A 212,635-nucleotide genomic window follows, 5' to 3' on the forward strand; every position below is an offset into this window, starting at 1 on the left:
TTAAAATGTTAAGCAGCCTAATTTGACCTTTCTGTAGGCCCGGTCAGTTCTGAAATGTTCCCTTATAATAGTCTTCTCTCTGACCTTTCTCTGTTTTATTCCATCCATCAACAAAGGTACTATCCTCACAGATCATATGACCTTATTATTCCAGAAACTGCCCTTGTTGTTTTGAAGGCTATGGAGGAGAGGGGGGCTACTGTGAGCTATACTCATGAATATTCATGGTAACCAAAAATATGCTCAGGTACCAGAAAGCATGTGTGATATCTAGTTCATAAATCTATTTTATGAAGTAAAATTCAGGGCTGAGTAGGATGTGACTGTATTAAAATAACAGGAGATATTAAATCCATGCACAAGTAAAAGGGAAAATTATTGGTATAGGTAATGCCAAGGTCAGAGGCACCTATAGGTTGACATTGAGTTCAGCATGGAAAAAGAGGGTAGCATCTCCAATTTTAGCAGATCCTTTGGTCTCTTTATTTTAAGAAATAATTAAATAGCATTTTAAAAAATCTGGGTTTGTTGTAAAAAAAAATACAAGCATGAAGGAAAAAAAACAATGATTCTACTATCTCTCAGAAATGATTTTTTGTTATTGATTTTATATCTCATTATTCCAGGCTGCTTCTTTGCGTGTTTGAATGAGTTAATCTGGCACAGACTGGTTTTTAAGTTTTTTTCACTTAATGTCTTATTAACATCTTTCCATGTGATTAAGTTTTATCCAACTACAATAACACTTTAATAACTGTATAATATTGCATTAAGGAACACTGTGTTGCCTGTGATTGGACATTAAGGTTGCCTCTACAACCCAGTTATAGCAAATTCTTTTTGAATAACTAAGCCTATCCATCTAGACTCCTCACAAGACATTTTGCAGCTCTTAAAGCCTCTGACTCTTGTGAATTTAGTAACTCAGACTTTTCTGTTGACTTCTATTTAATTTTAAGAATATATTACACACACACACACCTTTAGCCTCAAAACCCCTCAAAATAATTGCATCTACATCAATTAACATTTTACTTCTATAAGTCCATAATGTACACTTCATGTAATTTGTTTCTGGAACATCATCCTGAGAATAAATATATGAAATAATATACACACTTAAGAAACACGGCACAGTTACTTCCACCCAATCCAAAAACGTTTCATTTATTGATTGGTTCATTCAACAAGTACTTACTGAGCACCTGCTGTATAATTTGCACTATGCCGTATGCCATGGCAGAAATATTTAAGCATCCACACTGGGTATGTCTTTATTTCAAAGCCAGAGCCATCAGAAAATGTTTATGTTTTTCCTGTATCTTCCTCAAATATCAGAAGCAATGCTTAATTTATATTATATAAAGATGTCACTCTACTTTTGAGTGGCATAAGGACCTTTTCAGCTTGTTGACCAATTAATTAATAACAAGAAATTTTAACAAATCTCTCTTGACAAAAGTATACTCTGTACCAATCTATACTTCTGTGGGCCCTTAGATAACAGCCAGTAGGTATCAGTTATGCCTAGAAGCTAATCTTGATAAATGAGATGGGCAAACGATCAGTTACATTAACAATCTTTAAGAGTCTCGTCACCTCCCCTTGAAGTTTTAGGACCAGTCCATCAAGAGCATCCAATACGACTCTTGCATATCTTCATGCTAAACTGTCTTCCTTTCTTCCATCATTTCACTTTTTAGTATGTCTACCTTTACCTTCTCAGCTCTAAATCTAAGATTCCACCCATCCTATCTCCCAGCCTTCAGACAGCCTTCCAAATTCCCATCAGACTAAACAATGGCCCTCTCCCAGTGAATACTTCAAAGAACACTCAAAGCTGGCCACCTTCTCAAAATCATTCCTGACTGATTAGAATGAAAAGCAGCTTTCCAAAGAGTTCCATCTCAACAGCATGCCATTCCCCATGGAAAGTGTATTTGGCTATAGATAGTGTTGTTACATATGTATGAGAATATGTTTTACTTATTCACCTGCCTTTTTTCAGCCTGATTGTGAGCCCCTAAAGACTGAGAACATGTTTTTCCTCCATTCTATAATAATCCCACCCCCACAGAGTCACACTGCTAAATGTTGGTGCCGCCTTTCTTCAAGGCAGCTATCAGTAATTAACAACACTTTAACTGGCTAGGTCTAAATACAGATTTTTAGAGGTGGGAGGCAACATTAGAGGTTATCTAGTCCGTCACCTTCTTTTTTTCTTAAGGCACACATTTATTTAATATTTAGTACATGCCAGACACTGTGCTGAGCTCTTTATGTGAATTATCTCACATGATCCTCACAAAAGCTTGTGGGATAGGAACTCCAAATATCCCTATTTTTTGTGTCCATATCAAAATCTTCCTTATGCCTTTTCACAATAAAGTATGCATAAATGAATGGATAGTAATAGTTCAATTTAGAATCAGGACTAGAGTAGAACAGGAGAGGCACCTGGGAAACAAAATTTAAGGAAGCACGCTCAGGGTTTTATAAGCACCTCCTTACATTTCTCACTCTAGGTGCCTGTCTTGTCTCACCCTAATATCAGCCCTAGCCAAAACCTTACTGCATGTTGATTTCTTCTCTAACTATATTTATACGTTTAATACTCACAATAGCTCTATGAGATAGGTAGTAGTATCCTTATTTACAAATGAGGAAGCATAATTAATATGCCTAAGGCCTCACAGTTAGTCAGTGGCGGGGATGGGATTCAAATTCAAGTAGCTTGGTTAGAGATAGATAGATAATTGTATAAATAAATAAATTAAAGAAGGAATGAATGACTATCCAGGCAACACTGAAAGTTCTAAGCAGACCTGATCCCTCAATCCTGATTTTCTGATCTTAGTCTAGTACAGTTCTCCCATACCTCTGAACGTCATCAACCCATCTTTGGTGGGTTATCAAATTAAATGTGAGCAATTACTGACTTTTCTCCAATTGTGCAAACAATAATTTTCATAAAACAGGTAATAAAAATAGTTGAATCAAATACATGTCTATAATTTCTAACATTAATGAAATTTTTCCTGCAAATTATTTAATCTCCACAGTTGGGTCAAAGTCAAATTTTCAAACTATTAAAAAAATTATGAACTATATGTACAATTGTATGCTAACAAGCCCATTTTCTACCAAAAGTCATAGGTCCAGGTACCTGCTCAGATCCTTTCCTGGCCTACTTTCTAGGCTGTGGTAATATTTTAGCAGATTCATATCTCAGAGCAATAGAGAATGTCTTCATCTAATGTTTCTAATGGGATCTAATGCTCCACAGAATATAAGGTTGTTGCCACATCTTCCATGGAATCTTTTTGCTCCACCTTAAAGCTTTCTGCTCTCAGTAAGAATATCCCTTCTCTGACTTTCTATTACCTTTGCACATTGCAGAAATCCTATCCACATTCCTGGATAATGAAGTTTATAATACTTGCTTCTCTGTAAAAATCAGGCAGTTTGATAAGTTCTCCTATACTAGTTATCATCAGTACTGGCTTAGATTTTTTAATTTCCTAATCTTTGACTCCTAGAAATGAATCTGATTGGCCCAGATCATTTTTCCATCCAGGCCAAAGTTACCTATGACTAGATGCCTATGGACTTACTCCCCTTAAATTAAGGGTCCACCTCTTATCTAATCAAATGAGGCCAGAGACAGGGTACCATAAATGAGAATTTGGCAATTTAGGGCAGCTTCATACCAAATGGTACAGATTAGGAAAGTGAAATATGTAAAGCAGAGTGAGGGTTTTTTTTTTAATACTTTGATGTGTTATTTCAGGAACATTTTGGTGGTAGAGGGAGTCTGTGTGAATGAATTAATAATAAGTTGATTTTTAAAAACTCCTCAGTGACTGTTACTCTTTAAACAAAAAACTAGATCAATGGATAGACTTAGAGATACCAGAAAAATATTGTCATCAGAAAAATGTGAAGAAGGCTTCTGTAGCACAACTGTCATAAATGGGTTAGAACACGTGATATGCTGTATATTATAGCACCTAGATATGAACACATGAAACTGATGTCAGTCCTAAGAGTACATCCAAGAAGTTCTTAGACAAATGTGTCAAAATTTCATAGTTGGATTGATCATTTAAAATATCAGCCATTTTATGTGAATGTATTTATATATGTTTCATGTCTTCTTCCTAGAATAACAGTGTCTGAAGACAATGCTTTGCTTTCCAAGGTTAGCCTTGTATAGCATCTAACCCCACACATCAATCCAGACAGTAAATAAATGATATACTATAAAATGTTAAGAAATACAAATATCTTTACTTTCCATGTTTACTTTTTATACTTTTATTTTTTAACACATTTCACTATTTCAGGCAATAAATAGTGAGCCAGTACAGTGAAATGGAACAAGTATAAATTTTGGAGCTAGACAGAACTGATTTTGAATACTCCTGTGTGGTCTTTAGAAATCACTTACCTGCTTTAATCTAAGTGATCTCATTTTTGTAAATTTTTATGAGGATTAGCCATATTGTAGGTAAAAATTATTCAATGACAGCATTTGTCACACACTCAGTGTGTAGTAACTTTTATGATTTTATCAGGAATATGTTTGGAACAGAATCATCATAGTGTAGAAACTATGACAACTTGATATAACATCACAAATTTAATTAAAATGTGGCCAACTTAGACAAATCAAGTATTGAAGAGTCATGTATCAGCCAGGATAGGCTAAATTATGCTGAGGTAACAAATGAAAAACCCAGCTTGTGGAAGCTCAACTTCAGCTACTCAGGGATTGGGGCTGACAGAGGCACTACCTTCTAATATCTGCTCCTTCTGGAACATGCAAACTCCTCCTCACCAGCAGGGTCAGAGAGCCCTAGGGGGTCTCACATTGTTAAGAACATATTGGCAAAGGAAACGACATCCATCGCTTTCACCTACAACCAGTTGCAAAAACTAGTCAGCAAGGCCCTATCTAACTGCAAGATGGTAGAGAAATGTAATCCTCCCATTTACTTGGGTCAGACATTGTGAGCACTAAAAGGCTCTATCATAAGACATGTCTCTTTGTCTAGAAGTCTATTAGAAAGTTCAGTTCTGCAGACAGCTGAATGGCTATTTCCCCAAGCTGGTTTTATTCTCATTGTTAAAGAAACCATAGAAATAAGTTTATAATTAATTCTTTTTAAATTTTTAAAGAAATACATTTTATCCTCATTCTGACTTAGCCCAGGCTGATCTGGTACTTGGCCAGTTTGGGTAAGGAAAAGAATTACGAATAATCATTGCTGGAGTTGCCTTGAGTATGCCAAAATGAAAGAAATTGTCATTCAGAAAGAAACCTTGCACAACAAAGTGTTAAGTGAAATACTACCAGGCAAAATAAGGTAATGCTCTTTTGCTGTCTAGCACCACATAAGATGCTAACTGAAAGAGTAAATAAAAACACTCAACTTGCATTTAGCTTTCATAATTTACCTTCTGCAAGGTTGATTTAGAGTATGCAGAATATGCCACATTATTTAGGCTGTAAAAAGGAGCTGCTTTACACTACCTGCCATGTACAATTATAATAATCTGTCAGACAAATATAATTACAGAGTGTGATGTCTGTTTGAGTGTGAAGGCTTTGATTGTGTGGTATTGTCTGCTCTACACAGTAGCACAGCATAAACAATTGTACTCTGTGGTAACTCTCAGCCAGGACTAATGCTCTGCATCAGGAACGCCCCATCTAACAGCACAGATGGTTGGGTTTGGGTTTAAGATTGTTGGCTTTGTTTGTTTGTTTTTTCCCCTAGGGCTTTTTCAAGGGCAAACTTGACCACAGTAAGCCTTATGCAATACAATGTGGTAGGTCTCTGAGATATTGTTAATAAATCATAAAAGTGAATAAGAATGGAAGACTAAGGCAGGGTATGGTCAATTAACAAGTACTAGCCATTTTAATGATGAAAAGTAGGTTGAGAAAGGAAAGCATGGATCACTTTGATGATTCAAAAATAATTAGGTGACATTCCATGGATTTAAAAGTTTAAGTTGTTATTTTACAGAGTAAGTTGTGATTGTAATTTTTTATTAGGCTGTCAACACCAGCTGGTAAACTAGAAAAGGTAACCCATCATTAGAGTCTTACATGCTGGTACTTATTAGTAAAAGAAATTTGAGGTATGTTTGATTTTAAATTAGTTAATGATCTCCTTGCCATACCATCTATACTAAGTTAGATCAGGCTCTCTTAAATTTATTTTTCAACTGATGATCTTCTGATCAGGATGACCTTATTACCCAGAGACTTTGCTGTGGAATTTCTCCACAGAGGACCTCTTTTTCTCTTTAAAATGAGACCTGCCTAGATGAGATTAAGAAGTATTCATTTACCAGATTCTGCTCTGTTGTAATTCATGTGGTAGAGAAGTTTAATATTGTAATCCAAAACAGTGCACCTAAATAAGTGGTCAGCCCAAAGGGACAATCTGAATTTGGCTTCTTGTTTTCTTTGAAATTATAAATATATAATGTTCTGATGATATCTGAACCAGCTCAGAAAGATCAGCTTTGCACTAGGAGCATGAGTTTCTCTTATCTCTAGAAGAGTACTAATATTCTATCCCTTCTGGCAATATGGAAAAAGAATCCCAGATATTAGTTCTTATACAGCTCATAATCTTCATGCTATAGATGTGAAAGAATTTTCTTGATAAATCCATCATTGAAAAGGAATATTATTTTCATAATGTTTCAGTGTTTGAGCCTTCCAATTATAGGTTCCATGGAATATAACAAATCTATCATAAAATAATCACAGAATCATGAAATCTTTGCAATTGAAAAGACCTCTCTCTCTGCCCAAGTAGAAAAGATTACTTCATCTCTTAGACTTCACTGTACCCCGTATAGCATTTTCTCATGGTTGTTCCAAGGATAATATGCCTATACCTCTGTTGGTCTACAAATTCTTTGAGACCAGAGATCAAACTCTATTCCTCTTTGCCTTCATAATGCTTTAAATAGTACCTAGGATAGCATAAATAGCTGAACTGATAGATGGATAGATGAAAGAAAAAAATCCAATATTGTAATGGTGGATATTTGTTGGACCCTTTCCGGCATCCATTTCTTCCCTTCCTTTCTTTTCCAACAATTTTAATTTCTTTTTGAAGATTCAAGTGGAATATATAATTTGGGTTAAACCAATCATCACTTTCCATCCAGCTAAAGCAAGTTTTTGGCTCTGTCTTAAGCACATGACCCAACTAAATATTTCCATTCAGAATGAATTTCAGGATTATTTCTGGGAAGGAATAGACAACGATGGCTTTTGCTGGGTGTAAATGTGGAAACGTGCAGTCCTGGCAGCCATCTCAGGACCAACAGGAGACCAAGTTTTAGGATGAAGCCAACATTAAGAAAGATACAACAGAGACAAAGAAAATCTCTGGGTTTTTCACCTACAGAAAAAGAAACAAAGAAGAAGAAAAGAAAATTCCCTTTCATGTAATCTTGGGTCAAATTTTCTGTTTCCTACAATACAGAACATCCTGATACAATTGGAAATATTACCATTGAACAAATGTGAGTTGAACAAACACAGGGTACTTCAGAAATATTGGCAAGCCCTAATGCAAACTCTTCCATAAACCACAAATTGAAAGTGATGACCACCCCTAATTTCCATTTCCCACTAAAAGGCACCAGGGCTTCCTAAAGAAATGATTGATTCCAGGCCTTGTGTAAGAAGTGTACAAGTTGAGTCTGGGACATCCAGTTATGCCCAGGGCAGGAAAGTTCTTAAAAGCTACAGCGTCAAAGAACTAAGGAGCCAATTTGGAAAGTCTCCCTCTGACCAAAAATGGGACAACTTGAGCATCAAAAATAATAATGGTGTTGATGATGATAAGTGCTATGGATTGAAAGGAATCAAATATGTTAAAATCCATGCATTTGTAATGGTACTAGAGGAAACAAACCTCATAGAACTTAGAGACCATTGGGAGACCACCCAAATAAAGAGAAACAATCAAACATTTGTTTGTTGCCTTTCTTGTGTGAACTGTGCTTCAGGGAGAAATAATTGTTGTTGAGGAAAAGTTCCTCTCTATAGACATATTCCAGCCAATCAATGAAGAAAATCCCATGTTGCAAACCCTTAATGAAGTAATGGATCTAGGCAAAAACATGTGTGGCTGCTAACATTTCCCAAAATAGAAATAGCCATACATTATGTGTCTCTTCATGAAAGTGTACTATACCATGTGTGGTGGTATTGTTGCCAAATAATCAAACCTGAGTCAGATCAAACCTCTTAACCTAACCACTATTTCATAGGAAATTAAAAAAAGATACAATCAACAAAATCCAAAATGTTGGAAGCTGTATAGAGAAAATGACTCATTTTTGTAAACAAATCACAGGGAAAAAAACATAACTTAAGGATTAAAAAGTTCTTAAGAGACATAAATGTAATGTGCAGACTTTGTTGACATTCTGATTTGAACAAACTAATCATAAAAAATAGACAATCAGAAATTTGGAGGCTGACTGGATGTTTGATGATAGTAAGAGATTAATTTTATAGGTGTGATATGGTACCATCATTATGATTTTTTAAAGATTCTTTATCTTTTATAGATTCATGCAGAAGTAGATACAGATGCAAAGATGCAGTGTGTTTAATACAGTAGTAATGGGGGAGAGGGAAAGTAAAGATGCAGCAAGACAGACTATGAGTTCATTGTTGAAGCTAAGTGATTGGTATACGAGGATTTGTTACACCGTTCTTCTACTCTTGGGTAATATTTAGGATTTTCCACAATGAAAAATTTTAAAGTACATAATTTCATCATTATTCAAGATCATACACACTTGCCAGCCTTCGTTGTTCTCGCATAAACAGGCTATTAGCCTTCAATCACATTCTAATTTCTCCACATTCTAATTCACCCACATACCTAACCACAGTCACCAATATCTGCATACCTTCTTCCCAGACAATGGGCATTATCCCACACATGCACACTCATCCTCATGGAGGTGTCACAGCAAATCCATCATTCTCCCAGCCAACACACAAAGACTTCATTTTTATAGACATGGTTTTCTTCCATTCATTATATCATACCTCTGTTCTACTTCCCCAGCACCGTTCATTCCAGTTCCCATAATCCCTCTTTAGAAACAAACTATATCCCGTAACTCATGCAGATATGCATATAGCCAGCGCTAGGTTGAAGCGTTCCAACATCCACCTTTCTTTGGGCCTCTATACATAATCTGGCTCAGTCTAAACCTCTTAAGTGAAATGCTCTCCTGGAAATAAAACCTGCTTTCTATGTTCTTCTATTTTATTTAAAACTCAATACAAAGCAGTGGTCCCCAAAGTAAAGTTATGCTGGAGTTAGGTTCACACAATTTCCCTGAAATGTAATACGAGATTTAAACACAGATGATGTGACTGGTTAATAAATGTCACCATTGAGTGGCTTTGTTCACCTAATAATATCATTCAGATCATTATAAACAAATTGAAGGGGTTCTTATGTGAAACAAACACGGCAGGACTTATTTCTGCGTAACACAAGACGGAGGCAGGGCAGCCAATCCTAACGTCCTGAGAGAAGGGGCAAGGCCTGCGTGCAGCTTTGTGGTATCCCGGGAGGATTTTCTTTCCAAATATAAAATTCATGCCATGCTCACAGGCAGAACCTTAGAACAGTCATAATGATCTAATGGCAGCATTACTATGGAAGGCTGCTACTAATACTTTGAACTACTGCCGTTCTATACAGATCCAAGGATATGATTTCAAAGCTCATGTGGAATGAAGACTGCCCCAACTGAAAGCAATCCACCTGAGTAAAAAAGAGGGGAAAGAAAAGAACAGAGCAGAATGCAACTGAAGCCCCCAATTTAGGATTTCTAGGATGAAGAGGTCGGGAGTTGGCTCTTTGATTGTGGGGTTTCTTTTATTACTGTTGTAGTTTGGGGAGGCAGTGGCAAAGAAAGAGAAAATGTCTCTAAATTAGAAGGCATTGCCTGCCTCTGACTTTTTGAATTACCTCTAACTTAAAGATTATAATGTGTTTATTTCCCTTTTCTGAGGAGAGAGAGATAGTAATTGCCTCCATCACCCTCACACTGTCCTCCTTCTGCTATATGGGGGACAAGAGCTCATTGGTGACAACTCCCTTGTATTCAGTCTTGCTTCAACACGGATGGCAAAAAGAAAAGGAAAGAAATACTATTTTAACTGCAGAAGAGTTGGGAACCCCCTGTAAGTCCAACCTAATAAACATCCAAGGCTTGTTGGGCCTGTCACTTGACATTTAGACAGAAAGACTATTGTTGTATTTCTAGAAATCAAAGGAAACATCAGATCCTTTGCAAACAAGAAAACTGTAACATTTCAAATAACAGTTAAGTGCCTGTATTTATAGGTAACGTTCACTGTTTCAAATCTAACCCTACAATTCTTTTGGAAAGAGGTTCTGACAGAGCTAACAGGACTGGAAAAAAAAACACATCATATATATATGTACAGTTTTTAAGTGATGCTGAAATTTCCTTTCATTCTTTGAATGATTTGCAGTTGGAATTCATAATTTTAGCACTATTTCTCACATATAATGCCAAATTTGGTAACACCAATTTAAGGAGCATTGTAACATGTGTTTAAGATACATTGAGCTCTTTGGAGAAAAAGTGCTATAGAAATCTAATAAATAGTAAGTAGATGATTGACAAAGGATAGTATTAGGAGCTCGTTTTTGAAACTTTATAAAAATACATGTATTTGAGTTCATTCTCAGCTAGTTTAGTCTCCTTGGCAGGTGATATGTAGGGATCCCATATGCCACGGATTTTAAGATTCTGGAGTGTATGAAGAAAAAGGTCATGGCCTACAGAAGCTCATTCTGAGATTGGAATAGTTCTTAACAAGAATCCAAGCAGGAATCCCAGTTTTGGCCTTGAAAATGCATTCACTTATGCTTTTTGGAATGTGAAAGAAATTTAAAATATATAAAAAGTAGTTATAAAGGGCGGCTGGATTCAACCACATGGCCAAATTTGAATCAGCAAACTGACATTCTCTGAGATAACACACATTATGTCCTTTAAAATTAAAAAAGGAAAGCAAGAGCCAAGTATCATTACTCATTTGTTATTTTGTGAGCTGGTTCAACTCAAGAGTGCATAATTTTCTGGTTATAATGCAAACTAAGGAAGGATGAGAGCCAGATATAAACAATCTCCTCCTTCTGGAGTAAAATATATAGCTATCCAGGGATTCAGTGTGATTATGAAAAGAGATCAGATGCTTTGATTCTTGGCTGCTACAGGACCTGGCTTAGCAACCTATAGGATGATCATCAGAGAGGTAAAGATGAAAGGATGAAAGTAAAGTGCTTTGTAAGTAAGCAAAAGTGAGGACAAGTTTATCATAAGCAAAGTAAGCCAATGAGGGTGTGGGAAGAGGTTTCTCCAGAAAACCAGTGTTCTGTCATTCAAACTAAAGCATGACATTTGAACCTTCACATAGAAGCATGAGTTTCTAATGCATTAGGCTTTGAGGTTATATATTAAACAAGTTCTTACCCTTTTTTTCCCTTCGGTAATTTTGTTGACTATTATGTATTACCAGTGTGTACACACAGCATTTATAGCAATTGATTAACACATGTATTTTGCAGAGATGTTTTATGTAAGCCAGCTAAATAATACCCTTCATACATGACTCTAAATTTAAAGACAAATCTAGAAATGTTGTTCATGTTAGTGTCATTTGTTATATTGAAGTTGTCCTGATCATTTAATTTGCCTGTTTTCTAGGGTTATAAACATTTTATATACAATCACACCATGGATGGCTTGATCCTGCAGCATCTTTTTATTCTAAAGAGGAATATAATATATATATTCCTCCCTAATGATAAGAGAGAGAGGCACCCATCTTGAGACCATAAGGAAACAAGTTTGAAAACCAAGCCAACATACAAAGGATGAGCGAGCAGAGAGAAGGAAAGACCCTGAATCATCACTGACATTGCTATGCTATAAACCAACCCAAGAATTGTCTCGTACCCCTGAACCTTCTCTTATATGAGATCAACAGACCCTTTTATTGTGGGGGCTACTTTCTAGTTAGGTATTCTGTTTTTTTGCAGTAGAAAGCGTCAGAACCAATTAGGATTGGGGTTTCAAAACCCTAATCTCTGAAAGACTCAGAGCATAAAGTTTATGCCAAAAGATTTGGAAGCAAAGTTTGAAGTCAGTTTGATCTAAAAACTGATCCCTTGGGGCAGAGAAAGAGAGAAATAAAGTAAATAAATAAATAAATAATAAAAGTAAAATAGAGAAAACTAAGACATTGATATTTCCTGAGAAAAGGTCTGCTCAACCCCTGTCCTAATCTCAGAGAGGAAAGGGAACAAGAGAAATTCCAGTTAAATGTTTCCTGAGGGTAGGTAGAAGTAGTCAAGAGAAAGCCAAGTCCGAGTAGCTTGTGGTCTTGATCAGGAGGGTGTAGCCATTTGAATGCACAGTAAATAGAGCCCAGGCGGGAATGAGGAATCTTAGAGGTACAGTCTGGGCAACTTGAGACCAGACATATCCCATGCCCCACCACCACCAGCATTAGCACTTCATAACCTGCCTGGACTCTACACACAATCTTCGGGGGGTGGGGTGGAGGTGGAAGTTGGGTAAGAGACCCAATTTGATTAAATTTAGTTTCTGATGAAATAAGAGCTAAAAATTGAAATTTTAGAAAAATAAATGTCCAGACCTGAGATTATGTTTGACAATTATACTCACTACTTAGTTAATTAATTGCTGATAATAGTGATTGAATACCAGTTTCTTTAGAAGTTCACAGTCTACTAGAGAAGAAAGGCAAGCAAACAATTAGCTATGATATGGGAAACATTTGATAGATAAACCTGCAAGGTGACATGATTTCACAGAGTGGGAGTAGGGGTGGGGAGTGCAACTTTAGCTGAATTTCGAAGGACAAAAAACAGTTAACCCCAAATGATGTGGGGACATGGTGAATTCTGTTTTGGCCTGTTGCATCTGAGGAATGTTTTTATTTGTTTAAAATCAGGGAAACTTAGACACGTCTATATGTTACAGGGGACGAGGCAGTAGAGAAGTGGAGGGTGAGGAGAACGGCTGCCAATGATGGCCTGAGGGCCCCGAAGAGGCAGAAAGCAAAGGGACATGATCATGGGCCCTGAGCTTGGCCTTGGCCAGAAATAAGGGAATTGAGGAGGCAAAGATGGGAGTACTACAAATACAAATGCACACAGTGAAAGTTGGGTGAAGTTAGGAAAGTTCATGCTGATTGCCTCTATTTTATGAGAGAAGTAGAAGTTAATGGTCATTTTTGAGAGTGAGAGAGGCAGACCAGGGTTTTAAGGAGGTTACATGGCCTGATTTGTATTTTAAAACACTTTCTCTGGTAGAGATTCAAGGATTGGATTAAAGAGAGGAGATTGGAAAAGCTGAGAGACCTATTAAGAGATTACTGGAGTCATTCAGGGGAAAAATCATGAATCACTGAATTAGGACTGTGACAGCAGAAGGGAGTGAAAGGGTCGGTCTCCATTGATGTTTATAAGCCAAATCATTCTAAGAAGTGACTGTTTAGATACCAGCAATGAGTGAGAAAGAGAGAAGGAGGATGATAATACAGGACTGAACATTTGGTTTATTAGAAACCTCAGCAAGAAGGAGAGGCTTATGGAAGAAGATAATGAGTTAACTTTGAACAAACTGAAATATAAAGATATTGATAAGGCTGTCGATTTAGACAGAAATTAGTATAGATATAGAAGGCAGTTGGACCTGTGGATCTGGAGTTCTTGAGAGAAGGTCTGACCAGGTAGAAATCTGCTCCCATAAGAATGATGGTTGAAACAATGGCTATAGATGAGCAACTCATGACCATAATCCATTACTGCAATTCACCAATTTGATAACCTTCACTATCTTCAGTGATTTCTAAATATCTATCCTACATTTACACTTTGAGTTAACATTATTTCTTCTCATTTAGTGTTCACAGTAGACAAGGAAGCCCTGAAAAGCCCACATAGACTATGGGAACTAAGATCCACTATAGTCATGTTCTGTTATCATGAATTCATTAGCTATAGGTGTACAGTGAAGGCTTAAAGATTATTAAGTGAATGATTCTTTATAGCAGAACGTGTTCTAAGCTAAGAGTGAGAATCTCCTTTTGTCAGCTCTGACATTAGTTATAAACATTTTAGACAAATTTATGCCATTTCTTGCTACCAATTTCAATGCTCTTATTATGAATACAGTATAATGTTTTAGTTTATTCTTAAAATTATCTTACATACACAGATACATATAACACATGAAATTACAAAAAATGCCTTTAACCCATTTTTCGTAAACTACAATACACAGAATGAATGTATCTTCACTTTTTCCCTGCAGAAAGACAAAAGGTCTGTTTTTCTTGTATCTCTTGAATGACCTTAGTACTGACCCAAATATAACCTACTAATTACCCTCTGTGTACCTTCCAGGCCCTCATTAATTGTATTTAGCATTTGTGTAAGACTGATTCTACTCTGGAAATCTTCCTTATAGCTTGTAATTCCCAGTGGAAAAAAAAATTGCTGTGACCTATACAGTTGGAGAAAAGAAAACACAGCTACACTTTTCCAAAAGCAGAACAAAGCAATGAAATAACATACCTTTCACTAAGGACTTGGTGTTATCTGAAACCCTATAATCCACGTCCCATTCTGCTTCTTCAGTAGGTTGGATGATTTCAGTGGGCGGGTCAAAGAACTAATAAATTTTGAAACAGCATCTGTAAAAATAGATAATGTTCATCTAAAGGACAACCTAGTCATAAAGCCTTACAGGAGTGAGTAAATAAACACATGGGTTTTGTACAAAGGAGTTTCCCTAGATGGATAGGCAGTGCAGTATTGGCAGTACATTCTATGAATACCATCTAAAGAATTTGTCAAGCACCAACATTAAGATGAACTATATGATTAAACTGACATAGCTGCTGAACTCCTAAAATTTATAATGTAATCTAACTCTGTACCCATAATGGGATACTTAAGAACCTGAAACTTATTGGGTCCAAAACTAACCTTTTCTCCCAAATTTCTTTTTCTTCTGTGCTTCCTATGCTGGTGAAGAAATCCAAGACATCCAAGATTCCTCTCTCTCCCTCACCCACCTGTAACCAGTCCATCTAAGGCTTGTTGGTTCCATCTCCTGATTACACCTGAACCATTCATTTTCTTTCCCTTCATCTCTATAGCCATCACCCTGTTTGCTAAGACAATTGCAAGATCATTTGCTCTGAATCCCCTGCTCCAAACTATCCCCCACTCTGCCATTGGAGTGATCTCACTTCAGATCTCAATATATCACTCGTCTGCTCAAAATCCACAAATGCCTCCCAATCACCTGTCATGTTAAAAATCTCTACTTCTTCTTTCTTGATACTCCTATTTTTATTTTAAGCCTCAACTCAAATATAACGTTTCTATAAAGGATTCTCAGATTCAATCAACTATTCATTTGCTCAATAAATATTTATTAAGCACAAACTTTATGCTATACATGGTGCTAACACTGGAAATAGATAATGATATACTCTGGCCTCACAAAGTTTACAGTAGCAGGAAAGACAATGAAATAACAATGAAGCGTGATGAATATTGTGAGGAACTAACCTGGGTACAGACAGTAATAAGAGAGAGCTCCAGGGACCCCAATATTTAGGATGTGGGTAAAGGTTTATATGTATTAATATTTTTCAGCCTATTCTGACTAACTCTATTTAGAAATAAACTCTCCTTCTGTGCTGGTTGGGTCCTCTAGGACCAAGACAAAAGTTTGAAATGCAAGAGATATGCCTGTGAAAGATAAAGGGAGAGAGGCATAGGCCAAGTTTGAATGTACTATGCAAAAGGTGGAGGACATGCCAATTGTCCAGATCAAAGAATTTGGAGAGGAGAAGCCAGTGAAGATTATGCAAGGACTAAAGCCACCCCTTGACAGCCACTGACTTAAGCACAGAGTGGTTGTTCAATTAATGCTAGTTCATTTGAAACTTAGTTGACCAACAGCAGAGTTAAGCTTATGCAAGGTCACTCTGTGTCATAAGCAGTTTTGAGCACCCTGAATTTAAGGAAGGCAATCTAAGACACAGTCCATGGACAGAGCCAGGAACAGAGCCCAGAGATCTGCCCTCTAATCGATGATCCTAACCCAGTGGCGTTCACTTTCCTCCCCCTCCCCCTGCTCCAAAGCTTGATATGTGTTGAATACACTCAGTAGTTCTCAACATGTTTTTTCCTTACAGTTCTTTATTAACAACATTCGTTTAGGTTTTGGACTCTTGTCAAGTGTAATGTGAATGGAGACCAGATGCCTTTTCTGAACTCAACAGAACAAGAGGAGAGTCACAGAGCCCATCTTGCCACAATCAAAACTAGTGCTTACAACAACACCCACTGTTGGTGACAGGCTGTGTGGAACAGGGCCAGTGCTGATCTAGCAGTATATGCCAGCTCAGTGAGTCAGAAAAATGTTTCAGATGTGCCAGGTTGTTCAGAAATCCCCATCAGTTCCTGGGCAGAATAATTGTTGTGTTCCCCAAGAGTAAGGACTGGAGATGAGAAGAAGCAACATCACTCGGACGGTGTGTGTTATTCACATCCCTTGCTGGCGGCAGAGCACCACTGCTTTTTAAAGGGCACCACAGACTTGCATGCGGGGCTACAGAGGCTAGGGTGGCTGGCAGCAGTTCAGAAACACAAGGATAAGGGAGAAGCAATTGTGGGAAGAAATTCAAAGCGGACAAAAGGATTAACAGCAAAAAGATGAGGGTGTAGGGGGATGGATGATTATCGTTTGCTGTGGGTTTAGCAACACTGACATGTTTTTATGAATATTTACAAGAACATTTGGAAGCTGTGTCTTTTGCCCACACAGCCTCCACCCCCAGCCCTCTTCATAGGAACGGCACCATATTTAATGAGGCCAGGGGTGGGAGGGGGGAACAAGGCCTTCTTTGCTTCCAGGTTGCTATCACCTTGCCTAGTTGCCAAGACTCCTGGAGGCAAATGTAAATGAAGGAAAGTTCTAAGAAGAGAATCCAGGCCTGGGTTTCTCTGCTTGTAATACGAAGCCTGGTGATTAAAGGGAATGACAAGTGAAAGGAATGGTAGTCAAAAAACATGAAAGGGATGAAGTGAGACTCAGGAGAAAGATCCATTTTGATGCCAATGTTCTTGCCCCCTTCAGTAGGGTAAAGGAATTTTTCAGCCTCTCTCTCTTAAGTTAAATGAATCATAAATATTCACATCAATTCTTAATTCTTATGAGTGGACTGACAGGTCAGCCTCCTGTCCTGCCTGACTCCTGCTGTCTGACCTTAGTCCACTTCATTCTACCACCACTTCTGCCAGAGAAACCACCTTTCTGCCTTGATTTCCTAAGTATATGTTTCTTCAGCTTTTCTTAGAAACTGTGTATTGAGGCAGAAGAGAGCAGCAGTCAAGAAAACAGGATCTGAAACTACACTGCCTGCTTTCTAATCCAAGCCCTGTCACACTGGGAAAGTTATCTAACCTCTTTAAATCTCAATTTCTTCATCTGTAAAATGGAGCTCACAATAAACAAGGATCAATGGAGACAAACCAGGAGAGCATTTGGTATGCAGTAAGGGATCAATAAATGTTAGTATTATTATTAGAGACTATCCTCAACTTTCATACAATAATCATCTTATATGATAATGCTTTCATACATTACACATGGATATGCCTAAAATGCTGGCTCACAGTGATGTCCAGTTAATCAAGATGCTTGACTACTAGCTACTGAGAGAGGACGGAGGTTTCACATGTAGGGATCTAAGGCAGTATGATGGAAAGCAAACTTTCTGGCAGATCTGTGTTGCCTCTTCAGTTAGATGCCATGATCAGCCAAGTAGAAAATCATGGTTACATTTTTTTTCTAATAGTTTTTTTGGTTATTCTTTTTCCTGGAATTAATATTACATGATATTTTTTGTTTGCTTGATTTTCTGTGTACGTTTCTCTAAGTCTCTCCAAATCCTTTAAAAGAGTTGTAAAATCCTTTGATCAATGTTTTCTACATAATTGAGTGATCAGATTCATTTTTTTCTATTGAAGACACACTTTCTGGAACCTTCCATCCTCCTGCTCTGATCTGTACTAGAGGCTGTCCTCATTCATACAAAATTTGCTCTTAACTATCATCTGAGAGGTTCTCTTCAGCACTCTGTCACACACTGGATCTCCTTTTTCCTGTATCCCAGATATTCCTCTGGGTCACTCCTTTCCTGTACACCAGTAGCTTCGTGGGAAAGGGTACATGGAAAGTAAGTCTTTTGAGAATTTGCATGCCATAAAATTCTTTACTCCTTCTTTACATTCAATTGATAATTTGGCTGGGTGAATAATTCTAGGTTGGAATAGTATTTCTTGAGAATTTTGAATTCATTTCTCCATTGTCTTCTACCTTCTGGTGTTGCCACCCAAAAGTCAGAGACCATGTTCATTCCTGACCCTTTTATATGAATCTATTTTTTTCTCCTTAGAAGCACTTAAAATCTTTTCTGTATTTCTTGTGTTCTGCAATTTTAGAATACTGTCCTTTCATGTGAGTCTTTTTGTTGTTCTTATTTTGCTGGATATTCAGAGGCAATTTCCCATTTTTAGGTTTCAATTTAAAAGAACTTATTTTTCTTGCTGTTTTATTTATTTTTCAAGACATGAACATATTGTCATAGGCCTTACTTTGTCTTCTTTTCCTTACTTTTTTTTATTGAAGTATAATTGATATAAATATTATTTAAGTTACAAGTGTACAGTATAGTGATTCACAATTTTTAAAGGTCATATTTCATTTGTAATTATTATAAAATATTGTCTGTATTCCTGTGTTGCACAATATATCTTTGTAACTTATTTTATACATAATGGTTTGTACCTCTTAATCCCCTACCCCTAAATTGCCCCTCCCCCTTCCTTCTCCCACTGGTCACCACTAGTTTGTTCTCTATATCTGTGAGTCTATTTCTTTTTTGTATATTCACAAGTTTGTTGTATTTTTTAGATTCCATATATAAATGATATCATACAGTATTGGTCTTTCTGTATCTGACTTATTTCACTTAATATAATGCCCCCCAAGTCCATCCATGTTGCTGCAAATGGAAAAAATTCATTCTTTTTTATGACTAAGTAGTGTTCCATTGTGTGTGTGTGTGTGTGTGTGTGTATCACACATTCTTTATGCATTTATCTGTTGAGGGGCACTTAGGTTGCTTCCATTATCTTGGTCATTGTAAATAATGCTGCTATGAACATCGGGGTGCATGTATCTTTTTGAATTAGTGTTTTTGTTTTTTTCGGATATATACCCAGGAGTGGAATTGCTGAGTCATATCGTAATTCTGTTTTTAGTTTTGTGAGAAACCTCCATACCGTTTTCTACAGTGGCTGCACTAATTTGCATTCCCACCAACAGTATATGAGGGTTCTCTTTTCTCCAAACCCTCACCAGCATTTGTTATTTGTGATTTTTTTGATGAAAGCTATTCTGACAGGTGTGAGGTCATATTTCATTGTGGCATCATGATCCCTGCCTTCAGACTATACTACAAAGCTAGTTATCAAAACAGTGTGGTACTGGCACAAAAATACAATGGAACAGAATAGAAGCCCAGAAATAAAACCATACACTTATGGTCAATCTACAACAAAGTAGGCAAGTATATATAGTGGAGAAAAGACAGACTCTTCAGTAAGTGGTGCTGGGAAAATGAGAGCTACTTGTAAAAGAATGAAATTAGAATGTTCTCTAACATCATATACAAAAATAAACTCAAAATGGATTAAAGACCTAAATATAAGACCAGAAACCATAAGAATCCTGGAGGAAAATACAAGCTGAACACTCTCATATAAATCACAGCAATATTTTTTTGGATCTGCCTCCTAAAGCAAAGGAGAGAAAAGCAAATATAACAAAATGGGATGTAATTGAACTTAAAAGCTTTTACACAGCAAAGGAAACCATCACCAAAATGAAAAGACAACCTACTGAACAGGAGAAATGCTATGACCAATAAACAGCCCAATTTAAAAATGGGCAGAAGACCTGATTTTTTCCAAAGATGGCCAACAGGCACATGAAAAGATACTCTGTTCTATTCCATATAATTATATGTCAGTCTTTCTACCAATACCACACTGTCTTGATTACTGTAGCTTTATAATAAATCTTGAAATCAGGTGGTGTGAATACTTCAACTTTGTTTTTTTGGGGGGGGAAGTGCTATTCTAGGCCCTTTGCATTTCCATACAGATTTTGGAATCAGCTTGTCAATTTGTACCAAAAGCCTCTTAGAATTTTAATTCTGTGGAGTATATGGATAAATACGGGGATAAATGACATCTTAATAATATTAAGTCTTCTGATAAATGAAGACAATACACCTAACAATTTAGGCTCTCAACAGTGTTTTGTAGTTTCCTTTGTACGTGTCTTGTACAAATTTTGTCATAGTTATCCCTAAGCATTTCATATCTTTGATGCTGTGATACATGATATTATTTTTATTTTTATTTCAATTTCTGATTGTTTACTGATAGTATATAGAGATACAAATGGTTTTTATGTATTGACTTTATATCCTGTAACTTTTCTGAACTTACTTATTTGTTCTAGTGGCTTTTTTAAAAGTTTGGTCAATTCCATAGGATTTTTAATATGGATGATCATGTCATCTGTGAATACAGTTTTACTTCTCCCTTTCCAATTTGCGTGTTTTCCCCCTTTGCCTGCCTAGAGTTTCTGGTTCAGTGTTAAAGAGAACTGATAAGGGGGCTGGGAATTTTAACTTAGGTAGGCAGAACTTGTAAGTTGGGAATTTTCCCAAATATAAAAAGATAACTTAAAAGTGGATGGAGAAGGTCAGTGGTAGAGAGTATGCTTAGCACACGCGTGGTCCTGGGTTCAATCCCCAGTACCGCCACTTAATTAATTAATTAATTAATTAATTAATTAATTAATTAATTAATTACTAATTACTTCCCCCCAAAAAAATTAAAATAAAATAAACTATTTTTTAAAAAGTGGATGGAGAATCACAAATACGACAACCACTTAGAGAGAAAAGAGATAGACAGGGACAGTGAGAGGAGAATGAAAGAAACAAATAAAAAATATCTTTGTTGTACACCTGAAACTAATATAATATTACAAGTCAACCAAACCTCAATCAAAATTTTCAAAAACACTCTCCAGATTGGGTCTTTCTACAGTAGATTAAGAAAATGGACCCAACTAAGACGTAAAAAATATAATCCTAAAGATAGGAAAGTGAACTAACCACACATGAAATTTACTTTTCCTTAGGAAAATTGAATTAATTTTCTTCACAAACTTCTATGATACTCAATGACTACTGATTCACTTTATTGCTAATTAGGCTATAATGAACAATTTTGATTTTTTGGCCCGTTAGGCAATTTAATATGTTTAAAGTTCTCTGGGTTGAAGAGTGTCCTCCTAAAATTCATGTTCACCCAGAATCTCAGAACATGATCTTATTCAGTCTTTGCAGATATAATTAGTTAAGACAAAGTCATACTGGATAAGGGTGAGTCCTAGATCAAATAACTAGTATCCTTATAATAAGGTCATGTGGAGAGACAGAGGAAGAAAAACATATGATAACAGAGGCAGAGATTGGAGTGATATAGGAATAAGCCAAGAAATGCCAAAGATTGCCAGTAAACACCAGAAGCTAGAAAGAGGCAAGGTAGGGACTCCCTTTAGAAGGAACACTGTCCGGCTAACACCTGGATTTTGGACTTCTATCCTCCATAACTGTGAGAGAATATATTTCTATTATTTTAAGCTATCTAGCTTGTGGTACTCTGTTACAGAGCCCTAGGAAACTAAGACAGATTTTGGTACTAAGAAGTGGGTACTGCTGTAGCAAAAACCTAAAACTGTGAAAGTGATTTTGGAATTGGGTAGTGGGCAGAGGCTGAAAGAATTTTGAGATGCATGATAGGAAAAGCCTAGATTGCCTCGAATAGATGATTGGTAGAAATATGAACCTTAAAGGTTTGATCATATTGTAGAAAGAAATGAAGAACATGTTATTGGAACTGGAGTAGAGACAATCCTCATTATAAAGTGACAGAAAATTTGGCTGATTTGTGTTCTAGTGTTGAGTGGAAAGTAGTACTTGTACATGATAAACTTGGATATTTAGCTAAGGAGATTTCCAAGCAAAGTATGGAAGGTGCAGCCTGGTTTCTCCTTACTGCTTATTGGAAAATGCGAGAGGTGAAAGATATATTGAAAAAGGAACTCTTAAGCAAAATGGAATCAGTACTTCATGATTTGGAAAATTCTTAACCTATGCATATAGCAAAAGATGAAAAAGGGTTCTCTGGAGAGAATACCAGTGGTATAGCTACAAAGACTTTTGCTAAAGAGATTAGACATGTCACCCATGGATCCAAACAACCATCTCAGCAGAAGTTGGGAATAAAGATGGGGTTATCCAAGGAGGATCTTTGGAAGACCTTGTGTGATGTCTTAGATCCCCATGAACTGCACAGAAGACCAACAAGACCTTCGAAAATGTTATACCAGCAAAAACTGCCAGACTGGATTGAACAAACATAGCTGGGAGAAAATGAAGGAAGAATAAATCCAAGATAAAGCCATGGATGTAGAGGGCATCCTGAGGCTCCAGAGGTAGAACATCAAGCCACAGATGACTTCTCTCAGTCCTTGAACCTAATGGAATTTGCTATGCTATTGTTAAGCACTGGACCCTAGTGGCAGTTTCCCATGATATGTTCTTTAATGAATTTATTTTGTGCATGTTTGTGATATATGCACATTCTCAAATATAGGCCCCAGCGTTGGTCCCCTTTTGCAAGAATGGAAGTCTAGTGTTCATAAATTTTTAGTAAAGGCAAAGTGGCAGTGATTTATATTTATATGATATTATAATATATAATATATTTATATTATATTATACACACACACACACACACACAGTCGTTCCTCATCTGGTTTATCCTTAGCTCAAGCCATTGTCATAAGTCAGCAGTTTAATTCTTGCTGTAATCTCCATTTCAACTTATTTATAAAAATCCAGTGCTAAATTTTTATCTTTTTAATATGTTGACAACTAAGCAATTTTACATGGCTTTTATGGAAGCCAGATGAGTCATTTGATTTATTTCTGATTTTGTTTGCTTGTCAGTTATCAGCTGACACAAAAGTTAGAGCTATTAATTTCGTATTTTTTAAAAAAGGATTGTGTCAATTGATTAACTGATAATTATACAATGGCAGCACATTTACTTATGGTAATGATTAAAGTTATATGACTAACAAAGTCAGAACTAATACATGTGATAAGATGAAGAAATGAAAAGAGAGGAAATCAGCCTCTGTTTTATCTCATTTACTCCAAAATAATATTTTTAAAACTGTATCTGATTAAATAGAACTACAACCCAGAAAGGTAAGTTCAAAGGGAGTTCAGGGTCCAGGCTTCTGACACTCAAACAGGCCAAAGCATTTGAGAAAATTAGTGCTTCTCCAAGGGGTAAGCCACGACAGGTTGATCGTGACTGAATTTTTCAGTACACCAGAGGCACTTACAATGTTTCAATGAATTTTAACATTGTGAATTGAAATCTGTGTTGTTAATAGTTTGACTTTATAATATCCACAGAGAAGCCTTGATAGTGAGCAATGATCAAAATCAATGTCAATGTGCAAAATAACTTAAGTCAAAATACACATGACCCAAGCCTTTAGCAGGTAATGAGTTGTTTTAATCATTTCAAATTATACTTTAAAAAGTTATTCGAAATTCTGAGTGAATAAAATACCTCTTTTCTTTCAAAATCTTTTTTTTAATTAGCTTGTCAAGGCCAAAATGATATATCATTGCACACCTCCAGTATGATTGCTTTTGAAACACAACATGTCCATAAAGAAAATCAAATTTATTTGTTTAAATTAATTCTAGGCCTTTATGGAGAAATTTTTTTAATAAAGGACATTTTAAAATATAGTCACTTGTTTCACACCAGACACTTTCTATAAAATCAACACATTTCAAATAAAAATATTGAAGTATTATATTCCTAAACTCAGCTTAAATGAATTTGGATTTTTTTGTTAAAGTTGTGCTCCCAAATTATAGGTGGATAATCATTTGGCCAGTGTGAAGGCCGGTCCTAGAAAAAAATCCTTTATATAGTCACAATGGTTCTAAAAATGGGAAAGCTGAGTTTCCACCGATATTGAATCTTTCTCTACCTCTACAATAGCCATGGACATTCTAAGAACTGTATTTCCCCAGGTATGGAGACAAAGGAGGTGGCCTGCCCTTGTCCTAATTGATCTTGACCAAATCAAAGCTGTTGCTCCTGCTGCTGCTGTAACAATACAGTGCTTTATGCAGTCACAGGTATTTATAAAGCAGGCAGTCCTATGAGATTTTTTTGTTGTAAGAAGCTTACTTACTAAATACACAAATAATGTAGGAAAAAGAAGCACAAAATAGAAAATCAGGAAAGAAGAGTTAAGGGGAGGGGGGAATTAATTTGTAAAGAACACCATAACAAATACCTTAGAAAAATATAAACATATGCTTCTAATATGTATTTTAATTTTTAAATTGTTTTAACTATGATGGCTTGAGAAAGAAAACGTAATATGTAAACTGTATGCCTTTTTGTTGCCAAACTCCTCGTGGGCAGAGGGTGTTCACGCCAGGGCCAGGGGTTTTATAGGCTAACAGATAAAAAGAAAATAATAAGCATGCACAGTCCTACAACCAGAGATAATATTGTGCTACTCAATTTCTGTTGGCGTCTCTAGATCCACTTTTCACAGTTCTCTGCCCGGTTCTGCAGGCCAGGAGGCTGATCTCTAGGGCCTGCATTACCAGGCTTCACGTGTGATGTGCCCAGTGGGAGATCAGATCACCAAATAGGAAAAGAACTAGGTTAGGCTCTTCCACAGCTTCAGCTTTCTCCAAGCTCTGTCCCATTCCTTGCTCTTGCCTTCCTGGGGACTAGAGCTGGTAACACCACCCTCTGCTGCTGAGTCCTTGAGTGAGTGGCTCCTATAACCCTGCCCATACCTCTGTAGAGCATTTATACCTTCCTTAAACTTTTTTGGACTAAACTCTGTTGGGTGCACCTTCTGTGTCCTACTAGGACCCTGACTAGTAGATCACTGTCAATATTTTGTTTTATTTCCATTTAGTTTTTAAGCGTATGCTTTCGTTTTGCTTAATATAAGAATTTCTCCATATTACTGAAAACTTTTTGCAAACATCATGTACAACCTAATTTATTTAACTTCTTGTTGGACTATCCAGATTTTGATAACATAAACAATGCTGCAAAGAACATCTTTAGATATAAATTATTGTGTGGATTTCTGATTCTTTCTATGGGATGAATTCCTAGACTTTAGTAACTAGATCAAGAGTAAGCACACATTTAAAATTCTTGATGTGTGCTTTCCAAATTGTACAAATTTTCAGTTACCAGCATAAGTGCTCACTATGCTACACCCTTGACATCACTGAGTATTATCATTTTCCATCTTTACTAATTTCATAAGTAAAAAGGCATCTATGTTTTCTATTTGCATTATACTATTTATAAGGATAAACTTTAAAACTGGTTATAAATTTTCCTTTATTTTTGTGACCAGTCTGGCTTGCATTTTAATTTTTTTAACTGCTTAAAAATGCTTTATTTTGGAAATTTATAAATATGTTATTTTTTAAATAGAGAAAATGTTACAATGAACCTCCATGAATGCATTATCCAGCTCTAACAATCATCAAAACCTACACTGCCTTTAGAAAAGTTTTTAGCAAAAAGGTAAACAGTGCAGAATAGGATTCTATAAAAAGTCAGTGTTGTCCCCATTTCTGATGCCCAGGCCCCAGCACTGCTTGCTTTCTACCAGACAGTCTGCTTTAGTACTATTCCCAGTTAATCCCTTTATGCCCAGCAAGATCACACATTCTGAAAGAGACAGGTCAGAAGGATAAAAAGCAGCCCCAATGGCTTCCTGGCCTTGCCTTGCCCTCCAAGTGAGATCTGACATCTTTCCAGGTGACTGTGGAAAATGCCAGGCAGTAGAAGTGGCTGGACCCAAGAGGAAAGAGAAAGCTCTGACTGAGGGTTTTTTCCCAGTACCTGGGAAAGGAGAGAAAGGCAGATGTCCCAGGAGTGGAAGGGTCAGGCCCATTAGTTCCTGGCTGGAATACCAGGAGACCTTTCTTATGCTAATTATTTTTTGCTCAAATTCTTCCTTCCTCAGAGGGGAGAAAAATGGCTACCAGGAGGAACAGAACCCTCCACTTGTATTTGCCAGCTTTATTTACAGGATGTCTTAAGGATAGTTAAAGAGGACCTTGGATCCTGTGACCTGGGGAAGCCAGGATTCTGGAGAGGTCCTTACTGGAAACAAGCAAGAATGCTCTCCCCAAGGGCCTCAAGTTCAGGCTCAGGTACAAGTTTTCCATCCTCACCTCCCTATTATAACTTGTGTGATCCTGAGCAGTTGCTTGGAAACCCACACCTCAATGAGTGGTAGAGAGAGCTCAAGAAGATAGATAGGTAAAATGACTAGCACAGACAAGGTCTAGCAGGTAGGAAGCACTCCATAAGGTCGGAGCTGCTGCTATATTATTTATTGAACATGGTATTTATTCTTTGTACCCCAGACCTAGGTGGATTCAGATGAAATGTTAGAGTTGATGGCAGGTACTTCAAGATGGTTTCTTACGTATTCTGAAAAAGGAGTGAAAATAAGTCTAACAAAAGTCTCCCCTTCCCCTACCAGATCCCCCTAGCCAGGCTGTGCTGAATGCGCAGAGTGGACACTAGAGTGGCTCCTGCCTCCCCCGGACTCCAATCTTAAACTCTGACCCTCCTGCCTCACAGAGAGGGAGGCAGAGTGGAGTGTGGGGTCCAAGGCCTTTCTCAGATGGAAATGAGGGTAGACGGAGTTCGACAACTTGTTGGGGAAGCTGGGAGTCTACTCAGAGTAAGAACCCACTGAAAGGCTGTTTTACTTCAAGATGCAACACTGCTGGGGTTGACTACACATTCTGAAGGTGACCATCCTGAGTTCTACAGGAGCTCAGCCACTTAGTGGCTGCATGGTTCTGGGGCAGATCTCTACTTTTCAGGCCTGTGGTTCCTCTCAAGTGTGGCCCTGGACCAGACCTGATGGGGCTATCAGCTGTAAGAGAAGTACACAGTGAGTCCTTCTGGGCTGTGGTGCCAAAGACTTGGACACCAAGATCCTGGATCCTTTGTCCCAACCTTTGCTAGTAGGAGGCAAGAACCACTGCTTGGAGGTAGCAATGCTATGGCGATTCAGGAACGATCCAGCAGGTAGACTACCAGGTGCTGGATCGTGGGGCAGAATTGGCAGTGGCTACTCTGTAGGGTCAAGATGTTGACAGAAAAACCATGGCTCTTCAGGAGTGGGGAGTGGACGGCAGCTTCAGCACCAGGTTGGAGGTCCGAGGGAATGCATCCTTCCCACCACGTCTCATCTGTCATCGCATACACAGCATCACAATCCGAGGTTCTCGGGTCTCAGGGTGCCCTACAGCTCTCTTGGTGGGGTAGGGGGCGCTGCGAGTGCCTGGCCCCTCTCAGGGCTCTCCTGAGATGGCAGTGTCCTGAGTACCTACAGGTGCTTGGGCCTCACTCAGGGTGTTCCATGCTCATCTAGCCACCACCACACTCAGGCTTTCACCAGTATCCTTTATTTACCTGCTGCAATTTGTATGAGCTCTTCATATTTACAACTTTGATTATATCTGCCTTATGTCATTTTTATTGCCAATATTTCCCTAGCCAGTATTTTTTCTTTTAATTTTGCCAATGATTTTACAGAAGCTTTCTTTTTAATGTGGTCAAATCTATCAGTTATTTTGTGTTATGATTTATTTCTTTTTTAAAGCTCACAAGGTCCATCTTCACTGGAAATTGAAAATATATTCACTTACATACTATTTATAACTTTTTATTTTGAAATAATTTCAAACTCGGAAAAGTTGCATGAATAACTTGAATTCTGATATACCCTTTGCCAAGATTCATCAATATTTAACATTTTGCCACATTTGCTTTTTTGCTGTTATCTCTCTCTTGCATGCTCCCTCACTCACTCTTTCTATATCTCTGTCTCATATGTGTGCATGTATGTAATTTATTTTTTCTACAGTATTTGAGGGTAGATTTTATAAATCATGACCCTTTACTCCTTAATATTGCAATGTGCATTTCCTAAGACCAAGAATAGTTGATCTATAGTCCCACAGTACAATGATGGAGTCAGGGAATGTAATATTGTTACAAGACTTTGTCTAATCTGTGGTCTATACTCCAATCTTTTTAAATGTCCCAATAAGATCCCCTATAGCATTTTCCCCCTGAAGTACAGGATCCAGTCAAGTATCATGCATTGCATTTAGTTGTCCTGTCTCTTTAGTTTCATTTAATCTGAAGCAGTTTCTCAGTCTTTCATTTCTCAGTCTGACATTTTAATTTTTCAAAAACACAAGTTAGTGTTTCTGTTGTATAGAATACCCCTCAATTTGAGTTTCTCTAATGTTTTCCCATGAGTAGATTCAGGTTATGCATCCTCAGGGATGTGTATTTCTCATGGTGTCATATCTAGAGGCAAATAATATCCATTGACCCTCATTGGTAATTTTAATTTTGATTACATAGTCATGGTACTGTACAATTTTCCTACTGTGTAATGTTTGATTTTTCTTTTGCAATGAGTAACAATCTGTGAAGACATACCGAGACCAAGCAAATATCGTCGTCATCAAACTTTCCCCCTGGATTTAGCATCCACTGATGACTCTTGCTCTAGTCAGTCCTTACCATGTGGTTGCAAAATGCTGATTTTCGAACTCTACTGCTCCCTCTACACTCATTGGTGAATGGAAGAATCCTGTTTTCTCCTGTTCATTTACTCATTTATCTATTTATATTAGTGTATCTTTATATATTTCTTTTTTATTTAATGTTTATTCTAATAGCTTGGTTTTAAACCTTTTACCTGCTTTGTTAATTTTTTAAACAGTTGATTTTATCATTTATTATGAAAAAGCTTTATTCTTAAAGATTTGCATAGGTATTACTATAATTTCAAAATACTTTTATAATCATTATCTATTTTATCTCCTTTTGAGTTATCTACTGCTATTTAATAAAGAACCCCAAACACAACAGTTAATCATTTTTTATAATCCTCTGGGTTGATGGGCAGTTCTATCTCTTTGGCTCTATCATGTGGCTTCATTTAGCTGAAAGGACGATCCTGGATGGCCTCACTCATCACATCTGGGTCGTCAGCTGGGTCTCTTGTCTCCACCAGTTCTAGCCCCTTCTTCACATGGTAGCTTCAGGGTTCCACGAGGGCAAGAATGGAAACGGCAAGTCTAGTTAAGGTCTTGCTTGGAAGTCACGTGTCACTTTTACCGTATGTTATTTGTCAGAGCAAGTCACCAAACCAGCCCAGATTCAAGAGGCAAGGAAATAAACTGTTTCTCTTTATTGGAGGACCTGCAAAGTGTTTGTAGCCATGTTTAATTCACCACAATCCCAGTTGCAACTCTGAGAGATAAAGAGAGTCAGTTATTATCATCTCTCTTTTTCAGATGAGGAAACTATGGTTCAAAGAAGTACACTGGTATAGTATAAAGCAGTGCTACTTTTAAAATGGGCCATAGACCTGCACCATTAATAGCACCTGGGTGGTTGTTAGAATTGTAGACTCTCACATCCCACCCCAGACCGACTAAATTAATATATACTATCTATGTAATAGAGTTATTACAGTGAAAGATATCATTAATATTATTCTATAGTAATACACATTTTATACCTTGGGGTAGGTCCCAGGAATATGTTTGAATAAAGTCTCCAGGTGATGGTATTGCACCCTGGAGTTGGAGAAGCAGTGACATTAGAACAAGTGGATTTGAAGTGAGTCGAACCACATTTCATAGCCAAGTTTTGTCACATGCTAACTGGGTGACCCTGAGTAGATCACTCATCCTTTTGGAACTTTAGTATTTGTTACCAGAAAAAAAATGCTAATAATATGTACTTTGCCTACTCCAGCAGCCTGTTCTGAATAGCAAAAGAATATGTTGCATGGAAAACCCAGGCAATAAGATAATTATGAATATAGTAATGTTGTCCAAGATCACAAAATTTATTAGTGATAGAATCAAGACTAAAACAGCTGGATTCCTGGTCTTAAACCTCTTTAGGGACAAACACTAATTGAGCCAGCAGCAGATTTTCAGCCTTTTCCAGATCTTCAGAGCTACAGCAAAATGCAATACTGATTACAAAGCACAGGCAAACAGTGGAGTGTGATGTGCTCTCAGTGAAGCAAAGAGCCCCTTCTCTCTCCTCTATCCTTCCTCAGCAGCATGGACCCCTCCATTCTCTAAACAAGCTCACACAAGGCCATAGCAGCAGGGCATGGCCGTCTTCATTCTTTTTCATAGGAAAGAATTATTGAGTGGGAAGTGTTCAGGATGAGTGAGTGTTACTGAGGAGTGGGAGGTGGAGTGACAATCCTGGCCTAGATTGTGTTTTTCAAGTTTGATACATGTCAGGGGAATGGCATCTACAGCCTGCTGAAGCTTTTGGAGAGTCAGAATTTGAGAGCTGGTGGGTGAAAAATTGCAATCTCTCCCTGATTATTCACCTCCTCCAACCTATATTTTTAATTCACCCACTCTTAATTCTAATCTTCCCTCCAAGCAATCTTCTAAAATTCAAGAAGCCAATTGCTGTTTTATTGGCTTTCTCAGTCTTTCTCAAACTGTCTAATGTAGAAAGGAGAGAGTAAAGTCTAAATAATCCCTTTTTCTACTTAACCATAAACCCAATTTTCCAACCAAGTTGACAGAAAAAAGAGGAGCCATATCTAGATATTAAAAGGGATAGTTCAACCTGTAAAAAGAGGTAGCACAGACTTCCTTGGTTCAAAGCTCAGCTCCATCCTTTACTAACCTTGAACACTTCCTCTGTTTCTCATTTCCTCTTCTGTGAAATGCAAATAATGGTTATAACACATAGGTATTATGAGGGCTACATGTGATAATACCTGTAAATCCCTAGAACAGTGCCTGGCACATACGACTACATAGAACATTATAGATTTTGCCACACCAGACTAGATTACTACAACAACTGCCTACCTGGTCTCCTACACTTAACCTTTCCTTGCATTTAATCCATCCTGCTATCATTAACCTTTCTCAATACTGTGAAGTCCCCCTTCTCCCACCTTAAAGAATGTTTTACTATTGCACAAACTCTAAACTTCCTATTTTAGCATTTAAGACACTTCTCATCAATTCCTTCCAACTCTATCTGAGCACATTACTTAATACCTCTAGAACAGAATTTCTTATCCATTGCACTACAGACATTTTGGGCTGGGTAATTCTTTGTTTTTTGTGGGAGGCTATCCTCTACACTGTAGGGTATTTAGCAGCAACTGTGTCCTTCACCCACAAGATGCCAGTAGCAGCTCTTCATTTGTGACAACCAAAAATGTCCTCTGGAGGATAAAAATCTCCTATAGTTGTGAACCACTGCTCTACAAAGACTCCTTTTCTCTTGCTATGCTTTCCTTACTATTTCTCAAACATGCCTGGATCAATCTAACTTTGTTTCTTTTACTCAAAGTTATTAAATTTTTTATAATGGTAAAATATGTATAACATAAAATTTACCATTGTAAGTGTACATTTCAGTAGCATTAAGTATATTTGCATTGCTGTGAAACCATCACCACCAACCACCTCCGTAACTGTTTCATCTTCCTAAATTTAACTCTACTTGTTAAATAATAACTCACATTCTTTCCTCCCCCAACCCCTGGCAACAACAGTTCTACTTTCTGACTCTGAATTTGACTACACTAAGTACCTCATAGAAGTGGAATCACAGAATCTTTGTCCTTTTATATCTGGCTTATTTCACTTGGCATAGCATCTTCAGAGTTCATACATGTTCTATTATATGTTAGAATTTCCTTCTTTTTTAAGGCTGAATAATATTCCATTATATGTATATACCACATGTTATTTATCCATCAATGGACATTTGGGTTGTTTCTACCTTTTAGTTCTCATGAATAATGTTCTTATGAACATGGGTGTACATTTATCTGTTCAAGTCCCTGCTTTCAATCTTTCAGGTATATACTCAAGAGTGAATATTCCAGACCATACAATTCTGTATAATTTTTTGAGGAAGCACCATGCTGTTTTCCACAGAAGCTGCACTATTTTACATTTCCCCCAGTAATGCACAAGGATTCCAATTTCTTCACATCTTCACCATTGCCTACTCTTTTCTGGGTTTTATTTTTTGTTTGTTTGTTTTTTGTTTTGTTTTGTTTTGTTTTGTTTTTGATAACAGGCATCCTAATAGTATAAATAGTGATTTTGACTTGCATTTCCATAATGATTAGTGGTGTTAAGCATCTTTTCATGTCCTTTTTGGTCATTTGTATATCTTCTTTGAAGAAATAGCTATTCAAGCCTTTTCCCCATTTTTAATGGATTTTTTGTTGTTTGTTGAATCTTAGGAGTTCTTTATATATTTTGGATATTAGTCCCTTATTGGATATATGATTTGCAGATATTTTGTACCATTCTGTGGGTTGCCTTTTCACTCTGTGAAGAGTGTCCTTTGATGCACCAAGTTCAAAGTATATTAACTTTTAATTAAAAAATTACATGCCATAAAGTCTTGGAAAGAGGCATCCCAAAACAAATGTAAACCTACAATATGTAATTTAGAACTATACATATAAAATGTGTATTAGTTTTCTATAGTTGCTGTAACAAAGTACCACAAACTCAGTGGCTTAACATAATACAAATTTATTATTTTATAGATCTGTAAATCAGAGTTCTGAAATGGGTCTCACAGGGCTAAAATTCAGGTGTCAGCAAGGCTGCATTCCTTTGGGAGGGTCTAGAGGAGAACATATTTGTTTGCCTTTTCCAGCTCCTAGAGGCCAGCCACATTCCTCGGCTCACGGCTCTCTTCTACCATTTTCAAAGCTAGCAACACTTCATCACCCTCTGACCATTCTTTCATAGACACATCTCCCTCTCTCTCTCTCATCTCAGTTAGCAACGGTTCTATTAAGGATTCATTTGATTAAGTTGGACTCACTCAGATAATCCAGGATAATCTGCCCATCCCAAGGTCCTTAACCTTAATCATATCTTCAAAGTTCCTTTTGCCATGTAAAGTAACAGTAACCAATTCCAAAGATTAGAGATCTTTGGAGGGCCATTATTCTGCCTATCAAAAATAGTTTTAAAAATGTGAATCATAAGTAAACCTGGCGTTGGTATTGTTATAGGACTTTCTAAACACATTTCCTCCCTCTCATCTTAGCCAAGCAGGATGATAACTCTTCATGCTCTGGACTTTGGGATGCTAACTGAATTTCTATAGACTCTTATGACCATCTGCTTTACTGACCAAGATATTTCATGAATTCACACTCTTTTTTCTGGTTTAGAATAATTGATATAAGAAACAGATGGGTGAAATCTTTTGACGTTTTGTCATAACTTTAGCAAAGAAATTAGAAAATCTAGCAAACTTGAAATGGTACCTCCATATTAAGTATTTGCATTAGTATGTACACTGTATTTATATTAAGTATACATATTAGTAAGTGTGCTAGTTATTCCTGTACTTATGTAAGTATGTAATAGGTGTTCAGCCAGAAATGGGCAATGGGATTCTCTCTTAAGTATCAGTGCCCTGGAGATGCCTGTCACTAGATAATGGAGGCAGGGCTATCACATATAATCACATAGTTGATTTTCAGCACAAAAGTATGCCAAATCAGTCATCTTGTGCTCTAGCCTCAATCCATGTTCCCTGGACTACATCCATCTAGAAGGAGGGGGACTTTTTTTCTCATTTTACAAAGGTGTCTGTCATATGATCTAGTTGTGGCCTGGCCTGGAAAGCATTCAGAAGGAGAGAGGATGCACCTTTGGCTTACTGGGTCACAGTTAGTTTTGCATACCTAGGACACTGACAAATGTCACACACACAGACTTCAAAGTATTCTGGTTCACTGCTGGAAAAGTATTGAACAGCCAATATAAAACACCTACCCCTAAATGAACAGCTGAAATGTTCTGTACCAATAGAATGTGACCAGGACAGAGTCAAGCTCTGACAGAGTTCATATATAAATATCAATCTGTCATAGCCTCTACCTTACCTTCTATCCTCCCATTCTATATCCATTTTCAGCCAGGTCTGCTATGAACTGTTCATTTTAACTCAGTGGATCCTTTATCAGTCAGTATACATAGAACATCATATACAGCTGCTTTCTGACAGAGATATAAAAATATCAGCCTTTACCTAAAATACCTCCCCAAAGTGATCAGGTGCTCTACCAAGTAAACGCTACTTAAATAGAATCAATTATTTTTAAGCATGTCATCATACTTAATATCAAAATATATTTGACTTGATAATCTTGACATCAAGCAGTTTGGAACTATGCTGTAGCCATCAAGCTGGAGACATAGCTTTATAGAGGAATTTCTGACATTACAATTCGTAAGAAAATAATATGAGTATGTTTACAGATGTTATGGCCACTGTGTAGACAAGTAGATAGGTAGAGAGACAGAGAGACAAGCAGGAGGGCAGAAAAGCAGAGAGAGAAAGATGCATTCGAAATCACCCAGCATAACCCCGTATACAAAGATAAAATTCATCATCATCATCAAAAGAGTTCTCTGAGAAGCTTTTTGTTGAGAGCCCACAATTTGCTCGTTCCCATGCAAAAATGCACTATTCAAACACTGACAAACACTATCTAAGAATTACTAGTAGAGATAATGCTATACCATTGGCTTGTCATTCATTTTAAGGACTTTTTGTTGTGGAATAGGGAAGATCTGATAGAAATGATTATGATCCTGTAGAAATAGATATTTCAGTAAAATCACACACATTTCTACAGATCCATACACTGAATGTCTGTTTCTTTTAGAAAATCAAATACAAATGAATGTTGTTGGAAAGAAATTTATTGGAATTCATTCTCAAAATCTTCCTTTTTGTTTTGTATACATCTTAGAAGAAAGGAAATGCAATCCTTTACAGAAGCAATGAAGTGAGAGCTTATCCCACAACTCCAGGATTTTGAATAAAAGTACATTCTAGCTCAATACTCAGTGGACAAATAAATATGCAGTTCACAGCCTGTCCACAGCTTATCAGGAAGGAATTTCCAAGCTCCTATACACCTTCTTCCCTTTCATGTGGCCATATCTCTAGGCACACTGAATTTCTCACTGTTCCCTGAATTTTTTTCCCACTGTCTGGAATCTCCTTGCCCCCTTATCTACCTGACAGACGCCTATTCATCAATTAAGGTCCAGTTGAAATGCCATCCCTTATAGTTTCCCTGACCTTTCTCATCCCATTCCCCCTAATGCAAATTACTAACTTTGCATTTGTGTTTCCAAAGCACTTATATATTATACATGTGTCTCTATCACAGCACACATCACAATGCATTATTTGTGCACATGTACTTATATGCCTCTCTCCTCTAAACAGAGCTTCCTGAAGACTGGGTTTGTTCCTCATCTTTTTGGTATTCAGGATATTCAGAGGCCAGCAGGTTACATGGCATAGTCTGTTGAACAGAATTGAATAGAGGAAACACATAAGAGATGAACTTTCTTTTCCCGAGATGATATCTGTCCCAGAGAATATAGAAATATCTTTACAAGACCAATAATGAGCTTAATGGTACTTAATATCAATTATGTTCAATCTTCAATTTCAGAAATAGCTTCAGATTTAGGGATTTTTACCAATGGCAGTTAAACAAAGATATTAAAGGAAATTTTATTGCAGCAATTGCTCAAGTTGAAACAGGTTTGAGAACAAATTCAATTTAAATACATGTCATTTACTTCTATTTACCTATAAGATGTTTAAAATGGAACCCTTTGGGGCAGAATTATGAAAGTCTCCATCTTCAATTGTGAATTATGAGGAAGTCTTTTTTTACAGCTTTTCAAACACTGTACTGTAGTTGGTTATTCAGAAGTTCAAATTATCTCAGATTGTTCACTGCCATAGATTGCTAACTATAATGTTCATTTAAGTGAACCCGTGCTCTGTGGAAAGCCTTAGTTCCAGTGGATTGACTGTAGACTTCCCCAAGATGGCACAAATTTGGACAGTTTCCCTAGGTCCTGCTTTATACAACTCGTGCTCCCATTGTCATGGGCAGCAACTCAGGGTACCACTGATGAGGAAAGCTATACCTCCTCCAGCTGGGTTGGTTTGTTTGGTTGCTTTTTTTTGTTTTGTTTTGTTTTAAGGGCCTAAAGCCAGCAAAGATCTTTGAAATGATAATACCCAGTTAGTAAAGTTGTGGAGAAACTAGCATTCTTATAACATTTTGATGAGCTTTGGTAGCATAAAATAATAAAACTAGTTTGGAGAGCAAATCCAAGAATATATATTAAGAGTCTTTTAAATTTCCTGACTCCTATTTCATCCCTCAAGCTCTCCCACAAAGATCTGAATGATGATGTTTCTAGCTGATGCCTGAGTCCTTGCTGTGTGACACTTGGACTTTTTGTGCCGTTTGCTTTCCCAAGAGTAAATTCATTCTCCATTTACCGAAAGGATGTTGGAGCAGGGCCTGCTATTTATGGGGCTAGCACAGCTGCTTTTCCTCTGGAGTCAGTTTTTCTCCCACTTGAATGGTTATGTGAATATATAGTCATTATTTGAATATCTTGATCATATTTTCTTACACGTTTAGAATAATGTATTCTGTGTTGTATCATTTGTAGCACTAAATATAAAACCAGGTTTGATTTCAGAGTAAATTCAGTTGAGTCGTTCAGCTGATGGTATTTGGGAAAAAAAGAAGGGAACTGGACTTAGAAATTGGCCCTGATTTTTCAAGCTGCATAACCCTTTGTTCAAAGGAAATCTTACACATGTGAAAGTAAATGCTTTTTTAAAGGAGCAGAGCATCTAGGATAGGAGGAGTCAAGGGTCCCCAAACATCATGTAAGTCCCACCTTATCCCTTTCCCTGCTCCTGGGCCTCCCCTGAACCAGTATGAAAAACATTGTCTTATTGTCTGTCTTTAAGTTCTTGATCAAGAATTGAAACATCTTGTTTCAAGTTCTCTATGTTTAAGTACAAAAAACTTGCAATTCAAATAGCACTTCTTATTTAGAAAGCAAGAGGGGTGTGTAAATGGACATATAGTATGCGAGTATGTGCCACTTTTATTTTCAGCTATTTGAGTTCTTAAACAGAATGCTATTTCTCTTTATGCATAGTTTCAGTTTGTCCAGCAATTGGATCTTCTGAGATACTCATTCCCCTTGCCAGGTCATGAGAGAAAAAGAACAGAGCAGGACAAAGATATATGTGGTCAGAAGACCAGCATGGAAACCCTGGCTTCACCTTTATCACCATGTGACCTTTACTGAGTGTCCACCTCCTTGTGTGTTAATGAAAAGCAATATCCACATCACAGGGTTGGTGTTTGCACTTGATTGAATTAAATCATATAGAAAGTCCTCAGTAGAAGTGCATTTCTGCTGTCCACAGAGATCATAGAGTTGGAGAGTTTTACAGCAGGTGTAAGAGATACAAGACCATACCTAACAACCGTTGTTTCTACCATCACCTCCTAGTTATCTTTTAAGAGACAAAAGACCTAGCATTTTTCTTCCCCTCATTTCCTGGGGAGGTTCGCTTTCTTGAGAACCCAGGGCTGATTCATGACACCAAAACTTGTGAACCAAATGCACCTCTCGAAATTGCAGAAGTCAAATTATGAAATAGCATTGGTCATCCAAGGGTCCCATCATCATTAGGACATTTGCCCACCCTCAAATCTCCCCTTCCCTCCACTATGTATGCACAGGGGGGCTTACCTATCCATTATCTCATCTCTTCAGGGTACCTTGATGTTGCCTAAGTTAATGAAGAATCCATCTATTTAAAAAGTGGTTCACTTATACACTTACCTGCTGTCCTCTTGTTATCCCTATCTTCAGGTCAACCTTTCTCATCATCAAATTATTTATCCTGCTCAAAAGCCTTTCATTTCCTCTTACTTTAATTCTAATTCTAATGCTCTTGACTCCTGGCATTACTCCCACTGCTCCTGGTGGGTTCCTGCCATTCAAGTCACCACCCTGCAACGTGGCAGCCTCCCAGGACGACCTCTCTGCTTCCATCCACCCCTTTAAATTATACGCTTTCTCAAGAACTACTCGTCAGGCTCTGAAACCTTCCTGCTAGTCCAGTCCTTCTAGCTGTCTCCTCAGACTTTCTACAGATCCTGGAAACAATAACACACAATTTCATTCTTAATTAACTACGACTTTGTCTTTATTGTTTTGTATTACTGTCTTATATCCAACTTCTCTCTCCAGCTGCATTACAAATTCTTTGAGACAGGAGTAATATATATCTGTGTCTCTCATCCCTCCTAGCACATGGTGGGAAATGTTGGTGGCCTATGTGGCTCTCCAGGCCTAGTACTTTATTATAAAAGTCATAATAACTCTACCAATGGAGGAAATTGCAGACTGACAGGGAATGCTTGGGGAATAGATGACATGGCCTTCAACTCCCTCCATGCAGGCTATATCCTTTTCTTTCCTAATAGACATCAGCCCTGGACACAAACTGACATTTCTATGACCCTGTGAATCACCATGCATTAACTCAGTGCTCCATCTCCCTGAAAGTTTCCTGGAAGAGGTGAGATTTGCTTGATTGGTAGACAGTAATAACTCAGCTACCTAGAATACATGGGTAACAAATGAGACACCAGTTATATACTCCTAAATTTAAAGTATCATAATCTTTTATATTTTAACCATTTAATGGAAATTTTTGCTACATTTTAGAATGCACAATATACTTCTCTGTTTTCTCAAATACGCCAACATAGACTTGATTTAACAATGATAGAAATCATCGCTCAAATTTTTCTTCACAACTTTAACCAGCAGAAGAGAGTGAACATTTCTGTCCAAGTGAATAGGCATGAAATGCTCCCGTTTTTATCTTAAATCATTATCTAAATTTTGTATTCTATTATATGCCTTTGTTTAAAAATGAAGTTAATTATTTAAATCAGTGTTTCCCTAACACTGGCTCATAGATTTGACAAAGTGTTCACTTTGCTAAATGACCTCTTTTTGGAAGGTTCTGTTCCTCCTATTTGGTTAATGTTAAAATAGCCTTCCTTTAAGAAATGATGTTGATAAATTAATTGACAAAAAAAAATGCAGAGCCCCTCCTCTTTTATTTTGTTTTACTTGCCATAAAATTCAAAAGCCTGGACCTACTATTTTAGTTTACCATAAAGTCTAAAAAGGAAGTTTAACAGTCCAAAAAGATGACCCATATTTCCTCTGCCTATTCTAGCATGCTACATAATGCCTCAAGAGTATGCATCTTTATAAATCTCTGTTTTGGGGCCATGCTGGAAAGTAGTTATGCTCTCAGGGCCTGCAGAAGTAGGTTGGTTTCTGACCCCACACTGAAAATTCCAGACTACTATACTTGCCATGTTTTCCCACTTGCTATAAAGCCATACACTATCTATGTCTTTCGTTTCAGGTGCCTGATGTAAAAGCCTTTATCTGACATTTATATTGCTTCTTATACTTTCTCATAACTAGGACACCATATTAGCAAAGATTTTATATTTAATATAAAAATTAGAATAAGTATATCTGAATAAGTGTCTGAAGACTTCTACAAATAAATATGTTAGTGTTAGTATGTGGCCATTTTATCTATTTTGGCCACTAGGAGATCTCTCTTTCTCTCTTCTGTGTTCTTGGCTGCATTATGGATAAATGAGGTTTCTGGCAGCCAAATTCTGACTAGATGGATTGCCACTAAACTTAAGAGATAGCCCTAATCATCATAGAAATGCAAAGCAAAACCACAATGAAATATCACCTCACACCTGTCAGAATGGCTGTCATCAAAAAGAACACAAGCAACAAATGTTGGCAAGGATGTGGAGAAAAGGGAACTCTCCTACACTGTTGGTGAGAATGTAAATTGGTGCAGCCACTGTGGAAAACAGTATGGCAGTTTCGTAAAAAACTAACAATAGAACTATTGTATGGCCTAGTATTCCACTCTTGGGTATATATCCGAAAAAAACAAAAACACTAATTCAAAAAGATGCATGCACCCCAGTGTTCTTAGTAGCATTATTTGCAGTTGCCAAGATATGGAAACAACTTAAGTGTCCATCAACAGATGACTGGATAATGGGGAAAAGGGAACCCTCCTACACTGCTGGTGGGAATGCAGTTTGGTGCAGCCACTGTGGAAAGCAGTATGGAGATTCCTCAAAAGACTAGGAATAGACTTACCATATGACCCAGGAATCCCACTCCTGGGCATATATCCAGAAGGAATCCTACTTCAGGATGACACCTGCACCCCAATGTTCACAGCAGCACTATTTACAATAGACAAGATATGGAGACAGCCTAAATGTCCATTAACAGATGACTGGATAAAGAAGATGTGGTATATTTATACAATGGAATACTACTCAGCCATGAAAACTGACAACATAACGCCATTTGCAGCAACATGGATGTTCCTGGAGAATGTCATTTTAAGTGAAGTAAGCCAGAAAGAGAAAGAAAAATACCATATGAGATCGCTTATATGTGGAATCTAAAAACAAACAAACAAAACATAAATACAAAAGAGAAACAGACTCATAGATATAGAATACAAACTTGTGGTTGCCACGGGGGGGGAGGGTGGGAAGGGATAGACTGGGATTTCAAAATGTAGAATAGATAAACAAGATTATACTGTATAGCACAGGGAAATATATATAAGATCTTATGGTAGCTCACAGAGAAAAAATATGACAATGAATTATATATGTGTTTATATACAACTTAAAAATTGTGCTCTACACTGAAATTTGACACAACATTGTAAAATGATTATAAATCAATAAAAAATCTTTAAAAAAAAGAAAACAGATGACTGGATAAAAAATACGTGGTATATATATACAATGGAATACTACTCAGTCATTAAAAAGTGAAATTTTTCCATTCAGAACAACATGGATGGGCTTGGAGGGTATTATGCTAAGTGAAATAAATTAGACAGAGAAAGACAAATACTGTATAATGTCACTTATATGTGGAGTCTAAAAACTACAACAAAGTAATGAATATAACAAAAAAGAAACAAACTCACAGATATAGAGAACAAACTAGTGGTTACCAGTGGGGAGGGTGGGGAAGGAGTAATATTGGGGTGAGAGAGTGGAAGGTACAAACTGTTAGGTGTAATGCAGAATCTAAGAATATATTGTACAACACAAGAAATATAGCCAGTATTTTGTAATAACTGTAAATGGAGTGTAACCTTTAAAAATTATATAAAAAATAAAAACAAATACATTTTAAAAACTTGAGCAATAGACAGTAGACAGTAAAATCCCATATATTTTAAGAAGTAGTATTTGATAGGAAAAGCTGTGTTGTTATCTATTGCTACATTAAAAAGTCAGCCCCAAAATGCAATGGCATACAGCAAGAGACATTTATTCTCACACTCACAGGATTCAGCTCATCCAAGCCAGGCTCAGCAGGCAACTTTGCTTCAGGTTATGAGTCAGACTGGATGTGACCCCCTGCTGCAGGTTGGGCTCAGTTCTGTTCATGTGTGTTCATTCTGGGATCCAGGATGAAAGGGCAAACAGCTATGTGAGAAAGCTCTTCTCATGGTGATGCACAAGAGGGCAGGCCCATCTACATTAGCACTTTTCAAGCCTCTGCTTATGGCACATCTGTTAACATCGTACAGTCTACTGCAGGCTGGGTGACTTCTGACCACAGCTACTAATCACAATGAACTTTCTAGAAAAAAAGGAAAAAACAAGCTTTAAGGCAATTTCTGAAAGTGAAGGAAGGTACTTTGTTGTACATACTGTGAGAACTTTCAAATATAATTCATTGTATAAAGGGCATGATGAAAGAAATGGAAAGAAGTGCTTCCTAATGTGGCAGTTGCATTAAGATGCATGTAAAACTGAGTTTGCTATAGGCTGGTTTTATAAGTGATAATTGATTGCAAATTATATTGACAGTTATTGAACATAATTATTCACCACAGGAACCGTCTTAATCAATTAATCAGGGCACAATTCAACTTCACTTCTTGCACATAGCATCAACGAATCTTTTTTTTTGCTTCGCTTTTTTTCCCTTTACCTACTTTGTTTGCTGTTGTTGAAACATTTATCAAATTAATTAGATGTTAATTCTTAGCAATAAATGAAACCCTTAAGGTGCTTAAATTGTAAACTCCACAACAAAACCTGTTTTTCCCAAAGATTTTCCTCAGACTCTTGAGTAAACACAGATTTTCTCCAGAGATTGCATTCAGTGAAGGTTGGAAGGCCCTCCTCACTGCTACCAGCCGGGAGAGACATATCCAAGGACAAACTTGAGGTCTAGCTTTGTTCTATTCAGATTTTAATCAAATGTTTAAATAAAGACATCAAATTTTTAGCTGAACTAACAATGAAAAGGGTAGGTAGGTACCATATCAGACACACACTCAAACTTCTGAAAGGCTGAGTCATGTAGAGAAGCTTATAGGATAAAACTTAGTAGGGAGAAAAGTAACGCCATGTTCTCAGTGGTGGCATATAACTGAAGCCCCCTGACAGGATGAGGGATGTATAGAATGAGAGCAGCTCACACGAAAAGAATCCAGCTGTTTTGGTTAAAATCAAATAATAGAAATCAACACTGAAATGTAACTCCAAGAACACTGGTGAATACTTGTGTACTAAGCTGCATACGTATCTGTAAGAGTCCAAAATAAGAAAAAGTAATTTTCCCCTTGCCCTCTGTCCTGGTCAGACTCCAGGGAGAGTATCATGTTTATCACCAGTGTTATAGTCTTCAAGGGAAATTAAAATACAGGAGTGTATATACAAAGGACTGTGATTAGGGTAGAGAAGCATTTCAACACCAGATCATATGAAGAATGATGGGAGAAAGAAAATATAGCCTGAGGTAGGGAGAAGTTAGGAGAGACACAAGAATTTCCTCTAAATATTTGTAGGATTGGCCCGAGGGGAAAAGACAAAGATGGATTCTGAGCAGATCTACAAAAACCTGAAAGAGTGATAATTGACAAAAACTTCAGAAAGGCAGCTGTCAGCTCCCTACCAATCTTAGATACCCGCTGCCCAAACTCTTGTCTCATGGAGGTGGTTCTCTGTTACATCCAGTCTGGGACCTAAAGTGCATTTCAGCCCCACAGTTCTAGGATTCTGTACGGAAAGAACAGATGTGTCAAATTTGTTATTACTCTGAATTTTTTATATCCTTTCTTCTATTGAAAAATCAAGTACATCTTTGCAAAATAAAAATAGAATTTTATTATAGCAGTACAAACATTTTATGCCATTCTTTATAGTTTCAAAACTATGAATATCCAATCAAACTTCATAATTGCTTTCATAAATGCCTGATTAAACTATAAATATTATTAAATATATCCATGTACAATAAGGAATGGAAACATCTGGATGAAAAATGAAAAATTTAGACAAGCAGCTGGATATTTTACCTACACAATGCTAGACACCAAGATATTCAGAAACATCAAATGGCTGATAAATTTTGACATGTCATCTGGATATTTGACTCTATCTTTGACTTGATTTCAAATTGCTTCTTAGTTTCTCAGTTTCTCTATTTTTTAATGGGAATATTTTATATACTCCTCCTACTGAATAGCATTATCCAGTCACAGATAAAACACTGTTTCGCCTTCCCTGCCAGCTGTCTCTATTCTGACCTCACCCCCTTCACTTCAGTATCTACAGGAATATCAGAAATTTGGAGAAAATTATGAGAGGTGGGCTTTTGGAATACATTCCTTCCATCTGTCCTCCCCTTTTCAGCCTTTAAGGATGATCAGAAAGTCCACCAGTCTGGCTTCAGAATCATCCACTGTGAAATGTTCCTCAAACTGCCCCTCACCATCCCCCTCCCCCCCCATCATGTTCTGCCTTAGTATCTTCTCTGACCTCAGTGTCCAAGGCACCAACTCCCTTGGTTTGCGTGATGGCCTCTGCCTTCAAAGTGCTTCCAGTCAACAGTGATGAAAATACTAATTCCATCTTAATGAGCACTTATCACGTTCAGGCATTGCTTTAAGTGGTTTCCATGAATCAATTCATTTAATATTCACAACAGCCCTATGAAGCAGGTACTATAATTATCCTCATTTTAGAGATGAGGAAATTGAGGCAAGTAAATTTAACGATTTGCCCAAATTGTCACAGACACAGTACCCTGGACCCCGTACAAGTTCAGGTTTTCTCACTTTGGAGCCTCTCTCTTAACCTCTATGCAATACTGCCTGTCTAGCCTGTCTACTCTGATTTCCAAACATTTTGCCAAAGTTTAAGTGTTCTCAAACTCAAAGAATGTGGCTATAATGGATTCCTTCCATGTTTCAAGCAGGATCCGAAACCCTGCCTCTTTTTAGAAGCCTGTGTGTACTTGGTATCAGGAAGATGATATTTTTGTCCTAATGAAGGAATTCCAACAATTGCCTCCCTAGAATAAAGACACTTGACCTTTGCTTGTTCACACTGTTCTCACTACAATGTAAATACATGAATCTTATACTATTTAAATACTTGTACATGTTTTATAAAGGTTAATCCACATGAATGAAATATTTCATTCTTTCATTCATTCATTTAACAAATGTTTACTCAATTGTTCTAGGCACTGATGACACAATAATGAATAACACAGACAAAAATGTCTGCCTTCCTGGAACTTACATTCTTGCTGAGGAGACATGGTAAGCAAGATAAATATATAACTTATATGGTATATTAAACGATGACAAGTACAGAAAGAGAAGAGTCAAGAAAGAGTGAGAGTTTTGGTCTGGACGAATAGAAGAGGGCTGATTAAAAACTCCTTGAAGAGAGAACAAGACACACATATTCACTTAATACATAATTAATATAAATTTTAAAATAGTAAAATGAGTTGAAATTCCTCTGGAAAGTGTTAAGTATGTGTAAAGCAAAAACAGGATAATACGAAGGTGTGTTATTAAAATACAGCATATTTCTCCATTTAAATATGACACTGATAGTCCCTCGTACCCAATAAATAAAAAGAAAGGCTTAATTCTTTCCACAGTGATGTTCAGATAGCAGATACTGAACACAGCATTAAATATTTGCCAGAATATCTGATAGTCAGATTTTGATATTTATTAAGGACTTTCCATATTGAGTTTAATTAAGGATTTGATTATGAATTCTACCTTGAAGGCATGATTACTACTTATCTCTTCACTCTTGGGCCAAAGAGAATTACAGATGCTGAATATCTCTCCACTGCATCTATGAAATAGTCATTAGTTTGAAAAGGCATCTCTTTTCTTGGTGTTGAAAATTGCCTAGAGAAATTTAACTCATTCAGCTTTTGTAGTACTCTTGTAAGAAATAGTGGTCGTATTTTTAATATTATAACCAAGAAGATAGATGAATCATCACAACTAGTTTCCTGATAAATATGCAATTGCCTTTTATTACCGTTTTATTATCACATATTAGGCTTTTATTCCTGTTAATACTGTGAAATATGACAGAGAAGTAATGCTGATTTCTTAGAGGGTGTTTATAAAACTCACTACTCACTTTCATTACTTAGTGTCTTTTTTCCTAATTTTCCCATTTCCAATATGTGAATGGTAAAGTATCACCATGGAGTAGGAGACTCACTTTTTAAAGAACTCTCTCATTAGCTCAATATTATGGATATCATAAAGAGCTGAAGGGTTGTTATAACCCAGGTTAACTCTTAGAAACTTTTGAAACACAGTTAAAAATGTATGAGGAGTCATATGGCTCTTCAACAAAGAAGGAGCTCCTAGGATGTAGGTGGTGTCTCTTCCCTAAGGAACTGAAAGGCTAGAATACCGTACACTGGCAATGCATGGCAGCCCCACAATCCTTCAGAAAGTAATGGTGCACTGCCTTCTTCTAATTGAACACTCCTATCTTATCTCCTCTCCACTTCATTCCACCTGGGATTTACTGTTGCCCATTCTTAGCCTCAGAAATACTTAGAACTCCTTGTTCCTTTTGAAGATGTAAGAATGATTAGAAAAGCAATAATCATATTGTACAATCAAGCACTAGGAGGGGAAAACAAGCAAGGATGACCACCCATCCTTGCTCTCCCTTTGCAAATGATCTGGGAAAATTAACCCAGATGCTAATGAATTTTAAGAGCATCTTGTGAAATGATTGACCAAGAAGGCAATGATCAAAACTTGGTTTAATCCAATTTCAGCAGATACAAAGTTTCAAGCCCTGTACTAGATGTGTAAGAATTTTAACTTTATTTATTTTTTGCGTAACACCCCACTTTCTGTTCAGATACCCTCCCCCAGTGGTATGACAGAATGGGCTAGTACTGGCTCAAAAGCTGATTGTGTTCATCCCTTCCCGGGTCCATACTCAGTGACATCAGATTGCTGGTTTGAAATTGGCTGTGGGGGGAGTATTTACACCATGGAAATCAGCAAATGTTACAAATCTGGGTTTTGTTTTATTTTGTTTTGTTGCCGGAGAGCCAGCTGTTAAACATTTACCAGCGTACTGCTGCTCTACCCTATGATAGAAATGTGATCCTAGTCAATAATGGATAAATTTTCCCTCCCTCCTCTTCTCCCTGGAGAAACATTTACATTCTAAGGTCCTTCTACATCACCCATGCCTCTGGAGAAGAGACCTAGTTTCTTCCAGCATCTGTCCACTGTGGCATCCTCTGACATGTTCATACAACCCCATCTAGTCCTCAGCTGGCATCTCCTTCCGTGACAGAAACCACCAAGATATCTCCAGCTGCCCCCACTCCTAAATTGTGTGGTCCAATCTGCATTCCATTATAGCATCCCTACGTCACAATCTTGAGGTCACTTAGGTTCACCTGCTGTCCATCAACTAACTTCTACACAGCCGTCTTAGGGAACGGGATAATGTGGCAATTCCAGCATGTTACTCTTGGTCTGGGAAGTGCAAATTTTGATGGACTATCTACAGACACTTTCAGGTCAGACATAACTTGTTATCTTAGCCACTCTGTTGCTACTATATCACATCAAGGGTGTGGAGAAACTCTGGACCTTATCATTTCTTGAGGCACTGCCTAGAAGATAAGGCATGCATCTCCATTGCTCAGACTGCCAAGTCTTCAGAGGACTTGAATCCTTTGCCTTGGGACTCTGCCTGAGAAGGCGGCATGAGGCAGGGTCCCTTTTCAGTGACCTGTAGCTCTCTGGCTTTCTCTCTAACCCTCACTCTCTCTTCCCCAGCCCAAAGAAGGTTTTTATTTTCCCCTTGTGTAGGGGAGTAGGGGCAGGTGGAGGGAGCAGAGAACCTAGCTTGGTAAATATTTTTCCATATCTGTCATTTATACCAAGATCTTGGCCTTGAGTTCACCTGGTTTGTGCATGGCCTCCTCAGTTATGTATATCACCCTTGCTTGATTTGGTGAAGAAGGAATAGAGAGAAATTGAATAGCTATTCCCACTTCTTTCTTCCTTAAATACCCAAAATAAACATATCAATTTTTCAGGAAGGAAAAAAAGACAGTGTTATTACATCCATCACCAGTGTCAAGATAAAACAGGAAAGTTTGTCTTTCTACTTAAAATAAAGAAATACGAAGAGGGAGTATTTTCTCTGATGTTTTTCTCCCATTATTCTTGACCATTTCAGGTTTTATTCGCTACTCCATTCTTTATATTTGTCCATAGGTTAAGTGTCATTTTTAGCGACATATCCCTCCATTGTAGACAATGTCAGTCATGACTGTAACCCTAGGTAACCTGCTCCTGCAGAACTATAGCCTAGTTTTAATCTTCACTCCTCAGTATACCTGCTGGGAGCTAACACATATTCATATAGTTTTTCTAGTCTCCACATTAATGGTTGATTTCTATAATATTCCTTTTAAAAAGACAGCCTTATCATAATATTGGAAATAGCTGTGTTTTCAGACTTTTCTAATTGTCTTGCATGTAATAATATATATAATTAAAAGAATAATAATAAATTCCAGTGCATTTATTTTGAGTATTAAAATTAGTAGAGTCAGTTTTCCTACCAATATTCTTCTTTGAGAATCACATTAAGAACTTACAAACTGAAAACATTTATTTTTATGAAGAATGATAGGAGGTTTGCTAAACATTATTTAATATCAGGAATAAATATAAAATTGTGAGAGAGAACTGATTTAGTGCCAATCATGTGTCATTGTTTTAAAGGTAAACTAGAGCACTTTTCCCAAAACAAATTTGAATAAAGTAAAAGCCTACCTCTCTCTCTCTTAGACAAACACTTATAAATATGCAGAACAAGGGCTCCACTTTCATCTGGGTAAAAGGGCTGAAAAAATTATTAAGGGTAAGAGTATGTATATTCTATGCTAAGTGCCAAATGTTTGGTAGCAACAACAGAAAGTGCAAGACTACAGGAGTTTAAAGGAAGAAGGACCACTCTAGGCTAAGACTATCAATGAAGGTTTCAAAAGGAAGGCAGAATTTGAGGTGGGCTTTTTAGGATAGATAGGATTTAGACAGTTGAGGAGGAAACAGGAAGCATATTTCAGTGAAGAGAGTAGCATTAGCGTGGTAAGCATACTGAGCTGTTTTTTAAAAATTGGAAGTGAATGCATCTGGTTAGAATGGGTAGAATGAGAGATTAAGAAAGATAAGACTGTAAGATAGATTGGGACCAGATCCTGGAGGACTTCAGATGGCCCAGAAATGTGAACTTCAAAGGACAATATCCAGGAAGTGAAAAGACAACCCACAAAGTGGGGGAAAATATTTGTAAATCATTTATCTGATGAGTGTCTGGTATCAAGAATATACAAAGAGCTCATACAACTCAACAATAAAAAGACAAATAGCTCAATTTAAAAATGGGAAAACTATTTGAATAGACAATTCTCCATACAAGATATACAAATAGCCGATAAGCACATGAAAAGATGTTCAGTACCATTGGGAATTAGAGGAATGCAAATCAGAACCACAATGAGATACCACTTCACACACACTAGGTTGTTTATGATCAAAAAGGTAAATAATAACAGATGTTAGGATAGGAGAAATCAAAACCTATATGCATTTGCTGACAGTGATGTAAAATGGTACACCTGCTGTGGAAAACAGTTTGGTGTGGGCATGGGGTTGGTCAGGATGAAGTCAGAACTTTAGGCATCTGGGGGTCATTATCTCCCTCGCCAACCTCTTCCATCCCTCTGGCCCTGAGCATCTCAGTTCCATGCCTCCCATTTCGGTCCCTCAGCCAGACTCATTCAACCCCCTGTTCTGCTGAAAATCCTTCTCTGGACACAGGAGCCACCACTTTTAACTTCAGTCCTCAGCATTCCAAGTCCTTTGGTCACAGATAGGGGAGAGGATGTTCCTGCTCCTACTTGAGATACGGAGAATGACCTGCCCTGACATTCTAGGGTGCTCTGAATATATTTTCTTGTAGAAATAATACTTAAAATAATAATTACCTCCTGCATTTCAAATACATTTCACATGCAAACCATAAAACTCAATAACCATTTATTACAGTGTTTTCATGGGAAAATGGCCTCTGAATTTTAAACACGAATTTACAAGTGAAGTAATTATAGAATTAGCATTAATATATTGGGACTTGCATTTACCCTTTAATAGAAAGTCATTTTTTTTTTTATTAAACCTAAACTCTGGTCCTTGTTTTGTTGCTGTCAGCTCAAGAGATGAAATCAAAGCAATCCAATAAAGATCCCTCTGGTTAAATTAACTTTTAGAAATGAAATTTGGGAAGCTGTGCCTTAGGCTTTTTCGAGTAAAGTGAACAAACATTTTGGGTGAAACCCAAATGGATGCTTGATTTTCCAACTAATTTAGATGTGTGAAGCTTTGTAGGTGAAGTCAATCAAGGTTTTAATATTAAAATGATGAGAACTTTTTAGTCACCCTTCAATCTGCTTCAGATTTCGCCCCATCACCTTGGGAAGATGTTATACTGCTGACAACTAGGTGTGATTTTGTCACATCAAAATACCTATACACCTGTGCTTAAAAGACAGAAAGGTGATTGCGAATAAGGCTTACAGTCTGAAGGTACAGCAGGATGGTACAGAGCAGAAGGTTTGATAATGAGAAATTACAGCTTCCTGCAATTCTTGAGGACTGGAGGGAGGGAATTATTTGCTTTATGCTGGCAGCAATTTCCCTAAACCCTGTGAGATGGCATAGCTCAAGCTGTTGCAAGTGTAGATAGAGGAGCTACCAGCCACAGTTCTTGGTTGCAGCAAGATTTCCTGGGCCATGAAACATATTGAAAAATCCTTTCTAAATAGGTTGATGACTTAATTTGAATGTTTTAGAGAAAATCCTATATAGTCTTCAATTTCTAGCATTTGTTCACAGCTCCTTGGAAGCTTAATAATCACTTCTACCATATATGCGTGTGTATATATATTTATGTGTAGTTTAATTAGATAATCTAGTCACAGAGATAATCATAAATATACTGTATTAAAAGTGTTAGACACTAGTTATAGAATATCCCTTAGCTTGGCTTTTACAATATAGTACCATAAGCAGCAAGCTCTTCCTCTGAGAAAAAATATTAAATCTTTGAAGCAGTTTCTGTCATTTTTCCAAAATAAGGTATGGTGACATCGACTATTGCCACCAGTCCTCAAAACAAAACAACCAAGAGCACAAAGAGGACCATCATGTTTAAAAACACCTGATAGCTGGTTTGTTAGCCATACACTTTGTTTTGGGGGTTGACTTTTGCCTCTTACTTACACTTTTTCTTTCATGAATGAGCAATTAATTACTTTGCTGCTGTCTGCTGTTTTCAGCACTTCAATTTCTTACAATAGCCTTTTGTTTTCTTGCAAACGAAAAGAGCTTTGAAGGATTTCAGTCTTCAGAAACATGGAACACTTTCTTTCTCTTTATTTCTGAACACAAAAAAGTGTCTATTCTTATGTATATTTAATAACAGGCTTGAGAAAGAGCCTATTGTGCACCTTAACATGATCTGATTGATTCCTGCAGCTAAGTCAAAGGAACACACACAAATGCTAGTTCTGGGAAACATTTTCTATTTAAAAATTTTAAAGTGTAAACTTTATAATAAACTAGGGGGAAGATGTAAATATGTTGTATTTCATTTGAAATATAGTTAAGTGCAGTTTAAACACAGCCAACTCTTTACAGATGATAATGGGACTTGGATAATGAAGTGCTTCATCTTAAGTCACAGAAAGTTCAGTGCTGTTACAGTTTGCAATTAGAGGGAAAACTCTGTATGTCCTTATTTGAAGATGTTTATCTCTTGGAAACAAGGAAATGCATGTATTTATGTATATATAAATATATGTATTTATATATACACATGTGTATATATAATCTTCATAGGCAAATGAAAATAAAAGGCTGAGGCATTACCTAGCAGAACTAGTAGGTAGTGATGATACCTGAGGCATAAATCCCTAACCTCCCTCTTTAATTTCTTAAAAACAGATGTGGATGGGGCAATTAATTTGGGTAAATAAAATTTCTAGTATCTAGAATGGTTACAGAATTGAAATGTCCTTGTTAATTTAATAGTCTGATTAATTACACATTAACCAGTATATACTTTCTGTTTTAAGCCATGAAATTAAAAATATAAGTAATTCATTTAAATGTATAGAATAATTTACATCCTTAGTAAAGCTGAACTGAATTTGGAATATGTCTTTGTCTTGCTTTTAAAAAAACTGTAGTCCTAACACAAGTTTACTGATCGTTAATCACTTCTTTCTCGTAATATTGGTGAGAACGCCCATGAGTATGTGCATGCATGTGCAAACACACATACACACACACACACCAGTTAAATCAGGACTCTTAAGTAATTAAACTCCAGTAGGATGAGAATATTCTATAAGTATCTCAGCTTTACATTTAATTTCATATTTTACAAGTGCAATATTTTGTGTTTTTAAATATTAATATCTTTTTCCTGGTCTACTGGAGAACTTAATATGTCATATTCCCAGCATTTATGTCAAAATCATATACAAAATAAGACAATAGGCCGGATGTATGTTACCTGACAGTCCATTACCCAGTCAACTCTTGTCTCTGGAGGTCAGAAATAGTTTGAACTCTGATAGTCAGGATGACCACTGAGGATGTCCTGGGCTTTGTGGATACCCTCCATCATCCTTCATCCAGTCTAATAGGAATTCAGAGTCAGAATCATCCTATTAAGTGAGGCCTTTGGAGAATATTGGCAATCTAATTAGGTTTTACAAGAACCCAATTCTTTATTTATGATTACCTGTCTGTACTATAATGCAATTCAGGGCCTTCATTGGAGACAATTGGAATTCAAGTGATCAAGAGGTTCTACATTGTGGGAGACTGGGAGGATTTTGTCAATTCTGGCCAAATAATCAGATTTCCAATTTTGTGGTTCTGTCTTAATATGGCTGCATTGAAACAGACTCACATAAAATATAATGGACCATTTGGAATTATCTTATGTTTCTGCTTAAATTCCTGCCTGGGACAATTTATCTCTAGTATACTTTTTAATATCTGAATATATTATCCCATTATGTGGCTATAGTATAATTTGTATAACCAGTTCCCTGATGCTGGACATTAGGATATTTCTCATTTTTACATGAATAAGCAGTTCTTCCATGACTATTCACACAGCTGTACTCTTGAGAGGTAACACTCAATCATTAAGAGCATAATCTTTGGTCCCCAGCAGACTAATGGTGTGATCTTGCATAAATCTCTTAACATCTCAAAGCCTTATTTAGTTTCTTCATCTGTAAAAGGAAGATAATTTTGCCTCATTGCTAGGGATCTTGTTAGGATCCAATGAGAAAGTATGTAAATTCATAGTGAATAAATGTTAGTTTGCACTTTGTGAACTAGTTAGTTATACTTATTTCCTTGAGACAAGTTCATAGACATGGAATTATTTTGTCCTTTTACATTTTTAAGGTTCTTAATACATGTTGCCTAACTGCCCTAAAGTACACAATTCCCAGTGGCAATATCACATTATATTGTAATTGGTTGTGCATTAGTTTGTATCCAGAATGCACCTGTAAAGTCCTCAAGAAGAGTTCTAGGTCTTATTTTATACCTGTTCTCTGGGTGCCTACCGCAGAGACAGATACAACACATGGCTCGATCAATGTTTGGTGAATATCTATATCTGTCCTTCAGACATGAATGAGCACATCTATTTTTTTGAAAAGTACCACTTTTCAGAGGCCTCATGAATTCTGGAGGCCACTGTTGGTAAACAGAATCAAATGGGCTGCACAGCCAATGGCAGTAGTTCTTACCTGAAGAGCACATTTCAAAATGCAGATTCCTGTATTCCACTTGCAGAGTGGATTCAGGATGTTTCAATAGGGGCCCAGGAATCTGAACTTTTACTTATCACCTTCCAACTGCCATTATTCCTGATACAGATAGTTACGTGTTCTGTTTTAATAGACACCGGTCTCTGGAGCCTTTGCCTCATAATAGCAGGAACTCTAGATTCTTTCCAGCCCTGTGACTCTGTAATGCATTAAAAAAATAAATAAATAAATCAAACTTGGAGCCCTTATAATGTATCCATCATTTTTGATGATCAGTAGAAGATGCATTTTTGCTCAGCTAGCCAGACTTTCTATTGGTTTGGAGGATGAACAGAGGAAACAAGGATGAAAAGTTCATCCTGATACTTGCCCCAAAAAAGCCAAGTTTCATCCTGTTGCCTATTCACAGCAAGATAGAAACTGAGTTGGTCAGTGCGATTTTGACAGAATTTAAAAACCATGTTTTCACTCAGTCTCATTCTATTTGACCCAGAATGCCTGCAGACAGGCTGGGAGTGGTCTCCATACAGAGGGTGCCAAAATCAAAGCCTATGAAGGCAGAGCTAAGCAGCTTCCCTGTCCCTTGCTGTTCCTTAATGGGCAGCCCAAAACCAAAAGACACAGTGAAGGTGAAAGAAGGTGGCCCTCAGATCACTCTTCAGGATCAGCAGGGAAACCGCAAGGGTCACCTGTAAATTTAGCAACTGAGACCTAGATGCCAAGGGTCCTGAGAAAGGAGCACCAAAGTGAAACTACAAATGATACTAGTAAAGATCCAGTCTTTTTTTTGTAGAAGGATAGTTGATTTACAATATTATATTAGTTTCAGGTGTATAACATAGTAATTTAATATTTTTATGGATTATACTCCATTTAAAACTTATACAAAATAATGGCTGTATTTCTCTGTGCTATATAATATATCCTTGTTGCTTATTTATTTTGTACATAATAGTTTGTATTTCTTAGTTCCCTACCCCTATCTTGTCCCTCCACCCTTCCCTGTCCCCACTGGTAGCCATTAGTTTGTTCTTTATATCTGTGAGTCTATTTCTGTTTTGTTAAATTCACTTGTTTGTTTTATTTTGTTTGATTCCACATGTAAGTGATAATACAGAGTATTTGTCTTTCTCTGTCTGACATTTCACTAAGCACAATACCTTCTAGTTCTAGCCACACCATTGCAAATGGCAGAATTCCATTTTTATGACTGAGTAATATTCCTGTGTGTGTGTGTGTGTGTGTGTGTGTGTGTGTGTAAAATCTTTATCCATTCATCTGTTGATGGACACTTAAGTTGTTTCCATGTCTTGGTTATTGTAAATAATACTGTTATGAACATTGAGGGCATATATCTTTTTGAATTAGTGTTTTCATTTTCTGCAGATATATGGGAGTAGGATTGTTAGATCATCAGATAGTTCTATTTTTAGTTCTTTGAGGAACCTCCATACTGTTTTCCATAGCAGCTACACCAATTTACATTCCCTTTAACAGCGTACTAGGGTTCTCTTTTCTCCACATCCTCTCCAGCATTGGTTGTTTGTAGACTTTTGACTTTTGTTGTATGATAGACATTTTGACAGGTGTAGGGTGATACCTCATTGTGATTTTGATTTACGTTTCTCTGCTGATTAGCAATGTTGAGCATCTTTTCGTGTGCCTGTTGTCCACCTATATATCTTCTTTGGAAAAATGTCTATTCAGGCCTTTTTTAATTGAGTTTGGGGATTTTTTGATACTGAGTTTTATGAGCTGTTTCTATATGTTGGATATTAACCCCTTATCAGTTAAAAAACAAAACAAAACAAAAACAAAATCCACTCTTAAGCTTGATTGCCAATTCACATAGTTTTGGCTTGTGTAGTTCTTGGCACATCTACATCCAGCTCTTTTCAGAATGGTTCCCAGCTACCTAGCTACCTGAGCTTCAGGTGAGAAAACAAATGCTTTTCTTATATAAAATAAGGATAGGGTTGTTAGGAGGATTACATTAAATGACTTAGAAGAATGCTTGTTACATAGTACAGGGCAATCAATTGTTTTCCTTCTCTTTTCCTCTCTACCTGCCATCACCCCATCCTTACTCCTAATCTCTATCTTTCTGTATCCAAATAGGCTGCTAGTTCATCTATCTCTACGTCTTACATTTTAAATAACCGAAAAGAATTTGTTAAAAATGTGATTACATGCCAGCATATTTATTATGGTGTTTTTAAAAAAATATATAAATCATGATTCATAACCTCAATAAATTTACAGCCTGATGGGAAAGAGAAAACTAACACACTTTTAACAACTAGAGAATACTAAAAATTTTATTAAATTTTATTTATTAAGTAATTTGTTATATTGTTTCATTTTTTTAAATGTATCTGCTGGATCATCTGTAAGTACTATAGCAATTCAGAGAAAAAAGGAATGTATGGGTCTGGATTTCCAGGGACAGCCTCAAGCAGTGGTCAGGGTTTTATTTTGACTCTGAAATAGAAGCTTTTATACAATACTTACTGTGTGTCAGTTATTACACAAAATAGAGAAAAGCTGATCATTTATCCTTACCACCACTGCCTTCCTCTTTATGAAAGTACCATTTAGCTTGCAAAGAGACTAGGACATAGAATTGTAAGGTATAAGAGACAAGGATGGGAAAGAGGAAACTCTGAGACAAGAGACATGTGGGGATTTGTTCAATGCATTATTCAAGCAACAGTACTCTACAAATAAGCCCTTTTGAACCCAGACATACCAGGCTTTCTCCATGCTTTCCTACCCAAGTCAATTATAGTCTATATGCCATACACTACCTACACAATTCAAGTTCTCATCATTTATTGATAAAACAAAATTGTCCATGGCATTAGAGTCTTAAGAAGCATTCTATGCAAAATCATGGCAAGTTACAAGAGGAATAAGGTAATATTTTATTCTTCAGGTTACATTCATGGAACTCATCTGGCTTTTGTTGACCATGAGAATGTTCCGTGGAGGAAGTGATGCAGCATTGGGTAGTGGAAAGTGTACTGGCTTTGACGACATGTCACCAGAGTTGGAATTCCTCCACTTCCCCAATCCCTGCCACTTGCCGTGTGACCTTGGATAAATTTTTAGTCTCTCTGAGTTTGTTACCTTGTGTGTAAATTGAAGGTATAAAAATAATACTTGTAGTACAGGATATTTGTGGGGATCACAGGAAAAATCTAGTTGAGTAACTTTGGAAATTATAAATCATTATAGGAATATTATTTTTGTTGTTGCTGCTTTTATTACCATTCAAAGAACCAAGTATTCTTACATCAGAGAAATAAGTTTCAGTTTACTTAGAAGGAAATGATTCCCATAAAACGTATGCTTGGTCCTCCTTCACGCCTACTGAACTTCAGCTCTACAGAACAGGCTCACACGTTTAACTGTCTTTTCCACATAAAGCTTGTGATTCACACAGTCAGATCCCTTTGCCTTATGAGGATGTTCAAAACACCTTTATCTATCCTAGAAAATAGAATTTCAGAAGCTGTTGCTTTTTTCTCCGAGCCTAAGTGCATTTTTCATTTATCAAAGAAAGATTATGTGGCCAGAAGTATTAGTCTACTGCTGCCTCTTTAAAAGACTCTCTTCTCGTCATCGTTCCTGGCTTATATTGAAACCAGATGGTAAAACCAAGACTGGAACATCCTTTGGTGTCCAGAAGGAGGCCAGTCTGGCCAAAGCATTGTCATTCTTGTCAGCAACCAGAGTCAAAAACATTTTTATAGTTAATCATCAGGAGTGCCTACTGGCTCTAACAGCCATTTATGCAGTATTTGTCAGCAAGAAGGTTCCATCCACACCACAGATGACGCCATGTCGGCAAGAAATGTGTTTCAATATCCTTCGGTAATGAGCTGAGCACATTTTCATGGCTGACTCCCAAAACGAGCAATGATAAAAAATTTAGTGCTGGTCTTCTTTTTCACCAAATTGTGTGGCTACCAATACCTTTCATTGCTTAAAACTAACTTCCTGGGAGTGAGTTTGCCCTGGAGCATTCATTAAACATGGGAAGTTAAAGATATACAGGAAATTACCACAAATATTTTTAAAGGAATTAACCCCCTCTAAAATGAACTTCTATTTCAAAAGATGTGAAGTGGCAGTCTTAGACTCCGAGAAGCCAGAGTAATTTCATGGATGCAAGCCCACCAGTAAATTCCTGTCTCAACCTACATGTCAGCAATCAGCTGTAGCAAGGAGACAGTGAATATGAAGATAACATTATTAGAACAAATGCACTATGCCTTGCAGCTAAAATAGAGGAGTTCAGGTGGCCACAGAAAAGAAAGGCACTGAATAATAATATTTTAAAACGTGTCAAGGGAGTGAGCTTATCAGACCTTGTATATAGCTGATGGAAGCTATTCATTTTTCAAGTACTGTAGAGAAGCAAATCCGGATATTTGGAGAGGAACGTCCAAGAACAGCTTCTCCACGGTACAGCTGAGGCTTGTCACCATACCAGAGGGACTCAGATGAATATTTCATATGAAGGTACAAGTGGAAAATTTTGAAGGAAATGCCTAGGGCAGCAGGACTAAATTGCAATTACGTACTACAATATTGCAAGAGGATCTAACACAGATCTGACTTCTTTGTGTGATCAAACAGTAATCAGCGAAACAGTGTGAAGGGAGCGAACCACAGAAGTTTCAGGTCATAACTGATGAACACTTGCAGAAACTAGAATCCCATAATACTGAGGTGATTCTCCCTGCCACAGTATTTATATCCATAGTGTTCACAATTCATAGATTTTGCACAAAACAAAGTAAGATAAAATTTGCTATGCTAACCCTAATATTCTCATTAATAGAAGTTAAGATCCATGATGAAATGAAGATTTATTTACTTTGGGTTGATAATATTTGAAATGTGATAATCAATGTCACGTATGCTTTTTTTTTCTTTAAAAATGTTTCAGAAATTATCTGAGATATGTGGATGATGATAGGAGGTGGCTGGTTTAGTTTGGTTTTGTGTCCTTTTGAAATCAAGAGTGGCTATTTTCCCATAAGTAAACTCATAGTAATCATCAGTAATGCTCACTTTGTTATTTTTGAATTTTTACACTGAGAATGTGGTATAATAGTTCTTAAGAGGGACAGAGGAAATTTAAAATAGCTAACAGTCAGAAATATTTAAAACTGTGAAAAGAGATTAGCCTGTGCCATTTTAAAAGGATAACAATTGAAAAAAAAATTAAAGAAGGAACCTGAGAAATTTGGTCAGACTTTTGTTTACAAACTGTTGTGTTATGCCTTGTCGCCCCATGGTGAAGCAAGAGAAAAATAATGTATCACATCTTAAAAAGCCAAACACCACAGTAGAGAGCAATAATGTAGGAGACAGTTCATGGATTTCTTCCCAAGAGCCCACTGCCTAATTTAATGTCTTTTGATTGGCCAATCATACTCATTTCCAGGCCAAAATGATTGGAAAAGAGCTTCGTCCAACCCCCCCACTTTAGCTGTTAACTGAGCCAATCAGGAAAAAGACCAGTTTTGAACCTACAAAGTAAACAGGCTGATACATTTAAAGAAACATGGCTTTTTAGCTGCCCTTTGTTGAATTAGAAAAGAGATGGCTTATTTCATTCCTCAAGGAAAAGTTACTTGTTTTGCCTTCTGAAACATTAAGTGAGCTATAAACAGCTTTACAGTAAATTAAAATGTCATGAAAATCATCTCAACACTAAAAGGTAACAGTATTTCTATTCATTAACCAAGGAGCTAGATACTTTGTGATAGAAGCTGTGTTCAGTTAAAAAACATTGTTCAGAAAGGAGTTTCAAAATTCTGACCTTCTTTTGTTGCACATATTATGTAAAAAGAGCATGAAATCACCTGGAAATAACAAAAAAAAATTTTTTAACAGGGTGCCTGATATCAATTTTCTTCTCACATTTATATTAAGCTAATAAAATATAGATCAAATAAAGCTAAAGGATCCATATGTAAGCCCTCACTTATTATGTAAGGGGCCAGAACCTTATGTAATATGCATTTTCTTACCGATTCTTCAAATTTTGAATGCTTTGTGTGATACCAAGGAATACTGAATAATAGGGTTTTAAATGTTTTTAAAAGCTGTTTGAGTATGTGCAGAGAATTTGAGCTACTTTTGTCAGTAGTTTGGTGACATCTAGTGGAAATACTGATTTGCAGCCTACAGTACTGAGTTAAGTTCAAATCCTACAGCAAAAGGGAATTGTTAAGGATCAAGAACACAATAAACAATTGAAGACGTTTACCTACCTTCTGTCCTAAGTAACAAGAGTGAGCAAGTTTAGGTAATCCTTCTGAAGAAAAATAACTTGACATCCATGTCAATTACTGTAAAAATGTTTTTCTGATCATGAAACACGTGGCCTTTGTAAAGAATTTGGAATAGAAACCACAAGAAAACAAAAATTATTCATAATTCTTTCACCCACCAGTAAACACCACTGATATGTATGGTTTTTCTTCCGGGTTTATATATTCTTGTTGATCTTGTTTTTTACTAAATTTGGATATTTCAAATGTACAATTTTATATCCTAATTTTTTAACACTGTGAGGGATTTTTTGCATGTTATTGGATATAAAAATTATTTTAATTGTGAGAAGTAGAGAGCTATAATACTACTTATTTTCAGAGTAGGATACTATAAGCCTATCATTTTGTGAATTTTATCTGAGGATCCACGGATGATGTAAACATGTGGTTCCAATAAAGTTCTTTCATTAGCAGGCCTTTTTAAAAAAAAAAAACTATGTTACCCATAAAAATGTGAGATGCATTCACATCAACGACATTTTACTTAGGACTTATTTACTACATTATCAGACCCTAAGGGTATCAAAAATGATTGCGATCCAGACCTTACCTGGAAGAAAAAAAAATAATCCAATAGGGAAGAATAAGGTATTTTTTATGAAAGTATTATAATCAATGTGGAGAACTATAACAAAGAAGGGAACTATGATGTCTAGGGGAAAAGGAAATGGAAAAAAATCCTTAAAGAAGAGATGACAGCTGTGCAGGACTTTGAGACATGAATAAGGATGAAGGGTGTTTCGTATAGAAATAAGCCCAGGCCAACGCAAGAAGCATGGAATGGCTTGGTGTAGGTTGGTGTCCCTGGAGAAAAGTCATAACGATGGCAGATGTGACTAGAGAGGTGAGCAGAAGCAGATGGCTAAGGATCTTTATCACAGAGGTTATGAAAACCCACTAAAAGTTCTTTTTTAAGGACAGTAACATGATTACATTAGCATTTTATAAAATCATGCTGACTGAAGCGTGGAAAATGAATAAGGGAGAAGGAGACCAGCTTGTAGACTGTCACAGCAATTCAGGAGGGAGATGAGGCCTGAACCAAGAAAAAGCAGTGCGTTTAGACAGAAAACAGAGTCAAAGGCTTTTTAAGAGGGGACAAACCACGGAATTTAAATATGATGGGTGATGGAGATAGAGATACCAAGAATGACCCTGGGGTCTGCTTTAGGTGACTAATATCTAGAACAGCATTCAGACAATTTTTAGCTAATTAGGAAATGTTTGTGATTTTTAGATTGTGCAGTGCAACATGGTTTAGGATTGGACAAATCCTAATTTATCTTACCACTATATGATATACAGCAGCCTTATATATATAAGGCTGGTTCTGGTTATTGAATAGGTTTTCTTTGGTATATAGGTCAAAATAAAGGAAATTTGGCATGTCCTCACCATCCCGATGATTAAGAAAACATGCCTCCACTGTCGGCATAGAGTGGTTAACATCTCTAATTGGCCTCAGCACAGTGCCAAGACTCAGGGGGTGAGAGGAGTGCTAAAGAGGTTAGAGACATAATCAAGGAGATTCAAAAGAAAAACTAATTTCAGCTGTCGCAGAGATTTGTCTATATGGCATGTCATTAGAAAGAGTAAATGACCTGCTGAACTCTTTAGTATTGAGAATACATTTCTAAAATGGAGAGATCAAAATTATATCATTCGAAGGCTGTGTCTGTATGCCTCTGTGCATATGCCTCCACACATACAAAATAAAGTGGAGAGAAAGCTTGTAGAGCATGTAATTTGGAGACCTGGATTCCCTGAGCAGTGGTCCACGAGTGATCTAATTCACAAAGTCAACAAGCGCATTGTATTTGTACCCTTGCTATTTGCTCAGTTCACCTGCTGCCTGGCAGCTGACATTTATAGCTACCACTGATGGAGTGCTCACCTTGGGCTAAGTACTTCACAAACATTATCCAGTTTAATCCTTTCAACAACCTGTGAATTTAACCCTATGATGCTTAGGGAGGTTAAGCCATTGCCCAGGGTCACTCTGCCAGTAAGTGGAGAAGCTTGGATTCAACCCCAGTTTCCTCCAACTCCAGAGCCTAGCCATTATGCTGTGCTAGGTCAGCGCTGTTCATTGATCGTTAAAAAGAAATCAAATTCTCCTAAATTTTATTGTTATTTAATGCTTTCATGAACACAATGAACCACGCATGCCACCAGCTGAATTCTGAGTATCAGCCTAGAGTTTCATTCCGACTTCCAACTTGTGGCTCTACAACTGCCTTTGCAATGTGCTCTTATTCTGTTCAGGACATACAGAGCTGGTGTGTGAGAGACAGGTGGCAGCCGGTTGCTATGGCAATTGCCTGTCATTAATGATAAAGGGTAATTACTGCAGCAAATTTCTGTTTAGCTTGAAAATCTGATTTGCCCCCTCCCCACAGGGGACACAACCCCGTATACCTTCTGCTTAAAATGGCCTACCATCTTGTGTAAGCTCTGCCTGGACCATTCCACTTTACCGCAAAGAGCTAAGTAAAGTCTAAGGAAATGAGTCACAGAAAGAAAAAAGCTAAAAAAAAAAAATTGTTTTCCTCCTATGCAGACTGTCTAAACTTGTTTTCCCTTAATTAAAGTGTAAAGGAAAAAATTCCAAGCACTGCACATTCATGGACCAAGTTCAATGGTTTTTGAATGGCTACATGTGGTTAATTACTAGATGCTAAGACTATAAGAACAAATAATGTTTTTAAACTAACTTAGACAACATGAAAAAGATGAAGATGTCCTAGAGGAAGTGATTCTGACAGATCCATGTATTCAGTATTATTTACAAATCTTTCCAGGTCAGCTAACAGCCCTTTTAAAAGGAGAACTGTGTTTAGTATGTCAGGGCAAAGTGGAGTGAAAAACTTCATTAGTACCTTTTAATTCAGTGTTCTATATGAGTTTTAAAGGATAATTTCTATTCATAATACATTATAGACTATGGTAGGTAAATATCATAAAAATAAATGCCAAAGTAAAATGCCTAGAAACTGAGACTCAACATAAAATTAAATACCTGTTTCAGCTCTCATTTCTTCCCACTCCTAAACCCAGAGTACAAATACTGCTCCTTCCTTTAAGTTTCTTTTGACATGCAGCCCATTATTGCTTGACACACAATTCTCACAAACAGGAAGTCTAGTCTAAGGCCTGTTTAGTAATTGTCTTTTTCTTTTTTAATACAGTTCTCACATTTAATCCCCAGCCTACAGACAAGTGGACAAGCTTTTGATCCAAAATAACAGACCATTCTGCATAAGAATATATATGCTATTCCTTGGAGATTAAGATCTGGAATCCTCTCTTCAGAGTCTGGCTCATTAACAAGGGCCATATTTTGCTCTGATAGAACTTTTCTACATGGCCATACAGTAGCTGGAGCAGAGGAGTTTGCATAGGAAACAGCCCAAGGGCGAGCTCACCCATGCAGGCTGTATGACACAGGTGGGAAGGGGGAAGGTCAGCAGTACTCATGATCCTCCAAACTGTGACCATGAGGGTCTCAGAGATTCAGGCACCCCAGAGCCTACAGCATAGTGACCAGGCTTTCAACCCAGGAGCAAACATCTCTTTTGATCAAGACAGGATGACTCTTTTTCATTTTGAGAAAAAACAGAAAAAAGATTGGGAGTTATATACAAAAAGCCACATTCAACTCACCTATTGCACTTCTGTTCCACGGTATGGAAAATGACAGGCAGGAAATCTGGAGGAGAAAGAAAGTCGACAGCAGAGTGGAAGTGAAAGAGAAAAAGGGAATCAATCGGGGTTGAGGTGGTTTAGCCTGTAGGCATATATTTGTTCAGTGGGGCTGTTACTGCCCTAAAAAATTGGTAGCTAATTTCCAGGAGGTAGGGGAGTTTCACCTGCTTTGTTCCCTGATAAATCCCAAATCTCTCGAACAGTGCCTATCCCATGGTAAACTCTCAATGAATATTTAATATACGAAAAAAGCCACTTAGCTCCTTTTTCTGCCATTTTAACCCTTAAAATCTTTCCGCCTTTCTTTAAATTAGAATAAACAGGGTTTCTTGCCCTCAGCAGCACTGACATTTGGGTCTGTATCATTCTGTGGTGCGGATGTCCTCTTCACTTGTAAGATGTTGAACAACATCCTTGGTCTCCACCCACCAGAAAACCTGTCAGGGTATAAATTAGTAGCCGGACCATAGTAGCAGTAACAAGAGTAAGCAAATCCAAATAAACTCAGACTGAAATTTTAAGATTTGGCCCTGATTTCCTTACCTGCTTCCAAGAAGGGTTTAAGACTGAGGCTAGTGATTTCACTCTTGCAATTTGCTTTGACAGTTGAGGTGAAAGGCACAGGTCTTATTGGGCAGGCCTTCCCCTAACAGGGGATGCTCTCTGGAACCAGGGGACAGGAACCCAGGAGGCCCCCATCAACCAGTAGGAAAGTTAGTGAGAGGGACAGAGCTATGAAACATCCTCACATCTCTAAACTCTGCAACTGCAGACCTCTAGAGAGCTCCTAGGAACTTGGGACAAACTGGTCACTATAATTGCTTCCTTTGACTTCATTCCTCCTCTTTCCTCTTCTCTTTGACAGCAGGCTGGCTTTGTCAAAGAGGAAAATCGTATGTGAATATTCCTGTTTCCTAATATTCTCCCTCTCCCTCAACCAGGAGTAAGTTCTTCTCTGTCCTCCAGGAGACATTTGGCAATGTTCTGGAGGTATTTTTGGTTGTGACAATTGCAGGGAAGCCATCCAGTAGCATCCAGTGGTTGGAGGCCAGGGATATTACTAAACATTCTGTACCCCTCCCACAACAAAGAATTGTCTGACCGAAATGTCAGTAGTACTAAGGTTGAGAAACAATGTTCTCCATTATCTGGCACTCACACTGTGCCAGGTGCTAATGCTCAGTGCTCCTTATGTCTGATTTTATTATCTGAAGAATCTCTGAGGTGGACCTTATTATTATCTTCATTCACAGATGAAGACAATAGAGGCTTAGGTGATTTAAGGAATTTTTCTAAGGTCACACAGCCCATGAGTGGCAGAGCCTGTCTCCAAGCCCAGATGGACCTGCCTCAGAAAGCACGCACTGCTGCCTCTCACAAGTTGCAGGCTTCTCTTAGCAGATTGTAATGCTGGCCATAGACACTACTCACTCGCAGAAAGTAATTCCAGCCAGGGGCATGTTTAGTTACTTTCATTTGTTCACGTTTAAAAAGTCATAGCTCACGTGTTAATAATGGGCACACAGCCCTTGGTTTGTGCCGGGCACTGTTTTAAGGGCTTCGCTTCATGGGTATTAACACACTGAATCCTCCACATCATATGAGGTAGAAATTGGTATTGTTCTCTTACGGACAAGGAAACGGAGGTTCAGAGAGTTGAGGTCACACCGCCAGTGAGGTGCAGAGGTGGGATATGTTGCAAGAAGTCCAATTTCAGTTTCTATAATCCTTACCCATTATTCTGTTTTGCTAGTATACCTACAAAGCTGGGGAAGTGGTGGCATCAACCACTCAGTGGATCCTGACCCTTCTTCACAGCCTGTCCCCCAAGTACCTCGGCAGGAACTGAGCTTTGCTCCCTCTGCTGCTCTTTACAGAGTTGCAAAGACCTCAGTAGAGCATGATACTGAAAGTAGGAAGATCAGAAATAAACTCCTCCTCGCCTGTTTACCAGCATCACCCTCACTTACTGCTTTGAAATTCTCTTTCATTGTTTGCATAAAATTTCCTTTTATTAAGTGTGGGATTCAAAAAGGTTTTCAAATAATTATTACAGTTAGTCTAAATGTAAAAAAGCTAAAAGGAAAACTGTTTGCAATTAGGATTTGCATAATTTCTTTAACGCTGCCTAAGTTATCTACATTTGCAGCTAAAAGTAGGGCAGTATTTTGGATGAAACAAAATCCATTTGCAAAGCTGGCCTTGACCTTCAACATTTCTTTTAAGCACCTCAGCTTGTTATGGAACCCATGTAAGTAGATACTTGAGCACTTTTTCAGAGGATTTTTTTTTAAATCCTTGCTTATATGTCTCAAGTGAACTTTTTAAAAGCAAGAAGGTTACTTTATAGGCTTTCAAACACGAGTCAGTAGATCTTGTTAATCACTTTTCCTCATAGATGGCCCTCACATTCTCACAAATTCCATTAGAAAAGCATTCAACTCTTCTAACTCAAAAAAATGCATGTTTTATGAATACCTATATATTATAAATTAACATAAGTATATACATCGCTTACTGCCAATTAATGTGGATTTACAAGCAACGTCCAATAACCCTGATGATAAGTGAAAATACATCAGCAATGAGATGTCCCTGGGAAACGAATGGGAATCTCAGCAAGTATTTAACTTAAGAGTAGGTGGAGGAGACTCATTACTGGCCTGGCTTGTTGCCTTGTTCAGTTTGAAACCTTGATTAAAGAAATAACAAGCATGGAATGCTAATTAAACTGTTTGACCAATCTCAGTAAACAAGCAGGTCTAATTTGGGGAGGGAAGAGGGGATAAAACACTACAGATCTGCTGTTCATTTTCCTATATCAGTTTTTTTTATTCCTGCTACTAGAGTTCATGTCCCTGAAGGCCTCCAGATCAGCAGGGTAGTTAATTCGAGGGTAAAGAGAGAGGAAAATGTGTCAACTTGGTGAAGCTCTCTACAAGCTATGGCTTGCAGGCCTCCCTGAGATTGCAGCCCATGATTGCAGCCTTTCCAGCTCACAGACCTTCGCCTAGTAGGGCATGATGTAAGTTGTGAGGACTGTGTTTAAGTATAAATAGTTTTGCCTGGCTTGAGCAAGCAAAACTGTTCCTTTAGTTCAGTGCACACACAGCTTGGAGGCCAGTGTCCTGGGTGTACCAGTTGTATCTCCACATAAAATGAATGTCAGCAATACCCTAGTATATAATATTGTCTATTAGACAGTGCATAAAGGCCTGCACTGTGTGTGCATACCATAGCCACACAGAAAACATTACCAAAGAGCCTGCTTTTAGCCCACTGCCTCATACAGTGGTAATTAAGGAGAACTGCTTTTTGATTTGCAACTATTTGCTGTTCTGCAGGAAAAACAGAGCTTAGACCATCTTGTTCCATTTGTTGTTGCCATGCTTAATCTTCTGATTCATGAGGAATTATTATACCCAAGACCTATGGGGAATTTAATTGTTTGGCTCCTACTCCTCTGGCAAGTGTAATTATGGAGGAGGAGGATCTATAGATTAACATTTTTTTAAAGGCTTCATCCAAGAAAAAATAAATAAAAGGAGGTGGAGTTTTTTGTAAAACCACGTATTGACTAACACCCAGGGTTGGAACGATGCCAGTACTGAGCTTAAGAGGAAATGTCAATGCCTAAATGGGAGGTCAAACCAGGGCCACACGGCCCAGAAGTTTGATCCCATCACCATTAACTTGGAGATCAGCACACCCCATCTATTCCTTAGATATCTATAAATAATTGGGATACATTTTTGCATAGTGCATAAAAATATAAAATAAAGTGGTTTTGAATGAATTGGGGAGGGGAATCTTTTAAGTCTGTTTCCATTTCTCTTTACTGATACAGTTCTATTTTTCTGCAACCATAGATGAGTAGAAGACCTGTATTCCCCCAATAATTTGAAAGGCAGGAAATATGTGATATTTTGTATTGTGACATTAAACTTTGGGCACTGCTAAGCAGTTGGCGTTCAAACAGATGAATGAGGGCCACAGCAAACACCATAAGAGTCCCACCCATATTCCTGGGACCCTCCCATTTCAGCTGCAAATCTCTAGACACCAGTATCAGCACCTCCATACCTGAGGACTTTTTCTAGAACTGTGGAAAGCCACACTGACTGTAGTGGTGGGCCAGTGACTCTAAGGAGTTGGTGAATAATTACCCCAGCTCCCTTACCCCTCAGGTGGAATAATTGGCAACATGTATTTCATATCCTTCCCAGATTCTCACCATAGGATTAAGCTCCAGTTGCCCACAGTGGTCCTGGCTTAATACCACATCCTTTATTGTCCACCTTGCCTTCCTTGAGTCACTTCCTTACTCCTCAACAGGTATTCTCTGCACCTGGACTCCTTGTCTCAGAGTCTACTTCGGGGGAACCCAAATAAAAATAAAATGCTCGCCTTCAAAGAGCACACAATCTGGTGGGAAAAATGAGATTAGAAGAGAACAGGAGAGGAGCCAAGAGGAGAGGGAGAGGGAAGGGAGGGAGATGAGGGAAAGGTGGGGGAACGGAGGAGAGGGGAAACGGTAGACTGATTGTATGGTAAATGTGACTATGTAGGTCAGAGGTACCATATGCTAAGAAATGTGGTGTTTTGTTTCTTAGTTTATGATATCTTGCCCCTAGGCAAGCCCATTTAATTCATTCATCCAACAAATATTTATTGCATGCCTACCACATGCCAGGCAATGGCACTGCAATAAATCATAAAGTCCCGGTATACATTCTAGTATCTATATAATCACTAGTAAGTCATATGGTAATAAGTGTTGCAAGGAAAAGTAAAGTAGGATATATTAGTCTGCTCAGGCTGTCATAAGATACCAAAGATTGGGTGGCTTAAATAACAGAAATCTATTTTTTTATAGTTCTGGAGGCTAGAAGTCCAAGATCAAGGTGCTATCAGGACTAATTTCTGGTTAGATTTATCTTCCTGGCTTGACCTCACATGGCCTCATCTCTGTGAACATGGAGAAGAAGAGCTCTGATGTCTCTTCCTCTTCTTGTAAGGACACCAGTCCTATAGGATTAAAGCCCTACTCTTATGACCTCATTTAACCTTTATTACCTCCATATAGTCCCTATCACCAAATACAGTCATATTGGGGCTTAAAGCACCAACGTATAAATTTGGTGGGCTTTACAATTCAGTCCATAACACAGGGTAAAGGAATGGATAGTAACCATAGAAACTCAGCTTATACTGTTCAGATCAGTGAAGAATTTAGCCCTAAAATTTATTCAGTATCTTCTTGGAACAGGTGTGGCTATGTAGTAGCTATTATCATTACTGTAGATTTTAATATGATGAAATTTATGATCAAGACTCCAAAGTAATATAGAGTATATATTTTACTCATATGGAGTACAATGCTTTCTCCTTCATTTTTATCTCTATGATTTATCTATATCATGTAGCTATGGCCTCTAAAAACTGAAGTTATCATGTACAGAGTTTCCAGGTGATGGCAAAAGAAGTCAATGCTGTCTTTAAAGACATGTTCCTAAATAGAAGGAGTAAGTGAAGCCATGGTGTGGAAACCCTAAGCCTGTAGGAGAGCAGGAGGCCTTCAGAGCTGCCATACTGTATCCTGATGGGCTTCAGAGAACACTGATCTTTCAGAAGAAGGAAAGTTTCCATGTTAACTGCTAAGCTGTTTTCAAGAACTGCCTGCTTTCTCTGGAACATGCTTGGCTTTCCTTCAAACATTTTTCAACCTGACCAAATCAGGGAGCTGTGTATAAACCAGACATTTAAAAAAAAAAAAAGACAGTCCATGCCTTCAGTATAATTATATGGTACAAATATTAGAGTTTTTGTTAACTACCAGGTCTTTTTGCAAAGCCTATCAAATATCAGAGACGGTATAATGCTGTAATTGCATCTATGAACCTGTGTAACATTTAGACAATGAGTTCCAAAGGTCAAGGTACATAATACATATCCAGTATATTTCTCTGATGAGCCCAAGAAGTTTAATATGATGTAAAATAAAACTAAGAAAAGAACATATGTTTCTCTGTAAGAGACATTAACTTCTTTAGCTATTACCAAATGCCAAAATATTGTTTATTTTGAAAGAATCTTGTATTAATTGCTTATTTACAATTTTAATTATTGAAATTACAAAAGGACTTGATTCAACATATGCTTGGTTTAACTTTTTTAGTCAATAATAAGTGGTTCAAAAATCTCTATGTTTTTGCTACTGATACTGAGATCAAACTTCAGTTGACACTATCAAGCACAGGGTGCTTGTTCATACCAAGAAATGACTTTTTAATGTTGGAGGGCCACAGGGCTCAATCCTTCATTCTCTACCTACAATTTTTCATCCAGTCTCTTGGCTTTAAATCCCATCTGTAGTCCAGTGACTCTCAAGTCTACATCTTCAACACAGCCCTTACTCCTGAACTTGGGACTCACATATCCAATTGCCTACTTGAAATTTCCACTTGGAAGTCTATTAACCACCTCAAGGACAACAGCTCCCAAGACTGAACTCTTGATTTTATCCCACCAAACCTGTTCTACCCACAGTCTTCCACATCCCACTTGATGGTGACTTCATCCTTCCAGTGGCCAGAACCAAAACTCCATCAGTCTTACTTTGCTCCTCTCTTTACCCACCATATCTAATCTTTGAGAAAACCAAACGATTCTACATTCAAAAAGATATCACCAATCCAACGTTTTCTTACTTTCTCTGCTATTACCACTGTAGACCAAGCCACTAAAATCTCTTTCCTGGATTATTTCAATAGCCTTTCAACTAGTTTCCCTGTTTCTACTTTTGAACGCCCTCCCTAAGTCTGTTTTCACCATCACAGCCAAAGAGATCCTTTCAAATATGTCAGATCATGTCACTCATCTCCCCATCTTACTCTAAGTAAAACACAAAGTTCTAACATAGGCTGCAAGTCTCTACGTGGTAAGGCCTGTAACCTCCTCTCTAACTAATTTCATTCCAACCACATTGGTCTACCTGATGGTCTTCAAACAGCCTTGGCAAATTCTCTCATTCAGGCTTTGGTACTGCTATGTGTTCTGCCAAAAGTGCTCTTGCCTCAGACCCCTATATGGCTGACTTTATCTCCTTCAACCCTTTGCTGAAATGTCACCTTCTCAATGAAGCTTACCCTCACCAACCTATGTAAAATTGCAACTCTCAATACTGCCCCTCACACCCTGATGCCCTTTACTCTGCTCTGTTTTCTCTTTTATCACTTCCTAGATACCGTAAACTTTATTTATTATGTTTATTGTTATACTGATCTTATCCAGACAGACTGTAAGGCCCATGAAGACAGAGATCTTTCTCTGTTTTGTTCACTGCTATATCCAGAAACCTAGAACGGTGCTCAGGATAGTAAATAGTTGTTGAAAGGATGCAGTGTCTTTCTTAATTTCTTTGTCCATCCAGGAAGTATCACTAGGGTTTCATCATAAGAAAAAATGAATCATCAAAGAGAAAGGACCACCTATGCTGACTGTAAAACAATAATAATACATCATCATCATCATCATCATCATCATAAAGTCAGCCAAATGAATTTTTAATATTAAAATCCAACAATTTCATTTAACAATATATTTGTCAGAAAAAGAGATTTTCTAAAACTTGGAAATAGGCTAAAGAGATGAGTGTTCTTTTGGTGCAAGACTGGGCTTGGCTTTATATTGCATGGGTTATTTTCCAACTCTGTAGGGTAGAAATTAACATGTAGGTATTTTATCTAGTAAATATGCAAATAAGTTCTTCCAGCAGAACAGATGACCACAAAGGCTTATGATCCTATTGGACATTAATTTCTTATCTATCCCAGCAAAATTTCCAAGAGGTTCCTAGCTTCTCAAAGCTCTTGGACTAATGTACATCTTACTGGTTCCCTCAATTTATGAGACGAATAATATCTTTGACACGTTTTCATTCTACCTATCCATGGAAAGTTATGATTTAGCCTTTTTGAAAATTATATTTTAACATGTTCACTGGTCAGTTATCTTTTTCAGTATTTTGAGAACTAGAGTGAAATATCTCTAGAGCCTGGAAAAGAGAGAAATAAGATAATCAGGTAGAACATAAAATAAGACAATAGCCTCTTCATTGACAAAAAGATTCAGTGTGATAAAATTATCATTTTTCGTAAGTTAATTTATAAATTTATCAGAATCCTAACAAAGCACCATCAAGTTTTTCTTATTTTTATTTGTTTTTATTTCATTTCTGAAATACCTCTAAGTTCATTTGGAAAACATAAACAAGAATAGTCAGGAAACCAATGAAAGGGAAGAACTATGAGTATTAAACTTTGAATATTAAATCGTATTATAAACCCTCAATAATTTAAAATATTTGATACTGGTCACAGATAAATAGATTTAACAATGGGATGAATAGAAATAGACCCAGATACATCAGGGAATTAAACAATTTAAAATATAGCAAAAGTAACACCTCAAATCTGTGACTCATTAAATAAATGGAGCTGTGATAAACCTGGGGGAGGTATTATGCTGGATTCATGCCTCAGACTTTAAACCAAATAGCTTTAAGATTTCACTGCAAGAGTGGAAATCACATATATACTAGAAGAAAATCTAGAAGAATTCTTTCATATCCCTGAAGGCGGAGGGCCTTTCCAACTATGATGCAAAATCCAGAAGCTCGTCCCTAAAATAAATGATAAATTTAAAAGTCTTAAAAGTATGTATATACTATGTGTATATATTCCTCCCACATGTATACACAAAGTAGAAAGACAACAAAGGAACTTGGAAAAGAATTCACAACTTATATCATAGATAAAGGGCTAATCAAATGCATATATGTATTTTTTAAACTCACATAAGTCAATAAGAAAAAGGCAAACAATCCAACAGAAAAACAGGCAAATTATAAGAACAACCAGATCACAGAAAATAAAATACAAATAATCTGTCTTTAGGAAAAGAGTAAGAAGGTCACATAGGAAGATCCGGAACTCACCTTCTCCCAATGACACAACAAACTTTCAGCAATATATGGGGTAGAAAGAAAGATCAAACAAACAAGCTTTTTTTTCCAAGCTTTTTTTTTCCAAGCTTTTTTCCAAGACAGAGGAAACATTACTCAAAGGATTTTAGGTAGTCTGGTCCCACTGGTGAAACCAACACTCCCATAAGAAGGATGGCTCAGGATATCTTCCTGCTGCCATTAAACATTAAATAACTTCATTCCATTTAATTGATACTCTACCCACCAAGCAACCTTGTAATGATAAATTGGATTCCCACATAGTTCTGCCAATAGGAAGACGCTGATAATTTCTAAAGAAAAAAAAAACTGTATTGTATTTTACAAGAGTATGAAAAACACTGTATTTAACACTCTTTAGTTTATTTAAATTGTGCCATTCTTTTTACTCACTACCCATTTCTAGAAATGCTTATATTTACTTCATTTTCATTCTCTAGCTGTCTGACCTGTGATGTTCCAATCAAAAATTAACTGTAGAGGTCCCCGCTTATGTTACCAAATTCAGGTTCAGCTTGTAGCCACTCAAAAGCCAATAGACGTGGGGCAAGTGTTGATAGAAAGGAAAGTTGCTTTAATCAGAAAAGCAGGCAATCTGGGGAGAAGGTGCACTCATGTCCCAGGATCAACTCCCAAAAGTCTGCTCAGTTATGACAGTTTCTAAAGGGAAATAAGGGGAAAGGATCTCAATGAATCAGCAAGGTAAGAAGTTGGATTCTGCATTGTGTGCAGGCTGGCCGACTCTTTCATCAGACGTTATATTGCCCATGTGATCTGCCAACAGCATTGCTAAGGGGGCAGCTGGGTGTAGAAAGCTAACCATTATTTAACTGCTTAATTCTTCATTCTTACTTCTTTCAATATAGGAAAAGAATCAACAGGTTAGGCAAGTCATGGTGTGCATTCAGGAGATCCTAAGTCAGGAATTAGGTTAAATTGCCTAGTGATCTCATTCCTATAATTAGGTTCTTTTAAGGTTAGAGGGGAACAGAAATGGGCAAAAGGAAAGAAGCAAAAGAGCTATTTTCACTTATAGCTTTGCTGCCAACCTTATTTTGCCAAAATAGTCAATAGAAAACCAGATTTAATTAAGTAGAAGTGCCAAGGATTTCTAATTCTATTAAAGAATATAAGCCCCATGTAGTTGACTGGGGTACTAGAACTATTTTAAAGTGCACATTACTTTTAATTATCTGGTATCATTGCCATGAGGTCACAGAAAGAATAGTAGGCACTATTTTAGAGGATCTCTTCTCATGGGATATTTTAAATCAAACGGCTAGTTATATTTTACTATATAGTCTTCATTCTATGGCTTGCCCTTAGTTAGCTATTGCACATGCCTTGTAATAGCAAATATACAATCAATGGTCATTTTTCTAGTTGACTTTGCAGAATAATGAGTAAAGTCTAGCCACTAAGCTTTAATCAATTCCAACTTTATTCTATTGCTTAAAACATTGGTGTTGCAAAATATTGCTCTCTGGTGCAACAAAAAATATTATATTTAATGATTTCTTGGGCCATTACTCCAAATCTTCAGAGGATTTACATGACTTTGTTTCTTCTATAGACAAGTGAACATAAAAATGGTGTACTTCATTGTATAATTGAATTTGAAAGGAGAGAAGGGGGGGAAGAGTTCAATATACTTTAAGTATGCTTTTTATTCTGAATATTTAAAATGAAACCCATGATATGGGATAGAATTCCTATGAAAGTACTGTTCTCATTATGTCTTCAGTTTGTATGCAGGCCTCAGCTGTGTTACTTTTATTGCCGTTTTCAGCAAGAATTCAGGAGAGAATGAAAGGATGGAAACTCAAACAGAATGACTAAACTGTAATTCAAAGATAATGAACTCCAGTGCAACAGGACAGCAAATTAGAAGGCTGGGAAGTTGTTAGCCATAAAAAAGAAAAAGAAAAAGAGCTTTCTCTCCACACTTTTGAAGCATTCTTTGGAAACCAGAAAAACCCAGCAATACAGTTAACCCAGTTACTGTCAGTGCAATTCTACTTTCAAAAGAAAGCCAGGCTAACATTTTTAAACAACAATTATATTTTATGAAAAGGGAAGAAGAGGGAATGAGAGGAACATTAAACACTACCCCCCACCAAAGCATGCCTATGACAAACCAATCCAAAAACAGTTTATCTCCATTCACCTTAGATTTTTGAAATAAGCATTTCCTACCCACAGCAACCTCCACTTCATCAGACTGACCAAGAATTTAGGGATATCAGCATTTGCTGCCAAAGGGATTCATATGCTAAGCTGAAACTCCTTGTTTTCCAAACCAAAGGAAAACGAGGTAAAACAAGGACCACCCACCCAGTCAGGAAACAATGTAGTTTGAATTCCATTTGTCTTATGCCCTTCTCTTCCTAGGTGACTCACTGGGAATCTTGGAGAGGATGGGTCACCTAGAGTTTGCCATAGGAGAGCTTCCCTCCAGTAAGTTTTAATCTTCCAAGTCACTAAATTAACGACCAAGCCTCTTGAGAGTTAAGGATGTCGTGATGTGCTGGTGCGTGACTACATGTGGAGCGTTTCAAAATGATAACAAATAAATCGAACTCTGGGATGCCCGTTCAGAGCTGCAAAACCCAAATCAGAGGTCACTCTGAATATTCCAGCTGATTTTTTTGAGGTCCCAAACAATTTTCCTGAAGGAGGACAAAAAGCCTCAAAGTCCATAAGATGATCTTAACACATACTTCAGCTAAGATTTAAAATCTGATCAAATATAGTTAATGAAAATAATTACTTTTTATTTTTATTTTCTTGTCGTCATAAAGGTGTTTTGAGAAAATTGTTTATAAAACTTTTTTGTTGTTGTTCTAACCCAGCAAGTTAAACATGTTTCGTTTATTTTTAAATGAAGTGAAAATTAGCCAGGTGTGTTAGATAAGCTTTCTATACACAGGTCTAAATATTGACAAAGGGAGATGTGTCACTGGTAAAATCATCAGTCTGGCAATTATCACGTTAGCATGTTAAGTGGAAAAAGATGTGAAACTTCCAAATGTGTCAATACAGATTATATCATTTCCACTAGCTATACTGTGAACATCAGTTCTTTAATGTACACTGAGCAAGCAATTCAGCTAAAGAAATTTCTCCTCTGGGCTGGGAAAAAAAAATCACAAAATCTCATGTGAAATCACATATGTTTCTAAATATTGCTTCAGATGACCTAAAAGAGAAGAAGGGAGTACAAATGATGACAAAAGTACCTTTCTGTGTTTTCTTTTTGTAAGAACTGTGTTTGCACTCCTCTTTCATTAGTTTATATGGGTGATCCCCACTGTTCTCATTGGTCCCAAGCCCACAGCCCTTCCCAATAATAGCATTTGCAAAGCCAGGTGATATTACTAAACTTATGGTGCTGAGAAAATAGAGTATCTCAGCAATAAATGTCTTGTTGCACACTTTAGATTCCTATGAACTGCATTTGAAGATGAGAGAAAGTGCTATTAATTTGTGGTATTAGTAAGAAAGAATCAACTGTATATAAAAGTAAATCCTGGCAATATGAAAATTCCATCTTCACATCACTAGGTGATTAAGTAACCAACCAGATAGGACAATAAGGTCCCTGGTAGAACAGCCCTAAATATATCCCTCAAAGGCACATTTTGGTCCCTTTTCTTTTTCCTTTTTCTGTTTTTTTACTCACATTTTTCTTCTTTCTGTGCACTCAGTGGGATTTATATTTACTAAACTACTGCTCCATTTCTTGCTTGCTATTCTTTGGTCCTTGCCTTGCAGCTAATCACATCTTCTCTGGCTTCACCTAACTCCCAGATACTAGCTTTTCAAACTCCAGAAAAATATGGAGTTAGTTCTCTCTGTTCAGGGGTGACATGTTTAAACTCCCATTGATTTTTCACGATAGCCTTTTTTTTTTTTTCCCCGAACTCCCATTTGTTTCTTATTTGGAAAACATTTACTCGCTCTTTAAACTTATAATCTTGCTTCTGCCTGCCATCTTGGCTAAAATTTCTCTTTTAAAAGTCACGAGAATCCTCATCACAGAATCCAATGACACTGGAAGGCTCTCATCTTTTTCTGCAGGCTTGGACCCTGTTGGCTCTTTGTTGACCCCTTCTCTTCCTTTCCACACTGTAACACTGCACTCTACTGGCCCCTTCTGTTTCCTATTTCTCCCAAGTCCAGAAGGTAAAAATCTCCACAGTTCTGTTCTTTGCTTGGGCCTTAGAGTCCCACTGCAGCTTCAACCATTCCCACAGCTTCAAGTTCACTTCTATCATGATAGCTTCAAAACTTCCATTTCTGACCCCAGCTTCTCATAGATAAGAAGCCACATTTTCAAATGTTTGCTGATAATCCTCACTTAACGTCCAAAATAAACTCATCATCAACCTGCCTCTCCAGAATACCTTGTACAACTCTATTAATAAGACTACCAAACATCCAAGTCTGAATTCCGTCATCTTGAAACTTCATCCTCCATATCCCATAGATTACTGGGGCATGTGGACTTTTTCACTCTTATATCCTTCCATCCTGTCACCAACATTCTAGTTCAAGTCTTTATTTCCTTTTCTTGGACAGGTGGCCCTCAAAGTGAACCAACAGCTTCAGAATCACCTGGAAATATGTTAAAAATAAAAATTCTCAAACACCACAGCAGACCTATTTAATCCAAAACTCTGATAGTGAGGCCAGCAGTCTATTTTAACAAGACCTCCTGTGATTTTGATGTGTGCTAAAATTTGAGAAGTATCTGGTCTGGATTATTGCAAATGACTTTTTTGATCTTTCTAATCTCCAGTCTTTCTTTTTCATGCCTTCCCACACATTATTACTCTAAGAATATCTTAATAAAGAATAACTCTGATTATACTGCTTTCTTGATAAAAACATTTGATTCTGTAGTGTCGTCAAATAAAAGTCAAACTCATCATGACATATGTAGGTTTCCAGAGAATATAAAGGAGTTATAATCAAACAGAAATGAAGTAAACTATATCAAGTTACCCATCTTAAGTTGATTCTAAAGTTAAATCTGTTTCTGTACTCTTTTCTCCATATTAGCCACTGTTAGATTCCTCCTACCACTCTTTGTTAAAAAAATTTGTTAAAAAAGAACAGAGTAAAACCAGTAAATGGATTAAAAGGACCAAAAACCCACAAAAATGATATCAAAGTGAAAACATCTGAGCTATAAGATGCAAAAAGAAATCTTATCTGAACCTCTTTTATCTGACTAACAGTAAAAAGCTCTGCAGAACTTTCTAAGAGTCAGCTACCACAAACTGCTTCCCCAACCTAGAGGTCTGCAGTCAGGAAGGCAGCTGACCTTGGGCAGCAGGACATTCCAAACAGAATTGTATAAACAAGCATAATCAAAAACTTATATCATTTGAAGCCCTAGTGCCCCTCTCCACTCCCCACTTTTTTAAGCTGGTATATAAACCTTTAATCCTAACTATTCAGGGAGCTATCTCTCTATAGCATAATCCTGCATACATAATAAGCTTTTCTTTATTTATTCTGTCTGTTGTCAATTAATTCATAGGCCCCAAGCACTGGGACCTAAGTTGATAGAGGGAAAGTTTTCCTCCCAAAAGAACATTCATTTCATCCATTGGTTTTGGTCATGAGGGGAGGATTCTTATGAACTCTAAGGCTAGCTAATCTTAGAGCCAAAATTTTGAAAGTGATTTTTCACTTGTGAAAAAAAATTTAGTGCTCATGAAAAGGGCATGTGTATATCTGTCTTAAGTTACCAGGAATATGTTCAAAGAATGTTTTAAAAACTGAAGCAAACAGTTTCAAAAAAGAATGATATATAAAAAGTCTCTTATCCAATATAATAGATTTGGAAAAGAGTGGTAGCTCTGACTGTGCATCCCTCAGTAACACAAGTCAGAGAGTCAGAGGCACATATGCCTTATTGACTCCTCGTTCCACTCTTGTGTACAAATGTTCATGACAAACCTATCAAGAACACATAATGGAACCTCCAGCTACAGAGAAGTGAAGAAGTCAACAAATCCTCTCCCCCAGAGCAACTATTAAACTGGACAACATTGTCGGAAACAGACATTTCAGGGCTCTAGAAATTCACCAAAGACAAATTAAACAGAAGTATATACTCAGGAAGAAAGAAATGCTAAACATTGTAAGAACCATGGGAGACAGTGGTGTTCTTGCCTAGGGTATCTCTTCCACCATCCCCATCTCTGCTAATCAGGTAGTTCTTCCTGGGCATGGCTGGTGGTGAAAAAGCAGTTTCACTGCTGGTGTGGGGGAGGTGAGGTGATAAGGCTGATTTAATTTGGAACTGAGAATGGAAAATCCATGTCCTGTGGCAATGACAAAAGCCCTCAGCTCTCTTAGCCCCAGGTTGCTGTCTGGAAGACTCTTGTAAGGTCAGTGAAAACCTGAGAGGGCTCATTAAAAAGTAAAATCTGGAGCAGACTTGACTGCTTGGACTGGTTGTCAACCCAAACCAAACACAAATCCACAAGCAGAGGATGGAAGCCATAAGGGCTCAAGGTATTTGAGCACACCCTCTGACCAAACATTAGCTGAAAATAAGTTATGCAGACACAGAAGCTAAAAAAATAAAAATAAGACTTTTTTTTTTAACTGAGTATCAGCAGCCACATACCACAGGAATGACAAATTCCACAGATAAAGTCCAGGCAAGTTATTTATAAAAACAAAATAAAATCAACAATAACAAAACTCTCAGAGAAGAAGATAAAGAAAATCAAATTTTAGAATTGCTACAAAATGTAATTTAAAATATCCACTTTGAAAAAAATATAAACCATCAAAAACCCAGAAAATCTGACCTATATTTGAGATTTAAGGAGGTAGGGGGCAGCTAATGGAAACTATTCTTGATTGGACTCAGTTGTTAGAGTTAGCAGATAAAAACTTTAATGAAACTACTTTAAATTTCAAAAGAATGAAGCACACTATTTTTAAAGATCTCAAGAAAAGAATTATAACAATTATTCAACAAAAAGAGGTTATCAATAGAGAAACAGAATCTATTAAAAAGAACCAAACAAATTCTAGAGTTAAAAAAGTACAATAAACAAAATGAAAAATTCCTAGGTTGACCCAACAACTGTTATAACAGAAGTAATGATCAGTGAACTTGAAGATAGATCCATCTATTAGATCCATTCTGAAGAACAGAGAAAAATTATTAAAGAAAAATGGTCAAAGCACTAGAGACCTGTAGACAACATCAAGCATACTAAAGACAAACAATGACATCCAAGAAAAGAAAACTACAGGCTAATATCTCTCATGAACACTGATAGAAAAATTCTTACCAATATATTAGAAAATCAAATCTAAGAACAGATAAAAAGGATTATACCCTGTGACCAAGTGGAATTTATCCCAGGAATGCTAAGCTGATTTAATATCTAAAGTTCAGTTGATTGATAAATAATATTAATTTTTAAAAGGACAAAAACACATGATTATCTCAACAGATGCCAGAAGAGTATTGACAACCCAACACCCATTTACAATAAAAACTCTCAGCAAGTTAGAAAAAGAAAGGAACTTCCTCATCTTGACAAAGAGCATCAGGAGAAACTTAAAGCTAACATTATATTCAGTGATAAAAGATTAAATGCTTTTCCACAAAATCAAGATCTAGGTAAGATATTCCCTCTCACAACTCCTATTCAACATCGTACAGTAGGTTCTATCTAGTACAGTCAGGCAAGAAAAAGCAATTAAAGGAATATAGACGGAAAGAAAGAAATAAAGCTGTTTTTATTCACAAATGACAGGATCCTAAGGAATCTACTAAAAAAAATTATTAGTGCTAATAAATTTAACAAGTTTACAAGATTTAAGATTAATGTACAAAAATTGTTTTATTGGTGATTGTTTTCTTAGCAAAATAAAAATCCAAAAAGAAAAGTTAAGAAACAATTCCATTCTCAATAAAATGAACAAAAAATAAAATACTTAGGAATACATTTAACAAGAGAGCTGGGAGGCCTGTACTCTGAAAACTACAAAACATTACTAAGAGAAATTAAAATTCTAAATAAAGGAATCATATTCCATGTTCATGGACTGGAAGCCTCAATATTATTCAGATGGTAGTTTTTCCCAAGTTGATCTATAGATTCAATGCAATCCCAGGCAAGATCACAGGAATCACTTCTGTAGAGCTAAGCTGATCCTAAAATTTATATGGAAATGTAAAGGACCTAGAACAGTTAAAATAATTTTAAAAAAAGAACAAATTTAGAGAATTTGTGCTAGCCGATTTCCAAACTTACCATAACACTAGAATAATAAAGACACTGTGGTAAGTGTAAAAACAGACATGTAAATCAATGGAAAAGAATTCAAAATCCAGAAATAAACCCGTATATTTATGGTCACTTGATTCAGTGGGAACACTATGATTTTTCTCAACACATGTTGCTGGGGCATTTGGATACACATCTGTAACAAAATGAATTTAGACCCTTACTTTATACTATACACAAAAATTAACTTAAAACAGATCATATACATAATTGTAAGAGCTAAAGTTGTAAAACTGCTAGAAGAAACCACAGAAGAAAACCTTGGATTAGGGAAGGATTCCTTAGACATACCAAAAGCATGATACATAAAAGATAAAAATGATAAATTGGACTTCACCAAAATGGAAAACTATGGTTTCCAAAGTCACCAATAAGAAAATGAAAAGATAAATTACCAACTGGAGAAAGTATATGCAGATCATATGCCTGAAAAAGGACTTGTATCCAGGATATATAAAGAATTTTACCATCCAATAATAAGAAGTAAATTAACCCAATTAAAAATAATTGAAAGATTTTAATAAACATCTTACCAAAGAATATGTTCAAATGATTACTAAGCAAATAAAAACATTCTCAAATTAATCACTAAGGAAATACAAATTAAAACCACAGTGAAATACCATATCCACACATTAAAATGATTTTAATCAAAGAGTGACTAAACTAGATGTTGGCAAGGATATTGAAAAATTGGAACCCTCATGCATTGCTGGTAAGAGTGTAAAATGGTATAGCCATTTGGAAAACAGGTTGGGAGTTTATTAAAAGATCTAGCCTAGAGTTACCAAATGATCTAACAATGCCACTCCTAGATACATACTAGAAGAAATGAAAGCATATATCTACACAAAAACTTTTACATATATGTTCACAACAGCATTATTCGTAATAACCAAAAACTGGAAGCAATACAAATGTCTGTTGGCTGGTAAATGGTAAAATCAAATGTGTTATATTCATATGATGAAATACTGCTGAGCATTAAAAGGAATGAACTTCTGATACATTCTACAACTTGGATGAACCCCCAAAACAGTATGCTAAGTGAAATAAGCCAAACAACAAAAGACTACAATTAAAACAATAATTATATTGTTTCACTCATATGAAATTTCCAGAAAAGGCAAATTTATAGAGAGCAGATGAACAGCTGCCTAAGGCTGGGAAGGACTGACTGCAAATTACATTGAGGAAACTTTTAGGGGGTAAGAAAAATGTTCTATTAACTGAGTCACAATAAAACTTACTCCACATTCTATAAATTTGCTAAAAAATATGAATTGTAAACTTACAATGGGTAAATTTTATGGCATATAAATTATATCTCAATGGAGCTATTTTTTAAAGACTTATTTTTAAAACCCTAGAACACATACACACGAAACCAGCTACAAAATTATGCATCATAAGTTTGGTTCTATTTAATTCTGCAACAGTATAAAAATCACACATTTTATCAAGATTAAATAAATATGGAGAAAATTAAAAACATTTGGTTATAAATCAACCAATGATGACACTTTAGTTGATGCAATTGTTATCCAGTTATTTTTCTGTTTAACTGCTTATACAAGCTAATATATCATGCCCATACCTAAGCAGCTTTTCATCACTTGGTAGAAAATGTTCTTGCCATAAGTATTTTAGCCATAGTCAATTAAGCTTTCTTTCTTAATAATTACAATTCTTTGGGGAAAAAAGTCTAAAACAAGTCTCTTTTCTCTGTGATAATCTCCCGGGAACAATGTCCCATACTCTCTGTACCTCTGTGCCTTGCTCTTTGTTCTCTTTCTTCTGTCCTACTGCCTCCCTTTTCACCCAGTTCAGAATTTCCTGAGATATAAAGAAAGAACCAATAATGTCCTCAAGTTAGAGGAAACAGCTATGCTTTAGCAGTTTTCTTGCCACTACACCACACTACCAATATGAAGACTAGAGGCCAATTGTAGTAAAATTGGTAATAAGTGAAATCTAAAAATTTAATCACATAAAATGTATCTTGCATTGTGAGATAAATGAAATGAGAGGTTCCTAGAAATCTGACTGTGTATTCCAAATCCACCTTAGTCCTAGCTGTATTCTGTCACCAGGTGGTTGTAGTTTTCTACCTCACTTTTTTTTTACATTTTTTATTACTTTTTTGGTGGTTTGGGGGGGGTAATTAGGTTTATTTCTTTATTAAGGAGGCACTGGGAATTGAACCCAGGACCTTGTACATGCTAAGTACGTGCTCTACCACTGAGCTATACCCTCCTCCAATCTGCTTCACTTTAGATTTTAGTGGAAACAATTTCAGGCTCTGTGGCTAGCTGGAGTTTACATTTAGAGTGGCAGTGATTCCAGGAATATCCTGATTGTTTAGTACCCATATCATCAGCCTGACTTAAAGAGAGAGGGTAGAAGGAATAACGAACATGCAGTGGTTTACCTTTTGTCTCCACTTCCCAAGAAGTACTGCCTGGATATCTCCATCCAATCTGGCCCTTCTACGTACCTTACATCTTTCTTCCCTCTTCAGAGATAAGAATGTAACCCACTCAAGTTGAGAATGGGGGCTAAGGACAGGAGCCAATTGCCAATTGTTCTATATCTAAATTCACATTATTATCAAGTATATAACTGCAGGATTTTACTAGGTCTAACAATCAAAAGAGAGTTTTGAATTCTGTACAGAAAGTTACAGAATTTCTAATTCAGACTGAGACAGAAAGCATGCTTCTAGTGGTGGTCATTGTGGTTGACTTAGCAAGATGATGCATCTGTCAGTTATGCTAACCCATTTCTCATTTCAGTTATTGATTGGAAGTGGGCACATGATCCAATTTAGCTATTGAGACACGAGAGAAGTGGGGTGAAAGTTTCTGGAAAAGCATTCCTCGTATCTAAGAAGTCTCAAGAAAGAAACAGTTTCTCACTTTCCCCTGGAGGTTACTAGGTCCGGATAGGAAGCTTGGAATTCTTGAAGCCATCTTGTGAATATAAAAGGAAACAGTAAGAAAGATTCTTTGACCTTCTGAGTCCTTTGCTGGACTAGGCCCAAACTTGGCCTTCCATATCCATCCTTGTAGAGACCAGTCTCAGTAAGAATCCTACTTAGTTTAGTCAGAATCCCCTGCCCCTTATATCTTCTTATCATTGATATCTTATATCAATATCTAACCAAATTCTTCATCTCCCAAGTAATACCTGATCACTTTAGCCTGCCTTCAGCAAGAATCCTGTTAAGTCAGTTTAGCCAAGAATTAGCCTATTCTCTTAGTAATTTTCCACTAACCCCTCCCCCACAACCCTGCTCCTTGGCTGTAAATCCCCACTCTTCCTTGTTGTATTCAAAACTGACCCCGAGTCTTTACTGAGGTCTCTTTTCCCTATTTCATTAGTTTCTGATTAAAATTTGCTTTTACCACTTTAACTGCTGTCCAGCTCTAGTTTTCTTTTGACCCCAGCCTCCTCAGGAAACCAGTGGTGAGGATAGCAGAACAGGGAAATAAAACAGATTTGGGTCATGAATGACCTTTGCGAGCTGCTAATCATATAATAACCTGTTTTAGTCAGAGTTTTTTGTTTTTATTTGTTTGGGTTTATGTTGTTGTTGTTTTGGCTTGGGTTTGGTTTGATTTAGTTTTCTAATTTCCTGTTAAAAGTATCTTACAGTGCTTTTCTGTGATTGTTGAAGCTGCTCATTCCATCCTAGACTACAGGCATTTTTATACGCTTGATTATACGGAAGCAGTATCATTTCAGAAGAAGGTGGTAAAGGGGAAGAAGACTAGGAAGAGGTGGTTCAGGATGAAGGATGACTTTCTACTTAATCATATGTTATCCTTTCCCCCTACTTTTTTTCAAGAATAAGAACTGCATTAACAGATGTTCTGAAATCAAGAAAAAACAAAACAATGAAGTAATAAACTTGCCTACAGCCATAGAGGTCCCAGGCGCCAGGATGAAGCACATGTAATTTCACTTTACCTGGCTAACCACACCCAGGGATCTCTGTGGGAAATTGCCACTGATCATGGCCCAGCAGGGTGCCCAAAAGACTCCCCTCCCACCCATAAGAACAGCACAGAGCCCTTGAAGAATAATGTTAAATGCTTTGCCTTTGTAGAACATTTTTAACTTGCTGCAGTACTTTCAAATCCATTAGCTAATTGCAATCTTCAAAACAGTTCACTAAGGTAGACATTACCCCCATTTGATGAATGACAAGTGCAGAGTGCATGGAGAAGGTGAAAACATTTGCTTAAAATAACTCAACTAATTTTACATGAATAGCCCACAGCCTGAGAGTGCTTGCTCAGAAAGCATATATTCTCTGGCCTTGTTATAAATAGGCTCTGCTCAAGATTTCCCAAGGGCCAGAAGGGCCATAGTGTCCGAGTGTACTGAGCATACACTGAATAATACTTACCTATGTTTAGCCTCTGCATCCAGTTTCTCTTTCGGCCTTATCAATTTCTGGTGGTGGTTTTTTTTTTTTCCCCTATTGCTTTTCACCCACTCACCATGATTAATAATGCAAAAACTCTATTTGGGAAATGTTTAATATATAAGCCAGAAAAAGACCTCCTGGGAAAAGTGAGGAGAAAAAAATGGACCACAGAGATCAGCTACAACTGGAGAAGATGCATCTTATGTATTATTCTAACCAAAGGAAAGCAGTAATGACTAACTTGATTCAATTTTTAGAGTTCAAAATAAGAGCAAACTGTCAAAAGCAAGACAACAGGCCCAAAATGGAATCAGTTATGCTAAGATTTAATTTAATAACAGTTTTAGCTATCCCAGAAATGGAATCTTAAACTGGTCAAACAAGAATTGCCTGATACAGCACCTGTTAGGTCAACTGCCTGATAGACTCCTGCCAGCCCCCAAAAGAAAGTAACCTTGCAAAAACCAACCCGCTTTTTGGCCTAGTGTAACTTCCTCATTCCTGCTCCCTTCTACCTATAAAAAGTCTTTCATTTTCTACAGTTCCTCAGAGCTCATTTCTGTCTGCAAGATTGGATGCTGCCTGGTTGATGAATAATTAAATAAAGCCAATAAGGTCTTTAAAACTCAGTTGAATTTTTTTTTTAAATAAAGCCCTTATGAAAGGAAAATTCAGTTTCCTCTACTACTCTACACATGTATGTGACAATAAGTTTGGTTTTCCACGCCAAACATTTCTCCATTTCTCTGCAGATACCAACTGAATGACCTACAATTCAGTTCAGTTACTGACACAGTCAACCTGGAATTAGCATAAGATCCCATAGGTTAAGGGCTCAGTCCCACAGGACAGCTCCTACTTCAGATGCCAATTCCAAGTCTTAGGTTGTCACCGGTACTTCTGACTGACTGGTTATAAATTGTATTTCTACAGCACTATCCTTGGGTTTGATAATTTGCTAGAATGGCTCACAGAACTCAGGAAGACATTCTACTTACTAGATTACCAGTTTGTTATAAAAATACAACTCAGGAATAGCTAGATGGAAGTGATGCATGGGACAAGGTTTGTGGAAAGGAACACAGAGTTTCCATGCCCTTTTCAGGAACACCACACCCAGCACCTCGAGCACCAACCCAGAAGCTCTCCAAACCCAATGCATGCTTTAGGGACTTTTATGGAGGCTTCATCACATAAGCATGATCAATTATTAACTCAATCTCTAGCCCCTTTCCCTCCCTTGAGGATGGGAGGTGGAACTTCCAATCATGACTTGGTCTTTTTGGTGACCAGCCCCCATCCAGGGACTATTCAGGAGCCCACCAAGAATTACCCCATTAGAACAAAAATTGTTTCTGTCATCCAGGAAATTCCAAGGGATTTAGGAGCTCTATTTCAGGAACCCCTGTCAAAAACCAAATATTAGAACAAAAATTGCTCCTGGCACCTTTATTGCTTAGGAAATTACAAAGGCTTTAGGAGCTCTGGCCAGAGTCTAGGGATGAAGACCAATGTGTATATTTCTTATTGTATCACAATAATCACATACCTTAATGTCACACATTTACAAAGGAGTCACTTGTAGCCCTATCAAAACAACTAATGAAAGAAAAGGGAAATTGGTCTCTACTTTCTTGAAAGTTTAAAAATGAATATCAAAGGACTAAATAGTCAGTTTCAAAATATTTGTTGTTAAATTTAATCCTTTTAAAGATGGGGCTCAAACTGTTAAGTCCAAGTACTAGAAAAAAAATTGCAAGTGATTGCCACTACTCTGAATCTATTCTTTCTTTGATTACTATTATAGCACATACTATTTTAAAATACTTTTCCCCCCAGAATTTCATTAAGCCACAAAGAATAAAATTTGTAAGGTAGATTAGAGTGTATTTTCCCCCTGTTTTGTGTAATAAAAGCCACAATTAATCTGTTCATTCTGCAGACTTACTGAAGACAGGTATTTTTATATATAAGAGTACCTTAATAATGTTTTATTATAATGACTCCTATAGGAAATATTTCTTTTCATATTCAGTTATATGAAGATTTATAACTGGTTTGCCCTGACCTTTTTCTTGGATATTACATAATATGTTAGAAAGAGGTTGGCCAGGGAACTACCTTTGGAAATGAGAAGGTAGAGGAAGAACCAGTAAAAATTCTCAGCACAGACTTTGAACAGGAAGCTTTAGAATGAGACCTAGGAAATGAAGATTGTTTAAAAAAATTAAGTAGTGGGCAGAGAGGACCATTTGAAAGTTACTAGAAAACTGGCTAACCAATTTCTGATGCAATAGCTTTTCTACTTTGTTAAGACTTCTATCAGTGTATAGAACCTTATAAGCATATTTAAAGATTTATTTGCATACATGTATTGTAGGAAATAAAATGCTTAACACTGCTAACTTTATGAAGAAGTTTCTTGAACATATTTCAATAGTGAAGCATTTTTCTGTCATAATGTTAAATAAGAATATATGAACTCAAATCTCATAATTCTATATTTTTTATTTTCAAAAGCATTTGGAGTTTCTCACTGATAACATAAGAATTTGAAGCAAATGGGGACAATGCACACAAAAGAAAAAAAAGCTTTAGAAATTATAATCAACATATTTAAGGAAACAAAAAAGATTGTACATCTAAGAAATAGGAATAGGAGTCCAGAAAAGGGGGGGAAGCAGAAAATAATTAGAGAATTTCTTAGGAATTAAACCAGATTTTTAATGTTTAGTAGTAAGAAAGATAAAATTGGATAAATCTCCCAGATGTTATTCCAGAGGGAACAGAGAAAATGAAGGGGAGTAAATTCTCAAAGATGTAACAAGAAACTTTCTTGGAATTGAAGAACATGAATCTCTATAGAGAAAAAGGGCTCACATAAGGAATGAAGTAAGTTTCTCACCAATTCATTATTGTAAAATTTCAAAACACCAGGATAAAGAAAAGGTTGTTCAGTAGCAATATGAATGCTAGACAATAGTGTAGCAATGCCTTCAAAACTCTGAAAGAAAATTATTTTCAACTAAAAACTGTATACCCAGTCTCTTAATCAAATGTGAGATGAAATTAAAGCCAATTCAAACATAGAAGAATTTAAAATGTTTGCCTCCTATGCATTGTTTTCTAGGGAGCCACTGGAGGATATCGTTCAGCAACATGAAAAAGAGGAAGATATGGATTTCAGAAAGGATTTTCTGAACCCAGGAGAACAGTGAAAGGAAGTCCAGGTGGACCAGGTGGACAGCTATGCAAAAGCCTAGAAAGCAGCTAGTCCAGGTGGAAATAAGAGGAAAGGTGGCTTCAGGGGGGATGTCTCAGGTCAGGAGCTTTAACTGCCCTAGGGTTTATAATTGTGTTTCATATATTGTTTTTTAATTGATAAATGTATGACCAAAAAAGATAGTGATAAATACATAGAAAATTAAAAAATTTTAAAGGAGGCAATTATTAACTTTAGGAAGAATATAAAGGAATCTACCTGTTTCTGTCAATAATAATTTTGTAAGATCATGATTTCATAAATTTGATTATTGAGGTAACTAAACTTTAGCATTATACAATTAGTTGGAAAGTATGAGGGAAAAGAAAAGGGGCAGAAAGGAGTATTAAAGAGTTAGAATCTCTATTACCATTATAAGAAATCAGTAGATAATACCAAATTTTGAAAAATTGACATTGGCAGAAGTTGGAGAAGGGTCAGATACTGATCATTTTATTATAAAATTTTGAGTTCACTTTAGGGGCATTGGTAGGTGAGTTAATGCATTAAACCCCACATAATTTAATTTTCTAAAAAGTGACTAATCTGTGGAAAAACTCTATCGTGTGGTGGTACAATGTGAGGCAAGAAACCTAGGTCTAATCCTAGCCCTGCCCACTCCAAAAGACCATGACCAAGTCTCTTCACTTCGATTCCCTTATGTGAGGCCAGGACTTTAAAATCTTCTCTCAATTTTACGTTTACTTGGTCAAAACTGCCCTTCTTTAGTGAGCTATTTCTAGTGTCTTCCTTACAATCATTCATTGGCTAATCATAAAAAAATCTCAAATGAATAGCTTCTTTTCCAGGATTTTAGATAGCCAAAAATAAACACATTCTTCTCTGACACCGAGATTTTACATGCTAGAGAGCTACAAGAAATAAAGCATTACCAGGTAGTAAAAGGAATGCAATGCTCTGACAAGATCTTAATTGACTCACTAAGTTATGAAGATTTTAGGCAACAATTTACTCTGTTCTTAAATTTTAGAAGTAGTTGCCATAGGAACGCCTAGACACAGCATATGGTATGTCTGGTACCTCCAAGATAACAGAGCAGATTCTTGATGGATTTTCCTTACAATATGTTGTGAACTTTTGTTCTTTTTAGTGTTTCAGTGGCCAGTGTTATAAGGTACTAGCATTCTTTAGTATTATCTATATAATTTGAAGCCTATTTTAAAGCATTTTTCATTTGCAAAAAAAAAATTTTTTTTAATTCTTCCCATATCCCTTAATAGCTTTTCCTCATAAAAAATAGTAATAACTACAAACTAGTAGAAAAACAAACAAATTAGCAGATAATCATAAAAGAATAAGTGTAAATGGAGAATAAGTCATATGGCAAATGTTCGGCTCACTTATAGGGAAAGGAAGGGAAATCAGAATTAGATACTATTTTTCCACTTGTCAGATTAGGGGAATGGGAGAAGTTTAAATTGGTGCTGCCATTCTGGTGGGTAATTTGGGATTATAAATTCAAAGACTTTAAGATGTTCTTGCCATTCAACCTAGGAATTTCACTGCTATAAATCTATCCTAAAGAGTTGGGGTTTTTTTAAATATGCAAAAATTTCTGTAGAAAAATTATTTACAATAGTTAAAAATTAAAAATACTCTTAATATACAATAAGGAGATTTGAAACTTTAAATTATGTAAGCATTCTCTTATTGTTTTGATGTAATATTTTTCTATTATAAATGCTATTACTATAAGTTATGATATATTTTTATTATAAATTATGGTGATATTATAAATTACAATGCGTATGAATATATATGTGTTGTATATACATATAGTAAATAAAAAACAGGTTTTTAAAGAATGTTGGTAAAATGAAAAAATCGGTTTACACTGTTTTTGTAATGTACTGTATATATGCAATCATAGGGAAAACATACAGAAGGATGTATCTCCCCCTAAAATAAAGTGGCTGTGGTGGACACCATAAACTGACCCCCAGTAAGTCATGCCCTTGTATAACGCCGTATCCTTGAGTGCAGACAGAGCTGATGACTTGCTTCTAACCAATAGAATATGGCAAAGGCGATGGATGTGATGTCATTCTCATGATTTTGTTGTATTATAGATGGTTCCATTTTAGTAAACTGGAGAGAGAAAGAGTATCCTGCTGGCTTTGAAGATTCAAGTTGCCATGTAGTAAAGAACTGTGGGCAGACTTTAGGAGCTACAGGCAGTCTCTGGGGCCTGAAGGAAGACTCCAGCCAACAGTTAGTAAGAAGCCAGGGCCCTGGGTCATACAGCTGCAAAGAAGCAAATCCTGCTAACAACCTAAATAAACCTGGAACCAGATTTTTCCTCTAGATGAGCCTTCAGATGAGAGCACAACCCAGCCAATGCTTTGCAGCCTGGTGAGACCCTAAAGCAGAGAATCCAGCTGTACTGTGCAAGGACTTCTGACCTACAGGAAGGGTGAGATGGTAAATGTGTTGTTTTAAACTGCTGTGTTTGTGGTAATTTATTATGCAGCATAGAAAACTAATACAGTGGCTGTCTCTAGAAAGTAGCTTTTTCTTTCTTTTTCTTTATAAATTTGCCTTTCTTATCTGTACTTTGCTAAATTTTCTAAAATGTTATAATAAGAATTTCATTGCTTTTAAAATCAAAAGATGTTATTTTCAACAAATCATCTGGAAGCAAAAAATAAGTATGCTCTGCAATTTTTTAACTGATTTTGAATTTGGCAAAAGTACATTTTTTAAAGTGTACAATGAAAATATAGCACCAAGATTACCCCAGATTTCTATTTTTTAAATGATCTTAACAGAATATTTTATTTAAATCATGTTAACATAGACTGTTTCTGAAATTTTAAGCTTTCTATATTTAATAATGCCTGCTGGGAGAAAAAAAGAAATCATACTTTTAAATTTCCTTTCCAATTTTGACCATGATTTAAAATGGAAAAAGTTATGTTGATTGTGGCTAAATGTTCTCGTTTTTATAGACCATTATGCACTTTAAATTCTCTGTTGGCATTTTAATTTCATTTTACAAAATAAATCCCAACTGACAACAGAATAAAGCAAATTCTAAGTCAACTAAGCAAAAAAGTGTCACTGCAAACAGAAAGAACTTTGCAAACTGAAGCAACATTTCATATGGCTCCTGAACCTAAATTTCCAAAGTTTCAACAGGAAAAAAAAAAAAGAAATGCCTATGTGTATGTTAAGGGGGGTAAGTATTAACAAATGAAACCATCTCTACAACTTACTGTCTACAACATGACATTAATGTTTAACTGTGTGCATTTACATAAATTTACTATCATAAGAAGTTTTTGCACAAAAAGATGAAAATTGCAACAACTATAGTTTGTTTTAGAAACTTACCAAAATTTCATTTATCTGACCACTAGACTGCTCAACTTACTGTCATTAGAATAAATACCCCCTTCTCAAGACAATGAACTTTTCAACATTTGTTTTGAAATCCCTTCCTTACTAATTTGGAACTGCTGTATCATGAATTTTGGTCAGCCCTTATCAAGCATTAAAAATCTATCTTAAGTCCCACGCATAAAACTTCACAAATAAGCCATTGTTATTTTCCCCTCAGAGATGTTACTATGACTCTGTCAAGGTAGTGATCTCCTTTACTGTGGTAAACAATAAACCTGGCTTTGCTTTGTTAACAGGCTTATTTTGATGGTATTTCAGGGAGCCAGCATTCAACAATGTTGGAGGTTTCATCAAGATACAATAAAGATCTGCTCAGCACAGTGGCTTAACCCTCCACAAGGAAACAGAGTGCTCTTCAAAGTCCCCTTGAGTCTCTTCCTCAGAAGTCTCCATGACGACAGTGCTGAGGTAAATCCACATCAGGTTTAAGCTTCAGTTTCTTTCTTTCCTTTTTTTTTTTAATTTCCCAAAATGATGAGTTTATTTTGACTCTTTGGAATATAAAACTCTTTTTCAGAGCTCTTTGATTATCGATAACATTTGCAACTTTTTTCCTAAGTGGAAACCTAATTACTAACAATTGTTATTATTTATCTTTATCTGTCTTTATCATTTTTATCTTGTATATCTTTAAGTGAAAGGTTGTAGAGAAGTAGAAGGGCATGGGTCCATGTAAGATCATTTATTAAACTACCCTGGGAATGAATGGAGAATTTCCAGTTTCTTCTCAGATTAGTGTCTTTTGGAGAAATTCTGCCCTCGTTCAATTATCAAAACATCATGAAGACTTTCCTCGGGCTTGAAATGTCTCTGAGATTCTGGTTCTGGAAGACTTTTCCTCTCTAAAGCTTTCCATCAACCAGGAACTATATATAAGTTGAGTTTTCAGTTGGTGTAAAGGAAAAATTCAGCTTTTTCCACCTTTTTGTGTAGGGAAAAACCCAGTTCTTCCCTACTGTGTGTTTCTTTCCTGTGTATTCACTACTCATAGAAAACACTTCACTTCTGACACTTCTGGTCACCAAATGTGTGAAGGTTTTTCCCCACACCAAGCAATTCTCTGTGACACCAGCTGGATATCCTACAGTTTAACTCAATTCTGACACTACCTGGATGGTGTCAGATCCCACAGGTTAAGGACTCAGCCCCCTAAGACTGCCTGCCCCTCACTCTGCCTCCCCTCCAATATGCACACACACACACTTTAGACACCAGTCACAAGCCCAGGTTCTGACCAACTGGCTACAGATCAAAGGTTCCAAAGAACCCCTCCTTGGGTTTGATTAATTTGCAAGAATGGCTCACAGAACTCAGGGAAATATCATTTATGTTTACCAGTTTATTAAAGGATTTGATAAAGGATACAAATGAACAGCTAGATGAAGAGATACATAGGGCAGGGTCTGGGAGGGTCTGAGTACAAGAGCTACATCCCTGTGGAGTTGGGGTGCATCACCCTTCAATGTGGATGTGTTCACCAACCTGGAAGCTCTCCAAACCCCATACTTTTGGGATTTATGGAAGCTTCATCACATAGACATGATATATCACTAACTCCATTTTCAGTTCTTATCCCTTCTCAAGAGAACAGGAAGCAGGGCTGAAAATTCCAAGCTTCTAATCATGACTTAGTCTTTCCAATGACCATACCTTATCCAGGAGCCATCCAGGAGTCAACCCAGAGTTGCCTCATTAGAACAAAAGACTTTGCTATCACTCAGGAAATTACAAGAGTTTCAAGAGCTCTGTGCCAGGAACTGGGGGCAGAGACTAATATATGTTTTCTATTATCTCACAGTTGGAGATGGCATGGCCATGAGGCTGGGGATCTAATTCACAAAGTGCATGAGCCACAATTTTGACTGTCCCAGACTCTCGTGGATTAGTTGCAGTCTTAATCTATGTTCTCACCTACTCTGGGCTGGACTCCCCCTTCTCACATGTATTTCTGCTACATTTCAAATTCTTCAGCTTATGTTTCTAAGTAATATAATTTCACCAATATAGAATTTAGAGTGGCCACTTTGGTGACCTTTAGATACAAATAAAATTGTTCATTTGAAGGGCCTCATAGAGCCAAAAGAGAACAGAATACCTAAGTGCCAAAGCTCTGCATGTATGTATTGGCATAAAGAAGCATGCCAGAGGAACTCAGATTCCAGAATTGCTTCATTAAGAGATTTCTTGGCCAGGGTGGAAGAAAAATTTGAAAAACTTACAGCTAGCTCTCTTCAAGATATCCCAAATCTCAACTTGAAGTGATGACTTTTATCCTAATGTTCTTCCTCTATCCTATGCTCCTACATTATCATTCTGTCCCTGTCTCTCTTTCTGACCTACTTCCCTTCCTTTCTAGTCAGCCAATAACATCTAAATCTCAATTACCTCTTAACACTAAACCTCCCTCAGAACAGGAAAACCCTTCATGGTTGATTATATATTCTGATAATATTTTAAATGAAGAAGAACCATTGTCAAAGATTTCCCAAAGCCTAGTTAAGATGGAAAGAAATTTAAAAAGGAATTTAATATAGTTTTGGAAATATAAACTTCATAGCTTCCAGATCTATAACAATTGGTTTAGGTATTTGTGAAAACTTCATATGCAAAAAAAAAAAAAAAAAAAAAAAAGATGGAAAAGTACAATGAGAAGACCCTGAGGGTAACTTAAGGACTTTTAACTTCATAGGTAACCCAAGAAGTTTAGAAAATCTGTAGGTGTTGGAGAAGATTTCTTGGAGACTTAAAAACATTTCAGGTGCAAATAGAGTCCTGTAAGCAAAGTAAAGATGAGTAAATTGAAGAGTGTACATATAAGTCTGAGGAAGATCTCTTGGTGGCACCAGAGGTTCTCAACTTGAACCTTACAACATTTTCATGTGAAATTACCCACCATGGTTAGGATAAAATTTACTGTGTAATACAGCGGTTAATGATGGGGGCTGAGAGTCAGCCAGATGGAGGTTTGACCTCTATGCTTGCACTTATTAGAAGTGTGGCTGGGAACATCTCACCCTTTCACTCCACCTTCTAGACACTATTAAGACTCTGTTAAGGTAGTGATCATTCTTCCTATAATAAACTCAGCTATGTTTTATTAATAGGCTGTTTTGGTTGTATTTGGGGGGAACCAACATTCAAGTATCTTAAAGCTTGCTAGTTTGTTTTAGCAAAATAGAAGTGTATGATACAGCAGGAGAAGACCCTGAATCAAGCATAAACATTAGATTTCTAATGTTCATGCATAAAGAAGATAGATATAATTCAATATAAAGCTAGAATTGAAAATTTCTCATTAAAAAAGAAGAGTACCCAGTAGAATTAAATTACCATGCTTGCCAAATGTCCCCCAAGTGATATGAATATTATATTTTAGAAGTCATCATTTTAGATGCTGAGCAAAATTATTTGTAAATGAGATGTAAAGGCTCCTCACTCATGAGTCAGCTTGTGTATTTATTACGGGAAAGTAAATGGATTAGTACATAAACAACCACGATGAAATAACCCTACAGGTAGCATAATGATAGTGTTTCAAAGTCCTAAAGGAGACAGTATACGAAAATAGGCATTTCCTTTTCTGGTGCCCACTTTGCTTTAGAAGATGCTTATTTACAAAAGCTTTCTTGTAACTAAGATAAGGGGTTTCTTTGATAATTGGACCAAGAACTTCTAGTTACTCTCAAGAAGTGAACTAGTCACCAGTTAACCTTGGAAAAACTAAAGAAGAAAGAAGGAAAGGAAAAATAATAAAAATAAGAGAAAGAAGAGGAAACTATGAGAAATCCTGGGATAGACTGAAGGCAGTTGTGAACGGGGTGGGGAAAGGTGATTGCAGCCAGGGGCAAAGAGTGGCAAGGAGGCCTTGAATGGAAAAGTCAGAATTAAGTATCAAACAAACGCAGCTGGCAAAGGAACACATATCCTAGAAGAAACTCACTGAGATCTCTAGTGAGGGAGAAAAGTCAGCAACTTTTAAATACTAGGAAGGGGAGAGGGAGAACGGTTTAGCAGATAAGGTGCAGAGGAGGGAGGATGGTCCTTAAGATGGCATTATGCCCACCTTCAGCTTAGACAGGCTTTACTTCCTCTAAATGAGTGTCAGCAAGAAATCAGTTAGAACCTGATAGCCACAACTGCAAGGTAGCAACAAGAACCAAACTGGACATGACCCAGTGCTCATTATAATATAGTTAGCATTGTGGTTTAGGCCCTCCCATGGGTTTCTCTGTGTGCATCATGCGTAAGGACATGTGCAAAAGGGGACAAGCATGACTAAGCATTCCAAGGGCAAGAGCCATCAATCAATCAAGAGACAACCTCTCAGTGAGGGTCTAAGAGAAGGGGCAAACGAAGACCATTGCTATCTGCTCTTGGGTCAGCTTGCCTCCTGTTCTTGGAGGTGTACTTTCCTTTTGCTAAAAAAGCCTTTAAAATCTTTCACTACACAACACTTCATTTCCCATCGGAATTCTTATCTTCTGAGTATGACAAGAACTGGGGTCTGTTCCTTTCCCCTTTGGGGGTAACAAGGCTAATTAAGGATTGAAAAGAATCTTTGAGTCAGTAAACTTAGGAGAGGAAAAATAATTTTTCTAAAAACATAATTCCTCTACCCTTCTAATTTTTTTGCTCAGACACTACCCTCACCATCACCCGCCTGGCAATAAAAGCTTAACAGGAGGGAAACAGAAGTTTAATGGCATGTATACCTCCATGTATACATGGGAGACACCTGGAAAAACTAACTCTCTGAAATGGCCCAAGCCACCACTTTAAACACCTTCTTCAGCTAAAGACGAAATAAAATGTTGGGGGTGGAGTGAGGGTCAGAGTAGGGGAGGCCAGTTATGGGAAAAGCACAGTAAACAAGGATATGGCTGTTATGCAGGTTTAAGTCTCTGCCTTCTCCATTAATAAGAGTCTCTAGAAATGTATCACCCTCCTCTTCTTAATAGGAAGACACTCTTACAAATAGAGATTTACTTATAAGTGTAAATTTCCCTCACAAAAGGGCAACTTCTACTCTGTTTTCAGAACATTTCCTGTGTCCGCTGTTTCTTAAAAATAATCAGCTCAAAATAATCCTTATGCCAAAGAAGCACAGTTAAGGGTGGCGTATTCTGCTCCCCTTCAATATAATTGGTTAAAATAAGGTCCCATTGCTTATTAGGAAAGATTCTCAGTCAGATCTAGTCATGAGGGGAGAGGAATGACTCAACGCTCGTGGTCCTTTATCAGCCTCAGTTGGTGAGAACCAATTATGAAGAAACACAACAGTCAGATTAACAGGGGGAAAACAATTTAAATTATGTATGGGATCCCCACAAAGATATGAGATTCCAAAAATCAGCCAGGCAATTGGGTGTTATACACCACCCTGAGGTAAGGACAGAGGTAGGGGTCTAGGGCTTCAAAGAGGAGGAAAGCAATTCACAGGAAGAAGAGAAGCGGAAATGTTTGGTAAACAAAGTCAGCCCTGCCTTGCAGTTGAATCTCTCAAATGAAAGGTGATCTCTGCTCTCCTCCTGGTACAGGCCCCTTTCAAATGTAAATTTCTCTTACCAAAGAGTAACTTACACTGTTTTCAGGGCTTCTCCCACGTCTGCAGTTTCTCAAAATAATCAGCTCAAAATAATTTTTACGTCAAAGAGGCGTATTTTGGGGTGTCATACTCTACTCCCCTTCAGCTCAGAGGCCAGAAACCGAGCCACCTGAGGAGATCAATCACTATAATAAAGGTCAACAAAGTGAAACTATTGGAAGAGACATATCAAGAAGGTAAAATAAATATAATAAATGTACTTTATAAGATAAAGTGATAAATAATATAAAACAGGAACAAGAAGTTACTTTTTAAAAAGAGCTGCACCAGTGCCTTAAAAATGAACATTAGAGGTTTGCTGAAAATATGACCAACATTAGCTCCTTAAAGATCAATTCCATATTAGGGGGAAGGCGGACAGAAACACAGTTTTTTGCTTTTTATCTAGTCACATTGTGGTGTTATGGATAATTTAGTTGGGAGATAAAGTTTTAAAACAACTAGAATTGTGGGTCAGACAGGACTGAGATTCTGTTTAGATTCTTTTTGTATCCCACTCCCTGTGTATCTTTAAAAAGGAAAGGAGAGGAAAGGAGAAGGGAGTGGAGGGAAGGGGAGAGGAAAGGAGGAGAGGAGAGGAGAGGAAGAAAGAAGGAAGAAGGGAAGGAAGGAAAGTTGGTTAAAGAACAGTGTCTGCCTTTTGAGTAAACAAAGGGTTTTGTGGCCATAAAGCCATCAGTCACCGCAGCCTGAGGGAAACTCAGGATGGAGGAAAAACAGGATACTGGTCCTAGGTAGTTAAGATGTATATCAAAGGAATAATTTCAATAAGCCTCGACTCTTGCATCTTCCTATACAGAGAAAAGCTCTAAATTCACTAACTTGAGATGTCTGGTTTTCTTTGATTAGCAGTAATCTTTCGATGTTTGACTGCCTGGGTTTTGGGGGGGTTTTGTTTTTTGGGTTTTTTTGCACAAACTCCTGTATATCCTGGATCCTCCCTTACCATTTTGGAACAGTCTCTCAGAGCTATCTGAGAGGATGATGTATCACGGGCTCAAGTCCTCAGTAAGTTTGCGGAATGAAATATTATACTCAACAGGTTGTACATTTTTTTAGTCGAAGAAAGGAAGGGAGGGAGGGGGGAAAAGAAAGAAAAGCCTTGCTGACATGTATCTGAAAAAAAGAGGAATCAAAAAACTTTTGTTTTCCATATCTTCTGTATTGAAAGCATATTGCTTTTATAAGAAAAGAAAATTTTATTTTTAGAAAAGAATCAGGATTTCTCCTCCTCCCTTGGAAAGGAGACAGACCATTTAATTGTAGCAGTCCATTGATCACAGATTTTATCTAAACCTGCTGCTACTATAAATCAATGCTAAATGAGCAATAGGTAATGTTTCCCCATGCCCATATTTGATTTCTACAATTACATTCATGTAAACCAATATTCACACATTGCAATGCACCAATGTAAGGAAGCCTTTGCTTTTTGTTTTGTTTTTTGAATTGAACTCTCAGTATGTGCCCCACTTTGTGTAAATGATCCTGCAAAACCACACAAAACCATTATACATAAATTCTTTAAAATGTGATTTGAAATGACTGTAATTGTTATCAGTGGAAAATGCCAACAGGATTACCCAAGGAGAATCTAGGGAGATATGTAATAAATAAATCAAGAGTGTTAGGTAGGAAACACTGTTCATCTGATGACTCTGAAATATGATAGAAATAAAAACCTAGTTCTGTTCAGGAATTTTTCTTTAAAAAGCTTCCAATTCCCATACAAATTATTTGGATGATGATGAAGCAACACTGAACTCCAATCTGGGCCTCTTTCAGGGTTCCCCACCTTAGTGACTGACATAACCATCCCCTCAAGGCTCAAAGTCATCTGTGACTCTCCCCTTTACCCCCATATCTAATCCAACCTCAAGCCCTGTTGGTTTGCCCCCTGGATCTTGCAAATGTTCAATTGCTGTCTCTCTCCACTGCCACCATTCTAGATCAAGCTGTTAACCATTTCTGGCCTGGACTACTGCAGTAATCTAAATTGTCTCCTGGAAATCACTGATTCATTCTTCAACCCATTTCTCCAAACTGCAACCAGAGAGGATTTTTTTCCTGATTCAAATCTGATATGATCCATCTCCCCATATCTTGCTGTCAAAAACTGTGTTTTAAAAAAAAAGGCATTTAAGCTAAGAAATGAAAAGCTAAATCTTTCCTTTCCAGGCAAGGAAACACCTCCCAGTAAAGAAATCCACTGGGGAAGTATGGGGGGAGGGGTTGGAATCAGAAGCAGCAGAAAGAACTCATAGTGTTTATACTAATTAAGCGTTGAAAACTAGCACTGTTAATTGTATAAAATGAGTCTGTAAATGTTTAGCTGGTTGGTTAAAACAAGTGAGTTCCATTCATTGTTTACTAATCAGGAAAGAGTCTTCAGTTAGATCCAGGAAGGAGCTGATATCCTAGGGGAGGCCTCTCAAGTTCATGGTCCTCTATCAGCTTCACCCAGTTAGAACAGCCGTGCCAGTATTGCTACTTGAGGAAAAATTTCCTTTTATATTACTCCTCCATTCCCACTCCCAGTATTGCAGTCTTCTCATTATTCTACAATCTGATTCTTCTTTCTTCTTCAGTCTAATCATGGTCCTCTTTAAGCCCTGCCCACACTGTTCCTTGAATAAATTGTGATCTTCTTACTGTGCTGGTAAGAACTGTTATCATCATCCCAGTACCCCTTTAGCTTAATTAATTGGCATCTTGGGACCTTAAGATCTCAGCTGAACTGTCATTTCCTTCCAGAAGTTTTCCCTGGTTCCCCAGTGCAGGTAAGACTCATTACACACCTGCCAACAAAACTTAGTTTTTTTTCTTCAGGACATTTATCTCAACTTGTTTTTTTTCTTCAGGACATTTATCTCATAGGTTTAGTTAATTAGTGTCTGTCTCCTTTCCTTGGCTAAAAGCTACCTGACAACATTGTTTTCTTTTGCTCATTATTGTATCTACCAATATCTTCAAATATGCCAAACAGAATTGGTGCTCAAAAAATTAGTGCTTATTGTTTCTTGAATGAATAAATGAATGAGTGAATTGATGGAGAACTAAATAAACTATCTTTACTAGTTGGATTCAGGACTACAAACTAACAGAAGTAAGGAAACTTTTATGAAAGTCTTATTTTGTTCTCTTTTTCATAAAGTTTAACTATGAATATATGAAGAAATACAATCTGTACCTCAAAGAAAGCATTTGGTAAAATGGGAGAGGAAAGGGGGAGGAAAAAAAGACATAGAATCTTCAATTATTTTCTTTTTTTCTCTCCCAGTTTTATTGAGATATGCACTGTATAAGTTTAAGGTGTACAGTGTAATGATTTGACTTACATACATGAAATGATTATCACAGTAAGTTTAGTGAACATTCATCATCCCATATAGATACAAAAATCAAAGAAATAGAAAAAATAATTTTTCCCTTGTGATGAGAACTCTTAGGATTTATTTTCTTAACAACTTTCCCATACAGCATACAGTACTGTTAATTATATTTATCATGTTGTACATTACATCCTTACTAATAATTTATGTTAAACTGGGAGTTTGTACCTTTTGACTGCCTTCATCCGCTTCCCCCGCTCCTTAACTTTTGGTAATCATAAATCTGATCTCTTTTTCTGAGTTTGTTTGTTTTGAAGTATAATTGACCTACAACACTATGTTAGTTCCTGTTACACAGCATAATGGTGAGATATTTCTATATATTTCAACATGCTCACCACGTTAAGTCTAGTTATGCTTTATCACCATATAAGGATATTACATAGCTATTGACTATATTCCCCCCACTGTATATTTAATACCCTATTCATTTATTTTTAAAAGGAAGTTTGTACCTCTTAATCTCCTTCACCCATATATTTCCTTCTCCTAACCTCCTCCCCTCTGGGAACCGCCCCCCCCTTTTTTCCTCACTATATTACTATTTCGTTTTTGTTATGTTTGTTCATTTGTTTTGTTTTTTTAGAGTCCACATATAAATGAAATCATATAGTATTTATCTGTCTGACTTATTTCACTTAGTGTAGTACCCTCTAGGTCCATCCACATTGTCGCAAATGACAAGATTTCATTCTTTTTTTATGAAAAAAGAATCACTGAATAATATTCCATTGTGTATATATGTACCATACCCTTTTTTTAAATTGAAGTAGAGTCGTTTTACAGTGTGTTAATTTCTGATGTGTGGCAGAGTGATTCAGTTATACATGTATATATATTCCTTTTCATATTCTTTTTCATTATAGTCGAATATAGTTTCCTGTGCCATACAGTAGGACCTTGCTGTTTATCTATTTTATATATAGTAGTTAGTATCTGCAAATCCCGAATTCCCAATTTATCCCTCCAGCCCCTCCCTTTCCCCCCTGGTAACCACAAGTTTGTTTTCTTTGTCTGTGCATCACATCTTCTTAATCCATTCATCTATTGTTGGGCATTTAAGCTGCTTCCATATCTTGGCTATTGCAAATAATGCTGCAGTGAACGTAGGGGTGCATATATCTTTTCAAGTTAATGTTTTCATTTTCTTCAGGTAAATACCCAGGAGTGGAATTGCTGGGTCATATGGTAGTTCTATATGCATTTTTTTTAGGAATTTCCATACTGTTTTCCATAGTGGCTGTACCAATTTACATTCCCACCAACTGTGCAGGAGGGTTCCGTTTCCTTGCTCACACTGGTTAGTTGTTGTCTTTTTGATAATAGCCATCCTGACAGGTGTGAGGTTATAGCTCATTGTGGTTTTGATTTCCATTTCCCTGATGATTAGTGATGTTGAGCACCTTTTCATATGCCTGCTGGCTATCTGTATATCTCCTTTGGAAAAATGTCTATTCAGATCCTCTGCCCATTTTTTAATTGGGCTGTTTTTTGAATATTAAGTTGTATGAGTTCTTTATATTTTGGATGTTAACACCTTATTGGATATATTATTTGCAAATGTATTCTCCCATTCAGTAGGTGGCCTTTTTGTTTTGTTGATAGTTTCCTTTGCTATGCAAAAGCTTTTTAGTTTGATTTAGTCCCATTTGTTTATTTTTTCTGTTTGTTTGTTTGTTTTGCCTGAGGAGAGATCCAAAAAAGTATTAAGACCAATGTCAAATGGCACATTGCCTATATTTTCTTCTAGGAGTTTTATGGTTTCAGGTCTTTCATGGTTAAGTCTTTAATCTATTTTGAATTTATTTTTATGCATGATATGAGAAAGTAGTTCAGTTTGATTCTTTTGCATGTAACTTTCCAGTTTTCCCATTATCATTTATTGAAGAAGCTATCTTTTTCCTATTGTATATTCTTGCCTCCTTTGTCATAGATTAATTGCCCATAAGTGTAGGCATCTCAGAGCTGGTGTCAGCTGGCTGGTGGGTGGGGCTGGGGGGCTTGTAGGGTATTAAGGTGGCCAGCTAGTCGGTGGATGAGGCTGTGTCCTTGCCCAGCTAGTTGCCTGGCCTGGCCTGTGGTGTCCCATACTGGTGCAGCAGGCTGGTGAGCAGGGCCAGCTCCTGGTGCTGATACGTTAGAGGGAGGATTCCAAAATGGTGCTTGCCAACACCAGTGTCTTCATGATAGAAGAAGCCCCCCAAAATGACTGCCACCAGTGTCTCTGTCCCCAGGGGGAGTTCCAGTTGCCTCCTGGCTCTCTGGGCCGCTCTCCATGATTAGCAGGTGGGTCTGATCCAGGCCCCTTTCAAATTAGTACTTCCACTCTGGGTCTTGGAGTGTGGGAGATTTTGTGTGTGCTTTGTAGGGTGGCATCTCTATTTCCCACAGCCCTTTGGCTCTCTTGAAAGTAAGCCACTGGTCTTAAAAGCCAAATATTCTGGGAGTCATCTTCCCAGTACAGGACCCCTGGGCTGGGGAGCCCTATGTGGCATTTGGACCTTTCGGTCCTTGAGGGAGAATATCTGCAGTTGTGATTATCCTCCTGAGTTTGGATTGCCCACTCAGGGTTGTGGGTCTTGACTATACCTTGTATCTGCCCCTCCTACCTATCTCATTGTGCTTCCTTCTTTATATCTTTAGTTGTAGAAGATTTTTTCTGCTAGATTCGTCTTTCTCCTCAATTAATTGCTCTGTATATAGTTGTAATGTTAGCGTGCCTATGGGAGAAGGTAAGCTCAGATCTTCCTACTCTGCCATCTTGGCCACACCCCTTCAATTATTTTCTTAAAGCTGCCATTAACTTGAGATCTTGAGAAGTCATTCTTAGCCTATCCCACCACCAACATTACCTGATGCCATCATTCCAAGTCATGTTCTCAAGCATAGGGTAGTTATACTTAAGTCCATGGTACCAGCCTAAATTCCCAATTTCATTATTTTTCATCAGTTGACTTCACAAATTTAATGTTAATTAAATGTAGCTATTTTTGTCCTTGGATCCTTGGTCTCTAAAAGCTTTAGCTTCTTTTTTAACCAAAGTAGTCCCGTTCTCTAAAAACAGTTTTATGTAAATGTGCTTTCGTTAGTTTAGTGATTATCTGATGTAAATGGTCTTAAGAGAGAAGAAGGATGCCTAAAGGTTTTAAGGCACTAATGGCACTAAAACAACTGTAAAATAACTGAAACTCAAAATACTGTCTGAGTTTGTGGAGTAGTTCTTTATAATAACAATTACATTATAGGAGGGATCAGAGTATATACTTTGTTAAACTATCTTCCAGTACTTACTATTGTTTTAGTTAGACACATTTTAGAAATTGCATTACTGTTACACATGACAAATTAAATTGAAGTTTATTCCAGCTCCCTCCTGAGTGACAGTGTCTTAGTCCATTTGGGCTGCCATAACAAAACTCCACACCAGGTAGTTTCTAAATAACAGAAATTTATTTCTCAGTTCTGGAGAATAGAAGTCTGAGAACAGGTTGCCAGCATGGTCAGGTGAGTGCCCTCTTCTGGGTTGCAGACTTCTTGTGTCCTTGGGTGACTGAATGGGCTAGGGAGCTCTATGAGGTCTCTTTTATAAGAGCAGTAATCCCATTCATGAGGGCTTCATGATCTAATCACCTCCCAAAGTTCCTACCTCCTAATACCATCACATTGGGCATTTAGATTTCAACTTATGATTTGGAGGGAAGGGGCCCCAATATCGAGAACATAGCAGACAGTGAAGGAAGATAGCATGCAAAGATGAAGAGTACAGAAGAAGCAGAAGAGAATTTGAAAGCTGAAAAGAAAGTGGATGATGATACTGATCTAGCAGCCCAGGGAAAGTCTAAATTAAGCTTGGAGGAGGAAGCCCGTAAGCAGCAATCTGGTTCTGACACTCCCCTCAGAACCCTTGATAGGCTTGGAAATTAGAAGCACCTGGAACGTTGCTAGTGGCAAGTGGTACAGTATAAGGCTGAGAATTGGGGAATTTGTTGAAGAATGAATAGGAATAAGATTCCCAGATCCCTTCCCCAAGGAAAAGGTGAGTTCTTCTCTCCTAGCTTGGCAGGAATTACTCTCTGGGAAAGTTAAAGGTAAAGAACTCCAGTCTTGGGTCATCAGATACTGCTATGGACAGAGGCACTATAATTAAAACAGAGAAATCAACTGCAAGTCCATGTACAGAACTGTAAAACCCATAACTCCCCTCCCCCATTAGATTCCCAGAACATGGGTGGCCAACTTTGAAACCTCAAGGCAGGAAATTGGAAAAAAGTGACCAGCCCAGAAGAAAGAAATCTATAGAAACTGTCACTTGAGGAGCCCTCAAAGAAAGGGTCAAGCACACTCTGCTTTCTTACTTTATTTAGTCAGTAACCACCAACCTCAAAATTGAAAACATCCTATCAACATTAGAGTGTATCATTCTCAAATGTGGACAATCAAGCAGCATTCGTCAAAATTCTGTCACTCTTTTAAGGACCTCTCAAGTGTCACTTTGTCCATGAGGTTTTCCCTGAGTTTAAAGTTTAAATTTAAAGTGGCAATAACTATAATCTACCTTGTTGTGTAGTTATTCTGTGTTTTAACACTTGTTGGATGGGCGCTCTCCTTGACAGCAGCTACCTATACGTATATCCAGTTACCTCCTACCCAGTAACTTAGATATCCCTATTTTCCTCAAACTTAAAATGTTCAAAACTGAACTCATCATCCTGGCTTTCAAACCTGTGTTCCCTCTCTTACCAAGTAACACTTTCATCTACCCAATTATCCTTGTCAGAAATCTAGCCTCTCCTCTACTTGTTCATATACAAAATCTTTCCAAAAATTCCACTCATTCTACTTTCTATGTGTGTCTCATACACATTTCTATCTCCACTCCCTTACTGAAAGTACTTCAGTGGCTCCCCATCTCACTTAGATTAAAATCTAAATTTCTTTAAAAGGCTGATGATACCCTGCACAATCTGATTTCTGCCTTCCTTTTCAATTTCAGAGACCCCACACCCTGTCAAGAAATGGAAACTTGGCAAGACTTCTTCCCTCTACCTGAAATGCTTTCCCTTCCACTCCTCCTCTGCCTAATTACTGCTCCTCCCTTTGGTCTCACCGAAGTGTATCAGGTACACCTATTATCTTTTGCATTGCACCCCATACTTTTCCTTCATAGCATTTATATTTTGTAGATAATATGTGTACTATAAGATTATTTGTTTATTTTCTGCCTCATCTATGTCTCTGTAAACTCCATGAAAGCAGGACGATGGATGTTTTCCTTGTTATTGTATTCCCAGCACAGAGCATAGTCTGTAATAGGCACTCAAGTATTTGTTGAGTAAACAAGTAACTACACATTGAATGAACTGATGATGATTTTTAATTTACTTGAAAGCCTAGTGCCTGGTGAGTAAGGAAATGGAAAAAAAAATCATCAGACAGGAGAGACATTATCAAAATAGAATCTCTTATACATGGCAACAGAATGGATGTGAAAAAAAATGAAGGAATGAAAGATGGATTTTATGTCTGATGATGACTCAGATGTAAGTGGCTGGGAGAAGGACAGAGACACTAAAATAAGTGAGAAAGTTGGAAAGAAGTATTGCTTGGCTAGGGACATGTTGAATTTGGATTTAGACATGTTGAATTAGAGGAGCCAATTTCGTCTAGTTTGAAACTACAAGCATGTAATTGAATATAGGTCTGTAACACTGGAAGGAGTTTGAGATTAGAGACAGATCCACTTTTGGAGTCCTTTTAATGATGTCAGATGCTCCATCTACAACTCTTCCAAGCAGTTGCATATTCTCAGTGCATCCTAGGCTTAACTGTTGTGTATCTTCTCACACTTAGAATAGCTTGTTCAGGGCTGGCCTTCCCCTACTTAACTATAAGTTCCATGAAGACAGTATTGCTCTGTTCTTAGGAAAGGCCCAGCAGACTTCCTACAGTGTAGGGACTCTGGGAAGAGAATAATCAGGAAAGCTAGACCTCAAGTCGTTGAATAGAGAAATGTCCTTTTTCTCCAGCCACAGTGATGGCAATCACACCGGAGCAATTTCTGTTGCGCGGTGGCCCAGCATTGTTCCACCAGAACAATGAACAAATTGTTTTGAATCATTCAGTTGGCTTCTAGCACAGTTGTAATCAAAATTTGTGGTTCTCAGTACAATGGCTTCTCTTTCTGTCGTACAACTGCAGTATACACTTCTACTAAATATCTACCTCAACTTGCCCTAATATGAAACAGATTATCTCAGGTATATTATGGCTATAAATTTGCTAATTTTGAAAGTGCTTCAGAGCTTTGAGATACAACATGATGCGTAGAATCCCAGAGAGACTTAGACTTTGAAAGCATCCGCCCAACAGAGGTCTGCTGAGATCTTCTCCCACCATTCTTGCGCAGAAAGATTTATATCTTGTTAAGGTCATTAAAATTGGTTCTGAAGTTCAAGCTGGAAACTATCTGATCGTGTTATATGTATGTAACTCAAAGAACTTCCCCAGAAGTTCTAAACGCCAGGGGCAATAGGCAGTCTTTATGAATAATACATCTGCTGTGTATAGATATGAGAACACTGTGACCTTATTTTTAAATTATTTAATTTGATGAAAACATCAACATTATTTCCCTTTATTAATGATTCTGCTTCTTGACCTCAATTAAATTCACTGAAACATGTACTTGAAGCATACAGGTGCTTAACAAATATTTCCTAAGATGAACTGAGAATTACTGTGTTACAGCATTCCCTGCTAATGGGAGATAAAGTAGTCTGGAACCCAACTTTAAACAAAAATCCAAGATTTCTACCATTAACATTAATGCAGTGCTGATCTACTTCTCTTTCTGTTTTACTTCTTGTGAACTGTGCTATATTGTGAAACTTAAAAATCAATATTGAAAAACTAAATTATATGCCTACATTTATACAAATTGTGTAATTGTTCATATGGTGGATTATTACAGATTACCAATTCATTAGCTACAATAAACTTATTTTCCAAAGTGTTATATAAAACATACATAGAATTACTTCATTTTTAGTTTTTCCCCCACAGTATAAATCATTTTTCTCTGCCTAAGATGTCACTATCTCTCCAGCAGGTTAATCCCAAGAGGTTTAGCAACTGCAATTACTACATTTAAATATTCCACATATCTGTCAAGGCTTAAAAGAATTCTGTGGTGTCAGTTGAAATATAAATACATGTAATTTCAGTTAATCATCACTTAAGGCAGTTTTGAAAACCACATTACTTACTGTTCCAAATTTCAATGTTATATTGTATATGTTGTGTGGTTTGCCATATTGCAACTCTCTCTATTGATTTATTGGTTAAGAAAATGTCCATACTGACTCTGCCAGGCATAACTATTCTCTTTATACAGAAAATACATAGTTTCTTACTGAGGTAAACTTGTCAAGATCATTTCATCTAATCGTTGAAGGGAAAGAACACCAGAAAAATCACTTTGTGCTTTACATAGTGCTCAAAGTGAGGTTGGAAATCTCATATAAATACAGTATTTCAAGAAAATGCCAGCAAAACATATTACAAGCTTTTCATTTGTTTCCTCTGCTTCTAAGGGAAACCTTTATATTTACCAGTGACCATACTAACGGTCAATAGCTTTCATTCTTCTTTTGCCTTTTAATGTAAGTGCAGATTTTGTGCATTTTGTAATTTCATCTTATAAACAGCTTCAATGACCCTGCAATGAAAATCAAGCATTTTGGTGGTATGGTAACCACAGCTACATAATTTTACACTGGGATGGGTTATAAGGTTGCTGTATTTACCTTTAAGTCAGATTTGTTCCTGTGTCTGTATTTATTTATCCTACTTGAATAGCCCTTACAGTGAAGGTAAAAGTGTAATTATTTTTACAACAATGAAAGATTCAGGGTGCCAGAACCTAATATCCTAGTGCCCAGCAACCATAACTAGCACCAGTAAATAGCACTTCAAGGCTTTTAATCTCCATGACAACCTACCTTGATTCTTCAATAAAATACCGCTTTGCATGCATACAAACATATTCTTTATGCACACAGTCTGCTTGTTAATAAATATCACCTGGACTAAACACCAAAAAAATAAATAAATAAACCCTTCCTTTTAAATAACTCTGAGTTCTCCCTTTAAAACTAATTAATTGAACGAAGAAAGAACTTAATTTATATCTTTACGTCCATAGCACACCCACACAATAAGCCACTAAAGATTTTCTGAAATAGGTGTTGAAACTGATACCTTCTTCAACGTGAAATGCTGCAGAGACACTACCCCCAAAACCCTCGTGGGTGTTGTATCAGTAATACTTTCTCGTGGTGAGCAGGTAATTTCACTTAAGACCTAGTCACTGCTGATGCTCTGCTGTGGGGGAAAATATGCTGCTATCAGTTTATGATTTCCTGTTTTATTATCTCAGTTGTTAAAGATAACGCTCTAATTTTTAGGGTAAAACTGACAGGCTTGTTGACTGTTCTTGACGCCTCTGTTAGGACACAGCTTTTGTTCATTTTGCTCTTTATTAGTTTTTTTACAATTAGGAATAGAGCAGGAAGAACTGGAAGAGAAAACCTGAAACTTTCAGGGGGTGATTTTCCCTGCCCACTTCTCTTAAACGTGCCAGGGTAGAGGATAAAAGTAGTATCTAAAGTGAGATTTGAGAGTCTCTATTGGTTTGGTTTATCCACATTTCATTTTTCAACAGGAACAGAGCTGGCTTATTGCATAAAACCTTACTTTCTTTTTAAGCTAGCAGTCTGGGGTGGCTTCTGTAAAGATCAGAGGATCATCAGAAGGGAAAGATCTTTGAAATCAGAGAACTTCTTGTTCACAACATGCAGGCCATTGAAAGTTCTGACCAAGATAGATTATAATTTTCTTTTTAGATGATGCTTTACTTTCTTATGAAAATTATTTCTCCTTTCTTGTCTCTGTTTCCTTTTTTAAATGATTTCTTTACTCTCTTAGCAGACTAAGGTGATGTTAATTACTGTACAGATCACATAAAACTCTTAGTATATTTGGAAAAACTACTTTGCAGTCAAATGCTCTACCACTGAGCTATACCCCCATGCCTGGAAAAAATATTTTCAATATAATAAACAAAACAACTTTTAAAGAGACACCATAATCTCAGCTCTTAAGCTAAAATATTATGGAAGCAAAGTCTAGCCATGACTCCTCCTGTCTAGATAATTTCAAATAGGTTGTGCTCATCATGTCCACAGGCCACTCATTTTGCCTTTACCTGCACAGGATGGCATGTCTGTTTTGCTGTCTTCTCTACCACAATGGCTGTATTTTCAGGATCCTGAAGGTTCACTCTACTCATTATGTCAAATAGCCAGTACAGAATCAGAAAAACAGTTATGCAGATACTCTAACAAACTCTAATGAATATTTAAATAAATCAATTCATTGTTTTCTTTGAATTTTACAAAACAACCAATCTCAGGAACATTTTTTATTGTTTCTCCTGAGTTGACCAATTACTTTGGCATAAAAAATACTTTCAAGTGTAGTAGTTATTAAATGATAATGGTAGATAACCAGGCAATCTGTTTTCTCAGGGTTCTGAGAGCTTAGGCAAATAGACACACTTTTCAGAAATGAATCTAGTGCTTTGGGGATCTGGGTAAGTCTCTAACAATGGTGCCTTTTTTGTTTACATGACAGCACCTTCAACTAGTCTTCGACCTCCTTGAGAGTCAGCACTGTATGTCTCCCCAGTATTCTCTAGTTTCAAAAGAGTGGACACCACATTTACAAAACAAACAAACAAAAAACTTACAATGTCTGTTTATCTAACCAAATTAAATTCCAAGTTTGATCACTTCCAAGCACAACGTTCTGATCATTAGGCTCTAGCACATTTCTTGCTTAGTATTGAGTTAGAAGTCTTCTGCATTTAGAATCAAAATTGGTCCACTTAAGCAATTTCCAATCACTTTGATTAGTACGTTAAAACTGAGTATCAACATTTCTATTTTTGTGTCATTAAATATTGCTATGAATAATAATAATGCATCCTCAGCAGTAATCTTTTTCCCTGATACTACCATGGTGAGAAAAGCACCAGAATAAGACCCAGTAACTCTGATTAAGCAGAAAATATCATTTCTCTCACTATTTTTAAGTGAATATAATTCTTACAAAAATATGTCTACCAAAAACAGTTTTTATAGGCACAAAAGCCTGAAGGAAATCATGAAAATACCACGTAATTTACCTTCTGCCTTCAGGAAGAATAAAGCCAAACCAAAAATCCAGCATTCTGTTATCTAAAAAGCTGCCAAAGAAGGAGACATTAGGTGATAAATTTTGTCACATTCTAGTGATTCACAACACTAATATATAATCTAAATTACAAATAAAGCTAAAATATAAACTTATGTTTTCTGGTTATACTTCAATAAAGATGGTAAGATTTCTTAGGTAAGGAACAAAATAATTCTCAGGTCTTTTGGTAGCTTTGTTTACAGTGAGCCAATGAAGGAGAGCTGCAATTGCTCTTCTCATCCCAGAATTTGCTACCCAGTCAGCCAGCATATTCATGTTTTCATTTCCAGTGAGCCATTCACCAAGGTCACTTGTGGTTGATTTTTGCCAAAATGAGTGATATATAATGGCAACCCTGCTCCAACCCTTGAGTTTCTATAAACTTTCTGGTTGTTTAAAGAGCCAACTGACTACCGTTTCAGTTCATATAGAGATGCTGGTTCCATATGGTGTACTGGTAAGCAGAATCTCTAAAACTAAAGCCCTGATTTTTAGTGTGGCCAGTTTCCATGGGGTTAATGCTCCCAAGGCTGATTTCAGGCTACCAGCGTAAGATCACTGACAGAAATCGAGAAGGGCACATAATCTGCTCCCCCATCTAGTAAGAGCAGTTCCAACACATCAAAACTGGTGGCTGACTATGTTTTAGCAACTTTTTTGTCTGATTATAAAGATAATTGGCATGCAAAATTGGAAATGGCTAATAGTAAAAAGAAGGAGAGAAAATAGCCTAGAATTCTAAGAGCCAGAAATGGTCATTGTTAATATGGTATATGGTACTATTGCCTGCTACAAGTAACCCTTATGCGGAATTCTAGAATATCTGGGTTTATTTCAACATACCTTTCTGAAAACCATAGAAATTTCAATATATATTCAAACTGAGTCACTCTGAATGAGAATATAAGAAAAGGAAGGATTTGGAACTCAAAAGGAAAAGTAAATAATTTGCTAAGAATCAATAGAGAATTTAGCAATTAATTCTTAGACAGCTAAAGCTGGAAGAAAATAAATTCAGAAAGCAGAGCTGTAGCCCTGCAGCTTTGGCTCAAGGGAACTAAGGATGAAAGAGGAGCTGAAGGCTTGTGCTTTGGCAAAATATCATTAAGTGAAACATCAGACAACCTTGTGTATTGAGGAGGAGGCTTGAAAAATAACCAGCTAAACTGAGTTAATTAAATAATGATCACCCAAAAATTTTTCTGTCTCAAACATGCAAATAACTATAGATCTCTGACACCAAAAACATGAACTTAGAAATGGGAGTTGACAGTTCTGAGTCATAATATCACAAAGACATTAGGCACAGAAAAATGTAATGCTTCTTATTATGCATATTATCTGCAACAGTGCAAATTTACAAGTGGTTTGTAAAAGAATGTAGAAAGAAGGCAATCTTGAAGAGCAAGGATGGTAATAAAAATATTGTTACAAATTCAAGATATATAAAATTAAATTGATCTTCTTATTTATGGTATTATTTTTTTTGTAATGAACTTCAGAAACATTTACAAAGGATTCTATAGCATAACCCATAATTGAGTTTCACTATCCATAGCTTCAAACTATGGAGATTTTCAGAAACTTGATTTTTTTAGTTGTACATTGCTTTTAATTATTTGCCTTAAAGTATATCCTTTCTTTGCACTGATATGCTTTTCTTAGTGAAATGAATCATTAATTGTATAGTATCTTTCTAGATTACAGAGCTTGATCCTGGCCTATTTTTATAAACAAACGTTATTATTGAAGTATAATATGAAAGGAGAAGAGTATACAAATCCTAAGTGTTTCATAAATTATCACAAAGATCATGAAAAAAATCATCCATAAAAAGAGCATCCAGGTCAAGAAAGGAGAATTTTATTCAGCATTGCAAAGGTTCCCTTATGCCCTCATCCAGCTCTATTCCCACCCTCCTCTCCAAAGATAATCACTGTGCTGAAAACAAACATGATTTTTTTTGTGTGACTGGCTTTTCATTCAACATTTTTTGTGAGAGACATCCAGATTGTTACACATAGTAACTTTTGTTTTCATTGCTATGTAATATTCCATTAGACACTATTTCTATCACTGTTTTTACCCAACATACATTTTATGCTTATTGTTTGCCTGATATATACTTTCCCCATTCTTTCTTTGCAAATTATTTGTTTTTCTTTTTTAAAGCGTATCTCTTATGGATAGCATATAATAGGATCTTCATTTTTTTAACCAGTCTGACAAGCTTAGTTTTTTAATGGTAGTATTTAGCCCAATAAGGATGTTTAATGCTAGACCTAAATCCAACCATACTTAGTATAATTATTCACATGCTTGGACTTACAGCTACCATTCTGATATTTGTTTTCCAGCTATAACTCTATTTCTAGTGGTTGATCTAGGAATATACGTCTTTAATTTATCACATTCTATTTTAAGTCAGTATCATATTTCATGTAAAAAATGGGGATCTTGCAAAAATATAGTTTTATTTACCCCCTTATCCTTTTGCTATAGTTGTTATAAAAGACAATAATACAGAAAGAGGTATAATAATTTTTGCTTTTAATAATGTCTTTGAAAAAAATACATATAGCCTTTTATATATACTCAAATATTTCTCATTTCGAATGCTCTTCATCTGTTCCTATAAATGCATGTTACGATGCTGTCATTTCCCTTCAACATAAAGAACTTTCTTTAGCAGTTCTATAGTGCAATCTTGTGGTAGCAAATTCTGTTTTTATCCTCAGATGTCTTTATTTCACCTTCATTTCTGATGGGTAGTTTCTCTAGCTTTACAATTCCTGGCTGAGTATTTCTTTTTCTTCTTTCAGTGCTTTTAAGATATTGTTCCATTGTCAGATGATCTCAGTTGTTATAGATCAGAAGGTAGTAAAATGAGAATGCTTATTGTTGTAAAAAAAAGTGCTTATCATTGTTTCCCTGAATATATTATTTTTCTCTGGCTACTTTCAAGATTTTCTGTTTATCTTTGTAGTTCATCAGTTTGACTATGATGTCCCTTGATGTAGTTTTTTTTTTAACAGTGTTTTATGGGGTTGGTTTCTTTTTTCTTGAATCTAGCTACAAGTACATGTTTTTGAAAATTTTGTAAATTTTAACCATTAATCTTCAAAGTGGTTTTTTGTTTTTGTTCTTGTTTTCTGCCTCAGTTTCATTCTTACCTTCTGGAACTTTAGTTGCTTGTATGTTAGACCTTTTATATTGTTTTACTTGCTCTTGTTCATTTTCCTTTAATCTGCTTTTCCCTGCCCTTCAAATTAATAACTTCTATTACTATGTCCTCAAGGACTTTTTTTTATGACACTTCTAATCTGCTTTTAACCTTATCCAGCGAATTTTTAGTTTTAGTTAATGTATTTTCCAGTTCTATCATTTTTATTTGGTTCTTTTTTTTTTTTTGGTTTCTAATTCTCTGCTAAAATTTCTCATTTGTTAACCCATTATATTTTCCTCTAAATTTAATGTATTTGTAACCGCAGCTGTAAAATCTTTTTTTTTAAGTGCAGCATCTGAATCATTATGGGACTAGATTTTAATAACTGCTTTTTCTTTTGACTGTGGATTACATTTCCCTATATTTCTGCATATATGGTGTTTTTTATTGTATACTGGACATAATGAAAACTATATTGTAAGGACTGGACTCAGCTATATTCCTCTGGGGAGTATTAATTTTGTTCTAGCAGGTAGTTAATTTGGCTGGACTTAAAATTCAACCTGTAGCTCCCTTATAATGAGCAGCAGCTAGAACCTCTTCCCATGTCTTTCCTCTTCTAGCTGCTGCTCTTTCATTAGGCTCAGCAGGGGAGGTGCAGTTTAGTGGTCAAACAGGTGGAGTTTGTACACAGATTCTGAGATTCACTTTCTCTGTACCTCTGTCTCTTCCAGGATTCCCCTGCCCTGAATTTTCCATCTTGTCTGCTAGCTTAGAACTCTGTTCTCTTTTATCCCAAGCCAGTAAAATTGCAAATTTCTGTTACCCAGAGCCTGGTGCAGATTGGGATGTACTCTAAGACAAAAAGGTACATACTCACAAATATCACCGCTGGCAGTTCTATCTTTCAAGAGTAGATGCCTTCCAGTATCTGAGTGCTTTGTTGTTCTCCAGTATTTTCAAATAGTTAGGGAGGTTAAGTATATTTGTTCATACATATTATAGTTGTTATCTGCAAGAGATTATGCTGGCAAAGTTACTCTGCCATTTCTAGAAGCCTAAATCTAATATATATTCTTACATTTTCCTTTTTTCCAGTTAGTATTATATCATTGTTTTTGCATGGCTATTTACTGTGCGATGTGTTTTATGTGCTCTGATATGTATATTCATTACCTGTAGGTTATCTGGACTCAGAGCCTTTAATTTGATTTAGCCTACTATTTAAGAGAGCCTCTCAAATTGTAACATTATTTTGTGCTGTTAGCTCCATCTGTAAAACCTGGTAAAGCATTATTAGAAGGTAAAAAATCATTTATTTTATAAGGTCAAATTGAGTCTTTTAATGAATTCAACTTTAGCAATATAATTTTTTTATTTAAAAAAATTTATTAAGGTATAGTTGATTTATAATAGCATATTAGTTTCAGGTGTATAACATAGTGATTCAAAATTTTTATAGGTTGTACTCCATTTAAAGTTCTTATAAAATATTGGCTACATTCCATGTGCTGTACAATATATCCCTGTTGCTCATTTATTTTATAAACAGTACTTTGTACCTCTTAATCCTCTACCCTGTCTTGCTCCCCCCAACAGTTTGTTGTCTAGATCTATGAGTCTGTTTCTGTTTTGTTATATTCATTCATTTGTTCTATTTTTTAGATTCCCTACATAAGTGATACCCTACATAAGTATTTGTCCTTCTCTGTCAGACTTACTTCACTAAGCATAATACCCTTTAGATTCATCTGTTTGTGCAAATGGCAAAATTTCATTCTCTTTATGGCTAAGTAATATTCCTATATATATATATATATATATATATATATATATATATCTCACACCTTCTTTATCTATTCATGTGTTGATGGGCACTTAGGTTGCTTCCATATCTTGGCTATTGTAAATAATACTGTTATGAACATTGCGATCCATGTATTTTTTCAAATTATTGGGGGGTGTTTTGTCAGATATATACCCAGGAGTGGAATTGCTTAGTCATATGGTAGTTCTGTTTTTAGTTTTTTGCGGAAACTCCATACTGTTTTCCACAGTGGCTGCACCAATATACATTTCCACCAAAACTGTGTGAGGGTTCTCTTTTCTCTACACCCTTACCAACATTTGTTATTGCATTCTTTTTGATGGTAGCCATTTTGACAAATATGAGGTGATATCTGTGGATTTGATTTCCATCTCTCTGATAATTAGCAATGTTTGCGTCTTTTCATGTGCCTGTTGGCCATTTTTGTGTCTTCTCTATTCCAGTCAGTCTTCCGTCCATTTTTAATCAGGTTTTTTTGTTGGTTTTTTTGATATTGACTTGTATGAGCTGTTTATATATTTTGAATATTAACCCCTTTATCAATCATATTATTTGCTAATGTTTTCTCCCATTCAGTACATTGTCTTTTCATTTTGTTGATGGTTTCCTTTGCTATGCAAAACTTTTGGGTTAAATTAGGTCCCATTTGTTTATTTTTGCTTCTGTTTCCTTTACCTTAGGAGATGGATCCAAAAAAATATTGCTGTAATTTATGTCATAGAGTGTTCTGCCTATGTTTTCTTTTATGGTTTCAGGTCTTACATTGAGATCTTTATCTATTTTAAGTTTATTTTTTTGTATATGGTGTGAGATAATGTTCTAATCTCGTTGTTTTACATGTAGCCGTCCAGTTTTCCCAGCACCACTTATTGAAGAGACTGTCTTTTCTCCAGTTGTATATTCTTGCCTCCCTTGTCATATATTAATTGACCATAAGTGCATGGGTTTATTTCTGGGCTTTCTATCCTGTTCCATTGATCTATGTGTCTGTTTTTTGTGTCAGTACCATGCTGTTTGATGACAGTAGCTTTGTGGTATAGTCTGAAGTCAGGAAGTGTGACACTTCCAGCTTTTGTTATTTCTCAAGATTGTTTTGGCTATTTAGGGTCTTTTATGTTTCCATACAAAACTATATAATTTAGTTGTTTAATTAAATAAATAATAGTATGTTTATAGTCACAATCAATAACAAAACCATTTCCTTGCTTTTCTCATTAAAAATTTTTTTTCATTCTTCTGATTTTAAAAAATTGATTTTTATTTCTGCTACATAAATTTATGAAGAAGTGTGGTGTTTTCATTTTACTTTTACAATCATCAGCAAATTTTGGCATAAAAACATTCAGTAGTGTTTTCAGGTTTTTGTGGGGAAAAGTTCACTTTTCCACAGATTACACTAAAGTTTAGTCAAGGAAGATTCAACTAAACTTTCTACATTCATTTATTCAACAAGTGTTTCATAACTGTTTATTATATTTAAGGCACTGCATGAGGCACAAGGGATACTAGAATAAACCATCCTGATCCTCCAAAGGCTCAGAGTCTATTAGGGAAGACAAAGAAGTAATTAAAAATAAAAAATTAAAATAAGTGCTACTGGTGATAAGTATTAAAACAAATGATTAATTCATAGAAAGGATTTATTTCTTCTTGGAGTAATCAAGAAGTCTACTTAAGGATCAACAGTTATGCATGAGTTTGAAAGATGGCTGTCTTTGCCAGAAGTAAGAACTTGAGGAAAAACATCTCAAGTCCAGGGCATTGCAAGTACTTTATTATAACAGAATACAGTAAGGAAGTAGAGAAATGACAGAAAATGAGACTAGAAAAGTAGACAGGGGCCAAAAAGTAATGTTCTTGTGAATTATACTTGATATACAAGTATCTGAATTATATTCTGTGGATTATGGGAAGTTAGTGGCAAGATTTTAAGCAGGAGCAATGATCATATTTGAGTTTTTGAAATATCACTCTGGCTGCAGAGTGGAGAAGGATTAATCAGAGATTAGCAAACTTTATAAAGGACCAGATAGTAAATATTTTGGGTTTTGTGGGCCTTGCAGTCTTTCTCTTAGCTACTCAACTGTGCCATTGTAGCTTGAAAGCAGCAATAGACAACAGGTAAATGAATAGTCATGGCTATATTCCAATAAAGCTTTATTTAAAAAAAAAAAGACAACAAGCTGGATTTGGCCCATGAGATATATAGTTTTCCAATCCCTGCATTAGAGGATTGTCCCAAAGAAATAAGATCAGTTAGGACGAGACTGCAATAGCCCGAGCAAGTGATAATAAGAGCTTGAACTGGAGCAGTGGATATGAAATTAAAGAGAAAGACACAATTTCAGAAACATTAAGAAGGTAGAAATATCAGGACTTAGTGACCAGTTGGATGTTGTGACTGAGGGGGCAGAAATTTGGGAGGACTCCTAAGTTTATGATTTTAGTAATTGGCAAGATCATGTTGCCAACAATAAAAATGGAAAAAACGAAGGGTCAGAAGATTCAATGATGCAAACATTTCACCAGGTCATCAATTACACCTTTTTTCCCAATTGTTGTAAAACATTAAGTGTTTTTAATCACAAAATATGCAATAAACATTTTTAAGATAAATTGTACTTTTCCACTTAATCTGTAGACTATGTTTCTTCTGGAAAATTAAGTCTGCTCGCTTAAGCTGTAAGTGAACTAACTTACCAGTCCTGTATTACTTAGTTTCCCTTGATAAACAGAAAACTTTAGACTCTCTTGGTTTAGCTTTCTCCTTGCAAACTATTTGAGATAATGAATACTTCTAGCAGTTTCAAATCTACTAAACACAGTGTGAAAACACTTTCTCCTACACCTTGGAGGCCCCATTTAAACAAAACACTGAGTTGATGGACCATAAATCTCACCTATTGTGGTAATTCCTAAGTTCCTATATAGCACAGTTTTTTTTTCTTTTTTTTTAAATTAAAATTTAGTTGATTTACAATTTTGTGTTACTTTCTAGTGTATAGCATAGTGGTTCAGTTATATATTTTTTTAGATTCCACATATAAGTGATATCATATATTTGTCTTTCTCTGTCTGAATTACTTCACTTAGAATGATCATCTCCAGGTCCATCCATATTGCTGCAGAAGGCATTATTTCATTCTTTTTTTACAGCTGAGTATGTATTCCATTGTATAAATATACTACAGCTTCTTTATCCAGTCTTTTGTCAATGAACATTGAGGTTGCTTCGATGTCTTGGCTGTTGTAAGTAGTGCTGCTATGAACATTGGGATGCATGTATCTTTTCAAATCAGAGTTTTCTTTGGATATTTGCCCAGGAGTGGGATTGCTGGATCATATGGTAACTCTATTTTTAGTTTTTTAAGGAAACTTATACTGTTCTCTATAGTGGCTGCCCCAGTTTATGATCCCACCAACAGTGTAAGAGGGTTCCCTTTTCTCCACACCCTCTCCAGCATTTATTATTTGCATACTTTTTAATGATTGCCATTCTGACCAGCGTGAGATGATACCTCCTTGTAGTTTTGGCTTGTATTGTTTGTTTTATGAGAGGGAGGTAATTAGGTTTCTTCATTGATTTCCGCTTGGAGGAGTTACTGGGGATTGAACCCCTGACCTCTTGGGTGCTGAGCATGTGCTCTACCACTTGAGCTATACCCTTCCTCCTCATTGTAGTTTCGATTTGCATTTCTTTGATAATTAGCAATATTGAGCATCTTTTCGTGTACCATCTGTATAGCACACTTGATCTCTATTGCTTTAGTATGAATGAGTATCAGATCACATGAGAGGGTAGTGTGTATGGTGTAAAACACAGAGGATAAAACTCACAAAGGAATAAAGCCCCCTAAAATAAATCATTGCACTATGTATCCTACTTATAGTAGTAGATTGTAAGTGATGGAAGTCAGTTGTCTGTAATTATTTGTGAAGCCAGTTGATATTTTATCCATCCTCACTTCTTCTCTTGCCTTTCTTTTTTCTGTTCTCTGCTAATTCCTTAATTTTCTTATTTCTCTTCTGCCTTATATTCTTCTCCTTTTCAAATTTCACTTTCTCTCTTTTCATCTTCCCATCATCTTCCTCATTTCTAGTTGTATTTTTAGCTCCCCTTCTTCACCCAGTCAAACACACGTCTTTGTGAGGGACTATGACAACTTTTTTTAAAGTTAACTATTATCAACTAAATGTTCCTTTTAAATGGAGGGAGACAAAGACAGACAAATGGAATTGTTTTCTGATTCTTTTAACCTAACGCATGTTAGATCAATATAATGGAATATACAAAAGAATGCCATTTTAATTCATTTTATAAGCAGTATATAAGGGATAAATCCAGGTTTTGAGGTGCCTAAAGCTAAACAGTACAAAATTAAATATGAAATCAATATTTATTTTTAACAAAAACAATCAAACAGGTTGAAAAAAATTTATAGCTCACAAATGCTATAAATATATACATATCAAATACCAGAAAAATAGTATTTTTTAAATTAACTAGCTGACATATCTCTACGATAATTTTCCCCCACATCTTTTGGCTTCATATTCTTTGAATCCTTCTTCACATGGCAATTATTTTACAATATTCTCTGTAAAAAGAATAATAGTACTGATACAAGGTTGTGCCCTACAAGCAGGAATATGAAATGAGTCCTATCTCATGCAATTTCTATTAGTAAAGAACAAAATGAGTGGTACATTTGCAACTGTCTCTGCTCCATTTTCAAATATATTCCTGACAAGTGAAAAATTTTGTTTTGATTGGAGTCAGTGAGAACCAAATCCTACCGTTTTCCACATATGATGATTTGAAGAATTTTCCACAGATTAGTTCTAGTCGATACATTTCCAGTGTGTTTCTCCTCCACTCCCCACATATTACTGGTAGAAACTTTCCATGATTATCCCAAGCAGAGCGGAAACACTGCAGGCTGAACGAGAAAGGGCACTGAGGACTCTGACTAGTGCTTACTCATCTAATTAATATTTCAAAGAAAATTGATAGCAGGAAATCATACTGTCCTGATGATTTACTGAAAATAGTTTGCCAGGAGCAATGTACTACTGAGAATCTACTAAACTAACTTCTCAAAAGGCAAACCATTTTCATCCTGAGGAAGGTTTTATTTTTTTAATGGCGTTTTGATGTCAGCAAAATTGTAGGAAAACAGTCTCCAGTAATTCCAGGTAACAGACTTTGCCTATTTTCCCCCTTTCCTTTGAAAATCCTGTTGACAGATAACAATTATCAATTAGTATGCACCAAATTCTAAATGACTGAGAAGAGCATTTCTCACTCTGTGTTCCTTGGAACACTAGTTTCTAGTCTTTAGCTGTGTTATATGAAATGCTGCGTACTCTTTCTTCTTCAAGAGTCAAAAGACATATTTGTATATTAAAGACTGTGAATTTTGCATAAACAAACTTATTTAACATTACTTGATGAAGTGTTTCCCAAATTTATATGGCTGTGGAATCACATACATGTATGTGTGTGTGTGTGTGTGTGTGTGTGTTCGTGTGTGTGTTTAGGGGGTGGTTTTTAGGAGATAGCTAAAGCAATGTTCTATGGAACACGGTTTAGAAAGTGACCTCTCCCAAAGAAATCAAAACCAAAGCTAAAAGAACGACACTTCAGGCCTAGAATTTTAAGCACATGGAGATAGTAGGCATTTTCATCGCTCCTAAAATCATACCAGTAGGCAGTCATTTGTCATTATTCAGTATGAAGACCCTGATCAAGCCTGTTGCTTTGTCATTAACTGTGAAAGGGTATGTACAGTAATTCAGTCCATCTGATTTCCCAGGCCTTGGGAGTGTCTGCTTCAATGTAGTACACAGAAAAGCTGTAGCAAATTGGGCATATTTTGAGCTACAGGCAAAATATTCTAAATTCGAGCATTTATTGAATTTTACTTGCCATTTTTCATGGCATGTGTGATATTTTTAGTTGACTAGTGACAGTCATTCAGTCCCACAATAGTATACAGTTGAAATGAGAAATGCACTAGTACATTGACAAAGACTCTCTCCTTGACCAAACCTTAGTGAGGCGCCCCTGAACTCTCTTCTCAAGTAGGGCCTCAACCTTTGCCTTCCCTGTCTATCTTTATGTGTCCCAACTTTAGCAAAAACTCTATTCAGTCAGTTTTGTAAGAATCTCCACCCTCAATATTTGATCAAATTCCTATTCCCCCAACTTTCCCCAGGTGATATCTGACCACCCTGGCCTGTGTTAAGCAAGAATACTACCAAGTCGGTTTAGCCAAAATTGTCCCTTACCCTCAATGTTTCCTTTAAGTAATTTTCCATCTACTGACCCTCCACTCTTCTCCTTGGCTGTAAATTCTTACTTCCCCATGCTGTAGTTAGACTTGAGCCCAGTTCTATATTGAGGTCTCATTTCCCATATTGCAGTAGTTCCTGAATAAAATCTGTTTCTACTGCTTTAAATAGTCTCCATCTCTAGTTTTTCCTTAACAATATGTGAGATTAGAATCATTAATTTTAAGCAAAAAGCAAGGAACATTTGCATCAACTTGGGAAGGCCTTATTAAAAGTACTTGAGTATATTGAAAAATTAGACTGACAGCTTTGAAACACAAAGTCCTCTGTTTATCCATAAAACATATATATATGTATACGATTCCCACCAGCAATTCTAAGCTTCCTTTATGAGTGAACCTCTGTCTACCCCTCTAGAGAGTGAGAAGCGGGTTCAGATTCCAGGGCCTTTCAATTTTTGGCTCCTCTGCTAAGACTGCCAATTAGAGCATTTTGTGATATGAACATCTGTCCCCTGGACCGAGACCAGCTCATTTCACAAAGCAGTTGTCAAATGGTATCAACTTTCTATGGCAACCTGTGTTGGATTCAAACCCATGTCCTTGGAGGTTACATGGCTTCCTTTGCTATCACTAAATTCTTTAAATGACCAGAACTTAGGCACACTAATTTTCAACCAATACTTGCATTTATTGTAAAAAAAAAAAAAAATGATCCCCTAAGTAAATTTTTATTCTTGAAAATCTTGGTATTTTTCAAGTCATTTAGAAAGAAATGTGTATATTTAACATTGTTTCAATGAGTGCTTTTTGAGCACCTACTACCTGGTAGGCAATATGAAAATGCTATCAGTTTCCACTTTTTTTTTTCCTGAACATATCTGCTGAACAGCTGAGAAATTCATTTTATCTCTTCACTGTAATTAGTTTTTTTTTTTAATTCAGTGTAGTGCAGGATAAGAGGAGCAAAAAGTTTTATAAGGGGAAAGGTAATGTTTGAAGTTACATTAGTTTGAATGTAGTTTAGTTTCTTAACTGTATATAATTACTTTGAAGAGGAAAAAATCGTAAGAATAGCTTTATTGTTATATTTTTGCCGGTGGGTGTGTGAAGTGATTTAACTTACAGGTAATGATTATGTAATTGTATTGATACAGGGCATACAGCCTCCCAAGCTTAGTGAGTCATCCAAAGTGACAAGAGGAGGTGTAAAACTTCTGCCTGCTTCTTTTCTGTTTCACATCCCTGTCTTTACAAAGGAGAGAAGTCTTTCTCACAAGTGAGGGAGGGTGGTGGTAAGTGAGGCATCAAAGCTCCAAGATCACAGCTATAAATGCATCAAGACAATGTGTCAATTTCTTGTGTTATAATTTAAAAAGTACTTGGGTGGTGGTGAAAGTACCCAGCCCAAATGATGACTCTGCCATAAGAGACACAATGCAAATGGCTGTCAAAAGCTACCTACCATTCAGAAATGAAATGCTAAACTTTACAGAACTGAATTAAGATACAGATTAGTCTCACTGAACTGTTCCATGTTGTTTGTCCCTGTTTTACCTCCTTAGGACACATTTGTTGCATAAACCAAACCATTTATTTGGACAGGAAAAGGAGACACAAAAATATAAAGGTCTAGTGGTAGCACTGTGTTCTGAGGTAATTAAAATTTCTATTTTTGCAGCCAATGGCCCCTGCAGCCACAGCTGATTAAAAGTACAAAAATGTAGATCTGGAGAATAATTGTGCCAAGGACAATGCTTGACCAAATGTAATTAGCTGAATTTAGATAAATTCTCAATCTGGCTTTCTTTAACTTGAATAGAAAAATCACACACTTCATTGAACATGAATGGATTTGAAAATGAACATTTGGATTATATGTGAGGATATTTTCCCTGAATAATAGGCCCAAGATTTTTCGATGTGCTAAGTAGAACCTCTTTGTTGACCCAAAGACTATATCAGCCTTCTGTTTTTACTCTCTTGTTCTCTTTGCTGATTTTTGTTAATATTTATCATCACAGAAATAGTAGGTAAGGGAAAGCAGGAGAATAACAGATCCATTTAAATCTTTACTCTTTGTTTTTTCCATGCTTCTTGTTCTTTTTCTTAGGGATAATTAGAGATAAATGGTATTATATTTGCTCAGACAGCAACACAAAAATGCCTATTTCCATCATTTTCAGTAATAGACTTTCAAGCTATATTTTCCTCAAACTTGATCCTCATTATTCCAGTAATATTTAAGCTATTAATTTCTCAAGAGAGTGCTTTTGGAAAATGGTAAATTATAAGACAAATCCCAAAATTACATTTTCTTTAATTTACAGTATTGTTCAAGCTCTACTGTTAGCATAAATGAATAGTCTGAGCTGTAGTCTGAAATAAAGCCTTGTGCATTAAACAGTTGGCTTGGAAACAGAAACATTAAGAATATGATTGAAATTTTTTACAGAAGATGAAATAACAGCATGCGCGAAAGCTCATTTATGATAATTCTAACAATTCTGCTAGAGTTATATAAAAGTAACAACATTTACCAAAAGAAAAAAGGAGGAAAGAGAGAAAGGTGAAGGGTTTCACTTTCTAACCAGTTGCAATGATATCAATTTTGCCCTTAGTGAAAAGTGATTTTCAGTTATATAGATTTCATTTTTTTCTAAGTTGCAAGTTTACCCTCCTGAAGGAATACAAAGGGCTTTTCAAAACAAAAGTCAATTGAAGCAAAAGTTGTCGTGTTTGATGTCTAAAATGCTGTCATATTATAAACACGCAACAATAGCAATAAATACAGTCAAACAGCATGTTGCCCTGAAAGACTTGAAGTCTACAAAGGTCTAGAAATGTCAGCACATTTGTCTTATCTTGTTGTAAAAAAATGCAAATTATGCTAATATGCAATGAAATCATCTGAAATTTCTCCTGGAGTCTACAGGTAAATATATATTTTTTTCAATTTTTTTTGAGGGGGGAGGTGATTAGGTTTATTTATTTTAATGGAGGTACTGGGGATTGAATCCAAGACCTCAGGCATGCTAAGCATGTGCTCTACCACTGAGCTATACCCTCCCCGCCAAAAGTATATTTTAAATCACTTTATATATAGGCAATCTTATTTCACCCTAGTACTTATATTTGCTTTTTTTTTTTAGTTTGCCTTTGTTAGGAGTGGGGGTTTGAGAAAGGAAGATAAAAAATACTTTTCATTAAATTGTGAAGGCTAGTCTTCTATTGATAATCTGATAAATTGCCAGTGATAACCACCTGAGGTCTGAAGAAACATTCATAATTCTTCAAATGAAAAACTTTAAATTCACTGACTAAGAAAATCACTTCCTCCATCTAGTGGTAACTGAGTGTAACTTCTCCCAAATTCTAAAATACATTTCAAATTTTTTTTTTAATGTCATTTTGTTTTTATATCCACGCCTGTGTCAGATAATTGTATTTTTGCGGAAAAATAAGCTAAATTTTGCCAATTTTCTGAAAAACTTTACTACAGTCTGAAGAAATGTGGCTTTACTGTCTGCAATATTTCACCCTTGAGCCAAAAGGAATAAAACATAGACCTGTTTACAGTCTAGTCAGGGAGACCTGACATAAATGTATTAATGGAGGGTTGGGGAGGGGAGGAGGAAGAGAGTAAGTATTAATTATCAAATGAGTGATTAACGTAGAATACTACAAGAACTCTGAGAAAGGTGTGGTTTTTGATGGTCACCATAGATTGAATAAGTCTTTTCATCATGGAATGATGGAATATATGGGATTGAAATGGTCTTTAAAGAGATGGTAGGAGTTACATAACCAGTTAATAGGCTAACATTAAAGGTTTTGGACAGCACACTGGCATATAGAGCTTTGGGAAGATCCTCTGGCATTGGTGTGTAGGATAGTTTGATGTAGGTAGAGAACCTTTTATTCATATTTGAGCTTGTTAGTAGTCCTTAAAATGATAAAATAATGAGTTAGTTATATTTCTCCAATTTTATAGATGAAGAAACTGAAGATTAAAGGTTAAGTGACATTCCCCATGGTCACCTTGTTAACTAGTACAACTCTAATTTCAACCCAGATGTCTCTGATTCAGTAAGTTGTATCAAAGGTGGAACAGAAAAAGTGGCCAGGATGCAAGATTTCTGAATGCCTGTATCTCATCCTTCCATAGCCATACCGAACCTTTCCCTTCCATTCCCTCCATCCAAACTACCCTAGCCCTGGCATGGGAGTATAGCTCAGTGGTAGAGCATTTGACTGCAAACTACCCTAGCCCCCTTGCAAGATGCCCAAGGGATATAGACACAGAGCTCAAAGCCAGATAAATGTGCCTTTTTTACTACTAAGAAGCTTTTGTCCAAAGCCCCAGAATATGAGCTAAACAGGAAACAGTAGCCAAGTCCCTTCTCATAGTTTCATGTTTCTCAAACTCTTTTCCTGAGAAACTGTTTAAAGGATGTTAATTGGTATGCCATATTAAAGTATCCTGTGACCAAAAATATCACAGAAATACTGCATTGTATATTTTCCTCTTGACATTTAAAATTGCACATTAACAGATTTAAAACTGCAGAGTCTCATAGGGAAGAAAAGATTGGATAAGTCTGCCCAAGACAGTTTTTCTCAAACTTATTTGCCCAAGAACACTCTTAGAAAGCTACTAATGCAGTGTGGAACAGTGTCCCATGTTTGGCAAACACTAGCTATCACAGTGACAGGCTTAAGCAAGCTACAATGCTAAAAATAGATCCCCTCCAATCTTCCATTGGAATTAATGTAGCTCCTTTAGCACATACAAAATTGTCTCTGACCCCGAACATTTCATGTGCTCACTTTTCCTAAATACCAGTGGTGCCGCATGGTGCATAAAGAATATGATTGCAAGCCTCACACTCACAAAAAATTACAAAACACAATTAAATTCCAGAATTAATGTGACCACTCCTTCAGCAACTTACAATATAAGCATCAATTACTTTTAAATAGCATTTCCCAAACAAAACCAACGCAATCAAATCAGGAAATACTAAAATCTAGACCTATATGATTCTTACCAGCCACAAACTATAACAAAGAAAACAGCAGAGAGGAAAAGAAAAAATGCTTCTTGGTTTCAGCTTCACTGAGATGCTAGTCAATCCATGTCAGTTGTCTCAAGTTTCCCATCTGTGAACTTAAATTTCACTTGGGAGAAAGAGCCCGTGGGGTTAACTATGACCCTAGAATTCCATTTCCTGAGGGGAAGGAGGAGCAGATGGGAAATCCATCATTTATGCATACTTCCACACTGCCTCTCTCAGAGAGTAGTTGAAACACTCCTGTTTTCTTTCACATTTTAGAATTGCATTTTGGGCACTGCCACTCATAAAGTCTTTTCTGAAGCCCCATTCTCCACCTATCATCTATTCTGTGTATCTAAAATACCAAATTTTCACTTTCTACCTCTCTTTCTTTGGTCCCCTTATTCCTGGCAACCGAATCTGAATTGACAGCAGTCTCCCTCTGGACAACAGGTTCCGAGCCTTCTTATGTTTATAGCATGCAATCCACATGGTCTAATTGCCTATACTTCCTCCTGTGTTTCTTCATTCCCAATGAGATCGCACAATGTTAATAGCCTAGGGCTGCCAAGAGGCTGCTGTCCCTGCCTTCTCCTTAAAAATTCCTCAGGCCAGTCCTTCCATCATTCTAGCAGAGGAAGCTCTTTTTCCCCCATGTTTGCTCCAGCTGTGAAGAATCACTCAGCAGTTTTCTGAACTGGACCTGCTCGTGGTGATGCAGCTTAAGGGGTCTAATGACATATAATATCTGTGTGCTTATAATACAACCTAGACCTGAATTGCTATTTCCACCTTAAGTCCATAACAGAAATCATCTGGAGAAAGCAGGTAGATCCAGAAAAATGAAAGAGAAACATAAGAAAAAACTTCACGCTTTCAAGCTTACCAAACTATTTGTCAAGTTAGCCTGGAGAAACAAACATCTTTGTGGTGAGAAACTCTCAAAGGAATTTATCATGAAAGTATTTTTATTTACCATTATTTGGTGACTTGATGGACAATGCTTTGATTTCTTGTTTTGTAGAAAACACAAAAAGAGCTGATGAGTTTCTCAGCTTTAAAAGACATGGTCTCCCACCTTCTGTAATTTATTTTGATACTTATATGGGTCCTACAATATTTGCTGCTAACACTCCATAATGAGTGGCAAGCTCAAAGTTACAACAAATTCTGCATGATTTACTCTCTTGGAAGGTCTATAAATACAGTGTGAAGTGTTCAGCTTGTTATTTGATGCAACATCTGAAATCAGATTGCTTTGATGCAAATGTTTATCTCAATATTATAATTGTGGCATGAATTCTTCTGAATTTATTTTGTTTGTAAAGAGCATTTATTAATTAGTTACACCAGTCTCAGGGGTATTAGATTTTTCTGGAGACATCAGTGTCAAAACTTCTACAAATATAGAATAATAACTCATTTTCAGAAGTGAAGTTTCTTTGTTAAGTGATTTAAAAAATTCACTTGGAGAATGTAAGTACTCTTAGGGGTTTATTTTCCAAGTATTTCTAGGCATTGAATAATTTGCTGTTTTTATTATTTATTGCTTCTCATTATCATCCCATGTAATTTCTTTTTGACAAAATCGGGGAACAGGGATCTTATTTTTGTGTTCAGTTGTTATAAACTAAAATATTCAAGAATTTTACTTTATTTTCTGATAAAATTATCTGCAATTCTTTCTTCTCTCCCATTCATATATATTGTCAAACTATTGATTGAGATGGGTCTTTGTATAGGACAATATGACTTCCATTTGTTCCCATTTAAGAGTATGACTTTCATTCTTGAAAGGCAAATACTTCACGTGTTTTCTGATTTATTTAAATTGCAAATCCATGTTATTGAACCTTATATATGATATTTATTTGAGGACTGAATTTAAGATAAATTTCTTCCAAAAGATTTGGATTTGTATCTAAAAAGTATCTTCAGGAACTATCAACCTAGAAGCACTTTTTAAAAATTCTCACCTTGGATTTTAGGGGAGGTGGAACATAGTTGGAATTCCTACTCTTTAACTCCACTCTCAGTATCACTTGTATCAGTTCAGGTCTTCCAAAAGTCAAATGCCCAAACAGTATCAGACACATAAGAAATTTGGTAGAAACCAAAACAAAAAAACGAACAAAAAGACCTGTGGCAACAAGAATAGGGGGTAAATGAGGAGAGCCTTCAGAACACAATGCCAGAAGATTTCAGATTACAGTGTCATTCTGAGAAAGCCTTGGGTAAGCCAATGGAGTGTCCCTGAGCAACAGTTGCCATTAGAGGAGTCCCATGTTGGGCAGAAGTAGCTCAGCTCTGGTACCTTGGCTATGCACAGTCTTTGACTAAAAGCAGCCCTTAGGGAGCATGACCTCATCATAAATGCCACAGTGGATCCAAAAGTGCAGCAAATAGAGGCTGTCAGTCAACTAAGCACTCAATAGCAGCTTCTCTTTAAGGGATATCTGAGAGGTGTACCTCCTTGGCCACCTCACAAGTGCTAGCGACAGTGTTTTTCTTTTTTTTTTTTATGATGGTGTCTCCAGAATTAGAATGGAAGAACAGCTATGCTATCTTCAGAAATTTTAGAATTGTCATCTCAGCATTGTCATGGGAGCCCAGTGAGGTCCCCATAAGAGATGTGAAAAATCAAGAAATAGTACCAAAATAGGAGCTGTCTTCAAGAGTCAGTGCTCTACCAGGAGGCCAGTTCATGATACTGGTGGAAGCAGGGAAGAAAGGAAAAATGCTGTAGGACAGAAGTAGGTGATTACCACCATGTGCTAGGACACATGAAACAGCTCAGAAATATCATTGAATCAGGAAGGAACAATAGGGGGCTAGATTTCCAGCTAGTTAGGTAAGATCCAATTTTAAGTCTCTTGTTTGAATGTTATTTTATGAGCCAGGGTGTGGGCTTGGAAAACTTGGGCGACACAAAGCTCTAAATGTAAACCAGTCATCTCCCACTCAAGGACCTCGTATATAATGAAGTATAGAACTGAAGAGATTATATTTCACACCCACACAAAACAAAACATGCAAAATATATCCTGACCCCTATATTTTCTATTTCATTTGATGGCATAATTATCATAATCATCATCTAGTTACCCAGCTAGAAAACTAAGAAGTCTTTTTCTCTCCTTCGCTTTTACTCCCCATAATTTAATCAAATTATCAAATCTTATTAGTTCTGCCATCAAAACTATCTTTTTTGTCTGCTCTCTCTTCCTCTACTTTACTGTCTTACTTTACTCTTGAAGTAGCTTCCAAACTGGTCTAGCCTACCAGGGTTCAGTCTTCCCCACCTCAATCCCTTCTTGTTGTTACTGCAAGAGTTTTCTCTCTTAAGCACACCTCCAGTTACAACATTTTCCTTTGTAAAATGTCATATAGCTCAAAAACACATGCAGAACCCACTTCAGCATTCTTTACATGGCATAAACTCAACATAAACCTCATTTTTCTAGGCTAACCATCCAACACTCTTCCTTCATTCATTAGCAAATACTTTTTGAGTACCTAGTCTGTGTCAAGGGTATGTTTTAGCCAGCATTGTTTGAACTGGCCATTCTCTTAATCAGTCATAATCTCATGCTTCTGTGTCTTTGCACATGATATTTCTGATGCCCCTGACTTAACACAATCTCTGCAAAACCTTCCATGACTCCTTTGTACCCCCTTAAATATTTGTACATAACTTAATATAATACATTGCAATAGAATATTCAACTGCCCAGTGTTCATTAAGTGTCATCTATGTTGCAGGAACACTGCTAGGCACTGAGAATACATGAGTAAGACATGGGCCCTTCTATTGAAGACCTCAGGATCTGTTTGTGTGTTTTTCCATCGTTTGACCACGAGCTCCACAAGGACTTGCATTTACTGGTTCCTGAAATATGACAAGGATTCAGCCAAAATTTGTTGGGGAAACAAATGATCAGATTTGGTTCTGACACTTTTTTTTTTAATCTTGTATTTCACATGCTTTTCTTTGAAAACTCTGTGTTCTCTTGAAGCCAGGCAAAGAAAGTTTGTCCTTTCAAGGCTGAGAGATATTACTGAGGCCATCCAGTCTGCCAGCTCATTTTGCCTCAGAGTGAGGTTTGACATTCTTCCTATCAAAAAGTTGCAGCCAATTCTCTGCCTCTTGAATATAGGCCACCCTTACAAACTTGCTTCTAATGAATAGAAAGTAGCAGAAGGGATGCTGTATGACTTCCAAGATTAGGTAAGAAAAGGTGATATTGCTTCTACCTGGCTCACTCTTGGAACCCAGCCACCACTGGGATACTGGCTCTTAGAACTAAGCCACCATGCTGTGAGGAAGCCAAGGAGCAACATAGAAAGATCACATGTAAGCATTCTGACTACAGCCACAGCCAAGGACCCAGCTAACAGACAGCCTCAAATGCCAGATGTGAGTGAACTCCATCTTCAGATGATTCTAGCCCTCTTAGCTGATGCCAAGTGAAGCAGAAGGGATCTGAACTGGTTAGCTCTGCCAAAATGGCAGATTCATGAGCAAAACAAATGTCATTATTTTAAGCCACTAAATTTGAGAGATGTTTACTAGGTAGCAAAAAATAACTGTAACAACAGTGAAATTAATTGCAACCCAAATGCTAAGAGAAGCTCCTCAGAAAAGCTGAGGCCATTTTGCAGAGCTGCAAACCCAGAAAGCTCCAAAGTAGCACGGGTTCAGTTACTCCTTAAATTTACGCTTGAATTATATTATCAGCAGAACACAAGATACATAGAGTTGATCTAAAGCTTTTCTAAGTTATGTTATTTATCTTTGTAACAGGTCTCCCTGCTTCTTCTCTTGACGCCCATGCACTCTATTCTCAATGCAGCAGCCATAGTTATATATTTAAAACATTAGTAAGATACAATGTCCCTTTCCAGCCCCAAACCCTTCAGCAGCTTTCCATCTCACACAAAATAAAACTCAAATCATTATTATGACCAAAAGGTCTATGTAATCGATCTCCCAACTACTTTGTCTCCTCCAACTCTGTCTCATTCATTCTATTTCAGCCAGTTGACACCCTTCCTACTCCTGCAAGTTGCCAACACTTTTCTGTCTCAGAATCTCATTCCCTCACGTTATTCATATCTGTTTAAATGTCGCTTTATCAGAGAGGACTTCAATGATCTCTCAATGTAAAATAAAACTCCCTCCTCTCTATTAATTTGCTCTGTTATATTTTTCTTCATTGCACTTACCATCATCTGACATATTACATATGTATTTGTTTACTTGTTTATTTTATGTCTCCTTCCACTGGAATGTGAAGCTTCATGAGAATAGGAGCTTTGTTTACTACTCTGTCCTCAGAGCTTAGAACAATACCTGGCACTCAGTAATCACTGCTGACTATATGAGTGAGTGCATATTTTTAAAGAGGAGAGCCAAGACATAAATAGCTTTAAACCGTGAATTATTAGATTTTGTTCCATTTATACTTACTCTGATTTTCACCAGGTTATTAGTAAATGATATTAGTCATAAGACTTATATTTCTGTTTTCTGAAACACAGGGACTTATAAAGTGATTTTAATAGGAAACATTGACTATGAATTACATATATGAGATGAAAAATATCACATACTTAAAAGATACAGCTTGAAAAAGCTGAGGTGTAGAAAAATTAATTGGCAATATTTCAGAGGATATCATAGGAAATGTTTTTTCATGTATTTTATCTATCATAAATTTGTTCAAAGATAATTAAAATTTTATACTATGGTTAAAGACTGAAGAGGCACAAGTAATGGACAGTTCCTGAAAACACTCATAATGCTGTGTTCATTCTTGACACTGTTTTACCCATTTTCAGAACTCTTCACCTCTTTGCATAGATCCAAATTTCCATCTGGTTATCATGTTCATATTCTTTCTGTCTAAAAAAGTTCCTTTAACATTTCTTATAGTTAAAGTCTGAAAAGCTTAGAAATATTTTTATTTCTCTTTCATTTTTGAAAAAGATTTTCATGGAGTATAGAACTCCAGGCTGATAGTTGTTTTTTCATTCAGTACGTAAAAGATGTTGCTCCATTGACTTCTGGCATGTGTAATTTCTGTGGAGAAGTAAAAAGATAGAAATAGCTATATCATGCTTACAGTGAGCAAACAAACAAAAAAGCTATAGTAGCTAGACTAACATATTAATAGCATCTAGAGTATATTTCAGAACAAAGATTACTAGAGATATAGAAGACCATTTATTAAAGATAAAGGGATCAATGATAAAGGTGACATAACAATGCTAAACATGTTTGTACCTAATAACAGAGTCTCAAAATAAATGAAGGAAAAACTGATAGAACAAAAAGGAGAAAGAGACAAACTGATAATAATTGAGGATTCAGTACCCTAGTTTCAATAGAAAATGTACACAAAAAATTAGTAAGAATATGGAAGACTTGAACAATATAATCAGTTGACTTGACCTGATTGATTTTATAAAAACACACTACCAAAGAAGAGTAGAATACATATTCTTTACAAGTAAACATGAAACATTTACCATGATAGACCACATTCTGGGGCATGATAAAAGTCTCAGTGAATTCTAAATGGTTCATGTTATGTAAAACGTATTCTCTGACCACAGTGGAACTTAATTAGAAATTAATAACAGAAAGATTTCTGGAAACTCCCCCAAGTAGTTGAAAATTAAATGGCAAAATTCTAAATAATCCATGGTCAAAGAATAAGTCATAAAAGAAATTAGAAAATATTTCAATTGAATGAAAATGAAATTGTATGTATCAAATTTTGTGGGAAGCCATTAAAACAGTACATAGGGAGAAATTTATAAAACTAAACAACTATATTAAAAAAGAAGAAATGTCTCAAATGGCCTCAATTTGTACCTTAAGAAATTTAAAAAAGAGATCAAAGAAACACAAAGTAAGCAGAAGAAAGGAAATAATCAAGAAAAGAGCTGAAATTAATGAAATAATAACAGAAAAACAGTAGAGAAAAAATTAATGAAACAAAAAAATGATTATTTAGGAAGATCAATAAAACTGACAAACCTCTAGCAAGACTGACAAGGAATAAAGAAAGAAGATACATATTACCAATATCAGAATATCTTTAGGTTACATCACTAAAGGTACTAGAGGTACATAAAGAAATACTATGAACAACACTATGAAATAAATTTTACAATTTATACAAAATGGACAAATTCCTTGAAAAATACAAATGACAAAAACTCATTCAGTTAAAGATAAATAGCCCCCAATAGTCTCATGTTTATTAAAGAAATTGAAATTGAGGTTGAGAATTTCCCAGAAATGAAACTCAAAGCCCAGTTAGCATCACTAGTGAATTCTATCTAACATTTATAGACTTAATATCAATTCTATAAAAACTTTTATAAAATTGAAAGGAAGGGAATATTCCAAAATGGAGGTCTATCAGAGACCAACATTACCCTGAAACCAAAATCTAACAAAGACATTACTGTGGGAGCCCATGATTGGGTTAACAAATTGTAACAGATCCCAGCCACTTACCTCCTTAAATATGTGCTTAGTAACTGCCTTGAGGGTTTAGCAATGACCCAGGCCCCCGGCTATAAACACTGGGTGTGCCTGCTGTTAGTCTTCTATCCCCAAAACAGCCTTGGGCTGGAATGGTGAACAACTTATAAAAAGCTGCAGACTCAGAGGTGAGAAGGCTGGTTAGCCAATGACAGGTAAGATCCCCTGAGGGAGGCAACCTATGACAGGCACAGCCGCCTAAGTCCAAATTGCTAAGCAGCTGATTCTCATACGTTCCTCCCTGATAAGCTGAAAAGCTCAACACAAACATGATTCACCAAAAAGGGTCTCCTGACCTTGAGCTGAACACCAACAATAAACAAAGCCTTTGTACTCATTGTGATCCCACCCTGTCCTTCCCTAAATTCCTGCATTCCTCCTTTGACTTGTACTCAATAAATATGGGAGCATTTGAGAGGCTCCTGGAGTTGGCTCCAGACTCCCTCTCTTGACTTTTCCACAGAGTCTTGAGTAATTCATTGCATCTCGGTGGGACTTCTGCTGGCCAGAACCCACAACTGGTGACAAACCCACACATTACAAGAAAATAAAACTATAGACCAATAGGCCTCATGAACATAGATGTAAAAATTCTAAATAAAATTTTAGCAAATCAAATTAAACAATATATAAAAAGAATTAGAAAGTAAGGTTTTCCTAGGAATGTAAAGTTTTAACATTAAAAATCAATCAGTCTAATCCAGTATATTAATAAATTTAAAAAGAAAACCATCCCATCATCTAAACAGATCATGAAAAGGCATTTGACAACATCAAACATCCATTCCTGATCAAAACTCTCAGCAAATTAGGAATAAAGGAGAACTTCTTTAGCCTGATAAAAAGCATTTACCAAAAAAAAGTCATCTGACATCATATTTGATGGTGAAGGACTGAATGCTTTTTGCAGGATACAAATTTGATACACACACAAAAATTATATCTCTGTACACTGGGAATAAAAAATTGGAAATTAGAATAAAAATAATACTATTAAAGTAACAATAAAGTATGAAATACTAAGGGAAAATCTGAAAAAAAATGTGCAAAACTTGTACACTGAAAACTATAAAACATCCCAAGATATAGTAACTAAAACCCAAATATGTAGAGATATATACTGTGTTCTGTCTTCGTAGTCAGAAGACTCATTATTGTTATTATGACCACTCTCCCCAGTGTGATCTATTGATTCAATGCAATCTCAACCAAAATCCCAAAAGGCTTCTTTGCAGCTATTAGCAAGTTTATTCTGAAATTCATATGGAAATGAAAAGATCAAGCAAAAATAGCCAAAACTACTTCGTGAAAAAGAACAAAGTTGGCGGACAAAAATTACATTATTTCACAAGTTGCTATAAAGCTGCAGTAATCAAGAGAATGTGGTACTGCCATCAAGTTAGACCAATAGATCAGTGGAATAGAATAAAGAGTCTAGATTAGAACCATATCTGTATTGAAAACTGATTTTTTTATTGAAGTATAGTTGATTTACAATGTTGTGTTAGTTTCCAGTGTACAGCAAAGTGAGTCTATGCATATACATTTTTTTCAGATTCATTTCCATTATGTTATTACAGATATTGAATAAAGTTCCCTGTGCTATACAGTAAGTCCTTGTTGTTTATTTTATATATAGTAGTGTGTATCTGTTAACCCCAAACTTCTAATTTACCCCTCCACCCCCCACCCCTTTCCTCTTTGGTAACCATAGCTTGTTTTCTATGTCTGTGAGTCTATTTCTAGTTTGTAAATAAGTCCATTTGTATCAGTTTTTTAGATTCCCCATATAAGTGATATCATATGATAAAAATTTGTCTTTCGCTGCCTGACTTACTTGACTTAATATGATAATTTCTAGGTCCATCCATGTTGCTTTAAATGGCATTGTTTAATTCCTTTTCACGGCTGAGTAATATTTCATTGTGTGTGTGTGTGTGTGTGTGTGTGTGTGTGTGTGTGTGTGTGTGTGTGTATACATATATCTCCCTCACATATTTATCCATTCATCTGTTGATGGAGAGTTAGGTTGCTTCCATGTCTCGGCTATTGTAAATAGTGCTGCTATGAACATTGGGGTGCATGTACATTTTTGAGTTAGAGTTTTATCTGTATATATACCAAGAAGTGGGATTGCTGGATCATATGGTAACTTTATGTTTAGTTTTTAAAGAAACCTCCATACTGTTTTCCATAAGGGCTGCACAAATTTATATTCTCACCAACAGTGTAGGAGGGTTGCTTTTTCTTCACACCCTCTCTACCATTTATTATTTGTAGACTTTTTAATAATGGCCATTCTGACAGGTGTGAGGTGATACTTCATGGTAGTTTTGATTTGCATTTCTCTAATAATTAGTAATGTTGAGCATCTTTTCATGTGCCTATTGGCCATCTATATGCCTTCTTTGGAGAAATGTCTGTTTAGGTCTTCTGCCCATTTTTTTTTGGTCGTTTGTTTCTTTGATATTGAGCTATATGAGCTGTTTGTATATTTTGGAAATTAATCTCTTGTTGGTCTCATCATTTGCAATTATTTTCTCTCGTTCTATACATTGTCTTTTCATTTTGTCTATGGTTTCCTTTGCTGTGCAAACGCTTTGAAGTTTAATTAGGTCCCATTTGCTTACTTTTGCTTTTATTTCCATTACTCTAGGAGATGGATCAAAAAAAATATTGCTGAAATTTATGTCAGAGTGTTCTGCCTAAAACTCTAGGAGTTTTAGAGTATCTGGTTTTTGCATTTAGATCTTTAATCCATTTTGAGTTTACTTTTTGTATCTGGTGTGAGAAAATGTTCTCATGCTCTATGAATATCAATTAAATCCATATGGCCTAATGTGTCATTTAAGGCCTGTGTTTCTTTATTGATTTTTTTGTCTGGATGATCTGTACATTGATGTAAGTGGAGTATTAAAGTCCCCCACTATTATTGTGTTACTGATAATCTTCCCTTTGTGTCTGTTAACATTTGCCTTATATATTGAGGTGCTCCTATGTTGGGTGCATATATACTTAGAATTGCTATATCTTCTTCCTGGATTGATCCCTTGATCATTATATAGTGTCCTTCTTTGTCTCTTATGACAGACTTTGTTTTAAAGTCTATTTTGTCTGGTATAAGTATTGCTGCTCCAGCTTTCTTTTGATTTCCATTTTTGTGAAATGTCTTTTTCCATCCCCCCACTTTCAGTAATTATTGATATGTATGTTCTTATTGCCATTTTGTTAATTGTTTTGGATTTGTTTTTGTAGGTCTTTTTTTTTTTCTTTTCTTTTCCTCTTTTGTTCTCTTCTCTTACAATTTGGTGACTATCTTCAGTGTTATGTTTGGCTTCCTTTTTCTTTTTTGTGAATATCTGTTATAGATTTTTGGTTTGCAGTTACCATGAGGTTTTGGTATAGCAGTCTGTATATGTGTGTGTGTGATTTCTTTAGGTTGCTGATCTCTTAATTTTTTAATTTCAAATGCATTTTAAATGCACTGCATTTGTACTCTCCTTCCCTCATGATTACTATTTTTGATGTCATATTTTACGTTTAATTGTTTTGTATATCCTTTAACTGCTTATTGTAGATACAGATGATTTTACTATTTTGCCTTTGTTAAAAGACCTTCCTCCTAGTTTGTGTGTGGGCAGTTTCCTTCCTAATATATGTTTGCCTTTACCAGTGAGCTTTGCCATTTTGCAGTTTTCTTGTTTCTAGTTGTGGCCTTTTCTTTTCCATCTAGAGAAGTTCCTTTAGCATTTTTTGTAAAGTTGATTTGGTGGTGCTGAGTTCTTTTAGCTTTTGCTTTTCTGTAAAGGTTTTGATTTCTCCATCAAATTTGAGTGAGAGCTTTTCTGGGTAGAGTATTCCTGGGTGTAGGGTTTTCCCCTTCATCACTTTCAATATATTGTACCACTCCCTTCTGGCCTGCAGACTTTCTCCTGAAAAATCAGCTGATAACCTTAGAGAAATTCCCTTTTATGTTATTTGTTGCTTTTCCAATGTTGCTTTTAATATTCTCTCTTCATCTTTAACTTTTGTCATTTTAATTATGATATGTCTGGGTGTGTTTCTCTTAGAGTTAATCCTGTGTGGGACTCTCTGTGCTTCCTGGACTTGGGTGACTGTTTCCCTTCCCAAGTTAGGGAAGTTTTTGGCTATTATCTCTTCAAATATTTTCTCAGACCTATTCTCTCTTTCTTCTTCTTCTGGGACCCTTATAACGTGAATATTAGTGCACTTAATGTTGTCTCAGTGGTCTCTTAAACTATTGTCCTTTCTTTTCCTTTTTCTTTTTTTTTCTGTTCTGCCATAGTGATTTCCACTACTCTGTCTACTAGCTCACTGATCCATTCTTCTGCTTCATTTAGTCTACTATTGCTCCCTTCTAGTGTATTATTCATTCAGGTTACTGTATTTTTCAACTCTGTTATTTATATTTTATCACTCTTTGCTAAAAACTTCTAATTTCTCACTCTGTGCATCCATTCTCCTCCCAAGTTCTCTGATCATCTTTATGATCATTATTCTGAACTCTTTCTCAGGTAGATTGCCTATCTCCACATCACTTGGTTTTTTTGGGATTTTATCTTTTTCCTTTGTCTGAAATATATTCCTTTGCCACCTCATTTTGTCTAAATTTCTATTTGTATTTTTATATATGTGGTAGGTTAGTTACATTTCTCGACCTTGGAGATGTGACTTTCTGAGGAGAAGTCCTGTGCACCCCAGCAGTGCACTCCTGTCTTGTCATCCAAGGGCCAGGAGCCTTCTGGTCCCAGAGTAGAGTCTGGCCTGCATTTGTGGACTCATTCCACAGGCTAAGGGATCATAATTTTCCTACTTCTGGTGGGTAAGGCTGGTCTAGAGGCTTGTGTAGGTTTCCTAGTGGGAGGAGCTGGTGCCTTCCCACTGGTGGGTGGAGTTGGGTCTTAGCCCTCTGGTGGACAGGACTGTGTCTAGGTGTATCTGGAGGTGGCTGTGGGATCAGGAAGTCTTTAGGCAACCTGCCTACTGATAGGAGGGGAGGTGTTCCTACCCATTAATTGTTTGGCCTGGGGTGCCACAGTACTGGATCCTACAGGCTGTTGAGTGGGGCCAGGTCTTGGTGCTAATGATCCAAGCAAAATGTCTGCCTTCAGGAAGGAGTGTTCATGCAGATGAATGCCCCCTGATCTGTCTACCGCTATGTCATCTTCCTAGGGTGAACCATAGCTGTACTTCAGCCTTCCCAAGAGACCCTCCAAGAATAGCACGTAGGCCTGGCCCTGGCTTCTATGAAATTACTACTTTTGCCATTGATCCTAGTGAGTGTGGTATTTTGCATGTGTCCCTTAAGAGTAAAGTCTTTTATTTCCCTTAGTCTTGTGGAATTCCGGCAATTAAGCCCTGCTACCCTTCAAAGCCAAATACTCTAGGGGCTCCTCTTCCCAGTGCCACACCCATGGGCTAGGGAGCCTGATTTGGGGCTCAGAACTCTCACTCCTGTGGGAGAACCTCTGCAATATAATTATTCTCCAGTTTGTGGGGCACCCACCCAGGGGTGTAGGATTTGATTATACCACAAGTCAGCCCCTCCTACCCATTTTGTTATGCTTTCTTCTTTATGTCTTCAGTCATTGGAAGATCTTTTCTGGTAGGCTCCGGTCGTTTTTATTGATAATTGTTCTGTAGTTAGTTGTGATTTTGGTGTGTTCATGAGAGGAGGTGATCTCCAGCTCCTTCTATTCTGCCATCTTCCTAAGCCCTTAATAACTCTGAAAACTGATTCTTGACAAAGGCGCAAAGGCAGTTCTGTGGAGAACGGATAATCTTTTCAACAAATGGTACTAGAACAATTAAATATCCATATGTAAAAAAAAAAAGAAATTCAGTCCCTATTTCTCACCATGTGTAAAAACTAGCTAAAAAGTAAATTATAGAAAAAAATGCAAAACCTGAAAGTATAAAATTTCTAGAAGAAAATATAGAAAAAAATATTAGTGATGTTGGGTTGGACAAAGATTACTTTGATACAGCACCAAAAGCACAACCTATTAAAACAAATTGATGAATTGGTGGGGAAGGTATAGTTCAAGTGATAGAGTACATGTCTAGCATGCCTGAGGTCCTGGGTTCAATCCCCAGTACCTCCACTGAAAAATCAAATAAATAAATAAACTTAACTACCTCTCCCCCTGCAAAAAAAAAAAAAAAAAAACTTGATGAATTGGACATGGTCACAATTTAAAATTCTGTTTTTCAAAAGACACTGCTAGAATTAAAAGGCAAGCTATGGCCTGGGAGAAAATATTTGGAAATTTTATGTCTGATAAAATCTTAAGCCCAGAATATATAAAAACTTCTCAAAACTCAGAAATAAGAAAATAAACAATTTGATAAAAATAGATGAAAGATTTAAACATGTACATACAGTCAAAGTAAGCACATACATGTAAAGATTCTCAACATTATTAGTTGTTAGAGAAGTGAAATTTAAAACCACAGTGAGATGTCACTACATACCTACTAGAATGACTATAATTTTAAAAGACTGGAGTAACTGGAACTTTAACTTCTACACACCTACTATAATAGGTAATATTTAAAAGCCTAGTCATACCAAGTGTTGGCAAGAATATAGAAGAACTGGAACTGTCATACACTGCTGATGGAGTGTAAAAAAGTACAACCATTTTGAAAAACTTAAAAAGTTAAACATACACCTACAATATCCTAGGTTTTTATTGTAGAGGAATGAAACCTTATGTCCATACTTGTGAGTTGCACATAAATGTTATAGCAGCTTTATTTGTAATAGCCAAAAATTGGAAAATGTAAACGCCTATTAGTAGGGTAAATTGTATATCCATACAGCAAAAATACACACATAAAATGCATGCATCTCCAAATAATTATGCTAAGTGAAAGAAACCAAACAAAAAAGAGTATACTCTATGATTCCATTCTTATAAAATTCTGGAAAACATGAATAGTGATAGGAAGCAGATCAGTGGTGCCTTGAGACAGGGTAGGGCAGTAGAACAGGGAGGAACAGAAGGGAAGGATTACAAAGGGTGTAAGAGGAAACTTAGATGGTGATTATTTTCATGCTATGTTAATACCTGATTGTGATGATGGTTTCACAAGTGTATACATCATGTGTACAATTTATTGTATGTCAATTATATCTCAATAAGCTATTAAAATGGATTTATCAAGACAAATAATAGCATGGCTATTTAAAACAATTTTTTCCAGATTTATTGAAATATAATTGACATATAATGCTTGGATATTATCTAAAGAAATATTATTTTGAAAGCTTGTAAAGTGATTGAAGATGGAATTTCTAAAATTAAGGTAATTAATGTGTGTTTGACAAAAAATAGATACAGATATAAATGTTTATTATTCACTATAAAATTTTATTTATTTATTTTTATTATATTGCCAGCCCCTCAAGAGAAAATCATGAACATTAATAATTCACTTTTTTATCTTTGACGTTTTCCTATTAGTCATACCAAAACAATAACTTGACACATTTAAAAATGTTTGTTGTAATGGAGGTGTATTTTTCAAGGAGGTTATAACATACTTTCGTTAACACATTTCTGTTGACAATATACCAGAAATATTTGTGCTGTGTGAGGTCCAGGGCCATGGCCTCTTTCAGTCACACCTATTAGGTAGAATGAGATTGAGAAATGGTCCCCAAACACCTACTCCTATTGTCACAGCTACACTTCCTTGCCAAAGTCCCTAGAGATGTATATGCAGAGAGGATGATATCAGACAAACATACACTCTTGCTCCCATGAGGCTTTTGCTCCAAACTCAAAAGACCTCAGCTGAGATGGGCATGACCCCTAATGTCATCTTTTGCTTAGGCTAGAAGCAAACTTGTAATCATTATGATTTATAATAAGAAATATATATTTTGTGTTCCTCTTGTTTCTTGCACAAAACTCCTAAATCCTTGGCATTTTCTAAGTGATGAGAGCTCAAAGGCATCTTTTGTTATTTTAATGGGGTGACTTTTGGACTCCCACCTAAGGAGGGCTGGTTACCAGGAGATCCAATCAATCATGTGATTTGAGGGAAGGGGAGAGAGCGTGGAGGTTGAATGATTGATGCCTAAGTAATGAAAACCTCCATAAAAACCCAAAACAATGGGGTTTGGAGAGCTTCCTGTTTGGTGAACACGTAGAAGTTCCTGGAGTGGTGCCTGGAGAGGCATGGAAGTTCCAGGCCGTTTCCTCATAGCTTGCCCTATGCACCTCTTCCATCTGGCTGTTCCTGAGTTATAACCTTTTATAGTAAAATAATTATCTAGTGCATAAACAGATGTCCTGAGTTCTGTGAGCTGTAGGAACCTCTGTCTTATAGCCAGTTGATCGGAAGCACAGATGGTAACCTGGGCTTGCAACTGTTATCCAGCACTGGATCTCGTGACACAGAGCCCTTAACCTGTGGGAGCTGATGCTCTCTCCACATAGGTAGTGTCAGTATTGAGTTGAATTGCAGGGCACTGAGCTGCTTCTGAAGGTTGTTTGATTGTGTGGGAAACCACCCCCACGTACACACGCACATTGGAGTTGGGTCCAGAAACTTTAGGCCACGTTGGATATCCTGTATGTCTCATCTTAAGTCCTCTCGGCTCACTTGGGTTCCAGAACAGTTGCCACAGCAAGCTGTGAGAAGGTGTAGCCTGGCAGCACCTTGTCTGGGCTGCAACCAAGCTCTGATGCTTTCTGCCAGACTTTCTTCTGTCACCAAGTGGGATGCCTTTGGGAGCCCTCGTAGCCGTTCTGGTGTACGTAAAAGAACCCTTGATAAATGGGAGGACAGGAGCTTGAGGGTAAATACCCTTCTCTTCTGTCTCTCCAGCAGGTAATTCTAAGGCACATTCTACACAGTTCTTGTCTCACCTGCCACATGGTGGAGAGAAAAATCTCAGAGAAACTGAAACTCAGGAGAAACTGAGGTGGGGTAAGGCATGAAGATGAGGAAGAGGAGAGGAGTCTGGCATTCCCTCTAGGCTATGCCCAAATTTTATACATCTTCACATTTCTCTAATAGTCGGCTGGGTGTAGCTGTTTAATAACTATGTGATGAAAAAGATGAGCATGTGTAGTACAGTACAGGGAAAATAAAGGGATATTTTTCTGGCATGTATTTGACTAAATTCCTATGGAAGATCTAATGCATTAGCTGTCTAGAGAAATCTGCTTTAAATTTTCACTTAAAATTAGGACCCTTGAAAAACACCATGTGTAGTATTTGGCCTCTAATCAGAATTTTTATTGGAATAAGCCTATTATTTCTTCTACAATGAAAATTTTTGTTTACATCTTCTTTCTGCAAACAGAACGCTACTGAGAGTTAGCAAGGGTTGATTGGAGGCAAGCGAAGGATAGCAGGAGGGAACCTGAATAAATGCTGGCAAGGACTTCCCTCCTGCTGGTTTGACTGTTTTCAAAAGGCAAATAAGGAAGTATGGAATTTATTTCGTGGAATGTTAAACAGTTTTTAAAGAGCTTACTTTCAGTGTAAAAACATTGACAAGGGCTATTGACATTAATTTACTTGAATAGGTGGAAACGTAGTGAAACTTTTATTCCAGAATGTAATAAAAAATAAATTTCATGAATATTTATTGCAAAATCTACCAAATTATAATTCTTTACAGTGCATTGTTCACCTAAAATTTCACTGTCATCGAGTCCTAGCACAGAAGAGTCTGGAATACCTGGTGTAAATATTTACTAAATGAGTTAGAATCGGGGGAGTTTTCCCCACTATTCTGACTCCCTCTGATTCCACCAGGGCTTCTGCTTCTATACCCATCACACCCAGAGAAACTTTAGGAGGTACCAAATCCCATCTTCCAATAGAGGAAGGAGCTTACTGGTGTTTTGTTAATATGAGGAAAATGTTTATATAGTGTGTTAGACTGGATCTTCAACAAAGTCTCAGAGCAGAAGTAGGTGTCCTGAGGAGGTGGCAAGGGGACCCAGAAGAGATTAAGTATATCTACATCGCCTGTTTTAATCTTTTATCTTTGTTTTGGCACTAATTATGTGTTTCTATTATTTCAGGACCCTAACATTTTATTCTCAAGAGACTTAGCTGAAGTCTGAATATAATGAAACTTGGGTTGATTTCTGCTGTAACAATTTAGATTTTCCCCAAGTAATAAAGATAACACTTTCAACTAGAGAACAAGTTAGGAAGTTCAAGAGAAAAAGAAAAACACAAGGAAGTAATCCATAAGTCAGAGAATCATAAAATCTTTGTGTCGGAAGATGCTGTAAAATAGTGTTTCCTAACTGCTGGTCAGCGGGCCAATGCAGAAGAGTGAGAAAGCTTTCATCAACCTTTGGTTAATGAGAGAGAGAAGGAAAGAAATAGGAGGAGAGTGTCAAGAGGAGTCATGTTATTTACAGGGTTTCTTTTTGAGGTAATCAGAATGTCCTAAAATTGGATTTTGGTGATTTTTTTTTTTTTTGTAGTGGATTGTGGTGATTTTTGAGCAAATCTGTAAATACACTATCATTACATTGCATACCTAACATGAGTGAATTTTACAGTTATGTAAATTACAGCTCAATCAAAAAAATTTTTTAAAGTTAAAAAATAAACAAAGACAGACTGAAAAATTCAAGAGTTTGCTGAGCTCTGACAAAGTAGTGAAATGAATTGTTCTGCTGTTTGGAGAGATGGGTTTGGAGAGATTAAAGAGTTAATTTAGGGTCTTAAAAATGTATTAAAAATGTATTAAAAGAGCCCCCCATTTGCACTAGCTATTTCCTTTGCTCCACCACCCCCACCTCCACAGTCACAAGGCTGGCTCCTCTTTATCATTTATATCTCTGGTTTAATATCACCTTTTCATAAAAGTCTTCTCTGAATGCTAATCCAGACTACCTACCCATTCATTCTCTGCCGTATACTATATTTTAATTCTTTCACTGCTGTTTTAACTTTCTGGTATGTTTATGATGTTAAAAATTCTGTTGGTTTTAGAAACTGAAACCATATACACCCATAAGTTACTGTCTAAATAATATGATTCTACTGTTCTGCTGTCTTCACTAACAAAACTTTATTCCTCCATCTTTATTGACACGGTCTATTCTTCCAGGAAACGCTTATCCAAAAAGTTAAAGTTATAAACAATATTTGTAAAGTAGTTTTATTGAGGTATAATTTATGTACCATGAAATTCACCCATGCTAGATCTACAATGCGATGGCTGTTATATTTATAGACTTGTACCAAAATCACCACAATCTAATTTTAGGTTATTTTGATTACTCCCAAAAGAAACCTTGTACCCATTAGTAGTCAATCCCCATCTCCTCCTGACAGCCTTAAGTAACCACTAATTGCTTTAGGTCTCTATAGATTGGCCTATTCTGGACATTTCATATAAATAGAATCATACCTATGTGATCTTTTGTGTCTTTTTTCTTTCATTAAAGATAATGTTTTTTGAGTCCCATCTCATGGTATAAAATGTATGAGCGCTTCATTCCTTTTAATTGCTAAATACTATTCTTTGTTTGGATATACTAAATTTTCTTTATCCATTCACCAGTTGATGGGCATTTAGATTGTTTCTACTTTTTGGTTATTATGAATAACATTGCTGTTAACATTTGTGTGTAAGTCTCTCTGTGAGCATGTAATCTCATTTTTCTTATGGACATTCCTAGGAGTAGAATTGTTGGTAACTCTATGTTTAACACTTTAGGAAACTGCCAAACTCTTCCAAGAAGGCTGCACCATTTTACATTCCTACCAGCAATGCATAGGGGTTCTGATTTCTCCATGTCTTTGCCAACACTTGTTCTTTTCTGTTTGGTTTTTTTTTTTTTTTTATTTTGGTGGGGGGAGGTAACTAGGTTTATTTATTTTTAGAGGAGGTACTGGGGCTTGAACCCAGGACCTCATGCATGCTAAGCAAGCACTCTACCACTTGAGCTATACCCTCCCCCCTTCTGTTTGTTTTTTGATTATCACTATTCTAGCGGCTCTATTTCTTGTGGTAGTGTTGCCAAAAGATCAGCCCCCGTCCCTGACGAGCCAAATAACCCAGAGACAAGGTCTTGGAGCTTAGAAGAAAAGAGGCAATTTTATTACTTTGCTGGGCAAAGGGGACTCACAGCAGGCTAGTGCCTTCAAAACTGTGAACCCACCTTGGGTTCTATAGAGGCTAGCTGTTAGATCTCTTTATCTCATAAGCACTCAAGGTGTGGTCTTCTTGGTAATTCAGACTATTTTGTAAGGTTATAGTCCTGTGACCTTCTCCTTGGAGAATGTCTCAGAGACCAAACCTGATTATTACTTTCAATTACTGGAATAAAGTAGAAATATCAAGATCAATAGCTTTAGTTTTAACAATCGGCCTGAAACTGTGATTAGCAACCAGTCAGTCACGTCAGTTGACCATTTTAAGGGCAAGCATAAGAATAAGCAATCTGTTAGCCTAAGTGCGGCCATTTTATTAATCCTCCTTCAGTAGCTTTTGTGGTTTTAATCAGCATTTCCCTACTGCCTAATGATACTGAGCATTCCTTCATGTGCATGTTGACTGTGTATCTTCTTTAGAGAATTGTTCTTTCAAATCTTTTATTATCTTTTAATTGGATTATGCCTTCTTATTTTTGAGTTATAGATTCTTAATACATTCTAGATACAAGTCCCATATCAAATGATATGATTTGTAAATACTTTCTTCTAGTTTGTAGGTTTGTCTTTTGCCTTTCTTGTGGTATTCTTTGAAGTGCAAATGTTTTTAATGATAAAGTTCAGTTTATAAAATTTTCCTTTTATCACTTATACTTCAGTGTTGAATCTAAAAAATTACTACTTACCTTGGTAATTTTATAAATTTTGATTTCTAATTATTCATTGCTAGTATATAAAAATACAGCTAATTTTTGTGTACTGATTTTATAGCCAAAGATCTTAAATTCATGTATTACCTCCAGTTGCTTGTTTGTAGATGCCTGCAAAATTTTACAGAGACAGTCATGTCATCTGCAAATGAAATTTTATATCTTTCTTTTCTATTTTAATGCCTTTTATTTTTCTTTAAAGCCCTTTTTCTTACTATTAGTTTTTGTACTTTTAGTCACTCGCTTGGTGTGAATCTAACATCTGGCTGCAATTTACTTAGGCGTTGACTAAAGCATACAATCTTACTGACTCGGGTTTGTATACATTTTCCATTGCAAGACACTCAGCTTTCCTTGGCACTAGTTTATTGCAATGAATCAGATGGTTTCCTGGGCAACTGGACTCAATCATTATGTGAATATTTACATGGTAAGCAATATAATAGGCCAGACAGCCATAAACTAAAATCTCCCATCATGTCATTCCTATGAAAAGAATGGGGTGCTGTATCTTTGCTGAAATAATAATTAGGGTACTTTCATAGGAGTTAGCTTTTGTGATCAATTAATTACAGAAAAAAAACTTCAAAGAACTCTAGGGAGCAAATAGTGTATATTTGGAGGCTGTCTCACTGCCACAGATTTTACAGATAAGATACATCACCTCTCTTTGGCTTTAGATCTACAATGCCTAAATAGGCCCAGCAAATTGAGGCACTCACTACTGTATACATTATTCATTTATATACTCATATTGCTGTACATGGGAATTAATGGTAATTTTTTTAGAATGCTTAATGTTAACATTCTGTGGTAAATTTAGAGCCTAATTCTCGTGCAAAATGTGATTTCACCATATTGAATTTTTCCTAAAAAGTAAACATAACAAAATATGGTCTTCTTATCAGGTGTCTCCAACTTTTTTGATGGTAAAATATCCTGTATTTTGTGAAAGTATGCTCCTGATAATGATGGAAGAAGTTTCTTTTCTTTTTAATGTCCTCACTTAGTGTTTTGGGGTGAATTGTATGCCCTCAAAAACAGTATGTTGGAGTCCTAACTCCCTACATTACAGAATGTTACCTTATTTGTATCTAGGATCTTTACAGACCAATTAATCTGTAATCAAGTTAAAATGAGATCATTAAGGGTGGGGCCAAATCCAACATACCAGGTGTCCTTATGAAAAGGGAAATTTTATTTACAGACATGAACAAAGGGAGAATGCCATCTGAAGATGAAAGCAGAGATACTTCCACAAACCTAGGAATGCAAAAGATTGCCAGTAAATCACCAGAAACTGGGGTATAGTCATAGGATAGATTCTTCCTCACAGCCCTTAGGAGAAACCAACTCTGCCAACACCTTGATCTCAGATTTCCAGCTACCAGAATGGTGAAATAGTGTCTGTTGTCTAAGCCGCTCAGTTTATGGTACTTTTGAACCATATAGCCCAAGGAATCTAATAACACTTGGAAAAATAGTGTCGGCCCTCAAAATTTGGGGAATATTTTTTGCCTTCTTTTTCTTGTGTTTATTGGCCCTTAAAAATTAAAAGCCTAGAAATTAAGCTTTAGATATTATCTAATTCTGAAGCTCTCAAACTTTTTGGATTTATTTATGCTTTTAAAAACTGGGGCCCCTAAAAGTTTTTATTTATGTAGTTTACATCTATTGACATTTATCATATTAGAAATTAAAACTGAGAAGTTTTTAAAAGTTTTTTAAATGGATATTTAATTCATTTAATAATAATAATAAAAAATCCACTACGTGTTAACATAAATATTTTTACTTTCCAAAACAAAAATAATTTAGTGTCAGTCATGGTATATGTTGTATATTTATGCATTAATGTATAACTTAGTAAAAACAACTAGCTTCTCATATCCGTTTTTGCATTTAGTATGTCACAATATTACACCTCATGTAGCCTCCAGAAAACTCCACTGTACAGCTATGAAAGAATTCAAGTGAAAAAAGGAAATAAACTTAGAATCATTATGTAAGTGATTTGATCTCATGGACCACATTTTAAAAATTGCTGATATAATTCAAACTCTAACCTAGTACTGAAATATTCTCTGAACTAATATTAAGAACGATTTTACCTATCTATAGATTGCTATATGTAAACCTTGTGGTAATCACAAACCAAAAATCTCATACAACTCAATATCAAAAAATCAAACAACCCAAGTTTAAAAATGGGCAGAAGAACTGAATAGACAGAGTAGACATACAGATGGCCAACAGGCACAGGAAAAGATGCACAACATCACTAATCACCAGAGAAATACAAATTAAAACCACAAAGAAATACCACCTCCCATCTGTCAGAATGGCTATCATGAAAAAGACCATAAATAACAAATGTTGATGAGGATGTAGAGAAAAGGGAACCCTCATACATTTTTGATGGGAATGTAAATTGGTGCAGCCACTGTGGAAAACAGTGTGAAGTTTCCCCAAAAAACTAAAAGTAGAACCACCACATTGATCTAGCAGTTCCACTTCTACCAGAGAAAATGAAAACACTAATTTGAAAATATATATGCACTCCAGTGTTCATAGTAGCATTATTTACAATATCCAAGGTATGGAAGAGACCTAAGTGTCCATCAACAGATGATATAGATGATGTGGTAATGGTATACTACTCAGCCATTAAAATAATGAAAATTTGCCATTTCCAACAGCATGGATGAACTTGGAGGATATTATGCTAAGTGAAATAAGTCAGACAAGAAAAATAAATAATATATGTTATCACATATATATGGAATCTAAAAAATAAAACAAATGAATATAACAAGACAGAAGCAGACTAACAGATACAGAGAGCAAACTGTTACCGAGTCCAAATTCATTCTGCTTGCCACAGGACAGGCCAATAAATCAGGAGACCAGGTGTTGGGGCAAGGAATACTGACTTTATTCAGAAAGACAGCCGACCAAGAGGATGGCAGACTAATGTCTTGGAGAATCATCCTGCTCCAGTCAGAATACAGGCTCCTTTTATACAGAAAAAAACAGGGGACTGGGTGAGACTGGTTGTTGTAAAATTCTTGGTGTAGGAAGGCTTTGTTCCTGCAGCTGTCCACTTGGCCAGGTCACGGTGCTCCTGGAAAACACCCAACAAAACAAAGGCTATCCTCTATTCTGCAACTTGTTATCTTTATATAAGTGCAGAAGTGTTAATATCCTTAAAGGTCAGAGCCTTGAGAAAAGGCTCTCCTGTTTATCAGACAGACTAAAGGCAACACTCATATACAAAAGTTGCAGAGCTAGCAAGAATGAACCCAGAAAAACGGGCACAATGGTTAAAACCAAAGGAACAGATCCAATATAGAGTCAGATCTGTTCTCCTCTATTATAAAACTAGTAGTTACTGATGGGGAGAGGGAAGGAGACGAGACAAGATAGGGCTTGGGGATTATGAGGTACAAACTACCATATATAAAATAAATAAGCTACAAGGATATATTGTACAGCACATGGAATATAGTGAATATCTTATAATAACTTAAAATGGAGTATAACTTATAAAAATTATGAACCACAATGTTGTACTTCTGAAAATAATATAATATGGTAAGTCAACTACACCTCAATTTAAAAATTATATAATTAATTAATTAAAGAATAGATTATATCTAAGGTCCTTTACCAAATTAACACTCTACAGTTCTATTGATGAGTAAACAGACTTCCTGTAAAATCCAAACTATACTATAAGCTGATTGTTTGAGGCTAATGTTAGGTTTCTTACAGCTGTTCATCTCTCTCTTGGGCTGTATGAATTAAAATACTGTGGTGGAAAAAAAAACAGGCTTTGTATGCAAACGAGCTAGAGTTAAAATACCAGTTTTGGGGGGAAGGATAAAAAAAATTATCAGTTCTGCCTACTGTGACCTTGCGCATATTACTTACTAAAATGAAATGCTAGTTTCATCACCTAGCATATTATTCAGGATTAAGTAAGTCAACTTCGGATAGTTTTAGCACAATGTTTGGAATATAGAAAGTATTGAATAAATGTTAGTTCCCTTTCTCTTTTCCAATTTCTTTTCATTAGTTAATCTCATTAATGGGAAATCTGATTGCCATTTATGATCACTGTCCACATAATAAAATTTAACATCTTTTACTGTACAAATACCAAAGAAGACATAAGCCACTTCTGACATACTGAAATTGCAAACTGAAATTAGTGGAAAAACAAGTAGGAAGGTTTGGATAGCAAACATAACATCTGATTCCCCCCAAATTCTCACTATGTTGGAGCTGCATATATAGCTTGTTAACGCTAATCTATTATTAGCTCTGTATATGAACATTGTTAAATTTTTCAGGTTAGCTGCTAAAGTGGAAAGTGGAGGGCGATTCACTGAGGAATATATTGTAGGCACTGAAGAGAAGAAGGGAGCAAGAGGCAAAGATCCACTTGAGAACAAAGTCCTGTGCGACTCTAAAGTGGAGCACCAGCCGAAAGGAACTGGACATGAAATGCTACACGCCACTGAGACGAGAAGGAAGGGGATATTGGCTGCATGTTTTGCCTAATCATAATTACCATTAAAAGCATTCTCTCATTTAAAGTTCACAACAAACCTATGAGGTAGAATTTACATTTTTTTTAACTAATAGTGACACTCAGAGGGTTGGCATCTTCATACATAGCTTGTAGGTAATAGTACTAATATTTAAATTTCAGCCTTTCTAGATCTAAAGTCCAGGCTCTTAACTTTGTACTATTTGGTGTCCTTGAAGAATTTTCCCTAAAGAACAGCCATAAAAGTCGAAGCCAAGATTTAAGTGCCTACTTCCTAAATGGCAATTCTGTGCCCTGACACTTTGTGAGAATTTGCTTTTCTTCCACCACTATCAAGATACGTAGGTGAGAATCAGGCTCATTATAACTGAATCACTTTATCATTTCACTTGAGAAGTCATTTTCCTGGAGTATTCTGGGAGGGATTAAAAAATCAAAGTACACAAAATAAACAGAAAATAGTTTTGATTGCCAGCAATTGTATCCAAGAATTTTAAGATTCAGTTCAAACATGTTGTTTCTGACTTGATTTATTCTGGGTGGTATTACCAGTATGTATGCCTGCATTTGGAGTTGCTCTTAACTGGAAAGAGGCTCTGATTTCTACATAAACACTTCAGGCCAAAAGACAGCAATTAAGAACAATCCAGACAGCCTTTGTTTGAAACATCAAGCTGGAGAGGAGGAAAGTTAATGTAAACATATCATACCTTTGACCTATAGTAGAGTACCGTGTTTTCATACTGGCTACAAGCAGCCTTTGAGCCCTTCTTGCTAAAATTGTGCAGTTACCCAGCAAGAACGGTATCATTCCAAATAACTACTGTTAATAAACCTACTTATTATTCAAACGACCCTGAAACAAAAGACCTGAAATTGCTGTTTTGGGGTGGTGTGTTTGACTTAAAAGATGCTGAACCAGAGTTAGATTAAAAGTTTCGATCAAAACATTCATGTGACTGAGACTTTGAGAAGAGGAATACTGTTTGGTAGCAAACAACAGCCTGCTTTTCCTAAAATCTGTTTTGATTCATGTTCAAAATTCACGTAAAAAATTGACACAACATTGTAAACTGACTATACTATAAAAAGTAAGAAAGAAAAAAAAAGATTGGTCAGGAAAACTATCCATCCAAAAAAAAAAAAAAAAGAATGGGGGCAAGAGTTTTACGGGAAATCTCTGTACCTTCTGCTTAATACTGCTGTGAACCTAAAGCTACTCCAAAAATAAAGTGTATTTAAAAAAAGAAGAAAAAAGATTGTAGAATTGGGTCAGGCTATTTATGAATAAAAATATTTGGATATTCTTCTGGGAAAAAAAAAAGACTGGTCAGGCAAACTAATATAAAGAACATTTTAGTGTACACAGTGAAAACTCCACTTAGAAATTCATTAGCACTACTCATAGCATAGTAGATACTTGACAAATTCCTATCGATCATGTAGACAGACACTAATAATGGTCATATGCTTATTTTGTACAATATTCTCATTATAATTTGTAGACGAGATGATCAATTAAATGGACTAATTTGTTTTACAACCATGGGATAAAAGCATTATATGTAGCATTAATGCCATAATTACAGATATTAAGTATATTCCAAAGCATTCAAATATTGCTGAGAAGTATAGAAGAAAGCCTAAGGAATAGACAAGGAGAGTAAGAATAGAGAGTGTAAGAAAAAAATTTCATTAAAGGAGGAAGTGAAAAAAATCTGAGGTAAATATAGAAGCAGTGACATGATCATGTATAGAGTAGGAATAGTTAAGATATAAAGTTAGTTCGGGAAAAAAAATTATTTCTCCTTCATGCTTTCAAATGTTTGTTAGAAATTGGTGAAATAGAATTTTGGGAATAGAATCCCATGGTAGCCTATATTCTTAGGAGAGAATAATTGAGACATATTTTAAACTGTGCTGACCAGTATGATAGCCATTAGCTGTATGTGGCTAATGAACACTTGAAATGTGGCTAGTACAAATTGAGATGTGCTGTAAATGTAAAATATATACTAATTTCAAAGACTCAGTACAAAATAAAATGTCAAGTATCTCAATCTATTTCATTGATTATATGTTAAAATCATAGTACTTTAGATACATTGGGTTAAATGAAATATATTACTTCAATTAACTTTATCTTTAAAAAACTTTAATATGATTACTAGATAATTGAAAACTATATATGTGGCTAACATTTGTATTGGGCAGTGATGGTCTAAAAAATTGCTAAAGAGAGACTAAATGGACTCTATTCTAGAGTTCCTGAAAGGAGAAACAGACACCTTGCCTACATTTTTTTTTTCCTCCTTTTAGTTATTTTAGCACTATTGTACATAGTAAACTAGTAACTGGAAGAGAGAAAAAGTGGCATATAGGGATAGGAGTAGAGGGGAATAGAGGATCTATTTGGTGCCTCAGTAGCATAACCTCCAAAAAAGTACGTATTTTATAAAGGCAGTTTGTTGACATCAGAGTTGTCTAAAATGATAACAATAAATGATGTTGAAGAAAGAAGTGTGAAAGCAAAAGTGGGAGATACAGAAGTGTTTTTACATGTTTGCTCCCTTCCCAGATGTCTACCAACAACCATCTCCCTGTCCCCCTCCCCCTTCCAACACATACCCATGCCCCACTTCTAGGTCAACTATCTTATTATTGGACCCTGAGTAGGCCTCTGATTAGACTTTTTGAATAGTCACTTTTAAAAGTGTATTTTTCTTTGTATGGCTCTATTAGGGTTCTGAGTAGCAGGATACTTAATATAATAAAAAGTTTTGTTCCAAGATCTTAGGGATGGTCACTAATTAGATAGGTGAGGTGACCTTGGGAATTAGACAGAATATTGATAGGAATTGATAAGGAGTGCTTTAAGGGCAAAAAGCTAGGCATTTATCCTCAAGGTGGACAGACATTCAGGAACCTATCTGGGCTTAAAAAGGGGAGACCAAGATTTGCCAAAAATATGGGTCAAATATTTGTTTCAAGTATGTGTAGGAGATGAGGATCAAGAAAATCTGAGTCAAATGAAAGACAAAAAGGGTTAGCAGAAGTTCAGTATGGCTAACCCAGTGGGAGGATGAGTTGCTATAAAGGGCAATTTATAGTCTACAATGTGTATTGATTCTAGGTGAGTGGTAATGTAAGAATTAGTGCCATGCTGTAGGGCCAGGTGTATCAGCATTACTGTCTAGCAGAACATTGTTACTTTTCTGATAAAATAATACCATTCTTCATTTTCATTTGTATGTCTTTGGGGATTCAACAGCCCTAACTTTGGGGGCACCAGTTTAGGGGGCAAAGCAACACAGCTTTGTGAAGTCTCCTTAATAGTATGGATATACCCTAACTTATTCAGAAACCTCTCCTGATAGACAGTTGTTGCTAATTAGAAGTGCTTCAAAAGCATGCGCATGTTTATTTCTATAGGAGGGCCTCAAAGTTGAGAAGATTTGGTCAAAGAATTGTTTTCCAGAAGAGTTGTAGCAGTGCATGCTCCCATTAGTACATGAGTATGTACGTTTTACTACCACACCCTCCCAGTATTGGATGTTGTAATTTGTTTTAATTTTGGCCAATCCAAGAAAGGAAAATTAGTTTTTTGGTTGTGTAGCAGTGAGGTTGAATATTTTTTTGTTTATTGTCCATTCTCATTTCCTCTGCAATGAATTACTTGTTTCTTTTGACCATTTTTATTACTTTTTGAAAAAATCAAATTGTAAAAAAGTATTTACATGAGAGTTGTTAACTTTGTATCATATGTACTATAATTGTTTTTCACAGTCTCTCATTTCTTTTTTGATGTTTCATGGTAAATCTTGCCAAAGAAATACTTTAATACTTCAAACTTTAACATAGTCACGTGTCTTTATAGGGGAGGAAAAATATTTCCTCTGCCTGCTTTTGTGTAGTACTTGGAGTTCTGCAAATTAAACGGACAAAAGACAAATTAACAGGAGAAAAGATGTATGCTTTTTTGTGTGCACAAAAAAGAAGTGAAAACCCAAAGAAGTGGTTGTGCTTGAAAGCTTATATACCATTTTAACATAGGGCAGTACTTGTGAAGTGACTAGACAAAAAAGAAGGGTTTGGGTTTCTAGGGGCAGTAAATTGTAGGAAAGTAAATATATGAGGGAAACTAATGGTAAATAAGTGTTTTTTAGTAAGGCTTTTTTATGCAGACTTATCTCGGTGCCATCACCATCTCTGATGATAAGGTGTGTCTTTCTCTTCATGGTATCAAAGAGAGAAGAGGGGACACTTTCAGTGAAGGAAATTTATGCCCTGCTTTTAGTTAGAGACGGGGCAGAGAGTTCTGTGTCTGCTTTTTCTCAATTGTCTTCAACTTAAAATAATCCTTATGCCAAAGTAGCATATTTTGGAGTGGCTTATACACCTCTTACTTTATTGCTTCAAAGTTTCCTTCCTTCTGTAAGACGTCTCCTCTCACCTAAAGTCACAATTATACTTCTAATATTTCTCCTATTACATGTTTATTATATTTTTTATGTTTCAATCTGTAATCCTTCTAGAATTTATTTTTGCATATGGTGCAAGGGAGAGGCCTAACTTTGTGTCTTCCATATAGATAGCTAGTTATTACCATTTGTCATTGATTTATGAGCGAAAACATCCTTCTCCCACTAAACTGAAATGCTACCTTTATATCAATATTTCATGTATAATTGAATTTTTCTGGATTCTGTCTGTATTTGAATTTTTTTCACTATCACTCTTTGATCATAGTAGCTTTGTGGTAAGTTTTACTATCTAGTAGTATCTAGTTGACTCCCAGCCTCTGCTAATTGTCTTTTTCTTTCAAACGTCTTAACAGTTCTTAAATACTCATTCTCCATTTACAAATACTGAAATTACTTGTGTTCTCTACTTACTTTTTTAAAAATATCAGGTCATACACTTTTCTTTAAAATTTATTTCTAGGCATTTTATTGTTATTGTAATTCGTGTTGGTTGTGGTAAGAACCTTTCGAAGCAGGGTCTAGGAGCTCTTCTGCCAAAGCACTTTGTATTGACTCTTGTGTGTGAGCTGATGACCACTGGTCCCAAGAGTATTTCTGTTTCATTTTCTGCTGTTTAAGGCGTGAATGGGAGGAGGAAAGCAGGGAAGAGAGAAAGTTACATTAGCTATGACTCCGATTTTCTATAAATTCAGTTTTCAGCTAGTTCAGATTACTGAGAGGGTATCAGAAACTAAAATTCTTTGTCCTTTTTTTTTTCTTCAGTCTTTGTAGTTTTTATTAAGTAAAACACTCACATCGATGTATTTCAGTTAATTTAAAATCTTACTAGGCTGTCAGGAATGTCCAGTCTGGTGGCTGGATTTGTTAGATTTAAATATGTCCTGTAGTGAATGTTTCTTTAAAAAATCCAGGTTTACTCTGGCTCCTCAATATAGTCAGTGGTATTTATTGCAGATCTTCTTTGTTCTTGCAATGCTGTAGCATTACTTGAATACTGATTGTATTCAAATTCACCTGTACTCACCCTGGGGTGGGGGAAAAGAATAACTGTTTAAATATGCAAATAAGCTGGTTTTCCATTCAATAAACACTATCCATAGGCAACTTGTACTTTAAGCCTGACTAGTCTTATGAGAAAAATGTCAGTGACTTTAAGTGGCTCTCCACTGTTGATAAGAAATTAATCTCACTGGACTGACTGATGGCAGGGCTGCTGGGTGATGATAACTTTGTCAGCATTTTGGTGGAAGAAACTGAAGAATTCATTAAAGGTCCTAAAGAAGAACTAACTAAAAAAAAACTCAGAGGACAAACATTAAAAAAACAAAACAAAACAAAAACTTGCCTATAAGTCATATTTAAAAAATCACATATATATTTTATTATTGTTTTAGGAGCTTTTCAAGGGCAATTTGAGTATATTTAACTTCTTGAGGATTTAATTCCTGTGAAGGATAAAACTTAATGGTGGGAAGGTGCCAAGAATTATGAAAGACACAGGAAAATAAATGACATAGTTTCTGCCTTCAAGGAACTTGAAGGAGCAATATATTTAATGGGACAATATTAGAAATGTGGGACATTAAATAATACAGCATATCATGAATGACAATATGTGTGGTCAAACCATTACTATATAACTGCTGAATGAATCGATGAATGAATGAATGGATACAGACTATTCAAACATTATATATTTATACATTTATTAAACCTGATTTTGCATCTAGAATACACTTAATTTTTAACAATTTTCTTTTAAAAACAATTAAAATTGCAAGAATAAACATGCTTATTATTTTAGAAATTCAACTGGTTATAAAGCAAAAGATTAAAAAGTTTCTTCTCATCCCCATTCACCAGTATGACTCCCACAGATAACTTTTTAGTCTTTGCATTCATACAGAAACTTTGTGTGCCATTCAGGGACACATACTTCGAAATGATATTATATATAGTCCTTGGAAGCTGATTTTTTTCGTTATTTCATGTGAGTACCCACTGCTTTACATCATTATTTTTCGTGCCTGCACAGCGTCAGTATATCAGATACTAAGTATATCAGATACTGTCATAAGTTATCCTATTTTACAGTTCAAAACAGCTCATCAGTCAAAAGCTTTACATCCCTTTATGTCAGATTATCTATACTATAAATTCCTAGAAATCTAGAAGCCTTTCAAATCGCAGTTTTGATGGAGACTGAAGGTGTTCTATCGGGGCTTACTGATAAGTTTAGATAAATCAAATCAAGGCTATTAGATGTGAGGATGATCTGGTGGCAACCTCAAGATCAGAGTTATATAGTTTCCTTTTTTTTTTTCCTTTTTTGCTTAAGAACATGTTCAGTCCTTCCTTTCTTAAAGTTTCCAGATGTATCCCTTAAGAAGTTTGAGACTTTTGGTATCGAGTATATATTGTGCGGTCCTTAGTAAAGGAAAATTACACTGTTGTCCCAAGAATCTCACAGGACAACTACGTAGTAATCTTGTAAAATTGTCTATCAGAGGAGAAAAAAAGTCACTTTCTAACACTTAACCTCAAAAATATTATTTGGCACCAGGAACTTTCACAACCACTTATTTTCAATTTGTGGCTGGAAAAAGTGTGATGGCTGCACTTCGCATTTTGTCTTTCTCAGACAGGGGAGAGAAAGAGGTTAGAAGTCCTGACTGTGCCCGGACAGGTCCAAGGAGGCCCAGGGAACCCCGTACTAAGTCTGTGGACGGCTTGTTCTTTGCTCCTGGCAGTGTCTGGTGTTTACGCGAGGACCAGGGGAGGGGTAAGAACGTCCGGGCTCGGTTCGTGCTTTTATTCTCTCCTTTCCCTGAAGGGATGAAAATTCAGTAAGTCTCAATCCATCTCACAAACAAGAGGATCCTCTCATGAGCCACCGGGCAGAAACCAAACCCGCGCCCGCACTTCTCTGTGGACCTATGTGAGGAGAGGGACAAAAGAAACTAAAGCGAAGAGTATACAGCAGAGAGAGAACCCAGGGGCGTGTAAAGCGCAGCAGCGCACCTCGCTCTCCCCCAGCTCCCGCGTCGCCGCGTCCAGCGGGCGGGGCTGAGCGCCCCTTCCGGGTTGCGGGCGGAAGTGGGCGAGTTTGAATCGTGTGGGCCGTTGCATGGGGCAGCTCGCGGATGGCGTGTGGCGCAGCGCGGGAAGGGAAAAGTGACGCGGCCGCCCTGGAACTTCTGCCCAGCGCGCCTCGGTGAGTGGATGGGTAACGAGAAGAAACGGAGTGTTACAGGGAAAGAAGCGGGATCGTTGGATGAGACTGGGAGGCGGGACAGGATACCTGGGCCTCGGTGTGCCTTTGGGGGTGTCGGGTGGTGGGGCCGGACATGGGGACTTTGGGAAGTCTGGGCGGGGGGAGCCTCTCCCGGGCCAGCGCTCCCGACGGTAGGCGCGCAGAAGCTAACTCTTGAGTATTGGGGGTTTGGAGGCCCGACCGCCCCCAAGTTAAACGTTGTTCAACTTTCTGGTAATCGTAGTTGAGTATTTCCGCCAGTTCGGTTGGAATGCTGACGCTTCGACAGTTACTGCGAAAGCGTTACCATAAGCAAAAGAATCTTTCTTTATTAAAGGTGGAAGGTTGGGAGCAGGTTTAGAATGAAGAGATGCTCTTCGTGGCTCCGAGTTCCTACCCGGAGTAGATTTTATTACTCTGGACCGCAGGGAATTGACAGTCCTTGAAATGCCTGGTGGGGATTTAAACTGAAATCTGAGTATCCTTTGTATTCAAAACCCGGATATTTTTCTTTCACGGTTGACGTTTTTCCTGTGCCGCAAAAATCCGAGACTCTTGCTTATTTAAACTGGCTATAGTAACAGAGGTTTTCACAAGGGTCTTAGTTTGCTAACAATAGGGTAAGGTTTAGTTCCACAGACCTGCCTTTTCACCCCCTTCATTCATTGGCCAGCTAGGTTATTGTGGAGTCATTTTGAAAGTACTCTGCTAATGTTTCCAGCATCGGGTTTTCTTTGTTTTGATTTTTTGATGCCTTTGTTTGGTTTTTGTTATATTTACTAATAATGACTAACTACCTTAAATATCAAGCTCTATCTAACCTCCTAACAAAGTTATGCCTTCTGGAATAAATTAAAATGTGTACCCTACCTGTAAAATATAAGTGAGCATTCGAATGTGTAGAAGTTTTATATCTTGCCTTATTGAAAACTGTCGGACTAATTTTGTGCTGCTTTATAGGATAAGATATTTTATGTTTCTCTTAAGATTTTAACACCAGGTTATCATACCATATAACTGTATGAATTTTTTTTAAAAAGTGGAAGTTAATAATATTCAAAATAGACATTCGTTCATCCAGTGCTGGCTACTCCTACTCTCCCATCCCTGCTAACGAACTTCTGCTTCATTATTAGCCAGGAAAAATAGGTATAAATATTCAACATTTATGATTGTTGAAATGGAAGCATTTTGTGTAAGACTACAGCAAAAAATATTAGCTATACTTCCCTAAGGTTTGCAGACAGCGGTTCTGGTTATTTCACATAACCTACCAGTAAATGGTAATTTAAAAAAAATTAGTGTCTACGTTTTAATCTGTTCTTTTACTTTACCTGGACTCTTCATTGGATTTTTGCTCTACCTAACCCAATGAGTTTTAACTTTTACTGGGTACACATTACCTGGAAGGGTTTGATAAGTGCTGATTCCTGTATTTCAGATCTCAGGTTCTGATCCCATAGGTCTGGAGGATGGGATTGAAGAATCTATAAATTTAACTTGAAAGTTAGAAAATTTGACCAGAATTTTTAAAACACTGACTTGATCTTCCCAGAGAGGTATCATATGTTGGTTAAGGGCATGAAACTGGAGCCAGGTTGCTTGTGTTTCAACTCTATATCCACCACTTGGTGGCTGTGTGACTCTAAGCAAGTTGCTTAACCTTTCAGTGCTTTAATTCCCTTAACTATACCTATCTTGTAGGATTGTGAGACTAAAATGAATCAGTACATACAAAAACGTTAGACTAGTATGTGGCACATAGTAAATGATACATATATCTCCTCTTAAGTTGAGTTACTAAGCATTGTGCAAACTGTATTATGTACATTATTTCATTAATTGTCACAACACTGTGATACATACTGGTAATTTCAGGTAAGAAAATGGAGGCTGAGGGGGGTTCAGTCATGTTTTCACACGCTAATGTTTCAGCTAGGGTCAGAAACTAGGTTTAGTTAGAAAGTTTATACCTCTTATTGGTTAACTGACTGATTATAATGCTTCCTGCCTCTTTGCAGACTCTCCAAATAATGCTCCATAAAAATCTCTGATGACTTCCCATTGTCTACTGTGTATAGTTCAAATTTCTTTGCTCTTTCTTTCCTTCTTTCTTTCTCTTTTTCACAAAGCCCTTCTCAGTCTGGTTCCAACTTGTTTTCAAGAATCATCTTCATAATATTCCACCATTTTCCAGCCTGTAATGTTTGTCATACTACTACAGTTCTCCAGATCTATTCTCTATTATATTTATGCATCCTAAGCCATTGACCTTTTTTATTTCTCCTTAAATCTTTACCAAGTGGGATTCAGATACCTTCCAAGACTTCCCCAAGCTGCTTCTTCCTCAGTGCAGTTTAATTGTAAACAAACTAGCACTAGACTGAGAGCTCTTGTTCTCTTTGTCTTTGTATTTGCAAATCTAGGTGCAGAACAGTGAGTATCTGAAACTGTGTATGTTCAAGTGCTTGTTATTTTAACAGTTTAACACATTGTATCTTATTAAGCTGAAAAAGTTAAAAATTAAAAGATGATAGAATATACTTCTATGCAGCTTAATAGAGAAATTTTAGTGATACATAGTTTGTAAATTTCACAGACTATGGAAAAATAAGTATTGGAATTGTGAGGCTAAGAAGACATTTCATGTGAGGAAAAAAAGATTAGTATTTGCTGATATTCACAGAACTTCAAATGCTTTACACATAAAATCTTTACTTAACCTTTATAGCCATTTTATTATTACCCCTATATTAAGGTGAAGAAACTGAGGCACTGAAAGATTTATTACTTAAAAAAAAAGTTCGCGGCTTTTTTTTGCATTTAATTTCCTCCTGTGCAGTATTTATTTTTACTTTTAAATAATATATGTTAAGTGTAAGTTAAAAATAATGTTGTAACAAAATTAACCTTATTTTTACATGAATGTTGACTTCTACATTAATTCAATTCTAAATTAAGAAAATATCGGGAAATTAAAAACAGAAGTTTGCCTTTTCAATTAGAACAGTTAAGACTGTTACCTGATTTCCTTGCCCACAACCTTTTTAGAAACCTGCCAGTGTTGTAAGCATATCATTCTAAGGACCAGTGAGTAAGGGTTTCGACCGAGGAGCATGTGATCCTGATATGTTCTCATCCTTCATACCTTCTCCAGCCAAAGTTGTACCAGGTATTTGAATCAGAGCTGAATATCTGATGCAGGCTAGAGTATTAACAGTATTTCTTTCTGAGTTTTGGAGTTGGAATACCAAGAGACTATTGGGAACCAAGCTGGTAAGGTGCTGAGATGACAATAGAATGATGAAGAAACGTGAACAACGGACATAGGGAGCCAAAACCTAGAGAGGGAGGGAAAAACCTATTGCCAGAGGACTAGTTATAAAATAAGTTAGTGTAAACTTATAATTTTATTGCTTTTCCTTTTTTAAAAACTATTTTTTAGAGCAGTTTTAGGTTTACAGCAAAATTGAGGAGAAGATAATAGAGATTTCCAACATACTGCTATCCCAACACATGCGTAGCCTCTCCCATTATCAACATCCCCCACTAGAGTGATACATTGGTTACAATTGATGAACTTACATTGACACATGATAATCACTCAAAGTCTAAATTTAAATTATGGTTCACTCTTGGTGTACATTCTATGGGTGTGATGTCCTAACAGTGTTTTCACAGTTTTAAAATTCCTCTGCTCCACCTATTCATCCCTCCTCTGCCCTTTGTAACTGGTGATCTTTTTACTGTCTCCATAGTTTTGCCTTTTCCAGAATATTATATAGTTGGAATTGTATAGTATGTAGCCTTTCTGTTTGGCTTCTTTAACTTAGTAATATGCATTTAAGTTTCTTCCATGTTTTTTCATGGCTTGATAGCTTTTTTTTTTCCCTCTTAGCATTAGCATTGGATAATATTCCATTGTCTGGATGTATAGTTTATTTATGTGTTCATCTATGAAGGACATCGTAATTGCTTCCAAGTTTTGGCTATTGTGAATAAAAATGCTGTAAATATCCATGAGAAGGTTTTGAGGTAGACTTAAGTTTTTACCACCTTTGGGTAAATACCAACATGATTTCATAACAGGTATGCATAATTTTCATAACAGGTTTGCATAATGTTACTCAGGTATGCATAACAGATAATGCATGATTGCATAATAAGTAAATCGTGCTTGGTTGTGGTGTATCATTCTTTTTATAAAATGTTGAATTTGATTTGCTATTATTTTGTTGTGGCATTTATGTTCATGAAAGATACTGGTCTGTAATTTTCCTGTGATGTCTTTGGTTTCAGTATTAGAGGAATGCTGGCCTAATGGAATGACTTAGGAAGTATTCCCTCTGCGTCTGTCTTCTCAAGAGATTGTAGAGAATTGGTATAATTTTTTCCTTAAATGTTTATTAGGATTTACCAGTGAACCCATCTTGGTCTGGTGATTTCTGTTTTAAAAGGCTGTTAATTATTGGTCCCATTTCTTTGATACTGGTCAATTCAGATTGTTTTTTATTGTGTGAGTTTTGACAAAAAATTGTATCCTTCAGGAAATTGGTCCTTTTTATCTAGATTATCAAATTTGTGGACAGAGTTGTTCATAGTATTGCTTTAGTGTACTTTTAATGTCTGTAGGATATGTTGTGATACCACTTTTTTCATTTCTGGTATTAATAATTCATCTCCTTTCTCATTTTTTCTTAGCCTGCTTGGAGGCTTCCTGATCTTTTTGGTCTTTCCAAGGAACCAGCTTTTGGTTTTGTTGATTTTCTCTATCGATTTCTTATTTTAATTTTCATTGATTTCTGCTCTAATTCTTGTTGGATTTAATTTGCTCTTTTTCTAGTTTCCTAAAATAGAAACTTAGATAATTGATTTCAGATCTTTTCTTATGCATTTAATGCTATAAATTTGCCCCTAAGCATTACTTCCACAGCATCCCTCAAATTTTGATAACTTGTTTTTTTCATTTTTATTTAGTTCAAAATATTTTATATTTTCTCTTGAGATTTCTTCTTTGACATTTGTGTTACTTAAAAGCGTGTTTAATCTCTATGTATTTTGGGATTTTCCAGTTATCTTTCTGTTACTGGTTTCTAGTTTAATTCTAGTCTAGGAGCAGACAGTGTATGATTGTTATTCCTTTAAATTTGTTAAGATCTGTTTTATGGCCCAGAATGTGGTCTATCTTGGTGAATGTTGCCTGGTAAACTTGAGAGGAATGTATTCTGCTGTTGTTGGATGAAGTAGATTATTACATCCAGTTGACTGATGATGTTGTTGAATTCAACTGTGTCCTTGCTGATTTTCTATCTTCTGGATCTGCCCATTTCTGATAGAGAGTTGTTGAAATCTCCAACTGTGGGAGTGGATTCATCCGTTTCTCTTTGCAGTTCTATTAGTTGTTTTTGTTGTTTGTTTTGGTTTTTTTAAGTATGGTTGACTTACAGTGTGTGTTAATTTCATATTACAGATCCAAGAAGCATTGATTTTTCAGTCTTTCCAGCTTTTTCTCTTAGGTCGGAGGGGCAACTTACAAGTTTCTCAAATGCTGGTTTTTCTGTTCAATTTAAATAGATATTTTTATTTTTTAATGAAGGTTATTAACTTTTGAATATGTCTAGTGATATAATTATATAGAATAAAATGCACCCATTTTAGTTCAATGAGTTTTAGTAAATGTATTTCACTATATGAATATTCCATAGTTTGTTTTGTCAGTTCTTGATGGACATTTAGGTTGTTTTTAGTTTTTTGCTATTATAGATAAAGCAGCTATGCACATTTGTGTACAATGGACATATGCCTTTCTTTTTCTTGGTTGCATCATATGGAAGGTGTACATTTAACTTTTTTGTGGAAAAAAAGTTCACGTTCATGAAATTAACCATTTTAAAGTGTACAATTCAGTGACATTTAGTACATGCACAGTGTTGTGCAGCCATCATTTCTATCTAGTTCCAAAACATTTTCATCACCCCAAAAGGAAAACTCTTACCTATTAGGCAGTCACTTTGCACTTCCTATTTCCACATCCCTGGAAACCGCAAATCTGCTTTCTGTCTCTGTGAATTTATCCAAGGTCATGAAGATTTATTTAATCCTATGTTTTCTTATAAGATTTTTATAGTTTTGGCTCTTGCATACTCAATCCTGGATCCTTTTTTAATTAGTTTTTATATACAGTGCAAGGTAGACGCCCAACTCCATTCCTTTGCATGTGGCTGCCCGGTTGTCCCAGCACCTTTTGTTGAGGTGACTGTTCTTTCCACATTGAACAGTTTTTACATTCTTGTTAAAAATTAATTGATCGTAGAATAGATACATGGGTTTATTTCTTGACTCATAACTTCTTTTCTATTTCTATGTTTATCTTTATACCATTAGGAGCTTTCTTTGATTACTCTAGTTTTGTAGTAAGTTTTCAAACTGGGAAGTGTGACTCTTTCAACTTTTTCTTTTCTGCATTGTTTTGACTATTCGAGGTTCCTTGTAATTTTGATTGAATTTTAGGATCAGGCTTTCCATTTTTACAAAAATGGCCCTTGGGTTTTGATAGGGATTGAATCGAATCTGTAGATAGCTTTGGGGAGTATTGCCATCTTTACAATATTAAGTCTTCCAACTATGAACAGAGAGTTCCTTCCATGTATTTTGGTTTTTTAATTTCTTTTTGCAGTATTTAGTGGCTTTCAGTGTACAAATCTTGCACCTCTTTGTTACATCTCTTCCTCAGTAGTTCATTCTTTTTGATGGTATTGTAAATGGAATTGATTTCTTGATTTCATTTATGGATTGTTCTTTGCTATTATATAGGAATTTTTCTGATTTTTTTTTGTCTTGACCTTATGTTCTATGACTTACTGAATTTATTAGCTCTAACAGTATTTTATGAATTCATTAGGATTTCCTATATGTAAGATTATGTCTTCTGCAAATAAAGCTACTTCTTGCTTTCAATTTTGAAGCCTTTTATTTATTTTCTTGCCTGATTATTCTGGCTAGAACTTCTCATACAATGTTGAGTAGATGTGGTCAGAGTGCACATTGTTTTGCTCCAGATCTTATGTGGGAGGTTTTCGTTTTTCCTCCGTTGAGTTTGATGTTTACCATGGGTTTTTCACAGATGCTTTTTATCATGCTGAGGAAGTTCCTCTCTATTCCTAGATTGATGAGTGTTTTTATCATGAACAAGTGTTGGATTTTGTCAAATGGCTTGTCTAAGGGTTAGTCAATTTTGTTGATCTTTTTGAAGAACCAACTTTTGATTTTATTCTCTGTTGTTTTCCTGTTCACATTTTCTCTTCTCTAGTCTTTATGAATTCTTTCCTTTTACTAAGTTTGGTTTCAGTTTGCTTTTTTTCTAGTTCCTTCAGGTATAAAGTTAGGTTATTGTTTTGGGATCTTCTTTTTTAATGTCTGCATTTACAGCTATAAATTTCCCTCTGATCACTTTTTGCTGTATACCATAGTTTAGCATGTTATATTTTTATTTTAATTCATCTCTGAGTATTTTCTAATTTCCCTTGTGGTTTCTTCACTCTTTTGCTTATTAAAGATTGTGCTGTTTAATCTCTACGTTTTTGTGAATTTTCCACCATTCCTTCTTTCATTTGCTTGTTGGCCGTATTGTATTTCTTTTCTAAAAAGTGTTCAACTCCCAAGCTCATTTTTTGAGGCCAGCATTACCCTGATATCAAAGCCAGATAAGGACACTACAGGAAAAGAAAACTATAGGCCAATATCCCTGATGAATGTAGATGTAAAAATTCTCAGCAAATCACTAGCAAACTGAATTCAGCCCATGAAAAGGATCATATACTATCATCATGTGGGATTCATCCCTGCATGCACAGATGGATCAATATATGCAAATCAGCAAATGTGACACATCACCCTAATAGAAGGAGAAAAAAATTAATCATCTCAAAATTTGCATACTCAAAAGTGTTTAACAAAATCCTTTCACGGTAAAAATTCTCAACAAATTGTGTATAGAAAGAATGTATGTCAATATCATAAAGGTTGTACCATGACAAGCCCACAGCTAACATACTCAATGGTGAAAGGTTGGGATCAAGACAAGGGTGCCCACTCTCACCACTCCTATTCAGCATAGTACTAGAAGTCCTAACCAGAGCAATCAGGCAAGAGAAAGAAATAAAAGACATCCATATCAGAAAGGAGTAAGTAGAATTGTCTGTTTGCATGTGACATGATCTTACATACTGAAAATCCTAAAGATCCCACCAAAAACTGTTAGACCAGCCACCCAGTTAGAATGAGAGGGAGTTTTGGCTTAACTTTATTGTATTAGTTATCTATTGCTGTATAACAGATCACTCCAAAACTTGATTCTTTAAACAACAAGCATTTATTATCTGACAGTTTCTGTGGATAAGAAATTCAGAAGCAGCATAGCTGGGTGGTTCTGACTTAGGGTCTCCCATGAAGTTACTCTCAGACTGTCAGAGAGGCTGCAGTCATGTGAAGGCCTGAGTGGTGCTGAATGATTTACTTCTAAAATGGCTCATTCACATGGCTGTGGGTAAATGCCTCAGTTCTTTGCGAAGTGGACCTGTCCAGGGAGCATCTTTAAAGTCCTTATGGCACAGCAGCCAGCTTCCTCCAGTGCAGGTGATCCATGACAGAGAGCAAGGAGGACGTCATAATGCCTTTTATGACCTAGTTACACATTGTCATTTCTGCCAGGCTTTTTGGTGGATGTTACTAAGCAGGGCCACAATCAGGGAGAAGGAAATAAGGCTCCACTTCTTGAAGGAAGGCATATCAAACTGAGTGTCACTGACTGAGCAAGTGGAGGTAAGTAGTGCAGAAGACTCAGAATAGCTCTTGACAGTGCCATACTGGAGCTCTTCATCAAGTTGTTAATGATTTCTCAAGGAAAAGGGGAATACTTGGATATTATTTCTAAGACCAAGAGTATTGTTAAGATTTAGGCTGTTACTGAGATATATACTTACGTAGCATTATTTTCCTCCTTCCTCTTAGGAAGTCTTAAAATTCATATACTAGAAAGAAAACAAATGATAAAAATCCAACTGAAAATATGTGAATTTTTTTTCTGTAGTTGTGTTTTGTACACTGTTGTTTGAAATAAAGCAATCATCAGTGAGGATTTAGAAGCAAAAGTTTTCTTTCAGGTGTTGGATTAGGAAGAAACCTGATGTGAACCGGTCAAAAATATGATTTTTACTATATCTTTAGAACATTATCTGATTTGGGGGTTAACTTTTAATTTTGATATAATTTTAAACTTAGAGAAAAGTTATAAGAATAGTAAAGGGAACTCCTGTATACACTTTATCCATCCATATTCACCAATTTTTAATGTTTTGTGACATTTGCTTTCTTTTAGCAATCCTACTCCAGTCAGCCTAAAACCACCAGGGATAAGGAACCTGCAGTGTGATAAAGTTAGGTTTATTGATTCATTGTAATGAGAGAAATTGCAGACCAGAAGAACCACAGGGCTTTTCACCAGGCAAAGGATAAAATATATTTTTTATAGCATTTTGGATAAGGGTGGCATTGAGGTGAAATTTAAATGAAATAGTGTTTTGATAGAGTCAAAGCAAAGCTAAGGCTTTGTGTAAGAGTCAACATCAAGTCTGAGCTACAAAGTGGGCCTAGAGTGGTATTTCTTTGAAAATTACAAAATTAAGAGGAGGAATGCTGTGTTAGGAAGTCAGTATCTATAGCTCTGTACCTCAGTTGGAAATTGAGATTTCTTCTCTGTATCAACGTGGCTTACTTAGATAATCCTAGCAAAAGCAGGATATTTCAGAAAGTTTACTTAAGTCCCTTTGAGTCATCTCCCCACCTGAGAGACAAGCACTGTTTTGATAATTTTCATGATGGATTAGTTTTATCTGTCATAGAACTTCGTATGAATGGAGTAATGTGGATGAGAATAGGATGTACTTTCTTTCACTCAGCATAATATTTGTGAGATTAATCTGTTTTGTTGCATCTTGCAGCACTTACTGTCTTTTCATTGCTGGATAGTATTGCATTTTATTAATACACTGCGATTTGTTTATGCACTTCCTTGGTGATGGACTTGTAGGCTTCCAGTTTTAGAATATCATGAAAAAGGCTGCTATGAACATTTTTGTATAAAATTTTTTATCTGTATATGTTTTAACTTCCCTTGGATGAATATCTGGGTGTGAAATTCCTGCATCTGAGTATATATATTTAACTTTTAAGAAATTTGAAAACTTTTCAAAGTGATTATTTCATTTTGCATTCTAATCAACAATTTATGAGAGTTCCCTGTTGCTTCATGTCCTTTGCAATGTTTGGTGTTGATAGTCTTTTTAATCTTAGCCATTATTACAGGTTTAAAGTAAAGTTGTTTTTCATAGTCCTTTTAACGTTCATTATCTTAGTTACCAGTGATATTGAACATCTTTTCATGTGTTTATTGGCTATTCATGTATCTTCCTTCATGAAGTATCTGTTTATGTCTTTTGCCCATCTCATTATTGAATTGTTTGCTTTATATTATTCTAGGAGTTCTCTAAGTACTGTGGATCCAAGTCTTGTCAGGCACATCTTTTGCAAATATTTTCTCCCAGTGTGTGACATGCATAATTCACTTTCTTAATGGTATTTTTTGCTGAGTGGAAGTTTTAATTTCGATGAAGTATAATGCATTATTTTTCTTTTAAAACTTTTACAGTTTTAGCTTTTATAGTAAGATCTATAATCCACTTCAAATTAATTTTTGTTTATGGTGTAAAGTATGAGTCAAGGTTTATTTGTTTTTGTATGGATATCCAATTTTTTCAGCACCATTCTTTGGAATGATTTCTCTTTTTCTCATTGAATTGCTTAGGTGCCTTTTTTCTAAAGCAAGTAACTGGAAAAGTGTGGAACTGTTTCTGGGTTTTTTATTCTTGTTACATTGGTCTATCTGGAATATTGTGTATTAATACACTTTGAAAAACTGAGTGAAGTACTTATTAGATTGGTAAACAGGAAAAACCTTTCCTGTACATGTTCTGATAGCACTGGAGATCTTTCTTAACGATCAGCTTGTAGTCATTGATACTTGGAGGGTTTTTAGTATTGTCTTCTCCATATTCCTGTGCCACTTTTTTTGTGACATGTGAGATTGATGTTCATTTGTATTATTTTCTATTTATTTTTAAAGATAAGAAAGCACTGTGTAATACAGAATTCTGAGGCTGGTAATTAAGAAACTTCAGGTACCTTCTTTAAATAGCATACTTGTACATGTATTATAAAGATTTAGACAGAACTTCATTGTGTTGTCCAACCAAGAGAGATAGCCTTGGGTCCTTGTAGTGGGAAGGGGAAGAGGGGAAGACATAGCTGCATAGAAATTGTGATTTCTTTATAAAGAAAAATTAGTCTAGAACCAAGTTACCTCTGTGGATCTGTCATTATTCTGAATTACAGGGAGTCTAAAAGTAAGTAGTAGTTGCAATTCACCTACAGAGGAGAGAGCTTAAGGAATTATAAACTGGAGAGATTGGATTTCAAATATAAATCTGTATTGTTGGGATGCTGACTATGTAAGTTAAAACTTTTATGTTTAGGTTAAGTACTCTTATCCTGAGTTTATAGAATTTTCTGCAGTGAATTCTTACCTATGGATAGTTTGTGATATGCTGAATTCATCATCAGAAGTTGAATTATAAAGAAGTCCTAATAAAAGAGGCATTTTATCTTTCTATTTATTGTATTTCATCAGTTTTAAGATGGGCCCTGGGCGTTGGGGCAGGGCGTTGGGGCAGTTTTATGATGGGCCCTGCCCCAACGCCCTGATATACCTTAGCATGTTTAAAATCAGTTGTGATCCTCAATCAGTTTTGACCAAGTAGGGCAGTCCACAATCATTTCATGAACATGTATAAACATCAAAAGTGTTGTTATATGTCTCTATGGAGTATAATCAATACCTCTAAAAAACAAACAAAAAATCCAGGAAACACTAAAGGAGGACTCTTTTAACTGTACATTAATGGTTGTGGGGAGGGAATGGGAACGGTAAGCCAGATCCACTTAATTGCAGAGCCTGCTTAAAGTGGGGCTCTTCAGTTGTTTTACAGATTCTTTTAAGAAATACCTATCTTTATGGCACAGATGATTTTGTAAGAAAGAAGCGAAAATACTGAAGGCTTGGAGTAAAAGTGATTCAAAAGACTTGGACTGTGACTTTTTATGAAAGCACAAAAATGATAATATGAGAAAACCAATGGTTAAACCCAAAACAGTTCTTAAAATTAGAATGAAATATGAATTCTAAATTGTAAGAAAGCATTGATGCAGTTTGATAGTAATCTTATAGGGTACCTTTGTCCTTTCTTTGATATTTAATATATTTATTTATTGTGTTTTAATTATTTTCATGTGAAGTGGCATAGTCACTCAATTATGAGTTAGTTGATTCCCACCCATGAGCTCTGTGACCTTGTACAAGTATTTAAATTCTCTGAGCATAGGTTTTGCAACTATAAAATGAGGCTACATTTATCTAGCAGCATTAATTATTATGTTTACCCGTTTCCACTTAAATTCCAAGAGCTTACACATGTTATCATACTTGGATCTCATAACGAACATTTAAGCAGGCTGTTCATATATCCTTGGTAAAGTGAAACTTTAATGTTATTAAGATACTATTCTTCCTCTAGTTGATCTTTTGGCTCTGGAGAACAGTTAGAGAAAAGTTGTATTTCAGTAATGAATACAAATAATTTTATTTGTTAGCTAGTAGGGAGTGAGGAAACAGAGGCAGCTCATGTCTTTCAATCTGTAAATAGTTTTGAGCACTGTGCTAGAAGATACAATGTGGCAGTCAGATGTTTGCAGCTTTATATAGAATCCCTGCAAATGCAACAGTGGCAAATATAGCCTGATAAAGGATTGTTTTGTAAGCTACTTAAATATGAATAACACTGCTATTGATGATGTTTTGTTGTTAATTTTTCCTGAACAATGAACAATTCTTGGTAAAGTTATGAAAAAAATAGACAAATTTCCTTGACTTACATAGAAACTGTCATTTAGAAAGAATTCATTTTGTCCTAAAATAGCAAGGGGAAAAAAAAAGACTTGATCTTTATATGTAAAATGGACTTAAATTCTAGGTTAATGTGTTTGTAGGTAGGTTTTTTTTTTTAACCTACTTGAATGACCAGCTAGAAATTTGAAAGTCTAGGTCTGTTTTTTTCTTGGTATATCCTACAGTCCTGGCTTCTTTCTACTAAATGCCAGTAGTCATCTTAATCTTTTTGATAACTAAAAAACATTCCCTTCAATTTCGACACTGTCCCCAGACTTAACCACCCTTGATGAGAACTATTGGTCTTAAATGTGTGAGAGGTGAGGGAATTAAGTACTAGAGTGAGAAATGATCATGCAGCTTATTTGTAATCATGTATTGACTGAATTTAATTAAAATGGATAACTTGAAAATTTTAAAGTTAAGATGGCTGTATTATTTATTCTTATTTTTCCTAGTACAATGAATGAAAATAAACCTGGTGGGTCACAGAATCTTGGTAAGTAACTGTATTTAAAATATTTTCAAACACAATTTAAAATATTAAGATATTTTACTCTTGCTTTTTCATTACTATTAATCTTTTTAGACTGTTACTCAAACATTAGGAATGAATTCCCTGATCCTTAGTTCATGTTTCTATACACTATAGTATTGTATGTATTCATATTAATGAAAGTCTTCTAGAAGAGGATAATCTGCGAAATTTTATTTGTATTCTCTGTGTGTTTATCAGGTATTGTTTGTATCTGAATAACAGTATTTAATAAATATGGTTTTTTCCATCTTTTTGTATGTGTGTATTTTTTTTTTACAAAAGATAAAATGCAGGTGAGAATAATTTAAACAATACACAGAAGTTTAACATGAAAAGGAAAACTTGCTTGTAAGTGCTCACAGGAGTCTCAGAGATGTAGACCTTTGCTTTTGTTTTCTTCATTGATTGGTTATAAACAGTATATATTGACTTGCTATTATGGAAGATAAAAATTTTAAATTGTTACTATGTACTCTTTTGTTACTACTTCTTCATCTATCCTTTGTAAGATTTATTTTTTGATTCTCAAAGTATTACACTTAAAACCCTATATCTTAACTCTCACTGCAGAGAGTATCTGATAACTCCACTGTCATGTTGGATAAGGAAATTTGTGCTCTTAAATCTCTCTCTACTTTGCTTTCCTGCTTTTACCTACAGACTTCTATCAGCTGTGCTATTAGTTGTGAAACGTAGTAATTTGCAGACTACATTCATGTATTTGCCAAATGCAGATACTACCTGTACTGTTACTAGTATTTTTCTTAAGATTGACTCTGTTTTTTACATATATGAATGTGTTCATTTTCATAACATAATAGTATCATTTGCTATAGTGTAGTAGAAGGTGGTCTTAATAAATACGATAAAGTCAGAACAACTTTATTGAATTTTAAACATTAAAATTAAAAAACAGTAAAGTACAAATAAAAAAAGTAACCTGCTTATAAAAATGCATGCCTGAAACCTGTCTGTCATGTGTCCAAGGTCTCCATACTGGGCAAAGGGAGGAGGGGAACAAATGGAAAGCACGGGTCCACAGCATACAACATATAGCCTATGCAGGTGCATCCAGCATTCACCTTGAGGACTCCTCTTCTGTTGTCTTGGCTAATTTCTTGTTTTCCTCTTCCTCTTGATAGCTGCATGCACTTAATGGCTAAAAGTATAGGCATTAGGGATGAACAAGTTAATGCAGGAGCTCCTGGTGTAATATGTCCAGTAAACAATAGCAATTTGCTAGAATTTATGTGGTCAGTTAATTTGTGTGAGGACAGAAGGGGAGCTGAAAGTTTTTAAAAGATCGGGGAAAGGTACTTTCAGTTATTGTTTATTTCATTAAACAAGTGAGGGAGGGCAAATATAGGGGGCATATTTCACAACATTAAGTATTAACTCATACTGTTTCTTTCCAGTCCTGGAATCTGTTTGGTGACAATATAGTACCTTTCCAACAGATAGCATCCATTCTTTTTTTTTTTTTTTCTTTTTTGTTGGGGGAGATAATCAGGTTTTATATTATCATTTTACATTGATTGATTGATCTTTCATAGGAGGTACTGGGGATTGAACCCAGGACCTTGTACATGCTAACTAAGCACGGCACTCTACCACTGAACTATATCCTCCTCCAACATCCATTCTTGAGTACATGTACTAGTTAATGTAAATAAGACTAGCTTCTGTAATAGGTAAACCCTGAAGTCTTAATGGTTTAACATAATAAAAGTTTATTACTTGCTCATGTTACAGTCCAGTGTGGATTGGTTAGGGGCAATTGGACAAAGAGTTTCTGCTCCATGAATTCATTTAGAGATTCAGGTTCATTCCATGTTATGTTGATCTACCACCTTGAGATGCTCAGTCTTTTCTCTTCAGCTAATGATTTTCTTATTTTATTAGAATTGGAATTTTGCTGTACAAGTAAATATCATAAGATACAATGGATAGGTGATTATAGTACTAACATTCAGTTCTGCCTGTGTGCCATACCCATTTAATTATATTACTGTATACTGTCTCATTTAATCCTCATTAGCATAGTTTGAGGTAAGTAATGTCCTCTTTTTTAAGATGAGGAAACAGAGCCGTAATGTGTTTATAAGACCTGTCCAAGGTTACAGAGCAAAAGTGTGGCGCTAAGTCTTAACTCAGATTTCCCTGACTCCACAATTTGCCTTTTTAAAATTATTATAATTGTGATAAAATACATATAACATGGAATTTCATCATTTTAACTAATTTGAGTGTATAATTTGGTGGCAGTTAGTACATCACAATTTTGTTCAGCCATTACTGCTATCTAGTTCCAAAACATTTTCATCACCTCCAAAGGAAACTGTATCCATTAGGCAGTCACTTCTCATTTCTCCTGTCCTCAGCCCCTGGAAACTACCAATCTACTTTTTGTCTGTCTCTGTGGATTTACCTATTTTTCATAATGTAATCTGTTGTATAAATGGAATTGTATAATATGTGACCCTTTGTCTTTGATTCTTTGACTTAGCATAATGTTTCTAGGCTCATCCATGTTGTAGCATGTATTAGTATTTCATTCTTTTTTAGAGCTGAATGACATTTTGTTGTATGGATATACTATATTTGTTTATCCATTTATCCATCCATTGATGGCCATTTAATTTGTTTTCCCTTTTTGGCTATTGTGAAGAGTGCTGCTGTGAATATTAGTGCACAAGTATTTATTTGAACATTTGTTTTCATTCCAAAAGTGGAATTGTTGCATCATACAGTAACTGTTTAACTTTTTGAGGAACTGCTATTTTCCAAAGTGGCTGTACCATTTTACATTTTACATTTCAACCAGCAGTATATAAGGGTTCTCATTTCACCACATCCTTGCCAACATTTGGTATTATCTGACATTTTGATTATAGCCATCTTAGTGGCTGTGAAGTGGTATCTCATTGTGGGATTTGCATTTCCTTGATAACTAATAATATTAAGCATCTTTTAATGTGTTTATTGGCTATTTATAGATCTTTGGAGAAGTGTCTATTCAGATCCTTTGTCCCATTTTAAAATTGACTTATGTTTTTATTGTTGAGTTGTAAAACTTACACATTTTGGACACTAGACCCTTAGAAGGTATGTGATTTCCAAATAAATTTTCCCATTCTGTAGAATTTTGTTGTCTTGCATGTGGCTATCCAGTCATCCCAGCCCTGTTTGTTAAAGACTGTTCTTTCCCCATTCAGTGATCTTGGCGTCCTTGTTCAAAATTAATTGACCATGGATGTACTAGTTTTATTTCTGGACTCTTTTACTGACATAAGGATAGACATATAGATCAATGAAAATTCGTCTATTGATCTATATGCCTATCCTTATACCAGTACCACACTGTTCTGATTTCTATAGCGTTGTCAAAAGTTTTGAGTCTTCTCTCTTTTCTCTCTTTTCTAGCTAAAAGTTTGTCAGCTTTGTTGACTTTTTCAAAGAAATAACTTTGTTTTCATTCTATTTTCCCATTCTCTATTTCATTTATATCTGCTCTAGTCTTTATTTCCTTTCCTCTATTAATTTTGGGGTTTGTTTGCTCTTCTTTTTCTAGTTCTTTAAGGTTAAAAATGACTAACTTAGGATCTTTCCTTTTTCATGCAGCCTTGCTACATGAGCATACAAGCCTAAAGATGAGCCAGAGGCGAAAGCTTAGGGTTTCTAAGGTTGCTTCTGAGCATGCATCCAGCCCTGGGCATGTACTGTCCTTCTATATTCTCTGGTATATATGGGAGCTTTTCAAAGCCTTTATCTCTGTATCCCCCTTTCCCAGCCTCTTCTTTTCTAGACTCTGTTACCTGCTTGCCCTGTTGTCCTTTGTTCCAAGCTGCTGCAGCCAGAGTAGTTGTCTTGAACGCTTTTGACAGTCAAGCTCCAGCCCTGAGAAAGTTCTGAGGCAGGTGAAACAGGGCAAGCATCTGAGCCCAGCCCTTGGAGAGCCACCCCATAGGTCAAAACACACAATCAGACTTCTTTCAACAAGGTCCGTATTACCTCTTCTTAGACAATTACACCAGGAACGTGGGCCTTAGGAACATCACACATTGAACATGGCCTAAGGCCTTTGCCTAACTAGAGAGTGGGGGATGGTAGGAAATTAAAATGCCACAAATCTCTCATCAAAATTTGGCAACTTGTTTCTTTATTAAGCATTCTTCTCGTTGTTTTAAGCTTTTAAATCAGATTTCTGAGTTTCTGAAAAGTTAATTCTGATGATTTTGGCAGCTTAAACATTGCTGTAGTGGAGAGATAGAGTTTCCCAATCTGTTATTTTCAGTGTGTTATCCTACACATTGCTATTTTAACTACATGCTAGAATTCATCATTGAGGATTCATGGAAAAAATGTAAAGTCACATTGTTTAGAAGTAGGTATTGGAAGTTTTAATTTACTGATAACAATATGTGATTTGCTTTCTCAGAAGGAATTGAACACATCAGATGAGAGGAGCACTAATTCCATAGTTATTTTTAAATTTAAAAATATTTTTATATCTATTTACTTTTTTTTACTGTTAGCTTGTGTTTTCTGTCGAAAAAATGATGACTGTCCTATTAAATATGGAGAAAAGAAAACTAATGAGAAATGGGATCTCACTGTACATTACTATTGTTTGGTGAGTATAAATTTTAATTAAATCCTAGAAACTTGGTCTTTTTCTAAAGAAGAGAATTAGATCCTGATGACTGGTTTCTGAGAAATGGATAAGTCATTTAACTTCTCTGGATCTCATTTTGCCAATGTAAAAATAAGATTTTTCATTTATCAAATTCTAAGAGTCTGAAATTACTTGGTATGTAGAAATACCTGTCATCATTACCTGTTTATTTTTGTCTAACCCTTTAGAGCCTAAGTGGAAAAAGGAAAAAATGGTTAGGTCTCTAATGGAATTGTTTGTTTTATCATTTTATTGTTTCCATTGTTGCTGGTGATAAATCTTAGAAAAGACTTGCTTGAAAGTTCAGGAACTAAAAGAAAAGTATTTTATTTCACAGAGAACCTAGAAAGTTCTATCTAAAGGTAATACATACTTGGGGAAAAGAAAATAAGTTAATTTTTGGGTCACTTAGAAGGAAGAAAAAGTGATGTCACTTTGAGAATTAGTTCTCATTTGTTCCCCATTCCCTCCACAGACTTCTCACCTCACTGAATCCACCTTAAGATATTAGTGGCACCATCACTGCCTTAGCATGCTAGGGTTGCATGAGTACACACAATATTTCTTGGCACTTGTCTTAGTTATATATTGCTGCTTAACTAATTATCGTGGAATACAGAAGCGTACACATTTATTATCTCATAGTTTCTGAGGCACAGGAATCTAGTATTGGCTAAGCTGGGTGGTTCTGGCTCAATGTCTTTCAAGAGGTTGCAATTGAGATGTCAGCCATGGTTCAGCCATCTGAAGCTTTGATGGACTGGAGGATCTACCTCCAGTGACTCACATAGCTTTTGGCCTCATTTACTCCTATTTTTGGCTGGAGGCCTCAGTTGCTTACTTCTTGGGCTCCTCTGTAGGACTGCTGACGGTGTCACATCTGGCTTCTCCCAGAGCAAATGATAAAGGAGAGAGAGAAATAAATATGCACCTAGACAGAACCTTATGATCTAGTTTTCATAGTCACATAACATTGTCACGTTTGCTTTACTCTGTTAGAAGTGAATCATTAATTCTAGCCTGCACTCAAGGGGAACGGAATTAGGCCCCACTTCTTTGTGGACGTACTTTTATGCCCACAGCAGCATTCATGTTAAAACTCTTTAGATGCTTCCTTGAGAAATCATCTAACATATTTCTTGGTGGTTCGCTAAGATTTGTAGATTGGTCTAGGAACCTAACTATTTTGTACTAAGATTTAAGGGAACATGAAATTGGCATTCCAGATTTATTTGTAAGGTGGAGTCTTACAGTTTGTATCACAAAAGAAAACCTTTTTATTTTTCTAAAGAGTGTATTTTACTTTCCATGCAGTAGAGTTAGGAGAGCTGTTTTATTAGTGGGTTATTTTTTCATATTTCTTAAGTAATAGATACCACTTTGGGTTTTCTTTAGGGTATATTATACTGATTAAAATAAGTTTCTATCACAAATTGGAAGTATTTTTGAATTATTTAATATATTTCAGTTGGTCATATCAGAATTTGCCTTATATTTTGCCTTATTTCATTACTGAGTATAATAACCTGAAAACATACTGATCCTACCTAGGCTCAGCATTTATAAGGTTCTATTTTCTTGTGAATAGGGAAGTATAGTAATGTTGTAAATGATAATGGAATGTTAGAACTGAAAAATTTGGAGACAGTCTAGCCCAGTGTTTTTATTTTTTTGCGTTTAATATCAGAAATATGAAATTAGTTGCCTAGGGTTCCAGAAAGTTGGACACAGAGCTGAGTTTGCAATCCAGAATTTCATATTCATAGTCTCATGCTTTTTCTTGATTCGTGCTTCCTTAACATATTTAAACTGAGGTTAAAACAGATTTTTAAAAATTCAAACATTTTGCTTAAGTAAAATTCAGTAGATTTCCCTGTAAATATGCCTTTTATGATTCATAATCCAGCTAAATTTAAAGTTAGTGTGAAATATCACTGATAATCTGAATTGTCCCTGTAGTATTTATTATTGTTACATTCACATTTCAGTATTTACCGCTTTTTTTTAAGCTTGATTATAAGTATTTTATGCTTTACTTCCTTTTTTTGTTGTTATTTTCTGGAATGCTTTTAGAAACCAGTTTGGTTGTATGAACTGTTACTATACAGTGTCTTCCCAATCAAAGAATGTGAGTAGTATCTTACTTGGACCATGAAAAATAGCTATTATAGATAAGAGATACTTGAAATTTGAGTTGTTTTATGTCCCATTTTTTTATTGGAATATTATAGATATATATTTTTTATTCCATACTAGTTTCTTAGAGTTTATTTTCTAATTGAGAATATATTCATAGTTGATGTCAAGTGGAATTTGGCAGAGGGGTAAAGAAGAAGAAGGAGTTTATGGTTTTCTAATAGAAGATATCAGGAAAGAAGTGACTAGGGCTTCTAAACTGGTAAGTAAATTATTTTACTCATTATGCTAAATACCACAAATACTGTCAATACTAGGGAAGTCTTTTCCATCACTTTTTCTACTAGGAATTTATAAGACATTGATTATATGTTCCAATGCTTACTTTGTCACATCCAGTACATTTTAGAAAGAATACTTTGTATTTTTCCAGGTGAAAGAGCTAAACTGATCCTGGATAAGATATGTGACAATAGTGATTTCAATTCCTTATCTTATTCCAACCTAACCATCATTCCAGCCACTCTTACCATCAGAATTACGACCGTATTTCCACTGTGCTTTTCTTCAAACCTTCAATCCTCAGTCAACCCAACTATTCACTTTTTATTCTTATACCTCAGTTGCTGGGTTGGAATGATGGATTGAGGTGGAAATTACACAATTACTGTGAAGACCAGTAATTTATGAACTCCATGTCTCTTGTGGCTCTTCTGTGGCATGGTGTGATTATGTTGAGTGCCTTCTCATGTTCTCCAGAATAAGTATTCTAAACCTTAACTCCCTGTTCATTCAGTTATAATTTGTGGATCTTCTGTGTGGTAGTTATTATATCACGTGCAAGGAATGGACTGTTATAGGTCTCTGTGTGGTGTGAGTATAAATAATGAGAGTTAGAGAACGAGAAGATTGGAAGTCTAGGGGGTTTGGTCCAGAGAATGTGATACTGGAATTGAGTTCCGTGGAGGAGCAGTTTTGGGTGATGAGAGGATTCTTTGTTACACTGGCATGGATGAAGTGCCTTGACACATTTTAGTTGAGGAAGTGAAAGAAGGGTTGTCCTATTGATGCTAAAGTTGTTTAGAATGATAGCAAGAATTAAAATACAGAGAAGGATGCCAAAATCTGGAGGTAGAATGACCAGGAAAGTAGTAGGTGACAGAGGGTAGACGTCATTAGGCTCAAAGGACTAGATCTTTTTAAGTATGAATATAGAGTGGTGGCCTACAATCTGTAACATGGAACTAAAATAATGTTCTGTTTTCCCCCTTTCCTGCTTCTGTCCATATCCCACTCCCACTCCTTGCTAAGTCTGGAATTTAAGGAGGATGGAGAAATAAGCAGCGTCAGTCAAGAAATTCTGTAAGGAAAGCATTCAGAGAACTTTATTTTAGTTGAGGCAAAGTGATGGAGGCAATTATTTTTAAAGTTGTTGAAGATGCAGGGGAGTTAATGGTAAAATAGAGGCTCTAAGGCAGAAGGGAAAACCTTGGGGAAAAGTTTAGCAGCGGCATTTTATCTAAGGACCATGTGAGAATATTAGTATCAAAATTCCTTAACCTCCTGATAATAATGAAAGATAGATGGCCTCCAGATGTCCCTGTCAGATTTGGAAATGTTATCTTAAAATATCTGTATCCTCTCTGAATATATTGTGAACGTTTGAGAATATCTTAATCCTGAAGAGGTGCTCTATTTGTGACCTTAAAACTGGAATTCCAAAAGTCAGTTTACTGGGACAGCCTCAGGTTGGCAAGATATCCTCCTACAGCCTGATGATAATTGAGGAGGCAGCAGTAAGACTGAATAATCTTTTCGTCTGTGGCCATTGTAATGGTCATCTCAAGGGTTCCAAGATGCTTTAGGTACTGTTTTGTATTTTAGTAATGATTGGTGCATCTAATAGTCTTTGTTTATATACCACTGTTAAGTTAGTGGCAGTGGCATTGCCACTGAATTCATTTCAAGGACTGCTTTAATAGATTACCACAGACTGAGTCACTTAGAACAGAAATTTATTCTTTCACAATTTTGGAGACCAGAAGTTCCGAATCAAGCTGTCAGGATTGATTCCTTCTGGAAGCTCCGAGGAAGAATCTGTTCGATGCTTCTCTTTGAACTTCTGATGGCTGCTGGAAACCTTTAGCATTCTTTGGTTTGTGGTAGCGTAACTTCAGTATCTGTTTCCATCTTCATGTGGTTTTCCCCTATGTGTGTCTTAAGTTTTCCTCCCCTTTAACTTATAAGGACACCTGTCTTTTGATGTAAGCATGGGACTACCCTAAATCCAGGATGAACTCATCTTGAGATCTTTAACTTACTTACATCTACAAAGACCTTCTTTCCAAATAAGTTCACATTCATAGGTAGCAGGAATTAGGACTTGAGCATATCTTTTGGAGAATCACTACTTAACCTTCTCTGAGTATCTAACACTTTTTCATTTGGTTAGGATAGTGATCCTAGCCAGTTTTTTACAGGTTGGTTTTCAATATTGTTGCTGTTCTCCTTAATAAGTGTTTCCTAATTACGTGTTTTCTATTGAAATTTGAATGAGACTTTCATGTACAACCACTATGTGTACAAACCCTGCAGTTTAAAATATTTTAGCAGGTAGGAAGGAAAAGAAACTTCATTGTCTCACCCACATGTTAGGTTATAGATGTTTCCTTTCTCAGAAATTGTTATAGAAGTGAATCCTTAGTGGTCTTTAGATCATTTCTGAGTAGAATCATTTTTTTTAGGAAATTTCTTTAATATACCATCATCACAGCTGTTGTATGATGAAAATATTCTTCAGACTCCCCACAATGAACATTCATCTATACCTTGGTCTTATATATATATATATATATATATATATATATAGTATTCAAATTTTGTTTATGTTGTAACTCCTATTTTTATATTTTCTTCTAGAAATGCAGTGTTTGCAAGAAAACTGGTGCTTCAATTGGATGTGTTGCACCCCGATGTAAACGAAGTTATCATTTCCCATGTGGACTTCAGAAAGAATGTATTTTCCAGTTCACTGGCAATTTTGCGTGAGTTAATTAACTATTGAATATGAAAGATAAATGTTAAAGTGGGAAATGGATATGGGTCTCCCAATGATACAGTTCCTTTGTAAAATTTCCTTTCAAAGCTACACTGAGTTTATGCATATACATTGTGTGTGTGTGTGTGTATGTGTATGTGTGTATGATTTCTCCCCCGTTCTTTATGGTCATATCTATCTTCAAAGTCTTGAGAATTGCAGTGTCTATAATGGGCTTAATGATTAGTAGTCACCTCTAGCTTTCAGCTCTAGAATGTAATATGGAACTGTTAATTTGTTCATAGTCAGTGAAAATTTCCACCTTACACAGTTCTAGATTTTATGTTGCTTTTTAGATTTAATAATCCACTTTTCTTTCACAGGGCCATATATGTTTCTCATTGAGTAAACTGAAGGAGTCATATAAATTTGGTGGAGTCCAAAAAATTAATAGCATTTCCTGAGATGCCCCTAAAAATATTTGCTTCTTAAGTTCAGCTTTAAAAACCAAAATTTTATGAATTTTAGTATTTGATATCATGAGTGTTTTATTTTAGTCTTTGTGTTCTTGACATATTTAATGGATTGCTATGATGTATGAAAACTGCAGTTTAGAAAATACAAATGGAAATGAATTTAGTGGGTTAGGAATAAGTTGTTTGCATTTCATTATACGATTAAAATGTTTATTATTTTTAAGTGTAAGTTTGTTCCTTTAGTTTTGTGCAAGGTTGAGTACAATGGTGTGTATACTCTGTTGCAAATAATATTACGTAGGATTCTCAACATAATGTTACTGAAATTCTGTGAACTTCTACCAAAAGGTTCACAATTTGCAAGTCCAGCTCTCCTTGGTCATAGGTTTTAAAACTGCTTTATAGTGCCATTGTTCCAGTCTACTGTAGGCTAATTATGAAAGAAAGATGAATGAATTTTCTCTTATAAATGTGACTTGTAAGGCTAGCCTAGCTGTGCTTTATACTTTATTAGATGTTGTTTTTAAAATAATTTATATTTTTAGGTCATTTTGTTGGAACCATCGACCTGTTCAAATAATTACATCTAACAATTATAGAGACTCCTTACCGTGCACCATTTGCTTGGAATTTATTGCACCTACTCCAACTTACAGTGTATTACGAAGTCCTTGTTGTAAGAATGCTTGGTTTCATAGAGACTGTTTACAGGTAAGATGTTTTGTAAGCTTCTCCTGATATAAAATTTGTTGCTTGCTAATTTGAATGTTAAATTAGAAAGAATTGACATGTATATTTTAGCTCTTACTACTTGTAACTTTTTAAAACAGCTTTATTGATCAAAATTTTACTACAGTAAACACTTTATCGTAACTTTTTGACAGTGAACTGATTGTTGTCTAATGAATTGAAATTAATATTAGCTGTTTGAGAGCTACCTTGTATGTTAAACCTGATGACAAGTTTTCTAGTAAATGAAACATCATAAAACATATGTTAAACAATTTACTGTTTCTTCAATTCATAAGATAATTTAAAAATTTTTTAAAGATCCCAGTTATTTATAACATCCAATGTGTAGTATACGTGTGTGAAAGTACCAATTGATAGACAATTATAATTAATAGAATGCCAAATAACAAAGGTTTCAGTTAAGTTTATACTGTTTCCTTAAAAGCTTAGCTTTAATGATTGGTTAGTAAAATGAAATGTTATTATTGATTACAGATTATCTGCAAAAGTTTTTTTTAAAGTAGGAGATACTGTAAATCCTCTTATATTTCAATAGTCTTAAAAGTACTAACAATTGTCAAAGCAGTAAAGCTTTATTATTAAATACTTTCTAATTTTTTGTATGAACCTTGAACTCTTATTTTTAGGATTATTCAGTTAAAAGTGGCAGGATAGTCTATTTTGTTGGGTAAATGGTAGAAATCCTGTTAATTCTTACAGAGAAGTGTTTGTAAAAGGATCCAGAGAGTGCAGTTCATAAACATGAAGTGCTGTCTTTACCTATTGAGGAAGAAGTTCACAGTATATGAGAATCTTTAATTTATCTTAATTAAGGGTTTATATTTGAATGAATGTAATTGCAGCCAACTGTATCATCTTACAAACTTTGTTTCACAGTATGTTATTTTTCAAGACAAATAAGATTTGCTTCATTATGCATTAATAATGAAACAGAGAGGTTCTCAAACTAGACCTAGTATTTATAGGATTTTTTGTGAATACTGAAAATACTAGTTTTCTAATTCTGTCATTAAAAATGAGAAATAGTACTACTAACAAAAATATAGGTCTACTTTATGCAAATATAATTAAAGGTCATGGCCGCTTAGATACCTGTCTATGATATAAACATAGATGAGCAGTTATTGCTGTGCCTATGATATAAATATTAACAACCAATTATCACACCAAGGCAGCTCATTCTGAGTCATGTTCCTTAAAGGAGCTCCAGTGACTTTTTCCACTCTGGTAAAATTCTGAACTGAAATAGTAAATGGAGTCTACCCTGTTTAGGTAGCTACAGTAATACCTGAAAAACATATATTTTTTAATCTCTGAACTCCATTAATATAAAAAGAGTTGAAGGAAGAACAAATCCATGCAGTAGAATGAGAATTGTATGTGGTTAAGCAAATTTTCTTTGTGACCACTACGGATGAGATCAGGTGCGTTCAGGGTGGTATGGCCGTAGACTCTTTGTGACCACTACAAATGCTAAATAACATTGGGATTTTTGTGAGGAGAGACTACCAATTAATATCATAGAAGTTGATGGAAACTTTCATTCTGTGTATGCAGAGGATTATCACTATTCTTGTTCAGTTTGGATTTCTCTGTCATTACTGTGGTCTTGTTGATATCTTTCATATGACCTATGCTGGTTTTCTTTCTTCCTCCATACTAGATACTTCCTTGTATCATATGCTGTATTTAGTAAGATCTTGGTATCGCTTTACAGTTGCTCAAAGATCCTTTAGGTTCAGAGATTTCAATAACTTGTTGCTTCCCTCTCACATGCTATGTGTGTGCCACCTGCTAGTTCATTGAACCTGGGTTCCTCATAGTTCACTTCTTTCTTCACCGTTCTCAAATCATTCCCCAAGTCTGTCAGTTCTGCTTAATAGATATTTTGTGTATATCCTTTTTTGTTGCTACCCTCTACCTTTTAAATAGATTTTTGCTGGAGCTTATTAACTAGTCTTTCTTTTGCATGCCTTATTCCCCATCAATTCTTCACGCTAATAGCTTTGCTCTATTCTCATTACTTAGTGCATTATGTTCAGCTTGTAATCCCTAAGTATATTATTAATTAGTTTCCTAATCATATGTACTCTCTCTTGCCACTGAGACTTGATGTATGTGCTATTCCCTATCCTTGTAATGTCTTTTGTCCTATTTTCCTGATAAACCCCTACTTCTTCCAACTTTGGCTTTAACCTTATCATCCCTGTGACATTTTTGTCAGGCTCTTAAATAAACTTCAGTGCTACTTCCTCTATCGATGTACATCCTTTTCTTAGAAGAAGTACAGTAAAAACACTTTTATAATTGTATATACATATGCCTACTCACAAGAATTTCTTGAAATAGGATCTAAGTCACTTAATGTTTCTGTTTTGGTACTAGCATAGTGTTTGGCACCTGTATAGTAAAGATAAATATTTATTAAATGACTGTGTGCTACTAGCTTTTTAAATTAGAGATTAGCTACCCTTTCCCTCTCTTTCTGTATACCCTCTGCCTGCTGCTTCTGTATTTCTATTCGCTGAGGCAATGAGAATACTTTTTAAGGTTCTCTCTTAGGATGAAAACTGACTTAGACATTGAATTAAAAACAGAACCAAGGATACTTTTTTATGTAACATTTATTTAAACATCCTTCCTAGATGAAGTAACTGAAGATTTTTACTGTTCTATTCACAGAGAGTAATGAACAACACAGTATTTGGGAACAGAAGTGACATTAGATATAAAAGGTTGAGAAATATATATGAGTGATGTAAAGAACAGTCAGTTCATTGGCTTAATTTTTTTTCCTTTGGGAAAAATATCTCCAAATTTTAGCAGTGGAATAACTTAGTTTATCAAAGTTTGTGAACCACTAGCATAGAAAAATAACTTTCCGTAATATGTGAAAAATAACACATGTTCTATTAGCTATATAATTCATAACTTGATAACCTATTAAATTATTAACAATAGATTTTCTATTTTCCACTGTAGGTTCAAGCAATAAATGCAGGAGTGTTTTTCTTTAGGTGCACAGTATGCAATAATAGTGATATATTTCAGAAAGAGATGTTGAGAATGGGAATTCATATTCCTGAAAAGTGAGTAGCATTTAGCCATTTGACAAAAAGATATTTTAAATGTAGGATTTAATAGCAAACCCCTACTTCTGGAAATAAGCATGTATGTCTGATTAAGTACTCACAGACAAGCAGCCATTTCAAATAGGAAAATGTGAAGCCTTCCTCCCCACCCCTTCCTCCTCCTCCTCAGATTGCTAGTTGTTAAGACCAGGCACTGTGACTTAAATGTCTCATTAGTGGTTTATAGTCTCTTAATAATTGTACACCTCACTTATGTACAATATTAATTGGTTGATTTATACACAAGTATAATAGGTTTCAAAGTGGTATGTGTAAATTGTCTTAAGAGAATCAAGATGTGGTTAAAAATATATAAGGATTTTCTTAATACTTAAAGATGAGGAATCCAGAAGTAATGGTACTAAAATCAAAATTTTAAAAATAGGAAATGAAATATTAGGAAAAATGTAAATTTTAGAAAATTTCTGCTTGATTTTTCATTTAGCATTTGAAATACACTGTGAGACTGATTAACTGTAGGTTAAAATGACACTAATGGATTTATATCTTGAAGTGAATGATTAATCCTAAAGAAGAACAAGTTTTATCCTTGTTCCTAAGTTTGTGAAGTTTTTATTTTTAGATTGATTACCAATCCTTTTATGTAACATTTTAAACCAAAGTATATTTTATATTTTGCTTCATTTACAGAGATGCGTCTTGGGAATTAGAGGAAAATGCTTATCAAGACCTTCTGCAGCACTATGAACATTGTGATGTCCGAAGATGTCGTTGCAAAGAAGGGCGAGACTATAATGTGCCTGATAGGTATATGGAGAAGTTCATATGCTTAGTGTGGTTAATGTCCTTTTTTAGACCTTCAGCTGAGAAAGTAGGTGTTCTAGTTAGTGAAATATAGTTTTGCTCTTGGGGTGTTTGAAGTTGTAACTTGAGATAAAGGTATGTTTATTAAATGTATATTTACATCTGTTTACAGAGAAATTATTGCAGTTTGCATAATTGTGACTTTTGTGGTGTATTTTCATGAGGCTTTGTTTTCTAGAGCTCTGCTGTTCTGTATGGTAACCACTAGCCACAGATGAATATTGAGCACTTGAAATGTGGCTATTCCAAATTGAGAGATATTGTAAGTGTAAAATACACACCAAAGACTTATATGTGTCTTAGTTTGCTAGGACTGCCATAACAAAATATCACAAAGTGGGTGGCTTAAGCAATGGAAATTTGTCTTTTCACAATCCTGGAGGCTAGAAATCTAAGAGGAAAGTATTGATTTTTTTTTTTTTTTTGAAGCCTCTGTGTGGCTCACACATGGCTCCCTTCTAGCTGTATGCTCACTTGACTATTCCTCTGTGTCCTTGTCTTTTTTTCTTATTAGGACACTAGTCGTATTGGATTACGGCCCTCCCCATATGTGACCTCATTTTATCTTAATTATCTCTTTAAAGGGCTTATCTCCAAATACAGTTTACATAGTGAAGTACTGCGTATTAGGCCTTCAACATACGAATTTTGGGGGTGACACAGTTTAGCCCACAACATTAAGAAAAAACTTTAAAATGTCTTGTTAATATTTTTTTATATTGATTACATGTCAAACAAAATGACTATTTTGGAAATATTTAAATTTATTTCACTTGTTTCTTTTACCTTTTAAAATTTGGTTACTAGAAAAGTTTAAATTACATATATGATTTGTATTATATTTCTGTTGGATGACACTCTTCTAGAAATTAAGAAACTGTATTAATCTATCAGTGTTTCTTTTGGATCACCATAAAAAGGGTTTGGCATCTGAAATTTATTGATTACTCTTATAGTATCAGTAGACATTGGCTGTAATCTTAACGATCATTTTGTGCCTTCTACGTACACTGTAATGTGTGGAATATTAGAAATTGAGAGTATCTTCATTTTTTAAGATGCAGAATAAAAAGTAACAAATCTATATATAGGAAACTTATATAGGAAATCTTGATAAAATTTTATCTCTGTTGTGGAGTATTAATTAACATGATAAACTGAAACTTAAAGTGCAGAGCAGAGTATTGGGAGCCTTATTTCTCATGGAAAGTGTGATTTGGCTAGGTGAGCTACTGCTAATTTTCAGTGACTTAGCTAAAGTCTTGCCAGCTTTGGAAAGTGTCCCCTAAGCAACTCTTAACTACTCCTGATTCCCCATTCTGGGCTGGGTTTTCCCTTCATTGTGCTTATTACAATATAATTGACATTATTTAAATTTGTCTTTGCCATTAGAGTATATGATCTTTTAAGGGTAGAGATCTCATTAAAGATGTTAAGTAATGTGTATCCTTGCCTGTGTTACTTGATCTGGTGACCCTGAGTATTCATTTGTAAAGACTAATAAATACCCTGCTCAAGGGTTGTGCTGAGGAACAGATGAGATAATATATATAAATGTGTTTTGAAAACAGTAAACCACTTTAGAGTTCTAAGAAACTGTGTATTCATTAATGCTGATATTTTCTAAATTCATTTTAGGCTTTTTTGATTAATCAATATATATTTCTTGTGTACCACTGGTCACCTAATCATTTGCTACTAAACTCCCTTTTCTTTCTGGCAGTTACTTTGCCTTTTCTCTTGGGACACAGATACCTGATATCTGAATGCTTTTTCTGTAATCTCACTGCCTCTCATCCTAGTGATAGGAACGTAATTTTGCTGAAAGGCAGCATGGTGTAGTGGTTAGGAGGATGAGTCTGAAGCCAGGTAAAGTGGGTTGGAAGCCTCACTCTTTAAACTTGATTGGAAAAGTTCTGCCCCTCTCTGCCTTGGTTTCCTCTTCTTTAAAATGGGGGAAACTGGTTTTCCAGCCTTCCAAAATTGTGAGGATTAAACTTTACACCTAAGGAGTGGGAACTGGGCCTGGTGTATAAGCACTCATGTTAGCTGTTATCTTTCTTTCTCATCATCATTTGGCAGAACTATCTGGTGCAGAGAGGGAGACACAGAGAGAGCACCTACCTACATGCCTTTATCCACATAGAGAGATTCTCCCACACCTACCAGAAGGGAGGTTATCCAGCTACCTCTCATCACCCACATATCCATTCACTTAGGGAGTATATCCATTTCTATACAGAGGGTGCACTCATAACAAAACAAAGAGAAGGCCACACATCATAACCCACACCCGTGTCACCCACACCCACACCCTTACAGAAGATGTGAATGCGGACTGGCACATGTCACACACTGCAGTGGGGAAACAATTGGAGATAGGATTCTGAGGGGAACAGACGGCAGAGAATATGAATATGAGTCAGGTAGTAGGTCTAGCTCCTGCTGAGATGCACAGTAACTGAGGTATCTGAGCAAGCTCATTATAGGAAATGATTCCTCACCTTGAATGGGAAAGATAGTGTTTTAGGTAAGAATGTATTTACTGAATGCTTCTTTCGTATCAGACACACTGACACAGCAATCTTCCTTTGAGCATGGTCATCTCCAAATATAAAAGAAATTTTTTTTCCTTAACCATATTCTTTCTGGTATTTATATTCTTTACATTTTGATATTTAGTTGAATTATTTTAAGATAGAGAATATTTAAAGGAGGTGGTTGCAAACATAATAAATGAAGTAGGAAAGAAAACTAGTTTAGGAAAATGCAATGCAATATTAAAGCAGTTAATTTATTTTCTCTCCTTTGGTAAAAGGGTTGGTCGTGTGTGTGTGTGTGAGGTGAACAGTGAGGCCTGTGGCAGTGCTGGTGATTGGACTTAGACTAAGTTAATACCAGGTGTAAACATCTGCTTCTCTTTATGTCCTCAGCAAATGGGAAATAAAGCGCTGTCAGTGTTGCGGTTCTAGCGGAACACATTTAGCCTGTTCCTCACTACAGTCCTGGGAACAGAATTGGGAGTGTTTGGAATGTAGAAGTATTCTCTACAATTCAGGTAATACTTCGTAATTTTGAATAAAGTTTTTATTCAAATGCATATTATTAAAAAGTTTCTGTCTATATTTCTATTATGCTAACATTGGGTTTTAAATTTCTGCAGGTGATTTCCAAAAACCCAAAAAACACACATTACCCAACACTAATGTGGGAATAACTGATTGTTTGTTAGAGGAATCCTCACCTAAATTACCCAGACAGTCACCTGGAGCCCAGCGTAAAGATCTGCTGAGGTTTGTATTTTGAATTGGAGAAAAATATAAAACTCTTACTTTGAGAAAATTACAACAGAAAGTGGCTGTGTACATTTAGAGTATTAGCTCATCTTAACAGTAGTTTTGGAAGAGGGTTTTTCAAACTGCAGTTCCCAACTTGATGTAGAAAGATGATCCCATGAACCTTGCCCCAACAGGATTATTTTGAGTTCATTAATTCCAATTACAGATGGAGAAACTGAGGCATAGAACAGTTGAGTTAGTCCATAAAATTGTGTGGAAATCCTGTTAAGACACAGATTGCTTGGCCTCCTGCTCAGAGGTTCTGATTCTGTTTATCTGCTGTGGGGCTCAAGAATTTGCATTTCTGACAAGTTTCCAGATGCTGCTGCTGCTGCTGATCTGGGACCACAGTTTAAGGGTGACTGGTATAGACAAAAAGTACTATTTAAAGGACTGTGAGTTCTGTTAATATCATGTCATCTCTTAAAACTATGTTTCTCTCATATAGAAAGCAGACATTACATTTGCTTTATTTTTAAAGGATTTAGTGAACATGAAATAAAATCCAGTTAAGCAAGTATGGCCAGGGAGATGAGAGTTTGAGCTTTTGAATCTGCTGAATTGATCAAATTTGAGATAATCATCTGTCACCATTTTTATAAATCATTTATGATATTAGATGATTTTAATTTGATAGAAGATTAGGAAGGGGGAATCAAGAATTTAGAACAAAGTTTATAAAATAACTATTTTTGGTTCTAGTGGCAGCCATTGTCTGCCTTTTGGTGGGTGTTGGGGAAGAATTTCCTTCTAATCTTCTTTTCTATTTTCTGATTGGCTTTGTAACTGCTGTGTGACATAAAGTACTTTAGAGTACTTACTTCTATGTTTAAATTCATGTTTTATAGGCAAGGCAGCAAATTTAAAAGAGATATTTCGACTCTAATAATAGAGTTAGGATTCCAAATTAAAAAAAAAGCTAAAAGATTATATATCAACAAAGCTAATATTTGGAATAGTGCCTTAGATGGATTCAGAAATCAAAACTTTAATCCTTCGTACTCAATTGAAGTAGTGTATGTTAATGAAAATGATCATTTTGGAAGAGAGCATCCTGGATCAAAGCAAGAATTCCTGTGTCTCTTAATGCAGCAACTTGAGAACTCACCGTTGTTTGAAGGGTCCTTGTCAAAGAACTTGTCTCTAAATTCTCAAGGTAATTATTTTCTTTATTATTGTGCATACTGAATATGCCATGTGTAAAGAAAGAGCTGGTTAGAATTGATACTCAATACCTGTAGTCAAAATGATAATCACTTTGTTAATAAAATAATGATAGAATCATAGAAAAGAGGGGAAGTTTTTTAAATTGAATTTTTTAGTGAAAGATTTTTAAAGACTATCCTTAATTTATTTATAACAATATCTTCCTTGAAGTGATTCCCGTAATTAATTATAACTTCTTTAAAATGTGCTTTATATTCATTTTAATTCATTTGAATAGAGTGACCGAATGGGATGGATGATTATTTGAGCACTGCTTGTTCATATATTTGGAATTTGGAATTGTCATGTTTCTTTACAACCTAGGATTTTTATAACATAATTTTTTGGTCCACATGTAACAGTTTTAACATACTTTTGCTTTCAGAATTTTTTTTTCTGATTCTTCTCTGTCTTTACTTCTGGTGAGGAACTAATGTGATTAAAACAGGCATCTCAAAACAGTGGTTAATTCTAGCATTATTTTTTATACGCTTTTATACCACTTTTGCTGTCGTGGGCAATCTGAAATGGAGTGAGAAGACTTATTTTATTCCACTTGATTTCCTTTTATATTTTCTTTAGAATTCCTCACCATTTCTTGAAATATCATTGAAATAATTGAGAAACTACCAAGGAGCATTTGTACTATATACAGGATATACAGTCTAATTCTAAACTCCCTTTGGAAAAAAAAACTCAAAATAATCAGTATGTTAAGACAGTTTTGTTACAGTGGCGAGTACATGAATTTAAGTCACAAAATGTGAATTCAGTTTGTATGCATCTAGTTCAGTAGCTTTATATCCTTAGGTGAATGACAAAGCCTTTCTGGATCTCAGTTTCTTAATCTGTAAGATGTGACTACTAATATGTAGTATATAAGGTTATTGTTGAGGGGATTTAATTATTATTTCAAGTGTTGTTAATGTTATTTATTAAGAAATTACTTTGAACAATTTTTAGAAAAAAATAAAGGAAAATTTATATATCTTTTTGACTTATCAAAGTAGCTGAAACCCTTTAAATGACACATTGAAAAGTTCTGAAAGCTGTGATGGTGTAGTAAGACAGCATATATATTGAGAGCCATAAATTTTGCCATTTTGTATATCAATAACCTTAAAATTATTCATAACCTTTGGACCACAATACCATATGTAGGAGTCTATCCTAATAGTCAAAGATATATAATAAATAAGAATATGTAACTAGATATTGATTATAACGTCATCAGCCAGGGTAGCCAGTAATTAGTCTTAATGCATTCAACAACTGTAGATTTGAATACTTTCAAATGATACTTTAAAAGTTTACAATACTGTAAGTGGAAAAAAGCAGAAGTCAAACTTTTATATATTTATATACACACGAGACATAAATACACCCAAATGTGTACACTGGTTATTATGGTGGTAGGATTATAGGTGATTTTATAAAAAGATCTTCTGTATTCACATTTTTTCCTATAATAGGTTGTTACTTTTTATTCAGAAAAATATTTTTCATAAAATTGTGTATTTTAGTTGAAATCTATTTTTTACATTATTATAGCTTCTATGAGTTAGGTTATTTTACATTTGTCTGATGCATAGATTTTAAGTTTTAATTTGTTATATGTTTTACCTTATTATATATGTGTTTATTACATATGGTGGTTATCATAGTAAAAAACAGTGCATTTATGTATTTTATTTTTTTTTTAATCTATTTACAGCTCTGAAAGAGAATCTTTACTATGAGGCTGGCAAAATGCTTGCCATTTCTTTGGTTCATGGTGGTCCTTCACCTGGTTTCTTTTCTAAAACCTTATTTAACTGCCTTGTTTATGGACCAGAAAATACCCAACCAATTTTAGACGATGTTTCAGACTTTGATGTGGCACAGATTATAATCAGGGTAAGAAATGTACCTGTTTGTTCAGATGTAGACTATGTTCTAGGTATATTTACTATAAATGATGGATCTGCAATAGAATAATACTCTTTGTGGAGAGTAAAGGGTGTCAGTATTTTTGTTTACCAGCAATGTTAAAAACCACTTGAAAGATAAATGTAAAGGTCAGACAGCTAGAGATCAAGTGCCCAGTTTAATGTTGATAAAGCCAATTAGATAATGTGACTTAGATCTGTGGTCAGAATGGCTTGCTAACACTCCTAAAAACTAGATGAATTTATCTGCCGTGCCAGACAATATAAGGCAGATTCCTTGTTGCATGTTAGCAGATGAAAGTACTCTTACCTTTATGCAGGTGGATCTCTAGAGTGGAAGGTTACCAGCAGAAAATTTATCCTTTCTCCTACAGGGAGATATGATTGATAGGTGGAGAAAAAGCCCAAGCTGAATTTCTTCTCTATGGAAACAACTGGGGAGACTTAATGTTCATGCCTAAAAATAGTTATCATTTTTTGAACCCTGTACTACACATGTTTAATGTACAAACTCAATTTAGTTACAATATTCTGAGATAAGTATCATTACCTATATGTTACTGATTTAGAAACTGAGACAGTGAAATCCATTCAGTCTTTCTTCTCTTAACCTCCCACCTAGGTAAGCCTACTCTAGCCATTGTCTTAATGAATAGGCAGTATAGTTTAATGGTTAAAAACAAATGTACCAAAGTCAGATTTTAGTTTGAAATAACTGATATAAGCTATGTGACCTTGGGAATGTTGGTTAATCTTTTTAAGCCTCAGTTTCTAAACCACCAAGTAAGAAAGATGGAATTGTGTTACAGCAATTTTACCCAAGACTCCTCATTCTAAAATGGTATTTAAAATAGACCTTTTGACTCTTTTATTTTTCCTTTTCTCCTCTTTACCAAAAAAATGTAATTTAGGATCATTGTCTCTACTTCCTCTTCCCTACTCATTTCTTAACTTATAGTCAGGCTTTTCTTTCTACCACAACTCATCCAAATTAGCTGGTTCATGACTGATGTCCAGGGATCTAAATCTCCACGGACAGAGGCCTTTCCTTCTTACTTCCTCATCTCCTCTGACTTACACAATCACCACTGTCTTTGAATTCCTCTCTCCTGTTTTAATACTCTCCTTCCTTCTACTTTTGACTACTACTGTCTTTTTCTTTTTTTATTGAGGTATAGTCAGTTTGCAATGTTGTGTCAACTACTGTCTTTTCTAATGCTGTTTCTTGCCAGTGAAACTTAGGTAATTTTTAGTGTTGTCTTAACAGTCTTTTTTCTATACTATTTGGAAAGCTTCGTCTCATCCATAACCTTTCTGATTCACAGACCTGTATTTTTGACCCCCTAGACTTTTATATCTAGGTAAAATCTGGATCTTCCTACTACACTGAGCCCAGCATACTTAATACAGAACTAATTTTTTTCCTATAATGTTTTTTTTTGCCTGATTTTCCTTTTCTTTTCAAGAGATTTCTTATTTCCAAGTTATTCTAGAGACAAGGCCATTTTTATTCTTCCATACTCCATTTATCAGTATGTGTCAAGGCATCTGTCTCTAAGAGTGGCCTTTCCTTCTTATTTTCAGTATGCCTACTTTAGCAAACTCAGACTATGTCTAGGTTTAAACAGTTAAGATATTCTAATCTTATTCAGGGTGATTCTCTCACAGGTAGTTTTGACCACACTGCTTTTTTCCTCAGAAATCCTCAATGGATTCTCATTGTCTGTTGATCAGTTTGAGCTCTTCATTAGGGCACTTAAGACTTTCAGCTCTCCTGATGGCTTTATCTCTCCAGTTTCTGTACTCCTGTCCGATGTTTCTTCATTGATTTACTTAGCAAATGCTTTGGTACCCCTTACTGTTTTATCACTGAAGATAAACTGAACCAAACAAATTCCTTAGAATTCACATTTTAGAGGAAAGGCAAGATAAACAAATATATAATATACTGTTATGTAATAAAATGTATTATAAAAATGCAACAAAATAAGAGGGAGAATATCTCTTTCAAGATAATACTAAGGGTATAGTAAGTTAGAGCTTAGGCTAAGGTTCTATAACAGAGAGACCCAAAAAGACAATGGCTCAAAAAAGAAATTAATTTTTCTCTAAAGTCTAGATTTTATAGTCAGGGTTGGCAAATTATAGCTGAAGGCCAAGTCTTGCCTGCTGCGTTTTTCAAGTTTTATTGGAACACAACCACACCTATTTGTTACGTGTCTATGACTGCTTTTACACTATAATGGTGGAGTTTAGTTGTGACAAGCGCCATATGGCCCACAAAGCATAAAATGCTATCTGGCCTCTACAGAAATGGCTTCTCCTGTTTTAGAGGTATAATTGTGATACACCAAGTCATCCAGAGTATTGGATTCCTTCCTCTCATTGTATTATTACTTAGAATATTGTTTTCATAGCTGAAGCACTCTTAAGGAACAAGGTGGAAGTGGAGTGCAGGGAAATTTAACAAATTTTCACTCATCCTGTTGGATAGCTCTTAGTCACATAAGGCCATGTCTAGCTGTAAGGAAGGTTTGGCTATGTGCCCAGCTAAAACTGAAGGTGGTAGGTTTGGGAGGATGACACAACATATATGCAACTATCAGACAGAGTGTAAAGGTAGTTTGAACAGAGTAGAAAGGAAGAAACCTCAGAGAGCTAAGTAGAGATTTGAAATAAATGAAGGAATCATGTAAATACCTAGGAGAAGAGATTTTTTTGAAAAAAAAATAATAAGGAAATTTTCCATTCAAGTGGACTCTTGACTGCCTCCTATTTTTATCTCATTTTTATCTGTAACTTTGTTCAAGAGCTAACCTGTATGAAAGTGTCTGGCACATAAATAAAGTCAAGTATCTTTGCTTATACTGTTCCCTCAAATGCTCTTGAGTCTATCCAGGTTTTTAAGTCCCAGCTGTTCTTTCTCTTTCATGAAATCTCCACAGGTCATCTTTCTTGCCTCTCTAATGCTAGGTAACTTGTCTATGTCAGTTACTGCCTTTTATGTAAATAGCTTTTTGTATTAAAGTAGTGTTATATTCTGTTTCTTGAAGGCAGAAATATACAGTATTTATTAAATTGGATTTTCATTTATTCTAGAAAAATAATTCTTGGTGTACTTTCACTTTACCCTAGTATACTGAAGGGTTGAGTATAAAGTAATGTGTTATTCCTTATCTTCATTACAGATAAATACTGCAACAAATTTGGCTGACTTAAACTCTTTAGTAAATGAATGTTTTAACTACCTGGAGCTTATTGGATGTCTAAGACTTATAACATCAATAAGTGATAAATATATGTTGGCAAAAGACATACTTGTTTATCATGTAATTAAGAGAGTCCAAGCACCTTTTGAAAGGTAAGTTGTTTATATGTGAAAAATTCTCTCAAATTACATGTTGAAAGTGGTTGTCTCATAATGTGAGAGAGATTTGACAAAATTTAGATGTTACTTTAAAATAATACTTTGATAAGTTCAGTTCTGTATGGTATGACAGGTGTTTTAGGCTCCTTTTGTACATTCTGGCCTAAGGATTTGTTTCTTTGAATGGGAAATGGTATTTCAAAAATCACAATCTGGGTGCTAGGGATGCTAACTTTTGCCAGATTGGTCATTGTTTCTAGGCTTTTCCAGTGGACTAAAACTAGGAGATTTAGGGAAGTTTTTGTTTTTGCTTATTTTGTTTTTTAAGATAAAATACATCATGAGTTTATAATGATATTTCAAATTCACTAGTGTAAGATTGTTAACTTTTTCTTCTTCCCATGTTGAGAATCTCAGTTCTCAAAGACACTAGAGAATTAGAGTATGAAGTAATTACTTGATTTATTCCACATTTCATAAATAATAGTTACAGACTAACAGTACCCTCATTATCATTAACATAATATTGAAAACAGGTTAAAATTTCTTTCGTATTTTTGTTTTAGGGCTATATGGTCAGAGTACTGTGTTTTAAAGTCAGTTTGGCATAGTTATTCTCTGTTATTATACTACAACTGGGTATACATTTTATTTATTTTTTAATTTTTAGTGATTTTTATTAATTTCATTTTATTTTAAAATTATGTAAAGTATTTGCATGATTCCAAAGTCAACTCCATAATGAAAGTACATTTCAGCTCTGTTGTATAAATTGTATTCAAATAAGTTTATTCACCTTTATATCCACCTTCCATCCCCTTATGAAGTAATTATTTTGGTGACTTTTATTGTTTATCCTTCCTTTTTTTTTAAAAGGACAGCAGATTGAGTATATGTGTGTATGTGTACTCATTTCTTTTATTAGATGAATAGTAACATATTATCCACCCTTTTTTCTACTCAGTTTTTACTTCACAGTATATTCTGGAGATCCCTCTGATAGTATATAGACATGGTCCTCATTCTTTTTTAGAGCTCTACAGAATTCAGCCCTCTTCCAAATTAAAATATGGCATAAGTTTAAATGCCTGTAAATGATACAATTCCCAATATATTTTTAATACTGAAATTTAAAATAATACTGTTAGATACAACTCTTTAAAAAGTATCTTCTGACTGTAAGACTCTTCAACAGTAAAATTTTATTACAGTTAGAATTACCAATTATAGTTATGATTAATGTACAAAGTAATCCAAACATTTTGTATTTTGGTATAATTGTCTAAAAAATTATTTGAAATATATCTCTTAATGACATAGATATACACAATATTTTTCCCCAAAATAGCTCAAATATCTACAGATAATTTTTTTTGTTGCTAAGTCATAATTCATTGCTGTTTATTAGTTTATTTATTTTTATAGATATGAATAGTTTAGATGTTAGGAAAGGCTTCCCTATCTATGTAAGTAGTGTTTAAATTACAACCTGTATTATAAATAAGAGTTAGGCAGATTAAGATGAAGAGGGCAAGAGAATAGAAAGTGAAGACTGAAACCTCTTTTTATGTAAAAGATAAATCATGCAGCAAAAAACTATGTTAAATATATCTGAGTTCATAAGAAAAGAGTCCTATAGATGTCAGAAATAACAAGGAAATCAGAAGCCACAGTACCCCAGATGTCATATGAAATCAGAATCATTGCGCCAAAGTTGGATTTGGCATCCTACATAGACTCCAGTGTGAAGCAAAGTTATTAACAAAGTAATTTGTCTTGGGATTCAAAGTACTTAAGGATTACCAGGCAAAAGCAAACACGTAACAGTGTTTAGGGAAACTTCTGCATTCTACAGGCTGAGCCTAATGGAATTACTGAAGATACAATGCTAAAGAAGAGGAGTTACCAATAAAAGACAAACCATACAACCATTCACAACAGCAAGTATTGGGAAATAGCACATCAAGAGTTTAAATAGCAGAACAAATTAAATGAGACAAGAAAGTGCTATTACAGTTACTTAAAAGAGAAAAAACCAAAACAAAACATAAAATGTGAACTGTGAAATGAATCAAATAGTGCTTCTAAGTTGCAAAACGAACACAGACTTCAGTTCTGGATGATGTGAAATAGACACACTTCTCTCTATTCCTTCTGATAAGTACAGTTAAAAACCCTAGACACTATGTGTAAAACAGACTTAAGACTTTTGAAAAGTGGAAGGATGAAGGCAGACCAGCTGGGGATCTCAGAAAGGACATAGCAGAGAGAAGATGTCTAGACAGTCTTAAATGAAGGAAAACTAACAGCATTTGTCACCAGCAGACCTACCCTAAAAGGATAGCTATGGGAATTTTTTAAAACAGAAAAAGATTAACGTGGAATGTTGGAACATGAGGAAGGAAGAAAGGATAATGAAAAGAATAAAAGCATGTTTTCCCTTCTTGTGTTTGCTAAATTGTGTTTGATGATTGAGACAGAAATTGTAACATTCTATAATGTGGTTCACAATGGATATGAAAGAAATGTTTAGGAAATTATAAACAGCATAAAGGCAAAGGGACTTAAAGGAAAGTGATGTTTTATACTTGAACTGATAAAATGTTGTCACCAGTGGACTATCATATTTTTTAAAAATCTGTACAAAGAAATACACTCAAAACACTATAGATAAAAATGGAGTCCAAAAAATATTCAAGTAACCCACAGGAAAATAAGGAAGAGGAAACAAAAATGATCATGGAAATGAAAACTTTGTGATTGTTTAAATGCTAGGCAGTTGAAGAGAAAACTAGTGATCTTCCAGAGGATCTTCTCATAAAAGAGAAAGAAATTGAAAAGAATTGTCATAAAAGTTAGGATAAGAGCACCCACACATATATTTAACTAAAAAAGATGAAGGTAGATTGATATTATGGAAAATACTGCTTGAGAAGCTCCTCAGGTTCACAGGACTTAATTTGCTGAAATGTAGTGTACTTTGTGATAAAACTGCATTCTGAGGAAAAAATGTTGTTAAGGTGAGCATCAATTATACTGAAAGCCTTTTTTTCCAGTCATATCAATGTTTAAAACAGATAGGCAAAATAATAACTTCACAGACCTGTTTACATTATCATTCAAGAGAGAGGAAGAAATAAAGACATTTTGGGACAGGTTTACTTCTTTCCTAAGGAGATTAATAAAATACATACTAAAGGAAGACGGAAACTGAACCCAGAAGGAGAAAGATACAAGCAGCAACAGTAAGGAAAGAAATGAAAAAAACCTGGTTAAGTAAAAATAAGCATTGGCTATTAACTAAATTTTGGTAGGAAATGATTAAAATAATTAAAATACTAGAGAAAGGTTAATCTGTAAGGAGAAAAGGGACATCGTATTTATTATTTTAAAGGACTTGTATTATTCAGATAGTAGTAGGAAAGCATTAATTAGAGTCTTAAAACAAGTATTTATCTTTTAAGAGAAAATTCTAAAATAACAGTAACAAAGTATGTAACTTCCAAACCAGTTTCGATGGGGTGGAAGTAAAACATTTAATTATATAGTGAACAGAAAAAGGGATTAAAAACAAGGAAGGGAAAACATGTTCGGAGAAAGCATAATATAAGGTAGAAAAATAATTAAATATAGGTAATTATAATACATGTAAATAGCTCAAATTCTTGTATTAAAGACAAGATCTTAAATTGCATTTTAAATAAATGACTTTAAAGCAAAAAAAAGGGATTGTAATAATCTTTTTTTAGTCTTATCCTTTAAATACCTTAACAGTATTAAAAAGAACAAATTCTTTAGGAAGATTAAACAATCTTGAATCTATTTGTATCTAACAACATGAGTTCAAAATTAACTAAATTCTGTGGAGGGTTTTAAAAGGAAGCAAGGCAAGTACAACATCACAAAAACCTTGCTTTAGTGCACTCCACTAATAGATTACAGGAGAAACTAATCACAATCTTGATACAAGTATAGAAAAAAAAGTTTGATACATTTAAACATTTATATATTATTTTAAACTAACAATTTGAAATGTCCTTACAAAAATCTTCTGTACATTCAGCAAACATTATCCTTAATGGTGAAGTATGAGACATTTCTCTTAGGGCTGTGACAAGCCTACGATACATATAATTATCCCCTTCATTTCTACAATATGCTGGAAGTCCTAGCAGACCAATAGGACTAAATGAATAAGTGAATGTCATTAAGGATTGGAAGAACTAAAATTATCATTGGTAGTCAGTAGCTTGACCGACAAATAATGCAAGAAATTCTTCTATAAAGCATATAGCAAGGTTACTGTATACAAGAGGTTAAGGATTCTAGCAGGGAGGTTTGCAAGTGAGAAGAAATGATAAAGAAAGAAATTGGTTAGTATTAGAGTAACGAAGCACTGATTGTACAAAAAGTTAATGTTTTAATTTGGAGATTTACATCACAAAGTGGCACTAAAAGTGTTTAGCATAGGAAGAGTGAGAGCTACGTGTTCTAGAGTCTGTATATTGGCCAGGAAGAGGAACTTGAGATTTCAAATTTGCCAATTAAAATTTTGAGGTTGCCATCAAAAAAATAGGAATTAGTATAACTTTTTGAATAGAAGGTAAATTAATAGAAAAATTGGCATGAAGGTATTTCAGTACAATTGCCCAAAACAAAGTGATGAAACTAGTTTCCTAATACAATAATAGTTTTAACTAGAGAAAATTACTCTCCAAAAGGCAAATTGCAGCAAAATATACAGTATGGCACCATTTATAGAAAATTTCAAAATAAGCAGAGCAATACTAATTATTTAGGGAGACACATAAAATCAAACAAATGAAATGCAAGCTATAGTAAAAATTTCTGAATGATTAAATAACAGTTTCAAGTGGCTTCCTTTGTAGAAGAAGAAAAGAGAAAGTTATGATTGGGTGGATTTAGTTGAGTGAATAGAATATTTTTCTTAAAAATAATCTCAGCAACTTAAATTTGGCTGAAATTTGCTTCAAAGGTAAGCAGACCATGAAAGTTAAAAGCAAGAAGGATAGGCAAGTGTTGTGGAGGATCTTAAAAGCCATGTTAAGGAGTTTGGACTCTATTTCATGGAGTGTGTATTGTTAGTTTCTGGGGACTGCTGTAAAAAAAAAAAACTGTCAGAAACTGAGTGGCTTAAAACAACAGAAATTTATTCTTCCATAGTTTTGGAGGCTACGAGCCCAAAGTCCTGGTGTTGGCAGGGCTTCACTCTTTCTGGGAATGGAGGAGGACAATCCATTATTCTTTGCTTCCTTTAGCTTCTGGTGACTCCAGGGATTATTTGTTTTATGGTTGCATGATTCCAATCACTGAATCTATATCATATGGGTTTTTCCTCTCTGAATGTCTCTTATAAAGACACTTGTTACTGAATTTAGGGCCAGCCCAGGTAATCTAAATAGAGTGATCTCAAGATCTTTAACTTAATTACATGTGTCTGGACCCTTTTTCCAAATAAGATCACATTCACAGGTTCCAGGGAATAGGATGTAGACATATCTTTTGGGGGCCTCCATCCAGCCTACCTCAGGGTGAATGACAGTATTGGGGTTTATTTCTGGCACATCCCTGTGGCTACAGCATGGAAAACGAACTTGGAGACCTACACACCTGGTATAAGAGTTCCTCTCCAGGTGATATGTAATAAGATGGTAACATGTGTATGGAGAAATAGGCAGATAAAAGGGATTTCAGAAGAAGAAAATCATAGGACTTGGTAATTAGGAATGGAAGAGGGAAGAGTGAAGAATGACATTCAGATTTAGCTATACCAATAGGATGGATAACGAAGGCATTTATTATCACTTATGGTTCAGACTTTGGTAGTTAGGTGATTAGCTTTCTTTTGGACTTAATAAGTTTGGGTGCTTGGAATATATGTTTACCCAGTAGTCTGCTGGGTATATTTCTGGGCTGGAGATAATAGATTTTATAGTAATGAACGTATACCTGCTTAAATAAAGCCATGGGATAGGGTAAGAGAGAAGAGAAATTGACCTTGTTACAGATCCATGAGGGACAGATAGTAACATTTAAGGCAAAGCAAAGAAGGAAGCTTTGTAAGAGACTCAAATTCTGGCCAGAGAAATAAGGGAAAACCAGAAGACTAGTGCCATAGGTCATTCATGAACTTAGGGCAGTTATACGTGAGACAAAGGAGTGGAGGGAAAGTGAATAGGAAATTAAGAAAAGGAGACAGTTACTGTAGATAAGTCTTTCATGTAGGTTGTCTTGAAAGAAAACAGATAGGATTCAGTGAACTTTTTCCTTATTCAAAAATGGGAAAGACGGCACATTTCTGTGTTCTGGAGGAAGAGCTAATAGAAGGGAAGGTGAGTCTGTAGCAGGGTGCCTGAGGAGGTGGGTAAGGAATCCAAAGCTACAGCTAGGATTTAGTCAGTCTGCTAGGCGCCTAAGAATGGTACCTCCGTTCTTACTAGTGAGAATGTGCGTTTTTCAAATTCATCTGTTACTTGTATTTTGTTGATGATGCTTTCATATTTTGTTCATTTCCCATTGGATTGTTCTTTTAGAAAAATGACTTGTATTTTGGTTTATTAGAGAAATTATTTTTCTATCTTGTATACTAAAAATATTTTCCCTCTGTTTTGTCCTTGTTAATTTCTTTTTAGCAGTACATATGTTTTAAAATTTTATGTTGCTAAAATGTATCACTCCTTTGCAATCTCTAAAAAACTTCATTTTTATACTGATTAGCTTTGAAGTGTAAAATTTTAAATGTCTACTTTTTCCTCTTAATAAAAAATTGTTAGCTTAATTTTCAAATTATTCTATAAAGCCAAACAATGTAGGCATGTAAAATACTCATTTTATATTAATATTTGCTTGTTATTAATTTGGAAGTATTATACCCCATATAGTATATCCATATTCTGTCTTTTTCCTCACATCTAAGTGTGATAGTAAATTAGCTAGAAATGTTATTCCAAGATATGTATGAATGTTGGCTCATTATTTGTCTTCTATTAAGTTTTAAACAGGGTCTGAAAACTCTTGGTGTTTTGGAGAAAATTCAGACTTACCCAGAAGCATTTTGTAGCATCTTCTGTCATAAACCTGAGAATCTTTCTGCAAAAATTCTTAGTGATCTTTTTACAGTACGCACATTATCTGATGTACAGGCGTTGGGATTTTGGAATAGTTACTTACAGGCTGTGGAGGGTATGTGGATATTTTATTTTTATTTAACTGTCTTAGAATGTTTGTTTTGGGTTATTAGTTAATTTCATTGAGTTTTGCTTTTTGATAATAAGACTTTTGTCTGCTAACTATATATTTACAAAACTTATTTCCAAACAACTTCATATGACTGAGTTGAAAGTGGTGAAGAAAGGTTACAGAGTAGTTATGATTCTCAGTTGTTTTCCTCTAGGTAATTTGAGGTGGAAGGCATTCTCTTAGAAAACTTTAAATATTTGGGTGATTGCAACAGCATAGAGTAGTCTTAAAGCTAGTCATCTACTTTGTCTTTTTTAAATTTGAAGTTAAATTGAATTATTCCTCTTCCCTTGGTCAGAGCATGATAGTGATATTTATCACTGAGCATTAGCAATGTAAATTCATTCCATATAGTAGGGTGTAAAAACAATTAAGTTTCAGTTAAAAAAATTTTAGCTAGGTGGTTTGGATGTTTTTCACCATTTAGTTTTCACTCTGCATATACTGAGCTAGTTTATCAAATAGTGATGATCTAGAAGTGATTTTAAATTGTATTACATATCTTCAAAAGATGGAGTTTTAAAACCCACTGAACACCTTGGACTATATGATAATTTTAAATTAAGCAAGGCATTCAAATACACAGTGAGTAGGTCAACCAAGTGATTTTATAAATCCTACTTAGAGATACAAATAAATGTTTATTGAATGTACTGTTTTCCTGTTAATTACTCTTGACTTAGTGATTTGGTTTGCTGAAGATCAACATGGGAGGCTCTCTCTTTTGACATTTTTAGTCTAGTTGGGGAAGAATCTACGTTGGTATCAATATATAACATGACTTTTTTCCCCCTCTTTTTTTTTTTTTTTGGTATACTTTCCAGATGGTAAATCTACAGTAACAATGGAAGACATTCTTATTTTTGCAACTGGTTGCAATTCCATTCCACCTGCTGGATTTAAACCCACTCCTTCAATTGAGTGCCTTCATATGGACTTTCCTGTTGGAAACAAGTGTAATAACTCTTTAGCTCTTCCAATCACCAGTACATATAAAGAATTTCAAGAAAATATGGACTTTGCCATAAAAAACACGCTAAGATTAGAAAAGGAAGAAAATTGTCACTTCATTGGACCTTAAGTGTTTTGAACAAGAGGTGTTTCTTTAAAAGCTGCTTGCTATTGATGCTTTTTGTTTAAGAAGTCTGTTCATCATTACTGTTAAACAAAGTTGTCAGCTTCTTGGCCCAATAAAATTTATGATATAAGCATAAAGGAATGTTTTAGCCATTTAAGCTAAAAAGTTTTTTTGCTACGGTATACCAGTCAGAGTTGATATTTTTCTGTTTCTTAATATACGTGCTTCATAAATCTCAATATAAATAATTTTAGAACATATATGTACAGACTTTCTTCAAGTATAGTAGCATGGTATATAAGAAGAAAACTTGAACTCACTGTTTTTGTAAACTAGAATTAGCTATAGGTTGCCACAGTGATTTTCCTTGTTTTATGCAATTTTCAAAAAATTATTACTTATTTTAAAGCATTAAATAGGAAAGCTAAATGATAAATCTTGTTATATAAATCAAAGGCATATATTTTGGGGTATCTGTTTATGTATCCTTTTCTAGGGTGGCACTAAATTAGCTTAAAATATTTTAGATGATTGATTTATATTAAAATAGACCCACGCTGCAGTTAGACTTTGCCTAATGGGAAGTATTATATAAAAAGCAGAATTGCACAAATATTCTAGAATCTATGGACATTCCATAGTATTAAAACACTTCTGAGGTGGATAAAATATAGTTGAAGATTCCTAAGTGTCTTCTTCAAAACCTTGGCTGTAATCATGGGATTTTTCCCCCCTGTATCTCATATGTGATATTAAATCATGTTATGTCTGATTCAGAATCATTTTAGGTATCTGAATGGAGTGATCTCTGTAGATTGCCATTTGGTAGGTTTGGCTATTTGACATTTATTATCAGAATGGTTGTATGATAGTTAAGTTGGCTCCATTGCATTATACAGTTATCTTATTTGCTTTTGAAAGATATATAAACAATATAGAAATGTGTAAGAATTACAAATAGAATGAAAAACCCACTCTAATCTCACCATGCAGAATTAACTACTGTGTCCCTGTATATTCTTTTATAAACTCTTAGTTTCATTTCCTTTTTAATGGTCTAAAAATCAAAAAATCTCTAAAAGTAACAAATTATGTAATAACAATTTGAAGATACATAATCCCATAGTTGTATCTCCAAATGTATACTCTTGCAAAGGAAGAAATTGGAGAAGTCTAACGTCCCTAATCTATTATCAAATATAAATGGGTTTTTCACCAGAATAAGTCAAATGAGAGATAAATTGCTTGGTTTTAAGCACATTTTTCTTGCTACACAAAGCAGATATCAGCCATTGTCATATTCTCGTTGTCCCCAAGAAGTATCCTTAAATTACTGATAATTTTAAAGACAAAAGACAGGATTGATATGATACTGGTAATATGTCTCTGAATACCAAAGGAAAAATGAAACAATCCTAGTATATTTTCTTTGTTACATTTACTAACAGACCCCACAAATTAAAATTTCACTTTAACTTGGAAGATTTTAAAACATTAAACAAGTCATTTCTTTGTCTTGTGTTGAATTCTGTTAAATTATCAAAAGTAATTAAAGGATCAGTAAAAAAGAGGTTTAATATATAAGATAAACCTCGGCCTCACCATTATAGCTTTTCTTCCAGATGTATTGATAAATTGGGTATTTTATTTCTTAATCTAAATAGTTTTTGTAAAATTAAAAAGCCATTAAACCAATACAAACTAAAAAACTCTAATTAAACCTTTTTTCTAGTTATTTGTTGTTTGAATTAGTTTTCCCTACAGTAGTAAGTAAAGCTGTTAAACACATAATTTTAGATTGGAGAGAGCTGGTAGGAAAGCAGTGTGCTTCAGTGGCTACAATTAAAAGCAGTGTTTCAAATCTTTTATGTGTAAACAGGGCCTTAGGGATAAGGTGGTGTAAATAATAACTTAGGATATTCACGTTTTAAAGTGAAGCATATATATTCATATTGCAAAATATTTTCTGGCTTTAAGAATGTTCCATTAGTATGATTTTTAGATTAATGTGTATCATCAAGGTATATCAGAGAGTCCTATAGGTTATCTTTTGCAGTGTTGCTGTGTCAAATGATTGGTATTATGTTTGTTCTTTTTCTATTCATTGTTACAGCCAATGCACAGTTCTTACTGGCATTGATTTAAAAAAGGAATTATGCTATAAACCTTTATAAATATGTACATGTATTTCTTAAATATTTCAATTGTCTAAATGCTGTATATTTCAAGCATGTTTTCTGTTGCTCTATCAAGAAAAAGTACAAATTTGCCTCTTACACATCTACTATTAATGGTCTTAACGTTAGTTTTATATTCATTGTTTTTAAACAATTTTTAAACTTTGGTGTGGGAACTTCATCTGAAGGCATTTTATATAATTCTCTACTATTCTTGTACTTAGTCATTTTACTATTTTAGTATTTAAGATAAAGATTCTTCAAATATCAGAAACTAGCTCATGATTTTATACTTTGTAATATTTAATTTCCATATGGGTTTGAGTCAAGTAAAAAGCCTTTATTTGATTACTAACTTGAGAATTCCCTTTGGCTTTTACTTTATTCCAAACTTATTATAATTTGTTCCCCTAACTATATGGAAGCTGTTGGAACTTTTGTACTCAATGCTAAATATGTAGGAAAGGAGAGTATGTAATAGGTAAGTTTTCTCAGTGAGTTTGCCTTTTACATTCCGTGGTTATAAGAAAATGATGAGAGCAAGATTCTATTTATAAATATGTGATTCTTGTATATAGTGATTATCACATGCTTCATTTTGTTACTTTTGCAATAAGCTATTAAACTAGGTTTTATGCTCTAAGTAATGCAATGTAAAGGATAAAAACAAATTGATGGATTACTTGAAATGTGTATTACCTATAGTTTAGAAAAATTTGGATTGCTTTGAAGAAACCCAATTTTCAGGTTCTCATTTTGACTGTTATCTTTTCAAATTGCCATATTCCAATGTCTACTGTATGCCAGGTATTAAGTGATAGTCTTTGTCAGCCTAGTTCCCCTTTTTTTAAAAGACCTCAGAAATAACCAAAAAACATGACACTTACAATGAAGTTTTCTAAATAAAGATACTACTAAATGTGAAGTGCTTACATAAACTAAATTAAGTAACTTGTTAGGATTTAACAAGGTTAAGATTCTGCTAATTCTAAGTAGTTAAAAGATTCTTTCCTCTCCACATCTGAGAGATCCTGCAAGCAATTGGTGGCCAACAACTTCTCTTGAATGAGCTGTTCTGAGGTATTCTGTGTTAAAACTATCTACCCCCTAATGTAAAATAATAGTTTGCTGGAATAAATTATTTAAACCAAAAATCTGGTTAAGTAGAATCAGTTAAAACGTTATACATTAAACTAGGTTAACTAACACTCTGACAGCCATAGTTTATTTTGATTCTTTCTTATTCTAATATGTAACAAATACCCTATGCAAGTTTCAGCCTTACAGGGACTATTTGTTTACAGCCACTGTTCTTCTGTGGGGTATATTTGTCTGTACATTTGCCCACACTATGTGCACTCCTTGGACAGGACAGGTTTTACCATTTCATACATATATACTACACATAAATGTTAAACCTGTCTTTCTTAGCATTTTATATCATTATGACTCACATAGTTTTAGGAAGTCTGTGATGGAGTCGAAATGGTTAGCTAATAGATTTGCATTTGAGAGTGGAAGTACCCAAATTAACAAATTGGGCTCTAAGATGTTGAAAGTGGGAAAGCCTGTTTATTTTATTTCCATGAAGACAAAAACTGAAGTAGAACTTTCCAATAGGACAGGAACTGTCATTTTTGTTTAATTGTAACACCTAGATCATTGATGATTCCTTCAAAATATTAGTGATAACAATGAATAAAACAGTAAATATTACAGTTAATTTCTTAGTGACTAGAATGATAATTATAAAAATAAATGCCTATCTTAAAAGAATGTAGGTTCGTAATCCTAGTAACCACTTCTCTCTCTTTCCATGAGTTTGATTTTTTTTTTTTTTGGATTCCATCATATGATGCAGTAAAAAGCTTTCAGCTGTAAGATGAGTAAGGCCTGAGGGTCTAATATATAACATGGTGACTACAGGTGATAACTATTGTATAGTTGAAATTTGCTAAAAGTATAGAACTCAGAAATTTTCACCAAAAAATAAATATGTGAGGTGATGATGTAATTAACTAGTTGGGGCAGTCCTTTCACAACATATACATAAAATCATGATAATGTACATTTCAAGTATCTTCCCAATTTTGTCAGTTATACCTCAATAAAGCTGACAAAGTTTACACAAGGAGAAAATGTAGGTTTGGTTCTGGGGTGTTTCATGATGACATTAAGATCACTTATGTTTCAAAAAAAATTTTGTAAAATAGAGCAGTGTTACATAATTTTGCTTTTTATGTAATTGTTAGGATAACGTCATAAATTTGAAAAGCTAAGTTTTCAAACCAATTTTTGAGGCACAGTATAATTTCAGAATTTGATACAGTGTCAGAATTAACATTAAATAGCTAATACAATATCAGTGAATTCTGTTGAACTTATGGGAAATGGGTTGTGTATTCATTTTTGACATCCAATAAGTATCTGTGGATTAAATTAGAAGTCATCAATATCGGATATATTTTTGTCATCACGTGGCTTCAAGTGTACGTTAAGACATTTGCATTATCCACTTATCCCCTACCCCACAAATAATGCTTGTGATTTTGCAGTTACTACAAGGGGGAAAATACCAGTTTGCCATTTTCCACCTTCCTGGCTCCGGTGTCCATGTAGGCAAAACAACACCGTAAAGCCGGACCATTTTGCCTGAGATGAGACTGAGAAATCTTCCAGGTTAAAGCACCGCTCCAGAACCACCTGTTTCCCAGGAAAAAAAAGAACGAAGGGGAGACCTGACTTGCTGCGCAGGGAAAGCAGAAGAGGGAGCAAGCATTTTGTTTCAGGAGCTTCGTTTACTTTAGTCCTGTGATCTTTAAGCCCCTAGAGTATTAACACCACTTACGTCATCTTCAGACAACCAAACTAACAGTTCAGATAATTAGGTTCTTAGCACTACACCACGTTCCTTGCCCTAAGAGCTCAATTTAAGCGCTACGTTTTGGAAAGCTGTGGCTTGATTAGATAGGATAAAAATTCCTACTATTCTGCCAAACAATAGTGACCACGAAGACA

General features: G+C 35.7%; 1 protein-coding gene and 3 long non-coding RNA genes across 10 annotated transcripts in view; 3 read left to right on the forward strand and 1 right to left on the reverse strand.

Moving 5' to 3' along the window:
* LOC140697113 (uncharacterized) overlaps window positions 1-12,345 on the forward strand; it is a 17,093-nt gene extending 4,748 nt beyond the window's left edge. The window contains exons 2-3 of the long non-coding RNA XR_012073935.1: window positions 9,771-9,913; window positions 11,812-12,345. This is a non-coding gene — a long non-coding RNA (uncharacterized lncRNA). The remainder of the gene's footprint in view (window positions 1-9,770; window positions 9,914-11,811) is intronic.
* A 29,454-nt stretch (window positions 12,346-41,799) lies between these two features.
* LOC140697115 (uncharacterized) lies at window positions 41,800-53,823 on the reverse strand. Its single transcript, XR_012073937.1, has 2 exons — window positions 53,717-53,823; window positions 41,800-42,130 (listed from the first exon to the last, which is right to left on the reverse strand). It is a non-coding gene; the product is annotated as an uncharacterized lncRNA (long non-coding RNA).
* Window positions 53,824-92,539: 38,716 nt separating this feature from the next.
* Window positions 92,540-152,785, forward strand: LOC140697114 (uncharacterized). The gene is made up of 3 exons (XR_012073936.1): window positions 92,540-92,678; window positions 106,261-106,387; window positions 152,699-152,785. It is a non-coding gene; the product is annotated as an uncharacterized lncRNA (long non-coding RNA).
* A 7,523-nt stretch (window positions 152,786-160,308) lies between these two features.
* G2E3 (G2/M-phase specific E3 ubiquitin protein ligase) lies at window positions 160,309-207,577 on the forward strand. 7 transcript variants are annotated; one of them, XM_072962884.1, is made up of 16 exons: window positions 161,012-161,089; window positions 163,687-163,807; window positions 174,151-174,191; window positions 178,766-178,863; window positions 181,202-181,303; window positions 183,961-184,085; window positions 185,100-185,265; window positions 188,290-188,396; window positions 189,090-189,206; window positions 192,197-192,321; window positions 192,427-192,556; window positions 193,450-193,757; window positions 195,522-195,703; window positions 198,924-199,096; window positions 206,115-206,305; window positions 207,187-207,577. In XM_072962884.1, the coding sequence occupies exons 3-16, from the start codon at window positions 174,155-174,157 to the stop codon at window positions 207,441-207,443; spliced, it is 2,118 nt and encodes a 705-aa protein (XP_072818985.1). In that variant the 5' UTR covers window positions 161,012-161,089; window positions 163,687-163,807; window positions 174,151-174,154; the 3' UTR covers window positions 207,444-207,577. The 7 variants fall into 7 exon arrangements, with proteins under 7 accessions (XP_006207645.1, XP_031534766.1, XP_072818985.1 ...); XM_072962882.1 differs by lacking the exon at window positions 163,687-163,807 and adding an exon at window positions 162,939-163,071 and having other exon boundaries at window positions 161,017-161,113; XM_006207583.4 differs by lacking the exons at window positions 161,012-161,089; window positions 163,687-163,807 and adding an exon at window positions 160,309-160,596.
* The last annotated feature ends 5,058 nt before the right edge of the window (window positions 207,578-212,635 follow it).

Source organism: Vicugna pacos, chromosome 6, assembly GCF_048564905.1.
Source record: "Vicugna pacos chromosome 6, VicPac4, whole genome shotgun sequence".
Taxonomy (NCBI): domain Eukaryota; kingdom Metazoa; phylum Chordata; class Mammalia; order Artiodactyla; family Camelidae; genus Vicugna; species Vicugna pacos.

Bases quoted from the DNA above. Each gene is read 5' to 3' on its own strand.
- G2E3 (XM_072962882.1), top strand. The intron at 192,557-193,449 runs GTTTGTATTTTG...CATGTTTTATAG, and splicing joins CAGCGTAAAGATCTGCTGAG to GCAAGGCAGCAAATTTAAAA. The intron at 193,758-195,521 runs GTAATTATTTTC...ATCTATTTACAG, and splicing joins CTTGTCTCTAAATTCTCAAG to CTCTGAAAGAGAATCTTTAC.